This window comes from Molossus molossus, unplaced genomic scaffold, assembly GCF_014108415.1.
Source record: "Molossus molossus isolate mMolMol1 unplaced genomic scaffold, mMolMol1.p scaffold_m16_p_12, whole genome shotgun sequence".
In the NCBI taxonomy this organism is placed as follows: Eukaryota; Metazoa; Chordata; class Mammalia; order Chiroptera; family Molossidae; genus Molossus; species Molossus molossus.
The window spans coordinates 666,521-954,878 of NW_023425347.1; the positions used below are offsets into that span (position 1 = coordinate 666,521).

Sequence of the window (288,358 nt, forward strand, 5' to 3'; positions counted from 1 at the left end):
TGGGCAGAGCCCAGAGCGTAGAGACTTAACCAAAGTGCTCTTCATCATCCTTGCACCTCCTGGATAAGTAATTAACTTCTAAGTGGAGGACCTTCTTTTCTTAAAATGATATGTAGCTTCATGTGCCCTTTCAAAGGTGTTAATTTTTACATTTTAAACAAGTTGAGTATTTCCTTAGATTTTTAAAAAACTTTTCTGTTACCTGTTTCTACTACCTCAAACTGCAGCTTGGTTCTGATTGAACTTGAATTTTTCCTTGCAGTTATTGTGATAAAGTATGAATATTTTTAAAAAATCTATACCATGTTCTTTGGTTAAATATTTGCTCTATACTAGATTGTTGCAGTACCTTTTTCTGGTGAATTTTGTAGCAAAAATAAAGTGACAATTTTTAACAGCCATGATATTTAAACATTTTATTACTTGTGCATATAATTGTTTGTTCATTCTAGAACCAAAATAAGGAGGACAATTAAAGGTCTGTAAAGTCCAAATGCCACCTAATTTCCAGAGCTCCCAAGGAAGTGACTTTTTTCAAAATTGATACACACTGAAAATTTATTTGGAAAATGGTTAGTGTCAGAAGTTAATCACGCTGTTAAAAAGGGGGTTTGTTCTCATCAGCCTACTCAATGTAGAACTACAAAGAAGCTGGTTAGTACACAAAATTGTGTAGTCCTCCTGCCCTCTGGGTTCTTCCCAGTGAAATCACCTCATTTAGTAAAAGACAGTGGGGCTAACTCTCTTGGTCAGGGACTTGGAAATAGTCTATCCTATAATAAGTACCTGTTCAACCACCAAGTAAAGGCGGATAGGGATGTCATGTGTGGTTTGTATGAATAATGAGTGATGGAATACCATACCATCACCTGGCCATACACCTAGGTTGATACCCCGTATCATCTGAACTGCATGTATCTTAAAAGAGAACCATGGACTCATGTTTGCACATTTAATAGTTAAAATCAGCTTCTTTGGAACTTAATGTAGTATAAAGTGCTATAAAATGTATTGAATTATGCATTTGGCACAATTGATACCTTTGTTATTTTAGAATAACATGCAGATATAGGCAAGTGTAGTTTAGAGATTTTTTTTAGAGAAATCAGTGGTATCCTAAAGCATTCCAATTTTGAATTAAAACTTTAAAAATTAATACTTTGACCAAAAGTTTTATAAAAGTGACTAGTAAACTGACTTTTTTAGTATTAGTATTCCAATATGCTTAAAAGTGGCTTGAGGCAAAGGACTGTGATTTCTTTGTTATTTAATTGCTTGATATGTTATAAACCCACATTATGTTTTTTTTAAACTGGTTTGATTTTATATTGGCTCATATTCTCTTTAGAGATAGACTGTAAAGAAACTATTTGTATACTATAGTAATACTTGGCAAAAACTTATTGGTTTAAATACTATTCAGATAACTATTAAAATACTGATTTTATAAACATTTTGGCACTTGAGGAAATTTAACGATAACTCAGAGACTCTGGGAATTGTTCGTCCAGACATGCTGTTGAATACAATTTAGAAAAGTAAAGGATTATATTAGTGTAGTTGTATAAGAAATTAAGTGGTTATTTAGTCGTTCAGCTCAGTTATTCTGTGATTTAGATTGATATGCTATGCCAGTAAATACTGAACACCCACTAAATGACAGGCACTGTTCTGGGCACTGGGGAAAGCTGTTAAAAAAAAGTGTGCATGCTCATAACGTACTTGAACATGCCAATACTGCCCAATACCCCGTCACAGACCGACAAACGGGGCAAAGAGGAGGGATATTAGTAATACTTTAAATAATAGAGATAAATTTTAAAAACCTGTTAACTCCGCATAGGAAACGCCAATAGGCCAATGCAGTGGTAATTCTTGAAAACAGCTATGCTTTGTAGTCGATCTAGTCTTGATTTTCCCCTCCTTTATTACAGTCAGTCAAGGCCCCCACCTGTCCACACGCACGCTGTGTGCGTCAGGTGTGCCCCAGGCCAGGGTCCACCCGTCAGGTGGGACCACGCTGGTGAGGCCGGCCTGTGCACAGGTGTCGCACGCATCCCCGCCCCCACGCCAGGCGCACGGGGTTACCAGGCGGCGACCCTTCCGGCCCTGGAGCCCTGAGGCCGCGGCTCCAAGAGAGGGTGCGCGTCACGCCCACTAAGTGCAGTCTTAAGTGGACACAACAGAGGAAAACAAGTAGCAAGAAACCGAAAAGATTAAACACCATGTAGCAGCCCAAATAAGACTAATAAAGCAACTAGTAAACGTAACCCTAGGATGCTTCTAGCACAGGGAGGCGGCGGTCGTCAAACACGCGTCTCAGGTGCCCTGGCGCCCCTCGCGCCGCACGGGGCGGGCCGTGTCGTGCGTCATGACGCACTTCCGCCGAGCGAGCGCTGCTCCTGCGCGTCCCGCCGCGAGTTTCAACGCTGTTCCCGAGGAGACGACGGTGCGGTAGGATGCAGCCGAGGCTCGTCAAGCCGCCGGGGCAGGACTTCGCGGTGGAGCGTCTGAAAAGTCGCTACGGACTGCGGGGCTGCCGCCCGGCCGAGGTGAACCCGGCGCTCCCCACCCCTGCCCGGCCGGGGCGGGCGGAGGGCCCCACCGCGGGCGGTGTCGCAGGGTCCTGGCCGGCGGGCTCGCGGTGGGCGGGCGCATCTGCTGGGGACTGGTCTCCTTGGGCTTTCCTTCTCCGTGACCCGGGATGTCCATGCTCTGCGGAGCCTGGTGTGTCAGAAGTATTCTTGAACTTTATTTACGGTGATTGAATAGAGTTTGAAAACAATTTAACTTTGTTTTAATCCCCACCCTAGGACATTTTTGCACTTATCTTCAGATAGAGCAGGAGGGAGAGGGGGGGGGAGACACACACACACACACACATCCATGACTGCCACCTACACTACCCAACGTGGGTAGGGACAGACCGCAACCGAGGTTCGTGCCCTTAGCGGAACCGAACCCCAGACACTCTGGTCTGCAGACCTACACTCTAACCGCTGAGCCAAACCGTCCAGGGCCAAGTTAACTTCTTTAAATGTTGATTTGGAAACTAAAAAAGTTAGAATCATTCTCTTGGAGCCTTTGCTTGGATTCACCATAGTTAAACGTTTTGCCAAAGTCGCTTCACCCTTCTCTTTCCCTCTTTGACTCCCTTTCCCTACATGCATTTTCCCTGAGCTGTTGGAGGCTGCTTTGTAGGCATCTGACTCTCCTGTCCAATAGACACTTCAGTGCATCTCCCTAGAAATGACATTGTCTTAGACATGCAGTACAGAGTAATACATTCAGGAAACTTGTCATTGCTTCAAATTATGTACTTTAATACAACGGTATTATGTATTTCATACTCAGATTTTACCTATAATCTCAGCAATGTCCTCTGCAAAAAAATACTTTTTTCCTGATGCAGATACAACCCAAACGAGCATTGCATTTGGCTTTCTCTTTTGTTGCCTTTAATTTGGAACAGGTTCTGAAGACGTTGCCTTTTGTAATACTGATATTTTTGAAGAGTATAGGGCAGTTATTTATTGGGATGTCACTCAGTGTGGGTTTGTCTGATGATGCCTCATGATTAGACACTGGTTGTATGTTTTTGGCAGGAGTATTACATGAATGACACATGGCTTGCTATGTTCATCAGGTGGCCCCGGAGGCTGCTTTGCCCCCTTACTGTTGATGTTAACTTGGTTAAGGTGGTGCCTACCAGATTTCTCCACTGGTCTAATTAAAGGCTAACCTTTGTAGTTAATACATAGTTTGTAGGGAACTATTTTGCGACTGTAAGTTGATTGTCAGCATGCTACCAGAAAGGGGACTTGAGAGGGTCTGCCTAGGGCCAGCTGGTAGTGGGTGGATTCTTGACTTCACACTTGAAAGATTTCACAATACGAGTCCAGGTGAATTTTAGAATTTTAGAGGATGTTTATGAAAGCTGGGGACAGTGAAACAAGAAAGGGCTGGAGAAATGAGCCCAGGCTGGGCTGCTTTGGCTCACTAAGAAGTCAAAGAAAAGGGGGCCTTGGGGACAGGTTCAGGGGGTTAGCCTGGGGTGAACTGCCACTGCCCATTGCTGTCCTGCTTGCAACAACCTTTGTGGAGGCCCTTAGAGTTTAGGAGATGCATGCAGGTGGGGGAAGAAATGGTGGGGAGGGGAAAGCTCAGGTGTGCTCCTGGAGGGAGAGTGCATGCTGAGTCCTTTGTTTTGAGGGGTTTTGAAAGGCTGGGCATTTAGAGGAAGATCAATAGAATGTTCATTAGCTTTATGTAGATTTACCAAAATGAGGTTTATTTTCTTAACTTCATCTTTCCTTGGGTGTGGTTTGCAAATGGCACTAATTAGATTTCTGCTGTCTAAGCTTGGGGAGAAGTGCAAACCATTTGCTCTTAAGTGTCCCGGGTTTAGGGAAGATAGGATTTACTAGAGGGCTGCAAACAGCTCTTGAACTCTCTGTCTGTTTCCCCATTCTGCTTGCTCTGGCTTACTGGCCTGTTTCAAGTATACACATTAAATGTCACCATTTTTCTTTTTTTAGTATGCTGTTTCAAATTTTGATCAGGCTAAATGTAAGAGAAGCTCTCTAACCTCCCCAGGTAAGCCAGTAGGGAATTTTGTATATTTGGGGTTTTAGCAAATTTAATTTGAAAGAAAAGATTAAAAAAGAATGTTTAGACTTAATAGCTAATGCCAGATGTCTTGTGGTACTAAGCCTTTTTCAGTCCAGTAAGGAGCTAACAGTAATCATGATTTTGGGGGTGAATGTGTAAAATGTCTTTAAAAATCAAATTGAATGTTTTTGGTGTTTCAATTAGTGTTTTTTTTGTTTTTTGTATCCTCACCCGAGAACAGCATTCATCTTCAGATCGAGAGAGAGAGAAAAACATTGATGTGAGAGAGACACAGCGACGGATTGCCTCCCGCAGGAACCCCAACAGGGCCGGTGATGAACCGCAACCCAAGTCGGTGCCCTTGACCGGGATCAAACTCACGACTCATTGTTCCGTGGGCCAGGGCTCTAATTGCCGAGCCAAACCGGCCAGGGTACAATTATAGTGTTTTTATATTAAAAATTAAGCAGTATATTAGGTAAGAAAGATTAATTGCTACGGTTATGCAGAAGCTTTTCCAAGTTATTAGGGTAATTATTGCACTGAAGGAATTTATCAAATAAATTTACTTAGTAAAGATAATTAATTATACTGTGGAACTGGGTGTGTTGGAACATCGTGTGGTAATCTGTGACTAACATGTATAGCTACTTAGCCATTAGAGTTTTGATTTGTTGACACTTTTTAGGCAGTGTCTTTAGTAAGTATAATCATTGAACTTTGGGGTGATTATTGCCAAAATAGTAGTTAATATCTTTAAAAGTCGAATTTCACTTTTTTCCTAGCTTATTTCGTTTTGAAACTTTGTAACAGTTTTCTGAAACATTTGTTCAGTATGAAAAAAACATATTCCAGTTATTACTGAGTCTAGTATTTTTATTTTTTTTATTTTTATTTTTTATCCTCACCCGAGGACATTTTTCCATTTTTTATTCAGGTAGAGTGGGAGGGAGAGAGAGGAACAGAGAGAGAGAGAGAAACATCGATGTGAAAGGAACACATCGAGTGGCTGCCACCTGCACGACCAACCAGGTCCGGGGACAAACTGCAACCGAGGTACGTGCCCTTAGCGGGAACCGAACCCGGGTCTCTCCAGACCGCAGGCCGACGCTCTAACCGCTGAGCCAAACCGGCCAGGGCAGTCTAGTATTTTTAAAATATCTTAAATTAAGATTCAATTTTAGTTTTAAAAATTGCCCTAAACTTCCACTTTTCCAAAATATACCTGTGAAGTATAGGTCATTAAACCGAGGAGGTAAAAATAAGTGGTAGAGTTGGGTGCATCATTTTTAAGTGTTTCTAAATAGTTTATCGGAGACGCTCTTATTTCCTTTTTTTCATTGAATTTAGTATAGACTAACAGTTTATTAAACAAATCTTAATGTTTAAAGTATATAAAATTAAAAATGTTTAATGTTTGAGGACTGATGAGATACCATGAGTTGGTAGAAAGAGGGCTGGATTCTGAATGTTATTCTTTGTATTTGCTGGTTGTGTTACATGGAAAAACTTATATAACTTTTCTGGTTCTTAGTTTTCTAACCATTAAAATAGAATTAAAAGCACCTATTCTTCCTGGCCAGTGTGGCTCAGTGGATTGAGCGTTGTCCCATGGACTGAGAGGTCCTGGTTCAATTCCTGGTCCGGGCACATGCCCGGGTTGTGGGCTTGATCCCCAGCAGGAGGCAGCTGATTTTTTTTATCTCTCTCTAAAAAAAAAATCCTTTAATTAATTTTGCTGACTTATCTTCAGGAACCTAGAATGAGATCATTAGTATCTGATCTTAATAAGTAATCTCAGCTATTTCCTTTTTCGTTCAAGATGATTTGGATCTGGACTCTTCTGTAGATAAAGTTGGTTCCTTACTAAGATGGTACTCTGATGAAAGACAACATTCCACTGTACCTCTTCGCAGTTCATCCCAGCACTTCAACATGAACCGGTAAAGAACCCTGTGTTTTTACTATTCTACCCCTTCAGTATCTCAGAAAACTTAGGGCAAAAGGATGGACTACTTATGTGTTTGCTTTTCTCTGAGGGGATGTAGAAGCAGTGTGGAGACTGTTGAATGTAGCGTGTGTCCAGTCATGTGGGAAGCATGGATTTCACAGAAGTTGAGAGAGAGAGGTTAAAGGAGGAACTAACTACAAAACACGTATGTTATAGTCCAGGGGTCAGCAGTTTTGTCCAGGAGAGTCTACCTTGGGTAAAACCAGTATAGAAACAGTGGAAGCTAAGGTGAAATAAAATTCCGAGGTGAATCTTATTAAATTCCAGAAATATGTGGCACAAGGAAGTGCCATAGGTATCTAGGAGTAAATATTTTGAAATAATGTTAAACCACAAAGATATATGCAAAATGAAATACTGAGATAATTATGGAGAGAGAAAAAAGACAATTGTGCCTAAAATATGTTATTATTTTTTTCCTTTTTATTGAATTTATCGGGATGACATTGGTTAATAAAATTATACAGGTTTCAGGTATACAATTGTATACTACATCATCCGTATATTGAATTGCACATTCAGCACCCCAAAACAACTCATTCTTTTTTTGGTGGTGTTGTTTTAAACACTCAATATTTATTATGTTTTTATTTTATTTATTTTTTTATTAATTTATTTTTGTTACAGATGTTTCTCCCTTTTCCCCCCATTGACACCCTCCTCCAAATCCGGTCGTCACCCGCAACCCGGTCCCAAGCATTGTTGTCTTGATGTCCATTGGTTACGCATACATGCATAGAAGTTCTGTGGTTTATGTCTTTCTTCCGTCCCCACCCCCTCTTCTGAGGTTTGTCAGTCTGTGGCCTACTTCAATGTCTCTGGGTCTATATTGTTCATCAGCCCACCTTGTTCATTATATTCCACAAATAAGTGAGACCATGGGGTATTTGTCTTTCTTTGTTTGGTTTGTTTGCTTAGAATAATACTCTCCAGGTCCCTCTGGGTCGTCTCGAAGGATAAGAGATCTTTCTTTCTTACAGCTGCATAGTACTCCATTGTGTATATGTACCACAGCTTTTTTATCCTCTCATCGACTGATGGACACTTGGGCTGTTTCCAGCTCTTAGCAATTGTAAATAGTGCTGCTATGAACATAGGAGAATATATGTTCTTTCTGATTGGTGTTTCATGCTTCTTAGGGTATATTCCTAGAAGTGGGATCACTGGGTCAAATGGCAGTTCAATTTTTAATTTTTTGAGGTAACACCGTATTGTTTTCCATAGTGGCTGCACCAGTCTGCATTCCCACCAGCAGTGTACTAGACTCCCCTTTTCTCCACACCCTCACCAACACTTGTTTGATGATTTGTTGATGGCGGCCATTCTGACAGGTGTGAGGTGATACCTCATTGTTGTTTAAATTTGCATCTCTCTGATGATTAGTGACATTGAACATTTTTTCATATGTTTCTTGGCCATTCGTATGTCCTGTTTGGAGAGGTGTCTATTCAGGTACTCTGCCCATTTTTTAATTGGGTTCTTTGTCTTCCTTTTGTTGAGTTGTGTAAGTACTCTATATATATTGGAGATTAACCCCTTATCCAATGTACTTTTGGCAATTATACTCTCCCATATAGTGAGTTCCCTTTCCATTTTGATGGTTCTTTTTCTGTGCAGAAGCTTTTTAATTTGATGTAGTCCCATGTTTCCATGTTTTCCTTTGTTTCTTTTGACTTAGGTGTTGTATCAGTGAAAATTATACTGCTTGTGATGTCTGAAATTTTGTTGCCTACATTTTCTTCTAGGATTTTTATGGATACACGAGTCACATATAAGTCTTTTATCCACTTTGAGTTTCTTCTTGTGTATGGTGTAAGTTGATGGTCTAGCTTCATTTTTTTTTCATGTAGCTGTCTAATTTTCCCAACACCATTTATTGAAGAGACTGTCTTGACTCCACTGTATGATCTTGCCACCTTTGTCAAATATTAATTGAGCACACTGTATTGGGTCAGTTTCTGGGTTTTCTGTTCTGTTCTATTGATCTATATGCCTATTTTTATGCCAGTACAAGGCTGTTTTGATTACAGTGGCTTTGTAGTATAACCTGATATCATGTATTGTGATCCCTCCTACATTGTCCTTCTTTTTCAAGATTGCTGTGTCTGCCCGGCCAGTGTGGCTCAGTGGTTGAGCATCGAACCATGCACCAAAAGGTTGCTAGTTCAATTCCCGGTCAGGGCACATGCCCAGGTTGTGGACCTAATACCCAGTCGGGGGGCATGCAGGAGGCAGCCAATCAATGTTCTCTCCCATCGATGTTTCTCTCTCTCTCTCTCTCTCTCTCTCTCTCTCTCTCTCTCTCCCCCCTTCTCCCTCCTCCCTCTCTATCTAAAATCAATAGAGAAAACAAAAAGTTTGCTGTGGCTATTTGGGGTCTTTTTTTGGTTCCATATAAACTTTTAGATTATTTGTTCTGGTTCTGTGAAATATATCATTGGTATTTTGATGAGGATTGCATTGAATAGATTGCTTTGGGTAGTATGGACATTTTAATAATGTTAATTCTTCCAATCCATGAACAAGGTATGTGCTTCCACTTTTTTATATCTCCCTCTATTTCCTTTTTCAATGTCCTGTAGTTTTCTGCAAAGAGGTTTTTACTTCTTTGGTTAAGTTTATTCCTAGGTATCTTAATTTTTTTGCTGCAGTGTTAAATGGGATTTTTTTTTAGTTTCTCTTTCTATGAGTTCATTGTTGGTGTATAAGAATGCCGTTGATTTCTTGACGTTTATTTTATATCCCGCTACTTTGCCAAAATCATTTATTAAATCTAGTAGATTTTTGATGGAGTCTTTAGGGTTTTCTATGTACAATATTATATCATCTGCAAATAATGACAGTTTTACTTCCTTCTTTCCAATTTGGATCCCTTATATTTTTTCTTCTCGTCTGATTGCTATGGCTAAGTCTTCCGTACTATGTTAAACAGGAGTGGCGAAAGTGACCATCCCTGTCTTGTTCCTGTTCTTAAGGGAAATGCTTTTAGTTTTTGCCCATTGAGTATGATGTTGGCTGTAGGTTTTTAATATATGGACTTTATTGTGTTGAGATACGATCCCTCTAGTCCCAGATTGCTGAGTGTTTTTATCAGATATGGGTGCTGGATTTTGTCGAATGCTTTTTCAGCATCTATTGATCATATGATTTTTATCTTTCATTTTGTTTGGTTTCTTAAATTTTTTTTCTTTATTCATTTTAGAGAAAGAGATGGAAACATTGATGAGAGAGAACATCAGTTGTCTGCCTCCTGCATGCCTCCCAGTGGGGATCGTGCCCACAACCTGGGCATGTGTCCTGACCGGGAATTGAACCGGTGACCTCTTGGTGTATGGGTCGATGCTCAACTGCTGAGCCACACCGGCTGGACTGCGCTTGAATTTTTTTTTTTTTTTTTTATCCTCACTCGAGGACATTTTTCCATTTTTTGTACAGATAGAGTGGGAGGGAGAGAGAGGAAGAGACAGAGAGAGAGAAACATCGACGTGAAGGGACACATCGAGGGGCTGCCACCGCACGACCAACCAGGGCCGGGGACAAACTGCAACCGAAGTACATGCCCTTAGCAGGAACCGAACCCGGGTCTCTCCGGACCTCAGGCCGATGCTCTAACCGCTGAGCCAAACCGGCCAGGGCTTGAATTTTTGATATATAGCAATTGCTTCATTCTCTGCTTAAATGAAGTAACCCATATAAGGCACTTAGAGCAGCGTTCAGTACATAGGAAAGCATTTAAATAGGCTATTATCATCATCGTTATTATTCTTTGGCACTCATTAAGTAAGCTAGGTGATTTGGATTCAAGATTTGGACATTAGGAAGATTGAATTTAGAGTAAGGAAAGTGAAAATTGCTTTGAAATATGAACGCGTGGACATTATTTTCTTATATTTAACTGATAGTTTAATAATTTTTTAGTATTTCAAATTGTAATTTGAAGCTTTTGGACTATGAAGGTTTTTATAACAATGGACTGGTTTTTTTTCACAATCCCTAATTATGATATAATCTACAATTATAGTATTGTCTGGCACGTAGACTCATGTTGCTATTGAGTACTTGGAATCGGCTTATCTGAATTGAGGTATGTTGGAAGTCTAAAATGCACACATTGAAGAAGATGGGTTAAAGAATGTAAACTATCCTAATTTTAAAATATTGATTACATGTTAAAATGATTATCATTTAGATATACTGGAGTAAATCTAATAGATTGTTAAAATTTCACATCTTTCTATGTTTTCGATAGGGCTACTAGAAAATTTTTAATTCTTTATGTGGCTTGTATTATATTCCTTTTGAATAGTACTGCTTGAGAAACTTCAACTTTGTGGTCATCTTTTTGGCGAGAATACTTGGGAGCCTAGTTCTCTTTCACATTTTATTAGTTATGTCAGCTGTCAGTTACTTAAGGGATTTAGGGTTCAGTTTTCTCATGGTAAACAATAATTCCTTTAGCTAAATGGATAGACAGCCATACCTGCTAAGACCCCCCCCCCCCCCCCGAGGTATCAGGGCTCGTAAGGAGAGTGCAGTTGTGGAGCGTTCTGCGGGCAGGTGCAGTTTTCAGTTAAGCACATTTGTATGTGTGAGAAGATACTTTTTGTGAGCTTATAGGATCAGTGACTGTTACTTTTTATGATTTTACTTTTTACATTTAAAAAAATGCTTATTCCATTTCCTCAGTTGTGATGCTGTTAATATTTGACAAGCCGTTTTATCTTTGTGGAATGCTATAGTAAACTTGCAGAATGCTGTGATACAATTTTTCTTAAAGCCTAGGTGATGGACTGGATTCTCTTCATGATTCAAAGCAATGGGAAACAGAAGAAGAGCTAATTGAGAATGATCACAGAGCTAGTAACTCCAAAATAACCAAGCAGTCTTTTAAAGAAGTAGAAAAAGGTAAAAGGAATACTTGTTTTAGAATAGTTACTTAGCCCTGGCCAGTGTGACTTGGTGTTTAGAGTGTCGGTCTGCCCACCAAGGGTCTCAGGTTGGTTTTTCCTGTCAAGGGCATGTACCTGGGTTGCAGGTTCGACCCCCAGTCATGGGCACATACCTGGATGGGTTGCAGGATCCCCGGCCCCCCATTGGGGTGTTTGGGCAACAACCAGTCAATGTGTCTCTCACATAGATGTCCCTCTGTCTCTCTCTCTCTCTATTCTTCTCTCTCTCTTTTCTTCTCTCTCTCTCTCTCCCCTTTCTCTTTTCCACTCTCTCTAAAAATCAATGGAAAAAATATCCTTTGGTTAGGATTAACAGAACAACAACAAAAAAGAATGATCATTTAAACAATAGCACACATAAAACTTACCCCATAGTAATAACACTTGTCCTGCGTTTTTGTAAGCCATGAGATAGTTGCTGTGCTTATTATTAAACTGAAGTAAAAGAGAAAAATAAACTTCATTATTTTCCAGTAGTATTTCTAAACTCTCAAAACTTATGAATATAAGTTTATCGATTGAATACTTTTTACAATTTCTTTAGTTCTTTTTCATGTCAGTATTTATTAGGAAGTCAGTAAAAGATTGTTGGTAGTGTTTGACTAATTCTTTTTTATTTTAAGAAAATACCCCAGATTACATTAGGTGTGGCTTTCGTAGGCACTGAACTAGCAGTCGACCTCTGTGTGCCTGGCTACGTAGTTCTGTCAGGGTTTCAAGGACAGAGGCAGTCTGATGGCACCCTCCTCCTGGCTGCAGGGTTTAGGGAGTACTGTCACCACACACTGACAGCCTCTCTGCCTCTCTGCCTTTCTTCTCCTGGCATGGAAAAATATGAAGTAGGGTAAAGCTGTCAAGGTAATTCTGGCATTAAAACAAGAACATATTATTTAAAGGAGAAGGTTATAGAAATTACATAATTACATTATATAATTACAGACATTGTATAGAGTTAAAAACAGGCACAAAACCAAATAAGGCCTTTTTTATATAAGAAATAAGAATGAACCCTGGCTGGTTTGGCTCAGCGGTTAGAGTGTCGGCCTAAGGTCCAGAGAGACCTGGGTTCAGTACGCACTAGAGGCATGTACCTCGGTTGCAGTTTGTCCCCGGCCCTGGCTGGTTAGGTCGTGCAGGTGGCAACCACTCGATGTGTCCCTTTCACGTCGATGTTTCTCTCTCTCTCCCTCCCCACTCTATCTGAACAAAAAATGGAAAAATGTCCTCAGGTGAGGATTAAAAAAAAAAAAAAAGAAGTAAGAATGAAAAAGAAGTTATGCAATGATTAACAATATATTTAGATTAGTTGTTAATATATAATCAGGAGTTTCTGAGGTAAATAACATTTCTTGGCCCAGACGGTTAATACGTGAATGGTTTCATGTACTTTAAAATCTATTTTGAAACAATTTTAGACTTACTGAAAAGTTACAAAAAGGGCACAAGGAATTCTTTATAGCCTTCATCCAATTTTCTAAATTAACATTTTACTACCTTGGCTATGTCATTCTTTCTCTTCATGTATATCACCTGAAACTTTTAAACAGTACTATAATTCATATTTAAAGTAGTTCTTCCTGAAGATTACCTTGTGTCTATTTAAAACTAAATTAATAAAGTTTAGTATTTTATTTTCTTAGCAGTAGCCTCACCATCTAAAATGGCCTCAAATTCAAGAAATTGGACCGAATGTTGTAGTGATGCAGGTGACCCTCCTCTGAAACGTGTCAGCTGTCCAACATCTAATGCGTCGGAGAAGCAGAGTCTCCTTCCGCACCAGATCAATCAGATATACGATGAGTTGTTCCAGATACATCAGAAGCTGCAGGTGAGATGTGTATGTTCTACACACCAAACGTGTAAACATTTAAATACTACAGGGTATTTTATTTTGATTGTTTTCAGTAAGTGTGTCAAAACAAGTTTGGAAGGGAACAAACAATTTATCAGAACTATTGAGAAAATACAGTGAGAGGAAAATACAAACAGTGGCCTTTTATGGGTAGGTGTAACTCTAGATTTTGGACTTTATGTTTTATGTTATTCCAATCCCATTTTTGCTTAAGAAATAAAACAAAATCTGTCGGTAAAGCATGCTTTTTTTTCCCCTTACCCGAGGACATTTTTCCATTTTTTGTTCAGATAGAGTGGGGAGGGAGAGAGAGAAAGAGAAAGATCGACATGAAAGGGACACATCGAGTGGCTGCCACCCGCACGACCCAACCAGGGCCAGGGACAAACTGCATCCGAGGTTCGTGCCCTCAGCGGGAACCGAACCCGGGTCTCTCTGGACCGCAGGTTGATGCTCTACCGCTAAGCCAAACCAGCCAGGGCAAAGCATGCTTTTTGAAGTAGGTGTTCTAGATTCATCATTTTTAAACACCTGTATGGAAGAAGTTCTCTTGTCACCTCTCACCAAAATTCAGTTTAGAACACTGGCCTTTATCTTGGAGATGTTTTATTTCTTTTCTTTTTTTTTTTATCCTCACCCGAGGACATTTTTCCATTTTTTGTACAGATAGAGTGGGAGGGAGAGAGAGGAAGAGAGAGAGAGAGAGAAACATCGACGTGAAAGGGACACATCGAGTGGTTGCCACCCGCACGACCAACCAGAGCCGGGGACAAACTGCAACCGAGGTACGTGCCCTGAGCGGGAACCGAACCCGGGTCTCTCTAGACCGCAGGCCGACGCTCTAACTGCTGAGCCAAACCGGCCAGGGCGGAGATGTTTTATTTCTAAAGGAGGTAATTCATGAATTTATCAAGTGACCACTAGGTGGGAGTACAGAAGGAAGCAAAGTGTATGTAATACACAATTTCTGTTGAAATTGTAGTTGGAAATATGTTATATTTTTATACACATAAAATAGTTAAGCATTTTAAAAAATGAGTATCTAATTTTGTCTAATTCTAATTATAGTTACTATAGCATTTTAGAAAAAGGTAATTTTAGCCTAAAATCACTGGGGGGAATTCAAGGAGACTCTGAGTGGTACTTACTGAGAGAGAGCTTAAAGGAGGGGCAGAGGGAGCAGCACAGGTGCAAGGAGTGGGAGGTGAGGGATTTAGAAAGAGTGATTTGTCAGATTGTGAATGTGTTAGCCTGTCTGGGAAAGAGAATAGTGAAAAGTTAGGTTGGGTAGCACAAGTCTGTAAGCGTAAGAGTGACAATGAAAACAGTGCCTCGGGAAGATCCCTTTGCTGATACTTCAAGGGATAAAAAAGAATGAAGCAGGGTTGTAAGGATATATCTGTCATCTACAGTAAAGACAATAAAGACATTTAATTTAAAAGATGAAGTTTAATCTGACTCTAAAAATCCTTGCCAGGGCTCCTCTGAGGACTTTTACAGCAGAGGAATTGCAGTCTAATGTGTGCTCACATGTATGGACTGGAGGGGATGCGGTGTGGACTTGGGAGAGCAGATAGTAGTGCTGATGAGAGGATGGAAGCAGATGGGGTGGGTGATGCAGAGACATGGAAACGAATAGATTGGAGGTTTGTGTTGGAGGTACCATTGAGTAGACGGGGTAAGGAATTGGATATGGTATAGGGAGAACAAGATCCCCTCATCTCTGGTTTGTACAGCTTGGAGAGTTGATTTAGGAACGAGTGATTTTAATTTGGAATGGGTTACGTTTGTAAAATGGGGCTATAATGTAAGTAGTAAATAGTTAAATATATAAGTTAAGTAGAGAACGAAGTTCTTGGATGGCATCTACATTTGGAAGTAATTTACATATAGATACTTAGGTTGTCACCAGGAGCTGAGGTCCGGAGAGAGGCCAGAGCCAAGGGCGTGGTGGTAGTCCTGGTGTTCTGGGTTAGGACGCTGGCCTGAGGGACAGAGAGAAGTGGGTGGAGTCTAAACGTCGTTAAAGAGATTGGATCAGTAGGTCCTGGAGGTGGTTTTGGTGTGGGAGGAATGCAGTAGGGGTTCAGTCAAGAGCAAAATGCAGGTTTACTTCCTTGGTTATTGATACATGCTGCTGCTTTTCGCTGAGAAATGAAATAAAACTGGAGGAGGAGAAAAAAATCAGTTTTTAAAAAATTCATAACTATTATTTTTTGTAGGAAAGAAGGAATTATACATATCTTTTCATTTTTATTGCTTTACTATGTAACACTACTTCAGTTTTTAAAAGTTTGATTTGTAAAATACTTATATTTAAAAACAACTGTGTCCCCATTGTTTATATTTTACAAGGCCAGTATTAATATTTCTATTTGCTATTTTAAGAGAAATTGTTTCAGCTACAGTTGAAACACCCTCTCTCATCTCCTTTCCTGTTCCCCTTCCAGGATTAAATGCTCCCCTGAAATTGGTATAGATCCTTTATTCAAGTTTTATCACTTTTATGTGTTTATATGGATGCATTTTTTGAACGTTTTAAAATTTTACAAAACTAGTGATGTAGATTTGTTTTTAATTAAAAAAACAGTTTTGATTTTTTTTTTTAAGCAAGGGAGAGTGAGAAACATTGATTGCTGCCTCTTGCATGCCCCCTACTGGGGATGGATCCTGAAACTCCGGCATGTGCCCTGACTGGAATTGAACTGGCATCAGTGCATGGGATGCTGCTCAGCCACTGAGCCACATCGATCAGGGCTGTTGTGGAGATCTTTTTGTAATGTTCTTGCTTCATTATTATCTTTTTGAGATTCATATATTTGGGAAATGTTGATCGAGTTCATTCATTTTAATAGCCATATAGCATTCCAGCCTATACATAAACCACTATTGATTCATTTCTGTATAAATATAGGTGGAGTCTATCCTGTGCAGATAGTTCTGCTTAAGTATCCTTAATTTGTCAGAATAAATAGTAGTAGGGAACTACCAGATTGTTCTTCAAAGGGGTTTGAAGAACCCCTTGTTTATGTTCCCGTCAGCATCTGTTCATAGAGTTCGCTTTTCCCTGTAATCTGATGGATATTTCACTAATGTTATGATTTTCATTTTCTATCTTTGAGTGTTAAATTCACTGAGGTAATTCTCTCTGAGTTCAGACACGAATGATAAAACCATATTTTTAAGCAAACTGGGATAGGAATCTGATAGACTTAAGTAAAAAGACCAGTGTCCTTTATATCAAATACAAATGATGAGTTATATGAGATAACAGCCCTGTGTCCAGGAGTTATTTTTCAGTTCTCCAGAATTCTGTGGTTCCTTGTTAAACAACATAAGCATTGTGTTAGAATTTTTTGGCTTTCTTCTTATGATCAGGGTCTGGCAAGTTTTTGCCAACAGCTGACCAGTTGTGGAGAACTTTGAGATTGTATCAGAGCCCATCCCTTCCAAGGCCGTGTGCAGCTGCCTCGGGAATGGCTGGGACTGCGGTGGCTGAGTACACGTGCAGGCCTGGCCCCATGCAGGAAGCTTATGCACGTGGTCATCAGAACAAGGCCTGCCAGTCTCCATTCTCGTCGGGAGAAGGGAGAAGGTGAGGTGCCTTCACAGGCGCCTGCCAAGCCTGAAAGAAACCGTGAGCACACAGCAAGTAGTTCTGGGGGCAGCCCTGGCCAGTTTGTCTCAGCGGTTAGAGTGTCGGCCTGCGGTCCGAAGAGTCACAGGTTCGATTCCAGTCAGGGGCAAGAGCAAAAGTGCGGGCCTAGGTTGCGGCTCGATCCCTGACCCTGGTTGTGGTCTTGTGGGATGCGACCAGTCAGTGTGTCCCGTGTGTCGTCCCCCCCCCCCCCCCCATCTGAAGATAAATAGAAAAATATCCTTGGGTGAGGATTAAAAAAAAGTTCTGGAGGCTGGGAAGTCCAAGATCAGGGCTCTGGCAGACTCAGAGTCTGGTGGGAGCCCACATCCTGGTCACAGCCATCTTTTTGCTGTGTTCTCACATGTTGGAGGGGCCACTTTAATTTTTTTGAAGTGTACAATTCAGTTGTTTTTAGTATATTCAAAAAGTTGTGCTACCATCACCACAGCCACCTTTAGCATATTTCCATGATCACTGTAAGAAACCCCTGCCTGTTAGAAATCTCTCCTCATTTCTGCCACAACTCTCCTACTTTCTGTCTCTGTAGAGTTGCCCATCCTGGCTTTTCATATCAATAGAAGGACACAGTATTTAGTATGGATGGCGTTACTGGTTTCTTTAACATAGTATTTTCAAGCTTCATTCATATTGCAGCAAGTTTGAGTAGTTTTCATTGCTGAGTAACACATCATTATAGGGATATTCCCCCTTTTAATCCATCTACCAGTTCATGGACATTTGTGTCGTGTCCACTTTTTGACCGTCAGGAGCAGTGCTGCTGTGGACGTTCATGTTGAGGTTCTGTGTGTGGCTGTGTACTCCGTCGCTCTCGGGTGTACCTGGACTGGAGTTCCCGGGTCTGCGGTAGCTCTCTGTTTTCTGAGGGACTGTCAGACTGTTCCAAAGCGACTGCCTCATTGGACATTCTCAGTAGCAGTGAACAAGGATTCCAGTTTCTCCTTATCTTTATTTGTTATTTTGTCTTTTTGACTCTAGCCTTTTTAGTGGGTGCAAAGTCATATTTCATTGTTGGTTTTTTGTTGTTTTTTTAATCCTCACCTGAGAACATTTTTGCATTTATCTTCAGATAGAGTGGGAAGGAGAGAGGGAGGAAGAGAGAGAGAGAAACATCCATGTGAGAGAGACATATTGAGTGGCTGCCACCCACACAACCCCAACCAGGGCTGGGGACAAACTGTGACCAAGGTATGTGCCCTTAGCGGGAACCGAACCTGGGACTCTCTGGTCCACAGGCCAACACTCTAACCACTGAGCCAAACCGGCCAGGGCTCACTGTGGGTTTTTAGAAGTATTTTTTATTAAAGCATAGTTGATACACAGCATTACATTAGTCTCAGGTGCCCAACAGCGATTAGACTGTTCGTGCACCTCTGCTCACCCCACTGAGTCTGGTAGCCGTCTGTCACGGTGCTCCCCTTGACCTTCTCGCCCATCCCTCCGCCCGTTCCCCCTGGTGGCCATCAGTGTATCCTGTTTCTATGAGTCTAATTGTGTTTTGTTTTGATTTTTTAAGAAATTCTACCTATTAGTGAAATCATGCGGTATTTTCTCTGTGTGACTTATTCAGCACGGTACACTGTAGGTCCATCCGTGTTGCGGCTGGCAGGATTGTGTTCTTTTCGTTGCTGCTCATGGTGATGTTGATGCCATTTTCCTGATGCTAACTGGACTCCGTTTTGGCCATGCTTGTTTAGTGCCACCTGAAAGCATATAGGTAGAGATGTCAAATAGGCAGTTTGGACTTGAGTTTGGAACTTGGGAGAAAGCTGAGGAGTTGTAGGTTGGGCGCAATGAGCCAGTGTGTAGATGGACCCAAGCAGAGGGAGTCTGAAAAATGAGAAGGGGAACAGCCAATTGGGAATGAAAGGACAGCAGAGGAAGCGGAGCCTGCCAGGAGCCAGACACGCCACTGCCAGAGAGGGACATGGAAAACCAGCAGAATGTGGAAGTGGATGTTGGGAGAAAGGGACAGTGATACAAACCTTGCTGAGAGACTCACTAACACTAGGACTGAGGTGTGGCCTTTAGATTCTGTAGAAGGTGGCCATTCCAGCAGGTAGCGGGGCTGAGGCCAGGTTAGACAGACAGTGAGGAGAGGCAGAGAGAGGGCTCAGCAAGTGTGGATGGTTCTAAAGCAGTTTATGAAGGGAGGGGGCACATTTGGTGGCGTCAGGAGATTTCATTTCAGACGAGATGGAAGAGGTTGGAACATTAGCAGGATGGTCTGCATCCCAATCTCCATGAGAAGGCAGAAGGCGAGATCCTGAACCCATTTTATAACAGGGAGGGAAGGCTCTGGCCAGTTTGGCTCAGCGGTCAGAGCACCGGCCTGCGGACTGAAGGATTATGGTTCAGTTCCAGTCAAGGGCACATACTTGAGTTGCAGGTTCGATCTCTGACCCCAGTGGCAGTTGTGTGGGAGGCAGCCAATCGATGTGTCTCTCTCACATTGATATTTCTCTCTCCTCCTCGCTCCTCTCCTTCCTTTCTTACTCTCTCTAAAAATTAATGGAAAAATACCCTTGGGTGAGGATTAACAAAAAAATAAATAAAATATAGTGGAGAGAGAAGGAGAAATGAATGTGTGTTGAGGGTAGGTTGATGTTTCCTCTGTTCTCGTTTTCCTGTGAGACGAAGCTGTTCTCATGGAATGTTGTAGGAGTTAATGTGTTAGCATGAAAAGTGGGGGAGGTTTGTAACAGACACTGTGGAGAAAGAGAGAGCGCCAGCCATGAAAATATAAACAGGTTCTGGACTGCATGAATAACCCAGGAGAGTATAAAACCATACGTTCACAGTGGTACTGCTCATGGTGTGTGGTTTTCCCCAGCAGTTCTTAGCAGTGTAGCCCTGGGGCAGGGGAGGCTCAGTGCTTCAGCCCAGGCTGGGGTCTGCCCGAGGGAAGGGAGTGAGCGTAGGGAAAGGCCTGACTGCTGGACTGAACTGGAGCATGCAATTTAAGCTGGGTAGGGAATTGATTCTATATAGCAGTAATCAATTTTGACTCCATATATTTTTTTAAAATATGTTTTTATTAATTTTTTTAGAGAGACAGAAACATCAGTGTGAGAGAGAAGCATCGATCGGCTGCCTCCTGCATGCCCCTTACCTAGAATCGTGCCTGCAACCTGGGCATGTGCCCTGACCGAGAATCAAACCGGGATCTCTCAGTCCATGGGATGCTCCATCCACTGAGCCACCCCGGCCGGGCTTGGACCCCATAGTAGACTCTCACTGTAGTATCACGTCATTTTGCAGCAAGCTAGAAGTTCTGTGCAAGTTTACTCACTATTGTGCTAGTCTAATGTTAATTACTGTAATCCAGGTGTTACTTGGAACCTGTGAAGTCCTCGACATTATTTGATTAATCTGTTTTAGTAAATAAAGATATAATTAGTAGAATTTGTGAATGCACTTTTTCAAACGCTTCAGTCTGATATTTCGATACAGTGTGAGACTGCGGCACAGCAGGAGTTTGCTGAAGAACTTCAGAGGCGGGAACGTTACTTACTTGAAAGAGAACAGCTGCTCTTCAGACACGAAACTGCCTTGAGTAAAATGAGAGGTGTGGAGGAAGAGGTGCTCACCAGGTTTCGGGTTATGAAGGAGGTAACTGGTGTTCGATTTCAGAGTTTCTGTTTTCCCCTAATTCAGATTCACTAGTTAGCTCTCTCCCTCCCTCTCCCTCCCTCCCTCCCTCTCCCTCCCTCTCCCTCTCCCTCTCCCTCCCTCCCCCTCTCCCTCTCCCTCCCTCTCCCTCTCCCTCCCTCCCTCTCTTTCCCTCCCTTTCCCTCTCTCTCCCTCTCCCTCCCTCCCCCTCCCTCCCTCTCTTTCCCTCCCTCTCCCTCTCTCCCTTCCTCCCTCCCTCTCTCTTCCTCCCTCTCTCTCCCTCTCTCTCTCTGTTTCTTCTCCCCACACACCTCTCTCTCTCTCTCTCACTCACTCACACACATAAACATTTTGCCCTGGTTCATTTGAAAATAAGTTGCAAAAGTCATGACATAGCACCCCTAAATACTTCCTTAGTATTGTAAAGATTTATTTGTATCGCCTAAGAGGAATTATATTCTCTATACTGTTATCATATTAGGAAAGTAATATAATTAAACAATGCTAATTAAATAATTTAACTTAATATACAATTCACACTCACTTTCTCATTTGGTTCCCGAAATGTCTTTTTTTTTTTTTTTTAATCTTCACCTGAGGACATTTTTGCATTTATCTTCAGATAAGGCAGGAGGAAGAGAGGGAGGAAGAGAGAGAGAAACATCAACATGAGAGAGACACATCACTTTGAGTGGTCGCCACCCACATGACCCCAACTGGGACCAGGGACAAACTGCAACCGAGGTACGTGCCCCTAGTGGGAACCGAACCTGGGACTCCCTGGTCCGCAGGCCGACACTCCAACCGCTGAGCCAAACTGGCCAGGGGTTTGTTATGTCTTTTGTTACTGTTTTTTTATTTTGTTTTATTTTCTGATGAAGAAACTAGATGTAATTCATACATCATGTTTTATTTTTGTATCTTTTTGGTTTCTTCGAATCTAGAGCAGTCAGCTCTACTGGTTTTGTTGTTTGAGGGACTTTTCTCTGGAGGCTCCAGGCCAGTGTTCTACCGAGCGGTCTCACTCTGGGTCTGCCCTGTTGACAAGTGATCGTGTTCAGATCCCTGTCGAGAATGCTGTATAGTTTATGCTGTATCCTTCTTTGTTTCATATCGAGATCTGTTACTGTGTATCACTCATATGGACTGAATGTCTTTGTTTTAAAAAATGCCTGCAATCTTGTCATCACTGCCGTCATCAAGGCAACAGTTCCAGCACGCAGTTTCCTTGTGCTCCTTTGTAGTTGTCCCCGCTCTTGTAGTCAGCCCTGTGGCTCCGCCTTTTCCCACAGGACGTGGAAGTAGAATCATGACATGACTTTTCTGTAAGGAATCGGGGGCGCCGCCGAATAAAACAGAGAAGAGACTGGAGAGCCAATCAGCCGAATAAACAGGGATCAGGCTTTATTGGGTGCACTCCGGGTGGGTTCACAGACTCCGGGGGTCGAGTCCTAGAAGCCGCGCTCAATGTAGGGGCTCGTGTCTTTTATATCTGTCTGTTGTAGCTGGAATTTGTCCCTTAGGGTTTGGCCCTGCGGGGGCTATGCATGGAGCCTCTGGAATGTGAATCGATAAGAGCAAGATGGGAGTTAATCTACAAGCTTGAGGTAGGCTGTTCAGGGTGGGAGGCAAGGCTGAGCAAGTGAGACAATGGTCGAGCACTTTGCCTGGCGCCAGTCCCCAGGCCATCGGACATTTTCTTTATCTTTGGTTTTTAGCAGAAGTTCCATTGTGCTGTATCTCCACTTTTCTTTGAGTTTGTCCTATTTGGAACTCACTGAGTATCTTGAATTTGTACATTTTTTTTAATGTTTTTCACCAAATTTGGGATGTTTTTAACTAATATTTCTTCAAATATATATATTTTCTTACTCCAAGTGCTCCCTCTTCTCCGTTTGGATCCTGGTTGCTCACATGTTCGGTTTTCACTGTTCCCCACAGATCTCTGGGGCCCTTTCTCCTCGTCCTCATTTTTCCTTCTGTGGTCTTCAGATTTGTAGTCCCTTTGCATTTATTTACAGTTACTTCATGGAACATAGTTAAAAACCCAGCACGTGGATCATCTAAGGAGTGGTGTTTTTCTTGTCACTCAGTCACATGTTTCTGGTTCCTTAGATGTCCACTGACTTCTGGATTGTGTCTAAGACCTGTTAGATATTTTGTGTAGATTCTGAATGCTCGTATAATCCTCTGGAGAATGTTGGTTTGTTGTTGTTGTTGTTGTTGTTATTGTTGTTGTTGTTTGGTACGTGCTTCTAGCTGGAACCAAACCTGGGACTCTGGTCCGCAGGCCGACACTCCAACCGCTGAGTCAAACTGGCCAGGGCGAGAATGTTGGTTTTATTTGTTTACTTAAGCAGTCCGCTCGGTGAGGGTTGGCCAGTTCTCGCTTGCATTCTTTGGGCGGTGCCCAGACGGGTTAGGTGTCAGAACCTCAGTGGTGTTGCTGTGGGGTTGTGCTGTGCTTGTGCACTGGCTTGGTCAGACGTGGACAGTGTTGGAATCGGCTCGGTTCTTAAGCCCTTCTGCTGTGCTGCTGCAGCTCTTCTCCGTGCCTCTGCTGCGTGGCGGGGTGGTCGGACCTGGGTGGTATTTGTGATTGCTCTGATTGCTCCACCTTTGCTCTGCAACGTTTTTGTGTATGCTGTGCCTAGGCAGGTCAGGGTGACCCCGATTTGTACAGGTTCATATACACCAGAGTGAAAGGGTCCCATTTTTAATCTCGTTTCCAAGATTCCCCCCACATTTCACTCACGGGCCCCTTTTCCTGTTTTCCCTGGCCGGAAAGGCAGAGTTCCTCTGAGTGTTAGCAACCTGCACCAGTGCCGTCCATCTCTGACTGAGGCCTGTCCTGGGGCAAGGCTGCTGGAGAACAGGAGAACAAGGAACCTCAGGAAGCTGACTGACTTTAGGGTATTTCTGCAATTTCCTCCTTTGTTTCCTTTTCATATTTCTTATCTTTCACAGTTTTTGTGCCTTGTCTAGGGTTTTTTAGTTGTTATTACTAAGAGAAGTAGGGTGTAGTGAGCTTATCTTGCAAACAAAACTCATGTTTTCTTTTTTTTTTTTATTTATATTGTTCACAACACATTTATTTCCACTGGTTACAGCAGGTAAAATTAAGTGAAGAGAAAGTGTTTTATCTTTCTTGACTTGTTATATAATGAAGAGATCCTCTAGATTTCTGGGTAAGAGGCATAACTAGCAATCCCACAATGATTTCCACTGTTTCTTGCCATCCGAATATATCCTTGGTCACCAAAATGGAGGCCCCAGCTTGGGCTCCGGCGGCGGGAGGGCGGACTGGACTGGAACTGTGTCGGGACACTCGGGGTTTGGAGGGCGCTCAGAGCTTTGGCTGAGTGCAGCCACTCAGGACGGTGGCCACATTGCTCCTTCACTCATGTTTTCAACACCTTTTGGATGTGTAAAACTTTGGAAATGAGACTATTAACCTGATTTTTAAAGTGAGTGTATTTTAAAAACTTTTATTTTTCAATTACAATTTACATTCAGTATAATTTTGTATCACTGCCAGGTTCCGCGTAGTGATGAGACAGTCGTATGCCTCCCAGAGTGGTTCCCTGATGTTTGCAGTGCCCACCCGGCACCACACAGTTATCACGATATTATTGACCATCTGTCCTATGCTGTACTTTCCATCCCTGGGATTATTTTGTATCTACCAGTTTGTGCTTTTTTTGTTGTTGTTAATCCTCACCCGACGATATATTTTCCATTGATTTTTCGAGAGAGTGGAAGGGAGGCGGGGAGTGAGAGAGAGAGATAAAGAAACATTGATGCGAGAGATACACATCAGTTGCTTGCCTCCTGCACTTGCCCAAACCAGGCCAGGAATGAACCTGCAAATGAGGAACATGCCCTTGACCGGGAATTGAACCTTCAGAGAATGGGCTGACACTCTAACCAGTGAGTCACACTGGCCAGAGCCAATTTGTGCTTCTTAATCCCTTCACCTTATTCACCCAGGACTCCAACTCTGCTCCCAGCAGTTTGTTCTCTGTATCTGTCCCTTTTGTTCTTTAGATCCCACATATAAGTGAATCATACCGACATTTGTCTTTCTCTGACTTATTTCACTTTGCATAATACCCTCTAGTTTATCCGTGCTGTCTCGAATGGTAGATTTCATTCTGTGTATGGCTAACATTTCATTGTAAATATATACCACAACCTTTTTATCCACCGTCTATTGATGGGCACTTGGGTTACGTCCATATCTTGGCTGTGGTAAATGCTTCAGTGAGCATAGGTGTGCATATATTCTTTCAGATGAGTATTTTAGGTTTCTTCAGCTATATACCCGAAGTGGACTCTCTGGCTCATGTGGAAGCTCCATTTTTAATTTTTTGAGGAACCTCCACACTGTTTTCCGCAGTGGCTGTTTCATTTGCGTTCCCACCAGCAGTGCTGAGGATTCCCTTTTCTCCACACCCTCGCCAGCACTTATTGTTTGTTGGCTTATTGATGGTAGTCATCTGACAGGTGTGAGGTGATATCTCATTGTGGTTTTAATTTGCAGCTCTCTGATGATTAGTAACATTGAGCATCTTTCTTAATTGCCTATTGGCCATCTGTATGTCCTCTTTGGAGAAGTGTGTATTCAGGTCCTCTGCCCATTTTCTTATTGGATTTTTTTTGGTGTTGAATTATATAAGTTCTTTATAAATTTTGGATATTAACCCCTTATCAGATGTATTATTGGTGAATATCTTTTTCTATTTATTTATTACTCCTTACCCGAGGACATTTTTCCATTTTTTGTTCAGATAGAATGGGAGGGAGAGAGAGGAAGAGAGAGAGAGAAACATCGACATGAAAGGGACACATCGAGTGGCTGCCTCCCGCACGACCCAACCAGGGCCGGGGACAAACTGCAACCGAGGTACATGCCCTTAGCGGGAACCGAACCCGGGTCTCACCGGACCATGGACCGACGCTCTAACCGCTGAGCCAAACCAGGCAGGGCTCTTTTTCTATTTAGTAAGTTGTCTATTTAGTAAGTTGTTGTATGGATGGTTTCCTTCGTTGTGCAGAAAATTTTTAGTTTGATGTCATTCCTTTGTTTCTTTTGTTTCCCTTGCTCAAGGAGATGTATCAGAAAAAAATATTTCTAAGAAAAATGTCAGTGATTTTGCTGCCTATGTTTTTTTAAATTTATTAATTTGAGAGAGAGAGAGAAACATTGATTTGTTGTTCCACTTATTTTGCATTCATTCATTGATTCTTATATGTGCTCGGATTGGAGATTGAACCTGCAACCTTGGTGTATTGGGATGATGCTCTAAACAACTGAGCTCCCTGGCCAGGGCTTCTGCCTGTTTTCTTCTAGGAGTTTTATGGTTTTGAGTCTTAAATTTAAATACTTAATCCATTTGAGTGTATTCTTGTCTATGGTGTAAGAAGGTGGTCTAGTTTCATTTTTTGCTAGTATCTGCCGAATTTTCCCAGCACCGTTTATTGAATAGACTGTCTTTACCCCATTGTATGTTCTTGCCTCCTTTGTCATAGATTAATTGACCACTTAGGCATGGGTTCATTTCTGGTCTCTGTTCTGTTCCATTGATCTATGTATCTGTTTTTTATGTCAGTAACATGCTGTTTTAAATACTTTAGACTTGTAGTATAGTATAATTTGATATCAGGTAGCATGATACTTCAAACTTTGTTCTCCTTTCTCAAGATTGCTGTGGCTATCTGGAGTCTTTTGTGGTTCCATACAAAATTTTGGATTATTTGTTCTAGATCTGTGAAATACACCATGGGCATTTTGATAGGAATTGTACTGTATCTCTAGATTGCTTTGTTCATTAATTTTTGCACAGAATTTTTAACTTTATTATTAGCTACCGAGCTGTGAGATACAAACCAGTCAAAAACATTAAAGAAAAGTTGCATGAAACAGGTGTACACAGACATACTAGATATACTACACAGAAGCCCAAGTTGTGTCTTCCAATCCCAAAGCTGTCCCTGTGGGAAAGGATGACCTCCGCTGGGGCAGAGGCGTGTGGGTCACGGCAGTGACAAGAGTCCCCATCAAGGAGAGCAGCGACAGCTACAGCCACACGAGCCCAGAATCCATGAAATCGTTTTCAAAGGTTCTCGTAATCATAAAGTTTTCAGTGAAAACAGGAACCCCTCTTTTCCTGTAGGCCTTCCAGCTCGCAATTGAACAGACTTGACATCAAGGCAACTGGAAGCCCTCCTGTGCCTTGAATGGTGAGTTCTGCCCAATGTGTGGCCTTTCCTTCCTGTGTCAGTAGTGCCGTCCAACAGAACATGCTGCGGGACACAGCAGTTGATTGCAGTGCCGCCTCTGGTGCAAGGGAGACAGCGCTCAGCAGAAGGCCACAGGGCTCCCTGTGAATCCGCACACCTGAGGGAGGCCCTCCGCTTTCCAGAAAGACTGTGCAGCTGGATCCGGGTGGAACATTGCCCTGCAGCAAGGAGCAGTGTGTGTGCCTGTGAGAGCGCCCGGCTTCCAAGACTGTTACAGCAGCTTCCTGGGTCAATTTCTCTCCCTCCCATTCATATTAGTGTGAGCAAACATCTTGACCTTGATTCTCACTCAGCACAATCGCTCTGTGCAGAGGAGTTTGCCTCTGAGTCTGGAACCTCAGCACAGGCTGAGACACTCCACAGCCCAGGGCAGTATGCACTTTTTTTTTTTAAATCCTCACCCAAGAACATCTTTGCACTTATCTTCAGATAGAGCGGGAGGGAGAGAGAGAGGAAGAGAGAGAGAGAAACATCGACGTGAGAGAGACACATCAACTGGCTGCCACCTACACAACCCCAACCGGGGCTGGGGACAAACTGACCAAGGTATGTGCCCTTGACAGGAACCCAACCCAGGTCTCGGGCTGCTGCTGTAACTGCTGAGCCAAACTGGCCAGGGTGGTATGCACATTTTCATGATGATAGTTTATTCTGTCCGTAAGCATGGAGTGTGCTTCCATTTATGTTTATCTTTTTCATTTTCTTTCTTCAGTGTCTTATAATTTTCTGTAGGTCTTTTCCCTCCTTGGTTAAATTTATTTACAGGTTTTTGTTTGTTTGTTTTATACAATTGTAAATGGGATGGTTTTCTTAGTTTCCCTCTCTGAGAGTTTATTATTGGTGTATAAAAATGTAACTGGCCCTGGCTGGTTTGGCTCAGTGGTTGGAGCGTCGGCCTGCGGTCCAGAGAGACCCGGGTTCGGTTCCCGCTAAGGGCATGTACCTCGGTTGCAGTTTGTCCCTGGCCCTGGTCGGTCGTGCGGGTGGCAGCCACTCGATGTGTTCCTTTCACGTCGATGTTTCTCTCTCTCTCTCTCTCTGTTCCTCTCTCTCCCTCCCACTCTACCTGAACAAAAAATGGAGAAATGCCCTCGGGTGAGGATTAAAAAAAAAAAAATGTAACTGATTTCCAAAAGTTTATTTTGTATCCTGCTACTTTACTGAATTCATTGATCAGTTCTAGTAGTTTTTTGGTGGAATTTTTAGGTTTCTCTCTATATAATATCTTGTCATTTGCGAATAATGACAGTTTTACTTCCTCCTGTCCAGTTGGAGGCCTTTTACTGCTTCTGCTTGTCTGGTGGCTGTGGCTGGGACTGCAGTGCTGTGCTGAGTAAGCGTGGTGGAAGTGGACAGCCCTGTCTTGTTCCTGATCTTAAGGAAACGCTTGTAGTTTTTGCATTGACTGATGTTGGCTGTAGGTTTGTCATCTATGGCCTTTATTATATTGAGAGATGTTTCCTCTATTCCCACTTTGCTGAGAGTTTTTATCATAAATGGGTGCTTGATTTTGTTGAATGCCTTTTCTGTAGCTTTTGATATAATCGTGATTTTTAGTCATTTTGTTTATGTCATGTATCATGTTAATTGATATGCTGGTATTGAAACAACCTTACGTCCCAAAATAAATCCCATAAAGTATGTGTATTTATGACTATGTCTTAAGTTATTTAAAGAATCATTTAATGTAATAATAAAATTGCATAAACCTAATTTTTTCCAGATGATTAGATTTTTAAACATGTTTTCAGAAGAAGAAATGCTTGGTTTCTCAGAGCATTTTATCCTACTTTTATTCTTGTTTTTATTTTTTAATCCTCACTCAAGGATATTTTTCCATTGATTTCTAGGTAGAGTGGAAGGGGGCGGGGGAGAGAGAGAGAAAGAGAAAGAAACATTGATGAGAGAGACACACATCGCTTGGCTGCCTCCTGCCTGACCCCGATTGAGGCTGGGGATGGAACCTGCAGCCCCGGTACCTGCCCTTGACCGGAATCAATCCTGCAGCTCTTCGGTCCACAGGCCGACCTTCTAACTGCTCAGCCAAACTGGCCAGGGCTTGTTTTTTCTTGTTCTTTTTCTCTTTAGATTTGTCTGTCTGCTATTATTAAGTGTAAAGATAACTGCTGTATTTTTTTTTAATTAATTAATTTATTATTTTAAACTTATCTTTATTATTGAATGTATTATAGATGTTCTTCTTTTTCCCCTCGTATAACTGTTGTATTTTAATAGTATCTATATGATTACTTGGAAGAAGGAAACTTAACATACTTTTTTTGATTTCCTATGTGAAGTTGCATTTTAAAATATGTTAGGAATAAATTGAGAGAAAAAGGTGAAAGAAAGTAAATATTCATACTTTAAATTGAAGCATGCTTTCTCATTTAAATGTAATTAGGGGGAAATTGATTTGAATCATTTATAAAACTGATTAAGGAGAGTTAAATAGGGGATCAGAGAAGATTTATTATATATGTTAATTTTTTGAGACATAAAACAACTTGAGCTACTTTGCGAGAACGAGATTATTTTGTTCTGTCTGTAAACTGTTTCTTCTACTCCTCAAGGGTAACTTAAACCTTAAATTTCAATTTATAAAGCTGTGACCAACTAACTAGTCTATTGAAAAAAATCCAAAGTACCTCTTTGTTTTATCATTCTTTGATGTCAAGTAGAAGTGATGTCATTGAGTTTCTGTGGTGGATTTTTCTGAGCAGAAGTTTTATCACTGCTTTATTTGTATAATATGTTTCTGTTTTGTCTTGTTAATCCTGACCCGAGGATATTTTTCCCATTGATTTATTTTTTTTAGAGAGTGGAAGGGAGGGAGGGGAAGAGAGAGAGAGAAACTTTGATGTGAGAGAGACATATTGATTGGTTGCCTCCCATATGCGCCCTGATGGGCTGGGGATCAAACTTGCAACCCAGGTATGTGCCTTCCACTGGAAATTGAGCCCTCAACCCTTTGGTTCATGAGCCAGTGCTCTAACTACTGAGTCACACTGGCCAGGGCTGTATAATATGTTTGAATAGGTGTTTCACAAGTGCCTTTAGTGCTTGGTTAGTGCTTTGATTGATTATATAGTTATTATGGATTATTTTCAGTATTAGTCATGTATGCTTAAACATGCTAATCAAAGTTCTTTTGATTTAAGGGGTTATAATTTTTAATTTATGTTCAGTACCATTAATGATCAGGAATCCTTGCCTAATTTTTAGATAAGATTTTTTTCTCTCTTAGCAACATGATGCAGAAGTTGTGCACTTAACTGAAGTTCTTAAGGAAAAAAACAAAGAGAGCAAGCGGCTCAGGTCTTCCTTTGACACCTTGAAGGAACTGAACGACAGCCTGAAGAAACAGGTGAGCTCTATGTTAACGTGTACTGGATTATAAGACATTCCTGGGACTGTGTGACTTATATACAACACATCGTAAGTCAGTTTTAGAACATCTGGCTAGAGAAATTTTTGATTAACTTTGGCAGCTTTATTACAATACGTACAAATATAAAATATTCTTAAGCTTCTGATCTCTCATCATCTTATCCTGGCAACCAGCTGAGACGTTTTGCAAGTTGAAATTTTTAAAAAATATAAAAATAAGTACTAGATTTAAAAGCAAGCAAGGGAAGAAACCGTGTAGTCTGGGGACTCGAGCTGCTGTTGCACACCGCTTCCCTGACCTCGTCTGCTCTGCGCGGCTGCCTGTGAGGCTTCGTGCCGGAGGGGTGTTCACATCACTCGTGCCCGCAGAGCACAGACAGGGTCGTTGCCCCGTGGTGATTTACTTACACGAGCGGTGTAATTTAACACTGGACTCAATGGTACTAAAGTTTGCATAGCATATTTTTGTGAGTTATATGTTTTTTTTTCAACTTCCATTTGCCAGTTTTTGACTGAAAAATGTGGAAGTGGAGGTATGTTGAGGAGGGACGGGAGAGAGAGTCATTTGTATGGTGGAAGGAGGAGTGGAAGAGCAGAGTGGGTTAAGCTCAGTTTCTCAGCAGACAGAGAGCCCTGGGCTGGAAAACTGGATGGGATCTGAGGTGGCTCAGCTCAGATTCTCAGAGTAATCTGCCTCCTTGGATCCTTAGCTGGCTGTGTATTTTCTGTTTTATTCTCTTTTTATTTAATTTTTTTTCTTTATTTTTTAGAGAGAAAGGAAGAGGGAGAGAGAGATGGAAACATCATGAGAGAGAACGTGGATTGGCCGCCTCCTGCATGCCCCCCACTGGGGATCGGGCCCACAATCTGGGCATGTGCCCTGACCGGGAATTGAACCAGTGACCTCTTGGTGCATGAGTCAGCGTTCAGCCACCAGGCCACACCAGCTGGGCTATTTTTTTTTTAAATCCTCACCTGAAGATATGTTTTTATTGGTTTTAGAGTGAGAGGAAGAGAAAGAGAGAGAAACATCCATCAGTTACCTCCCATATGCGCCCTGACTGGGGATCAAACTCGAAACCTAGGTATGTGCCCCAACTGGGAATCTAACCCATAACCTCTTGGTGAATGGGATGATGTTCCAGCTACCTGAGCCACCTGGCCAGGGCTCTCTGTTTTCATTCTGATTTTCCCTGATGAGTCTTGAACTACTTGTGACAACCTTTCCCCTTTGCAGTAATAACCAGGTACCGTATTTTCACGTCATCTAGTTTTTTGGCTTCCCTGAGTCATTCATGACCTCCCACAATTGGAATATGATCTTGAACTAGTTCTCTGGGAGCTTGCTCTGTACCTAGAGAGAGTACTTTTCCCATCACCATCTCAGTTTAGCACTCAGAAAAGACCAGGATTTCTTTAATCGCTGGCAGGTACATCGTTGCCCATTCCTGTCTCTGGGTTTATGTTTATGTACTCCTTGATACTTTACATGTGCTTGCATGAGTGTGCAGTGATTGGAGTGGCCGTGTGCGTTCGTAAGTGATGGAACCTGTCAGTAATTGGACTTGTGGCCGTGTGTCCATACTCAAAGAGGCTGAGAGGAGTTCTTTGGTATGGAGCGGCAGGATGCTTTTTAATTGTTTGTTTAGTGTATATTAGGGGTCAGCAAATCTTTTCTGTTGAGAGGCCAGATAGTAAATGTTTTGGACTTTGTGGATCATCTGTTCTCTGTCATAATGACTCAACTCTACAAACACAGTTATTGGCTAAGTAAGTGAATGAGCATGGGCGTGTCCTGATAAGACCTTATTTATAGAAACAGGCAGGGGTCAGGTTGGGCCCTCATGCCGTAGTCTGCCAGCTTCTGGCATGATGAATGATGTATGCTTTGAAATTGCTAAATATACAGGTCAGTTATTTCTGTGATTCACTTACATAGCACTTTACGATAGCATTGGATATAAATAAATTTTATCAGTAATAATAGTGAATTTCCCATGAAGTCTTATCAAGTTGAGGAGACGGCCAGTGTTCAGCACTCGTTGCAGGGCCGACTCCGGTGAGCACCCCGGCTCACGTGGAAAGCGCAGTGCTGAGCCCGGAGGAGGTGCATTGGAGGGAGATGGAGCCTGTCAGAGTGAAGCCTCTCCTTAGCAGGCTAACTCATCTCAGTCGTCATCAGATGACGGTGATCAGTCCCCTTTTCCTTTATGATTTTTATCTTTACCTGAGGATATTTTTCTGTTGACTTTTTTTTTTAGAGAGAGTAGAAGGGAGGAGAGACAGAGAGAGAAACATTGATATGAGAGAGACACATCTATTGGTTGCCTCCTGAATACATCCTGACCGGGGCCAGGGATTGAACCTGTAACCCAGGTATGTGCCTTAGATTGGGAATCGAACCTGTGACCCTTCTGTGTGCATGCCGACACTCTAACCACTGAGCCACACCGGTCAGGGCAGTCAGCCCTCATTTTATCTTATTTATTTATTTATTTTTTAAATCCTCACCCAAGGATTTTTTTTTCCATTTATCTTCAGATACAGTGGGCAGGAGGGAGGGAGAGAGAGGGAGAGAAAGAAAAAGAGAAACATCCATGTGAAAGATACACATCAACTGGTTGCTTCCTGCACGACCCCTACCAGGGCCAGGGACTGACCTGAAACCTTGGTACATGCCCTTGGTCGGAATTGAACCTGCGAGTCTTTGGTCTGTGGCCAACACTCTAACCACTGAGCCAAACCTGCCAGGGCAGTCAGTTCCCATTTAAATACCTAGCCAAAGAACGGAACAGCCCTTTCTAAAAGATGATATCATATGTATAAAAATTGCAACTTTCTGTCCTTCTATACAAAATTAATAAGCACATTAAAAGACAGAATTGTAGCCTCTTACCAGATAGCTCAGTTTGTTAGAGTGTTATCTTGATACGCCAAGGCTGTGGGTTCATCCTGGGTCAGGACACATAAAGAATCCACCACAGAATGCTTAAACAAGTGGAAAACAAATTGATTCTCCCCCACCCCCCAAAAATAGAATCATATGACTAAATATGAGGAGGGAAAAAAAACACGGACAATATGAACATGTCTATGGGTGATCCAAATATTAGAGTTAATAGGCAATGACTTTAAAATAATGATTAATATGTTTACTAAAGTTGGAAAAGATTGAGAATTTATTAATTTATTTAATTATTGGTACATGCCCCTAGCGGGAACTGAACCTAGGATTCTTGGGCCCACAGGCCAATGCTCCAACCGCTGAGCCAAACTGGCCAAGGCTGATTGAGAACTTTATTAGAGAATTAAGGTCTATAAAAGGGAATTTAATTAAATTCTAAAACTGAAAAATACATTAATTGAATTTAAATCTTCAATAAATGGGCTTTACAGCAGAATTAGACACAGCAGAAAGCAGGGTTAGTGAACTGGAAGGTAGTTTCATGGAAAGTCTTGAAATTAAAACATTGAGTGGAGAAAGAATATAAAATTCATAAAGGAGAGATGGTCTCTAGTTAATGAGTTTAACATGGGAATTCCAAAAGGAGATAATGGGGCAAAAGCAAAATATGTGAAGAGATAATGGTCACGAATTTCCAGAACTGGGGAAAGCTGCCAACCCACGAACTTAAGAAATTAGCCCTAGGCAGGGTAACTTTCAAGGAAAACCTATATACGTAGGCACGTTATTTTAAGACTGTTGAAAACTTTGAGTAAAGGTGGTCAGAGAAAAATAAGACACTTTGCCTTCAAAGGAGGAACAGTGAGACTCATGACTCACTGAGGGATGGAATGTCATGTCCCTTAAACATAAGTAGGGAAAGAGAGAAAGTCCCCTTCTTGTGTATGAGGCCCCGCATAACCTTTAAACTAAAGCTATCGAGAGCATTATAAGCAAAGGAAAATGTTAACCAGTCTCTCATGAATATAGGTGCAAAATTTTAAAATATCAGCAATTTGAGGTCAGCAGTACATAAAAAGGAAACACAACTGAGTGGATTTAGTCCAGGAATACAAGGGTGGTTTATCATTTGAACATGAATGCATTGTCTCATAAAAGGAGAAACTTTATTATAATTTCTTTTGATAAAAAATTCAGAACCACCCTGGCCAGTTTGGCTCAGCGGTTAGAGCGTTGGCCTGCAGTCCAGAGAGAACTGGGTTTGGTTCCCGCTAAGGGCACGTACCTCAGTTGCAGTATGTCCCCGGCCTTGGTGGGTCGTGCGGGTGTTAGCCACTAGATGTGTTCCTTTCATGTCGATATTTCTCTCTCTCCCCCTCCCTCCCACTCTATCTGAACAAAAAATGGAAAAATGTCCTTGGGTGAGGATAAAAAAAAAATCAGAACCAACTCATACTAGTAATAAAAGAGAACTTCTTAATTCTGATAAGAGTACCTAAAATAAACCCAACAATAAATTTATCCTTAATGCAAGTTACTGAAATCTTTTCCTTCTGAGATCATAACAAAATTAATGTGCTAACTATTACTATTTCTGTAGAACATGATGCTGAAAGCCCTAGTCAGTGGATCAAGGGACAGTCCTAGAAAGTAAGGATTTGGAAAGGAAGAAGTCAGAATTATGCACATATGACACAGTTGAATACCTGTGTACATAGGTATCCAAAAAAAATGTACAGACAAGTTACTAGATTTAAGTCAATTTAGGAGAACTTTATATAAGTTCAGTATACAAAAATCAAATGTATTTTTTATATACTAACAAATAGTAAATGTTATTTATTTATATGTATACTTAATCCACATCCTAGGATATTTTTCCATTTATCTTCAGATAGAGTGGAAAGGAAGGAGGGAGAGAGAGAAACATCAACATGAAAGAGACATATTGATTGGTTGCCACTTGCAGAGCCCCAACCAGGGCTGGGAACCAAATTGCAACCGAGGTACATGCCCTTGACTGAATTGAACCCGCAACTCTTTGGTCCATGGGCTGATGCTCTAACCACTGGGTCAAACCGGGCAGGGCAAATGTTATTTATTGAAAGATACCATAGTTGATAGCATAAAATACATTAGCTATCCAGAAATAAATCTAAAGAAAGATATATAAAACGTGTACTGAAAAGTACAAAACATTAAAAGAAAATAAAGACCTAAATAAATTGAAGAGTATGTTATGTTCATAAATGGAAAGACTCAATATTGTAAAGATACCAGTTTTTCCCAAATTAATATATTTATTTAATATGATCTTAATAATTCATTACATTGCATACTTAATGGTTTTCACACTTTTCTGTACATACATTATAGTTCCCAAAACGTTCAGTTAAAAGACATTATAAGATGTTGGGAGACTTGCAAATTTATCATAGAATGAAACAGACTAGATACTGTTAATGTTTTGGGGACAAATGGTGATGTTAGCTGTGATCTTGAATTATGACTGCCACCTCTGTTTTGTTTCATTGCATGGTTATGCAGACTAGATACAATTGTGTTATTTGGGAGACCTTTAGTATGAAATCACTTCAAGGTGAATGCTTGCATAGAAATAACCAGCGTTTTTCTGTTTTAGTTAAATGACATGAGTGAAGAAAACAAGAAGATGGAGATTCAGGCTAAACGAGTTCAAGCTCGTTTAGATAATTTACAGGTAAGTTGCTTGTTCTCTTTTGGCATACGTGAGTTTTAAAGTGATTGCCTTGGGATTTTCTCGCTTCCAGTGCAGTGGCTGACTCATGGATGTTTGCTGTTGCAGAGGAAGTATGCGTTCATGACGGTGCAGAGATTGAAAGCAAACTCCCATGCTGCTCACGAAACGAAAAGTCTAAAGCAAGAGAAAGTGCCAGCTTCAAAAACATACAAGGTATGATCTCATTTAAATTTTCTCTTGTGAAAAGCTAGGAAACTTTCTCTTTGTTCTTTAATCTTTTTTTAAATCCTCACCTGAGGATATTTTTCCATTGATATATATATATATTTTTTTTACATAGAGTGGGAGGGAGTGAGGGAGAGAGTGACATAAACATCAGTGTCATCAGTGTTTCACATCAATTGGTTGCCTCCTGCATGACCCTTACCAGGGCCAGGGATTGAACCCACAGCCACGTATGCACCCTTGATCAGGAACTGAACCTGAGACTCTCGGGTTCTTGATCCAGTGCTCTAACTGCTGAGCAAAACTGGCCAGGGCTGTTTGTTCTTCAATCTTTTTATTTAATTTAGCAAACGCTGTTTTTAGTATGAAAGGAATATCTTTATATTTCAAATGTGCTTTTATTAGCAAAAGCAAAATAGTATTTCAGCAGTGTTTCAGGTACAGTGGCACTGGTCAGTCACAGGAATTTAAGCTTAGTAACAGCTTTATTATTCTTTGTATTTTGAAATTCCATAAGCCTTCATTGTTACTTTTGTATCAAAACTGCAATCCATCCCTTGGATGAGCTCCATTCATTTTTTATTCTAAGAATTTTGGGGTATAAATTTCATATGGAAACATAATGCAGAAATTCTTAAGTGTACGGTTTGATCAGTTTTGACAAATGCCTACACTTAAACTACATAAAGAACATTTTCATTATCCTAGAAAGTTCCCTCATGTCTCTTTTCAGTTATTCCTTGCAAGAAATAGTTGTTGATCTAATTTCTATGAACATACATTAATTTTGCCTATTTTAATTGTTTTTGTTGTTGTTTTGGTGGTACATTGCCCCTAGCGGGAACCGAACCCAGGACTCTCTGGCCCGCAGGCCGATGCTCAACCGCTGAGCCAAACTGGCCAGGGCTAATTTTGCCTATTTTAGAACATCAGTCAGTGGAATTGGATAGTGTTTCCTCGTTTTTGTATGGGTTGTTATGTTCCTCATAGTTGAGTCTATCAGTAGTTTGTTCCTGTGTGTTGCTCAGTAAGTTTTTATTGTATAAATATATTCGTTTGTTTATCCTTTTTGTCGGTAGACACCTGAGCAGTTTCTAGTTCCTATTTATTATAAATAAAGATGCTAGTGATATTTGTGTGCAAGGTTCTTTTTTTAACTCATTTTTATTGTTGAATGTATTACAGATGACACCCCTTTTTTCCCCATTAACCCCCTCCTCCCCAACCCTACCCCCCTCTAGCCTTCCCCACACTATTGTTGGTGTCCCTTGTTTATGCATATAGCATAGAAATTCTTTGGTTAATCTCATCCCTCCTTCCCTCCCCTCTTCCCTTTGAGGTTCATCAATCTAACAACCAATTTGTACTTCTTACTTCCTTCATCTTTTTCACCCATTTCCCCAGCCCCTGCCCATTTGGCCAGCAACAAAAAATTCTCAGTATCTATGAGTCTGTTTCTGTTCTGCTTGCTTATTTTGTTTGTAGATTAATTGTTGATACATAAGTATTGATTGCCAGTTTATTCATATTTTTGTCCTTCTCATTCAAGAAGACCCTTCAGCATTTCATATAATACTGATTTGGTGGTGATGAACTCCTTTAGCTTTTTCTTATTTGGGAAACTCTTGATATGTCCATTGATTCTAAATGATAGCTTTGCAGGGTAGAGTAGTCTTGGTTGTAGGTCGTTGCTTTTCATCACCTTGAATATCTCTTGCCACTCCTTTCTGGCCTGCAAAATTTCTTTTGAGAAAATAGCTGACAGTCTTATGGGGGCTCCTTTGTAGGTTACAGACTACTTTTCTCTTGCTGCTTTTAAGATTCTCTCTTTGTCTTTAACCTTTGACATTTTGATGATGATGTGTCTTGGTGTGGACCTCTTTGGGTTCATCTTGTTTGGGATTTTGTGCTCCCTGAACTTGTATATCTGTTTTCTTCACCAGCTTAGGGAAATTTTCTGTCATTATCTTTTCAAATAGGTTTTCAGTTTCTTGCTCTGTCTCTTCTCCTTCTGGCACCCCTATGATGTGAATGTTGGCACGCTTGATATTGTCCCAGAGGCTCCTTACACTGTCCTCATTTTTTTGGATTCTTTTTTCTTTTTGCTGTTCTGATTGGGTGTTTTTTGCTTCCTTATATTCCAAATTGATGGTTTGCTTCTTGGCTTTACCTACTCTGCTATTGATTCCCTATAAATTATTCTTTATTTCAGTTAGTGCATCCTTTGTTTTTCACTGGTCCTTTTTTTTTATCCTCACCTGAGGATATTTTTTTGCAATTATCTTCAGATAGAGTGGGAGGGAAAAATGGAGGGGGAGAGAGAGAGAGAGAAAAACATCTAAGCAAGAGAGACACATCGAGTGGTTGCCATCCACACGACCCCAACTGGGGCCAGGGACAAACTTCAACCCAGGTACGTGCTCTTAGCAGGAACCAAACCCACGACTCTCTGGTCTGTGAGCTGATGCTCCAACCTTTGAGCCAAACTGGCCAGGGCTGACTGGTCCTTTTTAATGCTGTTGAAGGTCTCACTAAGTTCCTTGGAGATCTCCTTAAGTTTCTTGAAGGTCTCACTAAGTCCCTTGAATGTCTCACCAAGTTCCTTGAGCAACCTTATAACCTGTTTTCTGAACTCTGCATCTGATTGATTGCTCATCTCCATTTTGTTTAATTCTCTTCCTGGAGTTTTGTTTTGTTTCATTTGGGACATGTTTCTTTATCTCCTCATTTTGGGTGCTTCCCTGTGTTTGTTTCTATGTATTAGGTAGAGCTGCTATGTCTCCTAGGCTTGGTAGGGTTGCCTATTGTTGTAGGTGTCCTGTAGGATCCAGTGGCACAGCCTCCCTGATCACCGCAGCTGGGCCCTCAGGGTGCACCCCTAGTGTGAACTGTGCACCCTTCTGTTGTAATTGAGTCTTGATTGCTGTTGGCTTGTCAGTGGGAGGGATTTACTCAGGCTGATCAGCTACAAAGACTAGCTGTGCCCGCTAGCCACTGACCTCTGACTACCTTGGAGGATCAGCTGTGCAGGGGCCCACCACAGAGCAAGACTTACTTCATCAGGGCTCTGGTACCCACTGAGTCTGCTCATTGAGTGTGTCACTCTGGAGGTGGTTGGGTGGTGGTGCTTCGATGTGGTCTGAAGCTGTCCACTGGGTGTGCTGGCTCTGGAGCAAGGTCAGCCTCTGCCTGTGTTCTGCCTGGGCCACCAGGCATAAGCTACAAAGTGATCTGATGGCTGCTTCTTGTGCTGGGCTTGGAGGTGCCCAGGAAAAGCCAAGTGGTGAACCAAGGCTGGCTGCTTCTAGTGCCAGGCCTGGGGCCATTTATTGAGAGGTCTGAGTCTCACTGAGACCAGATGCTGCTTGTTTGAGAGATTTTAGGGAACTCTGAAGCAGGATTCAAGACAGGCCAATTCTGTGGTAAAGCCTTTGGAGACAGCTTGGGTGGGCTGGAAGGTTGGGTGGGGCGGGGCCTCCGGGAATCACCTGGGCGGGGCAAACAGTGTGAGCCAGGTTGCTGGAGTCCCAGATGTGGCAGCTGTCTGCTGCCCGGGGAAGGGCTCACTAAAGGAACAAAGGCCTCTGGGAAAGTCGGCCCAGGGAAAGTCGCCTCTCTAGACCTTGTCCTGAGGCTAAACAACTCAGTTCTTCCCTGTATGTCTCTGGCGCCCCTCAGACTGCCTCCCTGGCAAGCTACGAGGGAGTGAGTCTGTGTGTGGGCCCTTTAAGAGGAGCTGCCTGGGACTCCAGAAGCCTCAGCCTCCCTGAGCCTCAGTTTCTGCTGGTTTTCCAGCCAGAAGTGATGGGGATTCTCTTCCTGGCACTGGAACCCTGATCTGGGCTCCTGGTGTGGGACGAAGACCCCTCACTCCTCAGGAAGGACCTTCCCAGCCCAGGTGTCCTTCTGATTTTTATCCACCACACATGGGTGTGGGGCCAGCCTTACCGTTCCTCCGCTCTCCTACCAGTCTCGATGTGGCTGCTGCTTTAATGTCATAGTTGTAGGACTTCCATTCAGCTTGGTGTCAGGTGGTTCTAAATGATGGTTGTTCTGTAGTCTACTTGTAACTTTGATGTTGTGGGACAAGGCGAGACCGTGTTTATCTACACGCCATCCTGACCGGATGCTCTGTGTAAGGGTCTTTTTAGACATTTTCATTCCTCTTGATAGTGTTACCAAGACTGGAGTTTCTGGTCATAAAATAGATGTATATTTAACTTGAATGAAACTGCCGAACAGTTTTCCACGGTGGTTGTATCATTTTGTCCTTCTAGCCATGCATGATTGTTCTGGTTGCTGCATTACCTTGACAACAGTTGGTATTTTTAGTCTTTTTCATTTTGACCTTTCTATTGGGTGGTTAGTGATACCTCATTGTGCTTTTTACTAGTTTTTTATATATTCTGCAGTTCTTTTTGTAAGGTAAGTTGGGAGTTGAAAGATGGTGGCAGATAAAGGCCCACAATGGGAGCAGGAGCTGCTGCTGGCACAGGCTCTGAGGTGTGAGTCTGCCTGTGACACCACGGCCAGGGCTCAGCAGGGCCAGATTCAGCAGAAGAGGGCTGTGTCAGCCCCTGGTCTCAGATGCTGCAGCTGTCAGTGCAGCAACAGGGAGTGTGGGAGAGGGACGTCAGTCTGCAAAGGTCACGGCCTCCGCTGAAAGGCTGCATCTGCAAGACCAGGTCGTTTCTATGTCTTGTCTGGAGAAGTGTCTGTTCAGGTGCTCTGCCTATTGTTTAGTTGGATTTTCTGTCTTCCTTTTGTTGAGTTGTATGAGTACTTTACATATGTTGGATATTATCCTGTTAATGTGTTCTCCCATAGAGTGATTTCCCTTTTCATTTCGATGCTGGTTTTTTTTTTGCTGTGCAGAAGCTTTTAAGTTTGATATAGTTCCACTTACTAATATTTTCCTTTGTTTCTCTTGCCTTAGATGCTGTATCAGTGAAAATCCTGCTACTTGTAATGTCTTAAGATTTGTTGCTTAAATTTTCTTTAGGATTTTTATGGATTCACGAGTTACATTTAAGTCTTTTGTCCATTTTGAGTTTATTCTTATGTGTGATGTAAGTTGGTCTAGTATCATTGTTTTGCATGTAGCTGTCCAATTTTCCCAGCACCATGAAAGAGGCTGTCTTTAGTCCATTGTATGCTCTTGCCTCCTTTGTCAAATATCAATTGAGCATAATGTCTTGGGACAATTTCTGGGTTCTCTGTTCTGTTCCATTGATCTGTCTGCCTGTTCTTGTGCCAGTACCAGGCTGTGTTGATTACAGTGGCTTTGTAGTGTAACCTGATAACCGGTATTGTGATCCCTTGAACTTTGTTCCTTCTCAGGATTGCTGTGACTATTATGGGTCTTTTTTGGTTCCATATAAACTTTTGGAGTTTTTGTTCTAGATCTGTGAAATATGCTATTGATATTTTAATAGGGGTTGCATTGAATCTATAGATTACTTTGGGTACTGTGATTGTTATCTGCTTAATGTTACCTTTTTATTGTTTTTTAAATTTAATTTACTTTTATATTTTCTGTCTTTTCAGAGTTTGGAAATCTAATCAAATCTGCATAGTTTCCTACTTTAAATAGTCATGCAGTATTTTTTTTTTTTATTCCTCATCCGAGGATCTTTTTCTGTTTATCATCAGAGTGTAGGGGGGGGTGGAGATATCGATGTGAGAGAGACACACTAACTGGTTGCTTCCTGCATGACCCCAACCAGGGCCGAGGACGAACCACAACCCAGGTACGTGCCCTTGGCCGGAATCGAACCTGCGACTCATTGGTCTGTGGGCCAAGGCTCTAACTGCTGAGCCAACCCAGCAGGGCTACTTTTTCATGTTATCAAACTTGGATAGAGAATTTTTATGCGAGTTCTCTGTTTTGGTAATTAGGTGCAGTACTTTCAATTTTGTCATTATGATGAGTTTCTCAGCCCTCCATGGACATATTTCTAATGTTAACTGAGGATGTTTGAGTTCGAATTTTTTTCATTTGGAGCTTTTCGAATACACACTTTAGTGAAGTGCTTTAAGGTAAATTGTTCTGTAATCACATACCAAATTTAAGGCTTGCCTTTGTTTTGTTTTTTTTTTTGTTTTTTTTTATCCTCACCCGAGGATATTTTTCCATTTTTTGTACAGATAGAGTGAGTGGGAGGGAGAGAGAGGAAGGGAGAGAGAGAGAAACATCGACGTGAAGGGACACATCGAGTGGCTGCCACCTGCACGACCAACCAGGGCCGGGGACAAACTGCAACCGAAGTACATGCCCTTAGCGGAAACCGAACCCGGGTCTCTCCGGACCGCAGGCCGACACTCTAACCACTGAGCCAAACTGGCCAGGGCTAAGGCTTGCCTTTGAAGAGTAATGAGGTTGTGAACTGAATGAAGTGTTTTATTTTTTACATTCAGGTACCACCTAATGCACAAGTCTATGAGCTTTTAACTGTCTTCATGGACTGGATTTCGGATTATCACCTGCGCAGATTGAGAAGTGAGGAACCCGGGACGGATGGCGAAAAGCTGCAGCTCCAGCTCGCTTCTCAGAGAAACGAGATTCAGGAGAGATGTGTGAAGGTGTGTCTTTTAATTTGAAATATGTGATTCCATAGATATGAAGAGTGAAAAAAGGAAAGCCTGTGTATATTTTACAAGAGAAAAAATATTGAAAGTGTTTTTGGTGGAAAATTGACCATTACCGCCTGGCTGGTGTAGCTCAGTGGTTGAGCATCAACCCTGCACCAGGAGGTCGCTGGTTGGATTCCTGGTCAGGGCATATGTGCAGGTTGTGGGCCCAATCCCAAGTGGGGGGCATGGAGGAGGTGGCCAGTCGAAGTTCTCTCTCGTCGATGTTTCTATCTCTCTCCCCTCTCTCTTCCTCTCGCTCTAATATCATTGGGGGGGGAGGGACAACCAATAAGCTTTAAAAAATAAGTTTGACAATTACCAATAGTTCTAAAAAGATTCATTTCAGACTTAATTATAATTAATTCATATTTATGTATATTTTAACATGATAGGAATTTTTTTTAAAATGTAGAGACCAGAAATTGAAAACCTGTCCCTGGAATGGAAAAATAATTGTATATTAGAGTTAGGCAAATAATCAGTGATAAGAATAATTCCCGGTACATAACATTTTAGGATTCGTTCCCACTAAAGTGACTTTTATTTTGCCTTTTGTTATAAAGAGATGAGAAGTCTATTTTCAGGGGCCTTCTCATTAACAAAGAGAAATGGCTGTTGTTAAATTACAGACATTAATTTGGATATTGGTACTCATGGTTTCTAGTTGGTATAAATGTCATTAACGATGGACAGTCATATTCAACAAGAAATACATTAAAATTTTGAAGAGTATACATCTAAAGTTGTTTGGTTTAAGTTTTCAGAAACAATTTTATGATTATCAAATACAGGCCAGGGTTTCATATTAGGACTTTTTTTTTCCGTTTTCACCCTTATCTAAAAACCTTCCTCTAAATGCCTTTTGTGCTAGGCAGAATAATGGCTCCTAAGATGTATAAATTAAGGTTGCTGATTAGCTGACCTTCAATTAGAAATTAACCAGGATTATCTGGGTGGGCTCAGGAATCACAGGAGCTCTTTAAACCAGACACAAGAGACAGACAGTGGGTCAGAGTCTTAACTCGTCCTTGCTGGGTTTGAAGAGGCAGGAAGAGGGTCATGAGCTAAGAAATGCAGTCACTGCTAGAAGCTAGGAATTACTTTCTACGGACATCCAGCAAGGACACAGGGATCTTAGTCCTACACCACAGGGAACTGAGTGTTGCTAGCAACTTGAATAAAGGAAAAATGGATCCTCCCCTAGCCTCCAGAAAGGAATGCAGTTCAGCTGACACTTTGATTTTAGCTGCTTGGAACACACATCAGATTTCAGACCTGCAGAACTCTAAGATAATGAATTTGCATTCTGTAAACCAGTAAGGGGTGCTAATTTGTCATGGCAGCCGTAGGAAACAAATACAACTTTGTTTAGAATTTTGTCTCTCTTAGCACCTACACCAGCTGTTCTGTCTACCTCTAGCCTTACCTTGGAAGTAGCTGGTAGTTAGGGGTGCAGTATTAAAGTTCTTTGGAGAAATGTCCTTGGTTAGAAATGAATATAATAGGATAGTATTATGATAGTAAGGGTAACAATTGACATTTTAACAAATGGAATATGAGTCATGTAACATTCTGTTTTTGTATCAGATTCATGGCATAAGAGACTATTTAGCACGTGTTTGTCACAGGATTTTTTTTCTCATGCTTACGTACAGTCATTTATTGACTTATTCTGCACTAACAATTTTTGTTAAGCCTAGATCCTTAACGAAAATATTTTCAATTTATGGTTACTAATATATTAGTACAGGTAAAATAATTTCAAAGGTTATGAATAGCCTTTTTTTTTTTCTTTTTAAACTTACCTTTATTGTTGCATGTATTACAGATGTCCCCCTTTTTTCCCCCATTGACCCCCTCCTCCCCACTCCCGCCATGTTCCTGCCTTCCCCACACTATTGTCGGTGTCCACTGGTTAGGCATATATGCATAGAAGTTCTTTGGTTTCTCTCTTCCCACCCCACATCCCCCCTTCCCATGGAGGTTCTTCAGTCTAACAACCAATTTGTACATCTTAATCTCTTCATCTTTTTCACCCAGCCCCCCACCCATCTGGCAACCAACAAAAAGTTCTCTATTATCTATGAGTCTGTTTCTGTTCTGCTTTCTCATTTTGTTTGTAGATTCGGTTATTGATAGATATGTATTTATTGTTCAATTTTTAAAAATCTTTTTTTTCTTCAAGAAGACCTGTCAACATTTCATATAATACTGGTTTGGTGGTGATGAACCCCTTTCGGTTTTTCTTTTCTGGGAAACTCTTTATATGGCCATCAATTTGAATTGATAGCTTTGCAGGATAGTCTTGGTTGTAGGTTGTTGCTTTTCATCACTTTAAATATTTCCTGCCACTCTCTTCAGGCCTGCAAAGTTTCTTTTGAGAAATCAGCTGACAGTCTTATCTGAACTCGTTGTTAATGAACTGCTTTTCTCTTGCTGCTTTTAAGATTCTCTCTTTGTCTTGAACCTTTTGCATTTTGATGATGATATGTCTTGGTGTGGGCCTGTTTGGGTTCATCTTGTTTGGGACTCTGTGCTTCTTGTATTTGTATGTCTGTTTCCTTCACCAAGTTAGGGAACCTGTTTTCTGTCATTTTTTCAAGTAGGTTTTCAATTGCTCTCTCTTTTTTCCTTCTGGCACCCCCATGATGTGAATGTTGGCATTCTTGAAGTTGTCCCAGAGGCTCCTTACACAGTTCTCATTTTTTGGGATTCTTTGTTCTGATTGGGTGTTTTTTGCTTCCTTATATTTCAGATCGATGGTTTGCGTCTTGGCTTCACCTACTCTATCATTGATTCGCTGTAAAATATTCTTTATTTCAGTTAGTGCATCCTTCATTTCTGACTGGTCCTTTATTATTTGAGGTCCTCACGAAGTTCCTTGAGCATCCTTATATGGAGTGGTTTGAACTCTGCATCTGTTAGATTGGTTACCTTTATTTTGTTTAGTTCTTTTCCTGGAGTTTTGTTCTGTTCTTTCATTGGGACACGTTTTTTTGTCTCCTCATTTTGGCTGCCTCTTTGTGTTTGTTTCTATGTATTAGGTAGAGTTGCTATGTCGCCTAGGCTTTCTAGGGTGGCCTGTTCTAGTAGGATTCAGTGGCACAGCCTCCCTGGTCACCCAGCTGGGCCCTCGAGGTGCACCTCTTGTGTGGACCTTATCCCCTTCTACTGTAAGTGAGTCTTGATTGCAGTCTTGATGTGGCTTCTTTAATTTGGTAGTTGTAGGACTTCCACTCAGCTCGATTCCAGGTAGTTCTGAAGAATGTTTGTTCTGTAGTTTAGTTGTAATTTTGATGTGGTTGTTGAATAGCTTTCTAAATAGACTACGAGAAAGATAAATAGTACCAAGTAAATAAATTAATTAATTGAATACACTTGTGGCCAACACAAGCCTGTGTTAAGATTTTTTTTAGGAATAGGTACAATTTATAATTATAAAGTAATGCAGCCCTTGTTTTGAAACTTTTGCAACAGCATTCTTGTATGAAACTTTGTTCACTATATTTAAGTAAATGTACTGGTATGACTCAAATATTTTTGCCAAGTAATCTCTTCCCAAATTACCTTTAAAAACTCTTCATGCATTTTGTTGTATATAATTTTTTACATTTGTGACCCAGTGTCATTTGAGAATTGAGTTAATATTTTAAAACACACACACACAAAGACCATTGGCAACAAATGTGGTAAATTAGGTAGATGATCAAATTGGTATTTCTTATGAGACTGATTTTCTTGTGTGACTCAAAAACAGAGGTGGAATGTTTTCAAAGAAATTGAGAAAAGAGTAAGTACAACTCTTAAGTGGATTTGCCAAGATGTGTTAAAAATGATGGTTGAAAAAATATCTGTAGAAGATTGATGTCACCAAGATGGCAGAGTAGGGAGCTCCAGGCCCTTGTTCCCTCTGGAGACACTGAGTTAACAATGTTCTGACCAGAACATATTTGTAAGAATTCTGGGGACTCATTGAGAAGCGGTAGCACCCAGGCCAACACATGGCTGGGAAGAGATTACATCAAAGGAATAGGAACATTTCTGCCTTTTCTGGTGTAGCACAGTGCAACCAGGAGAAAGCGCTCTGACACCATAGCTCCTCTCTTGGGATAGAAACAAAAGTGGACTGTGCCAAACATTTTACCTCAGGAGGACTTCTGGTCAAGATGGTGGCGTAGGTAAATGCGGTATCGCATCCTCCCACAACCACATCAAAGTCACAACTAAACAAGCATTATTCAAAGCCGCCTAAAATCAAGCTGAATGGAAGTCCTACAAATACGGAATTAAAGCAGCAGCCACATCGAGACGGGTAGGAGGGGCGGAGGCAGACGCAGATGGGCTGGTCCCACACCCACGTGTGGCAGATAAGTATCAGGACACCTCGGCTGGGAAGGTCCTCCCTGAGGACTGAGGGGTCCCGGTCCCACACCAGGTGCCCGCTCAGGGTTCCAGTGCCAGGAAGAGAATCCCCATAACTTCTGGCTGGAAAAACCAGCGGGAACTGAGGCTCAGGGAGGCTGAGGCGGCTGGAGCCCCAGGCAGCTCCTTAAAGGGCCCGCACACGGACTTATCAGACTCTCTCCCTCTCAGCTTGGAGGGGAGGCAGCTCCATGGGCGCCAGAGACATACAGGGAAGAACTGAGCTGTTTGGCACTGGAGCAAGGGCTGGAGAGGGGGCTTTCTCTGGGACAAACATGCTCTCAGAGGCCTTGGTTCCTTTGGTGAGCCCTTCCCTGGGGAGGCAGACAGCCACACATCTGGGACTCCAGCAACCTCGCCCTGGTGACTCCCTGAGGCCCCCGCCCCACCCAATTTTTAGGCCCACCCAAGCTGTTGCTATTTGGTTAACTATAGGATTGGCCTGTCTTGGATCCTGCTTCAGGTTTTCCTAAATTCTTTCAAACTAGCACCATCTGGTCTCAATAGCCCCATACTTCTTGTGAAGTAATACATAAAAACAAACCCAGGGAGGCAGCCAAAATGAGGAGATAAACAGGTCCCAAATGAAAGAACAGAACAGAACCCCGGGAAAAGAACTAAGCGAAATGAGTTCAAAATACTGCTTATAAGGATGCTGAATGAACTTAGTGAGAACCTCAGCAAACTTAATGAGGGCCTCAAGAGCATAAAAAAGGACCAGTCAGAAATGATGATTGCACAGTCAGAAATGAAGGAGGCACTAACTGCAATAAAGAATAATTTACAGAGATTCAATAGTAGAGTAGATAAAGCCAAGAAGCAAACCATCGGTTTGGAATATAAGGAAGCAAAAAATACCCAATCAGAACAGCAAAAAGAAAAAAGAATAAAAAAAGATGAGGATAGTGTAAGGAGCCTCTGGGACAACCTCAAGCGTGCCAACATTCGCATCTTAGGGGTGCCGGAAAGGGAAGAGCGAGAACAAGAAATTGGAAACCTATTTGAAACAATAATGGTAGAAAACTTCCTTAACTTGGTGAAAGAAACAGACATACAAGTCCAGGAAGCACAGAGAGTCCCAAACAAGATGAACCCAAACAGGCCCACACCAAGACACATCATCATCAAAATGCAAAAGGTTCAAGACAAAGAGAGAATCTTTAAAGCAGCAAGAGAAAAGCAGTTAGTTACTTACTAGTGAGTTCCCATAAGACTGTCAGCTGATTTCTCAAAAGAAACCTTGCAGGCCAGAAGGGAGTGGCAAGAAATATTCAGAGTGATGAAAAGCAAGAACCTACAACCAAGATTACTCTATCCTGCAAAGCTGTCATTTAGAATCAATGGTCATATAAAATGTTTCCCAGATAAGGAAAGGCTAAAGGAGTTCATCACCACCAAACCATTATAATATGAAATGTTGAAGGGTCTTCTTGAAGAAAAAGATAAAAAATATGAACAAACAAAATGGCAATGAATACATATCTATCAACAATTGAATCTACAAACAAAATGAAGAAGCAGAACAGAAACATTCTCATAGATATAGAGAACATTTTGTTGGTTGTCAGATGGGAGGGGAAATGGAGGAACTGGGTGAAAAAGGTGAAGGGATCAAGAAGTACAAATTGGTTGCTAGACTGAAAAACCTCAAAGGGAAGGGGGTTGGGAGGGTGGGAAGAAATAAACCAAAGAACTTATATGCATAACCAATGGACACAGACAATAGTGTGGGGAAAGGCAGGAGGGAGCGGGAGTGGGGAGGAGGGGGTCAATGGGGGAAAGAGGAGAAACATCTATAATATATTCAACAATAAAGATATAATGAAAAATGAAAATAAAATAGGATCAATAAAACAAACAAACAAACCATTTTACCTCAGGGACTAGCTGTAGGACTGGTTTCTGACTCGGTGCTGAGTAGAATGAGGCGCTGTCTGGAAGCGTCAGAAAATAGGTCAGAGTGCTGGGGTACATCACGGTAGCCTGGAGCTCTGCTTCCACAGGCAGTAGCTGGTAGGAAGAGATTATGAACGCCTGAGAAGAAGTGGAAATTCTTCTCAGAATTTCTTGTCTTAGATTAACTGTCTTCTCAGACTTTCCTGTCTTATATTAACTGTCTTATATTAATTGAGAATTAAGACAGTTAAAAGCACACATACGTGGAAAAGTTTGGAATGACTAGTTACGAGGCCCTGGCTGGGTAGCTCAGTTGGTTAGAGTATCATCCTGGTACACCAAGGTTGTGGGTTCAGTCCTCAGTCAGAGCACATACAAGAATCAACCAATGAATGCATAAAGTGGAACAACAAATCTGTGTGTGTGTGGTGGTGGGGGTTCCTCTCTGAAATAAATTGAAAAAGTAAAATAAAAGTAAAAAAGAATATCTGCCTGGGCTGATTGGGGAAGGCCTTTGCACATAACCAGTCAGTTGTAAAGACTGGGAGAGGTGTTTTGTTTTGTTTTTCCCCCAAAAAAGATCACCATGCATACAAAAAAAGGGGGGGGGGGACAGTATGGCTCAATCAAACGAGCAGGCCCTGGCCAGTTTGGCTCAGCGGTTAGAGTGTCAGCCTGCGGTCCACAGAGACCTGGTTTGGTTTCCGCTAAGGGCATGTACCTTGGCTGCAGTTTGTCCCTGGCCCTGGTTGGGTCGTGTGGGGTGGCAGCCACTCAAATTGTCCCTTTCACATCGATGTTTCTCTCTCTTCCTCTCTCTCCTTCCCGCTCTATCTGAATAAAAAATGGAAAAATGTCCTCGGGTGAGGATAAAAAAACAAACAAAGACGAGCAGAACAAAGCTACAGAATCCAATCGTAAAGAAACACAGATCTCTGAACTTCCAAAGAATTTAAAAATTCTTTTTTTTTCTTTCTCTGTATGTGCCCCTAGCTGAAACCAAACCCAGGACTCTCTGGTCCGCAGGCCAACGCTCCAACTGCTGAGCCTACCTGGCCAGAGCTAAAAACTCTTTTAACGAAGGAAGCTCAATTAGCTAAAAGAGAACACAGACAAAGCAAAATCAGGAAAATGATGCATGAGCAATTTGAAAATGCCAACAAAATAATAGAAATTGTAAGAACCAAACAATTCTGGAGCTGAAGAATACAATAATTTAACTGAAAAATCCATTAGAGAGCCTCAAGAGCAGACTTGATCAAGCAGAAGAAAGAGTCAAAAAGGTAAAGATAGGTCATTTGAAGTCATCAAGTCAGAGGAGGACAATGAAAAAAGAATGAAGAATAGTGAAAAGAGCTTAAGGGACTTAGGGGACATTGTCAAGTAAACCAAGTGGACTGATATGTTCTATGGGAGACCCAGAAAGAGAAGAGACAGAAGGGGTCAGAGAAATTATTTGAAGAATTAATGTCTGAAGACTTCCCAAATCTGAGGAAATAAGTGAACTTGCAAATTTAAGCAGTCTAACAACCTCTCACTAGGATCAACCCAAATAGACTCACTCTGAGACACATAATAATCAGACCATCGAGTCAAGAACAGAATCTTGAAGTCAATGAGAGAAAAGCCACTTTTTATGTTCAAGTATATTTTTATAAGAATATGCAGATTTTTCAGCAGAAACTTGGGCAGGTCCTGAAGGCATTAGGATAGTATATACAAAATGCTGAAAGAGAAACAATATCTGGCAGAACTCTTCTTCAAAAATGGAGGTATTAAATCTTTCCCAGATAAACAAAATTTTAGGGAGTTTATTACTGTTAGAACTGCCATAAAAGAATGCTAAACGAAGTCCATCAAGTTGAAAAGAAAGGACACTGAACATAACATGAAGTTAATGTGAATATACAGTGATACCTCGGTTCTCGAACGCCTCGGTTCTCGACCAAATCGGTATTCGACCAGGAGATTCGAGAAACTTTTGTCTTGGAATCCGAACAAATATTTGAACTCGAACTTCCGAGATGAGCCGAGTTGAGCCGAATGGCGTTCATTCGGCCCAGCGCGCCTTGCTTGCGTCATCAGTGTGAGTGCAGAGAGAGAGTCACGCTTTGTGGAGAGAGTCACGCTTTACACTGAATTTAACCCTTAGACATACTGTACACTTTTATTTCTTGTTGAGACTTATGTTTTTCTACATATTATATACAAATTAGGCCAGTAAATAGGCATTTTCTGGGGCTTGGAACGAATTAATCCAGTTTCCATGATTTCCTATTGGGTTTCATTGCTTCGGTTCTCGAACAATTTGGTTCTCGACCGTCCTCCTGGAACGAATTATGTTCGAAAACCGAGGTATCACTGTATAAAGTTCTCCAGAAAAGGGAACTACACAAACATAGTAACTGGTATTGTAATTCTGGTGCATATATCCACTTTTAATTTTCCATAGAATTTTAAAGACAGAACTATAAAAACAACTGTAGATTTATGTTGATGGGTTATACAATATGTAATGATGTTACTTTGGGGTGGTTGAGTACGAAAGAAATAGTTTTATATACAAAATGTTTAGGTTTTATCTCTTTAAAATGGATTGTTTTGATTTTAGGAGTTTTATTTAATTGCATTAGTAACCTCAAAGAAAATATCTAGAGTATACCCAAAAGGAAGTAGAAGCAAATCAAAGCATTGTCACTACACAAAGAAAAAATTAGTGTAAATAAAAGAAGACAGAGAAAGCAGGACAAAAAGCTACATGACATGAACCACACCAAAAGAAATGGCAATAGCAAGCCATTCCCTATAAATAATAATTACTTTAAATGTCCTTAAATTAAACTCTCCAATAAAAAACAGAATGGATTTTTAAAAATAGCAACAGCACTGAACTAATAAAATCTTGATTAAATGAACTAATTCGGGCAAAGGGGGTGTCTGTTAAAGTCTAAAGTCCGTTACATGATAAAGCAGGTTTTCTGAATGCATATGTTAAAAAATTGACAAATTAGTTTACCTGTTTTTACTTATGTAGATGTGTTTGCATAATTAAAATTAGTATGTATGAAAAGTTTAATTTCACAGAAAACAGTTTTCTATATGTATTACTGTAATTTTAAATTTATACTGCACTTACCAGTCACCGCAAATAAACAAATGCACACGGCTGGGACATGGTTCAGCACATGTCCCACATGTTAAAGATGCTACAGAAAATCATGCCACTCAATGACAACCATTTACCCCGCATGATGTGGTGTGATCACATGCTAATCATTTCCCAAACACTTTTTAAGCAGTGGATTTAAGTATGTAGACTATAGTTGTAGGTATGTAGTGTTTATGTCATTGAACTTACTACAGAGTTTTTTTCATCACATGGCCTAGTCACTACAAAATTTGCTTAAAATAACTGAATTAATAACAAAAAATAACCTGTTACTTTAATTATAAGCAAATCTTGGTTAAAAGCATTTTAAAATTAACAAGGTGTTAATTTTCACATATGACATATGGACCGGAAATTTTGTCTTGTTAAATCCAAAGTCCATTATTTTTTTATTTTTTTATTTTATTTTTTATCCTCATCCGAGGACATTTTTCCATTTTCTGTACAGACGGAGGGAGAGGAAGAGAGAGAGAGAGAGGGAAACATCGATGTGAAAGGGACACATCGAGTGGCTGCCACCCGCACGACCAACCAGGGCCGGGGACAAACTGCAACCAAGGTACATGCCCTTAGCGGGAACCGAACCCGGGTCTCTCGGGACCGCAGGCGGACGCTCTAACCGCTGAGCCAAACCGGCCAGGGCAAATCCAAAGTCCATTAAATCAAGGTCTGCAAAATCAAGGGTTTACTGTATTTGCTGTGTATAAGAGACTCACTGTATATCTAAGGACATACATAGACTGAAAGTAAAAAGGATGGAAAACTATACTCCATGCACATAGTAACCAAAAGAGCAAGGATGGCTCAGACAAAGTAGAAGATAAAATAAACTTGAAATTAAAAACTGCTTAAGAGACAAAGAAGGAAGGACAGTCTGTATGATTTTAAAAAAAGGGATCAGTTCACCAAAAGAAGGAAGGACAGTCTGTGTGATTAAAAAAAAAAAAAAGCCCTGGCCGGTTTGGCTCAGCGGTTAGAGCGCCAGCCTGTGGTCCTGAGAGACCCGGGTTCGGTTCCCGCTAAGGGCATGTACCTTGGTTGCAGTTTGTCCCCGGCTCTGGTCAGTCGTGCGGGTGGCAGCCACTCGATGTGTCCCTTCACATCAATGTTTCTCTCTCTCTCTCTCTCTCTCTCTGTTCCTCTCTCTCCCTCCCACTCTACCTGAACAAAAATGGAAAAATGTCCTCGGGTGAGGATAAAAAAAAAAAAAAAAAGCATCAGTTCACCAAGAATGTATAGTAATAAATACGTATGCAGAAAACATCTACATTTCTAAGTGTGTAAAGGGAGAAGTAAACAGCACTGTGTGTGGGTTGCTATTAGAAGACGTTAAAAAATATTTTTATTGATTTTTTTTTTTAAAGAGAGAAAGAAACATCACTAAGAGAAAAACATTAATCTGCTACCTCCTGCACACCCCACACTGGGGATCCAGCTCACAACCCAGGCATGTACCCTGACTAGGAATCAAACCAGTGACCTCTTAGTGCATGGGATGACATGTTCAGTCGACTGAGCCACACCGGTTGGGCAACTATTTATTAATGGATACAACATCCACATAGAAGATCATAAATGAAACAAAGGATCTTGTTGGGAGCTGGCTACATGTCTGACAGAGTCCACAGAGCCCGGAAGTCTTGTGTCAGAACTCGACCTCCCCCACAATCTCAAGGAATTAGGCTTGCATTGTGTTTGTGCAGCTTAGGGCTAAATGTGACCCAGTGTACCTTGAAATTCCTAAGATAACAGACTGGGTGTTCTTGGGTGCTCCTGTTATCTGTAAGGCAAACTAATTCTATACAGCATTGTTGTAGCCCTGGGCATTACATCAAGAAGATCCTATTTTCTTACATCACTTAACTTTTGCTGTAAGGTATAAAAGGGATATAATAAAGCCTATCGAGGCTGATCCTGCTGAGGACAGTCCTCCATGTCTTCGTCTTCATTCCCACCACTCGAACTCAGGGACTCTGCTCCTGAGGTTCCTGGCAGGATCTGAACAACACTATAGACTAAATATACCTAATAGACACAGAACACCACCTAACAACAGCAGGATATACATTCTTCATAAGGGCACATGGAATATTCTTCAGGATAGACTATATGTGAAGAAAAAAACAACTCTTAGCAACTTTAAAAGATTGATATACAATGCATCTTTTCTGATCCCATTGAAATGAAACTAGAAATCAATAGCAGAAGGTAAACTGAAAAAACTCACAAATATATGACAAATAACATCATTGAAAAACTAGTAGATCAAAGAATAAATTGAAAGGAAAATTAGAGAACAACCGAGACAAATGAAAGTAAAAGCATGTATTTAAACTTAACAGGACACAGCCAAAATAGTGCTAAGAGGGAAATTTATAGCTGTAATGCATTAAAAAGAAGAAAGGTGCCCTGGCTGGTTTGGCTCAGTGGTTAGAGCGTCGGCCTGCGGTCCAGAGAGACCTGGGTTTGATTCCCGCTAAGGGCACGTACCTCAGTTGCAGTTTGTCCCCGGCCCTGGTTGGGTCATGTGGGTGGCAGCCACTCAATGTGTCCCTTTCACGTCGATGTTTCTCTCTTCCTCCCTCCCACTCTATCTGAATAAAACACGGGAAAATGTCCGCGGGTGAGGATACAAAAAAAAAGAAAGGTGTCAAATCAACAACTTAAAATTGCACCTGAAAGAACTAGAAAAAGGAGAACAAACTAAACCCAGAGTTGGCAGAAGGAAGGAAATGATAAAAATCAATAATAATTAAAATAAAAGAATGCAACTAACAGGTATTTGAAAAGATTAAAATTGACAAGCCCACAGCTAAATTGAGTGTAACACCATGTAACTGGAATGAAGAATGAAACCACATACTCAGCATTTGACAAGGTTCAACACATTCAGCACCCTTTCATGATAAAAACACTCACCAAACTAAATAGAAGGAACAGGGAAAATAGAAACAGATACAAAATGAAGAAATGGATATAGAAGAAATAGAAGGAAAAGTATTATTATTTTCTTATTAATTCTGAGGCTCACCATATTTTAACTGGTATATTTAAAACAAAGTAGCTATTGAGAGAGTTGGATTAATATATACCTTGTGTGTTGCTATTTTCTGTTTGTTGTCCTTGTTACTTGTTTCCCTTTTTGTTTGCCACTTTTTTTCTGCCTTTTCTGGTTTTAAATTAAGCTTATTATATGAGAGAATATTTTTCTCTTTTAAGTATCAATTATACTTTTTAAAGCATTTGTGCTTAATTTTGCAGTAAATGGTTACAACCAATCCAAGTCCATGTTCAAATACAGTCAAACCTCAGTTCTCAAATGTCCCATCTCGAACAGTTAGGTTCTTGACCACGTTGTTCACGGAAATAATTTCTTAATTGTTGAACCAAACTTGTTCTCAACCTCACAACCCTTTCGTGCTGATACCTCAGCGTGACAAAAAGCGTCTTTCAGGCCATGAACAAAAGTGTGAGTCAGTGTACCACTAAACTTTGCCTTCTTAACATCTCAGGAAACTGCTGTGAATGTTTGTGTGTGTGTGTGTTTGCTTTTGTTGCTGGTGAAATGGATGATTAGCACAATTTTAAAACATAAAGAGGCCATCAAAAGTGCCAATGTTGCTAAGGGTGTGAGAACGAAACAATGATCACAAGCAACCAAGAGGTAGAAAAACTGTTGGTTTGGATAAACGGAAAGCAGTTAGCTAGTGACAGCATTTCAGAGGCAGTGACATGTGAAAAAGTAAACATGCCTCATGCTGATCCCCTGAAGGACACCCCTGAATTGAGTGCTGAAAGTGATTCGTAGAAGGCTGGTGGACATGCACTATATATGAGAAAGGTTAAAATGAGATCATTTAGGGGTCTGGAATGGATTAATTTAATTTACCTTATTTCTTAACTCATCTTTATTGTTAAATGTATTACAGATGTCCCCTGTTTTTTTCCCCATTGACCCCCTCCTTCCCAATCCCTCCTCCCTCCTGCCTTCCCCACACTATTGTTGGTGTCCATTTGTTATACATATACACATAGAAGTTTTTTGGTTTATCTTATCTTGCCCTCCCTCTCCCCTTTCCTTTGAGGTTCATCAGTATAACAACCAATTTTTACTTCCTAATCTTTCATCTTTTTCACCCATCAGCCCAGCCCCCTCTCATCTGGTAAACAACAAGAAGTTCTCTGTATCTGAGTCTGTTTCTGTTCTGCTTGCTTATTTTGTTTGTAGATTAATTGTTGATACATAAGTATTGATTGCCAGTTTATTCATATTTTTGTCCTTCTCGTTCAAGAAGACCCTTCAGCATTTCATATAATACTGATTTGGTGGTGATGAACTCCTTTAGCTTTTTCTTATTTGGGAAACTCTTGATATGTCCATTGATTCTAAATGATAGCTTTGCAGGGTAGAGTAGTCTTGGTTGTAGGTCGTTGCTTTTCATCACCTTGAATATTTCTTGCCACTCCTTTCTGGCCTGCAAAGTTTCTTTTGAGAAATCAGCTGACAGTCTTTTGGGAGCTCCCTTGTAGGTAACAAACTGCTTTTCTCTTGCTGCTTTTAAGATTCTCTTTGTCACTCTGGCCGGTTTGGCTCTGCGGTTAGAGCATTGGTGTGCGGTCCAGAGAGACCGGGTTCGGTTCCCGCTAAGGGCATGTACCTCGGTTACAGTTTGTCCCCAGCCCTGGTTGGTCATGCGGGTGGCAGCCACTCGATGTGTCCCTTTCACGTCAATGTTTCTCTCTCTCTCTCTCCCTCCCTCCCTCCCTTTCTCCTTTCCTCCCACTCTGTGTGAGCAAAGAATGGAAAAATGTCCTCGGGTGAGGATTAAAAAAAAATGATTCTCTTTGTCTTGAACCTTCTGTATTTTTTTTTTTTTTTTTTATCCTCACCCGAGGACACGTTTCCATTTTTTGTTCAGGTAGAGCGGGAGGGAGAGAGAGGAACATCGACGTGAAGGGACACATCGAGTGGACGCCACCCGCACGACCAACCAGGGCCGGGGACAAACTGCAACCGAGGTACATGCCCTTAGCGGGAACCGAACCCGGGTCTCTCAGGACCGAAGGCCGATGCTCTAACCGCTGAGCCAAACCGGCCAGGGCGAACCTTCTGTATTTTGATGATGATGATGATGTGTCTTGGTGTGGACCTCTTTGGGTTCATCTTGTTTGGGACTCTCTGTGCTTCCTGGATTTATATGTCTGTGTCATTATTTTTCAAATAGGTTTTTAATTCCTTGCTCACTCTTTTCCTTCTGGTACCCCCGTGATGCAAATGTTGGTATGCCTGAAGTTGTCCCACAGGCTCCAAACACTATCCTTTTTTTTTGGATTCTTTGTTCTGATTGGGTGTTTTTTGCTTCCTTATATTCCAAATCGATGGTTTTCTTCTTGGCTTGACCTACTCTACTAATGATTCCCTGTAAATTATTCTTTATTTCAGTTAGTGCATTCTTCATTTCCAACTGGTCCTTATGTTGTTGATGTTCTCCTTAAGTTCCTTGAAGGTCTCACGAAGTTCCTTGAGCAACCTTATAACCTGTTTTCTGAACTCTGCATCTGATTGATTGCTCATCTCCATTTTGTTTAATTCTCTTCCTGGAGTTTTGTTTTGTTTCATTTGGGACATGTTTCTTTATCTCCTCATTTTGGGTGCTTCCCTGTGTTTGTTTCTATGTATTAGGTAGAGCTGCTATGTCTCCTAGGCTTGGTAGGGTTGCCTATTGTTGTAGGTGTCCTGTAGGATCCAGTGGCACAGCCTCCCTGATCACCGCAGCTGGGCCCTCAGGGTGCACCCCTAGTGTGAACTGTGCACCCTTCTGTTGTAATTGAGTCTTGATTGCTGTTGGCTTGTCAGTGGGAGGGATTTACTCAGGCTGATCAGCTACAAAGACTAGCTGTGCCCGCTAGCCACTGACCTCTGACTACCTTGGAGGATCAGCTGTGCAGGGGCCCACCACAGAGCAAGACTTACTTCATCAGGGCTCTGGTACCCACTGAGTCTGCTCATTGAGTGTGTCACTCTGGAGGTGGTTGGGTGGTGGTGCTTCGATGTGGTCTGAAGCTGTCCACTGGGTGTGCTGGCTCTGGAGCAAGGTCAGCCTCTGCCTGTGTTCTGCCTGGGCCACCAGGCATAAGCTACAAAGTGATCTGATGGCTGCTTCTTGTGCTGGGCTTGGAGGTGCCCAGGAAAAGCCAAGTGGTGAACCAAGGCTGGCTGCTTCTAGTGCCAGGCCTGGGGCCATTTATTGAGAGGTCTGAGTCTCACTGAGACCAGATGCTGCTTGTTTGAGAGATTTTAGGGAACTCTGAAGCAGGATTCAAGACAGGCCAATTCTGTGGTAAAGCCTTTGGAGACAGCTTGGGTGGGCTGGAAGGTTGGGTGGGGCGGGGCCTCCGGGAATCACCTGGGCGGGGCAAACAGTGTGAGCCAGGTTGCTGGAGTCCCAGATGTGGCAGCTGTCTGCTGCCCAGGGGAAGGGCTCACTAAAGGAACAAAGGCCTCTGGGAAAGTCGGCCCAGGGAAAGTCGCCTCTCTAGACCTTGTCCCGAGGCTAAACAACTCAGTTCTTCCCTGTATGTCTCTGGCGCCCCTCAGACTGCCTCCCTTGCAAGCTACGAGGGAGTGAGTCTGTGTGTGGGCCCTTTAAGAGGAGCTGCCTGGGACTCCAGAAGCCTCAGCCTCCCTGAGCCTCAGTTCCTGCTGGTTTTCCAGCCAGAAGTGATGGGGATTCTCTTCCTGGCACTGGAACCCTGAGCGGGGCACCTGGTGTGGGACGAAGACCCCTCAGTCCTCAGGAAGGACCTTCCCAGCCCAGGTGTCCTTCTGATTTTTATCCACCACATGTGGGGGTTGATCCAGCCCGGTCCCCACCTCTACCCTCCTGTCTTCCTGTGGCCGCTCCTTTAATCTCGTAATTGTAGGACTTCCATTCAGCTGGATGTCAGGCAGTTCTGATGATGGCTTTGCTGTAGCTGAGCTGTCATTTTGAGGTGACCGTGGGAGCTGGTGAGACCACGGTTACCTACTCGCCATCCTGACCGGAAGTCCCCAGTTTGTTGTGTTCTTGAATGAAGTTTATAATTTTCTACATGTATATTTTTCATGTTTCCTTTTTACTTACTTGGTTTGGAAATTTTTTGTATTGTGAATGTAATGTTTTTCTTGGTTTTAAATTGGATATGGATGGTATTTGGGCTGTAACCTTACTTTTTATATTTTAACAACTGGACACTTCACTGGAGTCCTTAGTTTTGGTGATTTCAAAGTGGTTTCTAGTGAAGCTGGCATGTTATTTAGAATGAATGAAAATGGTGTCTGCTTCTCAGTGTTAAACATTTCATTATTTTATCATCATGTGTAAAAGTTGCTATAAAAATACCTAAAGACAGCCCTGGCTGGTTTGGCTCAGCGGTTAGAGCGTCGGCCTGTGGTCCAGAGAGACCCGGGTTTGGTTCTCGCTAAGGGCGCGTACCTCGATTGCAGTTTGTAACTGGGCCTGGTTAGGTCGTGCGGGTGGCAGCCACTCGATGTGTCCCTTTCACTTCGATGTTTCTCTCTCTTTCCCTCCCACTCTATCCTCAGGTGAGGATAAAAAACAAACAAACAAAAAACTAAAGACAGGATCTTCCTATTACTTTATCAAGTCCTTCCAGAATAAGGTACATAGTAGAGGGTTAGGAGGGACATCTTTGTCATGGACTGCCTTTAATAGCCCTGCTGCTAATGTTTCAGGATCACATAGAAATGGTTTATTGAAACTCAACGTTTTTCTTATTGAGAACTGGGTTCCAGGAAACAGCTCTGCTTGTTCCTCTCTTCTCTCCCCCCTTTCTCCCAAACGGGAAGGTTCTCAGTGATGGGTGCTACCTTGGCCTCTTCCCATGAGCTCGGTTTTCCTTTGTAGATATTGGGAGCTCTAATAAACTTTTGTGAACTGATCTTTTACAGGAGGTAGTTGACATTTATTTTATTGTGTATGATTTTTAAAAATTAGATTTTCCATAGCTTTCAAAATGTTTTCACATGTGAAGCTCACCGCAGTTTCTGAGAGAACCCGGGAAGCTGCTCTGCTGTGTTACATGCAGTTTCTGAGAGAACCCGGGAAGCTCTATGCCGTGTTACACGCAGTTTCTGAGAGAGAACCCGGGAAGCTGCTCTGCTGTGTTACATGCAGTTTCTGAGAGAACCCGGGAAGCTCTATGCCGTGTTACACACAGTTTCTGAGAGAGAACCCGGGAAGCTCTATGCCGTGTTACACGCAGTTTCTGAGAGAGAACCCGGGAAGCTCTATGCCGTGTTACACGCAGTTTCTGAGAGAGAACCCGGGAAGCTGCTCTGCTGTGTTACACGCAGTTTCTGAGAGAACCCGGGAAGCTCTATGCCGTGTTAAACGCAGTTTCTGAGAGAGAACCCGGGAAGCTCTATGCCGTGTTACACGCAGTTTCTGAGAGAGAACCCGGGAAGCTCTATGCCGTGTTACACGCAGTTTCTGAGAGAACCCGGGAAGCTGCTCTGCCGTGTTACACGCAGTTTCTGAGAGAACCCGGGAAGCTCTATGCCATGTTACACGCAGTTTCTGAGAGAGAACCCGGGAAGCTCTATGCCGTGTTACACGCAGTTTCTGAGAGAACCCGGGAAGCTCTATGCCGTGTTACACGCAGTTTCTGAGAGAGAACCCGGGAATCTCAAGAGAGGAACCCGGGAAGCTCTATGCCGTGTTACACGCAGTTTCTGAGGAGAACCCGGGAAGCTCTATGCCGTGTTACACGCAGTTTCTGAGAGAGAACCCGGGAAGCTCTATGCCGTGTTACACGCAGTTCTGAGAGAGAACCCGGGAAGCTCTATGCCGTGTTACACGCAGTTTCTGAGAGAGAACCCGGGAAGCTCTATGCCGTGTTACACGCAGTTTCTGAGAGAGAACCCGGGAAGCTCTATGCCGTGTTACACGCAGTTTCTGAGAGAGAACCCGGGAAGCTCTATGCCGTGTTACACGCAGTTTCTGAGAGAACCCGGGAAGCTCTATGCCGTGTTACACGCAGTTTCTGAGAGAACCCGGGAAGCTCTATGCCGTGTTACACGCAGTTTCTGAGAGAACCCGGGAAGCTCTATGCCGTGTTACACGCAGTTTCTGAGAGAGAACCCGGGAAGCTCTATGCCGTGTTACACGCAGTTTCTGAGAGAACCCGGGAAGCTCTATGCCGTGTTACACGCAGTTTCTGAGAGAACCCGGGAAGCTCTATGCCATGTTACACGCAGTTTCTGAGAGAACCCGGGAAGCTCTATGCCGTGTTACACGCAGTTTCTGAGAGAACCCGGGAAGCTCTATGCCGTGTTACACGCAGTTTCCTGAGAGAACCCGGGAAGCTCTATGCCGTGTTACACTCAGTTTCTGAGAGAACCCGGGAAGCTCTATGCCGTGTTACACCGCAGTTTCTGAGAGAACCCGGGAAGCTCTATGCCGTGTTACACGCATTTCTGAGAGAGAACCCGGGAAGCTCTATGCCGTGTTACACGCAGTTTCTGAGAGAACCCGGGAAGCTCTATGCCGTGTTACACGCAGTTTCTGAGAGAGAACCCGGGAAGCTCTATGCCGTGTTACACGCAGTTTCTGAGAGAACCCGGGAAGCTCTATCCCATGTTACACGCAGTTTCTGAGAGAACCCGGGAAGCTCTATCCCATGTTACACGCAGTTTCTGAGAGAACCCGGGAAGCTCTATGCCGTGTTACACGCAGTTTCTGAGAGAGAACCCGGGAAGCTCTATGCCGTGTTACACGCAGTTTGAGGCAGTTCTGGGATTTACTGTCTGTCACATTGCTAGGAAAGAAATGGCAAAGCTTGGACCAGGTCCATGGACTTGGGCTGTCTCGTATTTTGTGATTCATGATGAACAGCACAGAGCTGAACTGTCTCTCTATGTGTAGGTCGTCATCATCAGTGCAGATCTCCAGAAGTGGCTAGCTCGTCATCTTTATTGCCTTTGTCAATCAAAATTTCTATCTAAAGTTGATATAATCAGTTACTCATGAAGACACTAAATTTAAGTTTCAATGCTATAGAAAAATCTGTTCTGGATCGCACAGTTAAAATAGTGGTAGAGCCCTGGCCAGTTTGGCTCAGTGGTTAGAGCATCGGCCCACGGACCGGAGAGACCCGGGTTCGGTTCCCGCTAAGGGCATGTACCTCGGTTGCAGTTTGTCCCCGGCCCTGGTTGGGGTCGTGTGGGTGGCAGCCACCCGATGTGTCTCAAGTCGATGTTTCTCTCTCTCTCTCACCTCCACTCTCTCTCCTGTTCTATCTGAAGATAAATGTCCTCGGGTGAGGATTAACAAACAAAAATAGTGGTAGAAAAGGAAATAATTGTTTAAGTAGCTTTGACAATTACATGGTAGCTAAGACTTACATATAAGTATAGGTTCCTTAGAAAGTCATATATCCCTAAACCCATCCAACTGCACATCTGTTTAGAGAATCAACTACTTAATGTGTTTTTACTTTACCTCAGAAATATTTATTAAAATTTTCTTATTCTTAATATGTGATGAATGTGGATATTTTCTCCATGGTGAAAGGCTGGATGTTGGCACATAGAACATTATGACAGGAATTACAGAGCTCTCTTTAGGACTGGTATGTTTGCTGTCAGTACATTTTCTGTCAGCTGTCCTGTAACTGTATATTTTCCGTGTACTGTTATCTCGTTCCTGTTTATATCTTGAATGCTAGCTAATTGATTATTTTATGTATTTAAAAATAACTTCTAGGCCCTGGCCAGTTTGGCTCAGCAGTTGGAGCATCGGCCCACGGACCAAAGAGTCGTGGGTTTAATTCTGGTCAAGGGCACGAACTCCAGTCAAGGGTTCGGTCCCCGGCCCTGGTCCGGGGTCATGCAGGAGACAGCTAGTCAATGTGTCTCTTTAGCATTGATGTTTCTATCTCTCTCTTCCTCCTTCCCACTCTGTCTCAAGATAAATGGAAAAATGTCCTCGGGTGAGGATTTAAAAATTTAAAAATTTAAAAATAAATAAAAAATAACTGACTGCTAGAACACGTTGATTCTGTGCTAATAAAGTTTATTGATGTTTTGGGCATCTGTCAGATCCAAAATGAGGCTTTTAGTATTGTTTTTATATATCTATTAATTCCAGAAAAAAGTAACCTAGAAATTCTAATTTATAAAAATCTAAAGTTTGAAGTAATAATTTGTTATAAATACTCAGAATATATTAATCAATAAAAACTATGGAGGTTTAGAGATCTTGAGATAAAAGATATGAAAGCGAAGTAATTTGAAAGTTGATATAAAAATATATGAAAGATCAGATCTTCCTATTTAACTCTGTGACTGACAATTGAACTTTAAATGCCTATAAAAGGTGGATGATCTCTCCCTGGCCGGTTTGGCTCAGCAGTTAGAGTGTTGGCCTGGGGTCCCGAGAAACCCGGGTTTGGTTCCCGCTCAGTTGCAGTTTGTCCCTGGCCCTGGTTGGTTGTGCTGGTGACAGCCACTCGATGTGTCCCTTTCACGTTGATGTTTCTCTCTTCCTCTCTCTCCCTCCCACTCTTATCTGAACAAAAAATGGAAAAATGTCCTCGGGTGAGGATAAAAAAAAAAAAAAAGGTGGATGATCTCAATAACATAACCTTGTACCAGAGGCAGTGGAATGGAAGAGCAAGCTAACCTAAAGCCAACAGGAAAGAAATAATAAAGATTAGAGTAGAAATTAGTGGGACAGAGACTCTAAAAAAATTAACAAAACTGAAAGTTGGTTCTTTGAAAAGGTTTAAGAAAATTGACAAACACTTAGCTAGATTGACCAAGTTAGAAAAGAAAAAACATGATTACTATTATCAGGAATAAAAGAGGAAACTTTACTATTAGGCATACCGAAATTAGGTTTGTAAGGGAATGATATGACTAATCATAGCTAAAATACACAAAATCCTAGAGAGACTAAACTACCAAAAATGACTCAAGAAGAAATAGAAAATTTAAATTCACCTATAGCAAGGACATTAAATTAATAATGAAAAGACTACCCACAATGAAAGGCCCAAGCCCATATGGCTTTCCTGGTGAAGTCTACTAGACATTTAAGGAATTAATACCAATTCTTCACAAATGCTTCCAAAAAACAAAAGGAGGCTGCACTTACCAGCTCATTCTTTGAAGGCAATGTTACCATGACACCAAAAACATTGAAATATGTCAAGGAAACATGCCAGTATTTCACATGATCACTAACACAAAAAATCCAAAACCAAATTCTAGCAAACTGAATTCAGCCACATATAAAAAGAATTTTACACATTGACCATGTGATTTATTTCTGGAATGTAAGGATGGCTTAACCTCAACAAATCAATTAAAGTAATATTGTATCAATAGAACAAAGGACAAAAATGACCTAATTTTCTCAATAGTTGTATTAACTTGCACCACATTGTATAGAAGTGCTAGAGGTTCTAGCCAAGGAAATTAGACAAGAAAAAGAAATAAAAGGCATCCAGATTAGAAAGGAATAAGTAAAACTATAGGTGCAGATGACATGATTTTGTTTATATACAGTTCTAAGGAATTCACTAGAAAACTATTAAGACAAATACCTGAGTTAATATTAAAATAAACAAGGTCAGTTACAAAAAATTGTATATCTATATATTAGCAATGAACAATTTGTAAATAAATAAAAAAAACTTTCATTTTCAACAGCGTCAAAAAGAATAAAATAAGTTTTCTGAACATTCAAAGAAGAACTACCACCTACTCCCCTCAAACTATTCCAAAACATTCAAGAGGAAGGAAGACTTCTAAGCTTTTTATGAGGCCAGCATAATCCTAATTTCTAAACCAGATAAAGACACTACTAAGGAAGAAAACTAAAGGCTGATATCCCTGATGAACATAGATGCTAACATCCTTAACAAAATATTAGCAAATTGGATCCACTAATATATTAAAATAATTCTTCACCACAAAGTGGGATTCATCTTAGAGGTGCAAGGCTGGCACAATATTCACAAATCAATAAGTGTGATACACCACATAAACAAAATGAAAGATAAAAATCATATGATCATATCAATAGATACTAAAAAACCATTTGACAAAATGCAACACCCATTTCTGATAAAAACACTCAGCAAAGTGGGAATAGAGGGATCATATCTCAGCATGATAAAGACCGTGTATGAAAAACCTACAGCCAACATCATACTCAATGGGCAGAAACTAAGAGCATTTCCCTTAAGAGCAGGAACAAAACAGAGATGCCCACTTTCACCACTCTTATTTAACATAGTATTGGAAATCAGCCACAAAAATTAGACATGAAGAAAAAATAAATGGGATCCAAATTGGAAAAGAGGAAGTGAAACTGTCATTATTTACAGATGATATGATATTGTACATAGAAAACCCTAAGGACTCCATCAAAAATCTAGTAGATTTAATTAATGAATTTGCAAAGTAGCAGGATACAAAATTAACATCCAGAAATTAATGGTATTCTTATGCACCAATAATGAACACTCAGAAACGGAAACTTAAAAAAACCTATTTACCATTACAACACAAAAATTAAGGTATCTAAGAATAAATTTAACCAAAGAGGTAAACGACCTATTCTCTGAAAGCTTTAAGACATTAAAAAAAAGAAATAGAGGAAGATTAAAAAAAAGAAGCATATACCATGTTCATGGATTGGAAGAATCAACATCATTAAAATGTCCATACTACCCAAAGCAATCTATAGATTCAGTGCAGTCACTGTTAAAGTACCAACGACATATTTCACAGGTCCAGAACAAATACTCCCAAAAGTTTGTTTGGAACCAAAAAAGACCCTGAATAGCCACAGCAATCTTGAAAAATAACAACAAACTTGGAGGGATCACATTACCAGATTTTAGGTTATACTACAAAGCCATTGTATTCAAAACACCCTGGTACTGGCACAAGAACAGGCACATGGATCAGTGGTACAGAACGAGAACCCAGAAATTGATCCAAGACAGTATTTGCAATTAATATTTGACAGGAGGCAAGTGCATACAGTCATGCCTTGCCACTTTGCGCTTTAACTTTCACGGCTTCACGCTATTGTGTCTTTTCAAATATAGTATAGTATAGTATTTGAAAAACCCACGATAGAGTGAAGGCGCGAAGTGGCAAGGGACAACTGTATAAATAAAGAATCCTACTTCGTGGAAATTTATCGCGGTAGAGCCTAGAACTAATTAACCGTGATAAACGAGGGCTGACTGTACAATGGAGAAAAGACACCCTCTTCAATAAATGGTGTTGGGAAAATTGGATATGCAAAACAATGAAACTAGGCCACCTACTTACACCAGACACAAGAATAAACTCAAAATGGATAAAAGACTTAAATGTAAGTTGTGAAACCATAAAATTCCTAGATGAAAATGTAGGCAGACAAATATTAGACATCACACATAGCAGAATTTTCACCAATAACATTGCCTAGGGCAAGAGAAACAAAGGAAAAAATAAATCAGACTACATTAAACTAAAAAGCTGCTTTCTGCACAGCAAAACAAACCAGCAGAACATATTTGCCAATGAGACATCAGATAACAGGTTAATATCCAAAATGCTTCGAGTACTCATACAATTCAATAAAAGGAAGACATATAATCCAATTAAGGTGGGCAGAGGACCTGAATAGACAGTTCTCCAATGAGGACATACGTGGCCAAGAAACATATGAAAAAATGTTCAACGTCACTAATCATCAGAGAGATGCATATTAAAACAACTATGGGATACCACCTCACACCTGCCAGAAAGGCTACCATCAACAAATCTTCAAACAAGTGTTGGCGAGGGTGTGGAGAAAAGGGGACTCTAGTACACTGCTGGTGGGAATGCAGACGGTGCAGCCACTATGGAAAACAGTATGGTGTTTCCTCAAAAAATTAAAAATGGAACTGTCATTTGACTCAGTGATTCCACCTCTAGGAATGTATCCTAAGAAGCTTGCAAAACTAGTCAGGAAGAAGATATGTACCCCTATGTTCATAGCAGTGCTATTTACAATAGCCAAGATTTGGAAACAGCCAAAGTGTCCATCAGTTGATGAGTGGATAAAAAAACTGTGATTCATTTACACAGTGGAATAAATAATGCAGCTGTAATAAAAAAATCTCTGCCCTGGCCAGTTTGGCTCAGCGGTTAGAGCGTCGGCCTGCGGTCCGGAGAGACCCGGGTTCGGTTCACGCTAAGGGCACGTACCTCGGTTGCAGTTTGTCCCCAGCCCTGGTTGGTCGTGCGGGTGGCAGCCACTCGATGTGTCCCTTCACGTCGATGTTTCTTTCTCTCTCTCTCCCTTCCTCTGTCTCCCTCCCACTCTATCTGTACAAAAAATGGAAAAATATCCTCGGGTGAGGATAAAAAAAAAAAAAAAAAAAAATCTCTTACATTTTGAGACGACATGCAGGGACCTGGAGAACATTATGCTGAGTGAAATAAGCCAGTCAGAGAAAGACAAGTACCACATGATCTCATTTATGGAACTGCACGAACAAAATAAACTATTGATTAAAATAGATTTAGAGACATGGAAGTAGGGAAAAGACTGACAAACCTCAGGGAAGCAGGGTGGAGGGTTGGAATGAGATAAACCAAAGAACTTATATGCATATATGCACAGCCAATGGTCACTAGTTTGGGGAAAGCAGGTGGGGGGGTGGGAGTTGGGAGCAGGGGGAGTCAATGGGGTAAAAATAGGAAACATATGTAATACTTTCAACAATAAAGAAAAAAGAAAATACTTAGTAATCTATTTTTCAAAATAAGTGCAAAACTTATACTCTGAACAAAACATTGTTAAAAGAAATAAAAAAAGATTTAAGTAAAATGGAGTGATCTACTTACGCAGTGTAGCCCATATTAAAATCCCAGCTATCTTTGCAGAAATTGATAAGCTGATCCTGAAATTCATATGGAAATACCAAAAACCCAAAATAAGCTTAGAAAACGATAGAGTTGGAGGACTAACATTTTCTGACTTTAGACCTTACTGTGAAGTTCTGGCAATGACTGTTATGTCGGCATAAGGATAGCTATGTAGATAAAGGGCACAGAACTGAGAATCCGTGTCCAGTAAGTGTTAATGGTGTTGAGACCAAAACAGAAGACAGGCCTCCGTTGTTGAGAAAATTCTGTGTCAACATAAGAAACATTCAAACCTAAAGAGAATTCTTGTGAGTACTTGAGCCAAAACTCTACAGTTGCCGGGAAGCAAAATCTCAACTGATTGAGATAATGCTCCAGAGAATGGTAGTTTTGCATTTTGTTTTATACATTACAATCAAAAGAGAAGACACAAGTGGGTTACATGAAATCCATTAGCACCCTGGCCGGTTTGGCTCAGCAGTAGAGCGCTGGCCCACGGACCAGTGGGTCTTGAGTTCGATTCCGGTCAAGGGTGTGTACCCAGGTCGTGGTTCACCTCAGGCTCTGGTCAGGGTTGTACAGGAGGCATCCAGTTGATGTGTCCCTCTCAACTGGATGCCTCTCTTTTTCTCCCCCTCCTCCTCCCTCCCACCCTATCTGAGGATAAATAGGAAAATATTCTCCGGTGAGGATTTTTTAAAAAAAAGGGAATCCATTAGTGATAGATTAGGGAGGCAGGAGAAAGCACGGTGGGGGGTAGGGGGTGGGGCTCTGGGATTGGATGAAAACTGAAATGATAACACATACCTAGGTGGGTACAAGGGTAGTTAACAGTCAACAATTTACTCAGCAACAATGAGGAGTTTGTGGTCTCCAGCCTGGTGCATTGATTGTGCCCTGAGCGGTCTGTAAAAAGGAAAATCACTTTGACATTCCAAAGGAATGTTATCATACATGCAAAAAGACAGTAGACAGGCTCAGTTAAGGTAAAGGTTGACCTTTGTCAGGGAAGATGCCAGCCTAGGACATGACTACCTGCCATAAACTGCTTCTAGTTCAAAGGTTTAATTTCAGACCACCCTTTGTGGTTACTGTAGATCTGAGTTTGCAAGGCCCCAGGCAGACCTCCCCCGAGCTTGTCAGGTTAGCATCCTTTTTGTCCACATAATTGAAAAGTGATACTTGTGTCAAAACTTTTTTTTAATGTTTATGCTTCAAAGGATACCATCATGACAGTAAAAAGACAACTCACTGAATGAAGTAAATACTTCTCAAATCATTATATCTGATAAGGGACTTACATCTTGAATATTAAAAAAAATACCCTTACATGCCCTGGCTGGTTTGGCTCAGTGGTTAGAACGTCAGCCTGAGAACCAGAGTCACAGTTAGATTCCAGTCAAGGGCATGTACCTCAATTGTGGTTCGATCCCCGCCCTGGTTGGGGTCTTTCGGAAGCAGCCAATCGATGTTTTTTCCTCCCTCCCTCCTTCTCTCCTTCTCCCTCTCACTCTTTCTGAAGGTAAATGGAAAAATATCCTCGGGTGAGGATTTAAAAAAAAACAAAAAACCCTTACAACTCACTAGTAAAAAGGCAACCAAATTAAAAATGCACACTGTATCTGAATAGACATTTCTTTAGAAACCATATGCAAATAGTCAATAAGTACATGAAATAATACCCAACAAAATTAGACTTTGAAGGGAGGGATGGGTCAATAGTGCCCAGATGTTGCTCTGAAGGTCAGATATGTGTCCTTCCAGACTCATGCGTTTAAAAACTCACTTGTCATATCTGGGGTTGAATTACATATGGTTGGTATTCTAGCTTTTATTGTTTTTACTTGTTATTAATATTTTCCCTTTTGTTCCTAATCTGTAGTCCATTGAATGGATATGCCCTTAACTTGATCATTTCTCTATGGCCAGGCAACTAAGTTACTCCACATTTTTGTTCTTATGAACAGTGTAACAATAAATACCTTTGCACACGTGCTTCTGGAAGGGTGTACATAGTTCAGGTGATTATCTTAGGCTAGTGAACCAAAGTCGGATTATTCCGCCAGAGGCTTAGAATACAGGGGGCAAACGTGGGGTACAGTTGTGAGTGTGTGAAGCACATGTGTTTGTTCTTGTGATATTATTTGTTAATTACTGTTTTTCCACACACACAGCTGTAAACCTACTTTGCCAAACCCAGCCTGTCTTTATGGTCTTGAAATCTTTCAACAAAATGAAGTGCTTTTATTCCTTCAAATTTTTTTTTATTTTTCAGTTTCAGTTGACAACATGAATCAGTTTCCAGTGGGCGCATAGTGGTTAGACATGTAGCTTATTAAGGGATCCCCCATATGTAGTTATCACAGCACCGCTGACTGTCCTCTGTGCTGGGCTCGGCGTCCCCGCACTGTCCTAGGACCGCCCACCCTACTCAGCCCCTTCCTCTCACCCAGCCCTGACCCTCTTGTCTGGCAACCATCCGCGTGTTCTCTGCCTCTGAGTCTGTTTTCTGTTTGTTTGCTCTCTTGTTTTGTTTTTTAGATTACACATGGAAGTGAAATCATATGGTATTTGTTTTTCTCTGAAAATAACATATTTTTGAAGCAAGGTTCATAAATGTCTTTGTAAAAATTTTATGTTGTTTTTACAAATTGATATTAAGATATTTGTGCAAGACACACATAGAGGAAAGTAAATATCACCCCAGTTACTACAATCTGACTGCTAATATTTAAAAAAATCCTTTAGCCCAGCTGGTGTGGCTCCGTGGTTGAGTGTCGATTCATGCACTGGGAAGTCACTGGTTCAATTCCGGGTCAGGGCACATGCCCAGGTTGGGGGCCCGATCCCCAGTGGGGGGGCATGCAGGAGGCGGCCATTCGATGTTCTCTCTCATCAGTGTTTCTATTTCTCTCTCCCTCTTCCTTCCTCTCTCTCTAAAAAGCAATAATAAAAAAAAGAAAAAAATTCTTTAATATATTTCCTCTTTTTTAAAATATGTTTTTATTGATTTTTCCTTTTTACTCCTTACCCGAGGATATTTTTCCATTTGTCTTCAGATGGAGTGAGAAGGGGAGAGACAGAGAGAGAGAGAGAAACATCAATTGACTGCCTCCTACATGCACCCTGACTAGGGGTGGAGCCTGCAACCTGGGCATGTGCCCTGAATGGGAATTGAACCTGCGACCTTTTGATGCATGGGACTATGCTCCAACCAACCAAGTCACACTGGCCAGGGCAATATATTTCTTCTTCAAAATTAATTCATATAGATGTATTTTATATAAATGGGATCTTATTACATTTGTTTTTTTGTAACCTGCTTTTATCACCCCAAAATAGGCCCTCATGCCCTGGCCGGTTTGGCTCAGCGGTTGGAGCGTCGGCCTGCGGTACAGAGAGACCCGGGTTCGGTTCCCGCTAAGGGCACGTACCTCAGTTGCGGTTTGTCCCCGGCCCTGGTTGGTCGTGCAGGTGGCAGCCACTCGATGTGTCCCTTCACATCGATGTTTCTTTCTCTCTCTCCCTCCCGCTCTATCTGAACAAAAAATGGAAAAATGTCCTCGGGTGAGGATAAAAAAAAAAAAAAAAAAATACGCCCTCACAATAATTACAGCTGCCATGATCATTTCTAATGTTTATGTGTGTACCATAAATTTATTCAACCGTTTGAGGTTCAGAGAGTCTGTTTGTATAGGTTGATCTCCTTAACATCCTGATGGGCTAATAGTAGTGCTGGGCCACGCACTGGAGGCAGTTTCATCATGTAAACAGTAGGGGGCACTCACACAGCCTGCTGCACCGTCAGGCTGTGTGGCACAGGTTGCCGCTTGGCTGCAAACTCTCACGACACATTATTGGATTCATTTATGTAAACACAGAAAAGGCACAGTAACATTGCGGTGTAAAAGATGTAAAAGGGCGCCCCTGGGTAGGGCACTGGCCTGAATGGAGCTGGCAGCAGGGGAGCTGCTCTGGGGGGGCAGTGAGGCAGGGGAGTGAGTGCGAAGACCTAGGACATGCTGTACGCTGCTGTGGGCTTTAAACCCTGTGCTCTTGGGCCACAAGTAGTTAATGAGTTAACCTTAGCTTACTGTAGCATTTTTACTTTTTATGAACTAAAAAAAAATTTAACTTTCTGACTCTTACATATTAATATAATACTTAGCTTAAAACAAACTCATTTTGTAGCTGCACGAAATGTTTTCTTTATATCCTTATTCTATACATTTTTTCTATTTAAAAATTTTTTGTAACTTTTAAACTGTTTTGTTTAAAAGAAACAGCCCTGGTCGATTTTGCTCAGTGGTTAGAGCATTGGCCGGGTTTGGTTCCCGCTAAGGGCATGTACCCCGGTTGCAGTTTGTCCCCGCCCCAGTTGGGTCGTGTGGGTGGCAACCACTCAGTGTGTCTCTTTCACATCAGTGTTTCTCTGTCTCGTCAATGTTTCTCTCTCTCTTCCTCTCCCTCCTGCTTTATCTGAAGATAAATGCAAAAATGTCCTTGGGTGAGGATTAAGAAAAACACACAAAAACTAAGAAACACACATTAGCCCAGGCCCACACAGGGTCAGAATCATGAGTGTCCCTGCTCCACCTCACACCCTGTCCCCCTGAAGGACTTCAGGGCAGACACACGCATGGAGCCGTCTCCCATGCAGCGAGGCCTCCCCTGGAGCACCCCCTGCAGGGCCTGCCTGAGGCTCTTCTTGAGGTGCCATCTTTCCAAAAACACGTCCACAGCGGTTTGCTTGCTCGGTTTCTTTTGTTCATCATAGATTTGCTTGGAAGCAGAATACACTGCTGATGTTCCTCTGTATTCATAAAAACTTTTCAGTGCTGGGGTCCATGTTTTCATGCTTTAAGGAGCTTGTTGAGGCCTGAGAAAGCTTCAGCTAAACACTTCACTGAATTTTCCTTCTGTTTGTTTATTTTAATATCTTACTGATTTTTTAGAGAGGGGAAGAGAGAGAGAGAGAGAAACATCCATGTGAGAGAGAAACATCCATCAGCTGCCTCCTGCATGCCCCCTACTGGGGATCGAGCCCATAACCCAGGCATGTGCCCTGACAGGGAATTGAACCAGGACCTAGTCCATGGGACCTTGTTCCATCCCCTGAGCCACACCAGCCAGACGAGTTCTTTTTCTTCTGCAGCTTCCTGCTCTTGCCTCCTCTCCGGCTGTGTGTTTCTGTTCCCGTCCTGAGCTCCTCATCAGTTTGCTCAGGAAGCTGCAGGAGCTCTTCAGGTCATCCTCAGCCACACGGTTCCAGGTGCTTGCGTCTCAGCCACAGCCTTGGTGGCTTTTGTGGTCTTTGCACTACAACCTTATGATGGCTACGAAGTCACTAGGTGACATGTTTTTACTCTGTTAACAATCTCATGGGGCCATTGTACATGAGATCTGACATTGATTGAGACCTCTTTATGTGGCACATAACTCTATTTAAAATTTCAAATACCTCATTCCATAGTGCATTGCATGTCATTTTAAAGTAATGTTTGTTAAAGAACTCTTTTTTCTTTTGGAAAAATCATTTTTGGAAAATTGTGGTAATGGTTTCAGATATCTAAAGATCCTGTGCTTCTGTAATTCCGCCGTTTCAGCTCCTGCCCACGATGACAGAGCAGCTGCAGTGGATGCCGTGTGTGAGCGCCAGGCTGCACGAGCCCTTCGCGAAGTTCATCTACTGGTCTCTGCGGCAGCTGGAGGCCGGCGCGCTGGTGATGTATCCGCAGGAGTCTCTGCGGCTCTGCTCTGTCCATGATACTCCTCTTGGTCTTGTTCCTGACCCTGATTTTGCGTGTGTCTAAGGACTTCTCCTTGCTTGCCTGACTGCTCTCTCTCCTCCCTCCATGTCTTACGTCTCAGTGCCCCAGCCGTGGCTCCATGTGGGACGCTGTGGTTGTTTCGGAATTGTGTATATAACTTGTTAAAACCAACTGTCACCCCATTATTTAATTTATAATTGTTTATGTTCTACTGAAGTCAGGTAGAAGTTAATGATTTATTGTTCTTACACCAGAGAATCATGCTAGCTAAATGGGACGATGAGTATTAGGGTAACCTAATCAAAGGAGAACATCACTCCAGCATCTTATGAGTGGTGTGTTACCTACGCTCGTAGCATCATGTGGCTCACATTATGACCTGCACATAGAATCATTAGTGGGAATTGATCACCCCCCCAGGTTGTTATTGATAGACGCTGTTACAGGTTCATAATCACCCCCCCAGGTTGTTATTGATAGATGCTGTTACAGTTTTCATTTGGTTCAAAAAGGAGAACACTTTCTGTCCCCTGGTTTGATGTTGGTGGGGTGGTTCTGAGGAAGCTCACAGCGGAGCCGCTCAGTGCGGTGCTGATGGCTAAGCAGCACTGGCCCTCAGTGAGTGGTGAGATGATGGAACCGTGTGATGATTAAGGTTAAGGAAAAATACCTTTTCTGAGGTGATATCCCAATGTTTCTTAGAGTGGGAGGGGGAGAGAGAGAGAGAGAGACAGAGAGAGAGAGAGAAACATCGATGTGAAAGGGAAACATCGAGTGGTCGCCACCTGCACAACCCAACCAGGACCGGGGACAAACTGTGACTGAGGTACGTGCCCTTAGCGGGAATCAAACCTGGGTCTCTGTGGACCGCAGGCCGACGCTTTAACCGCTGAGCCAAACCAGCCAGGGCCAGAATACCATTTTTAATTTGTTGGGCTTAACTATGTGTCTCCAAATAAAGGTATATAAGTGATCAGAGCTGTAAATATTACTGTTTTCTTTTTATGATGTGTTTGAGTCTGCTCTTTGTATAATGGTTTGTGAAAATAGGTAGCTCAATGCTTGGTTTTAGCAACAAAGATGTTAGACTTACAAAGTTGAATGAAACTTTATCTGCCTTCCAAATATTCTTATTTTCCTTCAGATAATTTATAGTCCTTTTTTTCCTTGATTGATTTTAGACAGAGAGGGAGAGGAAGAGGAAGAGGGAGAAAGAGATAGAAAAATTGATGAGAGAGAACATTGATTGGTCGCCTCCTGCATGCCCTGCACTGGGGATCAGGCCTACAACTTGGGCGTGAGCCCTGACCGGGAAACGAACCGTCAACCTCTTGGTCGATGCTCAACCCCTGAGCCACACTGGCCGGGTTCTATAGTTTATTTTTGTTGTCTTCAAATATATATTCAGCATGCCACTCTGTGTGCTGTTGTGGAGGGTACTGTGAGCCTGCACCTGCTTTTCTAGTGAAAAATAATGTTTTTGTCACTCTAACAGTCATTTATTCAACATTAATCGATGAGTTTCTAATACTTCCGTTTTAACCATTGTCTAAGTGCATGTACTTTTTAAAATTTTAGCTTTTTAAAAGAATACGTTTTTATTGCTTTTAGAGAGAGAAGAAGGGAGACGGAGAGAGATAGAAACATCAGTCAGCTGCCTCCTACCTGCCCCCTACTGGGGATCAAGCCTGCAACCTGGGCACGTGCCCTGATCGGAATGGAGCCAGTGACCCCTTTCGTGTGTGAGACTACACTCAACCGACTGAGCCACAGCAACCAGGGCTTAGCTTTTTTTTTTTTTAATCCTAACCTGAGGATATTTTTCTATTTATCTTCAGATAGAGTGGGAGGGAGAGAGAGGGAGAGAAAAAGAGAGAGAAACATCGATGTGTGAGGGACACCTCAGCCTGTTGCCTCCCGCATGACCCCGACCAGGGCCAGGGACAAACCGCAACTGAGGTCCGTGCCTTTGTCTGGAATTGAACCCACGAGTCATTGGTGTGTGGGCGGATGCTCTACCGCTGGGCCAAACTAGTCAGGGCAGGGGCTTAGCTTTTTATTTGAGATAATTGTAGATTCGCTTATAGTTGTAAGAAATAATAGATCACTTCTATCCTTCACCCAGTCTCTCCCAATGGTAGAACTGGTGCAGTATCACAACCACGATATTGCCATTGATACAGTCAAGTTAACAGAACAGTTTCATCTACATAAGGTTCCTCATTAAAAAAATATATCTATATATATATAGATATGTATATATGTGTATATGTGTCCTTTATCTATTAGGGCAGATTCAGGTTCACAGCAACATCGAGCTAAGAGGTTTCCCACATGTACCTGCTCCTGTGCACATGCAGCCTTGACCACCACAGCCATCTTGCGCCAGGTGGTTTCCCACATGTACCTGCTCCTGTGCACATGCAGCGTTGACTGCCACAGCCATCTTGCGCCAGGTGGTTTCCCACATGTACCTGCTCCTGTGCACATGCAGCCTTGACCACCACAGCCATCTCGCACCATGTGGGACATTCATCACAGTTAGTGGTTGACACCTCATCGTCACTCAGTGTCCGTGGTTTACCCTAGAGTTCATCTTTGTGTTTTACACTCTATGAGCTTTTATAGATACGTAATGACATGGAACCACCACTTTTGTATTACACAGAACAGTCTGATACTAAAAATTTGCTCTAAAAATCCTCTGTGCTCTTCCTATTTATACATCCCTCATCCCTTTTTTTAAAATATGTTTTTATTGATTTTTTAGAGAGAGAGAGAAACAGCAATGTGAGAGAGAGACTTCTACTGGCTGCCTCCTGTACAACCCCTACTGGGATTGAGCCTACAACCTGGGCATGTGCCCTGACTGGGAATTGAACAGGGACCTCTCAGGTCATGGGACGATGCTCAGTCCACTGAGCCACATCAGCTGGGCCTCATCCCTAACCCTTGAATATCATCAATCCTCTTATTGTCTTTGTTGCTTTTCCTTTTACAGAATGTCATATAGTTTGTAGTTCTACAGTATACAGCCTTCTCAAATTGGTTTCTTTCATTTATCAATATGCAATTAGGGTTCTATCCTGTCTTTTCATCGGTTGATAATTCATTTCCTTTCAGTTCTGAATAACATTTCATTTTTGTATGTACTACAGTTTATCCATTCACTGAAGGGCATCTTTTTTTTTTTAATTAAATTTTTATTTTTGTTACAGGTGTTTTTCCTTTTTTACCCATTACCCTGCCCCGTCCCTGGTTTTGTTGTCCATGTCCATTGGTTATGTGTACATGCATATAAGTTCTGTGGTTTATCTCTTCCCACCCCCCACCACTCCCTCTTCTGAGGGTTGTCAGTCTGTACCCTACTTCCATGTTTCTGGGTCTACCCTATTCCTCAGACTGTTATGTTCATTATATTCCACAAATAAGTGAAACTATGTGGTATTTGTCTTTTTCTGCTTGGCTAGTTTCACTTAGGATAATACTTTCCAGGTCCCTCCATGTCATCTCAAAGGATAAGAGATCTTTCTTTCTTATAGCTGCATAGTACTCCATTGTGTATATGTACCACAGCTTTTTTATCCATTTGTCTACTGATGGACACTTGGGTTGTTTCCAGATCTTAGCTATTGTAAATAGTGTCGCTATGAACATGGGGGTACTGAAGGGCATCTTGATCACTTCAGTTTGGGCAAGTATGGATGAAGATGCTATAAACATCTATGTGCAGGTTGTTGTATGGACATGTTTTCAGCTCCTTTTGGTAAATACCAAGGGGCAAAGTGTGGAGGGCGGCTGAGCAAAAGTCTCTTGTTCCTGTGGTGTTTGCATGGACTCGCCCAGGAGCCTTTAGTCCCAAGGCCACTTGTTCTTCCTGTGTGCTGACAAGGCCCACACAAGTCCTTCTGCCCAAGGTCACGTGTTGACCCTGTGTGCTGACAAGGCCCACGCGGGAGCCTCCTGCCCAAGGTCGCGTGTTCTTCCTGTGTGCTGACAAGGCCCACGCGGGAGCCTCCTGCCCAAGGTCGCGTGTTCTTCCTGTGTGCTGACAAGGCCCACGCGGGAGCCTCCTGCCCAAGGTCGCGTGTTCTTCCTGTGTGCTGACAAGGCCCACGTGGGAGCCTCCTGCCCAAGGTCGCGTGTTCTTCCTGTGTGCTGACAAGGCCCACGTGGGAGCCTCCTGCCCAAGGTCTCATGTTCTTCCTGTGTGCTGACAAGGCCCACGCGGGAGCCTCCTGCCCAAGGTCGCGTGTTCTTCCTGTGTGCTGACAAGGCCCACACGGGAGCCTCCTGCCCAAGGTCTCATGTTGACCCTGTGTGCTGACAAGGCCCATGCAGGATCGTCCTGAGCCACGGGCAAGAATATATCACAGTCTGGATCTTGAACTCAGAGACTGAGAGAAAGAAACATTTGGTGTTTGAGAACAATGAAGCTTTTGAACTTCCCCCCCTTCAACTGGCTATATAATAAACATGCTGAGCTAGCTTAGGGTCACTGTTTCTCCATCCAAGAGCAGTGTCCCACCTGGCCCCTGCTTTTCTCTCTAGAATGTTTCTGTCTCAGTCTCCCGTCGCCCTCCTCAGGTGTGGTCCGACTGGCCACGCACGTTGTTGGTTATCATGGTAGGAGTGTTGGTGTTTTAAGGAATTGCACACCGCTTTCCAGAGTGGCTGCACCGGTTTGCATTTCCAGCGGAAATGGCAGAGTTCCCGTTGCTCTCCATCCTCGTCGATATTTGGTGTTGTCAGTGTTTTGTTTGACGTGTGGTGTCCTTGCTATTTAAATATGCAGTATCCAAATGATGTGCACTGTGTGCGTCTCTCCACGTGCTTATTTGCCACCTGTGTATTTACTTTGGTGACCTGTCCAGGTCCTCCAACCCCCTTTTTTAATCCTCAAGGATTGTTTTATTTTTTATTTTATTTTATTTTTTATCCTCACCCGAGGACATTTTTCCATTTTTGTTCAGGTAGAGTGGGAGGGAGAGAGAGGAACAGAGAGAGAGAGAGAAACATCGATGTGAAAGGAACACATCGAGTGGCTGCCACCCGCACAACCGACCAGGGCCGGGGACAAACTGCAACCGAAGTACGTGCCCTTAGCGGGAACCGAACCCGGGTCTCTCAGGACCGCAGGCCGACGCTCTAACCGCTGAACCAAACCGGCCAGGGCTAATCCTCAAGGATTGTTTTAGAGAGAGGAAGGGACAGAAAGAGAGAGAGAGAGATATCGATGTGAAAGAGAAACATCTATCTTTTGCCTCCCAAACATGCCCTGACCAGGGATGAACCTGCAACCTAGGTATGTGCCCTGATCAGAAATTGAACCCGCAACCTTTTTGGTGTGCTCCAACCAACTGAGCCACCCAACCAGGGCTCCCCATTTTTTAATTGAGGTGTTTGTCATCTTATTGTTGGGTTTTTAGAATTATTTCTGTGTTTATTTTTTTTATTATAGTTTGCATTCAACACTATTTTGTATTCAGGTGTACAGCACAGCAGTTAAATATTCATATAGGTTCATAGTGTTTCCTCTGACAGTTCAGTGCCCACCTGCGTCGTATATAGTTATTACAGTATTGTTGATGATATCTACGGTGCCTTACATCCCTGAGCTTATTTCATAACTACTGATTAGTACTTTAAATTCCTTCACCTTTTTTACCGTGCCCACAACTGTCCTCCCCTCCAGCATTCATTGGTATGTTCTCTGTTTCTATAAACTGTTTCTATTTTGTTTGTTCTTTGCATACCACATATAAATCATATGTGATATTTGTCTTTTTTATGGCCAAGTAATATTCCATTGTGTATATGTACCACAGCTTTATTTTCTACTTGTCTATTAATGGGCACTTGAGCTGCTCCCAGATCTTGGCTTGTAAATAGTGCTCTAATGAACATAGGTTTGCATATATTCTTTGCATTAGTGTTTTGGGTTACTTTGGATATATACGCAGAAGTGGAATCACTGGGTTCATAAGGCAGTTCCATTTTTAATTTTTTGAGGACACTCCATACTGATTTTTTTTTCCCGTCCTCACTCGAGGATACTTTTCCATTTATTTTCAGATAGAGTGGGAGGGAAGGGAGAGAAAGAGAGAAACATCGATGTGAGAGAGACACATCAATTGGTGGTTGCCCCCTGTATGACCCCAACCAGGGCTGGGACCGAATCACAACCAAGGTACATGCCCGTGACCATAATTGAACCCACAACTCTTTGGTCAGAGGGCCGACACTAACTGTTGAGCCAAACTGGCCAGGGCGCCATACTGATTTTTATAGTGGTTGTAAATAATCTGAATTCCCACCAACAGTGCAAAGGCTCCCCTTTCCCCACATCTTCACTAGCCCTTGTCATTTGGGGATGTATTGATGATAGACATTCTGACAGGTGTGAGGTGCTATTGCATTGTGGTTTTAATGTGCATCTCTCTCATGATTGGTGATTTTGAGCATTTTTTCATATGTCTATTGGTCCTCTTTGGAGAGGTGTCTATTCAGGTTGTGTGCCCTTTTATAAAAAATTTACTTTAAATATGTTTTTATTGATATTTTAAAGAGAGAGGAAGGGAGAGAGGGATAGAAACATTGATCAGCTGCCACCTGCATGCCCCCCACTGGTGATCAAGTTCACCACCCAGGCTTGTACCCTAATTGGGAATTAAACTAGGACCTCTTAGTCCATGGGGCGACACTCAGTCCACTGAGCCACTCCAGCTGGGCTGTGTTCCCAGTGAGGTAGATGTCCAGGTTCCCCACTAGCTCTTGATGGTATTGGGGGGAGTTAAGGGGGCTCCCCATACATCTTTTCCATTTATTTTCAGATAGAGTGGGAGGGAAGGGAGAGAAAGAGAGAAACATTACTTGGCCATCTTCACGACTACCTCCCTAACTGGGAGGGGTAGCATTGCCTCATCACTGTTTCCCACGTGGTCTTGACTGCCATCTCCCTACTCCTGCTGAGACGGAGTCTAGGCTCCTAGGACTTTGCTGGTCAGGGTGTGGTTGGGCCACAGATTTTTCTATGGTATTTGGTTGGAACATGGTTTTGTCTAAAGGTTTATTTTTCCAGGTGCCTATCCAGCTTCCTCTCCACCTCCTGGAGCCATCGTGTCTGTTTTCTGTATGACGTTAAGGGGCTCGCATTGTCTTCAGGAGACTAGGGAGAGGTACTCTTGCTCCATCTTATACTCAGAAGGGTTTTGTTTTTTTAAACTTGCTAAATTTTGGGGTCAAGGTTATTCTTGACATGTTTTGCTTCCTACAAAATGGGATTTAATGCCAAATTTCATTTTATTTTTTTTTATCCTCACCCGAAGACATTTTTCCATTTATCTTTAGACAGATTAGGAGGGAGGGAGAGAGGAAGAAAAAGAGAAACAGAGAGAGAAACATCGAAGTGAGAGGGACACACTGACTGGTTGCCTCCTGTGTGACCCCGACCAGGGCCAGGGACAAACGGCAACCAAGGTACATGTCCCTGGCTAGAATCGAACCCGGGTCTCATTAGTGGGCCAGTGCTCTAACCACTAAACGAACCGGTCAGGGCTAATGCCAAATTTTAGATTTTACACTCTTTTATTTTAAAAAATATATATGTTTTTATTGATTTTTTTTTTTTTTTTTTAGAGAGGAAGGGAGGAGAGAGAGGGAAACATTGATCAACTGCCTCCTGCACACTCTCCGCTGGGGATTGAGCCCGAAACCTGGTTTGTGCCTTGACGGGGAGTAGAGCCAGGGCCTCCTGGTGCCTGGGTGACACTCAACTAGATGATCCACACTGGCCAGGGCTAATGCCAGTTTTGTTTTTTTTAATCCTCACCTGAGGACATTTTTGCATTTATCTTCAGACAGAACAGGAGGGAGAGAGGAAGGGAGAGAAAGAAACATTGATGTGAGAGACACATCGAGTGGTTGCCATCCACACGACCCCAACTGGGGCCGGGGACTAACTGCAACCGAGGTACGTGCCCTTAGCAGGAACCGAACCCGGGTCTCTCAGGACCACAGGCCGATGCTCTAACCACTGAGCAAACGGGCCAGGGCGCTAATGCGAATTTTTAAATTCAAATCCTGGTAAAGATAAATGACTCAAGTAGGAAAATCATGCATTGTACTATCAATGAATGGATGAAAAAGTCAACACCCAAATGGTTTCAGCAAAGATTTCAGTGTTTGGGTGAAGGTTCAGTAACAACAAAATATGCTATTTTTGTAATTTTCTTTTTCTTTTCTCTTCCACTTAAAGGGAAATAGTAACACATTTTTAAGTGTGTTTTCTATTATAAAAGGTAGTATAAAACATTGTAGATATTTTTAAATAAGCATATCCCCCTTAATCCTGTCCTAGTAACAATTATTCTGAGTAGAATTTTGAAATATTTTCTCCTATTATCTTTTTACAGAGAGGTTTTAAAGCACATGTGTACTCTTTCCTAACGACATTGGAGGCTGCTGACTATTGAAATGAGATGGTGCTGCTTGTGCCACTCACCACCCCGTCATCTGCCTTCGATGTCCCGTGACAGTTGGACATTGCTGTCTCTGATTTTCTATGCAGAAATTCTAACGCTAACTCTTGTTATCCACTTAGGAAGATCAGTAATGATTTGGGTACCAGTTGGTCATTAATTTCTGTAAGATAGGGAGAACTGGGTAACAATGAAGACAAGTTTGAGATGCTTCTGGGTCTGGGGTAACAGTCTCATGTGCAGCAGTTTACAGTGTTTTCCTCCATCTGGTTCTTAGCGTGTGTATGAACTGCCCTAAGGGCCTGTTACTCTAGAGGTAGTTATATTGACCTGGGCCCGAGGCTGAGGCTACTGGATTCCATTCTTATGCAGGCCTCTTGGCTGAGGTGACTAAGTAACTCCATTTTTATCATCAGTGGACCTTCCTCGATATTTTTCCAGTAATAGGTTAATTACCCCTGGAAGTAAAGGAATTTTGCCTAAGATTATAGTTGCCCCACGTGTTGGGAGGCATCTGCAGTTTCGAGTATCAGTAATTGCAGGCTTTGCAGGTATTCAAGAGCCCGGTGAATGATGCTAATTTTGATTTCTGTAATCACGGTCACACCCACTATTGTACGGGTCCTCTGGGGGGGAAGCAAAAGGAGGATGGGGCTTCTCTCTAAAATCAGATGAATCAGGGCTGCTGATCTGAGGGGAGACTTTGTCCTCCGTGTCCCGCTGGTGACAATAAAGCGCTCCTTTACAACTTGGCTGTGCGTCTCTGGTTATCTCGCTGACACATTATAACAGTATGCCATTATTTCTCTTTTGCCCATTTTTTTATTTTAGTTTATTTGCCATGAGAATTATTCATGATTCTAACCCAGTATTTATTTTTCTGACATTGTTAAGTTATCAAAATCATTGTGATATTTACAGTCAAACTGAGCTGTGTAAGAAAGTGAGGTTAGATGATCACTTTATAAGCTAGCACTGTAAGATGTACCTGTTGAGCCCTTTGTAGGTCCCGGTAGAGCAGTGAAGGGCCTATGGAGTCTGTCTCTGTTCCTCTGATTTCTCTGCGCTGGAAATCGCTCGTGATCCTCTTCTTAAATGTTTTAAACCTGAATTTTGTCTCAAGTCGTCTTCTAAATTTATTCTTAGAAAATTACTTTCTAATTTTCTAATTCTCGTAGACTGTGCATTTCTTTTAGAAAAATATAGTCATGCCCTGGCCAGTTTGGTTCAGCGGTTAGAGCGTCGGCCTGCGGTCCTGAGAGACCCGGGTTCGGTTCCCGCTAAGGGCGCGTTCCTCGGTTGCAGTTTGTCCCCGGCCCTGGTCAGTTGTGCGGGTGGCAGCCACTCGATGTGTTCCTTTCACATCGATGTTTCTCTCTCTCTCTCTGTTCCTCTCTCTCCCTCCCACTCTACCTGAACAAAAAATGGAAAAATGTCCTCAGGTGAGGATAAAAAAAAAGAAAAGAAAAATATAGTCATAAATACATTTTGTTGTTAATCCTCACCCAAGAATATTGTTTCCATTGCTTTTTAGAGAGTGGAAGGGAGGAAGGAAGGTGGGGGCGGGGGAGAGAAGCATCAGTGTGAGAGAGACACTTCTAGTGGTTGCTTCCCATATGTGCCTCTACCCACGGGCCAGGTATTGAACCTGCAACCCTTCAGTGCACAGGCTGGTGCCCTGATCATTGAGCCACATGGCAGGGCAGTCATAAATCTATTTTTTAAGTTGATTATAAAATTATTACTTTTCAGTCTTGCATATTTTCAACTCCATTTTATTTTTAATTAGCCAAAATGACATCTTTAATTCATATGTTTGTAGAATTTAAAATATTTTCTTAGCATAAATATGTATAATAAGGTAATATATATTTTTTAACAGCATTCAACTATGACAGCAACTTTGAGGAGATTGGGGGAAGACATATTCAGAGGAGTGGTCACTAAGGGAACTCAGGACACTTCCTTAGAGCACTCTCTGGAGAATAAGCCAAAGACAGCCGCTTTCTTTAGGAGCTCCCATTTGCCATTGAGATTTTTATCAACTTTAATTGTTCTCAAAACAGTCACTCAAGGTAAGCTTTCAAATGTGCTTATGGTATACTATATAATGAAGCAGTTCTGGTATAGTCAAATATGTTTCACATTTTCAGAATGAGATTTTAAATTGTTTTATAATGGTAGCACATTATAAAAACTACTTACATTTCCTGTTCCAGAAGCCTGTGTTGATTCTCTTAGGTCATGTTTCATAACAGCCTTTGCTTACCACTATCACTGCATTGACCATACGGAATTGTGACAGGTACCTCTCACAGACACAATTCTTGTCTTCTCATATAAATGAATTGACACCAGTGATCTTGATTGTGTTGTGATAAAGCCAATGTATTAAAAATTAAAACATGCACATTTTTTTACGAAGCAAGGCAAGCCTATCTATACTTTGGGCTGATGAAGCACAGGTGGGCTCTCAGCTAATCTGAAGAGTGAGTTTGGTAGGAGTTCAAGTGTTATATACCCTCCTGTCTATAGGTTTCAAAATTCCTCTGCTGAATACCTTGGTGCAGATTGATTCTCATGGTCCCTGTTTACTTTGTGGTGGCCTCCCCAGAACTCCTGAGAAGTACCTGGCAGTGTTATCGTGCCAAGCCTAAGATTGCTGGCTTTTCTGTCTAGAGAGTAAAAAACTAAAACTGCCCCTTTTTTCTCCTTACCCCAAAAGGCTGATTTTTTTGTTTAGCAGGTGAGAAAAACTCCCTCCACCTCTCCTCCCCTCCGCCCCTCCTCCCCTCCTCTCCTGCATTCTCTCCTTAGGGAGGCTTTTAACCATTCGCTCTCAAGTGTCCTTGCTTTCGGGAAGATAATGGCTTGTTATTTGCAGGCCAGCTGCAGGCTGTCCAACTGCTTGGCTTGTTTAACTTTCCTGTCTCTTTCCCTGTTCCCCCTGCCCTGGAATTGTCCTAGCTTTTCATTGCCCTGTAACAGTATTGAAGTTGCTAGTTAATAATTTTCCACTGGAGCAGATGTTGGCAAACCACAGCCCATGGGCCACATGTGGCCCACCCTCTGTTTTGTGAGTAGAGTCTTACACGTCCATGCTTATTTTTTACCTGTTGTTCATGACTGTCTCTGCCCTCAACAACAGAAATGAAATAGTTGGCAACAGACTGTATTGCGCCCAGAGCCTTCAGTATTATCACGTGACCTTTACAGAACAGGCTTGTCGGTTCCTGCACTGGCTTGTGAGTTTCCTGAGGGGAGAAAAAGAAACCTTTTAACCTTGTATTTCCCTACACCAAGTATATACTTGATCTATAATAGTGAAGAAGGACATGGATGAATTAAAAAGCATTTCAATCAAAGTTGGCGATTTTTAATATAGTTTTGATATACAACTAATAAGTTATTTTGGATTATTAAATATGATAATTTTTATTAAAGGAAGCCATACCAGTGTAGTCAAATAATAAATATACCATTTATCTACCTTTCCTGTTTGTTAAATTATGTAACTCATTTTTTTTAAGTGGGTAATGGCAGTAATTTAATTTGACTCCTTTCTCTGAAGTATGTTCTGTTTAGTTACTCATAATTATGTGGCGTGTAAGGAAAAACCAACTCTAACTCCATCTTCTGAGTTACTTTCTTCCTTATAGTTACGGTTCTCAAAGTTGTAACAAATTGGGTGGTAAATGTTTGAAAAGTCATTTATGAGGAGGGGGTGTTAGCCCCAAATAAAGTGACCACCTACCAACATACATGATAATATCATTTGATAAAATACAACATTCATTACTAATAAAACTGATGAACTAGAGAAATAAAACAGAAATGAAGTAGAGAAATTCTGTGTAGTATAGTAGTGGACATGCTGACCATCTGTGATGAGCCATAAAAAATTAAAGGATGGCCCTGGCCGGTTTGGCTCGGCGGTTAGAGCATGGTCCTGCGGTCTGGAGAGACCCGGGTTTGGTTCCCGCTAAGGGCGTGTGCCTCGGTTGAGGTTTGTCCCCGGCCCTGGATGGGTTGTGCAGGTGGCAGCCACTTGATGTGTCTCTTGCACATTGATGTTTCTCTCTCTCTCTCTTCCTCTCTGTCCCTCCTACTCTATCTGAAAAAAAAAGGAAGAATGTCCTCAGGTGAGGATTAAAAAAAAAAATTAAAGGATGAATATTAGAAAGGAAATTTTTTTTACTTCATTTGAGCCAAATTGACAACACTTGCCAGAAACAAAATCTCTACAAATTTAGATAATGCCCTGGAAAATGACAGTTCCTCCACTTACTGTATACATCAGAATCAAGGGGAGGTGTAGGGCTCCATGAAATCTGCTGGCGATAGGTAGGAGGTGGAGAAGCAAAGTGTGGTGGGGTGGGGTAGCCTTCTGGGATTGGATAAAGAGTGAAAGGACTAGAGACGCTGCTTTCACACAGGCAGGTAGGTATAGGATCGTTAACAACAATGTGCTGATAATGACAATGAGGGAATTTGTGGTTTCTCTTCTGGTGAGGTGGTTGTGCTTTGAAGGGTCTGGAGGAAAAGACATTTTTCTGTTATTACGAAGATATGTTCTCCTAGATGCGAAAGGACAACGGCATCTCAGTTCAGGTGAAGACTGACCCTCGTTCAGAAAGCATGCTGCCCTCTGGCATGGCTGCCTTGGACTTGCTAGTTACCAGGGTTAATTTCACACCGACCTCTGTGGTTACTGTAGGTCTGAGTTTGCGAGGCCACCACGCAGGCCTCCCCTGAGCTTGTCAGGTTAGCACGAGGCCCCTTTTTGTCCACAGCTGAAGTTAAATGGCAGGAATAAGGCCTTTCGTTCTTCTTACTGTGAAGACCAAGTGTATTAAAAGGTGTAATACACCAAGTAAAAGTCCAGGCTGGTAGTGTAGGTTGAGGACGTGGTTGGAAGGTTTATTTGAAAAGATGTTTATAATGAGCGTTGTGATTTTAACAACCTGGACAGCAGCACTGGCGCTCAGGCCTCCTGCCTTGGCAGCTGCAAAGTAATTGGGATGCATGATAATAAAATATGAGCATTATTGATTTTTTTTTTTTTTTTTTTGCATTTATCTTCAGATAGAGTGGGAGGGAGAGAGGGAGGAAGGGAGAGAGAGAAACATTGATGTGAGAGAGACACATCGAGTGGCCACCACCCACACAACCCCAAATGGGGCCGGGGACAAACTACAACCGAGGTATGTGCCGTTAGTGGGAACCAAACCCAGGACTCTCTGGTCCGCAGGCTGATGCTCTAACCACTGAGCAAACCAGCCAGGGCACATTATTGCTTTTTTAAAAAGATGTTTGATTGATTTTTAGAGTGAGAGGAAGGGAGAGAGAGAAACATCGATGTGAGAGCGAAACATTGATTGGCTGCCTCCTGCACACCCCGTTCCAAGGATCGAGCCTGCACCCGGGCATGTGCCCTGACAACCTTTTCGGTGCACAGACACTGCCCAACCAGCTGAACCACACTGGCCAGAGTGAGTTTGACTGCTTTCTTGTCCAAGTCATTTTTTTAAGATGAGTCATAAGACAGTCCCTGCTCTCAAACACAATAGTATCTAGTGGATAAGTAGACTGTATTTCATTCTGTTTTGTGTTATAATTAATGACACTGGAAGTTGAAATAGTACTGGTTAAAGAGAAGTGATAAGCTACTTTTGTTGGTATAAGAGAGGGGACCAGGAGAGGATTCAATATGAGGAGTCAGCATTTGAGCTGACTGTACAGGGTGTATAGAATTTCATAGGCACAAAATAAAGAGGAAGGTCGTTCTGAGGGAACATCATGAACAAGTGCTTGAAATTTTAAGAGCTTGGCACGCAAAAAGACTGTTATCAAGTATGAAGACATGAGGATGGCAGATGCTCCTCAAATGCTGTATATGTGAACCTCTAAAAAACACACTACTCTTGGTTTATCCTCTCTTAAAAATCTACAAATTAGCCCTGCTTGGTTTGGCTCAGCGGTCAGAGCGTCAGCCCGCGGACTTGGGAGTCCCGCTTTCGATTCCCACTAAGGGCACGTACCTCGGTTGCAGTTTGTCCCAGGCCCTGGTTGGGGTCATGAGGGTGGCAACCAATCAGTGTGTCTCTGTCACGTAGATGTTTCTCTCTCTCTCTCTTCCCCTCTCTCTCCCTCCCGCTCTATCTGAAGATAAATGCAAAAATGTCCTTGGGTGAGGATAAAAAAAATTTTTTTTTAAATCTGCAAATTATATCATACCATGTTTTTCTACAGCTTACTTTTCACCGACAAATGTGTTTGCAGTTTATTCATACTGACACAGTACTAGTGAATATTAGACTGTCTGTGATAAACGGTAATAAACAAGGCTCTAACCAGAGTGCACATAGTGGTATCTCTTGCCTGTCCTGGTCACTTCATAACTGTCTTGTTATTTTCTTGTGAATCCTGTGTCTTGTCCACTTTCTAAGTTATTTTAATGTTTAATTTAAATTCCTTTTCGGCCAGTGTCCTCTGTACAAAACCAGTTCAAGAATTTCTTTACCCTGGAGACTTTTTGTTCAAGTGAGACACACAACTGCCAGTAGTTCTAGTCACATTTTTGTTATTGTTGGGTGTTTCTGAAAAGTGTTTATATTTTCAAGTGTAATCTAAACTTTAGGATATAAAATGGAAGTTGAAAAATCAGACTAAATAATATCTCATTAATTTAAGAAACTGTGAGAAACATGTATGTTATGTTACCTTTCATCTAAATACGTGAATACAGATTGATGCTGCTCTCTTAGTTTTAAAAAGTATTTGTTTAGGTGTGTGTTTTCTCTGTGAAAATGGTTTAAAGTTTTTAAAAGAGAAATATATGAGAAACCATTCAGAATTCATTTGAAATATGTCTTTAAGCTACTTTTAAAATCACCTAGAATAGTCCAGAAGTCTTAGTGTACCAGTTGGTAGTTGGTCACTTGTCAGCCTTTTGGCTAAGATCAAGTGGAAATTGTTGGCTGAAAGCAATCTTAGGTCTTAATGTGGTGTCGGACAAGCTTTGAGAGCTAGGATCAAAATTTTGCAATTAGGTAAAATGTTACCAAACAGGTGGAATGAATGGGATTAATTGAATGGTATCAGATATCTTATTGATAGTCTAAGTGATACATTTTTAAAATATTAAAATGTGTTTGTAAAGTTTGAGATTGTCTTATGGTATACAAAAGTAACCACCTCCATGACAATGTCCTCCCCCAATTTTGATTAATTAACAGAGCTAATAAAGGGACAGTTTGGTTCCCCAAGTTGTAAAACCATTCCCATCTATGATTAATTTTTGTTGAATTCACTTTTTTCTGTAACTTCTTTTTTTTTTTTAAAGACTGTATTTAGTAAAATATTAACAGCTGCTAAATCTAGGGTGGCAATAGTGCAACATGGGTGTCTTTTATACCATTTTCCTCTATTTTCTTTGTTTGAAAACCTCAGAATTAGTCATATGAAATTTTTTTTTAATCTAATAGAAACTCTGAGAGATTTAAAAACAATGCCAGCGTCCATGGGAAATAAGGGAGAATCTAGAGAGGACCCCAGATCCTTTGACTGTCATTGAAAAGGCATCGAGATAGTCTGTCGTCCTCACAGTCTGTCTGCGGGGGCTAGCTCTTGGGTGATAGCAGATTTGACTCAGGGGATGGAGGGAGCTGTATGGTCTGCACTTAAAACTGCCGGAGAAATTTGGGGGTAACTAAAGTTTCATGTTTTCTTACTTTAGTATTTAGTGGGCATAATGAATCTGTAAAGCTTGAATATATTGCACAGCATTTCCCAAACTGATTTAATTTCCAAACCCCGAGTTCCTTACAGGACCAGTTTTCTAATGGAGACAGTTTGGGAGCTGTTGTACAGTTTAGGAAGTGCCATTGCGCAGAGATTCACATTACCCGAGAAACAGTTCCCCTATTTCAGGGAGAGAAATGCTAAAGGTGAATGGCTTCAAATTTACATCAGTATCACTGACCAGCATGGCTCCGGATGGAACATTGTCCCATGGACTGAGAGGTCCTGGTTCGATTCCCGGTCAGGTTGTGGGCTCGATCCCTAGTGTGGGTATGCAGGAGGCAGGCGATCGATGTTTCCCTCTCACATTGATGTTTCTGTCTCTCTATCCCTTCCTCTCTTTCTAGAAAATCAATAAAAACACATTTAAAAAAATTTTCATCAGTATCAAATGCCAAAGCTGGCCCGCTGGTTCCTTCTCGGCCTTTGTTCTCTGCCTTCTTGTCAGATGCTCCACAGAGAGCAGTAGGCTGAGCGTTGGAAGGAGGCTTTGGGGTCTCGGTTGGATGCAGGCAGAGCTCAGAGACACTGCAGGTTCGGTTCCTGACCACCGCAGTGAGGCGAGCACCCAAAGCTGCAGTCTCTTTGCTGGTGGAAGCTCTTGCCTTAATCTGTGAACAAACACGGGTGAAGGAAGCACAGTGAAACGTGTCCACCCACAGTGTCTGGGCTTCTTAATCTTGGCTTTGCAAGCTTCCAGTTGTCTGTGGAACATCTCTAAGGAAGTTCCAGGGATTCTGATCTGGGCAGTGCCGTCCTAGCATCGGCGCTGGTAAATCTTGCTGCCATTCCTAACATCAGCTGTCACAGAAGGCAGCACACCGCTGCACTCCAGTCTTCTGCAGCCGGTGTTTACATGCTGATGTTTTATCTCACAAGGAGACAGAATCCTAGTGTAAAACCCATTCAGCAAGTTTATATAAAGTTACATTTTGAAACAGGTAAACACTTAGAAAGTAGGAACAACAAAAGGTATAATCTCAGAAGCTGTTGTAAAAGAAATGCTAATGCTGTTTAAACTTAGGGGCGCATGTGGTAGTTATAATGAAATATGGAAAATAAACATTGTGTATTTCCTATTAAACAGCAATTGTTTTATTTCTTGATGTAAAATAGAAATGGGGTTTATTGTTATTTTAATGTTAAAATATGAAAAATTTAAATAAAATTTACCCTATCATAATGTAATTTATTTTCCCATTGGAGCTCTCATAGATTAGAGAATGGAGTATCTAAATTTAGCTTGTACTCTGGTCCTTTAAGTTCTGTTTCACTTTTGAATTGGTTAAAGTTATGATATTGCCTCTGTACCTTCTGTTCCTGGTTGCCAGTTGGATGATAACATGGAACTGGATTTTGCATGTTGTTTTTCAGCTGATTACCTGGCTCAGGCATTCGATTCTCTTTGTTTGGACTTGAAGACAGATGAAGGGAAAATCTTATTTTTGGAGTACCAAGCTGTCCCAGTAATATTAAGTCACCTGAGAATATCCAGTAAAGGGCTCTTACCCAATGTCATTGATAGTTTGCTTCAGATGACGGTGGAATCCAGTAAGTATTCAAGTTTTACCTACATAAGGATATAACGATAGGATTTTATGGATTCACGAATCCCATTTGAGTCTTTTATGCATTTTGAGTTTATTCTTGTGTATGGTATAAGTTGGTGGTCTAGCTTCTTTTTTGCATGTAGTTGTCCAATTTTTGCAACACCATTTATTGAAAAGGCCGTCTTTATTCCATTGTGTGTTCTTGCCACCTTTGTCAAACATAATAGAGCATAATGACTTGGGTCAATTTCTGGGTTTTCTGTTCTGTTCCATTGATCTATCTTGCCTGTTCGTGTGCCAGTACCAGGCTGTTTTGATTACAGTGGCTTTGTAGTATAACCTGGTATCTGGTGTTGTGATCTCTCCTACTTCGTTCTACTTTTTGAAGATTGCTGTAGCTATCTGGGGTATTTTTCAGTTCTATATGAACTTTTGAAGTATTTGTTCTAGTTCTGTGAAATATGTTGTTGGTATTTTGATGGGGATTGTGTTGAATTTATAGTTTGCTTTGGGTAGTATGGACATTTTAATAATGTTAATTATTCTAATCCATGAACAAGGTATATGCTTCCACTTTTTTATATCTTCCTCTATTTCTTTTTTCAATGTCCTACAGTTTTCTGAGAATTGGTCCTTTACTTGTTTGGTTAAGTTTATTCCTAGATACCTTAGTTTATTTACTGCAATGGTAAATGGGATTTTTTTTCTCTTTTTTTAGCTTCTCTTTCTGTGAGTTCATTATTGGTGTATAAGAATGCAACCAATTTCTTGATGTTAATTTTGTATCCTGCCACTTTTCCAGATTTCATTTATTAGCTTTAGTAGATTTTTGATGGAGTCTTTAGGGTTTTCTATGTACAATATCATGTCATCTGCAAATAAGGACAGTTTCACTTCCTCCTTTCCAATTTGGATCCCTTTTATTTTTTCTTCATGTCTAATTGCTGTGGCTAAGACTTCCAGTACTATGTGGAGTAAGAGTGGTGAAAGTGGGCATCCTTGTCTTATTCCTGTTCTTAAAAGAAACACTTTTAGTTTTGCCCATTGAGTGTGATGTTAGCTGTGGGTTTTTCATATGTGGCCTTTATTATATTGCGATATGATACATCTATTCCCACATTGCTGAGTGTTTTTATCAGAAATGGGTGCTGGATTTTGTTGAATGTTTTTTTCAGGGTTTATTGATAAGAACATATGGTTTTTATCTTTCATTTTGTTTATGTGGTGTATCACATTTATTGATTTGTGTATATTGTACCATCCTTGCATCCTTGGGATGAATCCCACTTGGTTGTGATGAATAATTTTTTTGGTGTATTGCTGGATCTAATTTGCTAATATTTTATTAAGGATGTTGCCATCTGTGTTCATCAGGGATATTGGCCTGTAGTTTTCTTTCTTTGTAGTGTCTTTATCTGGTTTTGGAATTAGAATTATGCTGGCCTCAGGAGATGAGTTTGGAAGTTGTTCTTCTTGGATTTTTTGGAATAGTTTGAGGAGAAAGAGTGTTAGCTCTTTTTTGAATATCCAGTAAAACTCCTCCATGAAGTCATCTGGGCCTGGGCTTTTGTTTGCTGGGAGAGTCTTGATTGCATCTTCAATTTCCTTAGTTGTTATTGGTCTGTTCAAGTTTTCTATATCTTCCCGGTTCAGTTTTGGGAGACTATGTATTTCTAGAAATTTGTCCATTTCGCCTAGATTGTGCAATTTGTTGCCTTATAATTGTTCATAGTATTTGTTAACAATCCTTTGTATTTCTGTGCTGTCAGTTGTTACTTCTCCTCTTTCGTTTCTGATTTTGTTTACTTGGGTCCTCTCTCTTTGTTTCTTGAGTCTGGCTAACGGTCCACTAATCTTGTTTATTTTTTACAAGAACCATATCTTTGTTTCATTGATCTTTTGAATTGTTTTTTTAGTTTCTATGTCATTTAGTTCTGCTCTGATCTTTAGTATTATTTCCTTCTACTTGCTCTGGGTTTTTCTTTTGGTTTACTTTCTAGTTCTTTTAGTTGTAGGGTTAGAAAGTCAATTAGGAATTTTTTTTTTTTTTTTTTTTTTTTATCCTCACCCGAGGACATTTTTCCATTTTTTGTTCAGGTAGAGTGGGAGGGAGAGAGAGGAATAGAGAGAGAGAAACATCGATGTGAAGGGACACATCAAGTGGTTGCCACCCGCACAACCGACCAGGGCTGGGGACAAACTGCAACCGAGGTACGTGCCCTTAGCGGGAACCCGGGTCTCTCAGGACCGCAGGCCGACGCTCTAACCGCTGAGCCAAACCGGCCAGGGAGGAATTTTTTTTGTTTCTTGAAGTAGGCCTGCAGTGCTATGAACTTGGGACTGCTTTCACGGGCCGACACTCTAACCACTGAGCAAAACTGGCCAGGGCCATTCCATAGATTTGTGGTGTTCTGTGTGCATTTTCATTGGTTTCCAGGAAGTTTTTAATATCCTCCTTGATCTCCTTGGTAACCCATTAGTTGTTTAATACCATGCTATTCAGCCTCCATTTGTTTGAATGTTTTTGTTGTTGTTGTAATTGATTTTTAATTTCATGCCATTGTGATCTAAGAAGATGTTTGATATGATTTTAATCTTTTTGAACTTGTAGAGACTTAGTTTGTGTCCTGACACATTGTCTGTCCTTGAGAATGTCTCATGTACACTTGAGAAGAATGTGAATTCTGCAGTTTGGGGTTGTAATTCTCTGTAGATATCTATTATATCCATTTGATCTAGTGCAGCATTTAGAGTCTCTGTTTTCTTGTTAAGTTTTTGTCTAGAGTATCTATCCAGTGATGTCGGCGGGGTGTTGAAGTCCCCTGCTATGATTGTATTGCTGTTGATTTCTCCTTTGAAGTCCTCCAGAAGTTTTTAAATGTACTTTGGTGCTACTATACTGGGTGCATATATGTTTACATAGGGTATGTCCTCCTCTTAGATCCTTTCAGTATTAGGTAGTGGCCTTCTTTGTCTGTAGCTGAGACCTTCCTTTTGAAGTCTGTTTTACTGGATCTGAGTATTGCTTCCCCAGCTTTTTTTCCCTTTCCGTTTGCATGGAAACTTTTTTTTTTTATCCCTTTACTTTCAATCTATGTGAGTCTTTTTTTGTGAGGTGGATCTCTTATAAACAACATATAGATGAATAATGCTTTCTTATCTATTCAGCTACTCTGTCTTTTGCTCAGAATGTTTAATCCATTTACATTTTAGGTTATTATTGATACATACTTATTTATTGGCATCTTAATTTATTATGGTTATGTTTTTCTTCCTATTTTTTTCTTATCACAGCAGTCCTTTTAGCATTTCTTGGAGTGCTGGTTTGGTGCTAATATATTCATTTAGCCTTTTTTCTGGTGTGGAAAGCCCTTTATTTCACCTTCTATTTTTAATGATAGACTGCTGGATAGTCTTGGGTTCAGATCCTTGTTTTTCATTTCCTTGATTACTTCATGCCATTCCTTTCTGACCTGTAGTGTTTCTGGTGACACATCAGCTGATAGCCTTATGGGGGTTCCTTGGTAGGTAACCTGCTGCTTTTTGCTTGCTGCCTTTAGGTTTCTCTCTTTGTCTTTAATTTTTGTCATTATAATTATTATGTGTCTTGGTGTGGGCCTCCTTGGGTTCATCTTACTTGGGGCTCTGTGTGCCTCTTCAATTTGTATGCCTTTTTCCTTCACCAAGCTAAGAAAGTTTTCTGTCACTATTTCTTCAAATATATTCTCTAACTCTTGCTCATTTTCTTCTGGAATTCCTTTGATGCAGATGTTATTACATTTTATGTTGTCGCACAATTCTCATAGGCTGTCTTCCTGGTTTTTTTGTTCATTTGTTTGTTTTAATCTTTATTGTTGAATGTAGAATGTATTACAGATGTTTCACATTTTTCCCCCATTGCCCCCCTCCTCCCAAGTCCCGCTCCCACCCCCGCCCCCCGGCCTTTTCCCACACTATTGTCTGTGTCTATTGGTTATGCATATAAGTTCTTTGGTTTATTTCTTCCCACCACCCCCCAACCCCTTTCCCTTTGAGGTTTGTCAGTCTAGCAATGAATTTGTACTTCTTTTTTTTTTTTTTATCCTCACCCGAGGACATTTTTCGATATTTTGTTCAGATAGAGTGGGAGGGAGAGAGAGGAAGAGAGAGAGAGAGAGAAACATCGACGTGAAAGGGACACATCGAGTGGCCGCCACCCGCACGACCTGACCAGGGCCGGGGACAAACTGCAGCCGAAGTACATGCCCTTAGCGGGAACCGAACCCGGGTCTCTGTAGACCGCAGGCCAACCCTCTAACCACTGAGCCAAACTGGCCAGGGCTGAATTTGTACTTCTTAATCCCTTCACCTTTTTCACCCATTCTTCCAACCCCCTCCCATCTGGCAACCAACAAAATGTTCTCTGTATCTATGAGAATGTTTCTGATCTACGTGTTCATTTTGTTTGCAGATCCCATTATTAATAGATATGTATTCATTGCCATTTTGTTTGTTCATATATTTTATCTTTTTCTTCAGAAAGACCCTTCATCATTTCATATAAAAACAGTTTGGTGGTGATGAACTCCTTTAACTTTTTCTTGTCTGGGAAACTCTATATGGCCATCGATTCGAAATGACAGCTTTGCAGGATAGAGTAATCTTGGTTGTAGGTTCTTGCTTTTCATCACACTGAATATTTCTTGCCACTCCCTTCTGGCCTGCAAAGTTTCTTTTGAGAAATCAGCTGACAGCCATATGGGAACTCCCTTGTAAGTAACTAGCTGCCTTTCTCTTGCTGCTTTTAAGATTCTCTCTTTGTCTTGAACCTTTTGCATTTTGATGATGATGTGTCTTGGTGTGGGCCTCTTGGGGTTCATCTTGGTTGGGACTCTCTGTGCTTCCTGGACATGTATGTCTGTTTCCTTCACCAAGTTAGGAAAGTTTTCTGCCATTATTGTTTCAAACAGGTTTTCGATTTCTTGTTCTCGCTCTTCTCCTTCTGGCACCCCCAAGATGCGAATGTTGGCACGCTTGAAGTTGTCCCAGAGGCTCCTTACACTATCCTCATTATTTTGGATTCTTTTTTCTTTTTGCTGTTCTGATTGGGTGTTTTTTGCTTCCTTATGTTCCAAATCGATGGTTTGCTTCTTAGATTTACGTACTCTACTATTGAAGCTGTGTAAATTATTCTTTATTTCAGTTAATGCCTCCTTCAACTCTGACTGGCCCTTTTTTATGCTCTTGAGGCCCTCACTAAGTTCACTGAGGTTCTCACTAAGTTCATTGAGTATCCTTATAAGCAGTATTTTGAACTCAGCATCTGTTAGGTTGCTTATCTCCATTTCGCTTAGTTCTTTTCTTGGGGTTTTGTTCTGTTCTTTCATTTGGGACCTGTTTCTTTGTCTCTTCATTTTGGCTGCCTCCCTGTGTTTGTTTCTGTGTATTACTTAACAAGCGGTATGGGGCTAGCTGAGACCAGATGCTGCTTGTTTGAAAGAATTTAGGAAAAACCTGAAGCAGGATCCAAGACAGGCCAATCCTATGGTTAAGCAAGTGGCAACAGCTTGGTTGGACCTGAAAGTTGGGAGGGGAGGGGCGGGGCCTCAGGGAGTAACCAGGGCGGGGCTACCAGTGTGAGCCAGGTTGCTGGAGTCCCAGATATGGCAGCTGTCTGCCACCCCAGGGAAGGACTCACCAAAGGAACAAAGGCCTTTGACAGCACGTTTGTCCCAAAGAAAGCCCCCTCTCCAGCCCACGCTCCAGTGCCAAACAGCTCCGTTTTTCCCTGTATGTCTCTGGCTGCCTCCCCTCCAAGCTTAGAGGGAGAGAGTTCGATAAGTTCGTGCACGGGCCCTTTAAGGAGCTGCCTGGGGCTCCAGCTGCTTCAGCTTCCCTGAGCCTCAGTTCCTGCTGGTTTTTCCAGCCAGAAGTTATGGGGACTTCTCTCTCTGGCACTGGAATCCTGAGCGGGGCACCTGGTGTGGGATGGGGACCCCTCAGCCCTCAGGAAGGACCTTCCCAGCCGAGATATCCTCCTGATTTTTATCTGCCACACGAGGGTGTAGGACCAGTCCATCTTGCCACCGGCCCTCGCGCCTCCGCCCCTCCTACCAGTCTGGATGTGGCTGCTGCTTTAATTCCGTAGTTGTAGGACTTCCTTTCAGCTTGATTTCAGGCAGTTTTGAATGATGGTTGTTCTCTAGTTTAGTTGTAACTTTGATGTGGTTGTGGGAGGACGCGATACCATGTTTACCTACACACCATCTTGACCAGAAGTCTCTGTCTTCCTGTTTTTTAGCTGTTTTTTTCTTTTTGGTTTTCTAATCGGGTGAATTTTTTTCTACCCTGTCTTCTAATTCACTGATCCGGTCCTCAGCTTCCTCTACTCTGCTGGTTATTCCTTCCACTGTGTTCTTTATTTCTGCTATGTCATTCTTTATTTCCACTTGGTTGGTTTTTAATGTTTCTATATCATGCTGTTGAGCTTCCTTGTGGTTATTAATCTGAACTTCCCTCTGATATCATGCTCAATTCCATTTCATTTATTTTTTCTCTTGTCAAATTATTTTGTTCTTTCATTTGGGTTTTGTTTATTTGTTTCACCATTGTGGCTGTCTTGGTGGGTTTTGGAGTCTGCCAAATTTTCCCTGTGGGTGTTTGTGTTCCGCTGGTTGTGACTTCCTCGACTAGGTTCAGTTGAGTGTGGAAAGACCCATGTTAAACATCAGTATCAAGTCTTACTTTCCTGGGGAGATCTGCAAGCCAAGAAAAGGTTCAATTATCCTGTAGCTTTTTGCCTATAGGCTATTAGTCTCAGTTACTTGATGAGCCATCATTTGTAGCCCTCAGCTGAATGAAAAATCCCTCAACTGTAAGAGGATTTCCAGCAGGTGGGGCACGTGCTCACTATCAGACTCTAGATGTTAATGAGCCTCAATTTACATTACTCTGGCCTGTCCTAGTGGTGTTGAATTCCTGTGGGAGGGGCCATTGCTTCTCCCTGGGGCTCTGGGAAGGGTTTTTTTTTTTTAATTTTTTATTTATTTTTTAATTTTTTTATCCTCACCCGAGGACACTTTTTTTTGTTGTTGTTGTTCAGATAGAGTAGGAGGGAGAGAGAGAGAGAGAAACATCGATGTGAAAGGGACACATCGAGTGGCTGCCACCCGCACGACCAATCAGGGCCGGGGACAAACTGCAACCAAGGTACATGCCCTTAGCGGGAACCGAACCCGGGTCTCTCGGGACTGCAGGCTGATGCTCTAACCGCTGAGCCAAACCAGCCAGGGCGGTTTTTTTTTTTTTAGTAAGATGGCTACTGTCCTGTGAGGGAGTGATTCAGACAGGACTCCTGGCATCCACCCCCCCAGCTCTCTCCTGAGCCCACACATTTCTGTTCCACTCTGCCCTCCCTCTGCTGGAGCCCCAGGTGAGAGATTGTAGCTGATTTGGTGTTTTTAAAAACCCTCGCTTTCTCAGTGGGTAGCACACACCACTAATACACCTGTTCACTGCTATTCGTTGGCTCCCAGCCTGCCCCCACGTACCTGCGCAGTTCCTACCAGGCTCGATTTGGCATCCTCTTTATGTGCCTGGTCGTACCGGCTCTCTCCAGCTGCTCTTCAGTTGGCTTTTTCTGATGATTTGTCTTTATTTTAGTTGTAGTTCCAGTTTGGTTCTGGGAGATGGTCTGTGTAGCTTCCATTCACTCCACTGCCATCTCCAAGTCAACATTTAAGTTATCTCTTTCTAGAACTCAGCAGTTTTGTCTTTCAGGCTTTGTACCCAAAGAGATCGGTCTTAGTAACCCAGAGATTGAGTCCTTCTGACTTCTGTGTCCCAGGGTTCTGCCACTCTGGCCACTTCCGTGGATTCTTCAGGCAACAATCTCAATCCACAGTGGGTGGGAGGGTGCTATGTGCTGGTGCTCAGCAGCAGGACCTCTTGACATTTAAAATGTTTATTGTAAAATTTTTCAGTCTTTTATGAATCTTTTCCCCTGATTGCTTGTATGCTTAAAAAGTTATTCTGTGTCTCCCTGGCCGGTTTGACTCAGCAGTCAGACCATTGGCCTGCGGACCAGTGAGTCGTGGGTTCGATTCTGGCCAATGGCAGGTATCTTGGTTGTGGTTTGTCCCCGGCCCTGGTTGGGTCGTGCAGGAGGTAACCAGTTGATGTGGCTCTATCACATCGATGTTTCTCTCTGTCTCTCTCCCTCCCTCCCACTCTGTCTGATGATAAATAGAAAAAGTATCCTTGGGTGAAGAAGAATAAAAAAGTTATTCTTTGTCCAGTGATTATGTAAATTGTCATTAATACTCAAATGACATTGTTAAATTTAGGGCTTTAAAATACTATCCCAACAAATTTCTTATTGCTAATTATTTAATCAGCCTACTGTTATGAACTTATTGAAGAAACGACATTTCCTTGACTTTCAAACATGGAATTTCTGCTTAATAGAAGTTTGATATTAGGGAAAATAATCTTATCTTTAGTTTGCCTTATTCAACAAGAACTGGTGGATACTTTAATTTTTCAGATGGTGATATTTTTGCTTCAAAGATTATATATGAAAACCAAATCAATATGTATAAATACAGTTCTGGTTGTGTTTTGGTTTTTAACTTCCTGTTTCAGCTGCTCTCTGACAGCAGGCCCTGGCATTTTTCTTTGCAGAATCCCTGCAGCCTTTCCTAGACGCCTGTAGCAACACTTTATTTTTTCGTACCTGCTCTGTGCTGCTTCGAGCCCCCAAGCTCGATCTTCAGATACTGGAAAAGCTCAGTATTATTCTACAGAAACTTTCTAAAATCAAGTAAGAATATTTTCTCTAACTTTTTATTTTTACAATCATTTAAACCTTTCTGAATCCTGTACGAATTCAACTTTGATTATTAAATCAAAATTTTCAATAAATATGTAGAAAACTGAGACCACATAGTAATACAAAAGAATTAGAGTTTTCATCTTAGAATTCTTGTTGCTTCTGCTAAATAAACTTTAAATAGCACAGAGTATATAAAACTAAGAGCAATTTTTAGCAATCAAGTCATAGAATCAAGAAATGACTGCACACTGGCATTCTGTATAGCCACAGGTGAAAACGATCTTAAAAGTACGTTTCTCGGATTCTTATTGATGTACTACAGTTAGTTTCGGAGATGAGAAAGAAGCAGGCAGAAAAGATTTAAAGTAATGATTATCTAAGGAAAAATGATGGGCTTGCTGCTGCCACTAATTTGAATTTTACTGTAAGGCTTGGGGGCTTTCTTTTCATATTTCCTCTTTCCGTTTATGCAGACATTGGTATAATCATTTTAAAAATTATAAATAAAGGACATAGATTTTTATGCTATATTTTCTTAGAATGTTGGTATAGCCCAATATTTCTTTTGAGGAAAATCTGAACAGTTTTTATCACAGTTAAACTGTGACTTTGGTTCAGCTTCTCTGTCCCCTCCCTTCCCTCTGCCATGACTCCCATGGTGGTGAACATAGGAGGTTTACAGGCCTCACTGTACTTGAATGTGAGTGTACGCATCCGCAGTTGTTTGCAGACGGGTGACCGGGCCTCTGTTCTGCTTGGTGCCTAGCAACAACCCCACCCACCCACCCCATGCCACACCACCTCACAGTACTCACTCCTCCCACCCCACACTACACACACCATACCACCCCACACCACACCACACCACAGTAAGTTACTAGTTATTAGTTATCCAATCGTAACCTCCTACTCCACTCACCAAATTGCTGGTTTTCATCTAGTACCAGTTAAACTTACCAAATCATTGTCTTTCTTTTCTTGAAGACTTACTGTACCATGATTGTCGTGGTTTTGAGCCAGTAAGTTCTCAGTAAGGCCTGTTACAGTTGACCCACGGTGCCGTGGAGTGGCAGTCACTGCTCACGTTGACTTCTTCCTTAGCTGTTGATTCTCGGGGTCCTTCCGTAGTCCCGAGTGCGAGCATGCCCTTGGGCTGGGAACACTTGGTGCTCAAGCATCTTAAAATGAATCTTTAAAACCACAAAGATGTAAACTCTCTTGTATCAAATACATGATTTTATGCAGTTACTCGATCATTTCTCTCAAGATACAAGTATATGTAGACAGGAAATAAGAAATATGTAATCAGATATAATTCTAACTAATCGATAATGAAATTACTGACGGTATAGAAAGAGGATGGTTGAAAAGGTTTTTTGCAGCAGGGGCCAAAGGTAAGTCACTGTGCTTCAGAAAGCCCAGCCCACTTACAGCGGGCCGGGTGGGCAGCTCTCCTGCTGTCGGCAGAAGCCGCCCTCGAGGGGCGCAGACTTCAGGGTTAGGGGTGTTTTCTCTTCCCGTGAATACTTTCTCACTTCAGGCCTAGCTCATAAACCCATTTTGTGTCTCTCGTGTGTTATTTCTTTAGTTACCTAGTTTCTTCACTGTCTTTTAAAAACAGATGCCACTTTTCCACATTCACACGTCTCAGTCCTGCCACAGATGAGCCCGCAAGCGTGTGTAGTTGAACACCTTGCTCGTTCTCTTACAGGAGTAATAAGAAGCTCTTCGAACTTTTCACACTTCATCTGATGCTTCAGGAAATACAGAGGACAACCCATCCCGAGCACGCCTTTCTCTGCATCAACCTCAACTCCACCCTGTTCAACCTGGGCTTGACCAAGTGTGGCCCCCTGGCCCCCGCCGCAGGCCATTAGGCTGCCTTATTGCTACCTTCTGTATTATTGTGCTGCTTATTTGTAGGATTGCAAAAATTATCACAGAACTAAAAGTCTACCAAGTGAAGTTTCCAGTAACATCATTTATCATGAAAAATAAGAGAGTATTAACTTTAAGAACGAAATCTATAGAAGCTCTGAAATTTTTGGAATGTTACAGTTCAACTAAGGTACTACTAATATGCAAACTAGAATTTCCAGCATTAATGACAATGGGGTTATTTTTTGTAAAACTGCTTTAGAAAAATTCTTTAAATTATGTGATTATTTGGAATAAAACGTGTTTATGTGGGAACAGGTCTAGATCATGTTTCACTCTGTTTTCTTACTATATCAGCAACCTTCCCTTTGGAAACAAGTACATACTCTATAACCATACCTTCCTGTTACAACTTTTCTGTGTATCCTAAAGTCACAGGTACTGATACTTTGTATTGTGCTGTCCACAGAATACTTTGAAGAAAAAAAAAATTATTTTCTAGTTTTATTTTCCAAAGTAATTATTGCCAAAGCATATATGTGCAAAATAAAAAGATTTTTTACACTGAAAAATTGAAACGTCATCATCCTAACACCCAGAGATACCTCCTGCTGTAGCCAAAGATGAGCGAAGTAGCCAGAAACAAATTCCATTATTGATACTTCAGAAATGGAATCAGTGGTAACAGCACAGACCAGCTCTCTCAGGACACAGTCCTAGAGCTGGTACCAGAGTGGGTGCAGGTGCGGAGCAGAAGCTGGCACTTCAGCGTGGGGTTCTCTCTGTTTCTGAAGCGGAGACCAGGACAAGCAAAGGCCAACATTCCTCAGAGATACTGCGGAACAAAGATTTGGGGCTAAAGAAGGATCTGCATCTACAGACTGAAAGAGCTCATCATGTTCCAGAGAAATCAGTGAGACATGGAGCCTGTAATTAGACACATCCTGTAATTTAGATACATTACAATTAGAATTTAATGGCAAGAATTAAATTTTAAGGATAAAGCCACAAACAAAAGCCAGTTACCTGCAAGAGAAGAAACAAATTTGAAAAGTTACCTCTCTCTTCAACTTTTGGAAGGGCAATTTTTTTCTTAATATTTTCCTTTATTGATTTTAGAGAGAGGAAAGGAGAGAGAGAGAGAGAACATCGACTGCCCACCTCCTGCACACCTCCCACTGGGAATCAGGGCCACAACCTGGGCATGTGCCCTGACCGGGAATCGAACTGGCGACCTCTTGGTGCAGAGGTCGATGCTCCATCACTGAGCCACACTGGACGGGCTGGAAGGGCAGTTTTTAATCCAAGGATTTATACTTAGTGAAGATGTCTTTCATAGGGGAAGACCATGGAAAGAAATGTTCAGATATGCAAGTGTTCAGAAATTATACCCCTTACGTGCTATTCGAGAAAAGTAACTACTTACATTATGCTAACCAATTTAGAGATGAAGGAAAATTTAACTTATTAAATCAAACTCATTCCAAAAAACTCTAGTGAACACAGAGATCACTTAAACATGAATATATTTAAATAATTGTTGTACATCTGCTTTTAAAAATGAAGTGGAATGTTCAAGTTCTTCAGAATAATAACTAATGGGGAAAGCAGTGATTTATTAGTAAGAATTTTGTAAGATTATTAACCAGTATAGAAACTGATGATGCAATGGGACCCTGACATGGAGGTGAGGTGGAGAAGCTCGTAAGTAAACAGTTCCTACATTTTCATGAGAAATAGAGTCAGAATGTTCCATTTCAATATTGACTTTGACAGTTGGAAAAATGAAGGATAAAAGAATGCTTTTAGGTTGCAGTTTGTCCCCGGCCCTGGTGGGGGTCATGTGGGTGGCAACCACTCGATGTGTGTCTCTCACATTGATGTTTCTCTCTCTCTCTCTATCCCTCTCTCTCCTGCTGTATCTGAAGATAAATGCAAAAATGTCCTCGGGTGAGGATTAAAAAAAAAGTGCTTTTAAAAATGTCAAAGTAATTATTAAAATTAAAAGCAAGATAAATATTCTCACCACATTGAAGAAGATAAAGTATTTACAAAGACATAGCAAAAGATAGGAAGCCAGGAACATGTAAACCAAAATATTTAGGATAAACAAAGATTTTAAAATGATAAACTTTGTATTGCCCTGTGCCAATAAATCTGAAAATCTGGGTGCAATGGACTATTTTCTAGAAAAAGACATAATCAGAAGTATCTCACTAAATCTGTAATATAAAATTATGGAAAAGTTCTTTTTAAAAATGAAATCAAGTCCAGGTGTTTTACTGATTAATTGTTTTAACATTTCCAGGAGGAAATATTTAAAGCTATTTAAACTGTTCCAGGATGTTGAAAAAGCATTCTAATTTATTTTCTAGTGTTAGCATGAACCCAGTACCAAAACATTGACAAAAAGAAAGAATAGCCCTGGCCAGTTTGGCTCAGCGGTTAGAGCGTTGGCCCACGGACCAGAGTCCCGGGTTTGGTTCCTGCTAAGGGCACGTACTTTGGTTGCAGTTTGTCCCCAGCCTCTGTTGGGGTCATGTGGGTGGCAGCCACTTGATGTGTCTCTCTCTTCCTCTCTCCCTCCTGCTGTATCTGAAGATAAATGCAAAAAAAAAAATAAATAAATGTCTTCCAGTGAGGATCAAAAAATAAATAAAATAGATTCAGAAGTCTTAAAGAGTTTTAAGCAGCCCTGGCTGGGTAACTCAGCTGGTTAGAGCATTGTCCCGATATGCCAAGGTTGCAGGTTTGATCCCTGGTCAGGACCCGTACAAGAATGAACCAATGAGTGCAGAAATACAACAGATGGGTGTCTCTCTCACCTCCTCTTCTCTCTCTGTCCCTAAAAATCAATAAAAAAAAGAATGATAAATCAACACCAGCTGAACCTTGCAGAAACACTGACAGACGGCCAGGTAGTGCGGCGTGTGTCCTAGGAGCAGCTGGCCCTCGGGCAGTGCAGATTTGAACCGCATGGTTTTAGTTTCAATACATATATGTATTTTCTCTTCCTTATGATTTTCTTAACATTTTCTCTTCTCTAGCTTACTTTATTGTAAGAATACAGTATTAAATACAACATACAAAAGATGTGTTTATCAACTGTGTATATACTATCAGGATGGCATCCCATTAACAGTCGGCTATTAGCAGTTAAGTTTGGGGGAGTCAAAAGTTATATGCAGATTTTCAGCTGCGGGGAGTACGGTTCAGCACCCCTGACCCTTACATTATTCAAGGATCAGCTGTACAAGGTTGGCTTCCTGGATTAAAAACAAAAAAAAGTATTTGCCCCTGGTTTTGCTCAGCAGTTAGAGCGTCAGCCCACAGACCAAAGATTTGTGGGTTCAGTTCCAGTCAAGGGCATGTACCTTGGTTGCAGTTCAATCCCCAGCCCTGATTGGGATCATGCGAGAGGTGGCCAATGGATGTGTTTCTCTCTCCCACCTCCCTCCCTCCTTATCTGAAAATCAATGGAAAAATGTCCTCGGTTGAGGATTAAAACAAAAAAAGTATTTTATATTTATAGCAAAGGAAGAAAACCATACACTCATTTTAATAAATGCCTAAAAATATTATTTTTTATCCTCACCCGAGGACATTTTTCCACTTTTTGTTCAGGTAGAGTGGGAGGAGAGAGAGGAACAGAGAGAGAGAGAAACATCGACGTGAAAGGAACACATCGAGTGGCTGCCACCCACACAACCGACCAGGGCCGGGGACAAACTGCAACCGAGGTACGCGCCCTTAGCGGGAACCGAACCCGGGTCTCTCAGGACCGCAGGCTGACGCTCTAACCGCTGAGCCAAACCGGCCAGGGCGCCTAAAAATATTATAATTCAACTTACAATCCTGATGAAACAGTACAATATGTTTAAAGGAATATAATAACAAATTTACTAGGAAACACTAGAGATGTACCTATTAAAGTTAGGAATAGAATAGGGAGTCCGCCAACCACTCATTTAATACACTGTGGGTTATTTAAAGAAGCATCACTTTGGGAAAGGATAAAAAAATGGTAATTTGCAGATGATGTGGTTACCTGGAAAACTAGAATTCTTACCAAACTTCAGCAAGATGCTTAATTATAAAATAAACATGAAAAGCAAAGCTTTTAAATATTAGAAATTAGTATTTCACTTACAATATGAATAAACAATTTACATAATGGTTTTTTCTTGAGATTAATAAATATGTGTGTTTAAGTTTGTATCTTAAAGTCGGCAGTGGGTCTCAGATTTACATAACAATTTGCATCTAGTAGTGTTTTGGTGACACAAACATCAGTGTGGGCAAATGGTCACTCGTTTCACTTTTGTGTGAAATTAATATTTGTAACATGCATTTTTCCTGAGTGGGTATAAATTTTTTCCTTAGAATTACTTTGTTAAAAACAAACAAACAATACCACAGCACCCAAAGACACGTTCTGAGAAGGTATGAACATTGTGAGCAGGGAGGAGCTGCAGTTAGGTTTCTTCCTTATATGTCCTGAGTTGGACTCCAGGTTCTTGCGTCTCGCTCAAGGAGCACTGAACTCGGTACAAGGTCAAGTTCATTGAAAAGCTTGTGCACAGGAGAGAGGGGAGTCCAGCAGGACAGAGAAGCTGAGCTTTCCAAGGGGTTCTTGTGGAGGCTTCTCTAGAGGCTTTGGGGTGGGGATGGGGCTTGGAGTGACCATCATCTGGTGGCAGTTGATCCTGTGGTGGTCATGAGATGTTTTTCATGGTCTGCAGACTACTTAAAGGGCCTATAAAATAATGTTTGTGCAAACATTCTGGTTTTTGATAAAAACAACTCTTTTGCAGAACACGATGTTAAGAAAGGATGTTATTGCTGTACATTCTTTCCTTTAAGGATGTGGTTAGTTTAGGTTAGGTTCCAATATGGGATTTTACGGAAAGCAAGGAGTCAGGCCTGTAAGATGGATTCTTTCAGTCTACATGGAGTCCAGATGTTACCCCGTACTGTCTCAATCATGCTTTCCCGCTTATTAAATTATGATTCCTATTGTAGCTGTAAGTTTTAATTAGTTTTAACATGGCGATGTGTTAACAAATGATTATTGATACAGGCTTTTCAATTTGTTCAAGATTATGACTTGCAAGTGGAATGAAGCAACATTTCCAGCTGACAGATGGATCCACAGGCAACGTGATGTTGTAAATAACTTGTGACAGCCCTGGCCGGTTTGGCTCAGCGGTTAGAGCGTCGGCCTGCGGTCCTGAGAGACCCGGGTTTGGTTCCCGCTAAGGGCACGTACTTCGGTTGCAGTTTGTCCCCGGCCCTGGTTGGTCGTGTGGGTGGCAGCCACTCGATGTGTCCCTTCACGTCGATGTTTCTCTCTCTCTCTCTCTCCCTCCCACTCTATCTGTACAAAAAATGGAAAAATATCCTCGGGTGAGGATTAAAAAATAAAAAATAAATAAATAAATAACTTGTGACAAGTAAACCTATAAACTGTAGCAAGGAAATTATCGATGAAGTACAACCACAGAATGCTCATCTCAATAGGCTGGAATCTGTACTTTATAATGAAAGGTGATTACTTGAAGTAGTACAAATAGTAACCAGCTACCAAGAAAACAATGAACTTGGGGAAGAATGTCTGTCTGTCTTAGATTTCATAGTATAACTAGAAGTTATCCTAATAGCCTGTACCAAGGCCATAACTTCTAACCAAAAGGTTATAAAAGTCATAAATCATCACCATGGAAAATGACAGAACTTTGCTGATGTAGAAAGGACATTGGTAAGAAGAAACATTCTGTGCCTTCAGATGTTGGTAGATACTTGGATCTCCCAAAACATAAGCAAAGACAAATCAAATTAAAATTACTATAAAGAAATAAAATAATTTTTGAAGATGGTGGTGGAGTAGGTGGAGGTACACCCACCTCCTCCTAAGACCAATCTGGAATTACAACTAAATCATAGATAACAGAGCTGGGAAGAGGATGCTACATATCATTTGGCTATGAGAATCAGCGAGGGTTCTGCCTGCCAGGAAGAGACAGGACTCTGCTAGAAACCCAGGTGCCCCCTTAAAAGGGTAGCACACAACAGCTCATTCACAGCCACCCACCCTTGGCTCCAGTGGAGGGAGGGCAGCTCAGAGAGGAATAGGGTCATGTGGGGAGAGACTGGGTTATATGCCTCTGGGGAGAGCACTGAAGGGTCCCCATGCTGAGTCACTTTCTCACATTGCAGACACCATCTTTTTTGGGTTGAGCACCCCCCTCCATATGGCATCAGTTTGGGGGAATCCAATAGCCTCACCCTCCAACTCCCTATTGCCCCATCCTATAGAGCTCACATACTGCAGAGGAATCAGTTGCCTTGACCCAGTGTGTAGAGATCCAGGTAGAGTCAGTGGGCGTCAAAGCTTGAGTTGTATGGCCCTTGGGTAGGGCCCATTCCCCTCACCTTCCCACTAGCCTAACAGGTGCCACCCCCTCATGGAAGATTCACTGGTCTCACCTTCTGGACTCCTGGTAACCACACCCTGCCAACCTCGGCTGTCCAGGCAGAATCTAGAACAGACAGTTGTGTGGCTCTAGAATGGGGTCATTTTTCCCTTGTATGCCTAACCTGTGCAGACTCCTCCCTTCACACAGCCAAATCTTGGTCTATTTGGGTCTGATAAACTTTGCTGGTGTCCTCCTGATGTGTCCCTGAGACTCCACTCCACCGCAGAGGTCTGCAGGCCCCCCAGCAGGGGGCAGCTACTCTCGGCAAACCTGGGACTTGTGCTGAGTGGACTCAGATGCAGCTCTGGCACCAAGTTTGTATCTGTATCAACCTTGTGGACACCACTCGCACCTATCTGGTGCTTCACTAAGAACCTGCCTCATGCAACTCAAATGCCACCAGAGGTTTTTTTTTGTTTTTTTTTTTAAGTGACTGAGCCTAACAGGCAGCTAGCAGTTAGAGACAGATCTCAGGGTGTCTTGGGCCTTTTGCTGACCTGTCCCCGGACTCAGTGCTGGTGGAAGCTGGCCTTAGAGTGCAGCTTGACTTTTGCCATGCACATCCAGGCCCAGCAGAGGCAGCCACAAACTGTGAATTGCTTTGTAGCTCCAAACATGTAGCCCAGGGTCAGTCACAGGCAACATTTGACATTTACCTAAACTAGAGATCCTCCAAAGGACCCCAGAACCAACATACCAGACCACACAAAAGCTCCAGCAGTGTCCCATTCAAAGGGAGATCTCAGCACCAGACCCTGCTGGGGTGAACCCTGTTTTGTGTGGTCAGCACCCACACAGCAGCTTGTACACTGTGGCCAGGGATGATCTTCATATTTAGTCAGCCTGAGGATCAATCCCAGGCACAGAGAAGCCCATAGCAATCAAAATTCAACTACAAAAGAAAGGCTCACATAATCTACACAAGGGACATTCCTGGAGCACCTTGCTGAGGTGGTCAAGGAGACTGCACTACTGAGCCTAATAAGACACCTACATAAGGCCACTATGAAGATTGGGAGACAAAGCAGATCTACTTAATTCACAGAAACAAATACAGAGAGGCAGTCAAAATGGGGAGACAAGGAAATGTGCCCTAATTAAAGAACAGAAGAAATCCCCAGAGAAAGAACTAAATGAAATGGAGGCAAGCAAGCTACCAGATTTGGTTATAAGAATGTTCAAGGAACTTAGAGAAAGGATAGACAAACTCAGTGAGACCTTAAACAAAGAGATACTAAGCATAAAAGAGGACATAGAAACCATGAAAAAGAACCAGTTAGAAATAAAGATACAATATCTGAAATGAAAAATACAGTAGAAGGAATCAACAGTAGGTTAGATAAAGCAGAGGATCAAATCAGTAATTTGGAAGACAAGGTAGCAGAAAACACCCAATCAGAGCAGCACAAAGAAAAGGGGATTTTAAAAAATGAAGACAATTTAAGTGATCTTTGCAAGAACATAAAGTGTAACATCTACATCATAGGGACACCAGAAGGAGAAGAGAGTGACTAAGGGATTGAGAATCTATTTGAAGAAATAATGACAGAAAACTTTCCTAATCTGGTGAAGGAAAAAGACACAAAAGTACAGGAAGCACAGAGTCCCAAACAAGATGAACCCAAGAGACCCACACCAAGATATTTCATAGTTAAAATGGCAAAGGTTAAAGACAAAGAGAATCTTTAAAGCAGCAAGAGAACAACAGTTAGTTCTCTACAAGGGAGCTCCCATAAGACTGTCAGCATTGCTCTAGCCAGTTTGGTTCAACAGTTAGAGCATCAGCCAACAGACCAAAGGGCCATATGTTCAATTTCAGGTCAAGGGCAGATACCTGGGTTACAAGTTCGATCCCTGGCCCTGGTCTGGGTCATTCAAGAGGCAACCAATTGATGTGTCTCTCTCTCTAATAGATGTTTCTCTCTCTCTCTCTCCCCCCGCTTCCCTCTCTTCCACTCTACACAAAAAATCAGTGGAAAAATATCCGTGGGTGAGGATTAACAAAAATAATGAATGAATGAATGAATGAATGAATGAATGAATGAATGAATGAAAAGACTGTCAGCTTATTTCTCCAAAGAAAATTTCAGGCCAGAAGGAATTGGCATGAAATATTCAAAATTACAAAAAGCAAGGACCTGCAATCAAAACCACTCTACCCAGCAAGACTGTCATTTAAATCGGAAGGAGACATAAAGAGCTTCCCAGACAAGAAAAAGCTAAAGGAGTTTATTACCAGCAACCAGTATTACAAGAATTGTTAAATGGTCTTTAAAATTAAGAAAAAGAAAAGAGAGAAACATAGGTATAAAGAATAAAATGGCGCCCTGGCCAGTTTGGCTCAGTGGTTGAGCGTCGGCCTGTGGACCAGAGAGTCCTGGGTTTGGTTCCCGCTAGGGGCACGTACCTCACACACACACACACACACACACACACAGAATAAAATGGCGATATTGCCAGGTCACACTGTCCATCTTTGTGGTGCTGCTGCTGCTCTTGTACATGACTTTGTTCCTAAGACCTGAAACCACACTGTTGTTGGATGTGCCTGGAAGCAAGAACCTAAAAAATATTAGAGTAAGAAAAAATTAAGAAAAGGCGGCTACAGTGTGGCTGGAGGCTGTGCCCTTGCTCCCCGCCAGGGACTGGGTTTACAGCTAAAATAATGAGCAATCAACTTGAAAAATCAAGAGAAATGTACTGGTTTGGACATATTATATCTAAGGAGCACTGAAGAAACAATGTAGAGACTGGTAAAAGGAGGAGAGTCACAAAAAGGGGGAGCCCCCCTGGAGCAGGTGCTTGGCTAAGAGACTGAGTGATATTGGCTACAAAGCTCCCTCCCCTTGGGAGTGAGGGGTCTCAACCCCATGCAGAAATCCCAAACCCAGAGCAGCAGAGACTAGAAGAGCCTGCGTAGCATCTGGCAGAAGGAACCGGGGTCATTCTGTCTGCTTGGGAGACCTGGACCTCACCTTCCCAGTGAAGGGCTGTTGCCAGCAGCCCCAGCCTGAGAAGTTTGCTCTGGGCTCTGACCACTGAAAAGGATGTGCTTCAGAGTTTGGGTCCAGCAGAGGGGCCCGGGGCAGTACCCAACAGTGATTTGAGGGGACCGCTACTTTATTGAAAGCATTGTGCAGAGCCCCAGTTAGTGACTGAACTGTTTGGCTTGAGGAAAGGATTCTTCCATCTTGAGGGTGGAGTTGGAACCTTGTACCCTCCACCCCCACCCCTATGGAGCCTCCTGGTTTGCTCATCCTGTAGGGTTAGCAGCATGAAGGAGCAGGGCAGAAGGGGGATTTTTGGCCTGCACTGTGGAGAGTTGAGAGCATGAGTGGAGCTGGGAATCTCAGTCACCAGTTTGCTGAGACCAGCAGCCCGGAGAGACCTGAATCCTGCACAGGGCTGATTTCATAACCCTCCTGCTTGGACCTGTGGCGTGAGGGTGCAGGTTCTATGCAGAGTTGGAATTTTTGAACTGTGTTTCCTGGGAAGGCTTCTACTGGGGAGACAGACGAGTGAGTGCTGGGCTTTGTGACTGCATTGTGGGGAGGCGATCTGAGTTCTCTGTGAGTTCAGCTGGCCAGTCCCAGGAAGGAGAGGTAGAGCCTGCCTTCCCCTTCTACAGGCTAGGAACGCCTCTGCACCAACAGGGGACTGGTTCCGCTCCGTGAAGTTTCAGCTGGGTGTGTTTTGGGGGAAGGGAGAGCAGCTCAGAGCAGGACATTTCAAGTGTGAGACCCCCAGAGGCTACTGTCTGGGACCAGCTTAGCCCCCTCTTGCAGGCTGGCAACATTCTCAGCCAGAGACTCTTGATTAATCCTGCTGAGTCCAGGGCAGCTGAACCTGCTCCTGTAGAGCAGACTGCAGACTATGCAACCTGAACCTGCATAGGTCACCTTAGCAGAAGCTATAGTTGGAGTCTCTGGCAGAGGCTGAGGAGTTTGGCTTTGAAGCAAAGGCTAATTTCTCCTCATTGAGTGCCTGACTGCATAATCTCTAAGCAGGGGGTCCACAGGCCCCAGCTAGGCTACCCTGGGTTCACAATAAAGACTCCTTGAAAGGTACTGAAGAAAGATAAGGGGGAGGTGGAGTAGCTGACGGTGGAGCCTCAGGGAGTCTCAGACCAACCACAGGTCTGCCCCTCGCTGTAAGTTAATAAAAAGCCAACCCATCTACAGCCGTACCACCCTGAACACACCCGATCTCATCTGATAAAAAGCCAATCCATTTACACTGATTGGTCCCTCCTATGAACACATAGGTCTGGCAGAAGCAGAGAGAAACATTGAATACATGGTGATAAAGGTTTACCTCTATAGACACCCAGACTTCAGGGTTAACGAACTTGCCAGCGAGTCCATCAAGACACCTTGAGACTAGACACCTGCACAGTAACTTGCACACCATGGTTGAGGTTGAGCCTCATGGTCAACCAGCCTGAGGGTTGATCCCAACCACAAAAAGGTCATCAGAAATCAAGACCCAATTATAATAGGAGGGTCCAAATGACTCAAACCAGAGACATTCCAAAAGCACCCAGCTCCAGAGATCAAGAAGACTGTAGGAGCCACAAGACACCTACAACAGAAGGCCACCCCACCAAGACTGGGAGTCATAGCAGTCCTATATATACATAGAAACAAACAGAAAGAGACCATCAAAATAGGGAGACAAAGAAACAGGCCCCAAATGAAAGAACAGGAGGAATTTTCAGAAAAAATAGCTAAATAAAATAGAGGCAAGCAATTTATCAGGTAGAAAATTCAAAGTAATGGTTATAAGGATGCTCAAGAAACTTAATGAATGAACTTCCGGTCAAGATGGCGGGTAGGTAAACGTGGTATCGCGTCCTCCCACAACCATATCAAAGATACAACTAAACTACAGAACAACCATCATTCAAAACTGCCTGAAATCGAGCTGAATGGAAGCCCTACAACTACGGAATTAAAGCAGCAGCCACATCCAGACTGGTAGGAGGGGCGGAGGCGCGAGGGCCCGGTGGCGAGATGGGCTGGTCCCACACCCACGTGTGGCGGATAAAAATCAGGAGGGACACCTGGGCTGGGAAGGTCCTTCCTGGGGGCTGAGGGGTCCCCGGCCCACACCAGATGCCTCGCTCAGGGTTCCAGTGCCAGGAAGAGAGTCCCCATAACTTCTGGCTGGAAAAACCAGCGGGAACTGAGGCTCAGGGAAGCTGAAGCGGTTGGAGCTCCAGGCAGCTCCTTAAGGGGCCCGCGCACGGACTTATCGGACTCTCTCCCTCTAAGCCTGGAGGGGAGGCAGCTCAAGGGGCACCGGAGACATACAGGGAAGAACTGAGCTGTTTGGCACTGGAGCAAGGGCTGGAGAGGGGGCTTTCTCTGGGACAAACATGCTCTCAGAGGCCTTGGTTCCTTTGGTGAGCCCTTCCCTGGGACAGTAGACAGCTGCCATATCTGGGACTCCAGCAACCTGGCTCACACTGGTAACCCCGCCCTGGTGACTCCCTGGGGCCCCGCCCCGCCCCTCCCAACTTTCAGGCCCACTCAAGCTGCTGCCACTTGCTTAACCATAGGATTGGCCTGTCTTGGATCCTGCTTCAGGTTTTTCCTAAATTCTTTCAAACAAGCAGCATCTGGTCTCAGCTAGCCCCATACCGCTTGTTAAGTAATACACAGAAACAAACACAGGGAGGCAGCCAAAATGAGGAGACAAAGAAACAGGTCCCAAATGAAAGAACAGAACAAAACCCCAAGAAAAGAACTAAGCGAAATGGAGATAAGCAACCTAACAGATGCTGAGTTCAAAATACTGCTTACAAGGATACTCAATGAACTTAGTGAGAACCTCAGTGAACTTAGTGAGGGCCTCAAGAGCATAAAAAAGGGCCAGAGTTGAAGGAGGCATTAACTGAAATAAAGAATAATTTACACAGCTTCAATAGTAGAGTACGTAAATCTAAGAAGCAAACCATCGATTTGGAACATAAGGAAGCAAAAAACACCCAATCAGAACAGCAAAAAGAAAAAAGAATCCAAAATAATGAGGATAGTGTAAGGAGCCTCTGGGACAACTTCAAGCGTGCCAACATTCGCATCTTGGGGGTGCCAGAAGGAGAAGAGCGAGAACAAGAAATCGAAAACCTGTTTGAAACAATAATGGCAGAAAACTTTCCTAACTTGGTGAAGGAAACAGACATACATGTCCAGGAAGCACAGAGAGTCCCAACCAAGATGAACCCCAAGAGGCCCACACCAAGACACATCATCATCAAAATGCAAAAGGTTCAAGACAAAGAGAGAATCTTAAAAGCAGCAAGAGAAAGGCAGCTAGTTACCTACAAGGGAGTTCCCATATGGCTGTCAGCTGATTTCTCAAAAGGAACTTTGCAGGCCAGAAGGGAGTGGCAAGAAATATTCAGTGTGATGAAAAGCAAGAACCTACAACCAAGATTACTCTATCCTGCAAAGCTGTCATTTCGAATCGATGGCCATATAGAGTTTCCCAGACAAGAAAAAGTTAAAGGAGTTCATCACCACCAAACCGTTATTATATGAAATGATGAAGGGTCTTTCTGAAGGAAAAGATAAAATATATGAACAAACAAAATGGCAATGAATACATATCTATCAACAATGGGATCTACAAACAAGATGAACACGTAGATCAGAAACATTCTCATAGATACAGAGAACATTTTGTTGGTTGCCAGATGGGAGGGGGTTGGAAGAATGGGTGAAAAAGGTGAAGGGATTAAGAAGTACAAATTCATTGCTAGACTGACAAACCTCAAAGGGAAAGGGGTTGGGGGTGGGGGTGGGAAGAAATAAACCAAAGAACTTATATGCATAACCAATGGACACAGACAATAGTGTGGGAAAAGGCGGGAGGGGGGCAGGAGTGGGGAGGAGGGGATCAATGGGGGAAAAATGTGGAACATCTGTAATACATTCTACATTCAACAACAAAGATTTAAAAAATATTTTAAAAATGTAAATGGACTGAACGCCCCAATCAAAAGACACAGAGTAGCTGAATGGATAAGAAAGCATGACTCATATATATGTTGTTTACAAGAGACCCACCTCACAACAAAAGACTCACATCGGTTGAAAGTGAAGGAATGGAAAAAAAATCTTCCAAACAAAAAAAAGGGGGAAAAAATCTGGGGTAGCAATATGCATATCTGATGCAATAGATTTCAAAATGAAGGCCATAACTAGAGACAAAGAAGGCCACTACATAGTATTGAAAGGATCTATCCAACAGGAAGTTATAACCTTGGTAAACACATATGTACCCAATATAAGAGCACCAAAATATATTAAAACCTTCTAAAAGACTTCAAAGGAGAAATCAACAGTGATACAATCATAGCAGGGGACTTCAACCCCAATGACATCACTGGATAGATCCTCTAGATAAAAATTAACAAGAAAATAGAGACTCTAAATGAAGCACTAAATCAAATCAATTTAATAGTTATCTACAGAGAATTACACCTCAAAACTACAGAATTCACATTATTCTCCAGTGCACATGGGACATTCTCAAAGATAGACCACATGTTAGGGCACAAACTAAGTCTCTACAAGTTCAAGAATATTGAAGTCATATCAAGCATCTTCTCAGATCACAATGGCATGAAACTAGAAATCAATTGCAACAAGAACATGCAAAGACATTTGAACACATGAAGGCTAAATAGCATGTTATTAAAAAATAAATGGGCTACCAAGGAGATCAAGGAAAAAATTAAAAGCTTATTGGAAACCAATGAAAATGAACACACGACGACACAAAATCTATGCGATGCAGCAAAAGCAGTTCTGAGAGGGAAGTTCATAGCACTACAGGCCTACCTCAAGAAACAAGAAATATTTCTAATAGACTATCTAACCTCACAACTTAAAGAACTGGAAAGCAAGCAAGCAAACAAAACCCCAGAGCAAGTAAAGAAAGGTAATAGTAAAGATCAGAGTAGAAATAAATGACATAGAGAACAAAAGGAAAAACAAACAAACAAAAAAACAATACAAAGAATCAATGAAACAAAGAGCTGTTTTTTCGAAACGATAAACAAGATGGATAGATCCTTAGCTATACTCATCAAGAAACAAAGAGAGAGAACTCAAATACACAGAATGATAAATGAAAAAGGAGCATTAACAACTGACAGCACAGAAATACAAAGGATCGTTAACAAATACTATGAACAATTATACGGCAACAAATTGCACAATCTAGGCAAAATGGACAAATTTCTAGAAATACATAGTCTCCCAAAACTGAACCAGGAAGATATAGAAAACTTGAACAGACCAATAACAACTAAGGAAATTGAAGAGGTAATCAAGACTCTCCCACAAACAAAAGCCCAGGCCCAGATGGCTTCACGGAGGAGTTTTACTGAACATTCAAAAAGGAACTAACACCCATTCTCCTCAAACTATTCCAAAAAATTTTAGAACAAGGAAGATTTCTAAACTCATCTCCTGAGGCCAGCATAATTCTAATTCCAAAACCAGAAAAAGAAAGTACACAAAAACAAAACTGCAGGCCAATATCCCTGATGAACATAGATGTTAAAATTCTGAACAAAATACTAGTAAATCAGATCCAGCAATATATTAAAAAATTATTCACCATGAACAAGTGGGATTCATTTCACGGATGCAAGGCTGGTACAATATTCACAAATCAATAAATGTGATATACCCAATCAACAAAAAGAAGACAAAAACCATATGATCATATCAATAGACACTGAAAAAACATTCGTCAAAATCCAGCACCCATTTCTGAGAAAAACGCTCAGCAAAGTGGGAATAGAAGGATTATATCTTGACATAATAAAGGCCATATATAAAAATTCTACTGCCAACATCATACTCAATCAGCAAAAATTAAAAGCATTTTCCTTAAGAACAGGAACAAGACAGGGATGTTCACTTTTGCCATTCTTATTCAACATAGTACTGGAAGTTTTAGCCACAGCAATCAGACATAAAGAACAAATAAAAGAGATTCAAATAGGAAAGTAGGAGGTGAAACTGTCATTATTCTCAGATGACATGATATTATACATAGAAAACCTTAAAGACTCCATCAAAAAATATGCTAAATTTAATAAACAAATTCAGCAAGGTGGTAGGATACAAAATTAACATCAAAAAATCGACGGCATTTTTATACACCAGTAATCAACTCACAGAAAGAGAAACTAGAAAAGCAATCCCATTTACCATTGCAGAAAAAAAAAAAAAATTAAGATACCTAGAAATAAACTTTACAAAGAAGTAAATGACCTATTTTCAGAAAACTACAGGGCATTGAAAAAAGAAATAGAGGAAGATATAAAAAAGTGGAAGCACATACCTTGTTCATGGATTGGAAGAATTAACATCATTAAAATGTCTATACTACCCAAAGCAATCTATAGATTCAATACAATCCCCATCAAATTATCAACAACATATTTCACAAAACTAGAACAAATATTCAAAAGGGCATATGGAAACAAAAAGACCCTGAATAGCCACAGCAATCTTGAATAAGAAGGGCAAAGTAGGTGAAATCACAATACTGCATATCAGGTTATACTACAAAGCTACTGTAATCAAAACAACCTGTACTGGCACAAGAACAGGCAGATAGATCAATGGAATAGAACAGAGAACCCAGAAATTGACCCAAGTCATTATGCTTAATTAGTATTTGACAAAGGTGGCAAGAGCATACCGTGGAGTAAAGACAGCCTCTTTAATAAATGGTGCTGGGGAAATAGGACAGCTACACGCAAAAAAATGAAACTAGACCATCAACTTGCACCATATACAAGAGTAAACTCAAAATGGATAAAAGATTTAAATGTGACTCCATAAAAATCCGGAAGAAAATGTAGGCAATAAAATTTCAGACATCATACTCAGCAGAATTTTACTGATACATCACCTAAGGCAAGAAAAACAAAGGAAAAAAAAATGAACATATGGGACTACATCAAAGTAAGAAGCTTCTGCACAGCAAAAGAAATAACCATCAAAATGGAAAGGGAGTCCTGGCCGGTTTGGCTAAGTGGTTGGGACATTGGCCTGTGGACCAGAGAGTCCCAGGTTCGGTCCCTGCTTGGGGCACATACAAAATAAATAAATTAATTAATTAATTAACTTCAAAAAATTGGAAAGGGAACCCACTATATGGGAGAACATAATCACCTATGATACATCAGATAAGGGATTAATTTCTAAAATAAATAGAGTGCTCATACAGATCAACAAAAGGAAGACAACCCAATTAAAAAATGGGCAGAAGACCTAAATAAACACTTCTCTGAAAAGGATATACAAATGGCTAAGAGACATATGAAGAAATGCCCAACGTCATTAATCATCATAGAGATGCAAATTAAAACAACAATGAGGTATAACTCACACCTGTCAGAATGGCCGCCATCAACAAATCATCAAACAACAAGTGTTGGAGAGGGTGTGGAGAAAAGGGGACTCTAGTACACTGCTGGTGGGAATCAAGACTGATGCAGCCACTATGGGAAACACTATGGTGTTACCTCAAAAAATTAAAAATTGAACTGCCATTTGACCCAGTGATCCCACTTCTAGGAATATACCCTAAGAAACCTGAAACACCAATCAGAAAGAATATACGTATCCCTATGTTTATAGCAGCACTATTTACAATAGCTAAGATCTGGAAACAACCCAAGTGTCCATCAGTAGGTGAGGGGACTAAAAAGCTGTGGTACATATACACAATGGAATACTATGCAGCTGTAAGAAAGAAAGATCTCTTATCCTTTGAGATGGCATGGAAGGACCTGGAGAGTATTATGCTAAGTGAAACAAGCCAAGCAGAAAAAGACAAATATCACATGATCTCACTTATTTGTGGAATATAATGAACAAAACAAATTGATAAACAGACCCAGTGACATAGGAGTAGGGTATAGACTGACAAATCTTAGAAGAGGGGGCCATGGGGAGGGAAGAGATAAACCATAGAACTTATATGCATGTATGCATAACCATGGACATAGACAGCAATGCTGGGGACGGTGTGGAGCGGGGATTGGGAGGAGGGTGTCATTGGGGGGCGGGGGGACATCTGTAACCAAAGTAAATTAATAAAAAAATTAAAAACAAAAATATAAACCAACATTTTATGAAAAAAGAGAATAAAATGGCAATAAATATGTATCTAATAATAATCACTGTAAATGTAAATGGTTTAAATGCTCCAAGCAAAAGAATTAGGGTAGCTGAATGGATAAGAAATCATATATGCTGTCTACAAGAAAACCACCTCAGAACAAGAGACATACAAATATAGACTAAAAGTAAAGGAATGGTAAAAGTTATTTCATGCAAATGGAAATGAAATAACCTCTGTGGTAGCAATTCTCATATCAGACAAAATAAACTTTAAAACAAAGACTATATAAAAAGAGACAAAGAAGAACACTATGTAATGATAAAAGGAGCAATTCCCCAAGAAAATATAACCCCTTTAAACATTTCTGTACCTACCATAGGAGCACCTAAATATATAAAAAAAATATTGATGGACATGAAGGGAGAGATCAGTAGTAACACAGTCATAGTAGGGGATTTTAACACCTCATTGACATCAACGGATATATCTTTCAGACAGTAATTCAACAAGGAAAGAGGGACCTTAAATAACACACTAGGTCAGATGTGGCTGCCACCTGCACAACCAACCAGGACCGGCGACAAATTGCAACCTAGGTACGCGCTCTTAACAGGAACCGAAACGGGGTCTCTCTGGACCACAGGCCGACGCTCTAACCACTGAGCCAAATCGGACAGGGTCCAATGTGTTCATTATTTCTGCTATGTCATTCTTCATTTCCACTTGGTTGGTTTCAGTGTTTTTATATCTTTGCTCATGGTGCTGATGTTCTTACTCATGCTGTTGAGCTTCCTCAAGATCATGGCTCTGAACTCTACCTCTGATAATTTGCTTAACTGCATTTCATTTATCTCATCTTTGATAGAGTTCTCTTGTTCTTTCATTTGGTATTTGTTTCTTTGTTTCACCATTTTGGCTATCCCAGTGGGTTTTGGAGCCTGCCAGATTTTTTCTGTGGGTGTTTGTGTTCTGTTTTGTGGCTCCCTCTACTGGGTTTGAATGGGCCTGGGTGGGCCCACGTTAAACACCACTGTCAAGTCTTACTTTCCTGGGTATATTTGCAAGCCCAGGTAAGGTTCGGTTATCCTCTAGCTTTTTCCTGGAAGGTAGTAGTCTCAGTTACTCAGTGCCTTGGAATGTAGCCCTGGTGTTCTGAATAAGAGGATTTCCAGAGGGTGGGATAGATGCTGGTTGTTAATGGGCCTCAACATTCCCAGATGAGGTTGCATTTCTTTCTTTTTTTTTTTTTTTTTAATCCTCACCCGAGGACATTTTTCCATTTTTTGTTCAGATAGAGCTGGAGGGAGAGAGAGGAAGAGAGAGAGAGAGAGAGAGAAACATCGATGTGAAGGGACACATCGAGTGGCTGCCACCCGCACGACCAACCAGGGCCGGGGACAAACTGCAACCGAGGTACGTGCCCTTAGCGGGAACAGAACCCGGGTCTCTCTGTACCGCAGGCCGACGCTCCAACCGCTGAGCCAAACCGGCCAGGGCGAGGTTGCATTTCTTTGCCTCACCTGGGAAAGTGTGAATCCCAGGGGTGGGGGGGGGGGTGAGGGGGGGGGGGGCTGCTGCTTTTCCCCTCAGCCCTGGGAAGGAGCAGACTGGCCACCTTCCTTTGTGGCCACACTCAGCAAAATCTCTGAGTGCCCTCCAAATCCCGGATGTCTCCACAGAGTTCCAGCCCAGTCTGCCCTCCCTCTGCGGTAGCCCCCAGGTGAGTGGCTGTGGCTATTTTAGTGCTCTGTCCTGCCTCTCTGCGCTGTGGAGCAGGCTTGGTCTTTATTGCCCAAGGGCGCTGCTCACAGCTAAGACTGCTGCTGTCCGTGGGCTCCTAGCCTGCCACCCTCTCACACCTCTGCAGATCCCACCAGTGTCCTGGTTATGTGGTCCTGTCCTGCTGCTTTTCTGTTGCTTTTTTCTGAGGATTTGTCTTTATTTTAGTTGTAATTCCTATTTGGTCCTGGGAGATCGTCTGCATAGCTTCTATTCACTCTGCCTCCATTTTCACATCCTCTAAGCCTATCTTGTGCGCAGCTGGGTACACAGGCCTTTCTGGTGCCCCCGCACCCTGCAGGTCCTGTGGGCAGGCAGCTGGATCACACCAGTCCCTCTTGGGCTCGGGCTTCCCACTGCTCTTGTGAGCTACTGGACCGCACAGGCCTCTGTGAAGCCCCAGGTCCCACTGCTGGTGGCTGGGGAGTGCTGCTGCCCCGTGGGACTCAACTGCTGCTCAGCTTTTGCTGTAGTTTTGGGGGATGGGTCTCAGCTGCTGGTCTGTGCTCCTGTTGCCTGGGAATGGATGTCTGCTCCCCAGCCTCTGTTGCTGGGGGTATATCTCAACTCTGATCAGGCTGCTACTGTGGGGGATGGTGCTGGGCTCCTGGTTGTCTGCAGCTTCTGTGACCGGCACCTTGGGAGCTCCACTACTGTGCACCAGTCTGTGTTGACACAGAGTGTCCACTGGTCCGATGGTGCCAGGTGTCCTAGTGGGCTCAGGTTTCTGGGCCCTAGCCGCTCCCACTGCCTCCTCTCAGGGAAGACCCGGGATCATCCAAAATGTTGGGACTTCCCCGTGGCGCAGGGAGAAGCACCCTGAAGGGCTGCTTACTGAGGTAGCAGGCTGCTCCCTTCCACAGCAGAGAAACCTTCTGCTCTGCAGCTCTGCCCTGCTCAGTTTTGGTTGTCCACCTCACGCCCACTCACATTCTCTCACACACTCGCCCTCCCTCTGGTCCTGCCTCCTGCCATCTTCCTCCCCCATTTTTCTCTTTTCTCCTCCTCCTTCTCTTCCCCTCCTCCCCTCCTCTCCTCTTCCTCCCCTCCCCCTCCCCCTTCGTCAGCACCTGAATAGCATGCCGTGATTGGGGTTGAGCCTCACAGCAGCCTGAGGGTTGATTTCCTCCACAAATGGGCCAATAGCAATCAAGACCCAATTACAAAAAGAGGGCCCACATAACCCACACAAGGGACATTCCTAGAGTACCCAGCTCAAAAGATCAAGGATACTACCCCACTGGGTCCCACAGGACACCTAGTATATAAGGCCACCCCACAAAGAATGGGGATCATAGCAGTTCTAATGTAGTCCAACCTTGGTTCTCAAACATGTCCCACCATGAACAATTTTCTACTCTCTCCAACAACCCTTTCATGCTGATACCTGTATGATCAGTTACTCAACTCTCAGGTGACAAACGAAGGAGAGAATATGTGAGCATGAGTCATTTTTACCGCTAAAACTCATGTTAACATCTCAGGAAATTATACTGTGAATATTTTTGTGGTATTTTTGCTTTTATTGCTGCTTATTATTAAATTTTCTCTTTTTACTGTACATTTAGTTTACTTTTTGTTAAAATTTTATTTACATTTAATGTGCTTTTTGTTTTCAAAGTGTTTATTTATAGATTAAACATACATTAGACATGTATTAGATATAAGAAAGGTTAAAAAAGAGAATCATTTGGGGGCTCTGGAATGGATGAATTCAATTCACATTATTTCTAATGGGAAAAAATAACTTGGTTTTTGAATAGCCTTCCAGGATAAATTAAGTTCGAGAACCGAAGTTCTACTGTGCATAGAAACAAACACAAAGAGACAACCAAAATGGAGAGACAAACAGGCCCAACATGAAAGAACAGGTCACCCACATCCGTGCTGTCACAGACATCCGTGTTATTGTCATTATGTCGTTACGTTCCACAGTCATTTACAGACTCACAGTTGGGGTCATGTTATGATGTTCCACATTTACTTACTTACTGCTTATTGGTATTGCATTGTTACAGTCCACAACCACTTACACATTCAGTGTCATTGTTACATTGTCTTATTTCACAACTATTTACATACTTACTGTTGGTGTCATGACATTACGTTCCACAATCACTTTATATACTTATTGTTGCTGTTACATTGTAATATTCCACAACCTTTTACATACTTACTGTCACTGTTACATCATTTTATTCCACAACTATTTAATACTCACTGCCATTGTTAGGTCATTTCACGCCACAGCACTTACATATTTACCTTCCGTGTTGTGTTATATTTCACAAGCACTCACATAATTAGTCAGTGTTACGTCATTCTGTTCCACAGCCACTTACATACTTACTGTCTTTGGCAGAACTACGGCCCCTTAAAGATGCTCACCTCCTAATTTCCGAAACCTGTGAATATATGATATTATATGGCAAATATCTTTGCAGTGGTGATTCAATTAAGGATCTTGAGATGGTAAGATGATCCCGTGTTATCCTCCTGGTACCAGAAAGAGGAAGCAGAAGGGTGAGAATCAGAGAACGAGGGGGAGTGGAAGCCGCAGTTGGAACCGTGTGGCTGTTGGCTTCCAAGGTGGAAGGGAGCGATGAGCCCAGGAATACAGATGTTATAAAAGGAGGGAAACAGATTCTTCTGTTAACATCTCCACAAGGACCACAATCTTGCTGAAAACTTGGTATTAAGATTGTGACCTCCAGAATGATAAGATCGTAAATTTGTGTTGCCTGAAGCTGCTAGGTTTGTGGTAACTTGTCACAGCAGCCGTAGGATACAAATAGACCTGTAGACTGTTGCATGATGACCTTTCATTCTTGGACCTTGCAATTCTTCATACAGATAGGGTGGGGTCTATTTCTGTACCCTAGACTTTGGGTTAGCCAAATAACTTGTTTTGGCCAATAGAATGAGCTAGAGGTGGTGGCGTTCCAGTTCTGAACTGGGCCTGAAGAACCTGTGTGTCCGCTCACTGCATGCTTCTGTCAGTGCCGGACGTGACGGCTGGTTTGAGGAGGAGGAGGAGCTCTCTGTTAAAGTGCTCCAGCAGGCAGAGGCCCCAGCTGAGCCACAAGCAGCCCAGGTCAGCCAGGTCAGCCAGGACCTTTACTGCCCCTGAGCTGTAATAATCAGAGGATCGTCGGCTTAAGCCACTGAATGCTGGGGCAGTGTGTCACATAGCAGTCGCTAAGTGAATCAATGCCTTATAAACTAATACAGCAACTGGGAAAGCGATGCTTTAAGTGTTTTCCACACAATCTCATTGCAATGCTTGCTTGCGTTGAGGGAACGGCCCAGGCCCTAACATTCTAGGTATTTCGTAGCTGGCTGGCCCCGATCCTAAGTCTTGTTATAGACAGTCAGCAGCCAGGAACAGAGCCATCCGAACCAGTTCCTCCCCCAGCCCCACCCCAGAGAAGTCACGTGCAGCAGTCTGCAGCTCTCTTTTTTGTTAGTTTGTTTATTGAAACTATAAAATATAATAAGTTATATATACAGAATTAGACATAAAACTGACAATTGAGACTTCATTGACTATAGGTCGCAGCTCTAGCCTGGGGTATTTTCTAAATGCTTTGAAGAACAGCAAAATAATAACCATCTCCACACCAAATGTCAGGGTGGGGTCCCAGCTTTGGTCAGTTCTAATCATGTGGTCTCATTGATTTGAATCCCCTATGCAGGCTAAAGCTGATCAGAGTAAACCTTTTGTTGTTGTTGGATTTATCTCCAACTATGTAAAAGACAAAGAAATGTGTAACTATGTGTAACTAGCTCCCTAAAAATGGCAGGTTGAAAGTTGATAAAAGATGATCTGATGCTGGCTGACCGCTGGCCCCCAAATTCAACAGTGTGAATGGAGGGAACCTCCCTCATCCCCCACCGGGGGCCCGAGAACAGCCCTGGTCCTTCACTGAGAAAGCTGTTCTGAGGAAGCTGTAAGCGATTACCCCGGAAATGCGTGCTCCTCACATGTGACAGTTGCAGTCTGATTAAGGGGAGACTCTCATCATCGTTATCACAAAGCAGGGGGAAGGGCACCCAGGACTTCGGGAGGAATTAAAAAGGGAATTTGGTTTTGCCGTGGCATATATAGCTTGCAGGACATAGCAAATAGGTTCTGACAAACAGCAGCAAAGAGACACAGTGGAGGCGATGTTACATATTCATTAGGGTTCTCACAGCATGCTCTACATTCATCGGTGGGACAGTGCTCCCTGGCTTTGAACGCATGACTGGTGTCTTCCCCCAAAGCATCTGCTCGGTCATGCAACTTGTAATTTTAAAAAACACTGCTTTATAAGCGAGAGGCTGGTTACTAATTTCGTAGTAACCACAGTCAGATCTGTCCTTAGGGAGCTCGGCAGTGAGCCCCAAAGGAAGCCCTGGTGTGTGACGGTCACCCTGGCTCCCCGCCCTTCGCAAGGGCCGTGTGGGAAGGGAACCTGCCCAGACCAGTTTCTTAACTTCATTTCTGAATGTACGCCAGACAATGGCAGTGACCGCGGACACTTGAAATCGGGTTTCTCGTTTTTATCCCCATTTTTCTCAGTGACTCAGGCCGTGCTCACTTCCAGGAGCGCCTGACGGCCAGGCATTTCCTGCAGCCCCACTTCCTTCCTGCTTCCGAACCTCACTGTCCCTGTGATCACAGAGCCGGGGACAGACCTCTCCTTTGCAGAAGACACGCCAAGGCCTAGGGAGGGAGGAAAAAGGGGTCCCAGTTGGCACAACAAGAACGAGGTCCCTTGAGTCCAAGCCCAGGCTGTGCCTGCACAAGGGTCCACTTTCCCTGACTGGTTCCGGAGGCCAGAGCCGAACGGTCGCACCAGGTGACACACGCACCCAAACACGCTGCAAATCGGGAACTGTGCGTGGCTGGGCTCTCAGGAAGTCACCGGTCCCCTTTCTGAGCAGAGGTGACCACCTATCCCTCCTCAAGCAAACACAGCCTGACACATCATGGAAATGGTGTGTGTCCCATGAACACTGCTGCCGAGGGCCACATCCGACTGGACAAGAGAGTCGGAAGGTGATTCATCGTGTGCAGTAGAAAGCAGTCAGGTTGTCAGGCCGAGAACTCACGCAGGGCAGACACCGGGGACCGCAGGTCTCCTCGGCGGGACGGACACCGGCCTCCCCTTCGGTGGCACAGAGCAGGCTCCAGAGTGGGCTCTCCCACCAGGGACCAGCGGGCTGGAGGACTCCGACGACCTCACGAACAGGCACCTCGCGGCCGGCTACCAAGCTCCTCGAGGACGCCGCCTTCTTCCTGGCGGCTGGAAGCATCTCCCCCTCGGAACTCGCGTTCGTTTTGGTAGAATCGCCTCATTCGGATCGTTTGGTATCTTCCAGCAAAGTGGTTGGTAGACACGTCTGCTTCTCACCAGGGTGCAAACTCCTTAAACAGGGCCCGGTCCTCTACCTGCGTCGCCCCCAGGTTTTCGGCCCACCCGAGGGCCGTGCGCAGCGTGCGCTCTGCGGCGGGCGGCGGGCGCACCGGCCTCAGCTCCTCCCGCTCCTGCCCAGCGGCCTCGCGCGCCTGCTCACAGCAGGAAAGCCTCGATTCGGGGCAGTCTGTCGGCAGCACCACAGCTCCGGGACGGGACGGCGGGCACCCCGAGAGGGCGGGCGCTCAGGAGGCGGCGGGCAGCGGGGAGGCGGGCGGCACGCCCCCGGCCCACTCCAGGATGTCCGCGCACAGCGACTCCACGGCGTCCAGCCGCTCGATCTGCACCAGCTTCGTGAGCAGCTCGGGGATGCTGTAGCCCGCCGTGCTGATGCGGTCAAACAGCTGCATGCCGTCCGTCATGCCCCCGATCTCGTCCCGCTTGAGCCCGAAGCTCTCGGCCAAGTGGCGCCAGGTTTTCACCACGGCCTTCTCCGAGTTGTAGGTGGAGCTGAGCATCCGGCTCGTCTTCTCCAGGCAGTCGAAGGGCAGCTCCGTGGGGCTGAGGCCTGTGGGGGGAAGGCCACAGTCAGACGTGGGAGCCGCAGTCCACAGCGCACTGCTGGTTTAAAAACCTTTTTAGGAAAATTGTAAAATAAAACACAGCTGCAGAAAACCACTCAAAATAAATGCATAGCAGCCACAGGAGAAGCCTCTGCATAAACCCAAGTCCCACGAGTGGCCTTTCTCCTAGGAAAGTAACAACATCCACACTGACTGTCACCGCCGTCCCCGGCGGACCCTCGCAGCAGTCACTGGGCCTGCGGGGCAGGCCGCCGTCTGCGGAACAGCCCTGCCTGACAGTACCATGTCCCTCTCAGCAGACCGCCGTCACCTTGATGAAGGGTGCCCTCAAAGACAGCCCAAACTTGGTGTTACCTGAGCCAGGTCACTGAAAACTCCGTGGTTCACAGACTGGGATATACATTCTACTCACCTGGAAGCATTTAAAAAATGGATGTATTTCCACGTCTAGAAGATGTAATAGGCAGGTTTTGCCCTATTTCTCTGGGGAAGTAGAGCGAACCCTCTGGTGCTGTGTACAGCGCAAACATAAAAGGACTGGGAGACGGAGAAGGAGGCCGCGAGGACCTCAGGACTAGAGCGACGATCCAGCTGTGAGTCCACTCGGTTTTCTTTTACCTCGTCCTCCAAAGCACGGAGGGGAAGACTCAGCATCCAAATTCCAACAATAACAGAAACTCCTCCCACAGAAGCCTGTTGTCTCTGATTAAAGCACTAGGACAAGGGACGCTTAGCAAAAAGAAAACATTTAGACAATAGCTGCTCTATTACAGCCAAACCACAGAACTGTGGTCCCACCACCGTCAAGGCCAGTGAAGGCGGAATGAGGAGTCTGGGTGTCCACTCTCAGTAGCTGTAACATCACCAGGGCCTCAGGGGAAGCCAGGTAGAGAGCCTGGACTCTCTTGTTGACAGCTGGTAGCAAGCCTCCCAACCCCCACCGTGTCAGTGGAGACCACTCGGGGAGAAGGTTCCCACCCCCCACCAGCAACAGAAAGGAGCCCATGTGGATGTCAAAGAAGTTTGAACATCTACCTGCACCTGCCAGTAAGAAGCTGGCCCCTCCCCCAGCCACAGGGTATCATAGGAAGCCAGCTACAGCAAAAGACTTAAATAAAACCCAGAATCTCATAACATGATATAAAATTGTCCAGGTTTCAATAAAAACTCATCATACCAAACACCAGGAACATCACAAACTAAATGAAAAAAGACAACCAACAGATACCAACACTGACATAAGAGATGTTAAAATTATCTAACAAAGTTTTTAAAGAAGCCATGATAAAATGCTTCAAAAGTAATTTCGAACATGCTTGAAACAAATAAAAAATGGAAAGCCTTAACAAAAGATAGAAAATATAAAGAAGAACCAAATGGAAATGTTAGAACTGAAAACGACAATAGCCAAGATTAAAAACTCATTAGATATGCACAATGACAGAATAAAAACAGAGGAAAGAGCTGGTGAGCTGGACAATAGCATAGAAATGACTGAATCTGAACAACAGAGATAAAATAAATGGAAAAACACAGAGCCCAGGGACCTGTGATGAAGGCCCTAGAAGGCGAAGAGAAGGAAAGTGGGGCTTAAAAATAAATAAATAAGAGGCTGAAAACTTTCTAAATTTGGAAAGAAACAACAGCCTACATATTCAAGACGCTGAGAAAACCCCAAACAGGGTAAACCCAAGGAAAATAATAAATAGACTTCTGAAAACTAAAGACAAGAAAGTCTGAAATGCAGCCAGGGAAAAACCACACATTACCTACAGGGAAAAGCAACTAGACTGACAGTGGATTCTGCAGAAACCTGGGAGCCAGAGGGAAGTGGCACAGTGTCCCAGTACTGAGAGAAAACGTTGTCAACCCAGTGTCCCATACCCAGTGAAAACATCCTTCAGGGATGAAGAGGAAATCAATACATTCTCAAGATAAAAAGAAACTAAGAGAATTTGTTACTCACAAAGCTACCCTAAAATAATGCCAAAGAATGTCTCTAAACAAAAAGGAAATGAGCCCTGGCTGGTGGTTAGAGCGTTGGCTCGAGAACCCAAGAGTCGTGGCTTTGATTCTGGTCAAGGGCACAGACCTTGGCTGCGGTTCAGTCCCTGGCCCTGGTCGGGTCGTGTGGGAGGCAACCAACTGATGTGTCTCTCTTACTCTCTCCCACTCTATCTGAAGATAAATGGATCCTTGGGTGAGGATTAAAAAAATAAAATAAAATAATAAAAACAAAAAGAAAATAATAAAAGAATAAACCTTGGGACACCAGAAAAGAACACAGTAAGCAAAATGTGGGTAAATACAATACGCTTCCTTTTCTAGATTTCCTGAATGGTGACTGTCAGCTGATGTAACGGGGTGGTTCTAACTCTGTGTAGAGGGAACACATAAGACAGCCATAAACGGAAAGGGGAAAGGGGCACACACTGCACTGAAGCTAGTAAAAAATGACATGTTATGTATATATAATACTCACAGAAACCAGTAAAATAGCTATGAAAAAAGATTCACTCAAAACACATCAGATGCATCGCTCAAAAATACCAAAATGGATTTCTAACATAGGTTCAAGTGTCTCAAAGAGAAATAGGAAAAAGAAAAGAGACTAAACACACAGTAAATATACAATAGCAATCTTAACCCCTAACAGGTCAATAGCTACATGAAACGTAAAAAGTTTAAATGCCAATTCAAAGAGCTTGGCAGATGGGATTTAAAAAATGACCCAGCTCCATGCGTCAGGAACCTCAGGCAAACATAATAATATGGACAGGTTGAAAGTAAAAGAAAGGGAAAGATGTATCGTGTAAACACTAATAGAAGAGAAACGGAAGTGGCCATCACATCGATAAATAGACTTTAGAACAAAGGGAAGAACCAGAGACAGAGGGACGTTACGTAATGATAGAAGGGTCTGTTCAATAAGCAGACAGAGCAATCCCAAACGCGTATGCATCACACAACAGAGTCCCAAAATATGTGGGGGGAAAACACACAACTGGAAGAATCAACAGCCAAACCACAATTACAGCTGGAGACTTCAACTCCTCTCCCTTAGTAACTGATGGAGCAATTACAATATAGAACACCACCACCAACCAAAATAATCCGATCAGCATTTACAGAACATTCCACCCAATAGCAGAATACATGTTCTTTTCAAGTGCAGGACTTGTACCTCAACAAAAGAATTTAAAACCATTGAAGCTGTATACCACCACGGAACCAAACTAAGTCAGTGACAGAGAGACAGCAGGAAAATATCCACACACTTGGAAACCAAACAGCACACTTTTAAAACATTTTTGGCAGAAATTGAATTTGGTTCATTATGTTGATTTTTCCGTGGAGTGATCACATTTAAAGACTTGGTTTATTTTCCGAATGGAGACACACCGTTTTCAGAGACCTGTATTAGGTTTCTGCCAGCTTCCCTGTCTTTCTGTTCTAAGAGAATTGGCTTATATGTGGGGGTGGTCGAGGAAAGATGTGGAGGTCCCCATCTTTCTGGGGGTTCCAGAACCAAAAGCCATTTGTGGCTCCCAGGCTGGGAAGGGTCACTGGCTGTCACTTCCCACTCTGTGCCCTTGCAGGAGGCCCTGGCACTGGGAACACCCAGCAGGGCTGACCTCCCACTGCATGCTGGGAGCTCTGCACTCACCTGGCCTCTGTCTTGGACCACTGTCAGTGCATTTGGTGTGGGACGAGGACAACACTTGTACATAATTCAGGAATCAAAGAAGAGAGAATTTTAAAAAGTAACTTAAAATACAAACACAACATTAGTTGGACACACTTAAAGCAGTATGAGAGGATATTTATGTCACAAATACATATATTACAACAGAGGAAAGTCTCCACTCAGTCTAAGCTCCCATCTCAAGCACCTAGAAAAAGACTAGCAAAATATTCCCAAAGTGGCCCTGGCCGGTTTGGCTCAGCAGTTAGAGCGTTGGCCCGTGGACCAGAGAGACCCAGGTTCAGTCCCCACTAAGGGTACGTACCTCGGTTACAGTTTGTCCCTGGCCCCGGTTGGGGTCATGTGGGTGGCAACCGCTCGATGTATCTCTTTCACATCAATGTTTCTCTCTCTCTCTTCCTCCCTCTCTCCCTCCCGCTCTATCTGAAGATGAATGCAAAAAATGTCCTTGGGTGAGGGAAAAAAAAATATACCCAGCCCTGGCCGGTTTGGCTCAGCGGTTGGAGCGTCGGCCTGCGGTCCGGAGAGACCTGGGTTCGGTTCCCGCTAAGGGCATGTACCTCGGTTGCAGTTTGTCCCCGGCCCTGGTTGGTCGTGCGGGTGGCAGCCACTCGATGTGTCCCTTTCACATCGATGTTTCTCTCTCTCTCTCTCTCTCCCTCCCACTCTATCTGTACAAAAAATGGAAAAATGTCCTCAGGTGAGGATGAAAAAAAAAAAAAAAAAAAAAAAAAAAAATATATACCCAAAGTGAACAGGAGGAAGGAGATAATAAAAAATAAGAGCTTGAATCAATGAGATTGAAAAAAGAAAATGAACAGGGGTAAACATGGAAAGAGCCAGTTCTTTGAAAAGATCAACAAAATGGACAAATCTTTAGTAAGATTTTCAAAGAAAAAATAAAGAAACGAGACACAAGTAACGAGTGGCAGCCAGCTGAGAAGGGCATGTCATCACAGACCCTGCAGATGTCGGGAAGGTGACAAGGGACCCGGCAGCCCCCCACGACGGCTCGGACGAAATGGAGCCGTCAGAGCGCAGAGCCTCCCCACTCAGCAGCAGGGAGCAGCCGATCCGAATAGCCTAGCCATAACCAAGGCAGCGGGATTTGTAGTTTTTAAAATCACCCCCCGCCAAGAAGAATCTATAGGCCCCATAGTTCCACTGGAGAACTCTATCAAGATTCAAAAAATTAACACCAATTCTACATAAAACTAGGGAAGAGAAAAGGAGGAAACACTCTCTAGCTTATTCTGTGAAGCTGGTATTAGCTTGATACCACAGCCAGGTGAAGACAGTTAAAAAAAAAAAAAAAAAAAAGAACTCTATAGACAAATATCCCCCATGAATGTAGAACAAAATCCTCAACAAAATATTAGCCCATAGAATTCAATATATTAAAAGAATTAGATGCATATTAACTAGATTTTACTCCAGGGATGCAAGGCTGGTTCAATATTTAAGAAATAATATAAATCTACTCAGAAAATTAATGTAAATTACTTATCAAAAAAGCCCCAGGCTAGTGCTATACGTCATGGTGACAAACTAAACGCTGTCCCTTCAAATCCAGGAACAAGGCGAGGATGTCTGCCCTCCTCGTTCCTACTCAACACAGTGCGCAACTTACAGCCGCTGCAGTGAGGCGAGATCAGGCGTACAGGTCGGAGAGACTGAACTCAAACTCCCCATCTGCAGACTATTTATGTGATCACCTCAAGGTTTACAAGAGAACTCCCAAACCTTATAAGTGACTTCAGCAAGGCCAGAGAACATAAGACAGACACACAAAAATCAGTTGTATTACTCTATACTAGCAATTAAAACAGACACTGAAATTAAAGTAAAATATCATTTACAATCATTCAAAAATAAATGAAATACTTAGATGTAAATCTAGCAAATATGTACAGGACTTGTATTCTGAAAACTACATAAATGCTGCTGGAAGAAATCAAAGAAAATCTAAATAAATGAAGAGACATACCATTTCATGGATTAGAAGACTCCTTATAGTATAATTGTTAAATATCCCAAACCTTGGTATACAGGTCTGTTGCAATTCCTATAAAAATCCCAGCAAAATATTTTGTAGACATAGGAACAATTATTCTAAAATTTATATGAAAAGGCAAAGGAGCTAGAATAGTTAAAACAATGAAAAAAAATAAATAAATAAAGTAGGCCCAGCTGGTGTGGCTCAGTGGTTGAGCGTCGACCCTGCACCAAGAGGTCGTCAGTTTGATTCCCGGTCAGGGCACATGCCCAGGTCGTGGGCCTGATCCCAGTGTGGGGCATACAGGAGGCAGCCAATCAATGCTCTCTCTCATCGATGTTTCTATCTCTCTCTCCCTCTCTCTTCCCCTTCTCTCTAAAATCAACAAAGAAAAAAAAATAAAGTGGGAACAGTCTATCTGACTTATATGGGCATCAAGATTATGTGGTTTTGGCAGAGGGACAGAAACACAAACCCATGCCGAAGAACAGAGAACCCAGAAAATACCCCCCCCCCCACAAACACGCCCAAGCTGATTTTTGACAAAGGCGTAAAGCAATTCTGTGAGGAAAGATGCCTTTTCAGTAAATGCTGTGGGGCGAACTGGACATCTAGGGGGGAAAGGAACCTCAACCTAAGTACCATATATTATGTAAAAATAAACCCAACTGATCATGGACTCGTGCAAAGTATAAAATAATACAACTTTTAGAAAAATATCTTAGAAAAGAATCATTGGAATCTGGAGCTAGACAAAGAGATGTTAGCCTTGACACACAAACAATCTATAAAACAGCGGATAAATACAACATCAAAATTTAAGACCTTTCTCTGTGAAAGACCCTGTTAAAGAGAATGAGAAGACAAGCTACAAAGCAGAGAAAATATTTGCGAATCACATATCCATCTAAGGGCTGGTATCTAGAATACATTAAAAAAACTCCCAAAACTCAACAGCAAAAAAAATCACACAATTCAATTGGAAAATGGGCACAAGACACAAAGAATCATTTCACTGAAGAGACACAGAGATCGCCAATAAGCCCGTGAAAATGTGTTCAAACTTTAAGGAAATAAAAATTAAAAGCACAAAGAGGTAACACACATGCCTATCAGAATGACTGGAACAAGGCACAGCAGCACCCCAGCATGCTGGCCAGGACGTGGAGACAGTGCACCTGTCCGGCACCCCAGCATGCTGGCCAGCACGTGGAGACAGTGCACCTGTCCGGCACCCCAGCATGCTGGCCAGGACGTGGAGACAGCGCACCTGTCCGGCGCCCCAGCATGCTGGCCAGCACGTGGAGACAGCGCACCTGTCCGGCACCCCAGCTTGCTGGCCAGCACGTGGAGACAGCGCACCTGTCCGGCACCCCAGCATGCTGGCCAGCACGTGGAGACAGTGCATCTGTCCCACATGGCTGGTAAGAATGTCCATGGTATGGCCGCTCTGGAAATCCATTTGGCAATGTTTAGAAGACACGAATCTACCCTCTGCCCCCCAGTCCTGGGCATGATGACTTATGTTCACATGAAACCCTCTAAGTGAATATTCCCAGCAGCTTTATCCATAACAGCCCCAACCTGGAAACACAAAGATGTTCTCAAGTGGACGGATGTGTGATGGAACCACCTGCGGTACCCCCTTAGCACAGACTGCCACTTAGGAATACAAAGGAACAATCACAGTCCTCACACCAACCTGGATGAACCGCCAATGAATTTCCCTTGATGGAAAAAAGGCATTTGCAAGAGGTCACAGCAGGGCATGACTACTCCATTTACATAACACTTTTGAAATGACATTATAGAAATGAAGAACAAATGAGTGGTTGCCTAAGGAGGGGCGGGGGGAGGAAGTGGCTATGGCTATGCAGGGTGAGCAGAGGGATCCCTGAGGTGGCGGACGGGCTGTCTTCACCGCATCCATGTCAGTGTCCTGCCTGTGGCTTTGAGGGGTGGCTCGGAAGGTGCTGCCCCTGGAGAAGCTGGGCAGTTGCAGGCCCTCTCTGCATCGCCCTCACCCACGCTGTCCCTGCGGTATGACTGCTCTTCTTCCCTTAAATCCTCACCCGAGGATATTTCCATTCGCCTTCAGATAGAGTGGGAGAGAGAAACATCAATGTGAGAGGGACACATCGATTGGTTGCCTCCTGCATGACCCCGACCAGGGCCGGGGACGGAACTGCAACCGAGGTACGTGCTCTTGACTGGAATCAAACCCGAGACTCTGGTCTGCAGGCCAACACTCTCACTGCTGAGCCAAACTGACCAGTGCCCTGGGGTAGGAACTCTGAAAACACACCTTTGGAGCAGAGAAGAGCTTTCTAGGCTGATAATACGAAAACCTTAGCTCCTCCTCCACTGGGCAGCTGATCCCTCCCAGCCACTAGCGCGATCAGATGGGCGGCCGGGGTGACTTTATGGAAGATCCGCAGTGCACACACAGCTCACAGAGTTCTCGGCCCCTGCACGCACCCTCAGGAGCCATTTCTGACCAAAGAGCACCCAGCCAGTCCACCTGCCGGGCTCAGGGAGCGGGGCGGGCCCACGTGCAGACGACAGTGAGCACCGGGCAGACGGGGCGTCCACGGACGGGCCAGTGAGACGGAGCCAGGAGGCCCGATGAAGCTGAGGAAAATTCCCTGACCTCGGGGATGAGGGTTTGGTCTCCTGGGAGAATATGATGGTCATTTAGAGACTTCATTGGGAAGAAACTGAGAGTGTGGGTTCTGGGTTCAGATAGAAATACTCAGTCCTTTCGTCTCTTCCCTGCCCACGCCCCAACCGCAGCTGGGTGCAGTCCGACTCCGTCTGCTTAGGGACACTGTCCCACACCAGGAGCTGCTGGAGGGGACAGGAAGGCTGTAATGTCCTGGGAAAGCGGTGATGGTCAGACCTCGAAGATGATAACGCCAATGGAGAGGCAGCATCTGGCGGCACGGAGGACCCCAGCCCTGCCCCTCTAGAACACCTGGGTCCCGACGCCAGGGTCCCTGCAGCAAGGCCTGTGCTGGGTGAACACTGGCCCCTTGTCCTGCGAGGGAAGGGTGACAGGCAATGCCGGGAAGTCCACTCGGCCAGCCCTCAGGGCAGCACGAGCCCTCGGTCCCCTCAGGAACCTCCTCGCGCGGTGAGCGGCGGGGGAGAAACCTGGGGTGCTGTTGGGCCAGGAGCCCTGTGTGCTCACCTTCTACAACTCCACACACGTTGGCATACACGTCCAGGATCTTCTTCCGTCGACTCAGAATCTACGGAAACGGTCAGAGGTGTTACTGCTCCGAGGCGGGAAGGGCGGCCAGCAGTGAACCGAGCCCCCTCCGTGTCGGCAGCGGGCTCCCCCCGGTTTCCCACCAGAAACGCTGAGTCAGTCCTCACACGGACGTCTTACCCACGATTCACAGGACGCCTCTCTTCGGGCTGTCCAGCTCAGGTGCCCTCAGTGCCCGCTGGGGGCTTGGCAGCTCCCCCGGACATTTACACTCAGACACCGGAGGCCACGTCTGGCCTCACATGTTGGGGACCCCACTTCCAGCAGGCAGCCACTCAGTGAGGGCCCTGACGGACAGGTGTGGGAGCTGCCCTGCTTGAGAGGTCCCAGCCCCTGGAATCAACCTCTCGTACCCACTCCTGGGCCCCCAGGGTTCTGCCAGGGACAGGCCCCACTGCGGAGGTCACCGGACTGGGCAGCCCAGAGCACGATGTCCCGTCAACACCCGGCCAGACTCTGTGTCTCCGTCAGGGACACTTCCCCAAGGGCAGCACTGCCCAGCGGCGTGGTTGACCTGGTGCTTGGACCAGGCTGCCAGCGAACCCCACGCCAGACGCTCAGGCAGCCGGGGGGCCGGCTCGGCTCACCCTCGCACCCCTCAAGGCACGTTCCGAGGGGGCCTGTTTCAGGAGACACACCATGTGGAGCATTTTTACACGAAAACGTGCGTTCTAGGTCGATAGTAACCATGTATTCACATAGCTATACACACAACTACAGAAATAGTTCTAGTTAACATTATATGTGTGCTTGGATACAGGGCCGTGTTTACAAAGGATTTTCTCTAACTTTTTGTCTTTGTTTTGTGAACTTTTCATCTTTGCTTATTATCTTTTAGTTTTTTCTATGAAGCCAGTTAAGAGAAATACACTTTCTATTTTGTAAATATCTTGCTTTAGACCCATCACTGCGTTAGGTTTGCGGGCCTGGGCTTTCAGGGTCAGGGCCCACAGCGGGGTCAGGGTGCACAGCGGGGTCAGGGCGAGCAGGGTCAGGGCCCACAGCGGGGTCAGGGTGCACAGCGGGGTCAGGGCGAGCAGGGTCAGGGCCCACAGCGGGGTCAGGGTGCACAGTGAGGTCAGGGCGCACAGCAGGGTCAGGGCGCACAGCGGGGTCAGGGCGCACAGCGGGGTCAGGGCGCACAGCGGGGTCAGGGCGCACAGAGGGGTCAGGGCGCACAGCGGGGTCAGGGCGCACAGCGGGGTCAGGGCGCACAGCGGGGTCAGGGCGCACAGAGGGGTCAGGGCGCACAACGGGGTCAGGGCGCACAGCGGGGTCAGGGCGCACAGAGGGGTCAGGGCGCACAGCAGGGTCAGGGCGCACAGAGGGGTCAGGGCGCACAGAGGGGTCAGGGCGAGCGGGGTCAGGGTGCACAGTGAGGTCAGGGCGCACAGCAGGGTCAGGGCCCACAGAGGGGTCAGGGCGAGCGGGGTCAGGGTGCACAGTGGGGTCAGGGCGAGCGGGGTCAGGGTGCACAGTGAGGTCAGGGCGCACAGCAGGGTCAGGGCCCACAGCGGGGTCAGGGCGCACAGCAGGGTCAGGGCCCACAGAGGGGTCAGGGCGAGCGGGGTCAGGGCCCACAGCGGGGTCAGGGCCCACAGAGGGGTCAGGGCCCACAGCGGGGTCAGGGCGCACAGCGGGGTCATGGCGAGTGGGGTCAGGGCGCACAGCGGGGTCAGGGCCCACAGAGGGGTCAGGGCCCACAGAGGGGTCAGGGCGAGCGGGGTCAGGGTGCACAGCGGGGTCAGGGCGAGCGGGGTCAGGGTGCACAGCGGGGTCAGGGCGCACAGCGGGGTCTGCAGGCCCCTCGCCTGTACCCAGTGCATCGGAGGGTGTGTGCCCAGCTGCCAGCGCCTCACCCCGGCCGACTTGGTGGTGGCGGCCGACTTCTCCCTGGCCAGGTGCACAAGCGACAGCAGGCACAGCTCAGGGGAACCCTGCTTGTCGGTGGCCGGCTCCTCGTCACTGTCCATGCTCCGGCTCAGCAGCTGCTCATTCTCAGACGAGGCGTCGTTCTCGCTGTGGGGACAGAAAGGGGTGTGTTAACGGCCCTGGGAAGGGGCAGCCTGGGCACGTCCTTTGGTGGCAGGCGGTCAGGACGCTGGGGCTGGTTTCTCAAGCATTTACTGAGCAGCTCGTGGGCACGGGGTGCGGGACACGAGAGGAGAGAACATGCCTGCTCTGTGCTCCTTCCCAGAGGAGGAGGTCGGAGCAGGGTGGCCGCAGGGCGTGTGCAGGGCTCACAGGGCGGCAATGTTGGGGTGGCATCGGAGCCATCCTATGTTTCATCCAGAGCATGTGCCAGAGCTCAGCCTGTCTTCGTGGAGCAGACACGTTGGTGCAGCTGGCACGGAATTTGTGGGATAATGCAAACAGCACGGAACAGAGCCTGAGCCTGGGGAGCCCCTCCTGACTGGGGGGCTCGGCTGAGATGTGTGTTGCATGGGGTGAGGGCCACAGTGAAGGGCTTCAGGAACCCACACAGAAAGGCAGGCGGCTCAGCCACACCACTGCTCGCTGCTAGCCCTGGCCCTGAGCACATGTGGGTTGAGGCTCTAACCTCAAAATCATTCCAAATAGATGAAAACAATGTTCTTTTTTTAGTTTTTTTTCTTTATTGATTTTAGAGAGAGATAGAAACATCGATGAGAGAGAACATTGATTAGCTGCCTCCTGTATGCCCCCACTGGGGATCAGGCCCACAACCTGGGCATGTGCCCTGGCCGGGAATTGAACCGGTGAGCTCTTGGTGCCTGGGTCGACGCTCAGCCACTGAGCCACACCAGCCGGGCCAACATTCTGTTCTCAGCAGGCGTCCTGCTGGTTCCCATGGTCTGGCTGAAGAACGACATTTGCTGATCTGGGCACAGCCCTAGCGGCAGGATGATGCAAAGTGAGCGCAGACGGTGGGCAACCCTGAGGCTCCAGCCTCGGGGGGTGGCAGCTGCTGTCCCACCTGGGGGCAGGCACGGTGGGCAGGCAGACTGTCCCCAGACCCTGAGGGGCCTCAGGCCCTTCCCTAGGACCCAAAAGGCGGAGGGGGAGAGAGCTCAATGCTCTGTCTTTTAAGACACACTGTTGAGTTCATTTTTATTTAGCATTCGTGTATGAAGCAAGCATGATTTTTCCAGGCAGGGTTCCAAATATTTCCTTCGTCTCTAGAGCAGCAGTTCTCAATCTGTGGGTCACGACCCCTTTGGGGGTAGAACAGCCCTTTCACAGGGGTCACCTAAGACATAACAGTAGCAAAATTACAGTTATGAAGTAGCAATGAAAATGATTTTATGGTTGGGGGTCACCACAACAGGAGGAGCTGTACTCAAGGGTCGCGGCGCCAGGAAGGTTGAGAACCACTGCTCTGGAGGAAACAAGTCATAGGATGTGTCCCTGCCTCTCAGTATTCCTTTTCTTTCCTCCTCTTGAGAACCAGAAAAGGCTGGAAGGACAGACAGAGAGAGGCTGACATCAGGGGACCAGAGAGATGACGGCCGGAGGGGCCACCTGTCTCCAGGAATCACCCCGAAGAGCAGGCCCCCGCCCCACAGCTGGCAGCCGGGTCCTGCTGTCGACGGCTCGGACCTGCACACCCTTGCACGAGGTTGCTCAGAGCGCAGATGTTGGGGTTGAAAGTGATCATCGGCAACACAGGCCTTCAGCGGAAACGGCATTTCCTACGGGATGGCCATGCGAAGACCTCGCGGTTCAGCGTGCCCCTGCCTGCCAGGAACGTGGGCTCTCCGCTGAGCTGCCCTGTGGCCGAGGGCTCACAGATGCCAGAGCCCTAGCAACGTGGTAGCTCTTTGGGGACTTCCCACGGCCTCTGTGCCCCCATCTGCCGTGGGGGGCCACGTCCGTGGGGTGACATCTGCTGTGGGGGGGACCACTCCCATGGGGCGAATTTTTGGAACCCAAACAGGACTAGGTCCAAAGGACCATTCAAGGGACCATTCGATAAAACGTTTACTTCCCACCCTGGCCCGTGTGCTTCTGTGGGCTGAGCATCGTCCCACACACAGAAAGCTTGCGGGTTCGGTTCCTGGTCAGGACACACACCTGGTTTCAGGTTCCATCCCTGGTCAGGGTGCGTGTGGGAGGCGACCGATCAGTATTTCTCTCTCACATCAATGTTTCTCCCTCTCTCTCTCTCTCTCTCTCTCTCCCTCTCTCTCTCTCCGATGGGAACATATCCTTGGGTGAGGACTGAAAAATAAAGTTTCCTTCCCTTCACCCTGGATGTAAGAGCCGGGGCTGATTCCACACCCCGTGTGTGAGTGGTGAATATGGTACAGACTTCACATGTCAAACCTCTTCCTTCAGGGGCCTTATTTCACTAGGTGGTCGGTCCCAGCCTGCGGCACACACAGAGCCAGGCGCCCGGCCCGGCCTGCCACCGCTGGGCTCAGCCAGCCTCCCAACCTCATTTCCGAAAATGCACGGTGCTCCCCCTGCTCATCGGCCTTCGGCGGGATGGGGCTGCCGCGCTCCGACATACCTCTTGGCGGTCTTCGCCGGAGTTGCCGTCAGCTTCTCAAATTCGTCCTTCTCGGAGAAGATCACCACCCTGTCTGCAGGTGAACAGGAAGACGGGGGTTAGGGTGGGCTGCAGCCCGAGCCGGCCCGCTGCTCATGCCCCTGCAGCAGCCTCAGGACTGAGCACAGCAGGGCGGACACCCCGCCCACGGCCCGTGTCAAGGGGGAGGCCAGGCTGCGGGGCAGCGCGAGGACTGGCGGACACCCATGTGCGTGGGGCAGGTGCTGACCTGGGACCTCTTTCTCCTCCCCCTCCTGGCTCACTTGGGCTTCCGCGCTCTTCACGGAGTGGTTGGTGCAGCAGGCTGGGGGAGAAAGAGAGGGTGTCAGCGGCCAGGCTCACCGACCGGCGTGTGTGCTGCTGTGGGGGGGGCACGAGGGGAGCCTCACCTGGCGCGGACGGCTTCGCCTTCATGATGTAGAACATGATGATGAGGACAATGGCGATGGCCATAATGAAGATGGTGGACATGGCGATGATCAGGGCTGTGGCCAGGTGTCCTTGGCCCGAAAGCTCGGCTGAAGTTAGGGAGAGAAGGCAATGAGGCTCAAGCGCCCCCACAGGAACCCGCCCTTCAGCAGGGCCCTTTCTCCTTCATGGCCCCCCTAAACAATGGCCCTGCCCCTGGGACTCCTCCCGGGGCCCCTCAGAGTCCGAACGCTTGCTCTGGCTGAGCCCAGCCCTACACCTTCCTTGGCCATCCCGTGCGTCCCGCCCAGGAGTCCCCTGCTGGTCTCGGCGAGGCGGAGCCCAGCTGCTCCACAGTGCCCTGGTTTGGGTGTGTTCAGCTGTTCCCGGGGTGCTGGCCCTGGGCGCCCCACTTGGGCAAGCACTGTGGGCATCTGAAGGCAACGGCCGCCTCGCTGTGGGCCTGAGCCGCGAGCATCTTAAGTAAAGACGGCACGAGAGTGCGAGAGGGAGCCAGCCGCCAGGGTGAGGTCTCGCTCTGAGGGAAGCTGGACCTGTGGGGTCCTTCTCCACCCGTCATCCCAAAGGGACTGGGGGTGAAACGCAGTTACTGGAAACAGACTGAATGCTGAGATCAGCAGGTTCATATGGAAGCTTGCAGCAGAATCGCTGTTGACATCGGACCCAACCGAAGCCCAGGAAGCGGCCCCTGCTGCCCTGGCCACGCTTGTCGGAGCCGCCTGCCGGCTGGCTGCCCTGGGACAGGGCGTTCATCACCAGTGTGTCCGAATGGGCCAGGACGCCCAAGGCCATCCGCCCTGCTCCTCCCAGGGACATTCCTAACGCCTAGCGGCTGGGGGTGTCGCCTATGATCACATCACACTGGGGAGGTGATCTGAAGTGCAGAAGAGCTTCCTGGTCACTTCCGATAATGATTTCCTCTCTCCCTCTCAGCCACCCACCCCGCCCACGGACATCTAGGGGCTAACCCCAGAAAGCTGGCACCGGGCACCCTGCCTACCTTTGTGGGCGCGCTGGAAGGGAGAGAGGGTGCTGCTGCCAGCGGTGCTGGGGAAGTTGGCAGACACCCCTGAGGGGGCCCCCGCACCTGCAAGGAGAACAGTCATTGAGGGCTCCTTGGCACGACCACAGAACCGCAACACTACACACAAGCGCCGGGGTGGAGCTCCTGACTGAGGTCCAGACCGCGATGGCTGGCAGGGCCCAGGAACGCACACAGTTATACAAGGAAATATACTCATCATTGAAACATCGAGAAAAAAACCAGAACATAAGAAAAAAGTGAAAGAGTCACCCACAGCCACTGTCTAAAGTTGACCTTTTGCCCGGCCAGTGTGGTGCAGTGGTTGAGTGCTGACTCATGCACCAAGAGGTCACCGGTTCCATTCCCGGTCAGGACACATGCCCAGGTTGTGGGTCCAGTCCCCAGTGGGGGGCATGCAGGAGGCGGCCAGTCGATGTTCTCTCTCATCGATGTTTCTATCTCTCTCTCCCTCTCCCTTCCTCTCTCTAAAATCAATAAAGGGGAAAAAAAGTTGACCTTTTGGTGTATTTTTCTTTAGGATTTTTGCATGATATGTTTTTCTTTTCTTTTTCTTTATTGATTTTAGAGAAAGAGGAAAGGAGAAGGAGAGAGAGACAGACACATCGATGAGAGAGAACATCAATTGGCTGCCTCCTGCATGCCCCCCACTGGGTACTGGGCCCACAACCTGGGCATGTGTCCTGACCAGGAATCGAACCGGCGACCTCCTGGTGCACAGGTCAACACTCAACCACTGAGCCACACTGGCCTGACACATGATACATTTGTTACATAGCTGTGACCAAAGTGTTTAAGAGCAGGGTGAGCTTGGCCTTCTCCCCAAACGGTGAAGCACTCAGCTCCTGTTCTCCGTACAGACTCGCTGCGGCCACCTGGACGCTGACCTGTGATCAGACAGATCATTAAGTCATTCAGTTCAAACAAACAAAACGTTCTGCCACAGAGGAGAGGGCGTCCTGCTGTCCATGGTGTGTTGGCCGGACTTGAGCTTTGCAGTGGAGAAACGTGGTCGTGTTTCAGACAAGCTTCCTCCTGTCTGGCGTTCGTCTCTGCCGGTTCTGAAGTACCTGGGGAAGTGGGTTTGTCCTGAGCAAGGACAGGTGCATGTCGTCCCTAAAACAGGGCACGCCGGTCCCCGCAGCAGGCGCCAGCGCTGTGCCCTGGTCGGCAGGGTTCCCGTGAGAAACGGGGTGCCTTTAACAGAGGTTCTCGGGGACCAGCAGCCTCCTCTGGGAGAGTCTTTCTAAGGCACACTTTCTAAGGTACACGTCTTGGGAAACCCCGGCGACAGTGCCCACGCCAGCTGGACTTGAGGTCCTGCCGGGTTATGCCACTCTGGTGTCCGGTGGGCAGAGAAGGCCCCAGGAACCGTTTGACACTCACACCTTTGAAAACAGAGAGAAACTCTAGGAGCAAAACAGGGTGGCGGTGTGGGAGGGAGCCGGCAGGCCTGCCCTCACCGGGACTGCCCTCGGCAGGGCCGGCCAGCTGTTCCTGGCAGGAAACCACTGCCAGGGGCCAAGTCGTACGGTCTGCCACCTGAGGGGCAGACAGGCAGGTGCTTAAGGGAGCACTGTGAGGGGTGCGGGCTCTCCCTGGGGAGGTGGCCAGGCTGTCCTTCCGTCCTTCGGCTCACTCTCAGAGCCGTTTCCCATGGGGCTCATACCGGCTCACTGGGCCAGGCGTCTCTGGAGACTGCCCCTCCCAGGGCTCAGGGCCTCCCCTCTGGGAGCCCTGCCCTGCCCCGCCGGTCTCACACGGCCGAGGGCGCCCCGCGGGCCCTGCTGATTTCCTCGTTTCTCGGCTGCTGGCGTGGGGATGCCTTCTTCACTGTCCCACCCGGGGGGGGGGGGGGCCTGACAGCAAGCAGCCGCGCCCCGAGCCGACGCAAACCTGGGAGACCCGCTGAGAACAGAGGGGTCCTCGGTGCCAGGCACCTGTGTCCCTGCTGTGAGGTGCTGGGCGGGGCGGAGCGGGAGGCGGGGCGAGGGGCGGAGCCGGGAGGCGGGGCGAGGGGCGGAGCCGGGAGGCGGGGCGGAGCGAGGAGGCGGGGCCGGGCGAGGGGCGGAGCCGGGAGGCGGGGCGGGGCCGGGAGGTGGGGCGGAGCCGGGAGGCGGGGCGGAGCGAGGAGGCGGGGCCGGGAGGTGGGACGGAGCCGGGAGGCGGGGCGGAGCCGGGAGGCGGAGGAATGTTGAGAACAGCTGGAAGGTGTGGCTTTTCTTTCTTCCTCTCCCGGCTTCCGCACCGCCCCCTCCGAGAACGGCCTCCGCTGGTGTCCAGAGCCGAGACTTCTCAGCCTTGCCCTACTCCCCAACGTGTGCTAGCCCACAACTTAGATGAGACTACATTGGCCGGGCCTTCCCATCGGGCCCACGCTGGTGGAGGTGGGTGCTCCCAGGGAGGGGTGCCTCTCTCCCCCAGCTGCCCACGGTGGCGGGACCGGTCTGGAGGTATCCACACTCCACAGTTCCCTGAAAGTTCCAGAAGGTGCACTGACCTCAGACTTTCAGCCCTGGCTGCACCGTACTGGGGGGCAGCCTGCCCAGCTCGACCCAGGGGAGCGAGAGGAGACACTGGGCGTGGCTGAGCCTTGAGCAAACTGGACATGGAACACGCAGCTCGTCTGCGCGGGGAGGGTCAGGGGCCATCAGCTTTAGTTAGGAAAAGACTCCCGTGGGCCCGCTCTGTGCTCTGTCTTCTGTCTCTCCTGTTGGCTGAGCTGGGGGACCGAGGCTGGTCTGCGGTCAGGACAGGGGCAGAGAGCGCAGTCTAGCAGCATGCTAGATGAAGTGTCTTTGCACCGGTCCACTGAGCAATGCACCCCCACTGCGCCCAACGCCCTGCCATGCTCGGGGCAGCCTGGCTTACTAGACATTCCCCCAAAGTGAACTCCAGCTATATCCACCGAACAGCCGGGCTGCCGTGTGCTGAGCCCCCCGAGGACAGCGGGGAGGGCGCGCAGGACCAGGGGTCTGCCTTGGGGACAGATGCCCAGGACAGCACGTTCTCCTGCCCCAGGTCCTGCTGTGGTCTCACGAGGGCTCACTCAGCACTAACAGTAGCTGGTGTCAGGGAGGCCTCCTTGGTTCCAACATGTGCTGTCTTGCCGCTTGCTCGGCCTCCTCAGGATGGCCCGTTGAAGAAATGTCGTCAGCGTCCTGTCTGTTGGGTGGTCAGCACCAAGTCAGCTTACTCTCCGCCAAGCTTGGCGTCCAGCTTTGAGATGTTATAATGGGAAGGGTTTTGGAAACCGTCGTCCCAGAACCCAGGCAGACCTTTCCACAAAGGGCTCTATGCAAACGGAAGTGGAGCCTGAGGAGGCGGCTGGCTGTGGACAGCAGCCCAGGCAGGGGCTCTGCGCTCACCTCCCTCGAGGATCCTGGGAGCTGTGAGCGCGGCTCACTGCAGTCGCACCTCTATTCAAGGTGATGACAGCATTTACCAAGAGCTTTGAGGTTTGCTAATCCAGCAACTTGCAAAGGTCCGGTCGTACGAGAGAGGGCTGGCATCCTCTACGCGTGGAAGGCAGCGTGGGTTTTAGGAGCTATTTGTTTGTGGATTTTCACCGCTGTCAGCGAGGGTGCCAGAGGCTGCCACACCGCTCAGCGTCCCCTACTGGCAGACGCTGGAACGACGGGCAGAGTCATTAGAACTGGGCTGCTCTAGTGGGGTCCCCCACCCCAGGCTTGCCAGGAACTCAGCTGTGGAACCCACCAGACCTGCTGTAGCAGGACCTGTTTCTTTTTGTTTTTTTTCCTCACCCGAGGACATTTTTCCATTTTTTGTTCAGGTAGAGTGGGAGGGAGAGAGAGGAACAGAGAGAGAGAGAAACATCGATGTGAAAGGAACACATCGAGTGGCTGCCACCCGCACGACCAACCAGGGCTGGGGACAAACTGCAGCCGAGGTACGTGCCCTTAGCGGGAACCAAACCCGGGTCTCTCCAGACCGCAGGCCGACGCTCTAACCACTGAGCCAAACCGGCCAGGGCAGGACCTGTTTCTTAGCAAGACCCCTGGTGAAGGTGTGACGGACGACAAGTTCCCTTTCTCTGACTGTCTCCAGTCAGCCGTGCTAATTATGACAGGCATTCTGCTTGGGGTAGAGTTTTTGGAGAAACAGCCTCTTGCCAGGGGGTGCCTCTCTAGGGGACGAGGAAATGTGTACAGGGATGGTGGCCACTTCATGGCCAGCTCAGGTCAGCAGGGTCAACAGACAGACTGCACAGCAGATCAAGAGGTTTCAAGCTCTTCCTTGGGTCCCTGTTGGTGGCCTGTGCCTACAGCGGTCAGTCATCTCCTGTCCCTCCCATCTCCCTTCCGTTGACACAGAAGACGCCTACATTCTGGGCTCTTGGGAGATGAGTTTGAAGAACCATCTGTGAGAGCGGGCACCTTCTCAATCAATAAAACTCTCCTCACTCCAAGCTGCCGTCTCGCACACTGGCCTTCTGCACTGCGGGCCTGTGGACTTGGAACTGGTGTGGGGATGTGCACTCATGTCCGGGTAACGCTGCTTTGGAAACAGCTGGAAACTGGCCCCTGGGGAGGCCAGGACTTTGCGCTGGAGCCCGTCACCGTTGGGCACCACCCGACGGCATCGGAGAGAAACAGCTCTCCTGGTGACAGAGGACTTGACTCGGGGGCACAGGCACTGACGAGTGACCATGAAAATGTTGACGGCAGGGAACAGTTGCTGGTACGGGACGACCGTCACCTCACGGACCCCTCCAGCACTCCGTGGAGGGGCTGCTGCTCCGTTCCCAGGCGGACCCCGAGGCACAGGAGGTCAGCTGGACGAGGCGGAGCTGCAGAGTCCAGGCTGGGCAGGGCCAGGCTCAGCCGCTGGCCAAAGTGTGCCACGTGCTACGTGCCACGGGCACCCTGACGTGTCACTGCCTCTCCCCCCTTCACAGACAGGAGACTGAAGTGCAGAGTCAGGTCAACGTGCCAAGAGCAGAAACTCTAACGAACCCACATCTGATGCCAGCCCCTCTCTTCTCTCTCACCTGGCACCTCTCTGCCATCACGACAGGTTCCCTTCTGAGGAGGCCCTCAGCACACTCCAGGAAAACAGCTGTGGTCGCACCAGGGGGCGTGCTCTTCCATGTGACAGCAGAGTAACCACCAGCTTCTCCGTTCGCTTCCAGAACATGAACGGACTGCCGGACGAATGAACTGGAGGGACGGGACGAAGGCTGGGCTTGTGCCCTGTGGCTGCAGAACCCGGAGAAAGGCCTGATGCTTTCCCGATGGCCGGTCACAAGCCGGAGAGGAGGAGGCCCAGTTCCAAGCTCTGGGATCCCCGGGCGTCCCTGCCGCACTCCATGGTTGATGTAGAACTCGCCTGACACTTGTCATTCAGGAGAGAAAACAGAAGCCGAGGAGGTCGTGGCGTCAAGCATTCTGCGGTCCCTGGGCTCCACCAGACTCTGTCCCAGGCTCCACGTGCCTGCTTGCATGAAGGGGACGACTGCCCAAAGGCAGGGCCGGTGGTGCCCGTGGCTGCCCTCTGGCTTCCCTCTCACGACTCGGTGGTGCCAGACGAGAATGTTTTCCATATGAACGGTAACCGTGGCACTTTGCCCTTGTCCCGAGGGCACTCGGATGGGCCACAGCACCATGACCAGGCAGCACCTGTGGGAGCAGCTCCATCCAGCTGCACCACAGCCAGGGAGGTGGGCGTCTCTGCAGCCGAGGAACCCAGGCCCAGGTGCCGGAGCAGGGTCCATAACCCACATCAGGGCTCTCAGCGAGGTCCTGGCAGCCCCAGGGATCTGTGAGCCCACATTCTCAGCCCCGCCCGAGTGTGCCGAATCAGGGCTCTGATGAGAATCTGGGCCGTGTCTCTAAGGATGGAGCGCAGGAAGGAGACCGCCTGCAGTGGAGGAGAGCCCAGGCCAAGTCGGGCTGTGCCATCCAGGGCTCCCCCCTGCAGAGCCCCCCCCCCCCACTCCACAGCCCTCACACGCACCCCCTGGCGTCTGTGCCCGGTCCTCTGGGACGGTGGGAGGTGTGACTCACTTCCCACAGATTGGGCCTCAAGAGCATTCGGTTTGCATGGCGAAGGCCCAGGTACATCGCATCCAAACCAAACCAAACCGGAGTCTCAGGTGGGGGCAAAGCTGTTCTCAACCGCTGACCAAGGCTCAGGAAGGGCAGAGCCTGGAGGGCCTGGGCAGGGAGGTGACCAGTCCCTGGGTTTGCTGGCGGGGGCTCTAACGGCAGTCCTGTGAGCTGGGCCTCAGGGTTTTCATGGAGGCTGTGGTCGTACTGACCTGGAGCCCTGAGCAGGGGGTTGTGGAGACCCCAGAAGTGGAGAGAGAAACGTTCATGTCCACACTGGAGATGCTGACCTGGGCAGGGCTCCATTCACATGCCACCCCACACAGCCTGTCTGGTTGCAACTCCCCATTTCCCAGATGGGCAAGTAGAGGTTCCACTTTCTTTGGTGGCCTCCTGCAGGGCTGGACTGTACGGACCACTAGGAGGCCTTACTGGGTGCCGTTTCCAGGTGAGCAGTTAAGGGCCAGCTTTTATTTTTAAAAAAGTCTATGAGAACTAACCATGGTCTAAACCTCTGTAGTGCTTTCAAAATACCTTGGCTCTGCGATCTCAGTTTTGTCTGAGAATGGCATGCCGTGGGTGATTCAGTACCCCACAATTACAAATGAGAAAGCGGAAGCTCAGAGAGGTGGTGAGACTTTTTCAGGGTCACCTGCCAAGGTGACTGACCCGAGTCTCTGACTCATAGTTCGGCCATAGCAAACCTCTTTCACAGACTTGCTGTCTGACTGGTCAGGCCACGGAGCATGTTTATGCCTTCACTGTACTTACCTTGTCCCGGTGCCAGGACTGGCTTCTGTCGACCATACTATGTGATGCAGGACATCACACTGAACCAGCACCATGCGGTGGAAGGACAGCAGTACTCACATTCCTTGGTGTTGGGCGGTGCCAGGAGGCAGGAGTAGCAGACCATGCCGTAGATGTTCCTGGGTCTGTTTTCCAGTATGTAGTAGCTGCAGGGAGGGTGAGACCAGGCAGAGCAGACAGGTGAGCTGGCGCTGCCACCAACGGGTGCTGACCACTTGCACACTACGGCCAGCGTGATCCAGATCGCCTGAGACAGACACCTGGACACCAGGAGCCCTGCTGAGCCAGCAGCCCACTGTGATCACTGGGTTTCCTTGGAGGTTTCAGCTTATCTCAAAATGGATCCCCCAACACTGGGCCAGTTAGGGTCTTATAAAAAAATCTCCCCTTTTTGGTTCCTTCCAGTGATGAATCTGTTTAGCGTGTGTATGTTATCACCATCTCCACTAATATCACCCACCTACATATCTGTGTGCCCACCATGTGTACACCCTGGTGAGCTCTCTGGGTGTCTTGCCAACCAGGGGTCCAGGTAGCGTTGGAGGAGGAGCACCCCCCACCCAAGGCCCGGCTCAGAGCCTTGGGGGCTCACTGGCAGATGTGTCTATGCCTATGACACTGGGACCTCCAGGACACTTGCTGGCCAGCAGTGGATGGCACTGGCCGGCCAGATGTGCTGGAGCAATGTCTGAGGTCCCCAGAGGGCTCAGAGGCGGCCTGAAGTGTGGCCAGGTCCTGTGGGTGTTGACCTGCTTCCTCCTCAGCAGGCACTTGACTGGAATGTCGATGTGAATTCCTGCTGGGGTCCACTCCTTTAGAGAAAAGGACAAACCCTTCACAGGGAGACTGTCTGAAGTCCTTTACCCCCCAGTGTTCCATGATGTCTTTCCAGCTTACCGAGGTCAACATGCCTGCCTGTGACCACGCAGACTCTCAGGACATCCCACCCGTGGAGCCCTGCGGCCAGGGGCTGGAGCTCTCTGCAGGCCAGACGCACGGGTCCTCCCCTCCAGCCTCCCGCTCCGGCCCGTCCACCTGCGGGCTCTGGCACCTCTCCCTGCGCTGGGTTCCACAGATGTACCTGCAGCGGTAATCCCCACGCCACCTGCCGCTCTGTGAGCAGCCGGGGAATAAAGTGAGCTGGTGCCATGTTCTCCCTGACCACAGTTTTGAATACGAACGAATCCCTCTCTGCTGTTGAATTTTTCTGTGATTGTGTGTTAATCTCTTTTTTACTGGCCGTGCACCCCCAGGGCCCTGCGGATGGCAGCGTTCACACCCTGGCCCCGGGAGCTGACCCATCAGCAGTAGCATGGTCATGACCACCTGCCCTTCCTCAGAGCTGTTGTCTTCAGATTCCTGTGTACCTGTAAACACTCATTAACCAGCCTCCCAACGTCCCTCCGAGAAGCCACAACCGCCGGTCTCACAGCTGAGCCTACGGAACAGCTCCGAACACACTCGCTGACCCCTGGGGAAGCAGGAAGCCGCCAAGGCCCTGTGCATGGGCCGCCCCGGGGCCAAGGGCTCCGGCCAGGCCAGCCCTGAGCTGTCTGAATGCAGACACAGTGCTGCACGGTGACCCGAGAAGGCACACACCTGCCGAGGTCCCCGTGGTGACCGGGTCCAGCCTCATCAGGAGAGTCTGGCAGCCGTGGCCACCAGGCTGCCTTCTGGGGAAAACTGCCCAGGAACCTGGGTCCACACTGGGCCCTGCCTGTCCGCTCCACCCTTGGAAGGAGTTCCTGGTATTGTGTTTCCACCAATGGGCCGAGACCTGCCTGTCCAATCGCAACTACATAGCTGGAACTCATTTGCATCCTTACTAACCAATCAGAGCTGTTCCATAGCAACCAATCAGAACACGAGAAGGTGGCCAATCAGCACAGTGCTATTAGGACCAGACTACAAATCTGGACTCCTCATTTGCAATGGGTCAATCTGGGATCAGGGTGGGGACTTCATAGCAACTGGCCCCCCTTCATCTCAGTGGAGCACCCCTTCGGCTTCTGCTAGGGGCTGCTTCTCCGGGCTTTGCAGACTGTTTAGCTGAATGACGTTTCCCCTGCCACGCCCCAGACTGGATTTCGCTGGCAATGCCGGCGGCAGAGACCCCGCTGAGGCACTCTTAGCCGCTCCTGCGCTCACCCCTCCAGGGCCCGCTCCCCGCAACTGCGGAGCCTGCTTCCCGACCTGGGGCCTCATTCCCACTACCCTGGGCCAGGTACTCAGGACGGGAGGTTCTAGGCAGGTGCAGGCTGGAAAAGAAGTGACGGGGACCAGGATTTTCTCTCCAACGGTTCAAAGTGCTGGACGGACAGCAGCTGTAGCGTGGGCTTGGAACCGGGCACCCAGTGGGTCCCATGGGCACCGCGCTCTGTGCACACGGGGCGGCCCCACCCTGGGGTCAGTCAGCTGCCCTTTCTGGGCACACAGGCACCTTCTTGGGCAGCCCGCCGCTCGCCTCCTGAGTGGGCCTCTCTCCCGATCCCCAGAGCCCCGATGGCTGCTGCACCCCGCCCGTCCTGACCAGGTGTCTGCACCAAGCTGTGTAATGAATTCGATAGTTTAGCTGAAGAGACAATATTGAAGGGCTAATTTTTTTTTAAATGTTGGCTCTGGGAGGCTGCCACAAAACCACGAGTGTTAAACACATCACGTTTCCTAGCACGTACTGCACAGAACGTGTTTAAGTGTTGGGTTTTCCCATTAGTTGACCCCACACCTCATTCCCGGCCAGCCAGGGGGGAGACTCATTGTTGAGCCTCTCACGACTTGAAGCTGGGTGTTCGTTTAGGAAGCTCTGCCCTGCTGGAGTATCAGGCCCCTTTGTTTTCTGTGAGGGTCTAATTTCCTCCTCTTTCATCTCTTTTGACTTTTCCCTCCATCTTTTTTCTTTCTGCTTTTCTTCAAGGGTTCATGAAGGTGCGTAATGCAAGACCCAGTTTAAATGTGCCTCTAGAATCTTCTGTGTGTGTAGATTTTCTCCAAAGATTCCCTTTCTCAGTGCCCTCCAGGGCCTGGCATGTAGAAGCAACCACCCGCCCTTGGCCCCTGCCCCCACCCCCCAGGGCGCCTTCCTGCAGGGAGTGGACAGGTGTGGGAGGCAGCCCACAGGAACCTCTCCAAGGGGTAACATGATGCCCCGGGGAGGTTATGAAATCTCAGCTCCTCGCTCTTCCTCTCCTGGGTTTTGTTCCCTGGCCTCCCACGCAAGCCTCTCCCAGCCGGAAAGCCCCGTGCACTGCTCGTGTTCCGCCGGGGCCTGGCCACCACCGACACCAGCAGAGATGGTGAAGGATGAGGGGCGAGTGCTGCCAAACCACTGGGCCCGGCCACAGCGCCCTGCGGCTCAGGAAGACAGAAGGCAGCCTGGGCCCACAGGACGCGGATGGGAACAGCCTTTCACGGGCGGATCGCTCCAACTTGCCCAAACGTCGGTGACCCTGCTTGGTGACCCAGCCCGAGAGCTTCGGTTGCTCTCCAAGCCCAGGGCAGGTAACAGGAGGCGGGGCTTGGGTCCTGCCCTGGGAAGGCGCTGTGCTGACCATGGCCAGCGTGAGCAGCTTGGGGGTCAAGGAGCGGCCTCACTGCCTTGGCCGTGGGGTTGGGAGCGACTTAGATGAAGTCATACTACAGCACAGAGCCACTTGGACACCGACTGCACCCTCTGCATCCGGGAGTGATGAGCGTGCGGGGCGTCTACTCACAGCCCCTCACACTCAGGTGCTCCGGGCTCGTCCTGGAGACCAGGTCACTGGGAGCAGCGGGTCACTGTTTCATGGAGCAGGGCAGTTACTCAAGGTTTCAGGCTGGAGAGACCCTGAAAAAGTGCAGACGCCGGCTCCCCACGACTCCTACAGACTGTTGTCCGTATCTTTCGAAGCCTTCTAGAGGCAGGAGCTGTGATCACCCCACTGTCTCACTTCTCCCTGGCACATGCATTGGTACCGAGCCGGCTGTCTTCGCTGCCATGGAGACCGAGCTGGTCCTTGTCCAGGGACAGGCCACTGACGGCACTGGTCCCAGGGCTTGTCCCCTTCCCTGGAAAGTCCCTGTGGGTCCAAGTAGGAATGAAACAGGCTGCTCAGTGTGCAGCTGCTGCCCCTTTCAGACCACCTGGAACACAGCCTGGCTGTCTCACAGACCTCCTTGGGGCCCAGGTGCAGCTGGGTCAGGCAGCCATGCTGATGGGCCGGCTCCGCCCACCCTCCTGCAGGCTCCGCCCACCCCTCCTCCTCTGCTACCTTACTGGGTGAGCCCATTTGGACAGTCGTTCCCACACCATCAGTGGGGAGGTGACCTACAGATCCCACCTGAGTTTCGTTTCTGTTTATCTGCCCATATGTTAGATACCTTGGTCTGCATATAACGACGACTTCAAGTTCCACAAGTTCCCCTCCACCTCCCCACCGAAGTTCTCCTTCCTCTGTGTTCTTAGCAGATGGCCTCACTGTCCACACAGCTGGCTGAGGCAGACAGCTGAGAATCCTCTTCGGAATCTCCTTCCTGAATCCCACATGCATGCAGTCCGCATCAAGTCTCTGCCCCCTCCCAGCAAGCTCTTGAACCTTTCCTGTCCCTCCAGCCCCAGTACTCTCGCCTGGCCCTGGTCCTCAGGCTCCCCTTGCCCCTGTTCCCAGGCTCCCGTCTCTTCCCTGCTCCACAGTGCTCATCTTCACTGCTGCCAGAGGGTCCTCTTCCGGCTTGTCCTACACCAGCTTACACATCAGCACCGTTCCCCAGAGTCCTTTCCCTCGGGCCTCTTTCCTCACTGTTTCTCCAATCCAGCTGCCTGCCCTCTGTTTGGCTGCAGGGCTCCCCGCTCTGCGTTCTGCCAGACTGTCCCCCTTTGGGCTTTGGTTGGGCACCTCTGCTTGGAGAGATCTGTTCCCCTTCTCAGCCTGGCTGACGCCCACCCATCCAGCATCACCCTCAGATGTCCTCGAAGACCCCTCCTTGTCCCAACCACAGGCAACGGCCCTTCCTGGACGTCTCCAGCACTGTGTGCCCCACGTGTGGTCACGGATTTTCCTGTCTCTCCTCCACTGGGAAGTCTTTCCTCTCTGTCTCACTGGTACTTGGCTGTTAGACTCTTAACTCAGAGGTTTGCTACGATAAGTGTGGGGGCTGCTATGCGAGGCTGTGAATGTCAGTCAGAGTCTATACTGACAGGCTCACAAAAGGAGTTGAGGGTTTGCACACAGGGTTATTTTCTTCCCAAGGGGAGCATGATTTTCCTTGGCACGTCCAGTCAATCCATGACACTCTGCATTTCTTTCATGCGTGATGTACTGCACCAATAAAAACAACCAGGAGAAAGTTCCAGGGACTATATAAATTATCGAGACGGGTCCTAGCCATCGAGTGTCAAGATCCTACAGAATTTCTCTCATTCGAGCACAGTGTCGGCCCAGAGCAGCCCCTCGGCGGCTGCCTGCACCCTGGGTGGAACTGGAATACACTGATTCTGCTCCTTCTGGTGGGTCCCCCGCAGCGCGGTGACCTCAACAACTAAACTGCAGAGCACCCAGCCGAAGAACTTCTGTTTTATCACATTTTCTAAGAGAACAGTTTAATATCTTCCCTGGATATAGCTACCTGGTTTTTGTTTGTTTGTTTTTGCATATAAAAAATAAGGCTCTGCAATAAGGTCCCCTTTCTTTATTCATTTGAAAGATATGTTTGAATCACACTCTGTGTGAGGGACATTGACAGGGGTTGTCCCTCGGGTGTTTGGAGATGTAGGTCTGTCGCTCAGGAAGTGGGTCTGAACTGAAGACAGACAACTTGGGAGACTGGAGGTGGGGGCAGGTCACCAGCAGAGACGGTGGTGAAACCATGGAAACGGATGCTTCTCAGTAACAGAGTTGAACTCAGGTCAATATCTGTGAGTTCAAAAATCTCCTCATTTTAAGGAGTTATTCACTTTCCATCTGTTCTTCAGTTGGTGGGACTTTTTGCCTTTTTTGTACTTTCTTTGTCTTATAGACTAATGCCCAGTGTTCTCATTTGAATGTATTCTTCCTCCTCTCAATTCAGTACAGTGAGACAACATGTAAACACGCAGGTTGTAAAGCACAGCGTACTATTCAGAATACCACTGCCAGCGTGACCAACATCCTCGCCGCCCCCAGCACCGCCGCCCCCAGCACCACCGCCCCCAGCATCACCAGTGCCACCACCTCTGTGACCTCTCTTTAGCTTTCACCACTGCTTTTGGTTCCTGAGCAGCCCTTGCAAGCGTTATGTTGTGTGGCCACTAGAGGGAGGCAGCAGCACCGTGGAAGCGTGGTGTTCACTGGGCGCCTGGCTGTACCTTCATCTCAAGGGGGACTTGCTAGTATGTCCTGCCTGTACCAAGGAAGATTTTTATCCTTCTGTCTTTCAGGCTAATTACATTTGCACTTTGCTTTTTTGGGGGAAGACTTTTGATACATAACAGAATTGTGGTGAAATTATAGGTACCATATGACTCAAATATTCCTATCAGTGGCTTTTACCCTTGGTTTTTTCCGGAATACTAAAAATAATGTGTTTGCATGGAATTTTAGTGTTTTTCTGCAAGCATTCCACATGTGTTATCTCATTGTAAGCAGTCAATAAATTCGTCTGCTTTGAGTAGTGAGAAGGTGTTATAACTGACGTTGACTTAAAGAACAGAGAAGGGAGCCTGGGCGGGCTGCCTGCTCGTGAAAGGTGGCCGAACTCACCATCCTGGATGCCACGTGCCTTACTGCAGACACGGGCCTCCTGTGTGCCATGCTGCCCCTCCCAGCACGTGCCAAGCAGCAGGAGGGGTGTCACGCTGCAGCCCGAGGCGGGCATGTGCCAGGCCCTCACCAGCAGCCCCCAGGGCTCTCTGTGGACTGTGTCCGGGGCTGCGGCCCGGCAGCACCCACGCTTACCCAGGGAGACAAGGCCCACACTCCGCGTCGTTCTCCACGTCCCCCGGCATCAGCACGGTGGCCCTGAAGAAGCCCTCGCAGTCTTTGTGCCGCCTGCATATCTGGTAGCCTCCTTTGGAAAACTTCTCTGCCGGGCAGGGGATGCAGCCGTAGTCCTCGTCTTTGGTGCCGTAGCCACAGGACTGGCCGAGGAAGAGGACAGAGGACGTGGGTGAGCACAGGGTCACGCCTCGGTCTCTGGGCGCCCGAGTGCTGGGCACGCAGGCCCACCAGGCACACCGGGCGCTGCGTTAGCGGGGGACCACATGGAGAGCACACGCGGTGTGGCGGGCGGGTGGCCGGCAGGGGCCTTACCAGGTGCGGCTCCTCGCCCGGCCCGCACTGGGGACACTCATGGCACAGCCCCGTGGTCTGGTTGTAGTACTCGTTCTCGCCACAGCTGGAGTGTTCTGCTCTGCTTGAGCACATCAGAGACACCTGCCACAAGAAATGGGTGTTTGGCTTCCATGCCTCCGTGAAGACAGCTCCCCGGGGTCAGTGCCCAGGCAGCCAGCCAGGGCTCAGCGGCTGCCGTGTCGGGGAACGTCCGCCGATAAACGGGGCAGGTCACCCTGCTTCCTCAGCCTCCCTCCCCCCTGCCTCTCCTCGCCCTCCCTTCCGCCTGATCCAAACTTGCTTCACCCAGGTCGTCTTTCTCCTTCCTTGGGTGCAGCAGGACCCTCGGCCGTGTGCCTCCCCTCCCCCAGGAAGGCCCCGTGGGGACGCCTTGGACCTGTCTCCGCTGTGTGGCCCACAGGTGTAGCTCATCACACAGGCTTGGTTGTGTATGTCACAGTGTGAATAAGCATTTAAAGACATTTCTATCCGTGAACCCGATAAAGGGAGCCACCGGCCAGGGAAGTCCCGTTTATACTGGGCGCCGTTCAGGGGCTGCAGGCACTACCTCTGCCTCTGCAGAGGATCTCAGTGTTGTTCCCATTCGACAGCCTTGTAAACTGAGGCGTAGGCCCAGGAGGCTGTCCGAGGAAGTGTGTCTGGTGAAGGACCCAGCCCGGATGGGGGTCCTGCTGGGGTCTCCCCTGCCAGGGGGCAGGGCAGGCTGGTGCTCTGACCCACTTACCACCAGGATGGGGAGCCAGGGCATCTGTCTGGAGTCTCCCCTGGGGGCCATCCTCTCCCACAGGTTCACCTGAAAGACACACTCCGTCAGGAGAGCGGCCTGCAGGGCCCCAGGCTACTCCAGGTCCCTTCACTGTGTCCCACTGTGCCCGAAGGACCAGCCTGCAAACAGAAAGAGGGACAGATATGTCCGAAAGAAAGGCAGATTTAAGCTGAGCCCAGGCCCCTGGGCCTGACTCCATCATCGTCCCAACAGCACAGCATCCCTGGAAACCGCCCCAGAGGGAGGGCCCAGAGCGCACTGCAGGCCACAGCCAGCGGGCAAGGACCACGCGCTCCACCACCGGAGAGTCTGACGAGCCCTGGCACCTGTGCTCCGGCTTGTGGGGTCCCCTGGCTGCAGGGGCCCAGAGACAGTGCCAGGAATCAGAGCAGCCCCTCCCACCCCTTCCTGCTCTCCCGGCCCCTGAGGCCTGGCCCTCTCTCCGTGAGGACTGGGCCACCTGTCAAAGTGACTGCATCAGTCCCACCACGGAACTTCACAGGTGAACTGAGACCAGAGAGGGTGGGCCTTGCCCGAGGTCACACAGTTAGCTCACGGACAGAGGGTGCGCAGGCCGGCATTCAGGCGCCTCCTCCAACCACCGAGCCAGCGCGGCGTCGAAGGGGGGGCCCTCACTTCTGCGCTTTCAGACGGGAGGCGTGTCCAGCTCAGAGCACTGTCACCGGGGCTCCCACGCAAAGTGAGCCGGGCGCTCGGTGAGCACCCCAGTTCCCCAGGGGCCCATGCCGGACAGAGGGGTGGATTAGGGACAGAACAGCGGGGTCACAGGAGGACCCATTAGAATCCACCATGACTCAGACCATGCGGCGCCCATGAACCCAGGTGTTCTCAGGGAGCCATTTGGCCAGGGAAACCCATCATCCCCAAATTCCACCCCCAAACGGCTGCACAGAACACAAATGGTAAGTGGAAAACCATTCTTGTCTTGGGATGGAGACCTGAACTTTGCCTTGACACTACAACATCCTAGGGCGCGAGGGGAAAGGCAGCCGAGAGGTTACGTAGTGGAAACAGGAAGCTAAGTCTGGGGACCAAGGAGGGCTGTGCAGGCTGGGCCAGGGCCCGTCAGGGGTGCTGGCTGGGGGTGCTGAGGACAAGTCGCCTCCTGGAGTGTGCAGACTGGCCTCCTTCCTAACCCGCCTCCCCAGGACGGGGCGGTGGGGACGGCGGTGGGGATGGGGAGGTGGGGACGGGGAGGTGGGGACGGGGTGGGGAGGACGGGGAGGTGGGGACGGGGCGGGGAGGTCGGGGAGGTGGGGACGGGGCGGGGAGGTCGGGGAGGTGGGGACGGGGCGGGGAGGACAGGGAGGTGGGGACGGGGTGGGGGGGGGATGGGGAGGTGGGGACGGGGAGGTGGGGAAGGGGCGGGGGGGATGGGGAGGTGGGGATGGGGAGGTGGGGACGGGGAGGTGGGGACGGGGTGGGGAGGACGGGAGGTGGGGACGGGGCGGGGAGGACGGGGAGGTGGGGACGGGGCGGGGAGGACAGGGAGGTGGGGACGGGGTGGGGGGGGATGGGGAGGTGGGGACGGGGAGGTGGGGAAGGGGCGGGGGGGATGGGGAGGTGGGGAAGGGGAGGTGGGGATGGGGCGGGGAGGACGGGGAGGTGGGGATGGGGAGGTGGGGACGGGGAGGTGGGGACGGGGCGGGGAGGACGGGGAGGTGGGGACGGGGAGGTGGGGACGGGATGGGGAGGTGGGGACGGGGAGGTGGGGACGGGGCGGGGAGGACGGGGCGGGGGGGGATGGGGAGGGGGGGACGGCCCCGAGAGCTCCGAGTTTGCTGGCCTCTCAGCCCCGCCACCTTCAGAGAGCAGGGCCCTGGCTCCCGCCCCGGGGTGCCTGTCTGCCCACCGCACCCCTTCCGCCCTGCGAGAGCAGCAAGCACCCACACCTCCACAGGAAGAGCCTGGTAGAACCAAGCCTTCTGCTGACTCATCATCACAACTAACAAACTTTGATGGAACCTGGTGTGGGGCCCACACGGGAAGGAACCCCGTGGACAACCCGCGTGTTGGTGAAAGTTTCTGTGTGCCAGAAACAGGTCTGCAGTTACTGCATTTCCAACAGAGAGTTTTTGGCAGGGCATAAAATCGTGGGGTTCTACGGATTGAGGGGAGGTACGGGGAACATTCCCTTCCTTTTTCAATCCTCACTCGAGGCTATTTTCCCATCCGTCTTCAGACAGAGTGGGAGAGATGGAGAGGGAGAGAAACACGGATGAGAGAGACACACCGACTGGCTGCCTCCCGCACGACGCTGACCAGGGCCGGGGATGAACCGCAGCCGAGGTACGTGCCCTTGACCAGAATCAAACCCGCAACTCTTTGGTCCGAGGGCCGGCACTCTAACCACTGAGCGCACTGGCCAGGGCAGGACACCCCTCTCCATACAGTCCTCCCGTCAGAGAGACTGGGACCAGCACCTGTGAGCTCTGACCGGAAAGGCAGGGAGCACAGTTCCTTGGGGAGAAGCACATCTCTGTTTGGAGGACAGCTGGGTGGACGCCCAGGGTCTGGGCCTCTCCCAGGGGAGCTCCCTCCGGGCTCTGTTGCCTCGGCCTCCTGGTCCCTCCACTGGTGAACAATTCACCCGCCTCTGAGGGAGGGTGAGGTCTCGGGAATTCTTGCAGAGAGACGAAGCTGCCTTCTGCACTCCCAGCACCGTCCTGCACCTCAGTACCTGCTCACGCTGGAAGGACGCGACCTGGACGGAGGTGAGCTCAGCGCCCGGACATCCTGGTGGGATCCTGGTGCGTCCTTCCGGCAGGGCGCAAGCCGGGGCGGGCAGGTGGGCAGGGAGGGGCACACAGAGGCCGAACGGGGCACAGAAGCAAGCACCGCGAGGACACTGGCCTTTCCCCCGACCGTGGGGAGCAGAGCAGGGAACCCGCTGGGTCAGGCCAGAGGCTCTCCCAGGCAAGCTGCCGCTCGAAGGACTTCCAGGAACACCACGAGGGTTCCCCGTTAATTGACTTCTAATTACACTGAGTGTGGGAGGCTTCCCTGCGCACGCTGGGAGGGCTGGCCGCCGCGTCAGCCAGGAACGCGAGAGATGTTCCCAGGAAAACGGAAGGAGACAGAAAACAACAACCAAATAAATAAGCAAAGCCACACAAAAACCACGTGGCTTTGGATGCGCTTCTATTATCACCGATTCTCCCAGAGGGCAAAGGGCAGCGCTCTGGCCAGGACGCGGGTCTGGGGTCCCACGCCTTCGAGGAGCGCAGCGCCGAGCTCAGGAAGGAGTCCAGCCTGCGGGCGGGCCGACTAGCTCCACTCACCTGGTTATTTGGGGTTGGAACCCCAGCCCTGTGCAGGGCAGGGCTGAGCAGGGTGCCCTCCAGCCCGGCACGGTGCTGAGCCTCCCCTAACGAACCTGCTGGGCGATGGGGCACTGAAACTCTTAACCTGCTGGAGGAGGCTACTGCGGACCCTCTAGTTCAGGGGTGTGCAGCAGGGGTGCGGCCCACGGTGCGTCCAGCGCCACCTGGCCCTGGGAACACACTTCCATGGGCACCATTTCACGGCACCTCTGGCTCCTGCCTGCGGCCACGGTCCTGACACAGACCCGGAGCAGAGCTCTGCCCCCGTAGAGACAACCGCTAGGACTCTGGCTCTGACTCCCCCAGGCCTGCACAGCTTCGCACTGCGGTGGGTGAGCCCCTCGGGCTCTGAGGGGTCCGGAGGGCCACAGGCCCACTCGGAGACGCACGCTGCCAGATTGATGGCCGTCTGACAAGCTCAGCGAGGTCCCAGCCCTGCTGGTCACCAAGAGCCGAATGAATCAAATTGCGTCGCCTTCCGGTGGCTCCATGAACGGCACGACAAGGTGCCGACCTCACGTGAGGAAGGAGGCCCAGCATTCCCGGGCTCAGGCTTGGCCTCTCCTGGTACCACCCCAGTCCCAGCCTGGGCATTGCTGGCACGAGGTTCTCTTGTGACAACGTCCCGCCTGGCAAGTCTCTGGCAGCTCCAGGCAGTCTGACTCCGGAGACCGGGGCTGGGGAGGGTGCTCTGGGAACAGCCGTGTGTCTGGTTCGACGTCCTCGGGGCTCTGGAGGTGCTGCAGGCTCCAGGCAGGCTCCCTGAGCTTGGCCGCGCCAGGGCCCCATCTCTCCCACCGCCGCCTCTTGAGACTCTGGAACCGAGGGGAAAAGGCGAAACAGTCACCTTCTTGAGTCCAGGAACCGCACTTCCCAATATGTAAGCTTTTCTTACAACCTGTGGAAAGTGAGAACCAAGCAGGATAAACGTTTGAAACACACTCAGGTCGAAGTCTGAACTGTGAAGTTTGGCATCCATCGGACAGCTTCTCTCCATGGGCCAGCAAACAGACAAGCATCTGCTGAACCCGCCGCGTGAGGCGGGCTGGGCACCCGAGGTCCGTGGTAGCCCACAGGGGGCGTCGGTCAGCAGGCGGTGGTGACCTGGAGGCTGGGGTTGAGATACAGCAATCTGCAGTGTTTTCTTACATCCACTGAAAAATACTTATGAAGCATCACCCTGGCCCAGTTCTGGGCTGCTCTGGGGCCCACGAGAAGGAGGCTGATGGCCACCCGTGGTTTGGGGGCTGGGTGTGCAGAGCCCCTGATCTGTGGAACGTGGTATTTCCGTGCTGTAAACACGCTCCCTGTGGCCATTTTGGCTGCTGACTGAAGCCGCGCACGCGAGGCCCCTGTATGTGCAGCTCGCACCCTCAGAGGCACCTGACGTGTTCCTGGGGAGATGGGCAGACAGTAGGAGTTCGCTGGGAAACGAGATGGAGACCAGTCGCCTGGGAAAGGGGAGCAGGCAGCCCAAACGGCCAGTGGCGAAGCCTGGGGGCTGAGCTTACGCCAGGTGGAGGTCACAGGTCACCCTGGGAGCGGGAGCGACGGGCAGGAGGAGCAGGGCCGACTGCGCGGCGACGGAAGGGGGACGCACAGAGGAAATCAGCGTCCCAGTGCGCTCAGCACACGTGTCCCCAGTGCAATCGAAGTGAAAGTCAGATGGAAAACGTTTATGTGTCCTGCGTGCGATGGACCACGAGCGATCCTGTCCTATTATTTTCGTCCTTCTAATACACGGAGCAGCCGCAGCACGTGGAATTGCATCACCGGGAGGACTTGTCGTCTGACCAGCTCTGCTGCGGGCAGAAAGGAGGCCGGGAGGCTGTGAAGACGCAAGGGTGTCGGCGACGAGAGGAGACGGCCCGTCTCCCCGCGGCTCCGGGTGCGGCTGAGGCTGCTACCAAGCAGCTAGCAGGAGCAGGTGGGGGGTGGGGTCTACAGTGGCCTGGAGGGCCTCCAGGAGGAGGTGGCCTCGGGAGGGTGCCTCTGAGGTGGGCTGGGGAGAAAGATCTGAGGTCAGGGAGAGATGTGGCCGTCACTGCATCCAGATGGCGTAGGTCCCAGGGCGCTGCCTGTGAAGCCGAGGCCCTCCCCCTCATCCTCGGGGCAGAGGCCTGGTCTAGGCCTTAGGGCGGACGAACAGAGGGGCCGTCCTCACCACTGTCCTCCCCTGAACGGCCTTCCCCTCAGAGGGTGGCTGTCTCAGTGGACACCAGGTGGACTGGCACTGGGCCCGGCTCTGCTCACAGGGTCTCTCCAGAACTCAGGATGAGCCAGGTTTAAACAGATGGGAGCCCATCCTTCTGTGCCCGTAAGAGGGGGATCAGTGGCCAAAGGACACCCCACTTGGCAAAATGATAACAAATACTTACACTTCTCTGTCAGTTTGAAATGATTTCAAGATAAAACATTAAAAAAAATGGCACCGTATTCCACCACGCAGCTAGATGGTACCTAAAACAATGAACCGAGGGCTGCGGGAAGCCTTGCTTACTTGGGAGTCAGCGGCTCCCTGCAGATCACCAGAGGAAACAGAAGGTGAGGCCGCAGGCTCAGCCACGTGAAGGACGTGAGCAGAGGGCCCTGGGGACGTGCAGGGCTGTGGCCCCCAGTCCCCCCAGGGGCTCTTGGAGGCTCATGCAGCTAGGGACAGACCCCCCCCCGCCGGCAGTGGGCCCCCAGTCTGGACGGCAGGCACATGGACACAGAGGAGCCGTGCTAACCTGCTCCCAGGGCCTTGCCAACAGCACACCGTGGCCGTGGCTCCCTGGGCCGCAGCCTCATCCGTGGCTGTGGCTGAGCCGGCCCCTCCTCCTCACCCACAGTTCACAGTGGTCCAGAGCGTCCCGGGCACTGGAGCTCTGAATGCGAACCCTCGCCTGTCCTGCGGGAGGGGGCTCCTAAGACTCAGGGAGTGTATGAGCTCCAGGCCAGCGGGATGAGGCACAGCTTCTCAACGGTCAGGGAAGGGTCGCAGGGCTGGGGTTCCTCGGGGTTTCAGGAGGACTGCCTTCTGGGGACTCCCACGGCTCCTTTGCAGCGGCTGCATTCTCCTCTGCGCCCCCTCCCCAACACACGCCTTCCTGGGGAAGACTCCGGGGTGCCCGAGCTCACAGGCCTGAGAGAAGTCAGCCCCACTGGGGCAAGGGCTCCTAGCAGACGGTCGCCGTGGCTACCACGTGGCACAGCCCGGGCTGCCGGAGGCGTTGACCTGCTCAGCTCAGTTACTGTGCGGACGGCTGGGAGTCGCCGCCCTTCCCGTGGGCTCTGAAAGGACAGGCGCCTCCGTGCGGGGCGGGGCGGTTTCTGCACACGCTGTCTTCACGGGCTCCTGGCGGGTCAGCCAGATCGCGAAAGTGCCAGGGTCCAAGAGGCGGCTGGACAGGCCGCGCGGCTTCTTCACGACCAGAGCTTGGCGGCGCCAGGCGTGAACCTGTCTGGGCGCCCAGCCTCGACCACGGCCCACGGCGGTCTCCCCGGAGCTGACCTCCTGCCTGGCCGAGGGCTTTCTCAGAAGCGCTCTGCCCAGCTCTGACCCGCAGACGAGGCCCAGGAAGAGACCGTGTGTGCGTGGTGAGAACGAGGCGCACTGCCTGGTGTGGGGCTGGGGACGGGCTGCACTGTGACGTGAGCGGACCCGCCGTCAGAGGGCGTCCAGCCCTGTCCCCTCACCAGCCAGGTGTGCACTGGACCCTTCCGCCCGAGGTTTGAGTGAGGCTGGACATTCAGACAAGGCTGGAGTAAAGGTGAGATCAGAGAACGGGACCCACGCAGCCTTGCCGCCCACAGGGGCTCGGTCCAGCAGCCTCAGCCCCGCGGGGAGCCGGGAGGGGCGCGGCCCGCAGGTGTCACCAGACCCGGGAGCTCCGTGCGCAGGGACGTGCAGCGTCTGCGCGGGACCACCTCCTGACAGCATCGTCCTCGGGCCTGTTTACTCCCCGCAGACCAGGCTAGGGTTTCCTCCTGGGTCCCGCCCGTGGTCTGTCCTCTCACGGGGAGGAACGCGTCCGTGGGCTCATTCCCGCCTCGTGTTTTCGGCAGCCTGCAGAGGTGCTGCTGTCCCTAAGCGTCCTCTGCATCCTGGGACAGCGACACAGACACACTTCCTGCCCTGCTGGACCTTTGCACCTGCAAGAAGCAGACGCTGAACACAACCGTACAAAGTTTAGACACTGGGTCTGATTCCGTCTGGGCAGCCGGCCTCCTGGAGTGGCCTCCCCCAGAGGGTGGCTCTGTCTCAGTGGACACCAGGGTGGGGACCCACACAACAGCAGGCGGAGGCCGCGCTCCCGGCCCCTCACCACGGGGGACTCGGGGGAACTCGGGGCCCACGTGGGCCTCGGTGACTTCACATTCTTTGGTCCGGCTGGGCGACCCTGTGGCCCGGCTGACACCTGGAAAGTGGAGATGCTGCCTCCCAGGCCTCTCTCTGGGAGGGGAGTGTAACTGCAGGGCCACCCGCAGGTCCTGCCCACCCCGATTCATGGGGACGGGCTGAGGCAGTGGGGTGTGGCTGCCTCTGGAGAAATGAGCCTCTTAGCCACCTTTCTGTGTGCAGTGGGCTCCCTCTGCGCCCGGCCCTCAGGTCGCAGTGTGCCCAGGTGCCCGTGAGCTGTGCTTCCCCTGGGAAGCTGCCTTCGGCGTGGCCCAACCACAGCAGACAGCAGAGGTCTGCGGCCGGCCGCCCGGTTCCCCGCACAAGCTCCTTGTGGGAAGAGGTGAGGCTGTGGTAGCTGCCTGTGTTCTGGAGAAGAGGCTACCTTGCAGGTACCCCCTCCCTGTGCACCCCAGCAGTGTCCTCCGCAGACCCCCACTGTCCCTGCTCGGGAGGAAGGCTGCTGGTGGCCTGTCCCCCCATCCACAGCTGTCTGCCTCTCAGATGCCCCCTCGCAGGAAGACAGGCCCCCCAGGAGGCCCTGCAGTGCGCTGTCACAGCTGGAAATACTGCCATCGTGGCTCGTGGCTCCCAGGAACCGTCCCTTTCTCAGGGGGACAGAGCTAATTAATGCAAGATTGCGAGGACATGATTCTCTTTCACACGTGCTGAGCCGGTTCGAATTCTATGTGGATTATTAGCTCTCACAGCTGACTTCAGAGAGGCGGAGGGTGTAGGGAAAGGGGAACCTGCTGGTGCTGGTTCTGCTGGTGGGAATGCAGGAGGGTGCAGCCCTGGGAAAACAGTGTGGGTTTCCTCAAAAACCTAAAACGGAACTGCCTTTTGACTCAGCGATTCCATTTCTGGGACTATACTCAAAGAAACCCAGCACACTAATTCGAAAGACTATGTCCCCCTGTGTCGTGGCAGCGTCGCTGACCAGCCGAGGTCTGGAACCGCCCAGCGTCCTCGGTAGGCAGGGGTAGAGCAGTCGCGGAACGAGTCTCACATCCGCAGCGGCACGGTGGGCCCAGAGGGTCCTTACTATGCTAACTGGATGAGTCAGACCGGATACAGAAACACCATGTAATTGCGCTTCTGTGTGGAATCTGAAGAACAAAATAAACCGACAAACAAGATGGACACAGGCCCACAGATCCAGGGAACACTGTGGGGGACAGAGGGCGGCGGGGCGGGGAGGGGTGCAGGGAGTGAACAGCACGGACTGGCAGTGACACCTGGCCTGGGAGGTAGATGACAGCACAGGGGACATCAGCGACACCGTGGGAACCACGCATGGTGTCGGGGAGACCTCTCCGTAAGGTACATGATTTTCTAGCCACTATGTGTGCCTCCGACACTATGACAGAATAATACTGAATGTAAAGAAATAGATTTTATTTTATAAGTGATAGTGTTGAATAAATTATTAACGACTCTAAAAGCCACATGAAAAGAAAGGAATCTAGAGAGATGACAAAGAGCAAAGAAAACCAGTATTTTGGATATTTGTGTTCACATCTTGCCTTTTTATTTGACCACCCCTTTTCCACATGTCAACGAGTGATGACAGTAATGGTTTCTGAGGCGCTACAGACAGCCACAGCCTGGGGATATTCCCTGAACACCAAGTCACGGTGCCGTCTGCCGCCCCGGGCTGGGCTGGCCAGGACCCTCACCCCATCACTGAGCGGGTGCAGGGTCTGTGTGGTGGCGCCGGCCCCGGGCCTGGAGGCGGGAAGCGCTCCTGCATTTGGGGCAGAATGTGCTGTTCTGAGGCGACTACAATCTTGAGGCTTGCTCGCAGTCCGTGTGGCCGCGAACCAGCCCCCCGGGCAGCTCGGAGGGCGAGCAAGCCTCCTCGAATCACCTGCTGCAAAGCTGTGGCTCAGTTTCATTCCGTTTCATGGGAGCTGAGACAATCCTGTAGCAATGATGAGCCTGCTGAACCTTTATAAAATCCCTGTTCTACTGCCTTACCAACACTAAGGGGAAGCATTTTCAGAGGGAAAGTTATTATAAATAAAATGCTTTATTTTAAATGACAAAATGCAATTTTTTTAGGACTCATATAAACATAAAAGTGAAATTTGTTGAGACCTAATAGCACCCACTCTCCAGCCCATTAGCATCCATACTGCCCCCCTCTGTTTGTCCACACATCCTTCCATCATGCATGCAGGGCTGATTGAACACCTGCTCCCAACCAGGGGAGCCCAGACACAGTGCCCTCCTGGCGAGCCTCCCCACCAGGTGGGGATGGCAGCCAAGCCACCATAACATGTAGACGAACACCAAGAAGGGAGAATGAGTGGTGGGGGTGGTGGGACACGAGGGTGTCATGGGTGGGGAGACCTGACCCACTGGGGAAGTCGGGAAGACTGCCCCAGAGCCAGAGGAGGGAGTGTGCAGGGGTGGCCGGGAATCAGAGTGGAAGGCAGAGCAGGAGAGCAGCAGCATGGGGAGGCCCGGGGTGGGCAGGTGCCCCGGGCACGCCCACGGACGCCGGGCACGCCCACGGACGCCGGGCACGCCCACGTGGGCAATGTTTTGTGCGCACATCTCCTGAGAACCTTCTGGTTAATGGCATGCAGTTTATATTCTTATCGCTAAGACTATCCTTTAAACACACAACCAGCTTGATGGAGGCAGAATTCATTCACGACAGATCCACACATTGGTGCGTGCAGGTCAGTGATGGTGATGGACACACCGTGTGACCAGCAGTCATCAGACAGACATCCCTGTTGCTTCCACAAGGCCTTTTCGTCCTGGGCGCCCTGCCCGCTGAGCCGGTTCTGCTCGACCCGCTGTCGGGTCACAGCCGTGAACCTCCGCGGCCTCCGAACCAGCGGTCCCAGGTCGAGGCGCATTTCCCATGCTGATGCACCGCCGTGCCAGCGGTCACCCACTCCATTCTCCTTGCTAACCTTATATTCTGAAGTGGTCCACTGTGTCCTGCCTCACATCTGACAGAGGGTCTGGACGATCGCGTGGGTCCCCGACCTCTGTCTAGGTCTGCTGGACATGCCAGAGAGGACTTGGGGTGCAGCCACCTTAGGTCCACGCATCAGAGCCGTTCGGGAGCCCCCACCTGGATGCAGCTGCAGAACCGCCCTGCTGGTGATCACCATGGAGAGCTTCCAGCACCCCACGTTCTGAGCACCCACAGACAGAACCTGCGCCCAGCCCCGCAGACTGGGAGTGTGGTCCGAGGCTGCAGAGGCAGAACAGAGGCAGCTGCTCAGAGCGAGGCCGGGCCGCTCTTCAAAACAGCGGACGGTCAGGTCCTGGGAACAGCAGCTGCTCACCAGGCAGAGAATCACCCGCAGCGAAACCCTTCTGCCCAAAGATGTTTTACGCTCCGAGGAAGGGCTGAGGGCAGACAGCTGTGCACGCCGGTGGCCCTCACTGTGCCGGCACGTGGCTGGCGCCTGCCCTCCTCCCAGCCTGGCAGCGCACACACCTTCAGGGCTGGAGGGTGGACACGGCTCTGCGCAAGGAGAGGACTCTCCACTCAGAAGTGTCCTTCCGGCTGAGGGCTCAGGGACGTCCCTCATCGGAGGAACACGGCGCCCCCGAGGCAGACCTCACTGGGTTTCTGCAGGCAGCTGTCTCGGGAGTGGAGCCCTCCGGTGTTGGCGCGGGTGGGTGCCCCCAGCCCGCGGAGGGGTTCATGGCCCAGCCTGTTCGGTCCATGCTCTCCTTGTGGTTAGGAGGTAGGTCTGTGGACGTGCCCAAAGCCAGGCAGACAGAGATGGCACACACTCAGATCTGCCCCTTGCCTTCTCCTCAGGAACAGGGTCCCGGGAGCCACCGAGAAAAGCTGGAGGTAAGAGGCGGAGTCAGGAAGAGGTGAGGCGGTGCAGTGTGGCTGGTCTCCTCCACTGCCGGCAGGCCTGTGAGGATGGGCAGTTCTTTAGGAGGGCGGAGGAGACCCGAAGCCAGGGATGGCAGGAGTCCGTGCACCCGCCACCCCACCCACCTCTGAAGATTGCTGGGGTCATTCGGTTCCAGGGGCTCCTGTTTGCTCCTCTCCCCTTTCAGCACCACCCAGCTCTGCGGATGCACAACCCCAGGCACACCTGGGTGAGGCTGAGCTCCGCGGAGAGTTCATGCCCGGGAACTGCGCGAGGCGGGGCGCGGGGAGCCCGAGAGCAGCTGCAAAGACTCTTCACGAGCCCAGTCTGAGGCCTGAGCGGCAGGGTTTGTTTGTTTGTTCACTCACGACCACGTGGATTGTCTCCCTGCTCTTAATCCCAGGATTAGACCAGCCCCAGCCCAGCCCGTGGTCTCACTGAGTGGAAATACCCAGCACAGATGGCATTTCGTCAGGCAGGTGACCCAGGTGAAGTGCAGCTATAAATAACCATTAAAGGTCCCTTTTGGAGAGGCCCCTTTTCCCCTTTGAATTCAAGTCCCAGCACGAAGCAAGTAACAAATTTGGATCCTTCCTGTCAGATGCAGGGTCTTGTTCTACCGGTTTGAAAGAGGGTTCATTTTTCAGGTTTTCTTTTCAGCCACAGTCACAGGAAAGTGTTTGGGGGGGGGGGGGAAGTTCAGCCAAGGCACTGTGGGCTCATCAAGAGCACCTGAGACAAGCCTGCTCCCACAAACCGGCACAGATGCAGAGACACTGTATCCCCAGTGCGTGGGGGGCGTTTGGGTGGAGACGTGGAGACACTATCCCTCAGTACGTGGGCGACGTTTCGGTGGGGAGTACAACTCTGCGCTAACATGATACAGATGACCCTGCAGTCACACCATGTTCATTTCCCCGCCCGGTGAGACGCGGATGGCAGGGCACTGCCCGCTGAGACAGGCAGCGACTGGTCTGAGTGCCCAGGATCCCGGTGAGAGCGCCACACATCTGGGAGCCGGCTTCGAGCTCACCCTGACTTCTGAATGAGCCTTTCCTGCCAAGGCTGGGGTGTGCTTTCCTTGGCTGAGTGTGGAGCTGCACTGGCTGTGTGTCTGGGGGTGTGCTCTCCAGGTAGGGGAGCTGAGCAGAGGGTGAGCACACCCCTTTCTCAGCCGCAGTCTGTGCCCCCGCGTCCCAGGCCCAGGGGGCTGGCTGAGCAGCGCAGCTGCGTCCACCACAGGGGACAGTTTTCTCATCTGCACGACAGCAGAGTAGACTAGCAAAGGCGGAGACCTGTGACCCCAGTCATTTGTCCAGAACGGACCCAGGGCTCCCTGCTTGCCCATTTCCCTGAGGGCAGAGTGGGGAACTGATGTGAGTGCCCTGGTGTAGACGACAGCCACTCAGGAGCATGAACGAGCAGCCACGACCAGCCACGACCAGCCACGCAGAAGCACACCCTCCTGTGTTCAGCAGGAATGATCTCTCTGAGGACATTCTAAATAGCCTATGACTGAAAGGGTGTTGGCCACAGAGCCCACAGTTGCCTTCGACCTGACGTGGCTGTTATTCTTGGTGCAGGTGAAGCAGGGCTGATTGACCAGCTCCTTTGAAAGCAGACTTCTTCCTCCCCACCCCCAGGATAAATCAGTCTTCATTCATTCATTTTATTTTCCCAAGGAAAAAGTCACATGTGATCGACAAAATATGGCTAGCGGAGTACCCCAGCACGGCAAAACCAACCGTCATAACTGTCCCCGTGAAGGAGGTCACCGGGGCCCACGGGGCTCAGTCTCCTGCAGTTGGAAGGAATTGGGGGATGCTTTCTTCCCCTCCCTCCCTTCCACCCCAGAAGTTCAGGATTTCACACAAAGCTTTGGTTTCTAGCAGTGAACATGGAGTTACATTTGTGCGTTTCTTACTAACTCATCTTGTAGCTACGTTGACATATTTTTTGAGGGTTTGTTGTTTTTTTTAATCCTCACCTGAGGACATTTTTCCACCTCTGTTCAGGTAGAGTGGGAGGGAGAGAGAGAGAGAGAAACATCGACGTGAAAGGGACACATCGAGTGGCTGCACGACCCAACCAGGGCCGGGAACAAACTGCAACCGAGGTACACGCCCTTAGCAGAAACCGAACCCAGGTCTCTCTGGACCGCAGGCCAACACTCTAACCGCTGAGCAAAACCGGCCAGGGCTATGTTGACATATTTTTTTTGCACCTACATAAAAGTTCCTGAGTGACTTAGATATACATTCAACTTCCCTTTCTTGGTTTCTCAACCCCACTTTCAAAATGAAAGGTCCCCTCATTGTTTCTCTCTATCCTAGGATTAGAGATTAAAAGATAGCCTTGTGGGCAGAGCAGACAGAGCAACGGGGGTGCCGTCTAGATCTCACCCAGTGGGGGTGTGGGCAGGCGCCCGAGGGTATGGGGCAGGCACAGCCCGAGGGTGTGGGCAGGCACAGCCCGAGGGTGTGGGGCAGGCACGGCCCGAGGGTGTGGGGCAGGCACGGCCCGAGGGTGTGGGGCTGGTACCGCCCGAGGGTGTGGGCAGGCACGGCCCGAGGGTGTGGGCAGGCACGGCCCGAGGGTGTGGGGCAGGCACGGCAGGCACGGCCCGAGGGTGTAGGGAGGCACGGTCCGAGGGTGTAGGGAGGCACGGCCCGAGGGTGTGGGCAGGCACGGCCCGAGGGTGTGGGGAGGCACGGCCCGAGGGTGTGGGGCAGACACGGCCCGAGGGTGTGGGCAGGCACGGCCCGAGGGTGTAGGCAGGCACGGCCCGAGGGTGTGGGGAGGTACGGCCCGAGGGTGTGGGCAGGCACGGCCCGAGGGTGTGGGGCAGGCACGGCCCGAGGGTGTGGGCAGGCACGGCCCGAGGGTGTGGGGCAGGTACGGCCCGAGGGTGTGGGGCTGGTACGGCCCGAGGGTGTGGGGCTGGTACGGCCCGAGGGTGTGGGGCAGGCACGGCCCGAGGGTGTGGGCAGGCACGGCCCGAGGGTGTGGGGCAGGTACGGCCCGAGGGTGTGGGGCAGGTACGGCCCGAGGGTGTGGGGCAGGTACGGCCCGAGGGTGTGGGCTGGTACGGCCCGAGGGTGTGGGCTGGTACGGCCCGAGGGTGTGGGGCAGGTACCTGAGGTGTGGGGCAGGTACCTGAGAGTTGGGGCAGGTACCCGAGGGTGTGGGCAGGCACGGCCCGAGGGTGTGGGGCAGGTACCTGAGGTGTGGGGCAGGTACCTGAGGATTGGGGCAGGTACCCGAGGGTGTGGGCAGGCACCCGAGGGTGTGGGCAGGCACGGCCCGAGGGTGTGGGCAGGCATGGCCCGAGGGTGTGGGCAGGCATGGCCGGAGGACAGCTGTGAAGACGACAGGGGTGAGAACTGTGAGTACAATGGCAGAAAGATTTTCCAGAGGGAACGGAGGGCATGGATTTGAATGAATGTGAGTGAAACAAAGTACTACGTGTTATCAGACAGACGGGGGCTTACTTAGGTCTTGTGTGGAGAGGAAGCCAGGGGCTGGGACGCAGGGAGCGCTGAGGAGGACCAGCGGGCCACACAGCAGGGGACATTCAGACAACGAGGCTGCAGGTGTGGCAGATCTTACCTGCCCTTCCCCCTGACCCTCTACGTAACAGACAACACAACCACCCACACTCTGGCCCACGCAGGGTCTTCTCGCTCCATTTCTCTGCATCGCGAGGGGAAGCACGGATCCTCAGGTGACAGACTCTGCCAGATGCGGGGTGTCTCTGAGCACCCCCCAGCCCCTCCTCCTGCGTCCTCCACTGCCGGGCGAAATGTTCTCAGAGTGCATCCTGGCCAGGAGGAGCAGTCACGGTAAAAAATGGGCCTGGGTACTCCCCGATTCTCAGCTTTGAAATTCTGAGGCCTTGAAAGTCTCCCCGCCATCCTCCCCTCCCTCCGTGGCGGGCTTCCAGATCCACTGCAGACCCTGGGCAGCACCTGGGGGGGCGGCTGCGTGTCACCGGCAGGAGGCAGACCCTGGGCCTCCTCGGACCACACTCACTGAGGGCGCGCAGCAGGGCACGGGCTCCCACACGGGGGGATATAAAGATGGCCTCCTGGGCACTGATGGCAGGAACAACCCAGGTACTGACCGTTCTTAAAAAGCTGGCTGTCTGGCCAGAGACTGTATGCTAAAATTTTTATATATATTAAAAAAGTTTTTATATATTAAAAAGTAAAATTGGGTCTGGCCACTGTGGCTCCGTGGTTGAGCATTGACCCTGCACCAAGAGGTCCCGGTTCGATTCCCATCAGGACACATACCCACGTTGTGGACCTGATCCCCAGTGGGGGGCATGCAAGAGGCGGCCAGTCGATGTCCTCTCTCATTGATGTTTCTATCTCTCTCCCTCTCCCTTCCCCTCTCTCTAAAATCAATAAAGAAAAAATATTTAAAAGAAATGTGGGAATATAAATTGAGCAAAGAGTATAGAGGTCCCTACAAAATTAAATATAAAACTACCATATGACTCAGCCAATTTCACTTCTGGGATTTATCTGAAGGAAATGAAAACACTAGCTTGGAAAGACAGCTGCACTCCCCATGGTCCCTGCAGCATTGGTAACACAGCCAAGACCTGGGAATAGCCTGCATGTCTGCCAATGGGCGAATAGAGAAGAGGTGGTGTATGTACGCAATGGAACACTACTCAGCCATGAAAAGGGAAATCCTGCCATTGGCAACATCATGGACAGACCTTGAGGGCACTATGCTCAGTAAAATGAATCAGACAAAGAAGGACAGATACAGTATGCTTTCATTCACATATGCAGCGCAGAGGCCGGGCAGCCTGGTGAGCGTCAGAGGCAGGGATGGAGAGAGGGCAGAATGGGTGAAGGGTACAAACTTTACATCATTAAAGAGATACATCCCGGGGACGTAGTGTACAACGTGGTGACTAAAGTTAATAATACTGTATTTTTTTAAATTTGCACCTGAGGATATTTCTTCCAATGATTTAGAGGAAGGGAGAGAGGGGGAGAGAGAGAGAACGAGGGAAACATTGATGGGAGAGAGAAACATCGATTGGTTGCCTCCTGCACGCACCCCAACAGGGGCCGAGGATCAAACCTTCAGCCCAGGTACATGCCCTTGACCCTTGACCGTGAATCAAACCTAAGACCCACTGGTGTGTGGGCTGATGCTCTACCCACTGACCCACACCGGCCAGGACAATAACACTGTATTTTATATTTGGAAGTTGTTAAGAGAATAGATCTTAAAAATTCTCATCACAAGACAAAAAGCAATTATATGTGGTGATGAATGTTAACTAGACTTCTTGTGGCGCTCATTTCACAACACATAAAATATCTGTCATTATATTATACATCTTAAATTGACATAATGTTCATATGTCAATTATATCTCAAAAATACTTAAAAAAATCAAAATTGTCTCAGAGTGAATTATTCCCCAGAGACAGTATTTTTAAAGTAGAGCTCTCTACTACATTTCTTTTATGTACTATGTATTTCTTTATTTTCATCAATGTGAGAAGTAGCATTTCTACTAGAGATACTGCAAGGACTTAATACGTACACACACACACACACACACACACACACACAGTTGGGATGTCCAGTTAATATCAGTTTCTGGGTGGAAGAATTAGGATTATTTTCTTGCTTTCTTCATACTTTTCTATATTGCTTGATAATTTCTTCTACAAGCATAGGCCATTTTGAAGAAAACACAATAAAATAATTATTCTAAAGAAAAAAAGACGACTTCTGGTCAGGATGGCAGGTAGGTAACTGCAGCATCGCCCCCTCCCACAACCACTTCAAAATTACAACTAAACTACAGCACAACCATCATCAGAACCACCCAACATCGAGCTGAAAGGAAGTCCTACAACTACAAGATTAAAGAAGAAGCCACATGGAGACTGGTAGGAGGTGTGGACAGGCTGGTCCCACACCCACACGTGGCAGATAAAAATCAGGAGGACACCTCAGCTGTGAAAATCCCCCTCCCAAAACAGGTGCCCAGCTCAGGGTTCCAGTGCCAGGAAGAGAATCCCCATCACTTCTGGCTATAAAACCAGTGGGAACTGAGGCTGAGGCTGTTGGAGTCCCAGGCAGCTCCTCTTAAAGGGCCCGCGCACGGACTTAGATGCACTCCCTCTGAGCTCCAGGGAGGAGAGGCAGCTTGAAAGGCACCAGAGACATTTCGGGAAGAACTGAGTTGTTTGGCATTGGGACGAGGGCTGTAGGGGCAGCTTTCTCCCAGACAGATGTGCTGGTGGAGGCCTTTGTTCCTTTGATGAGCCCTTCCCCCACAGGGCCGGCAGATGGCCCCCAAACAGTAACCTGGCTCACACTGTCTGCCCCACCATGGTGATTCCCTGAGGCCCTGCCCCACCCAACTTTTGGGCCCACCCAAGCTGTTTCCAGTGGCTTTATCATAGGATTGGCCTGTCTTGGATCCTGCTTCAGATTTTCCTAAAATCTCTCAAACAAGCAGTATCTGGTCTCAGCAAGCCCCATACCTCTCATTAAGTGGCCCCAGGCCTGGCATTAGAAGCAGCCAGCCTTGGTTCACCACTTGGCTTTTCCTGGGCACCTCCAAGCCCAGCTCAAGAAGCAGCCATCTGCAGATCACTCGGTAGCTTACGCCGTAGAACACAGGCAGTGGCTGACCTTGCCCCAGGGCCGGCACACACAGTGGACAACTTCAGACCACATCGAAGCACCACCACCCAACCACCTCCACAAGTGACACACTCAAGGAGTGGACTCAGTGGGTAGCAGAGTCCTGAAAAAGTAAGTCTTGCTCTATGTGGTGGGCCCCTACATAGCTGATCTTCCAAGGTAGTCAGAGGTTGGTGGTCAGTGGGCACAGCCAGTCCTTGCAGCTGATCAGCCTGAGTAAATCCCTCCCATTGATGTGCCAACAGCAATCGAGACTCAATTACAGCAGAAGAGTGTACAGTCCACACTAGGGGTGCACGTCGAGGGCCCTGCTGGGGTGATCAGGGAGGCTGTGCCACTGGATCGTACAGGACATTTACAACAATAGGCCACCCTATGAAGCCTAGGAGACATAGCAACTCTATATAATACATAGAAACAAACACAGGGAGGCAGCCAAAATGAGGAGACAACGAAATATGTGCCAAATGAAAGAACAGAAAAAAACTCTAGGAAAAGAACTAAACAAGATGGAGATAAGCAATCAATCAGATGCAGAGTTCAAAACACTGGTTATAAGGATGTTCAAAGAACTTAGTGAGACCTTCAAGGAACTTAAGGAAAACTCCAAGGAACTTAGTGAGAACATCAAAAAGGACCTGTCAGAAATGAAGGATGCACTAACTGAAATAAAAAATAATTTACAGGGAATCAATAGTAGAGTACATGAAGACAAGAAGGAAACCATTGAATTGGAATATAAGGAAGCAAAAAAACACCCAATCAGAACAGAAAAAAAAAAAGAATTAAAAAAAATGAGGAAAGTGAAAGGAGCCTCTGGGACAACTTCAAGCGTACCAACATTTGCATCATAGGAGTGCCAGAAGGGGAAGAGAGAGAGCAATAAATTGAAAACCTATTTGAAAAAAATAATGACAGAAAACTTCCATAATTTGGAGAAGGAAACAGACATACAAGTCCAGGAAGCACAGAGAATCCCAAACCAGATGAACCTAAAGAGGTCCACACCAAGACACATCATCATCAAAATGCAAAAGGTTAAAGACAGAGAATCTTTAAAGCAGCAAGAGAAAAGCAGTTCATTACCTACAAAGAGCTCCCATAAGACTGTCAGCTAATTTCTCAAAAGAAACTCTGCAGGCCACAAAGGAGTGGCAAGAGATATTCAGAGTGATGAAAAGCAAGGATCTACAACCAAGATTACTCTATCCTGCAAAGCTGTCATTTAGAATCGATGGACATTTAAAGAGTTTCCCAGACAAGAAAAAGCTAAAGGAGTTCATCACCACCAAACCAGTATTATATGAAATGTTGAAGGATCTTTGTGAAGGAGAAGAAGAACAAAAACATGAACAATAAAATGTCAATTAATACATATCTACCAATAACTGAATGTACAAACAAAATAAGCAAGCAGAACAGAGACAGACTCATAGATACAGAGACCTTTTTGTTGCTTACTAAATGGGAGGGGGCTGGGGGGCTGGGTGAAGAAGATGAAGGAATTAAGAAGTACAAATTGGGCCCTGGCCAGTTGTTCAGTGGTTAGAGCATCAGCCCATGGACCAAAGAGTGGAGGGTTTGATTCTGGTCATGGGCACGTGCCTCAGTTGCAGTTTGGTCCTGGCTCTGGTTGGGCCCATGCAGGAGGCAACCAATCTGATGTGTTTCTCTCACATCAATGTTTCTCTCTCTCTTTTTCTCTCTCCCCCCCCCCCCACTCTATCTGGGGATAAATAAAAAAATATCCTCAGGTGAGGATTTAAAAAAGTACAGATTGGTTGTTAGACTGATGAACCTCAAAGGGAAGGGGGGAGAGAAGGTGGGAAGAGATAATCCAAAGAATTTCTATGCATATACATGCATAGCCAATGGACACAGACAGTGGTGGGGGGAAGGCAGGAGGGGGCGGGTGTGGGGAGGAGGGCGTCAATGGGGGAAATGGGGGACATCTGTAATACACTCAACAATAAAGATGAATTTAAAAAGGAAAAAAGCCATGGCATTGATATTCACACACAGGAAGTAATCTGGTGATCCTCCCTTCCAGTTAAGGAGACAGTGTGGCTCCGTGAGCCTGGCCTCCCATCCTTGCCAGCCGCCGAGCTCGGCCAGGGGCCTGCAGCCCACCGTTCAGAATGACGCTGCCCGGCGTCCGGTCCCTCTCTGTGGCCTCGTCTCCGTGCTGTCACTCATATGAAGTCACCCTCAAAACTAGTGCATGACCTGAGATCAGTTTCACCATGAGAACATTTTTTTCCTGACAGTTATGATGAGATCCGACACTTACCCACAGAAGAGAGCCATTTGAAGTTGGAAGGCAGGTCTGGGGCTGCGGGCACTGTTCTCGGCAGCCAGCGAGCCCACGGGTGAGGTCACCCTGCCCTCCTGCCCTCCTGCCCTCCAACCCTCCGCGCCACATGGAAACCCACCGCGCCCCATGGAAACCCGCCGCGCCCCATGGAAACCCCCCCGCGCCCCATGGAAACCCGCCGCGCCCCATGGAAACCCCCCCCCCCCCCGCGCCCCATGGAAACTCTCCGCGCCACATGGAAAACCCTCCGCGCCACATGGAAACCCTCCGCGCCACATGGAAAACCCTCCGCGCCCCATGGAAACTCTCCGCGCCACATGGAAAACCCTCCGCGCCACATGGAAACTCGCCGCGCCACATGGAAAACCCTCCGCGCCCCATGGAAACTCGCCGCGCCACATGGAAAACTCGCCGCGCCACATGGAAAACCCGCCGCGCCACATGGAAAACCTGCCGCGCCACATGGAAAACCCCCCGCGCCACATGGAAAACCCTCCGCGCCACATGGAAAACCCCCCCGCGCCACAAGGAAAACCCCCCGCGCCACATGGAAACCCGCCGCGCCACATGGAAAACCCCCCGCGCCACATGGAAAACCCCCCGCGCCACATGGAAAACCCTCCGCGCCCCATGGAAACTCGCCGCGCCACATGGAAACCCGCCGCGCCACATGGAAAACCCCCCGCGCCACATGGAAAACCCTCCGCGCCACATGGAAAACCCCCCGCGCCACATGGAAAACCCCCCGCGCCACATGGAAAACTCGCCGCGCCACATGGAAAACCCCCCGCGCCACATGGAAAACCCCCCGCGCCACATGGAAAACCCTCCGCGCCACATGGAAAACCCTCCGCGCCACATGGAAACCCCCCGCGCCACATGGAAAACCCTCCGCGCCACATGGAAACCCCCCGCGCCACATGGAAACCCCCCGCGCCACATGGAAACCCCCCCGCGCCACATGGAAACCGCCGCGCCACATGGAAACCCGCCGCGCCACATGGAAACCCGCCGCGCCACATGGAAACCCGCCGCGCCACATGGAAAACCCGCCGCGCCACATGGAAAACCCCCCGCGCCACGTGGAAACCCCCCGCGCCACATGGAAAACCCGCCGCGCCACATGGAAACCCGCCGCGCCACATGGAAAACGGCGGTTCTCATTTCTCCCGAACTCCAAAGGGACACTCAGCTGACATGGTGATGAGCTCAGCTCTTGGTTTATCATGGGCAGGTCGCTGTGACCAGAAAGTGACCTCAGAGTAAGGTCCCTTGCACACGGAGGATTCTGTGAGCTCACCTCCTGGGGTTTCTGGAGAAACGAGTGTCCGGACGCGTGGGGCCTGTCCCTCTGCAATGGCGGGGCCGGCGCAGCAGACGGGACAGCCCAGGGCTCCGAGGCCGTGTCCACGGAGCGCTCCGGCCGGGAGCCGCGGGGAGGCGCACTCCAGGCATGATTTCTGACCGCAGGAAGGACTGCCTGCTTGGGGAGCTGAGCCACACCATAGGAGAAGACCCAGCCCCCCTAGGCCGAGCAGACCAGGTCCCCTAAGACGTGCATTTCTCTGACGAAGGCCGAAGCCGACGAAGAGCCGGTGAGTCCAGCCAGGGCGGGTCAATCAGGGAAACGCAAGTGACCGTTTCTTCTCTCACGTGCCAACGTAGTGTGACTGACGGTAGGACAGGTGTGACTCCATCACACCACACGCCACCAGGGCCGTGTCTGTGCTCCGGATGTGACATGCCGCCGCCTGTCCCCACCTGAGCTCTGTGGGGGCTGTCCCTGGGCCCCTGCTTCACCCTCTCCTTCCCCCTGAACGGGAGATGTGAGCGTGAGACGTTTCCCAGGGACAGCTCTGGGGTCAGCGCGGTGGGCTGGCGGAGCTGGCCTGCAGCGGGTCCCAACACAGACCTCAGAGAGGCGGGGTGCCCTGAGAGCTGTCCTGCGCCCCACATCAGCCAAGCACTGGATGTTGGCGCCCCCGGGAGGTGAGGCAGCATTCTCGGCCTCAGGGCAGCTGCCAGGCTGGGAAACTGGCAGGAAGCCGTGTGCCCTCCAGCATGCCGGTGTCTGGAATGCCCGCTGCCGGCTCCGGGCTCCGCTCTGCCCCATTCCTGTGCTCCCTCAGCAGGTGAGCACTAGCCTGTCCTAGCATCCTGAAAGGGCTCCACGTGGCCTGGGCCCTTTCTCAGAGTGCTCTCGCCACGGGGAGGCCCCTCCCCCGTTCTTCTGGTTACACTACTCGTTCATTCACCCTTTAGGGCCATATGTTGAATGATCTCAACATCCATTTCTCCACTTGTCCAGGCCAGTGGACTCTAGTTCCAGTGACCACAGTAGAGGACTCGAGCAACTCTCAGCATCGCTGATGACCACAGAACTGAACTGTCAGCAGTGTCTGCTGTCTGGCCAGCACCCTGTCAGAGGGTTCTACCGAGAGGCCGGAAGTCTTACATGATTATTTACTAACAGGTAGTGAACTTTAGGAGAATTAAAAGGAATTCGGTATAAAGTACATTTTGAAGGAGGGGGAACAGTCTTAAACGCATGTCTGAAATTATTTGTTTCAAATCCTACCTGTGTTCCTATTTATAACCACATACATATACACATAGAAGTAATATGATTTGGAAGAAGAGCCCTGCCCAGGGTGAGGCCTCAGGTAAGATTCTTCACTGAGGCTTCAATCTGGTCAGTTGCAAACTGAGGCTACTTACACTAGGTCCTTCCCAGAGGCCCTCCATCCCTTCCAGCCCATGCCTAGATCTGTGACACACAGTGAAACTCGTGGTAACACCATTATCAGAACAAATACCTGCGTATGGGCTACTTCATTGCATCCCAATAAGTATTCCACCAGACGTCCTCCTCCCAGGGGCTGCTGGGTAATGGATGCAAGAGGGAGTGAGACAGACACCCTGGAGGCTCAGTCTCACAGAAGGGCTCAGACAGTGGACCAACGACCTTGAAGGTAGGACGGAGAATATTTCCATAAGGAAGCACGAACATTTTTTTTCTTCTGGTTGCTTTTGGGGGGGGCGGCGATAGGAGTTGAAAAGGAAAAATGACTGCTGGTTGGGCACACTGAGGAAAGTTTCATGGCTGAAGAGGCATTTGACACTGTCTCCAGGATGTGGGGGAGGGAGGTGATTTCAGGTGTGAGCACCCAGTGGAAGGGTGGGCGGGGCCGGGCAGGTTGCTCCTGGCTTTGGCTGGAATGTGGGTTCACAGGAAGGAAACTGGTAGATGAGGTTGGAAGGTAGTTTGGGGCTTTGCAAAGGCTCGAATATCAAGATTTGGTTTTCATTAAGTACACAAGGTAGGAGACAGTGGTTTTCTGAATAATGGGGGAACATGAAAAACTGCTTTTTAAAAATCTCTTCTTTAGATGATTTCAGTTGATCAGAATTCAGTCTCTTCTACTGGTCAACATGCTCTTGAGCCCTTTGGGGAATATTTCATTTTAGATATTGTACTTTTCAGTTCTAGAATTTCCTTTAAAAAAAAGACTTTCTCTTTCTGTGCTAAGGTTGTCCATCTGTTCACTTGCTGTATCTAAATTCCTTTAAATCCTTGGACATATTAACAGGAGATGTCTTAAAGTCTTTGTTAATTCCGACCTCCTTGTTGTCTTGGGTCTGCTTCTATTGATTTTTTTTTTCTGGATTATGGGTCACATTTTCCTTCATCTTCATATGTCTAGTACTATTTTATTGTATGCTGAACATATGTATGATAGGTCATAGGAAATCCGCTTTATAAAATCCTTGAGTTACGGTCCTTTGGCCACGCCCACAGCCACTCGGAGGAGGGGGGAGCTCCCGTCCCGACCCCGCAGCGGCCGTCCGGACCCCGCAGCGGCCGTCCGGACCCCGCAGCGGCCGTCCCGACCCCGCAGCGCCGTCCCGACCCCGCAGCGCCCTCGCAGCCCTCGCCTCCCGCTCCAGAGGCAGCGCCCGCTCCCAGATGAGTGCTTTAAGGAATGAGCTGAGGCAGTGATTTACATGGAACACATCTTGCTTCTGGTCAAGACCCCCCACAACGACACCAAAATACAGCTACACTGCGGAACAACCATCATCCAGAACCACCTGAAATCTAGCTGAACAGAAGTCCGACAATAAAGGATATAAAAAAGAATTCACATCAAGACTGGTAGGAGGGGCAGAGACGTGTAACAGGCTGGTCCATGCGGCGGATAAAAGCTGGGAGGTAAGTCTTGACTGTGGAGGTCTCCCCTGAGGAGAGAGGGGTTCCAGCCCCACACCGGGCCCACCGCCCCCAGCCCAGGATTCCAGTGCCAGGAAGGGAGGGCCCCATACCTCTGGCTGTGAAAACCAGCTGGGAACTTGGCCAGAGTGGCTCAGCTAGTTGAGTGTCATCCTGAAATGTTGCCAGTTCGGTTCCTGGTCAGGGCACATACTGGGTTGTGGGTTTGATCCCCAGTCGGGTCGCATGTGGAAGCACCACCCAACCACCTCCACAGCAACACACTCAAGGGGCAGACTCAGTGGGCACCAGAGCTCCACAGGGTAAGTCCTGCTCTGTGGGGTTGGCCCCTGCACAGCTGATCCTCCACAGTGGTTGGAGCCAGTCCTTGCAGCCGTTCAGCCTAGGGGTAAATCCCACCCACTGACAGGCCTACAGCAATCGAAGCTCAACTATAACAGGAGGATGTACACAGACCACAGGGGGTGGGGGATGGTGTAGGCACCTGGAGGGCGCAGCTCAGGTGAATGGGGAGACTGTGCCACTGGACCCGACAGGGTACCTACTACATTAGGCCACTCTACTAAGCCCAGGAGATGTAGCAGCTCTAACTTAAACACAGAAACAAACACAGGAAGGCTGCCCAAATGAGGAGACGAAACATATACCAACTGAAAAACACACAACAAAACTCCAGAAAAAGAACCAAACAAGATAGAGAGAAGCAACCTACTAGACACAGAGTTTAAAATGCTGGTTATTATAAGGTGCTCAGTGCACTTACGAGAAGAGTAAATAAACTTAGGAAGAACCTCAACAGCAGAAGAAAGGACATGGAAACCATAAAATAGAACCGATCAAGAATTAAGGATACATTAACTGAAATGAAAAAAAAATTACAGGGAATCAACAATAGAGTAGATGAAGCCAGGAATCAAAACAGTGATTTGGAATATAAGGAAGCAAAAAAAAAAGAAAAACACACAAAAAACAACAAAAAACAAACAAAAAACCATACAATCAGAACAGCAAAATATAAACTTAAAAAAAATGAGGATAGTGGTAAGCAGCTTCTGGGAAGACTTCAAGTATAGCAACATTTGCATCATGGTGGTGGTGGAAGGAGACAGAGCAAGAAATGGAAACCCTATTTGAAAAAATAATGACATAAAACTTTCCTAACCTGGTGAAGGAAATAGACATACAATTCCAGGACGTGCAGAGAGTCCCAAACAAGATGAACCCAAAGAGGCCCACACCAAGACACATCATAAATGCAAAAGGTTAGCCCATCTGGTATGGCTCAGTGGACTGAGAGGTCCTGTTCAATTCCTGGTCAGGGCATATGCCCAGGTTGCAGGCTCAATCCCCAGGAGGGGGAGTGTAGGATGCAGCTGATCAATGTTTCTATCTCTCTCTCTCTAAAAAAATCAATAGAAACATATCAAAAAAATAAAATGCAAAAGGTTAAAGACAGAGAGAATCTTAAAAGCAGCAAGAGAAAAACAGTTAGTTACCTACAAGGGAGCTTCCCTAAGACCATCAGCTGATTTCTCAATAGAAACTTTTCAGGTCAGAAAGAATTGGTAAGAAATATTCAGTGATGAAAACCAAGGACCACAGGCAAGATTACTGTATCCTAAAAAGCTGTCATTTGGAATCAAAGGGCATATAAAGAGTTTCCCAGACAAGAAAAAGCTAAAGGAGTTTATCACCACCAAACCAGTGTTACGTGAAATGTTAAAGGGTCTTTTTTAAGAAGACGAAAAGAAAAAAAAGATAAACACGAACAATAAAATGGCAATAAATACATATCTATCAATATTTGAGTCTAAAAATCAAAATAAATGAACAAGTAGAACATAAATAGACTCCTAGATACTGAAAACATTTTGACAGCTGCCAGACGGCAGGGGGCTGGGAGGTTGGGTGACAATTGTGACAGGATTAAGAAACAGAATAACCATAGTGGTGTAAAGTTTGGCATAGGTAATATAGTCGATGATATTCTAATAACTGTTTGGTGGCAGAAGGGTATGAGACTCAGTGGGATGCTCACTTAATAAGTGACGTAATATCGAATCACTGGGGTATACACCTGAAACTAATATATTGTACGTCAACTGTAATTGAAAAATAAAAAATGAGCCCTGGCTGGTTTGTCTCAGTGGTTAGAGCATTGGCCATGGACCAAAGAGTTGCGGGTTTGATTCCGGTCAAAGGCATGCACCCTGATTGCGGTTTGGTCCCTGGCCCTGATCAGGGTTATGTGGGAGGCAGCCAGTCAATGTTTGTCTGTCTGTCTGTCTGTCTCTCTCCCCCTCTCACTCTATCTGAAGATAAATGGAAAAATATCCTCAGATGAGGATTAGAAAATAATAATAATAAAAATTAAAAAATGATTTAAGAAAAAAACAGGAAGAGGAGGAAGACACGCGAGAGCGTGAGCAGAGGAGAGGTGTATGAGGAGAGTGAAAAAGGGTGTCTGCAAGCTGAGGGGAGAGGCCGCTCCGGGGGCCACCTGCTGGCACCTTGGTCTCGGACTTTCAGTCTCTAGCACTGTGAAAAAATACATTTCTGTGGTTGAAGTAAAAAAAAAAAAAATCCTTCAGTATGGCAGGAGGGTTTTCTATGTTACAAATTCTGTGCCCTGGAACATTTTTCTCTTCGGAATAAGGACTCTGTTCCAGAACCCGGGAGGCTGGGGATGTGCGGGGCAGCTGGTTACACACCCAGACATGACAGATGAGCTGTGATTTTCCCATCTCAATGCGTTATTATAGAAATGGCTCATTACTTAACAAAATTTCACAGACTTTCTGAAGCCTTCCCTCCCTCGCTCCCAAGTTTGGAGATCTAACTTAGGGTGGGTGTGGCTTCTACCCATTCCATGTGGCCAGGAGCCCAGACACGATGCTGGAAAAAGACCCTCCCCCCCAATTCCTCATGGCAAAGTTGTGAGGTCTTAGTCAATGGCTGGCCCACACAGACCTGCACCTTGTATGGTGTTTCACCAGGCCCCTGCATTCTGCTTTCCTCCACCCACCCTGTCAGTGATCTTTATCCCGCTAGCTGTCACTGAGAAGATTCTTTTCTAGAGAAACTCATAGCAGGGTGCGTGACTGTTCCACGTCCCCTAGGGAGGCACTCACAACTCACTAATAATAGCAGTATACGGGAGTGACTCTAAGCACAGGACCCGGAGTCAGATATACTGGATTCTGGCTTGATCATTTGCTACTTTGAGCAAGTAAGTTATTTATTTATTCAGTCATTTATTTATTTTTATTCCTCACTCGAGGATATTTTTCTATTTATCATCAGATAGAGTGGGAGGGAGGGAGAGAGAGAGAGAAACATCGACGTGATAGAGACACATCAACTGGTTGCTTCCTGCACGACCCGACCAGGGCCGGGGACAAACTGCAACTGAGATACGTGCCCTTGACCAGAATCGAACCCAAGACTCATTGGTCCACGGGTCAACGCTCTACCGCTGAGCCAAACCGGCCAGGGCAGGATAATTTAATTATTTCTATGCCTTGGTTGTCTCACTAGAGAAAGTATCAATCATACTAACAGACTCTACCCCCTGAATGCACAGAGCAGGGAGACGCTGGACCCGGACGCCTGGGGCAGGGAGACGCTGGGCCCAGACATCCAGGGCAGGGAAAGGCTGGGCCCAGACACCCGGGGCAGGGAGACGCTGGGCCCGGACGCCCGGGGCAGTGCTCAGTGAGGGCAGATGGATGCAAACAGAAAAACTAGAAAGGGAAAACAACGACGGAGGAAATAAAGTCATAGCCATCATTTCGATGCACTTTCTTTTAGATTTTCTTTGCTCAGCCACAGCTGTCTTTGAAACTGAAGTGAGGATAGCAGTGTGCATGCTGCTGTACCTTGTCTTTTCCTTCCCCCTCACCTTGATTCTTCTTAGACTGCAACCTTGCTCATGGATCGAAGCTATCCCATCGTGTGGCTGGACTGTAATGAGATCAACTCACCTTCAGACCTGAAGGTCAGTCTCAATTTTCACTGTTATAAATACTGTGCCATGAACATCTTTATGTCTGATGATATCCTGCTTATAAATTCCAAAAAGTGCAATTACGAAGTTTAGGGGCATGAGATCATTAAGACTTGGTGCATAAGAACAACACCTATAGCCAGGCTGATGTGCCTCAGTTGTTGAGCATCGACCCTGCACCAAGAGGTCGCTGGTTTGATTCCCCGGCAGGGCACATGACCAGGTTGTGAGCCAAATCCCCAGTGGGGGGCATGCAGGAGGCGGCCAATCGATGTTCTCTCTCATCTATCTCTCTATCCTTCTCCCTTCCTCTCTAAAATCAATAAAGGAAAAAAAAATTGTTTTAAAGAATGACACCTTTGGCCCTGGCCAGTTTGGCTCAGCGGTTAGAGCGTCGGCCTGCGGTCCGGAGAGACCCGGGTTCGGTTCCCGCTAAGGGCACGTACTTCGGTTGCAGTTTGTCCCCGGCCCTGGTTGGTCGTGTGGGTGGCAGCCACTCGATGTGTCCCTTCACGTCGATGTTTCTCTCTCTCTCTCTCCCTTCCTGTCTCTCCCTCCCACTCTATCTGTACAAAAAAAAATAAAATAAAAAAAAGAAAAGAAAAAAAGAATGACACCTTTGGAGGTACCCTTTAGAACCCAAACAAGGCCTGGCCACTGTGGCTCAGGTCCTCGGAGCGGGGCACATGCCTAGGTTGCAGGTTTGATCCTGGCCCCATTAAGGTTCTGTATGGGAGGCAACTGATGGATGTTTCTTTTCAGACCAGACTCTTTGTTTTTATTTCAGCAAGAACACAGTCTGGTTTCGGGTACTGGTGTTCCTGATGCCACTCAGATCGCCCGTCTGCCCACTGTCCACCAGCAGTGCACTGAGTCACTCAGGTCGGAGGTTCTGGCCTGCTGTTAGTCCTGCAGAGCCAAGACACCAGCCTGGTGCTGTGCCAGTGGCCCTGTGGGTGCTTCCTGGGCACTCGGCAGGGTGCCTCGTCAGCTGGCTAGCATTTCCTGTCAGGTGCCTGACTGTGGGCACCCCCTTCAGCCTGCTTGACTACCATCTGCATCAGCAGAATTTGCTGAAAATCTCTGGTTTATGGTGTCTTGCATCTCCCTCCTCATCCTGGACTTTTGCGATCAGGGGCAATTAGGGAAACCTCGCAGACACCATGCCCAGGGCACCCTCTCCCAGGCCTTTGTTTCTTTTTTGTTTTAAATTTTTCTCCCATTATTGATCTCAGAGAGAGGGGAAGGGAGAGGGAGAGAGAGAGAAACATCAATGAGAGAGAACATTGACGGCTGCCTCCTGCACTCTCCCCACCGGGGATCAGGCCCACAACCTGGGCATGTGCCCTGATCGGGAATTGAACCAGCGACCTCTGGGTGCATGGGTCACGCTCAACCACTGAGCCACACCGGCCAGACCAGGCCTCCGCTTGTTTAACAGTCAGTCCCAGCTCTCACACCGAGATCCTCACGCATCTCCTGGTGGGCTCCCTGTGGGCTGTTGACCACTGGGCTCCAGAATACAGAGAAAAGCCCACATGCTTTGTTTCTAGACAAAGGTAACTGCTTTTACACTCTCATTCGGGAGCCAAAGGTCTCAGTCACCAGGTGGGGATGTTGGCCAAGGCAGCTGATGCTGCCTGTTTGAGGACATCTCATCAACTCTGTATTTTCCGAATCACAGTCCCTCAAGCAGAAGGTCTCAATAAAGTTGCCCCAGGCTATTTAGCACCTCCAGTGGGCTGCTTGGTTCTACCTGCTCTTCTGGTTTCTTCACCACCATCCCCTTGAGGTTCTCAGGCTCCCGGCCTTGGATCCATAGTCACACACCTGGATAAGCTTCAGCTAAGTGAACAGAGATGTGTGGTGCTCCACTGCATTTAAAGCATGTTTGATGGTGCATTGCCGACCACCTGACATCCCACCTCATCTTCCTCTCTGCAGGCCTGGAGGGAGGCCGGTGCGGGGAGAACCCCGCTCATAATCCTTCCTCTCAGTGTGTCCCAGTTACTCCGAAGGAAAGGATAGTGTTTTCCCTTTTGCTCCCCTAATTGCAGCAGCTGTTGCCCAGCCTCATCTGCATTAAGCTAAATATTATGTCTTTGTAACGTTTTTGATCTTCATTAATTATAGCTCAGGAAAGCTGACAAAAGCAACCTGTCTCTTTAATATAAACAAGATTAATTGCACGGTTCCTGCAGAAAATGAACTACCAGTAGTTTAACAAAAAATGTTTGTCTTTAAGCAGCCTTTGGATAAAAAAAAAAAAAAAAAAAAAGGAAAACTGTTACAGGAAGTGCGGGAGCTGCCAAATTACCGAGCCCGTGAGCCTCGCCCTCATTATGGAACCAAGCAAATGCCTGCAGCCGCGCTTTCATCCTCCTCCAGGCTCAGGGAGAGAAAGGCGGGAGGGAAAAAGCACCTTTATACAAAGAAGTGTCTCTGAAGTCTGGAATGTACGCTGGCTGTTTGAAGACAAGATTTATACCTGACACCTTTCCTTAAGCTCATTGTTGAGACTCGTCTGTTTTCAAATCAACCGCAGACTAGCTGCTTGAAGTACTTCATCTTATAACGACCACATAATCTAAGATAAATACTCGGGGATTGCTATCACTTTCATTAACAACCATGATCTAGTCCTTCCTTCAGCAGGCAAAACAAAACAAAAACAGGCAGGCAAATGCACTTCGTGGGCTGAGGTTGAAAGACTGGTGGGGCAGGGCTGGCAGGGGCAGGGGCAGGGGCAGAGGAGCAGCTGGAGGGCATCCACAGCCACTCTCTCCTCCAGGACAGCTCACTTGACACGGTTTCTCCAACGCTCACCCCTGCAGACAAGCAGCTGAAGCCCAGTTCTCAAGCCTCTGCAGGTCAGTCTGCTGGAATGCTGTTTGGAGGACCAGGAGACCTGACGCCAACAATGAGGCACCTGACCGGTGTGGCTCAGTGGCTGAGCGCCGACCCATGCACCAAGAGGTCCCCAGTTCGATTCCCGGTCAGGGCACATGCCGAGACTGTGGGCCTGATCCCTAGTGGGGGGCATGCAGGAGGCGGCCAATCGATGTTCTCTCTCATCCATGTTTCTATCTCTTCTTCTCCCTTCCTCTCTCTTAAAAAAAAAAAAAAAGAATCAATAAAAAATAAATAAATAAAACCAACAGTGAGGCTTCTGGGAGTGTGAGATGCTATGACCCTAGGGCATAAGATTAATGGGGCAAGTGGGTGCTCCTGCCCATGGCTGACTGAGGAAAGACACTAGGTTTGGGGCAGGGTGATGACATAGTTGGCAGGAGAATCTAAGGGCTGTAGCCACAGAGTGAAATACCATCCCACGGCCGCGCCCCATGAAGTGGCCCTGGGGCTGGAGGCTGAGGCAACTGGGATTGGCACCCACAGAGAATGGGACACTGCTCTCAAGGTCATGAGTAGAAAATGGGCAAGCGGAGAACGATGTGTCAGCATCTGGCTTGCTGTGGCTTCCCATGAATTCCTGACTCTGGCACACGTTGGGATGATGCCTAATGAGGGGTGGGTATGGGGTGGGGTGACTCGGGAAGCCCACAGGTGGTGTCGGCAGAGCTGCCAGTGAGCAGCATGCAGCCTGTGTCCTGAGATTGGGAGGCTCATGAAGCCTGGTGGGCACAGTGGAAGGTGACCCGGAGTTGGCAATTGTTTTCCCAGAGAGCAAGACAAACGGAAAGGAAATTAAAGTTTCCCAGGGCCTGTGATGCAAAGGGTATAATGGGCCTCGTGCCTGCAGGTGAGTCTAAAAAATGGAAACCAAACCGCTTTTCAGCTCAAGTTGTGTCCAGGAAGGTTGTGCATGGAGGGAGGGGCAGCAGTGTTGAAGAAAGGGGCGGGAAGTGCTAGAGGGAGGGGCGGGCAGTGTCGATGGAGGGAGGGGTGGGCCAGTGTTGATGGGCGGAGGGGTGAACCAATGCTGACGGAGGAAAGGGTGAGCCAATGTTGATGGGCGGAGGGATGAACCAATGCTGATGGAGGGAGGGGAGAGCAGTAATGACGGAGGGAGGGTTGAGCCATTGTTGATGGAGGGAGGGGCGAGCAGTGCTGACGGAGGGAGGGGTGAGCCAATGTTGATGGAGGGAGGGGTAAGCCAATGTCGGTGGAGGGAGGGGTAAGCTAATGTTGATGGAGGGAGGGGAGAGCCAATGTTGATGGAGGGAGGGGCGAGCAGTGCTGATGGAGGGAGGGGAGAGCCAATGTCGATGGAGGGAGGGGCCAGCAGTGCTGACGGAGGGAGGGGAGAGCCAATGTTGATGGAGGGAGGGGTGAGCCAATGTTGATGGAGGGAGGGGTAAGCTAATGTCGATGGAGGGAGGGGTGAGCCAATGCAGACAGAGGGAGGGAATGTTGATGGAGGGAGGGGCGAGCAGTGCTTACGAGAGGGAGGGGGTGAGCCAATGTTGATGGAGGGAGGGGTGAGCCACTGTTGGCCTGGAGAAGCTAGACTGCAACATACAGTTCCCCATGCGCTGGTCCAGTTGGGGTTCCCTTGGATTTTTCATGACCAAAACATTGCATATCTCTCACTGCTTTGCGTTTCTGTGATGTTCAGAAACTGTGACAAATGACTCAAATGGTAAGGTCCCCAAGGGACAACGGTTCCCTGGCAGGTGCCTGGCTGAGGGGGCGCTGGGTGCCGCACACCCTGGGGAGGCTAGGCAGGCCAGCGTGATGTGGGGTGTGCGAGAGAACGCACAGGGCCGCGGGCCGGGATCGGCCTCGTGGGGACCATGGGCTCGGCTCCCTGCGAGTGTCGCTTGACCACCGCGGCTCCGCACGGAACATGGGTGGAAACAGGAGCACGTGTGCTGAGACACTCACAGGTGGTCACCGGGGGACCTGTGGCCCCTTTGACACACACACACACACATCAGCAATGCATGTGGATCTGAAACATGATGTAACACAGCCCTCGACCCTTCCACGTGCTGTTTTCTACTCCATGTTATACAATGTATCCATCCATCAGAGCTGCTAGTCTGGACCCTAAACTATTTCAGAAACACTAACAGGGGACGAAGGCAGTTCGAGGAAATGCCTCCGGGGAGGTGAGTGCCCGCTGGCGCCAGACTGCGGGCAGCTCCGCCGGGGGAGGACCTGACAGTGCCCAGGGGCTGGGAGGCAGGGAGTGGGCCATCTGGGCTTGGCCTGGGCACCTGGGCATCACGAGGTCTCGGGCACAACCTCTCCTCTGGGAGACAGAGCTCTGCCACCAAGGGTCCTGCATGGTCCTGGCTGCCTGTCTGGGGGCAGACTGGACACTTTCCTGGGAGACTGGGTGGAGAGCAGGTGACCAAACCTTAGAATTAAAAATTTTTTTTTCCTTTTAGAGAGAGAGGAAGGGAGAGAGAAAGATAGAGACACTGATGAGAGAGAACATCGATTAGCCGCCTCCTGCATCCCCCCACTGGGGATCAGGCCCACAACCTGGGCATGTGTCCTGACTAGAATTGAACCGGGGACCTCTTGGTGCAGGGGTCGGCACTCAGCCACTGAGCCACACCAGCCAGGCTTGCTTGATAATATAAAAACACCTCCCTTGCCCTGGCTGGTTTTTGCTCAGTGGTTAGGGTGTCAGCCCATGGACTGAAGGGTCACGGGTTCGATTCCTGATCAAGAGCACATACCTGGAGTGCAGATTTGATCCCCAGCCCCAGTAAGGGTTGTGCAGGAGGCAACCAATTAACGTGTCTCTCTCTCTCCCTTCCTCCATCCCTCCCTTCCACTCTACCTAAAAATCAATGGAAAAACATCCCTGGGTAAAGATTAACACAACAAAATGTAATAACATAAAAACACCCCCCTTTGTCATGAAATGTTCTTCAGGAACACGGCTACATAGTAGTCCACCATGTGGATGCGCCATGAGTATCTGATCCATTCTCTAGGATTGGACATTCAGGTTCACTCCAATGTCTTTTGCTAGTCCGATTAATTTAACAATGTACTTAAATTACACAGTGCACGGCACTCTAACTCTTCCTTTAGAAGAGACTCCCAGTGGCAGAACTGATGGTCAGAGACTCCCAGGTGCAGGGAGCTGGGCCAGCTGGCGACCCCTCTCGGGGCCTCTCCTGGCCGGCACGGGGCCGATTCCGCAGCATGGCAACTGCTTTGGAACCCTGTCGGCCCCTGACCAAGTTTTGGAGTCCCAGAGAGATGATGAGCATGAGTCATAACGGAAGAACAGAGATGGAACTGCGTTTTTGGTTGCGGAGATTCTAAAAAGCATAGATACTTTCATTGAATGATTGTTCGTCGGCAGAAGGTGTTACACTTGCCTTCTTTTCTGAGGCTCTGTGGTCAAAGTGAACTCAGTTTTATGCCAGGTGCTTTGGGCCCGACTCAGCCTTGGGTCAGGGGACTGGGGGGTCAGATGTGAATCAGCCTGTGCTGCACCTCTGCAGCCAGAGTGTGGCCCCAGTGCTGGGAAGGCGGGGCCACGGAGCTCGGTCAGGCATGGCAGGGCCAACACCTCGTTCCCAGGGTGATGTCTGTAAGGAAACCCCAGCTGTGTTCAGGGAAACCAAGGAGGGAAATGCAGCTGTGAGGTGAGTCATGAATCATGTCTCCCAATATCCTCTCCCGGAATATAGCAGTTGGGTAATATCCTGGAGAGATTTCCTCCCTGTGCAGACGCTGTCTGTAAAGCACAGGTGGGAACACAGACACCCGGGTGGGAACAGGCCGTCTGTCGGGCCGGCACGTGGGTCACGCCCAGGCTCCCACCGGCTTTCCTCCAGCCTGTCCAAGGCCCGGACTTGCCGCCTACTCTGGCAAGTCGCTAGCATTTCAGACATATTAACTGAAGTTAATTCCCATGAAAATCTCATCAAGTAGCTGCGTTCTGTTGTTCCTGTCTTACGGATAAAGAAATCCAGGATTAAAGAGGTTAGGTCAATTGTCTAAGTTCACACAACCAGCAAATGACGGACAAGGAACTCACACACAGGGCTTCCCACTGAGGGCGCACATTCTTCCCACTGGCCATCGCTCCACGTGAAGTTAGCGACACACACGGCCCAACGCCAAGCACACGGCCATTTGTCCGAGACTGAGCAGACTCACATGGAACTAAACGCATCAAAGATCCTCACGCCTCTATCTGCTCAGCGAAATGCGCCAGTCAGAGAAACACAACTACCACATGATCTCACTTCTTTGTGAAACGTCATGAGCAAAATAAGCTGATGATCAAAACAGATCCAGAGTCACGGAAGTAGGGAACAGACGGACAGACCTCAGAGTGGGGTGGAGGCGGGAAGGGAAACCAAAGAGCTTACATGCACATACGCACAACCCATGGACACATCTGTAATACTTTCAACAATGAAGGCATATTTTAAAAAAGAAACTTAGAATATATATACGAAAGAGCGGAGCCCCACACTGCCTGCACGAGGATGTTTCAGCCCTGTGCGCGCTGTCCCTGTTTCTGACAGTCCGGGAGGCAGAGGCTGTGCGTTCTGGTAAAACGAAGGCTGCTGGATGTTCCGAGAAGTGCATCACTGTAAATGTGAGCATGCCTTTTACTTTGCTAGAAGGAGTTTGGATAGATATATATTTGATCAGTCATTCAAGTGAAAAGGATGTGTGTATCAGTTGAGGTGATTCTGAGAAACAGGGTAAAATAAAATTAATGGCCAAAACCAAAACAAACAGACAAAAGCGCCTCACTCTAGACCAGTCACGTTAAAGATCTACAAAGAATGCCAGTGTTGCTCTGGGATAACCGGACAGGTGCACGTGCCAAGGACAGGGTTTGCCGACGTCTCTTACCTCTTGCCAGCAATCCCAGCAGTGACAGTCCACAGAACCGAATGCACTCCCGTGGCCAGTTAAGCTCATCACTGCCACTTACAGGTCAGAGTCCGGGCACTGAGGCCAGGGGCATGAGCTGTGTGCCCGAGCCCAACAACCGAGAGGCTGGACAGTTCGGAAAACTGCATCACAGAGTGTTACATTGTACCCTTACTTGAAATTCTGGGCAAACGTAGAATGGCAACTGTAAGCAGGAAGACCTGTGTGAACCCACATCTGGTAACGGAGTCACGGGGCAATGAGAAAACAGTTCATTTGCATTTAAAGGCGGTATGCAATCGGGCACTAGGGTGCTCGGCGCAGACATGAACTTTAAAGTGATTTGAACGGTAAGAACTACCAAAGAACGTTTTAAAACAATGAACCTTTTCGATTTGAGACAATTGTAGATTCACGGGCAGTGGGGAGAGATCACACAGAGCGATCTTGTGTCCCCTTTACCTGAGTGGTTTCATCTTGCAGAATCACAGTATGACCCCCGCATTCAGTCTACACCCACATAGCCGGGATACAAGACAGCTGTGAGGGCGTTTTGGAGACTATTTTCTCACTCTCATCTGCAAGAGCCAGTTTCTGTTTCAGCAGAAGAGTGATCTGGGATCTCTTCTGGATGTTATGGCCAAGCGGGGCGACTCCCAGGCTGAGGTTCTTAGGAACTGCCCGGCGCTGACCTGCAGCCTCCCTTCGCCCATCCTCTGAGGAGGTGGAGGAAGGAGGGGAAGGTGGGAGCTGGTAGGAAAGACGTCCACGCCCTTGGACGTATGAACCCAGCAGTGAGAAGCGTCCAGCCCCAGCTCCCGCGCTGGCCAGTCCGGCACCTATATTCCGGGTCAGTTCCTAGCCTCCAGACTCGGTGGCTGGACCTGGTGCTGTCCAGTACAATGGCCGTGCCCTGCGTGAGGTGCTGAGCACTTCAGACATGTCTGGTGTAACTGAGGAGCTGAGCTCTCGGTGTTCACGAGCTTTAGTTAATATGATGTATACACATGGGCAGGTCAGCGGTCTGTCAGCCCCCCAACATGCTCTAGGGCCAGAGGCACGCCCAGGCCACGTGACTTCTCCACCAAAGCTCAACAGCAGCCCCACCAACGTTCAAGTGGGGTAGAAAGCAGTGAAATCATGGAGCTGTTCAAGCTCCCCAACACTGACTATGAACCCCAAGTACAGGCAACAGTTCCATTCTAACGAAGAGAAAGGCAGTTTTCTTTCCCTTTCGGAAGGAAAACCATGCTGACAGACGACTGAAATGAGGGTCAGTCATTCTTTGACATCTTGGAGACATCTATTCAAAGACCCAGCTTTCTGTGAGCAAAACAAAACAGCAAACAGCAAACAAATTCTAGGGAAAAACTGAAGAGAAATCCATGCAACAGCTTACAAAACATGAAATGTAGCGGTGTTTGGGTTACGCTAAGCACACTGCCCACAGGGCCTCTGCCCAGACACCCAGTCCTTCCTTGTCCAAGGGGGCTCCAGAGAGCGCAGAAGCCATGGAAGAGAAGCCACTGGATATGCAGTGTGACAAAGACACACTCAGTAGCATATTTAAATTTAAAAAATCATTCATGCCTTCTAATTAAATCCTATAAAGTTTAGCTTAATGTTAAAAATAGTTTTTGCCCTGCTTGGTATGGCTTAGTGGTTTGAGAGTGGGCCCATTCACAGAGGGGTCATGGGTTCGATTCCTGGTCAAGGGCAGGTGCCAGGGTTGCAGGTTTGATCACCAGCCCTGGTCGGGACATATGTGGCAGGTAACCAATCAATGTGTCTCTCTCACATCGCTGTTTCTCTCCACCCCCACCCCCACCCCCTTCCACGCTCTCTAAAAATCAATGAAAAAAAGTATCCTTGGGTGAGGATTAACAAACAAACAAAAATGTGTGTGTGTGTTTGTGTATATATAAAATAATCTAAGGCTCTTTATGTTCAATAACACAACCACCTTCCTAAAAACTTACTCTTACTTAACATTCCCTCAAACACTTAAAAATTGTCCCACCACCTCAGAAGAGGTGTGTTTGCGTGTTTGGAGAGGGAGTTCTGAGTCCCCCAAAGTGTCATTGTTCATCTTTTAATGATCACCAATGCCCCGTTGTCCCCAGACACAGGTCTTCCAGGGACAGAAACAAACTGCACCTGGCCAGACAGCCCGGCTGGAGCACCATCCTGATGCGCCAAGGCCGCAGCTCTGATCCCGGGTCTGGGCATGTACAAGAATCCACCAGTAAATGCATAAATGAGTGGAACAACAATCTCTCTCTCTCTCTCTCTCAAATCAATTAAAAAAGGAGAAAGAAACTGCAAACAGGGGAAGCTCCTTAGAAGGCTCTACCCACAAGGATTTTCTCCTCCTGAGCGCCACAGGCTTTGGAGGATCCGGGTGTTTCCCCCTTACCTTTGGCCGTCTGTGCACGTCTCTCATTCTCCCTAGCGACGGCGGGGCTGCCGCAGTCTCCCGGGCCTCCCTGGTCTGTGGTAATGAACGTGTGATGCGGGAGGGGCGGGGCTCCCTGCGCATTGTTGGCAGGTGAAGAGAGGGAGGCCTGGGGTTTGATCACATCACAGAAGAAATTCAATATTGGAGCCTTTCATGTCTCTCAGCCCACTTCCCCCAACCCCTCCTCACATCTGCCCTCCATCCACCTCTTCCTTCTGTACTCCCCTTACCCCCCAGGCAAAGATATTTCCTGAAAACTGGAAAAACCAGGTACTAGCAACCTCAGATCCGTGCTAATTAAATTAGTTATAACATTCAGGCCCCATTCCCTTATCTGTGAGCGACACCTTCTACTCTCCAGCTAGGCTTTTAACACACAATTAAAGCATCTGCCGGCACCCTCCCCTTGCATCTAAAGCAGTTTACCCGTCAGCACACCAGAGTTTTGATCAGGCTGACTTTGAAGTGCTCATCTTCTCCTGGTCTCTTTGTCCCTCGTTCTGCTCATGCATTAAATTTCAAGCACACAACAGTGTATCATGTGGCGTTTTATGAACTGCTCATGTCCTGCCTTGGTTATTTCTATTATTCATATTTTTATTGGCTCATCTTTGCAATGAACATGGACGGTGGCCGAGGGGTTTGCTGAGTGGCCCCAGGCCCTCGGAGTCGAAGGGGGCCGTGGTGGAGGCCCGTCACAGGTTGGCCCACAGGAAGTTGCTCATGACCTCAGCCAGATCTGGGCTCCTTCCCCAAGGCACTGCCCAGACCCCAGTTAAAACAGTCCTGCTGACTGGACTTTATCCAGGAGTAAGGTCACCGTTTCCTCTCGGAGCCCCTCCGCTGCTGGACCTGGTTGGCAGGGCGCCAGGAAGTATCGGCCGTGAGGGTTCCACCCGTGGGCTCGGGCACCGGGCTTCACGCTCGTCTTGCTTTGAGCTCTGAGGGAGGTTCCACTGGAGGAAATCAGGAGCCGGCCCTGGGGGGAGGACTGTCTTCCTCGGATCAGAGGGCACTGAGTCCCGTCCTTGGCCAAGTGGCAAGAAAGGCCAGCTCCCCAAGCCAGGTGATCAGAGCCAAGCGGGCAGAGAGCAGGCCCCAGGGCTGATCTCGGACACCAGCCAATCTTGTATTTCGGAGATCTAGTCCCTGGTCGTCAGTGATGGGTTTATATTTCACAGAGAAACCAGGAAAGACAGTGAAAACCAGCACAGGCTGGGACATCCCTCACTTGCACACCTGGTGTTCTCCCGTGGCCGTGGTGGACACGCCGTGGACACGTGGCGGAGGGTTTGCAGGCGGAGGCGGGAGCAGGGGAGGAGAGGCCCGCTGCTCTCGGGGCTGTCAAGTGAGTGCTGGCACGTTCCTTGCTGGTCTTTCATCCTCCTTTGATTATCACAGAGGCTTCTAACAGTCTGTGTGCAACAGGCCACTTCCTGACTTTTCTGCCAAAACAGGGCCGCTGCAAAACTTGAAAGGAACTGGGCGCTGTCCGCGCGGAAGGCGTATCTTTGTAGAAAAACTGAAGGTGAGTCTGATCCTTTCATTGTTTCAATTTTGCTTCACAGACCCATTGCTTCCCCCCTCAGAGCTTCCGATGGCAGTCTGCCGGTCAGGCTGGACTGCATGCTGCTTTTGTCTAAGGGTTTCCCACGTAGATTTTTTTAAAAGGACAGCCGGAGCCCACCGAGATAAAATACTCTGCGCGTGACCATGTTCCCGAGGGCAGCAACCTCACAGACACAAAAGGTGGAAAACCCCAGAGACTGGCAAGTCTAAGACCCATGAAATCAGCTTTAGGGGACAGGCAGCCACGGAGGCTGCCAGCTGGAGGACAGCCTGTGCCCCTCACACGCATGGGGAGACACCCACAGAGCAGCCTGCATTCAGGAGACAGCTGTAACACAATTCAGTGAGGGTTACAGAACAAGAGGGAATTCTCTTTTTTCTTGAGATTTCTGATTAAGTACAGGAATCTACCCTGAGTCATTCAAAGAGAAGATGCTGAGTGCCCAGTGCACGCACAGCACGGGAGAGAAGATGCTGAGTGCCCAGGGAACACACAGCACGGGAGAGAAGATGCTGAGTGCCCAGGGAACACACAGCACGGGAGAGAAGACGCTGAGTGCCCAGGGAACACACAGCACGGGAGAGAAGACGCTGAGTGCCCAGGGAACACACAGCACGGGAGAGAAGACGCTGAGTGCCCAGGGAACACACAGCACGGGAGAGAAGATGCTGAGTGCCCAGGGAACACACAGCACGGGAGAGAAGATGCTGAGTGCCCGGTGCACACACAGCACGGGAGAGAAGATGCTGAGTGCCCAGTGCACACACAGCACGGGAGAGAAGATGCTGAGTGCCCAGTGCACACACAGCACGGGAGAGAAGATGCTGAGTGCCCGGTGCACACACAGCACGGGAGAGAAGATGCTGAGTGCCCGGTGCACACACAGCACGGGAGAGAAGATGCTGAGTGCCCAGGGAACACACAGCACGGGAGAGAAGATGCTGAGTGCCCAGGGAACACACAGCACGGGAGAGAAGATGCTGAGTGCCCGGTGCACACACAGCACGGGAGAGAAGATGCTGAGTGCCCAGGGAACACACAGCACGGGAGAGAAGATGTTGAGTGCCCGGTGCACACACAGCACGGGAGAGAAGATGCTGAGTGCCCAGGGAACACACAGCACGGGAGAGAAGATGTTGAGTGCCCAGTGCACGCACAGCACGGGAGAGAAGATGCTGAGTGCCCAGTGCACACACAGCACGGGAGAGAAGATGCTGAGTGCCCGGTGCACACACAGCACGGGAGAGAAGATGCTGAGTGCCCAGATGCACGCACAGCACGGGAGAGAAGATGCTGAGTGCCCAGGGAACACACAGCACGGGAGAGAAGATGCTGAGTGCCCAGGGAACACACAGCACGGGAGAGAAGATGCTGAGTGCCCGGTGCACACACAGCACGGGAGAGAAGATGCTGAGTGCCCAGGGAACACACAGCACGGGAGAGAAGATGCTGAGTGCCCAGGGAACACACAGCACGGGAGAGAAGATGCTGAGTGCCCGGTGCACACACAGCACGGGAGAGAAGATGCTGAGTGCCCAGATGCACGCACAGCACGGGAGAGAAGATGCTGAGTGCCCAGGGAACACACAGCACGGGAGAGAAGATGCTGAGTGCCCGGTGCACACACAGCACGGGAGAGAAGATGCTGAGTGCCCAGATGCACGCACAGCACGGGAGAGAAGATGCTGAGTGCCCAGGGAACACACAGCACGGGAGAGAAGATGCTGAGTGCCCAGTGCACACACAGCACGGGAGAGAAGATGCTGAGTGCCCGGTGCACACACAGCACGGGAGAGAAGATGCTGAGTGCCCAGGGAACACACAGCACGGGAGAGAAGATGCTGAGTGCCCAGATGCACACACAGCACGGGAGAGAAGATGTTGAGTGCCCAGTGCACGCACAGCACGGGAGAGAAGATGCTGAGTGCCCAGGGAACACACAGCACGGGAGAGAAGATGTTGAGTGCCCAGTGCACGCACAGCACGGGAGAGAAGATGCTGAGTGCCCAGGGAACACACAGCACGGGAGAGAAGATGCTGAGTGCCCGGTGCACACACAGCACGGGAGAGAAGATGCTGAGTGCCCAGATGCACGCACAGCACGGGAGAGAAGATGCTGAGTGCCCAGGGAACACACAGCACGGGAGAGAAGATGCTGAGTGCCCAGTGCACACACAGCACGGGAGAGAAGATGCTGAGTGCCCGGTGCACACACAGCACGGGAGAGAAGATGCTGAGTGCCCAGATGCACGCACAGCACGGGAGAGAAGATGCTGAGTGCCCGGTGCACACACAGCACGGGAGAGAAGATGCTGAGTGCCCAGGGAACACACAGCACGGGAGAGAAGATGCTGAGTGCCCGGTGCACACACAGCACGGGAGAGAAGATGCTGAGTGCCCGGGGAACACACAGCACGGGAGAGAAGATGCTGAGTGCCCGGTGCACACACAGCACGGGAGAGAAGATGCTGAGTGCCCAGGGAACACACAGCACGGGAGAGAAGATGCTGAGTGCCCGGTGCACACACAGCACGGGAGAGAAGATGCTGAGTGCCCGGGGAACACACAGCACGGGAGAGAAGATGCTGAGTGCCCGGTGCACACACAGCACGGGAGAGAAGATGCTGAGTGCCCGGGGAACACACAGCACGGGAGAGAAGCAGTAGCGCTGATGGAGGGACCCTGAGCAGTCTCACCCAGAGGGCTCGTGCTGGGTGCCAGGGGCAGAGGGTGTGGGCCGCTCGTGGGGCCCTCGGGTGCTCAGCCTTTGGGGAGCTCACCGGCGCGGTGCTGGCAGCCAGTCAGAGCTGTCTCAGGCCCGGCCCACACCCATGGACTCGGAATCAGCATGTCACAGGACTCCGGCTGCACATGAGCCTCTGGAAGGCTGTGTCCAGGATGGGAGAAGCCAGGAGGACATATTTCAGGAACACCCTTCTGTTAGCGGTGCACAAAGGTAGAGTGAAGAGGACCTAGAGGGCTCCCGTGGCCGAGCTGTCCGGTGAGGACATCACTTTGGATTTCCCGACAGAGGGGGACAGGCCCCCAGGAGGGGCCGGGAGCTGGCCGGCAGTGCGGTCAGCCCCCGCAGAGCGACGAGCCCGGGACGGGGTTCCTTCTGAGGGAAGAGCATAGCCGGGGGGGGGGGTTCTGCTGAGAACTCTGAATCTCCCCGTTTTCCCCACTCAGGGGACACAAGAGGGCCCAGCAGAGAACCAGCAAAACCACAAGAGAGAAAGCAGACAAACTAGGACGACGTTACTTGCAGCTTGCTCGAAAAGAATCTTACTCGAATTTCCACATACCCAGAACCTCACGCCATCACAGTCATCTGAGAGCACACGCTGTTAGCAACGCCCACGAAAGCAGGCTCCCGGAACGAGGAGTTTCGTCTTGGGAATGTCTTGCAAGGCTGAACCAATGCAGATAATGGATTTGCTAATACTTTCCCTTCCCTGTGGAAATAACCACTGTTCAGTAAAACTAGCTCGTGAGAGGTTTCCAAAGACCAGAGGCGGGCCCGAGCTTTCTGCCCCGTCCCCATGTTGATGATGGAGCGGAAGAGAAGGACCCGACTCGTGGGGGCGCAGCCGCGGCTCAGCAGGTAGCCTGGCTGCCCTCACCACCAACTGTCCTGGGCGCCGTGTGGGCCACAGTCGGGCACTTGTCTTGGTCGCTATTTTGTGTCATGCTTGTGTCCTTCCCCTCCCCCCAGATCCTGTGCTCTTGGAGGAGGGGGTTCTCTTCGTACTCCGCGCCTGTCTCCCAGCAGCTGACATGCGCTCCTCCAGGTGCAGCTGGTCCTTGGAAGGCACTGTGTTACCTGCGAGTTCCTTCGAAATGCGAAGTCTGGGGCCTGACTCATGTCTCAGGGCATCAGATCTGCACCTTAATGAGATCCCAGGTGACTCATGTGCTCATCAAAGTTCAAGGTGATGCCTGCAGACCAAGGGCCCTCAACCCTGCGGGCACATCAGCAAAATTGGGGGAGTTTTTAAACACTGTGAAATTCCTGGGCTCCCCCCAGACCAATTAAAACTGGATTTCCTGGGTGGGCTTCGGGCCCCCGCATTTGTAGGACGCTCCGCAGGCCGCGAGGCCGGGGATGCAGAGGAGAGCTAGACCCCCGGTAAAAGCGGGGCACACACTTAGCACAAAGTGCTGAGTACGAGTGAACAATGATGACAGGCGCAAGGGCGGAGGGGAGGCTGCTAGACGTCTGTCTGATCAACCCTCATGTTGCCGACGGAGAAACGGGACTAGGGACAGGAAGTGATTTGCCTAAGGTCACAGAGAGGTTAAATCAAGGGTGGTGGTTTGAAATATGAAACAAGTTCTCGGACATGAATTAAAGGGGGCGCTAGCTCCCCTCGCTGTGAACATGTGCTTGTTTCAGTGTCTCGCTTCTAACCAGCAGAAAAAGAGCAGAGTGATTACTCCAGAGGCTGGGTCGGGAAGGAGCCTGAAACTCTGCTCTCTCACCGGGCAGGGCCCCCAGCACCCAGCAGGGGCTCCCTCGCCAGGAGCTGCCCGGCGGCAGCAGGACACTGAGCCCTCGTCCAGCCCCAGTCCAGCCTTCAGACGGTGCGGCCTCCGAGGACCGTGACTTCCCGAGGCGCTGGGCCCGAACCACCCGGCTGAGCCGCTCCCTGGTCCGAGCCGGCAAACACGAAGACGGTTCTGGTCCGTTTTAGTGGCTACGTTTTGGGGTTGTTTGTTACGCAAGTGGGTGTTCACCTCTGAGTCCTCTGCTATTTCAGCCATACCCCAGGGAGACAGCTGTGGGGCACCAGGGTCTGGTCCATGGAACTCGGACCTGCTGACCCCCGTTCTTGAGAAGCCTGGGATTCAAAGCAGACAGTGCCGGTGAGATCAAAACGGAGAGGCAGGGCCGCACGTGGTCCCCGCCCAGGCACCTGCAGGCACGCTGTGGTCCTCAGCCCTCTGGCCCAGGTCCAAGCCCACATTCCAGCCACTGCCCGCTTCAGCCTCGCCAGGCTTCGGGAGTGCCGGGCAGGGCCGGTCAGGCTGGGGCAGCCTCGCGGAGCAGGATGTCTGGCCCGAGGGCCAGGTGTTGGCAAGCCCAGTGTCTGAACAAGGCTGCAGACTTCCCCTACTGGGCTTGTCCCGTAGCTGTGGCAGTGACTGCACTTACCCAGCTAATTTGAAAAACAAACAACACCGGTTGATGTGTTAATGGCCAATGGCCCAGAACACAGAGCTCAGACCCATAAAGAAGGTGAGCAAAGTGGCCTCGGGCAAGGCTGGTTCCCGCAGGGGACCTCTGTCTGCCCCCCCTCCGCCCACCCTGGCTAGCTAGGTCCTGCCCTGGGCCTTCCTGAACTCCCCCCTCCAGCTCTCTAAGCTGGGCATGCCCAGAGCACAGGACCTGTGTTCCAAGCCCACAGTATTTCCTACGAGGGTGCTTTGCCAGGCGAGAGTAAGGCTGCCTCCCCGCCTTCTGTGACAACAGGCACTGGAAGCTGCTGGTTCTCAGGGCTGGCGGGGTGGCAGGGAGGTGCGCACAGATCAGCAGCCCTCAGCCCTGTCTCTGCAGCAGCTTGACCTGAGGGGGCCCCAGAGGCCTGGACTCGGCACAGTCCATTTTCCGGTGTCCAGGGGTGTCCAGGGGTGTCCAGGGGCTCTGGCAGGAGCAGCCCCAGCCTGCCAGCAGTGGCCCTGGGGCTCGCGGAGTCTGCCGGCTGCCAGCCGCCTCGGGGGAGAAAAGAGGCAAATGCATTTTGCAGAGCTGGTGGGAGCCCAGGGCAGACACAGCGTCACGCTGACTCCAGACCCTGGGACCTGGGTGGGGGCCGCAAGCTTGGCTTCCAGCTCCTGCCAAGAAAAACACCGAAATTCTAGGCGTCCCTTTAACACTGGGCTACCCTGGATGCCCTGCTGCCTTGGCTTTCCGGTGGACAACTCAGCACCTCCTGGGAGTTCACATCAGGCGCTAGGGCCTGCTCAGCACCAAGCTCTGGCCCGCTGTCAGCGCGTGCGCTGTAAGCCTCATCTTCCTTCCCAAGAGGCTCCAACTCCATCTCTGGGAATGCGAGGTCCCCGTCCATTCCCAAAAAGAGCAATCGCAAAAATGAAAGGTGCCACCTGTGGACTGTGGATGGTGAGTTAAGCACCGGGGTCCCTCTGTGTAAGCATCATTTCCATCATGATACCGTAAAAGCAAACACGATTCCATTTTCCTGATGAAGAAAGTCGTCCTCGGAGGAGCTGACACAGCCCATAGTGCGGGGAGTTCAAGCCCCGCCCACCCCTTGGAGCGCTCTCGCGGGCGTGCGCGGGGCGCCCGCAGTGGGCGCAGGAGGCCTAGGGTTCCGAACTGGCAGGATTCCGGGGGGGCCCAGAAGGCCTCAGACAGCAAGTTGGTCATCTCCAGACCCCTCAGGCAGCCCCCTCCGCAAACAGCCCTTCACACCCTGCCTATGAGCCACCCCCAAGGGCAAGGACCCTGCCTGGAGGAACTAGGCAGGGTTCAGGGCAGCAAGAACCCTGGGGTGCCGGGCACTGGGGCCAGCACCTCAGCCTGAAGGGTAAGGGGGAAGTGGGTCTGAAGCCAGGGACAGGACTCAGGCAGAGAGGGGCAAGGCACAGTGGGTGTGGGTACTCCAGCGGCCACCTGCCTCCTTCTGCCCTGGACCCTCTCTTGCTCCAATCCAACTGCAGGCCAGAGGGCAAGAAGGTCTGTGGGCGCCGGTGCCCATGCAGGGCCGTCTCCTGGGCACAGTCAGCAGGAGAGGGCTGGAGAGCAGGTTGGGGAAGAAATGGAAAATGCCCAGGATGGAGAGGACAGGACCTGACTTCTTTTCTGGGGCCTTAGTGCAGGCCTGGCACATGGCAAGTGCCCATACATGTCGGTGGACAGGAGGGCACCCAGAGGTGAGTGTGGGTGTGAAAGCGCAGCCCCCCCCCCCCCCCCCCGCTCCAGAAGCAAGGTGGCAGCTCTCGAGGCGGAACAGGCCACCAGCACCCAGGCCTGGCAGGGCACGGGGTGGCACGGGCGAGGGTCGGATAAGCCAGGAGCTCGAGACCCCTGGCAGAGTCCTGGTCAAGGTGGCGGAGAGGTAAGTGCCTGCTCGCCCCTGCCCACGACCCCATGAGAATCACAGCTACATCACAGCACAGCCCCCCGGGACCCATCCGAAGACTAGTGGAACGGAAGGCCCCTGACTAAGGACATGAGGAAGCCACACTGAGACTGGTGGGACGGGGGGACGCACCAAAGGAGCCCCGCACAGGTGTGGCGGCGGGGAAGCGGGGCCCAGCTCCGGGTGGAGGTTCCCCCGAGGCGCCAGGGGTCCCAGCCCCACACCAGGTCCCCTGCTCAGGGCACCGGAGCCGGGAGAGCCTTCACACCTGGCTGTGAACATCAGCAGGGGTTCGTCTGCTCAGAGACAGAGGCTGCTGAAGCCAGGGTCCCGCCAAGGCTCCCCTGGGCTCCGGCCGAGGCACAGAGGCTCAGGAGGCCCCACAGACAGACAGAGAGAAACTGAGTTGAGTGGCTTCAGGGCAAGGGCTGGAGGGACAGCCACCATGGTCAGTGTGGAGCCCTCGTCCCCACGGCCAACAGGTGCCATTCTTCCTGCGTTGAGCCCCCCACCATGGTCAAGCGTGAGTCTGCATTAGCGACTCCCTGAGACCCGCCTCGCCCCACTCAAGGCTCTTCCAGCAGTTGAGCCTTCAGAGCAGCTGGCAGGGGCAGAAGGCCTTGGGTGTCCTCTGCCTTGTGCTAAGCAGCCCGGGCCCCGTGTTGGCAGCAGCCAGTCTTGGTTTGCCGCGTGGCCTCTCCCACGTGCCTTCAGGTCCAGCAAGGCAGCTCCCAACCGCAGATCCCTTTGTAGCTTCTGCCAGGGGCCAGTCGCAGGCAGCAGCTGACCTTGGCCTGCACTGCACCCCTCCTCGAGGCCCCAGAACCAACACACCTGCTGGCCAGCTCAGATCACAATAGAGTAGCAGCCGATTAGCTTCACCAGCAGCACACCCCACAGTGGTCTGGCAGGTACCAGAGCCGGAGGTGGCAAAACCTGCTCCATGAGGTCAGCCCCACACAGCAGGTCGGTCACAGCCAGTCCTCACCAGTCAGCACCAGGTCAATCCTACCCACTGTCGTGCCCACAGCGATCAAGGCTCAACTACAACAGGAGGGCACACAGTCCACACAAGGGGCATACCTGGAGCACCAGCTCAAGTGACCAGGGAGACTATGCCACAGGGCCCCACAGGACACCTGCTACTTAGGGCCATCTTACCAAGACTGTGAGACAGTAGGTCAACTGACACATAGCAGCAAACACAGGAATGCAGCCAAAATGAGGAAACAAAGAAACATGTCTCCAAACAAAAGAACATGAGAATCTTCAGGAAAAGAAATAAAAAAGTGGAGGGAACCAGGTAGAGCTCAGAACGTTGGTTACAGGAATGCTCGAGGCACTTAGTGAGAACTCCAACAAAGAGACAGTAAGCAGCCCTGGCCAGGTGGTTCAGTTAGTCGGAGCATCGTCCCATACACCGGAAGGTTGCGGGTTTAATTCTCATTCTGGGCACATACCTAGGTTGTAGGTGCAATCCCTGTCCAGGGCGTGTATGAGATGCACTGATCAATGTTTCTCTCTCTCTCTCTCTCTCTCTCTCTCTCTCTCTCTCTCTCTTCTTCCACTTCCTCTCTCTCTGAAACTAGCAATAAAAATATATCCTCTGGCCCTGGTCAGTTTGGCTCAGTGTTTGGAGCTTCAACCCATGGACCAATGAGTTGCGGGTTTGATTCCAGTCAAGGGCACGTACCTCGGTTGCAGTTTGTCCTTGATCCTGGTCAAGGTTGTGTGGGAGGAAACCAGTCAATATATCCCTCTCACATCAATCTTTCTCTCTCTTTTCCACTCTACCTGAAGATAAATAGAAAAATATCCTCAGGTGAGGATTAAACATATATACATCTCCTCAGATGAGGATTAAAAAAAAGAGTGATAGTAAGCATAAAAAAGACATGGGAATCATAAAACCAGTCTGAACTGAAGAATACAATAACTGAAATGAAAAATACACTAGAAGGAATCAAGATCAAATTAATGAAGCAGAGGACTGAATCAGCAATTTGGAAGACAAGATAGCAGAAAACACCCAATTAGAACAGCAGGAAAAAAAAAAGAATTTAAAAATATGATAATAGTTTAAGGGACCTCTGAGACAACATCAGGTGTAACAACATACAATCATAGGGGTACCAGAAGGAGAAGAGAGAGTAAGGGATTGAAAACTTATTTTTAAAAAGTGACTGAAAACTTCCCTAACCAGAGAAGGGAATAGAAATACAGGAAGCACAGAGAGTCACAAACAAGATGAACCCAAAGACGTCCACACCAAGACACGTCATAATTAAAATGCCAAACATTAAAGACAAAAAAAGAATCCTAAAAGCAGCAAGAGAAAAGTGAAGGAGCCCCCATAAGACTGTCAGGCTGATTTCTCAACAGAAACTTTTCAGGACAAAAGGGATGGACATGAAATATTCAAAGTGATAAAAAGCAAGGACCTACCACCAAGTCTGTAATTTAGAATAGAAGAAGAAATAAAGAGATTCCCAGACAAGAAAAAGCTAAAGGATTTTATCACCACCAAACCAGCAGCATAAGAAATGTTAAAGAAGAAAAAGAGAACATAAATATGAATAAAAATAGCAATAACTGCATACCTATTGATAATTACTTTGCTTATAAATGAATTAAGTGATCCAATCAAAAGGCGTAGGGTAGCTGAGTGGATAAGAAAACACACTCAAAGCCCTGGCCGGTTTGGCTCAGTGGTTGGAGCATCGGCCTGCAGACCAGAGAGTCCCAGGTTTGGTTCCCACTAGGGCCATGTACCAAAAAAAAAAAAAAAGGAAACAGACTCAAATATATGCTTTCTACAAGAGACCCACTTCAGAACAAAAGATACACACAGACTGAAAGTAAAGGGATGGAAATATATATTTCATGGAAATGAAAAGAAAAAAAAGCTGGGGTAGCAAACTTATACTTGACAAAATAGACTTTAAAGTAAAGTCTATACCAATAGACAAAAAAAGAACATTACAAGTGATAAAGGGATCAGTCCAACAAGAGGGAAAAAAAATCCTCTTTTATGCACCCAACATAGAGCACCTAAACATATAAAGTAAATTATTGATGGACATAAAGGGAGACATCAACAGTAATACATTCATAATAGGGGAATTAACACCCTATTGAGATCAATGGATAGATCTTCCACACATGAAATTAGTGGCCTTAAATGATACAGACCAGATGGATTTAATTGATATTTTTAGAGCATTTCACCTCAAAGCACCAGAAAATACATTCATTTCGAGTGCACATGGAACATTTTCCAAGACAGACCACATGTTAGGTCACAAAACAAATCTCAATAAATTTAAGAAGACTGCAATCATATCAAGTGTCTTCTCTGACCAATGGTATGAAACTAGAAATCAATTATAAGAAAAATACTGAAAAGCACACAAACACATGGAGGCTAAATAACATGTTACTACATAATGAATGGGTTAACAATGAGATCAAGGAAGAAATCAAAAGATACCTTGAGGTAAGTAGAAATGAAAACATAATGTCCCCAAATCTGTGGAACACAGTGAAAGCAGTCCTAAGAGGGAAATTCGTAGCAATACAGTCCCACCTCCAGGAAAAAATTCAAATACACAATCTGACCGAACACTTAAAGGAATTAGTCTACAACAGACAAAGCCCAAAGCGAACAGAGGTAAGGAAATAATAACAAGCAGAGAGGAAATAAACAAAATAGAGTCTAAGATGACAGTATGAAAGGTCAGGAAAACCAAGAGCTGGTTGTTTGAAAAATTAACAAGATGAACCAACCTTTAACCAGCTCATCAAGAAACAAAGAAATGAAAGAGAAGTAGCAACTGACACCACAGAAATACAAAGTATTATAAGAAAATATGAACAATTATATGCCAACAAATTGGACAATCTAGAGAAAATGAATAAATTCCTTGAAACATACAATCTTCCAAGACTGAACCAAGAAGAAACAGAAAATATGACTAGACCAATGATCTCTAACAAAATCAAATCAGTAATAAAACAAACAAACAAACAAACTGCCAACAAACCAAAGTCCTGGCCTGGATGCCTCATAGGTAAATTTTACCAAACAATCAAAGAAGAATTAACACTTATCCTTCCCAAACTATTCAAAAAAATTCAAGAGGTGGCAAGCCTCCCAGGCTTGTTTTACGAGGTCAGCATTACTCTGATTCCAAAACCAGACAAAGACATAAAAAAAAAATTATAGGCCAATATCCCTGATGAACATAGATGAAACATTTTCAACAAGATATTAGCAAACCAAATTCAGTAACACATTAAATAGATCATACACCATGGTCAAGTAGGATTTACTCCTGGGATGCAAGGTTGGTTCAATATCCATAATTTATTTATTTTTTCTTCTAGATTTTTAGACAGAGTAGTAGGGAGGGAAAGAGAGAGAGAGAAATATCAATGGGAGAGAAACACATTGATTGATTGCCTTCAGCATGACCCCAACTGGGCCCAGGGATAGAAGTGCAACCCAGGTATGTGCCCTTGACTGGACATCGAACCTGTGACCCTTTGGTCCATGGACCGATGCTCTAACTGCTGAGCCAAACAGGCCAGGACAATATCTGTAATTTAAGTTATGTGATACATCACACAAACAAAATGAATAAAAATCTTATGATCACATCAATAGATGCAGAAAAAGCATCTGACATAATCCAGTGCCCATTTATAATAAAGACTGCACAGAGCGGGAACCCCATACTTCAACACAATACAGGCCATACAGACAGACCTACAGCAAACATACTCAATGGGAGAAAACTACGAGCATTTCCTTAAGATCAGGAACAAGACAGGGCTGTCCACTCACCACGCTTACCCAGCACAGCACCGAAGGCCCAGCCACAGCCACCAGACAAGCAGAAGTAAAAGGCCTCTACCTGCACAGCAGGGAGTGCAAGTGTCCTTATGCACAGATGGCGTGTTCTGTCTAAGGCCTGGCGAGCGACATGGGTGAGGGAGGGTGGGAAAGGAAGCCCACGGCAGAAGGCTGCTGAGACACCTGCCACCCCTCCCAGGGTTGGAGCAATTGTGACAGATCTAGACGGCAAACACTGAGACCCGAGGAGGCCTCCCGCACAACTTTAGCAACAGGAGTCAGCAGGTAAAAGCAATTTAGGTGTGCTTAGGAGGGGAAGCCGTGGTCCCTGGGCCCTGCTCTCCTCTGGAACACTCTTTCACTGAACAGTTTCTCACTTGACCATCTGACATGAGCTGTTTTCTGAGGGGCGCCCGCCCCAGCTCTGACGTGTGGTGCACGGGGAGGCAGGGGGACGAGCCCAGCTAAGGTGCCTCAGAAGCTCCCTGTGAGTCTGTAGGTGACGCGGACATTCGCACTTGACACCACCACCGCGCAATTCCCTGCTGTGGGAATGAGGTGCTTGCTGCTTTCTCTGTTCTAACCTGAAGCCCAGCAAGGTCGACATCTCGTTGTTCTTGAACCTCAGCTCATTTCCGCCTCTTTCCTACTTGCCTCGCTGGCTCCAGACAGAGCTGCAATGGAATAATCCCAGGAAGGTCCTGGACGTCACATCCCGACAGCTCTGCCAGGGTGTGTGTGTGTGTGTGTGTGTGTGTGTGTGTGTGTGTCGGGGCGGCGGGGGGGGGGGGGGGGTGAAGCTTCCCCGCGGCCCTGGCACAGAGGAAGCCCCCTCTCCAGTTCTGACAGGCCTGCCTGCCTCTGGGCTCCACAGAAATCTGGGTTTTTAAACAAAGATTTCTTGGTTACCCTCCTCCTCTAGGCCCTCATACGTGTGATGGCATGTATGACAGAGTATGTGCAAACTAGTCAGCTAGTGGTCAGTGTCATACCCGGGAATCTGGGGTGGGAGCTGATGTTCTATGCAAGGTGGGGCCAGGACGGGACTCTGTGCTAAGGTCACCTGTTCGCAGACCAAAGGAAAGGGACACAGAGACCCTGGGCAGGAGCACTTCCGGCAGGGGTCAGCAGGTGGGGTGCCCTGCGGCTTGTGGGGGAGGAGCAGGAAGGCCGGTGCAGCCAGAATGTGGCAGGGGTGTCACTAGGGGGTGTCACTGGGGGGCGGCAACCAGACACCATGCTCCAGGGGCTCACAGGCCCTGCCCAGTCCTCCTGGGCGTAGCTGCCCCCTAACTACAGGGTCCCAGTGGTAATCTGGATCCTGGCCAAGTTGACAGGTTGTTTGAGGACACATCAGAGGGACTTGATCTCCGCAGAACCAGATGAATGACTGGCGAGCAGACTGGCTGAATTGGCTCAGTGTACGAGCACCGGCAGGGTGGCAGCGCCCGTCCACACCGTCGTCCCATGAGGTGAGCTCCACTGTCCTCTCAACTAACTGAGACTTGACCCAGTGACCGCCCAAAGTCCCACCACCAGCGGGTGGAGAGCCAGGATGAGGCCACCATTATCAGCTGCGGGAGGCGAGCTCCGACCCATCCCTCACACAGCCGGCCTCAGGACCCTTTCCCACGCCGTGGCGCCTCCTGTGGCCATGCCCTCCTGTCCCACCCCAACCGGACCCGGCGAGCCCGACACCAGAGAAAGGCCACGCAGAGGGATGGCCCTGGCTCGTCGTGGGTCTCTGATGCCGCCAGCAGCCGCTCTTGGCCTGGAGGGCACAGGAGAAGGTGCCGTCTTCTGCCCTGGCCGCCAGCAGACACCGAGCCGGCGCTGGGCCGGGCAGCAGGCGCTGCGAGGAACTAGGGAGCTCAGGGACATCTGGGGCTCAGACATCTGTCTCGGTGGAGACTGTGCCCACCCCTGAGATGGTTACAACATAAATTTAAACTTCAGTATAACTGAAACGCCCACCTCATCCCAGATCTGACCTCTGAAGCTCATGGAAAAGACAGCAGGCTGTCCATGACCCTGGGGTGAAATCCCGCCCCTCACCTGTCCGAGCTCAGCTGCTCACCTGTGACGCTGTGGTGATCCTCTCTATTCTGCAGGACTGTCAGGCAGATTAAGTAAGAGGAAAACACTTGAAGGCACCTGATCACTGCTGGATAAAGGTTGGTTTATATAAACTTTTGTCGAGTTTACGGTGTGACAGGCATGTGCCAGGTGCCAGAGACCAGAGGCGTGCTCCCCAGACAGACGTGTCCCTCGTCCTCAAAGGGACACACATGGAGGACGCCAACGACAGTGCCACGTGGCAAGTGTGGTCATTTCTGTCTTATATGGACACGTCTTTTTGTTCGTGGGCTATTTGTCCGATTCCATTCGATCCTGTGGCACCAGAACGGGAACCAGATGGTCTGTTTCTTTTAGATCTGCTGACAGAACCTTGAGCAAGATTTGGGCACATGACCCACATGCAGCGGTGGTCTCTCCAGTGCAGCAGCACACACCCAGAGAGGCCCTGGAGAAGTCGTGCTCAGGCACCAGGATGACCGCGCTCGGAGCCCGTGTGCTGCCCAGCGCCGGGCAGGCCGGAGGGCGCGCAGCGGCAGAGCCAGGCCGGCGTCGGGGCCCCGGTTCTACGCGGCCGAGGCAGCTGCGGCTCCTCGGAGAGAAGGGGACAGGGCTTCCGTGTCTCGATTCTGTTTATCCTGTAAACACAGGAGCTCCACATTCTACTGTTCTGAGTTTCGCAATCTTCTCAAAATAAATATTTGCCTTCAAAAGCAACAACTGCGATAAGCATCACAGTAATATCCTCCAGGGCCGCTTCCCTCACACACGCCAGGCTCAGAAGCCGAGGCAGAGCTGTGTGTGGTCTGTTTGGATAATGATTTCCGTGGAGAAGCCTCCCGCCGGGGAGCAACGGGGCCGCGGAGCTGCAGGAAGTGGGTCTCTGGGTCTTCAGACTTGATTCCAAGCAGCCGCCGACCCGACGCACTGGGACATCCACCCCAGCGTGCTCCTCTGGCCGCAAGACGAGGGCCAACCTGCTTCAGCGAGTCTGCAGGGAACCAAGGCTCGGATCACAGCCGCAGGGACAGGCTGGTCTCTGCCAGAGGCTGTGAGCAGAGATCGGTGTGTGCCCATCTCAGGGATGAGTCTCTCTCTCCCAACCCCTCAAAGATTGAGCCCAAACTTAAAGGGGTTTGGCGAACTTATTTATTTATTTTTTATTGATTTTTCAGAGAGGGAGGGAGGGAGAGATAGAAACATCGATGTGAGAGACATCCATCCATCAGCTGTCTCCTGCAGGTCCCACAACCCAGGCATGTGCCCTGACGGGGAATCGAACTGGGACCTCTCAGTCCATGGGACAGCGCTCCATCTACTGAGCCACACCAGCCAGGCCAGGTTTGGCTGGATTGAAATGAGACTGCAGATTCCATTGCCCACACTCTGCAGATCCAAGGACGCACGGCTGACCCGTGCCCCTAACAGAGGCTCCCCTGTGCCCCTCTCCGCCGCACTTCTCGGAGATGCTGGCTTTCTGCAGGCTGGGCACTTAAAGAGCCACATCCCCACAGTGTCCATTCTGACCAAATTTGTTTACTATGAACAGGAAGTTTTAGGAACAGCCATTTCCAGACATTATTAAGGATTATCAAGAAAATGAACCTTGAAGAATCCTCTGAGGTTTCTTAAGAAAGTGAAGAGCCTTACCATATTTTTAAGGATTGGGTTTTTTTTTCTAGGCCAGAGGAAATGTTTGTCATGCGAAAGCACAGAGCCCCCATCAAAATATTAAACCATAAAACTGTATCTGTCAGGTAAACAAAGCCAACCAAACCAACAGACACTTGCATCGCTCCAACCAGCCTCGGTGGTCTGGGTGTCAGTGTCAGGACCCCGGCCAGAGGCCAAGCTCCTCCTCACGACCCATCCTCATGACCCTGGGCTTCCACAGACAGGGTCTCTCTCGGCTGACGCCCACCTGACTGATCGCCTTGGTCCTGTCACTTGGAAGGAAGTTGCTGCTGGTCACATGCTGGACGGGGCAGGGCAGCCAGGAGGGCATGTGCCACGGCTGAGAACAGCCCCGGCAGGCCAACCTGGGCGTGAGGGTGATCTCTCCAGGGGTTCCCAGGGGCACGCCTGGGAGAGGAGGTGCCTCTGTCCGCCCAGCTCCCTCCCGCCCATCTCTTCCCAGGAAACGGGGGTGCCGGGGGCTCTGGGGTGCCGTGGGACGGGGGTACGGCTGCAGAGAGCCAGAGACCACGTTCGACTCCACAGGAATGTGAACACGTTCCTTCTAGCTTCAGACTTTCAGAAATGTAAGCATGTATTTCAAGTTGGAATCTTTAACATTTTTCTCAGATGTTGGGTTGAAAGGGACGGTTCCCCCACCCCACCACCTTCCATTGCCCCCACACACAACCAAGCACCCTCCTTGGAAGAGGCTGCCCAGGGTTCCGATTCATGGTGGCTGCTGGTGGGGGGTTTCAATACATAACCATTGGTGCGCTGTGGGTACTGATGGTCCTGGAACGACACGGCGCATGGACAGCCGCAGGTGAGCTTCTGCCCAGAGTTAATGTTTAGCTTTCTCTGCCTCCTCTACCCTCCACGGGGCCAGCTCCTTCCCAAGGCGGCTGGCCCAGCATGCCCTGGCTCCTGCTGTTCTTCCCACCGGTCCCCTGCGGCGTGGGGTGGCTCAGTGCAGCCCGGCCGCATGTCCCCTGGGTTCTGTTCAGATACCATTTTGACAGAGGTCCTCTCATTCCAACCTCGAGCAGCTCTCTCCGCCGCCCTGACGTTTGTGTCTTCTTGGCCCGGGGTATTTCTGCAGCCACCTTCAGGTCTGTGCACTGTGGCTTCTCTGCCCAGAGCGCGTGCGCTCGCAGAGCCAGGCGGTGTGCTCACCGCCCAGCGCACAGGACAGGCCGCAGGGCTCGGGGAGATCCCGGCTGATGGAGGCATGTTAAAGCCAGTGGGAATTGCCTGCGTCTGCCTCCCGGGTGTGGCGTCTGCGCAACGTGGGACTGGAAACGTGGCAACAAGGACACTCTGAGACAGGAGCTGCAGATGCTGTCAGCCGGTGACCTCTCCCTTTACCTGCACCCCAGCTCTGTGTCTCTCTTCATGTCCTAAGAAGGTGCTTTGCAGCAGGATTAAAGTGCTGTTGGCAGAATTATCTCCCTATTATTTTCAGGAGACTCCTATCTTATTTCAGCATTTGGGCTCACCTTTTCGCTGCTTAGATCCAGCCATTTAATGGTATCATTTAACAACATCCGTCTTAAGGGATCTAGAAACCCCACAGCTAAGCTTAGCTTCCGTGCGCCCTGCGCCTCGCTTTATGAACAACGACAACACTGCTCCTTCCTGCTCTGCTCATGGTCCATGGAGACGCCCCGGCCACGGCACCTTCCAGCCCAGCCGAGCGCAGGCGGGCCTCCTGCCGATGAGGTGCCTTCAGAGAACCTGAGCCCCCTGGGTGGCAGATGCAAGTCCACCCCCAGGGCTGGCACTGCCCCCCTTCCCCCGGAGCTGCTGTCGGAGGGAAACACAGACCTCTGGTCAGTTTGGTGCCTCACTGTGCACACAGGCTCCACGCTTCAGGAGTCCGGGCCGGGCGAGGCCCCCGGCTCTGCCAGCTCGTGTCTGCTCGCCTGGCAGCCAAACAGTGTGCCTGACGTCCTCTGGTACCAGCCTTGAGAAGTGACATGTCTCTGCACCCAAAGAAGGCAGCTTTGCCAACTGGAACCCCTTTGTTGACTCATGGGCTTTGGTGTTCAGACAGCCCCTCCCCCACCGTGTGATCAGAATGACTGGTGACTGTTTGGACAGTCCATTCACTCACTGGACACGTTTCCCTAAGGGGTCACTCAGTGCGCGAGAGGCGGGACGGAGGAGACCTGGACCGTTGGAGGCCCTTCCGCGGGTCCAGTGAACGGCCACCTTCTGCCAAGGCCCAGAGCTGTCCCGCAGCTTTGGCTGGATAGAGCCAACAGCCCTTGGGACGTGCCTACTTGCTGCCTTTGGACAGACGATAATGAGAAATTAAATACAGTCTGGTCTCCTTTGTTTGTATTAACAGAGGCCACGAAGTTGTCGGATGCCCGAACCCCAAACGCTATCTGAAAATTTCTTAGTTACTAGACTGTGTCAGAATGAACTGCCTAAAATTACCTGCACCTGGCTATGTTTACACTAACACAGAGAGCAACTTCATATCCTCCACTCCAGTTTCTTTTCTTTTCTTTTCTACTTGTTTATTTATTTTTATCCTCACCCGAGGACACTTTTGCATTTTTCTTCAGATAGAGTAGAAGGGAGTGAGGGAGGAAGAGAGAGAGAGAACATCGATGTGAGAGAGACACATCGAGTGGCTGCCACCCATACGACCCCAACCGGGGCCGAGGACAAACTGCAACCGAGGTATGTGCCCTTGGTGGGAACCGAACCCAGGACACTGGTCCACAGGCCAATGCTCTAACCGCTGAGCCAAACCGGCCAGGGCTCCAGTATTTCTTTTGTTGCCAAGCCTTCACTGGGATGGCTTACAAGCACATGATGAGGCCGTTCCTCTCTAGCCCTGGCCTGTGCTGAGGCCGGGAGGCCGGGAGATAGATGGTGTCTGGGAACATGAGGTGTCCCTTCCTCCCCAGTGGTTGTCAGAGCCCTTCTCCGGCTGCTCCTACAGAGTGAAACATGCAGCCTGAGGCAGGAGAGACAGGTGCTGGTCCTCCTCCCAATGACACGTCCCACAGCGCGGTGCCCGGGGCTCCAGGCGTGTGGCCAGTGTCTGCACTATTGGTGTCACCGTCATTTTCAGCTGTGTGGCTTTGGGCATGTCATTCCACCTTTCTAAGCCTCAACTTCCTTAGTGGGAAAATAGGGCAGATATGCATGGAAATGCTTTGCAAAGTGCTGCAGACATAGAGGGTAGAGGTTCATCGTCCCTTGCTGTCCTTTGTCAGGTAGTAACAGTTGGGAATTGAACAGGAGTCCTCCCACGGCCTGTGATTCAGGACGGCGTGGTGGGCGGCGCTGGGTGGCTCTGCCCGGCCTTTGTTTCCTAATTGATCTAATGTGCTAAGTGAGCTTAATGTAAGTTAATTAATGATACTACTTAGGGTGGAATTACCTAGGCAGAGCTAAAACAGCATCAAAGGAACGAGCAGGCAGGTGTCTCTGGGGTAACCAAGGAAACCAGGCCAGGAGGGAGCTGCTGAGCGGCAGGCAGGACCCAGAGCAGGCCCAGGAGGGACCTTCGGAGGGGCTGAGCGTTTAATCATCGGGCTGGCTTCCAAACTCCATCCTGTTTACAGCGACTGTTTGAATTTCAGTTCTTCTGGAGTCTTTGAAGCCGAGTTTCTGGGCATGTCCTTGGGAATAGGTTCCATTTTTGGAAACCACAAAACTCACTCCCTTGAAGCCGGTGACCTAGCTCGCATCTGTGGTCCTCTGGGACTCAGGAACTTGGATCTCCCGGTTAAAAGAGTCCATTTGGCTTTGCAGCCTGTGAAATCGGGGGTGAGGCCGGGTCTTTCTCCGCTTCCTGGGCAAACTTGGGGCCACTGCCTGCGGCGGGTGCGGCGCCAAGTTCAGGGGCACAAGGACACCAGAACGAAAGGTGAGCCCCTGATATTTCCAAGCTCTGAAGGGTGTGTCGTCAACAAAGTGAAAACCGTTTGCTTTTAGAAACAGAGTAGTGCCCAGAAAGTGAAAATAAAACATTTCAGGGACGTTTCACTTTTTTCTCCCAAAGACACGCGCTGTCAGGATTGGCGGCAAATGTGCTGTCACAGCTGGGCTCACTGCCCGCGGGAGACAGCAGGGCAGGGACCCCAGCGGGTCGCCATGGGGCCCCCACTCCCCCCAGGAACACGAGGCATACCTGGCCATCACCGGAACAAGTGGAAATCCCCTACCTGTGATGAGGAATGGCCTTTTTGGTGGACTGTCAGCATGTAACTGTAAAGCTGTGAGTGCTACGGCTTACCGATCTCAGAGCATCAAGCCAGGCAAGGAAGATTCCATATCACTTATTTCAATCAGTTCCTTTGTGCCTTTAGTCCACAATGGCTTGTCACCTCTTTAATATTTGGAAATAGCTTCCCTCTTGGTTAGGGGTGTCTCAAAATGCAGGTGTAGTCCTGGCTGGTGTAGTTCAGTGGTTAGAGCGTCAGCCCAGTAACCCAAGCGTCTCAGGTTCAATTCCCAGGTGAGGGCACACACCTGGGTTGCAGGTTCATCCCTGGACCGTTAGGGTCATGCAGAAGGCAGCCATTGATGTGTCTCTCTCACATCCATGTTTCTTTCTCTCTCCCTCCCTTTGAAGATCTCTGCTCTCTTTGAAGATCAATGGGAAAATCTTGGGTGAGGGTTAACCAAACAAGAGCCATGCTCCCACAGCTGGAGAGCAGAGGAGGGGGCTCCTTCTCGTCTGCTCCCCTCTTCTCTCCATTCTTCATCCTTGTCACCTCAAATCCCTGTCCTACCAACTCTGTCAAGTTCCCTCTCCACAAGGATTCTGCCCCACCCCTTACTGCTGCCATTGTCCCTCAGCCTTCACCTGCATCCTCTCTGCCCTGGCCCTCAGCCTCTGGGCTTTGCAGTGGGGGGCAGTTGTGCAGGATGCTGGGAAACCAGAGCCGCTCTTGTGGGGGGCCCAGACTCCTCCATGACCTGTCAGAGCATGGAGAGGAGCCCTTGGCTGGAAGTGAAACCCTCCAGCATCAGCAACGCATACCCCTCATGCCCACCTCCCGGCGGAGGCCAGAGCAGCGCCAGAAATGTCTCCTGGGCACTGCGGGGCTCGGCAGGTACCGGGTGCAGCCAGCAGCAGGCGGGGCACCCGGAGAACGGCTCTCACCCTCTGGAAACCCCGCGGTCCTCTGGCCAAGTCTTCAGCCGGCGACGCGCACACGCAGCGTGGCTTCCTAACCAACTCGCAAAAGACAGTTTCTGATGTTTCCCGAAAACAAAGGAGCGACCTCGGGTCTCAGAAGCAGAGCAGGGACGCACAGTGCCTGGGAAAGCTTGTTGCAACGCAACCCAAATATGACACGCATCTCAAAAATGCACCCGGGCTGTTCTGCAGCCGTGACACCGCCGTCTGGTCCACAGCGCGCGCGTTTAGGAGGCCGGAGAGGAGGGCTCACCTGGACCTGTGGGGTCGGGGTGCAGTCCCAGCAGGAGGTCCGCGAGCAAGCCGCACCGTCCTGGTCGGGCCGCCGGGCGCCACAGGTGCTCTTGGAGCAGGTGCGGGAGGCGGCGGCGCTGCGGTGGGCCGGGCGCTGTCTGCCGTCGGCCGGTCCAGCTCGCGGCCGGCCGGAGCTCCGCCGCCGCGTCCGCCGCCAGGTCCCGCGGCCGGGCCGCAGGCAGAGGGGCTTTCCCGCCGCGGACTCTCCGGCGCCATCTAGAGGCCGCTCCCAGCACCGACCGTGCCGGCGCCGCGCTCTGCAGGTGAGTCCGCAGCTGCCCACAGCTGCCCACCGCACACCTGGCTTTGAGCGTCCAGCCCCGAGACGCCAGTGGGAATCTGTAAAATCATTGTTTTTGTGGGGGTCAAGTCTGGCTTCAGTCAGAACCACCAGAGCCTTTGGGCACTGGGATACTAAAAAGCTACCCTGATATTAAAATATCATAAATGAAAATGTGTTCCTCAAGGCAGAGGCCACAGGGTGGTACATCCATTCGGCTTTGAATCCTGCTGGCTGCCTTCCCTCCTCTCCCAAGGCCGCACACCACCACACACCCCACTGGCTCCAGTGGAGTGGAATGTCTCATACAACCAGACACTCAGGAAGATATCGGAAATACACACTTGGAAAGTCTGCTGCCTTTCGGTATCAGCTGATTCTTTCTCAAAAGTTTAATGATTAAAAAACAACCCCAACCTTTAAGACAAGGTAATTGCTCCTGCCTTCCGTTCCCCAACCCCACCTATGGCCGGAGGAACCGAGCGGCTTCTCGGGGCGGGATCCACTGCGTTCTCCTTCCCACCGCATCCGTGTGCTCTGGTGCACGCAGTTTAATCCACACGTTAGGGAACAGGGCGAGAGAGAAAGAAGCAGACACATGTTTGGGACGAGGGCAAGGACCCTGAAAAACTCTTTCTGCCCCTAGGAAGGTTACGCAGAACCTTACTCACTCAATTTTCTCAGCCAGTGTGGTGACTCATCCACACTGTCCATTCCCAGATGAGAATTTTACCTTGAACTTTCGGGTGTGGTCATTTATACTGCCATGCTCAGCGGGGCTTTGTAATAAATAAAATTACTAGAACTATTGCATTAGGAATGTAGGAAAACAAGCAGAAAGCAAGTATTCTGGGCTAATCTTTTTCTCTTGCATATAATTTTGACACATTTTGAGAAGTGAGTTTGAGGGTAGAGATTCTTTTAGGTGTAACTATTTTTCCTACTGGGAATTAAACACTTACTTTACATTTACCAAAGAGAGATGACATCAATATTGCAGAAAGACGGGAAAAAGAGACAAGAAGAAACTGGACCGGGCACAGAATGTGGGTGCTGCAGTGATGTGGGAGGCAGTTAGGCTCGAGCAGAGCCAGGGCGCAGGCTGGGGACGGGGAGTCACCAGGACGGAAAGCCCCGGGTGCCTAGCAATGGACAAAACAAGGACCTCGCCCCCAGGGTGACCTTTCCTCCCTAGTACGTCACTGGTCACACGCTTTAGACCCCCTGACACTGAGCTGTCTCTCCCTAACCGCTCGCCACAGCAAATTATAGTTCTGTTACCTACAAAGAGTTTTCCCTGAGTTCCTGCCAAGAAATTATGTTGCTCAAGTCGTAGGATAGTTTACGAGTATTTAATGTGATGTTTGTGGTGCCCACGGTGGGTGCTCAGTAAAACGCAGTCATTCAGAATGAAACGACTCAGCTCTGACGCCCCGTGACATTTGCAGCTTCACTCTGCCCCAGCACGAGAGCCGACCTGAAACTGCTTCCTGGGAGCATCCTGGCCCTGCCACGGGGGCGAGGCTGACGCGCTGACCTCCGCCCTGCGGGTGGGCACTGTCCCAGGTCTGCCCTCCTGAGAGTTTGTAAAGCATCCCCTCTGCCCCCCTGCCGCCCCCACTATCTCAGCTCTAAGCAGAAAAGACACGAAATGAAATGTTTGTGATTCAGTCTCAGATGTTGTCCTAAAGTGAGGACTCTGCCCAGAATCTTGGTTTGCAAACAGACACCCAAAGTGCAGAACGATGTTGGGTGGTACAGAGGAGACAGGCGAGCAGAGGGACAGTGGGGGTGCATGAGGGGAGCTTTGGCTAATGCGGGGGGCAGGATTGGTTGTTCTGAGAAGAAAGGCAGGAAGGGTGCAAAGGCCCCAGGGAAAGAGCCAGGTGTGCTGGGAGGCCTTTAACCTAGAGACACCGTGTGGCTCAGGAGCTGGGCTGAGCGGGCTCGGAAGGGCAGTGGACACCACAGGGCCAGGGACAGAGGTTTGGATTTATTCCACGTATGTCATGGTTTAAAGATGACGGGACCTCGCTTTAGGAGAGGAGCAGGCCTCCACCCCGGGCGAAGGGAGCGAGGAGAGAGCCCGAGTCATGGGCTGGCGGTCCTGTCACGAGACCAGGGAGACGGAAGGCGACGCGGCCGTTAGTGTGCCGGTAGTTCGCCTCCCAGCAGAAAACAAGACGGGGCAGCTCCAGGTCAAAGGCAGAGCAGGGTAACAGCTGGACGTCAACTGGTTTTACCCCTTGGAGAATGAGATTCCGCACTTATTTAATTAAACTTTGCCACACCCAGTACCCTGCTGCTAATTAAAGAAGTTAAAGCCTGGCTCTGCTTTGCTCCCCATTTGCTCAGGATTCTGACTGGGGACAGTGTATTCACAAGGTTGCCTGGATGTGGGACACTCAGCTGCCAGTAATGACCAGTCACAGAAAACATGACGCTGAACCCCTGCTGCTGAGGGAGAAACAGAACTGAGCAGGGAGCGAGCTCCAGGGCGGAGCCAGAGCAGGGGCGCTGTTCCTTCCTGTGCTGGCCTCACGCGTCTCCATGGCGTGAGCAGTGAAGTTGCCCGGCCGGTGTGGCTCAGTGGGTGAGCGTCTGCCCTGCACCAAGAGGTCGCTGGTTCAGTTCCCAGTCAGGGCACGTGCCCAGGGTGTGGGCCCGAACCCCAGTGGGGGACATGCAGGAGGTGGCCAATCCATGTTCTCTCTCATCCATGTTTCTAGCTCTCTCTCCCTCTCCCTTTCTCTCTCTCTAAAATCAATAAAGAAAAAAACATTTTTTTTTTAAGTGTAAGTGAAGTTTGTCCTCGCCCCGAATGACTTTGGGAGTGCCAACAGGGCAAAGGTTCAAAATACCAGATCTTTCTTATACCCGATGATACTGTCATTTAACTCAACAGTACAGGTCAGTGTGGATTATAAAACTTACTTGCATTGCACCAGAAAAAATAAGAGAGGGGGAAAACACTTTGGAAACAGGGACTATTGATGTCTCCATTTAAAAATCAACATTTATTTTTCTAATGGCCAAGTCCACACTTGATGGCTTGGAGTTAGTGGGGTTAGTGGTTCGTGGGAGTATCACTCTGTTATCAGTGGACGTTCACGCAGGGGAATATGAGTCCGTAGTCAAACCATTTTGAATGGAATTTTATCACATTGATGAGGACAGTTTGAGGTTATCTGTAGGGCAGAGGACTGGAAATGTACGAAGGCTAGTGTGTTCTTGGGGGACATTCAATCTACAGGTATGTCCTTACTCTTCACCCAGCAGCATGGACATGAAGTCAAAGCTGCGGTGGGCAAAAGAAAACGAGAATGGGGCCGATGTTATCTTGCTGGGTTCGCCCGGCTGGCGGAGCTGCTACCTGTCGGCTGCTGCGCGGTCTCTCTCAGCAGCGCCTCCATCTCGGTCAGGGCGATGCACCGGAGGGACAGCTCCCTGGCGCCGCTCCAGGACCCGCAGTGAGCCGTGGCGGGGGTGCGGGGGACTTCCGGAAGGGCTCCCGCATCTGCGAGCAGGGCTGCTCTGTCCTCCTCCCCACGCCCCGCTGCTGCCCAGTGCTGCTGCGATCACTGCTGAAAACGGGGGGCAAGGGGACCCCGGGCCTTCCACCTCTCCGTGGGGCTGTCAGTCACGTGAGCCCGGACCACCTGCCTGGCCGGAGAGGCAGACCTTGTCCCGTGACACTGCGCTCAGGCCTCTAAGGATAGAAGCCTGATTGCCTGATTAATTTGCACAGTCTCTCATTATGAAAAATCTGACTGTGCAAATTATGTACTTTCAGGCAAGCTAGATTTCAGAAAGTCTCTGTTTTCACTTTCACATCAGTTATAGTGAAGAGTCATTCAGACACGAAAGGAATCCAAGTGTCGTTAACTGAAGACTCTGGTTTGGGGAGGGGTAGTGAAGAGGGGGCGTTTCCTGTCGCCGGAGGCCCTGGATGGGCCCGAGAGTCTAGCCCGTGGAGTAGCCAGGGGCGCCAGGCTTCAGGTGCTGGGTGTCAGTCCCAGGAGGGCGTGGGCCAGGGCCCGGCCCTTCTCTAAGCCACTCAGCTTGGGAATCTTTAAAATTCAGGTGCAGGAGTATGGTTTGAAGTTCAACTTGGTCCCTCAAGTCGGGCTAGACAGGAGAGAGCTGGGGCTGGGTCTCCTCTGCCACCCCTTCAAGGGGCCCAGGGATTTCCAACCTGCTCCTTGGATAAGAGACTCCAGAAGGGTGCGGCCTCATTAAGAGGCCCATTAACTGCAGGCATGGTCTTCAAAGTGGAACTAGCATCCCAGACGTGAGCAAGTAATTCACCGGGGACAGAATATTAACACACCCCCTTACACTGGTTTCTATTATCTGAAATATAAAAACAAACCACAGTATTCATATGTAACCCAGGGATGGCTTATTATGACTTCTTCTTTTTTTTCATCCTCACCCAAGGATACTTTTGCATTTAGCAGGAGGGAGAGAGGGAGGAAGAGAGAAAGAGAGAAACATCTATGTGAGAGAGTCACATCAAGTGGTTGCCACCCACACGACCCTAACCAGGGCGGGGGACAAACTGCAACCGAGGTACGTACCCTTAGCAGGAACCGAACCTGGGACTCTCTGGTCCATGGGCTGACACTCTAACCGCTGAGCCAAACCAGCCAGGGCTCTACGACTTCTTTTACAGGGTAAAAGCAGGTCTAATTAGATCAACCTAGAAGCCTGCCAGATGTTTTAAAATTCCAAGAAGAGTTGAACTATGCATTGACTTCCAGTGCTGCGTTTGTTTGAAGGTGATGTAAAAACTTTTCTTCCTTTTCTCAGTTGAGCTAACAGATAACATAATAACAGTGATGTATTAGATTATCTGTGTATGTGTTGGATTTGATTTTGCTGAGGATTTCTGCACTGTGTTCACGACAGACACCACGTTCTGGTTTTTTCTGTGACGTTGTATCTAGTTTTGTATTAGGGTGATGCGGATTCGCTGTCTCTCCCTGGTGGTTTACTCATGATCGATCCTGGGCGCTTCATCTCACCTGCCCCAGAGGGTGGCGTTCCCAGAGCCTGGCTCCTGGCCTCAGCGTTCTCCCAGGCTGATGACTCACACTTACATTTCCAGCACAGACCCCATCCTGTGAGCCTCAGTTCTTGCAATGGAGTATGAAACATCTTGCCGCATAAGTGCCTGAAAACACCCCCGTCCAGACCTGTCATCATCCCCTAAACGCTCCTCTGCCTCATTCCCTGGCTCAGCTGCGGCCCCCACCCCCGCCCGGCCTCCCAAGGAGGGATCTGGGATTGTTCTCAGCATCTCCCTTCCCTAGCCCCCATATCTTGCCAGTTCTACTTCCTCCGTATTTTTCAAATCTACTGCTTTTCATTCTGCTTTTGCCCCCGTTCAGGCTCTCGTCGTGTCCTGTCCGGGCTATAACATCCTTCTGTTTCTCCCGACTGCCTCAGTGCGGCCTCTGTAACAACCGTCCAAACTCAAACACGGTGTCCCAGGCACCCCCCCCCCCCCGGGGCAATAGCTAAAAAGATCTGGATTGAAAAATGCAAGGAGAAGCCGGGCGGGAGTGGCTCAGTGGGCCGAGCGTCATACCCTGCACCCAGGGAGGTGCGGGTTCAATTCCCGGTCAGGGCACATGCCTCCAGTTGGGGGTTTAATGCCCAGTAGGGGGTATGCAGGAGGCAGCCAGCTTATGTTTCTCTCATAGATGTTTCTTTCTCCCTCTTCCTTCCTCTCTCTAAAAAAAGATCAATAAAATTATATTTTTAAAAATGCAAAGAGAAGATAACAAAATCTGGATTTTTTTAATGCAAAATCTCCCCATTTAAAAATATTGGCTACTAATCTGTATGGTACACACACACACACACACACACACACACACACACCCCTCTGGACAGGTTTAGGGCTGACGGTAGCCAGTTGGTACCCTCTGTACTGACGGCTGAGAGCGCAGCCTTGCCCGCCACAGCCAGACCCTGGGGGCTCATGAACCCCCAGCCTGCTGTGAAGTCCAGACTCATCACAGCAACCAAAGGGTTATGGTCTCAAGTCATTCTGTTTCTCTTAAATGAGTTTTGTAAATAAACTCACCATTTTATGTTATTGTCCAAATGACAACAGAGTTTAGAGTTTAAAATTTTTATTAGCATAAAAATAGAGTTGTCTGAAGAGTCCCTTTGCTAGCCAGAGCTGTGTTTTCTCAGCACAGCTTCTCACTAACTTGCTTTACCTCCTCGGTTTCCTTGTCTCTAAGATGGGAATAATGATGAATAATAATAGTATTTGCCCCATACGATTGTCGTTGATGGGGAACTCAAGTAAAACTGTTTCAGCTCTAGCGATATAGTTAATAGGCTTGGAAAGCCGGACCTGCCCCGACGTCAGGAGACCCTCCAGAGGCTCAACCTTGTGCCCAGGAGGACGGAAAGCCACCAAGGCAGCACCTGAGCCCTTTGTGCCAGGGAGAGAGCGTCCGCCCAGGACACAGACAAAGCGTCACCGGTCAGCAGGTGCAGGGGCGCTCAGAACCCCGGACGACTGCAGCTTTTATCAGATTAGCCTGCTTTCTCCTGCATTCCAAACCCTCTCCCCACACTTTCTTCTCCTTATAAAAGTGTCAGCTTGAGATGTGCTGGCACACAGCCCGCCGTCTTCCCATCTGGACAGAGTGCCCATCACGCTTCCATCCTCGTGCCCACTGGTCCTGGCCGTGCCGGCAGCAAGAATGCCAACTTTCCGGTTTCATCGTGAGCACTGAACAACAGACACAGATGCCCGGCTGGTGTGGCTCAGTGGCGGGGCGTCGACCCTGCACCAAGAGGTCGCTGGTTCGATTCCTGGTCAGGACACATGCCCAGCTGTGGGCCAGATCCCCAGTGGGGGGCCTGCAAGCGATGTTCTCTCTCATTGATGTTTCTGTCTGTCTCTCCCTCTCCCTTCCTCGTTCTCTCTCAAATCAATAAAGGAAAATAAAAAATAGACACAGGGCTTAGCCTGGTGCTTGGCATCAGTGTGAAGTGATCTCAGCAACTATCCCCGTGACTCTGAGAGGGCGCCATCTCTCCCAGCCACCCAATGCTCCCATCAAGCTGTGGGGACGTACACATCCGCTGTGCCGTGGCAGCCCGGGGCCCCGGAGACTGATCCGTTTCAGGTGAGTTACCCACACCGATTCCACACATCTAACCGAGCACGGAGACCCTGGTCCTGGTCAGATATTACTGACTGGCTTTATTTTGAGATGAGGCTACTAAGCTGACTTTTTGATCTTCCAGTACAAGAGCTTGTCCCAGTCTCTGACGGGCGGTGCCAGGGGAGACTGCTGGGTGGGCTGCCGGCAGACGGCACAGGCTACGCCATGGACACCTTTCCGTCCTCGTGTTTTAGGGAGACTCGTGTAATCTCTGTGATGAAGGGTGTTCGGCCTTTTAGAAGGCAAACAGTAATGATTTTTATTTTTATTTATTTATTAAATTTTTTTTTCTTTATTGATTTTAGAGAGAGAGGAAGGGAGAGGGAGAGAGAGATAGAAACATCGATTGGCCGCTTCCTGCATGCCCCCCACTGGGGATCGGGCCCACAACCTGGGTGTGTGCCCTGACCGGGAATCGAACTGGCGACCTCTTGGTGCAGGGTCGACACTCAGCCACTGAGCCACACTGGCCGGGCAAGATTTTTTTTATAAAGCACAGAATTTCCCATTTTATTCTTAGAAAAGTGCGGTGGGGGTGATGGAGGAAAATGAAGACCCTACACCGTGACCCTCCATCAGGGGCAGAGGCAAAGCTCGCGCTGTGGGCTGTGAGAGGTCCCCTCAGGGCGTCCTCAAAGCACAGTCCGAACCTGCCACGGAAACCCTGCCCCATCAGCGGCTGTCAGGCAGGCGTGTGTGAGACGGGAGTGAGCGCAATGATGTACCTGACGTGGAAGGCTCCGGAGAAAAGCAGAGGTGCAGACCCAGTCCTCTGACAGCACAGGCCAACGCTCCTTCCATTCGGAAAGTGGGGGGCCCCGAGGAGAGGGGGCAGGGAGCTGGCCTTGGAGGAGACGTGGGGATGATGATAATTAGTGTCCAGCATTCCTGAGTGCTTCCCGTGTGCCAGGCACTGAGTACTTTGCATGAATAAACTTGAATAATCCTCATGACGACCTATGGGAGGGTCAGGCCCATCACCCCATTTCATAGGCAAGAAAACGGAGGCCAGGGAGGTGGAGTAACTGGCCCCAAGTCACCCAGTGAGTCAGGAGCAGACTCAACCCCAGACCAGCAGACCCGGAAGGAGGTGCAGGTCAGAACCCTCCGCACTGTGCGTTTTCTGTCTGGTTCTGACGATGTTCTCAAAACCGGCACAGGTGCTCAGCAGTGTCACGGCTGCCTGAGCGGCTCCTGTGAGAGAACCCATGGAGGAGCGGTGATCCGAGCGCAAGCTCAGAGCCCGGACGCGAGCACCTGCGCCTGAGCCTGCAGCTGGTCTTTGGTGCCTCTGAACACCTCCGAAGGAAGCAGGTCCTTCCCACCTGCTGCTGTGTGCTGAGTGCCGAGGCCGAGGGAGGGCTTGTCTGCGACCGAGCTGGGGTCGCAGGAGGCTCTGACACCGGGAGAGAGGAGTCCGTGATCCCAGGAGGCCTGGGAGCAGGTCTGGCCTCCGGGGGTCCTGTGCAGGGCTTGCCTTGGCTGGGATGGTGGCCCAGAGACAGGGAGGCGGGGCGGGACCCTCCCACAGGTGGGCATGCCAGGTGGCGCAGCAGCTCCGGACTGGCGGCTCGTCCCACCTCACTGAACTGGCTCCAAACCCTTCGCCCGCTGCCTCCAGGAGGGCCTCCTCTTAGAATTCCTATCGCAGATTTCAAACGCGCCCGTCCAAGAGCAGGAGTGGCAGCTGCTGGCTCGCACTCCTGATGTCCTGAGGCCGTGTCACTCCCCTCTCTGGCCCCAGTGCTTTCTGTCCCTGTCCCAGGAGATATTTCCAAGAGGCCAAACTCCCCCAGAAGGCTGCCAGATGGGAACCTGGCCCCCTATGGGCCTGTTTCCTCGGAAAGGGTGCCTTCAGCCAGGTACCCGGTCTGGGTGCCCCCTCCTCCCTCACGAGCTGGGGTCCCAGCTCCCAGACGGCTGTGCTGCTTGGGTTGAGCAGAGGGCCGCACCCGCCTCTCGCCCTGCGTCATGTCTGCCTCCCTTGGACTCTGAACGGTCCCCTGGCTTCCAGCCTCCACTCCCAGCAGCAGTGGTCCTTCTAGAGTTCATTTCAGATTCGTATCACTTCCCAGGTTAAGACCTTCAGCGGCTCATGACTGTCCTCGGTAAAAAGTGCCAGGTGGTTGCCTTAGTTACTAAGCCTCAGTATACCAGGCCCTTTAAACCTGGTGCGACCTGTCTCTGTGACCTCTCATGGAGCCTCATCACGCTCCATGAGGCGGGGGTCCTCAAGGCTTGGGGACCCGGCACTGATCACATTGGAAAGATAGGGTCTGACACTCGGGCTTGGAGTTTTGGTGGAATCGGTAAAAATCGTTCATTCGGTCACACCGACACCCACAGTTTGCAGAATGCCATGTCGTGCGTCCCCCCTTCTGGGCCTGAGCATGCTGGTCCTCTGCTCAGAGTGCCCCACTCACACCTCATGACGTCGGCTGGAGGCTTTCCAGGTGCCAGGCAAGTGTGCCCATCGGCCGTCTTCGCCACCAGCTGTTGGTACAGGTCTCCTCAGCAGCACCCGGCACGTGTAGCCATGTTCCAAGAAGCTGCTACAGGAATGAGTGAGTGACGGGGTGCTGTCCTCTCCTCTCGTGTCCTCTTTTTGAGCAAGGGCTCCTCACAAGCGGCGTCCCCTCTGAGACACGCTCCAGCAGCTCTGCAAGCAGGGGTACAGACATGCTCCGGGAGCCGCTGGAAACCGCCCCCAGGGCGTGGCCTCGCGCCACAGGAGGAGGGCCAGGAGGGCTGTCTGTTAGCTGCAGGGGCCCCTCGCTGCCCAGAGCTGGGAGGTCTCCCCGCGTCCACGAGGGCAGACATTCTGGCCTGGCCTGGTTGACCGGAGAGGCGGATAGCAGCAGGGAAGTGTAGCAGACGAGGACAAAAATCAAAGAGTAGATAAGCTCTCACGTTGCTTATTCTGAATAGAATGTTGATGCCTATTTTTGTAAAAGAACACAGGATCCTTTTGGTGATAGGGAGGCAAACCCGGGAGATTTGGTCTATGGCAGCAACTCCTGCTGATCACTTTATAAACCAAGTTCCCCAAGCTGAACGAATGACCTTGAGGCCACGGCCGACCCTCATCGGCCCAACACTAGGGGTGAGGGTGGGAACCGAGCTCAGCAGCGTTGCTTCTTTCCCACAGCACAGAGGCTCCCCCAGGGTGTCCCGACACCAGCATCAGCTTACCAGGGCCGTGCTGGCAGGTCTGCCCACTCGGGGAGCAGGGCTGAGGGGGCCCGGGGGCCCAGCTGAGTTCCATACTTGCTCAAGGACTGGGCATCCTCTTTGGGCACTCGGAGGCGGCACCCACCGGGGAGAGGAGCAGAGGGAACTGAGAAGAGTGGAAGGTGTTTCCTGGACCTACCCTCTCCACGCTCTCCCTAGGACGAATCCTCACCCATGCTCCCGCTCTCGCCTCCCGGAGAGAGCCTCTCTTCTCTGACTGTCTTGTCTCCTTCCTTGAGCTTTCTTTCCCCCCCACGCCCTAGTCATGGCAGTCTGCAGAGTGCACCGTAGTTTCACATCCGAAACGTGTGAAATAAAGCCCATTCTCTCCCAGTCTGACTGATGAGGCTTCCTTTGCTCATGATTCCCTCCCTCTCACGGTCATTTGTCCAGGGTTTCGCGGGGCCACGCCCTGTGTGGGAGGATCTCGCCTTACATGCTAATTCTCACTCATAGACAGAGGCTCCTGCTTATTTTCTCTTCTTCCTCTTCCTTGGGCCCTTTGGGTCCCAGACCCCTGGCTTCCACTCTGGTCAAGACCCTCTTCGCCTTGAGAACACCAGGCACCTAGAGCCTGAAGCGCCAGGGCCGCTGGGACAAAAAGCAGAATTAGCTGCAGTGATTCACGAGCTACTCTCCGTTCTCCAGGGCTCCCCTGCAATCCAGCTGTGCGCTGTTACAGACTAATCCTCCCGGAGCGCTGGGATCCCACCCCCGCGCCAGCTTGTCCACGTTTCCTGTGGCACAGAGCTCACGTCCAAATCCTTCGTTCAAGGCAGCCCTTCCACAGCCTGCACCGTCCTCGCACCTCGACTGTCCAGCTCCCGGGGCCGCCCTGGCTCGGGGCCATCAGGGCCCTTGGCTCGCCCCAGCCCCCAGCCTGGTTCCCCAGTTCCCGCCCACGCAGCCTGAGAAAGCCCTTTGCCACTCGCCGCCTTTCTGAGCCTTGGACAGTCACCCCGGGCACGTCCACACCCACCCCGTTGGGCTGAGCAGTATGAGGTCAGGGACGGGCTACCTTCCCCAGGTTAAACCACGTGGTCGCAGCGCACAGAACCCAGGCGCCGCCGCATTTCCAGGGCACTAGCACCCCGTTCCCCCCACCCCCCAGGCAGCAGACACCCCACGTCTCGGCAGCGGACTTCTCTCCCGTCACCACTGTCACCGTGGAGTCGACCCGGGGTGGGGGCTGCTGCTCCTGGTCGCTCTGGGCCCAGCCCCCTCGTCCACAGCAGGCGCGGGATACACGCGGGGCAGAGGCTGTGCCCACTCGGGCTGCGTGGGCGGAGCGAGTGGGGTGAGGGCAGAGGTCAGAGCGCAGGCCCTGGGCAGGTCCCCGCGGGGCCCAGGTGACCCTCACACTGTCACGAGGTCTCGCTCGCGGCGCCCGTGGGTACGGTGCCCTGAGCAGAGGGGCACTTGCAGCGTGTGGGCGCCGGTGGGCTCCGGCACAGTCGGCAGTTTTCGTTTCTATAAATCTTCACAAAGGCCAAGCAAACCCAGGATCGCTTTGCTGGCACGCGTGGGCCGCGGTCCCGAGGGACGACCTCAGGTGGCGGTCCCGTTCTCGGTCTCTCGGGCTGCCCCGAGCGAAGTCCACACGACAAGGCCCGGTGGTCATCGGCAGTGAGGGGGGCACAGTCCCTGAGCCACCTCCACGTGGGGCCGATGAGACGGTGCGCAGAGGGGTGTGCCGGGACCCACCGCCCGGGACCCACCGCCCGGGACCCACCGCCCGGGACCCACCGCCCCGGGGCCCACCGCGCGGGACCCACCGCCCCGGGACCCACCGCGCGGGACCCACCGCCCGGGACCCACCGCCCGGGGCCCACCGCGCCGGGGCCCACCGCCCGGGACCCACCGCGCGGGACCCACCGCCCGGGACCCCCACCGGCGGAGGCGCCGGCTCCTGCCCTCCTCGGGAGACCTGTGCGCTTACCGAGTGTCAGCTGGGTTTGTTCCTAAACCTTTTCAGGCCCGTTGCCTGTGCTGTTTAAATTATGTAAAACTTTACATCTAGTTGATGTTATGCAAACGGATGAGTGAAGTGGGAATACACGTGCAAACACTGGAAAGCCCACCGAAGGGGAATCGATGAATAAATCGTGGAAGATGTTTGTGAGAGGACGGCCGGGGGAGGGTGGGCCAAGGACACAAACAGCGGACTCGGCCGCGTCGTCCTGTCCCTGTTCCAGCCGCACCTGGAGAAGCGCACGCCGACAATCAGATCTGAAAGGACCGGGACGACTCGGGGAAAGGCCTCGACTCAAGTTCGAAAGATAAGGACTGGCAAATAAAGGTGTTCGTATGTGTTTAAGTTACAATGGTTGTCTTATTTATTGTCATGCCCCACTTTGACTGTACCAGATGAGATCCGCCCACACGGTGTGGAGAACACAGCTCCCCAGCACGCTGAAGTCGCCTGCAGGCCGGGACATAGCACTCTGATTTTCAGGAACACCTCTCCTGGCTACACAGCACGCACCTACAACTTCTAGTACCTCAGCGGGCTGTGGCTACTCAGAACTCGCTCCTCCAGGACTGGCTGCTGCACAGGTCCGGGTGGGGGTGTGGAGGGGGTCCCACTCACAAGACCGTGTAGGTGTGGGGATCCAGACAAGGTGGGAAGACGAGATTAATCTTCAGGGCCTGGGCCCCTTTCACCCGCTGCTTGTAGGTGAATAACACACTTGGCCGGGATGGGCGCGGGTGGAAATGGACATGTCCTCTTTGTTGTCTTAGGAAACCCAGACGAGCTCTCTCGTCTACCGGAAATGAAGGCTGTCCGCTTCCAGCTCACAGAACCAGGGAGCCAGGGAAGGACGCACACCTGTCCGCAGCAAGACTGACCCAGAGCCGCAGAGACAAGCGCGGACTGCAGGTGCCCGGCGGCACCAGGGAGAATTTCTTTGTTAAACACTCTGCTTTTAAAGAGTTCATCTTGGGCCCTGGCCGGTTTGGCTCAGTGGTTGGAGCGTGGGCCTGCGGTACAGAGAGACCTGGGTTCGGTTCCCGCTAAGGGCACGTACCTCGGTTGCAGTTTGTCCCCGGTCCTGGTTGGTCGTGCGGGTGGCAGCCACTCGATGTGTCCCTTCACATCGATGTTTCTCTCTCTCTCTCTTCCTCTCTCTCCCTCCCGCTCTATCTGAACAAAAAATGGAAAAATGTCCTCGGGTGAGGATAAAAAAATAATAATAATAAAAATAAAGAGTTCATCTTGGGAAGTGGCAACTCATGCAAGAAGTGACAAAAAGAGAATATGTTACAACTCGGCCCCACATGAAATCACAAATAGTTCACAGTTAATATTCCCACATTCTCCATTGCTTTGGAGACTTTTCTCGTAGTCCTTACGAGGTCTGCTCCTGTAGTCTGCGCCCCCCTGCATGGCCACTGCTGGGAGCAGGTCCTGGAGGCCAGGCCGGCTCTGAGCCCCCACCGTGTAGGAGGGGAGCAGAGTAGGTGAAATGGGGTAGACGCACAAGTCGTATTTTGTGGAGTAAGTGATTGAATGAATGAGTGCATGAATGAATGAGGTGGAGGTAAGGAGATCAAAGAGATTGGACTTAGATCAACTTCTGCGTCACACCTACCAAACCCTGAACTGAGTGCAAAATCAAATTCAATATTTTAACAGAAAAGTATTTAACAAAAGTGATATTTTTGCCCTTTTCTGAACACAGTCCAGGCACAAGAAGCTGGGACAGGGCCCTGAGCACTGGCCCACATCCGTCCCCACATCCGTCCCCGGGTCACGTGCAGTGCTGGTGTGTGGCTGCGGAGCTGCTCAGAGGGAATTAGGGGAAACGTCCATGGAGGAGGCCTCTCCGTCACACCGAACGCTAGTTACGTTTTATATACTCGGGTGAAAAATAGCCTGGTTCATTTCAGTGGGGTGTTTTGGTTAGACGAGAGCTTAAAAAATAATTACGCTCATTTTTTCCTTCACATGTGAGAGACGTCTGGCTTGTTGGGGACAATTTGGACAATACACACAATAACCTAAAAGTTCATAGTCTCACCACCAAGACCACCACACTTAACATGCTGATACTAAATATTTCAGCCTTGATTCTCTGCATTGCTTGGTTTCGTAATTGGGATCCAAGTGTACACGCAGCTTTGTGTACTGCCCTTGTATCTAATTTATGTTAATATGCGTTATATATCCTGTGAAAACTAATTTTTTTTATCCTCACCCGAGGACATTTTTGCATTTATCTTCAGATAGAGTGGGAGGGAAGAGAGAGAGAGAAACATCAACGTGAGAGAGACACATCAACTGGTTGCTACCCACATGGCCCCAACCGGGCGGAGACACACTGCAGTCGAGGTACATGCCCTTAGTGGGAACTGAACCCGGGCCTCTCTGGTCTGCGGGCCGACGCTCTAACCACTGAGCAAACTGTCCAGGGAAAAACTAATTTTAAAGACTCCTTAATATTCTATGACCTGGATGTACTATAATGTATTTAATAATTTTTCTAAGTTTGGACATTATCAATAGATACTTCCATTCAAAAAAAAATTTAGGGGTGATGGACGACAGTGTGGTTCTACCTTCTCCCGTTGTGTTGGCTACTCAGTGGGCTCTCATTTCCCGACCAAACTTTTCCTGCATTTTCCGAGCGGACTCCTATCAGGTGGCTGCTCTCTCTTTCTCTCTGTCCTCTGCTATTTTCTTGGTGTTTGTTTGGTTGGCTGATTTTTCACCCTTCACTCCCTGTTTTCTTCTGTTTTCTGGGAGATGTTCTCAGCTTACTTCCAAACCCACCTACTTTGAAATTTCTGCTATCATTTCTTAATTTCCAAAACCTCTATTTGCTCTCTAATTGCTCTATAAAAACCGCCAGTATGTGTGTGTGCATGTTAGTGGTTCTGTTTTCTTCTCTCTTAATTGCTGCGCACCCTCTTACCTTCCTGGAGGTGTCAGCGCTGGGTTCTTCTCAAGGCACTTTTTCTGCCTTTTTCTTTTTATCCTCACTCGAGGACATTTTTGCATTTATCTTCAGATAGAGCGAGAGGGAGAGAAGGAGGAAGAGAGAGAGAGAAACATTGATGTGAGAGGGACACATCGCCTGGCTGCCACCCACATGACCCCAGTCGGGGCCGGGGACAAACTGCAACCAAGGTGTGTGCCTTTAGTGGGAACCGAACCCGGGTCTCCCTGGTGCTCGGGCCGATGCTCTAATCGCTGAACCAAACTAGCCAGGGCTTTGCTTTTTGATTTGTCTGATTTTGTCTGTATATTTCACATTGGAGGCTTTATTCAAGTGTCTGGTTGTCTTTGATCACAGCTCCTGTTTAAGAGTGGGAGATTAAAGATCTGATCAGAAGCTTTGCGATTTTCCAGTTCCAGGCTTTATGTCATGGTGATACAGCAGAGAGTTTCAGAGGAACTTATTGTCAGTAGCCTTAGGACTTCCCTAATGGGCTGGACCGTGGTCCTGAGAAGGATCCCCCATCTCCTTCCTGGAGGGTGCAAGCTTGATTGCCAGGGCTCTGAGGAATGCCTGGGTGTGCGACATTCCTGCAGTCCCGGTTTTCTTACAGTGCCCTGTGCTCAGTGGTGCCTGGCACTGGTCAGTCCAAGCACCTCCACAGAACAAACCCGGTCATCTGTGACTCCTCCTCACCCTTCCCCCTACTCCCCGCCTTGGGATTGCAAAGCAATAAAAATACGGGGGAAGATCAGGGACTCTGAGTGCTTCTGCCTCTCTCTCAGTCTGCTGGGGGTCAGTGCAACGCAATGAACTACAAGCACACGCTGGTTGGAGTGAGGGGGAGCTTCGCAAGAGGGCAAATGCTTCCGATCTCTGGATGCAGCCCAATGTATTTGCAAAGTGGTTCCCCAGATTATATGTTGTTTTAGGTAATTATTTCCTTGAGATGGCTTCTCTGCTGGCCATACAGCCAAGCCCTGTCTCTTGCTTTATACAGTGAAGAAACATCAAAGGAGATTAAAAAAAATAACAACAAACCCATCCACTCCCGGGCTTCCTCACCCATTATCCTCTCGGGGTGGTCTTCCAACCCATCGACATGCAAACAAAACATTTGGTTCCAAACGGGGTGGTCTTCCTGCCTTCCAGGCAAACCCGTCTCTCCACACACACTTTGATCCTAGGCTGGCCAGGTCACGAGAATGCACATCACAAGGTTACATTTTGTTCATCCACCAAGCCCCCACCCCTACAGCTTCCTCGGTATTCTTCCCAACACTGCCGAGAATGAAATCACACCCGGAACCTGCTTTCAGCCCTGCCTTTGCCCTGCTCCCACCTTCCAAGCACCCGGGGGTGTGCAGATCGGATCCCGCTGCTCTGGCGTCCGGCCGCTGGGGAGGCCGCTCAGGGCGACCGGGGTGCCCCAGCAGGCCCACTTGCTCTGGGTCTCACACTCCATCACTGCTGCCCGACCTCCATCTCCTCCTCCAGGGCCTGTGCCCTGTCCGATGGCCTGGGGGACTGGCGCCAGGCAAAGTGCTCGACCATTGTCTCCTTGCTCAGCCTTGTCTCCCACCCTGAACGGCCTGCCTCTAGGCTATAGATTAACTCCCATTTTATCTATTCATATTCCAGAGGCTCCATGCATAACCCCCGCAGGGCCAAACCCTAAGGGACAAATTCCAGCTACAACAGGCAGATATAAAAGACACAAGCCCCTACATTGAGCGCGGCTTCTAGGACTCGACCCCCGGAGTCTGTGAACCCGCCCGGAGTGCACCCAATAAAGCCTGATCCCTGTTTATTCGGCTGATTGGCTCTCCAGTCTCTTCTCTGTTTTATTCGGTGGCGCCCCCGATTCCTTACATCTGGTGCCGAAACCCGGGGGGAGGGTTTTGTGACCCGGCCCGGACTTTTTGGTCGGGATGAGAGTCCCCCTCCTCTCCCTGCGCCGCCACCCGCCTTCTGGATTCGGAATCTCCCTCAACCCAGCACCGACTTCGGAGCCAGGCTCCCAAACCGTAAGTCGTTTCACTCTTTCTCTGGGGTTTTCGGAGCCAGTCTCCAAACCCATCGGAACCAGGCTCCAAAACCGTTTCGCTTTTTTCTGGGGTTTTGATCTGTCGTCTGTCCGGGGCTCGGGTCTCCCGTCCAGACCTTGGCCAAGTCGGGACGCCCCCGCCTCTCCGCCGGAGTTCCAGGAACTCCCGGTCTGAAGCTGCTTCTAGGGACGCCTGAGGCTCCTTCACGACCACCCTGTCCATCCAGGACAGACATCCGTCCGGGGACGGGCGTTCAAAAGGGACGCCTTTTGTATGTCCGCTCTCCCGACACTCAAAGCCCCTCTAATCTGTCGCCATGGGCAATTCCGAATCCAGACTCGACCGTAAGACCCCCCCTTGGGTGTCTCCTCAAAAATTTTCCCAAATTGGGATATTCTCAGAGTCTACACAAGGCACCGGAAAAGATTCTGAAGTCCCTTATACAGTGATACCTCGGTTCTCGAACGCCTTGACTTTCGACCAAATCGGTATTCGACCAGGAGATTCGAGAAACTTTTGTCTCGGAATCCGAACAAATATTTGGAACTCGAACTTCCGAGATGAGCCGAGTTGAGCCGAATGGCGTTCATTCGGCCCAGCGGGCCTTGCTCGCGTCATCAGTGTGAGTGCAGAGAGAGAGTCACGCTTTGTGGAGAGAGTCACGCTTTACACTGAATTTAACCCTTAGACATACTGTACACTTTTATTTCTTGTTGAGACTTATGTTTTTCTACATATTACATACAAATTAGGCCAGTAAATAGGCATTTTCTGGGGCTTGGATCGAATTAATCCAGTTTCCATTATTTCCTATTGGGTTTCATTGCTTCGGTTCTCGAACAATTCGGTTCTCGACCGTCCTCCTGGAACGAATTATGTTCGAGAACCGAGGTATCACTTGTATTCAGACTTTGTTGGATACACTCCGCTCCCCCCCCCCAGATAATCCCCTCAGTTCCCCTGTTGCTGCCCACACCCGGTCCCACACACCCAAATGGGGCCACTCAAGAAGGTTGAGGAGGGCCCTGAAACTCCCATCCAAGACCTGGTAAAATGGCCTTTAAGGTTTTTAATGCCCGGGAGGAGACGGCTGAAGCAGCCCGCAGGCGAGGCTCCAGCAGAAGGTAAGCCTCCAAACCCAGGCTCTGGTAGCTGCCCTACGGCCAGCAGGGGACCCGAAAAGACACCAGGCCCCAAAAGGGGGACCTTGCTCGCCTCCAGGCGCCTGTTTCAAATGCGGCAAGGAAGGCCACTGGGCCAAAGCCTGCCCACAGCCCAGGCCATCTACCGAGCCCTGCCCCCAATGCAAACAAATGGGACACTGGAAGTCGGACTGCCCGACCCTGGCTCAATCCTCAGCACCTCGATGTCGGGGAAATGAGACCCAGGATTTCCCAGCATTGGAGCTACTAGGGCTCATGGACGACTGAGGCGGCCCTGGTTCTGCGACTCCAGTCACCCTCGCCGAGCCCAGGGTCACGCTCCAGGTAGCGGGTAAGTCTATTTCCTTCTTAATAGACACGGGGGCTGCCTACTCTGTCCTCCCCTCCCATTCGGGCCTCACTTTTCCTTCCCAGGTCTCGGTTATGGGAATTGATGGGCTCCCTACAACCCCCAAACGAACGGCCCTACTTAACTGCATCTTCGAAGGCTACCCGTTCTCCCATTCCTTTTTAGTAATGCCTGCCTGCCCAGTTCCACTCTTGGGGAGAGATATCTTATCTAAACTCCATACTACCATCTCTTTCCTCCCCCAGCAGCCGCATCTAATAGCTTTACTCTCTGGCCCTACCCAGGCTACTGTCTCAGCTTCCGCGGTCCAGCTCTTACCGGCAGTCCGCCCTGGGGTCTGGGACACAAACACCCCCTCGGTTGCCTCACATCACGCCCCCATCCTCATCAAATTAAAAAACCCATCATCTTACCCCAATCGCCCCCAATTTCCCATCTCTCAGGCTCACCGACTAGGACTCCACCCCATTATATCTAAACTCAGAAGCCAGGGCCTCCTCATTCCTACCAACTCCTCCTGTAACTCCCCCATTCTGCCTGTTAAGAAACCCTCGGGGCAGTACCGCCTTGTCCAAGACCTTCGCATAATTAATTCAGCGGTCATAACCATCTCCCCTGTAGTCCCAAACCCACACCCTCCTCTCTCATATTACCCCCCATACTACTCATTTCTCAGTTCTTGACCTAAAGGATGCTTTCTTTACCATCCCGCTATATCCTGATTCCTATTTTCTCTTTGCTTTCACCTGGGAAGATCCGGTCTCCAATATTTCCCAACAGTTAACATGGACTGTCCTCCCTCAAGGATTCCGAGACAGTCCGCGCCTCTTTGGTCAGGCTCTTGCTCAGGACTTAAGGGAATGTGATCTGTCCCCATCCACTCTTCTCCAATATGTAGACGATCTTCTCATCTGCTCCCCCTCTGAAGGAGATAATATCTCAGCCACCACCACTCTCCTCAATTTTCTTTACACCAAGGGTTACCGGGTGTCTGCACAGAAAGCCCAGATCGCGACTCCCTCGGTGACCTATTTAGGGCTCCTTGTCACTCCGACACACCGGGCAATCACCTCCGACAGGTTGCAGGCCCTTAGGGACTTACAACCCCTGACCTCGGCAATGGAAATTCAGTCCTTTCTTGGGCTTATGGGGTTCTTCAGGCACTGGATCCCCAATTTTGCCTTCCTAGCCAGACCACTCTACCAGGCAGCCAGAGACACCCCCGAGGGACCCCTGACCTCCCCTAAGGAGGTCTGCCGGGTTTTCCAGACCCTCCCTGAGGCTTTGTGCTCTGCCTCAGCTCTTGCTCTCCCCAATCCCCAATGACCTTTTCTCCTCTATACAGACGAAAAACATCACTTAGCCATAGGGGTCCTGGTTCAGCCACTTGGCCCCACCCTGGTCCCTGTTTCTTACCTCTCAAAGCAGCTGGACCCCACTGTTCGTGGATGGCAGCCTTGCCTCCGGGCCCTCGCAGCAGCGGCAGAACTCACCACGGAGGCTCTGAAGATCAACCTGCAACAGCCTCTCCAGGTTTTCTCCCCCCACCGCCTTACCGACCTCCTCTCGCATCAGGCCCTGGCCCACCTTGGGCCCTCTAGACCTCAATTATACCATCTCCTCTTTATAGAAAACCCTTCAACCTCTCTTTCAAGCTGTGGCTCCCTCAACCCAGCAACCCTTCTGCCTGCCTCAGACCAGCAAGTCCCCACACACTCCTGCTTAGAAATCCTGGAACATCATCAGTCTCCCCGTCCTGACCTGGCTGACCATCCCTTGCCTAACGCCCACCACACTCTCTATATTGATGGCAGCTCCATCCTGGACCCCTCCGGGACCAGACAGGCGGCCTATGCTATAGTTACTGACTCTAACGTCATTGAAGCCCGACAGCTCCCCACGGGGACCACCTCACAACAGGCTGAACTGATTGCTTTAACCCGTGCTCTCATATGGGCTAAAGATAAAATAGTCAACATCTACACTGACTCCTTTCTGATCGCACATTCCCACTGTATGATCTGGAAGGAACGAGGCTTCCTCACCACCAAAGGAACCCTGGTCCTAAATGGAAAACTCATCCGAGCCATCCAGCTCCCCCTGCAGGTAGCTGTTATTCACTGCCGGGGCCACCAGACTTCGAACTCTCCTGTAGCTAAGGGAAATGCTTTCGCTGATAAAACGGCCCGATCCACCGCTCGCCTGGGGCGGGCTCCTGCTATCTGTTTTCTTTCAGGCTCCTATACTCCACAATACTCAGCCACAGAATTAAAGTCTCTCCAGTCTTCTCCCGGGGTCCACTTCAAGGATGGATGGGCCTTTCAAGACGACCTCCTAATTCTTCCAGACGCCCAAAGACTGCAAATACTGTTGGAGATCCACAAGTCTCTCCACATAGGCCCCGAAGCCCTTCACCAATTCTTATCTCCAATCCTCCACCCTGACAAACTCCAGCCGGCTATCCAGGCCGCACATGCCTCATGTTCTGTCTGTTCCAGGTCCAACAGCCAAGGAGCTTGCCATGTGCACAGGCCCCTACACCAAATGCGGGGTCACCTGCCAGGACAAGACTGGCAGATAGACTTCACTCATATGCCTAAACACAAACAACTAAAATATCTTTTAACCATGGTTGATACTTTTTCAGGTTGGATCGAGGCCCTCCCAACCGCCTCAGAGACTGCAGAAACCGTAGCCACTCACCTACTGAAAGACATCAGCCCTTGCTTTGGTCTGCCAAACTCCATACAATCAGACAACGGGCCAGCTTTCATCTCCAAGGTCACTGAAGCGGTCTCGGTCTCTCTTGGCATCAAATGGAAACTACATGCGGCCTATCACCCCCAGTCCTCGGTTAAGGTGTTGGGGATCTCCGCCTGGATCCATCTCTCTAGGATAAAGAAAGCCCCGATTCCAGAAGAGCAACCAGTCCCGGAGCCTCGCTTCACCTGCACTCCATTAGGGCCGACCAAAATCAGAATATACAAGACGCCCTAATTGGATCATCTACGATAAGTCATTATGATTCTGCTATACATCTTTCTGACTCTGGGCCTCGCCCCTGGTTGCCCACTCATTCTTGCCACCTTCTCTCCTTCGCTTCTGGAATCCTCCCATCTGTTCCGTACCCTGAATTTGACCCAACGCCTCCTCTATAAGGCCAACTCCACATTTGCGCCTGACTGTTGGGTCTGCCTATCCCTGTCCTCCTCAGCCTATTCTGCCATATGTGTGGGTCCACCACCTATATGTGTCTCCCCACTAACTGGACCGGCACCTGCACCTTGGTATATCTCACCCCCAACATCAATATAGTCCCCCAGGACGCCTCCCTGCCTGTTCCCGACGTCACCCTGATGCATTCGGGAAAGGCGAGATCCAACTGGGCACACTGGGTTTTGCCGCTTATGGGTCCCCTAACTCTCCTTTTTCTAGCCCTAGCCTTCGGACCCTGTCTCCTGCGACTGCTCTCCTCCCTACTACAAAACAGACTGAAGGCCCTCACCAGCCAGACGGTGCACGAGATCATGATGCTAAGCCATTATCAACCTCTCGCCAGATCCTCAGGCCCGGATCATGCCGACATGGGCCCCCTCCCCTTACGCCGCCCCTGTCCAGCTCGAAGCAGCCAGAAAGACATCTGCGCCCCTTTGTCATTATCACAGAGTCGGGAATGTCCGATGGCCTGGGGACTGGCGCCAGGCAAAGTGCTCGACCATTGTCTCCTTGCTCAGCCTTGCCTCCCACCCTGAACGGCCTGCCTCTAGGCTATAGATTAACTCCCATCTTATCTATTCATATTCCAGAGGCTCCATGCATAACCCCCGCAGGGCCAAACCCTAAGGGACAAATTCCAGCTGCAACAGACAGATATAAAAGACACAAGCCCCTACATTGAGCGCAGCTTCTAGGACTCGACCCCCGGAGTCTGTGAACCCGCCCGGAGTGCACCCAATAAAGCCTGATCCCTGTTTATTCGGCTGATTGGCTCTCCAGTCTCTTCTCTGTTTTATTCGGCGGCGCCCCCGATTCCTTACATGCCCTTTTGAATATTCCTTTCTGTCTGGTTTGCTGAGGTTGAGGAGGCAGCAGGGATGCGTATTGAAGTCAATTTCTTTGACAGGTACCACACAACTTTTCCTGGAATTCGAGGAGTCTTAGTTCCTGCGCAGTTCACAACCACGATCCATCAAGATGCTGACTCAGCTCCAAAGGGCATCCGTGGACCCAGGATATCACAGGCATCCAGTCGCTTCTCTGCCCTAACATACATGGAGGCAACTCTGTCCTGCTCTTTAAAAACCTTGAAAAAAAAGCCTTCATTCAAAGAGAGGAACTTTGTATTTTGGGGGTTGGGGGTTGCTATAAACTACCAGGCTCTTTAAAAAGGGCCTAGTAGCTGTCTGCTTATAGATGAAAACAGCCCGCTCTCCTGTTTGCCTGATGCCATTTAGACCACCTCTGCCTGAGTCCAGCCCAGGGGATCTTCTCGGACAACGGCTTTCTGTCCACGGGCTGCTCACACGGTTTCCGAGCCTAATGCCTAGTTCTGGCTTCTTTCCCGGGCACACAGCTCAGTGACGACATCCTTTTCCTCCTCCACCTGATGTCTACAGAGGGTCCATCTCCACAGACATGTCTCACCAGTCATGCAGTGCACAGCTGAAAAGGGAGGTCCCGCTGTCCGGGTCCGAGGTGGAGGGTGGAGGGGGAGAGGGAAGGGAGTGTGGGCACAGGGGACCCCAGGACGGGTCCTCCTGCTGCGGGTGGGCCTGGCCTCTCCGCTCCCCACCTCTTCCCTCAGCAGCCTTTGGGCAGATGAGGAGAAAGCCTTGTTTGAAACGAAGGGAGATCTGTGAAATCCTGCCTTGCCCAGTTTGGTTGGAGCTATTTTTGTTGTTGCTTTTTCCCCATCCTGTTCCTGTGATAATTCTTTTTTTTTTTTTTTTTTTTTTTTACTGGGGAGTGTGGACAAAAAGGGGCCACATGCTACCCTGACAAGCTCAGGGGAGGTCTGCGGGGGCCTTGCACTCACGCCTACAGTAAGCACAGAGGAGGGTCAGAAGTGAAAACTTTCTGATTAAATGCAGTTTGTGGTGGGTAGCCCAGGCCCAGGTCCACCTGCACCGTCACTGCGCCTCCTGAGTTTTCATGTTGATAACGTACCTGTGGAATGTGGGTGATTTCCTCTGCCCACACCCTCGGGGCAGTCACCGCACCAGGGCAGAGACCACAGGACTCACTGTCATTGTGGTTGTGCTGTTAGCTTATTACTGTCCTGCACCCGCCAGCGTAGAAGGAGTATTTGTCTCTTCATTTTATCCAGTCCCAGCATTCCCTGGTTTGCCTTCTCCCACCTCCCCAATCTGTCACCAACCCCTTTGGTGACAGAATTTCATGCCACTCCCCCTTTTCTGTCTCCCCCTTTGATTCTGGCGAATGAGGCACGTGGTAAAACCGCCCTGCTCCGGGCGCCCTCCCAACCTGCCGAGATCTTGCTGCCCAGCCATTGTTATCAGTTTGGCTCAACTAACTCACACATTTTCTACGGTCTGGTGGACACGAGAGGTCAGTGGATGTCTCAGTGAGTCCTGTGTCCTCTGCAGCGGCCGTGTGGTTGTCGGGGGAAGTGCAGTTCTTGGGGTGCCCCAAGGAGAATTCCCTGAGGCCCCCACAGGAAGACGGGCTTCTGGGAGAGCTTTATTGATGTAAACGTAAGGCGGTCCCTCCAAGGCCCCATCTCTGTCCCTGTCACCATGGAAGGTCAGTCTTGTGTTTAGCAGGGATAAGGCCACTGCCGGAGATTTTGCTCCACATTAAAGTCCAGTCCAGTCCAGCGTCTGGCCAGCTCAGCTTGTGTTCCCAGCTCAGTCCGTCGCGTGTGGGTCAGGGCAGCCTGAGCCATGGGGCTGCGCCAGGCCACATGGCTACGGAGGGAGGCAGGCAGCGCACGGTCAGCACACGGGGCTGGACAGGACAGCGGGAGCCGGGGCTCTAACCCTGAGACAGAGCACTCGCAGGGCACTGCCTCCCAGTGAACCCACATTCCCCGGGCTGGACGTCCGCTCCGTCACCCTGACCGCACGGAGCGTGTGCCCATCACCCCTGGTTTGCTCCCGGCCCCCAGTGGTCACAGGGAGCGGACGGTGGTTCCCGGGGAGCGAAGCTGTAGCTCCTGGTGAAGCTGCCCAGCTGACGGCCTCCTGTCGTCTGGTGTCCCCTTTTGCTCTATTGTTAATATTAACTAGCGAATTAGGACGACAAGTGTGGCCCTTGAACATGCGAAGCGCTTGGCCGTCTGGGCCGACCACAAACCACAGACCTGCGGTCCGTTCGGAGGGGCAGACGCTCGTCTCCGCGCCCCCACCAGGGCCCAGCCTGACAGCGCCCTGCTGCTTCCTGCCGGCTCTGCCTTGAAGAGGTCACAGTCTGTCCGCCGCGGTGCCGGCAGCGGAGTGGGTGCGTCCAGTCACGATGGAAGAAGACTCGCCCAGCCCTGCGCCTCACTGCCTCAGACCTCAGGAGGCAGCGTTGCTTGTTGCGTAGGCAAGACCTCTGCCGTGGTAACTATTTCATAAAAGCAGGCCGTGGGCTCAGAATCAGGACCAACAGACGGACGCACCGGGCAGACTCGGACGGCCTACTCATGACTCACAGCGAGGTGTGGCCTCGCTGGGGGTGTCTGGTACGGCTACAGGGAAGGCCTTTTCTCCAAAGGCAGAGAATAACTTGCACTGGCCAACAGACCCAGGACTTGGGGTCGTCAAAGCAGGACAGAAGAGATCAGGAGAAAACCTGTCGCAGAATCACCCGCGAGGCCTCGTCCCCTCAGCACTGCCTGCCGGGGCGGCTCCTGCCCTGCAGCCATGGCCGTGCCCTGTCCCCACTGTGCTGTGGTCACTGTGGTCCCTTCCAACACGAACTGGGGCAGGTCGTCCTCCTCCTCTTCACACAGCTTCGAGAACAAACCCTGCCAAGGCTCCTGCGTGTCTCGGGCTCTTCCCTGTCTCTAAAGGGCCCCGCGGTCTGCCCTCCTGTGGCCGTCGCTCTGCACCGGCTCCCATTCCAGCCGCACCTCCAGCCTTGCTCCCAGGCCCGGAGCACGTTCTTGTCCTGTTGTCTGGACTCCACCTCTCTACCGTCTCAGCTGGTCACTGGGACGTCTCCTTCGGGCGCTGGGCCATCCCCACCCTCCTGTCCGGCTCCCCTGCCACTGGCCTGCACCACACCACTGAGCACACGGACACACGCTGGCTTGTTGGATTACCTTTCTCTCCCAGTGGACCGCACGGCCATCTGTGAGGACAGTCCTTCTGCTCGCTGTTGACTGCGTCCCTGGCGTCGGAACCGCGTGGACGCGCAGCACGCCCGCGGTGAACGTCTGCGGGAGAGACGGACAAGGGGGCCGAGTGAGATGTGTACGTCCCACACAGGACTGTGGCCACAGAGCCCGTGCTCGAGACCAATCGGCTGCGTATCGAAGGGAGCAGGGCAGGGTCTCTGGAGCCAGGACTCGGATCCGATTCCGCCCTGGGCCTTTCTGGCTGAACACTCTCTGGCAAATCACACAACTCGGTGACTTGGTTTCCCGTCTGAAGCTGGGAATACCTGCGTCCCGTCCAGGGTGAGGCTGCGTGGAGCACTCAGGCCAAGCCTTGGCTCAGAGCTCCGCCCTGCTGCGCCCAGCGGGGATCGAGTGCCAGAGGCTGCCCGGGTCTGACTGGAGGGTCAGCCTAGGGGAGGGTCTGGGGGCGCATTTGTCCAGGGCCCACATTTACAACCTTGGAACGAGTACAGTGTCTGGGAACATCCTGACGTTACTGGTCTTAGAAAGGCTGTCAGACTGGCCCACCTACCCCAGAGCCAGGTGACAGCATCTCAGGGGCTCGGACCCCCTGCTCGGGGACAGGTGTCACACCGGCTACCCTGAGAGCCTTCCCGTGGTCGGACTCACGCCCGGGCACCGGTTCAGTTCAGGGCCTGAGGTGCTGGCGTTGTGTTTGCTCACTGGCTGTTGGTGCACACCGTGTTCAGGGTCCTACGGACTCCCAGAGAACACACTTCCCTCCCCGTTACCCACCCGCGCGCCTCTTGTGACTCTGACAAACGAACGACATTCGTCGGGCTGACCCGGCCCCCAGTGCACTGAAAGGGAGGGACCTTCGGGATTCGTCCCATCTGGGGTCTCGTGTTTTCCTACTGAGTCTGGTCCCTATTTATTTATTTATTTAATCACCCGAGGACATTTTCCCATTTTTTTGTTCAGACAGAGTGGGAGGGAGAGAGAGGAAGGGAGAGAGAGAGAGAAACATTGATGTGAAAGGGACACATCGAGTGGCTGCCACCCGCACGACCAACCAGGGCCGGGGACAAACTGCAACCGAGGTACATGCCCTTAGCGGGAACCGAACCCGGGTCTCTCAGGACCGCAGGCCGACGCTCTAACCGCTGAGCCAAACCGGCCAGGGCTCTAGGTTTATTTTTATGTGTTGGTCCCTGAGGTTTGGGACCACTCACTGTGGGGACGGCAGCTCCTTGGGCACTGCTTTTAATTTAGAAGATCCCAGAAACTGATGTTCACCATGATACCCAAGAGCCATCGCGAGAAGGTGAACCACCCTCTGTACTTCTTAGTAAAGCACAGAGGCATTTGTTCATATTCGTAAAGGTTTTCATGAAAGCGGTGACTTAGAGCTTCCACACTACAGACGTTTGGCCGTCTCTGCGGGCGCCGCCCCCAGGGCACCGGCCAGGCCAGCGGGTGGGGGCATCTCCCTGACCGTGGGCCCGAGTGCGCAGCCACTCACCTGCAGATGGTGCTGACAGACGGACGGGACAGGCGGCGGGACGCACCTCTGTCTGCGAAGGATCGTCCAGACAGTCACTCAGTGACGCGGGGGAGGGACAGACCTGCCGTTTGTTGGGAAAGAAAGAACTACTGACTCAAGCTCACTTTCTGATGATTCCACAACCACTGCAACCGCAAACCTCCCCTCAGACACCAGGGCTGGGATTCAGCGCCTCCTCGGCCGGCCAAGGGCAAAGGGGTGACACTTGGGGGGGAGGTGCCCCCACCTGAGGGAGCCCCGTCAGCAGGAGTACTCCTGGCCCATGGAGCAGTGCCCATCGGTGGGCCCCCCGCCCCCACCCCTGGGCTGACACCGCCACGCTGGGGCCCACGAAAGCTTTAGAAATATGTGGGCGTCTGTGCCCCAAAGGGACGCCCATGGAGAGCTGTGTGCCCGGTTCACAGCAAAGAGGGCTGCACGTCCCTAGTGGGGGTGGAGGTCATTCCCTGCAGATTTGCTTCTCATCACGGAGGAAAGACGTCGTTATTTTATTTTATTTTATTTTTTCCTTTGAGAGAGAGGATGTGAGAGTGGGAGAGAGACAGAAACATCGATGAGAGAGAACATCGGCTGGCCGCCTCCTGCGTGCCCCCCACTGGGGATCGGGCCACAACCTGGGCATGTGCCCTGACCGGGATAGAACCGGCGACCTCTTGGTGCAGAGTCCACGCTCAACCGCTGAGCCACTGGCGGGACGGAAAGATCATCTTTAAAAGAGACTTCGGATTTCCAACACCTGCTGACCGCACCTGCGCTCGCCTCTCCGTGGACCTCGGCGCTGCCAGTGGAGAGGTACCCGCCCCCGTGGCCTTGACCCTGCCCTCAAACCCTCGTCGCTGAGAAGAACCACGATGAAGGAGGAGCTGCGGGAAGGCCAGTGCTGACCTCCGCGCCGTCACCCCCGTGACTGCCCCCTGCTCCGAAAGCCTCGGCCTCACGACCCCGCCCCGGCCAGAACTCATCCACCAAGTCCTTCTTTGCCACCGTGTCCACCGGAGACACTCTGGTGTCGGTGCGGGTTGTGCTTGGTCAGCAGACGCCGCCCCAGATCCCAGGTGCCCTCTGTGTCACCTGTGACTCTGCTCCTGTGGGCACAGCGCTGCCAGCCCCCAGTGCGTCCCTGTCCCTGGGAAACGGGTTTGACGTGGTTCCTGACAGGACTGTGTCACCTGGCTTTACAGGTGCCCTCTCAGATCAGGAGGCGCCGGGGTTGGCTCCCTGCTGGGCAGGGCCTTCCTGCCCCCGTCTGGGCGTCTCTGCCCCTGCTCCTCCTGGCAAACCACCCCCTCCAGCGCCCAGACCCCGCTTTGTGAACTGTCCTGCTCACGGAGGGTTTTCCATCCTCCCTGAACTGTGGAAACCGAACATGCCCCATCGCAGGCACGAATCGCCGTGGTCTCGGAAGGGAACCCCGTATCTGGCCGTGCTCCCCGCCATGTGGGACGCTGTCTCCGTATCGGTTCCTCATTGCCAGGCTGCTGTAGGTGGGTTTCCTCTCCGTTGGGGGCTCAGCGAAGCTGTCAGCTTGTACCCTTCTCTCTCTCTGTATCTGCAGCAGAGGTCGCCGATGCACTGTGTCATCCACCTTGGGATCGACCCGGGGGTTTTTCTTCTTTGCTTTCACAAAAAAGCGCCCTAATCCCTTTCCCAGCCACCTGACTTCCTGCTGAACCCAGATGCGAGGCTGCTGCAGGGAACTCTAACCCCAGCTACTTCCTTTGATCGCCGCCTGTTTTATACCCGGGAGGGCTGTGCAGGTGCTCGGGCTCGTCTTCCACGCCCGTCCGTGGCCGATCCCTCAGCAGCCCCGCATCCCTGCTGTTGACTCTGCGTGCCTGCGCCGCTCCTGGCCGTGTCTGTTGTTCCTGCAAACGGTGTTGTCTCCACATCTTTCCGGCAGGCCAGGCCTCCCGGCAGAACACCCACCCAGTATGAGCAGCAAAGAAGTTATACAGAAAATGAACAAATCACAAGAAAGCAATGCAGTGACATGTTCCTGTCCTGTTCGAATGGAGCGTGCCGCACGCACAGCCCCCACGCCCCCACTGCTCCCCACTCAGGCTGCTCACACTCAGCCCCGAGCTGGGGACGCGGCGCCGTCTGCCGCCTGGACGACGTCAGAGCCAGTGAACCAGAGGGAACCACTGAATCGCTTAAATAGGGACCAGGCCCTGGCCGGTGTGGCTCAGCGGTTAGAGCGTCGGCCTGTGGTCCGGAGAGACCCGGGTTCGGTTCCCGCTAAGGGCACATACCTCGGTTGCAGTTTGTCCCCGGCCCTGGTTGGTCGTGCGGGTGGCAGCCACTCGATGTGTCCCTTCACGTCGATGCCTCTCTCTCTCTCTCTCTCTTCCTTTCTCTCCCTCCCACTCTGTCTGAACAAAAAATGAAAAAATGTCCTCGGGTGAGGATAAAAAAAATAAAAATAAAAAAAATAAACCTAGAAAGCAGAACAACTAGACTGTTTTTAAAAAGTGCTCTTTGAACTGCAAGGATAACAGAATACATGTTCCTTGCAGAAAACTGTTACGTACAAACAACAAAAGAAACATTAAAATCACTGCGTGAGATTTAAAGGGTTTGGCTGCTGGCGGTGACCATGACCACAGCCCAGGTGCTGCTGGCCCTCGGGGTTCTCCCGGGGTTGTCATCTCTCTCAAGGCGACCGGCCTGGGCTCTGCCACCACTGTTTTTATTTTGGGTAAATTGTGTGGTTTCAAGGTGGAGATAAATGTCATGAATATCTAAAAAATTTCTCTACACTCTTATTCAATCAAAAGATAAAATTAGGGCAATTTATAAACTGTATCTTGCAAGTAATACTGTCACTTCAAGTCTACAAGAATCTAGTGAAACGGGCAAATAGTCCGCAATCTCTTTGAATCTTATCACAGCTACTCTAAACAGCCTCGGACTCTGCAGGGAGTTTCTGGACTAGAAGGGGTCAAGCCGTCCTCGTCTGTCCAGGCTGCCGGGACAGATGCCGCAGACGGGCCAGGAGAGCAGCCAGGTACTCCCACAGCCCCGGCGGTGGGAGCCCGAGAGCCCGTGGGGGTGGTTCAGGTCCTGGAGGAGCCCTCTCCCTGGTGTGCAGACAGACACCCCCTCCTTCTGTCCTCACAGGGCGAAGAGAGACACACCATGGGCTCCACCTCATGACCTGATCACCCCCAAAGGCCCCATCCCCCAGTACCATTTCACCGGGGATTGGGTTTAACCTATGAATCTGCGGAGACGCAAGCATTCGGTCCATAACATCCTTGTAGTATCCTTTGTCAACATTATTTAAAAATTTTGGAAGTCACTCAGAGCTTCATGTGGAGACTCTAGCTGCCCCAGGCTGATTCCCACATCTAGCTTTCCCTAGTTTACTGGGGACAGTCCCAGTGGACACCGTGTGTCCTGGTTCACAGTGCCCCTCCCCCTCACCAAGACCCCGATTATCCTGTTCCCACCAGCCCGGGCCACACCCCTGCCCTGCGGGAGGCTCACAGCTCCCCACGGTCCAGAGTGAATCAGAGGGGGGAGGTGAGCACACGGGCCCTCCCCAGGCCTGGAACGTAGCTCAGAAGGATTCAGACATTTACATTTTTCTCAACGGCCAATTTTTACTGGTCTGAGGAGCTGACTGTCCCCGTAGTGCCCTGCTCACCTCTGAAGCAGGGGCATGAAGGCTGAGCAGCTGTGAGGGCCCAGCTCTGAGGGACAAGTCACACAGTCACGTGCGGCAGCCGCCCGGGGCTGGTCTTCAGATTTTTAACCCCCGAGCCTTTAAACTGGGAAGAAGGTCAGAAGGCTCCTCTCAGTCACATTTCATGGGAGTTGCCAGTTTGGAGTTGCCAACTATTAAATTATTTTACAATTATTAAAAACTGTGCAATATTGCCCTGGCCAGTTTGGCTCAGCGGTTAGAGCGTCGGCCTGTGGTCCAGAGAGACCCGGGTTCGGTTCCCTCTGAGGGCACGTGCCTCAGTTGCAGTCTGTCCCCAGCCCTGGTTGGTCGTGCGGGTGGCAGCCACTCGATGTGTCCCTTTCACGTCGATGTTTCTCTCTCTCTCTCTCTTCCTCTCTCTCCCTCCTACTCTGTCTGAACAAAAAATGGAAAAATGTCCTCGGGTGAGAAAAATAAATAAATAAATAAAACAAAACAAAAAACTATGCAATGTCAAGAAAGAGTAATTGTACTCATCACTGCATCTCTCAGTCTATCAAACCTCAAACATTTTTTCCACATCCACTTGTGTTTGTATTTGTGAGATTCACATGGAACAGGGCCTTCGCCGGGGTATTAACGACTCCCAGTGTTACCTGCACGCGGGCTGGGTGCTGCCCCCGCTGGAGGGCTCCCCTTGGGGGCATCACAGGGCACTCCTGGACTCCACTCAGACCAGACCTCCAGGGGCTTCGAGAGAGAGAGACTGCAGCCACAGGGAGGTTGGATTTGGAAGACAGAAGTGATTTTCCTCCCTTGATGGCAGCATGGAACTGGGGAAGTCTGGGGACCCTAAAACCAAGCAAATAGGGCTCACAGCCTGTGCACCCACATCCTGGGCATGTGGCCTTGGGCAGGGACTCAGCCTTCCGGAGCTGGCCCTGCCGGTAAGTGTTCATCCTCACAGGGTCATGGGGGTTCGATGTGGGTAAAATACTTTGAGAGAGTGCGGACCTAACACGCATCCTCGGGGGGATGGGGAACAGGATTCACGCCAGGAAGTAGGTCGAGCGTCGAGGGGGCCCGGGCCCGGGGAGAGGGGCAGGTTGGGAAGGGCTGGTCTTCCTGCCACCCACCTGTTCTCTCCACTCCACCTCCCTGCCTGTCCCCTCGGCCTCGGCCGGCCAGACTGCCTGTCAGGAGCTGCCCCTGCACGGCCAAGGGTTCGAATACGTGTGGTGCCGAGCAAGGGCGCCAGGAGCAGCAACCAGGTCTGAGCTCAAGGATTTCTTGGGGACATTCACAAAAGGCCTGTTGAGCCACAGGTGTGGCTCAGGGGACTGAGCGTCGTCCCGTGGACTGAGAGGTCCTGGTTCGATTCCCGGGCAGGGCTCATGCCCGGGTTTCAGGCTCCATCCCCAGTAGGGGGCGTGCAGGAGGCAGCCCATCGATGCTTCTCTCTCACATCGATGTTTTTCTCTCTTTCTCTAAAAAATTAATGAAGCCCTGACCGGTTGGGCTCAGCAGTTAGAGCGTCGGCCTGTAGTCCAGAGAGACCCGGGTTCGGTTCCCACTAAGGGCATGTACCTCGGTTGCAGTTTGTCCCCGGCCCTGGTTGGTCATGCTGGTGGCAGCCACTCGATGTGTCCCTTTCACATCGATGTTTCTCTCTCTCTCTTCCTCTCTCCCTCCCACTCTGTCTGAACAAAAAAATGGAAAAAAGTGTCCTCGGGTGAGGATAAAAATAAATAAATAAATAAATAATGAAAACGTATTTTTAAAAAAAGGTCCTATTGAATTTTGTATGCAAGTTGCAACTGATACTAAGCCTCCTGCCTAACAAAGCATGACACCAATGGGAAGCCACGGGAAGCCACGAGAAGCCACGAGAAGCCATGGCGTAGCGTGGCCGTTTAGCTCCACCACACTCAGTGTTCCAGCTCTGAGCCAGACGGGTGTCCCCACCCACTGCGGCCCCACCTGTCGCTCAGCCCTCCTGCACAGGGACTCACGGGGCAGGCACCCGAGTGGGGGGCGGGGCCATGGGGTCACACTGAGCAGTCCCAGACCCTTCCCATCTTCCTCTGCTGTGTTTCTCACATCTTGATCCCGGTGGCCCTCACTTCAAGAAGCCCCCTAAACTTTTTGTTCTGTAGGCATTAAAGGCGTGACAGGCAGGAGCTGTTGACAATGCTTTTACAGGAGTAGCCAAAGTAAAACAGGCAGTGCTTGCCTCTGCTGCACACAAATCCACAGATTCCCCCGCGAGCCTGGAGCACTGACAGACATAGGCCACCCTCCCAGCCTGGCCCTGGTCACCCAGAGGGTCTCGGGGTCCTTGAGGCCTGCATGTAGCTCCCGAGTGGTATGAGGGAAAACAGGAAATAAACATGTGAAATCATCTGGTTGTCACAATTGTAGCTGTGATTATTTTATGGACTCAGGCCTCACCTCATTCCAGAAGAAAAGTTGAAGGCGATACGTTATTGCTTTTAATAGGACGTCGGGTCCTTTTGCTCCTAGTACCAATCCGGAGTCCCATGAGGTCCCTCCCTGTCTCCTCCCCACACCGGCCTCAATACACCGACGTGGTTGCAGGTGTCGGGGACCCAACACTAACTGTCCCTAGCCCCCTGCATTCCTCCGGGCTGCTTCCTCTCTCTCCTGCTTTATAAAATGAGTAAAGCATTTAGGAGAGGGGCAACGGGGGACAGTACTGTTACTGGGTAAAACTGTATTAGAATGAGGAAGCTGCAAGATGGTTTTATTGGAGGTAGGAAACCATGCAAATGAACGTGAAAAACTCTGATGCATCTTCTGTGGAACTGGCTCCCTTCCTAGAAGGTTGTGGGAGTGGCCCCTCGTACACGCCTGTGAAAACAAGCAACGATGTGTGGCCCCCTTTCCAGGGAAAACTGGCCTTCCCAGCTGGAGGGTGTTCTGCAACAGGTCTCCCTGCTGCTCTAACTCAGCAGCATCAGCTCCAAAGGCAGAGCAGTGGCCACCTGTGGGGAACTGGGAAGCCGGACCTTCCAACCCGCCAGCCTCAGGGGGTCCCGGGGCGCCCGGCTGTCTTTCCTAGGTTGCCCCCGTCCTCACCGAAGCTTCTGAGAGAAGGGCCCAGGGTGACCATGCTTACCATCAGCTCTGTCGTCTGGTCTCTAGCCTGGGCTCCGGGGGTGTGGTCGTTAGGCACAGAAGGGCCCAGGGTGACCATGCTGACCATCAGCTCTGTCCTCTGGTCTCTAGCCTGGGCTCCGGGGGTGTGGTGGTTATGCACAGAAGGGCCTGTCCTCTCAGCTGAAGGTGAGACACCCTGGAGCAGGGACATACGTAGCACTGTGGGCAGCCTCTTAGTTCGGTCACAGACACATTGTTCTTATTAAAGAGACACTGACAACCTTCTTGACAGGGATCCTGGCTGCTAGCTCTGTATTCCCTCATTCCCTCACTCAGGAAGTATTTACGGAGTGCCCATCTGGGTGTGTGCAGTTGAGACTTAGATTTACTGCCCCTGGACATCTTTCTTGAAAGAGAACTGCTCTGCCCAGCTGGTGTGGCTCCGTGGACTGAGGGCCCTCCCGTGGACTGAGAGGCCCCGGTTCCATTCCCAGTCAGGGCACATGCCCGGGTTGTGGGCTCGATCCCCTGTAGGGGAGTACAGGAGGCGGCCGATCTATGTCTCTCTCTCATATCAATGTTTCTACCTCTCCCTTCCTCTTTCTCTAAAAAAAAAAAAAAAAATCAATAAAAACATTTTTTAAAAATACGTTTAAAAAGTAAAGAGCACTGCCTCGCCTCTAACTCTGGTTTGCTCCTTGAGGTGTCCTCCCTGTGCAAATCAAGTGTCCGTCAGCCGGGACTGAGGGCAGGAGGCTGGTCCTCGCCTCCTTCCCAGCCTGTCTCACACCCTCTCGGCACCTCGGCACCTCGGTTTGGTGCTTATGCCCCACACCCTCTGCAACCAAGCTATGTGTGCTACTTGAATTTCTTTACATTCCTATTTAATTGAATTTCGCATAAATAAAGCATGTCTTTTAATGTCATCAGCAGGGTTATTTTTAAATGAAGAGGTTTGCTGTGACCTGTCAGGTGCGAAGATGTTTATAGCATCAGCTCACAGCATGGTGCCTGGTGGGGAGGTGTAAATGTCACCCCCCTGTTAGTGAGGAGGGGCTCCCTGAGGGGGACATGGTGGCCGGGCAGGTTGTGGGGCAGGGAAGGCTCCCTTACATAGAATTTGCCCCGCCTGTGGAGGGCTTTCCTGAGGCCTTGTGCCAGGTGTGCCCAAAGTCCTGGCCCATTTCGGTTTATACAGCCAATTTTTTTTCCCTTTATTGATTTTAGAGAGAGAGGAAGTGAGAGGGAGAGAGAGAGAGATGGAAACATTGATGAGAGAGAACACCCATTGGCCGCCTCCTGCATGCCCCCCACTGGGGTCAGGCCCACAACCTGGGCATGTGCCCTGACCGGGAATTGAACTGGCGACCTCTTGGTGCAGGGTCGACGCTCAACCACTGAGCCACACCGGCCAGACTTACAGCCAATTTTATCCATGTTCTACCTCCTGATAGTTTTTAAAACCTTTCCAAGACTTGATTCTTTCCTTTTTAAAATGGTTTAAAATTCAGTATGCATACTAATAGCCAGTACGTCTACAGATGTTCTACTAACACAGTCTGTATGCACACTGAGTGGTGACAGCTGTGCCGTGGGTCTCGCTGGGTCCCTGTGAGGCTCCGGCGCCGGCGTCTGGGAAAGATATCTGTGAGATGATCCGGTCTGAACAACCACCGTGACTACCCATCACTGACGAAGAAGTAAGCCACCATTTCAGGAAAAGCAAGTACCCGGAGGTAACCAGACCTTTCACTCCCTGCCTCTGTGAGCTGCTTACTGCTCTGCATCTAAAGGTCGTCTGCCCAGCCCGCTATAACAGGCGCGCCCTGCAGCTCGGGCCCAGGATTTGGAGCCTGCCTCCTCAGGGTCTGCACCCGTGAATACAGGATCCTCTTCGCTTCCTCCGGGGTTCGGTCTGAGTCTTTTCTGTAACATCACAACGAGATCGCCTGCCCTGGTCCCCACGCTTCCTCTGCCGTGTTGGCTGGCCCTGGGCCGCTGGGGCAGGCGGCGTCTGCGTTCGGTCATTGACTGGTGCGTAGCTCGGCCAGCGAGTGTGGACACAGCCAGGAGCCGTTCTGCTGTTTTCCACATGGGCCCCCATCCTGCTGGCCGAGTGGTACCGGGTGTGGAAAGAAGCTTGCTCGGTGCTCTGGGCCCTGGGACAGACACCGGGTGGCCCCCCTCCAGCAGCTCTGGGAACCGGAGAGATGCGGCCGCCCTCACTGGCCCCCAGGTAACAGAGCCTCCCCCTCCACACATTTTCTCCAGCAACCGCGCTTCGATTCTTCTCAACTTCTTTTAACAGAAGAGCCGTCCTCACACCCGTTTTCCCTCGTCCCTCACCCTCCACCTCCACCCACTCTCCCTGACCTTCTGCCAAACCTCCCTTCCTGGCGGCCCATCTGACGTGCTGCTGTGTTTCGGGGGCTCAACGCCCTAAGGTATGGAAACAGTACTTTGAATTGATCTTCCTTCTCTTTCTTTAGGGCTTTGTGTTCAGGTTCAGCAGGGACTCCCTCCGGGAGTAGTCACCACTGTTCCGTTTTGAATGCTGCTCACCGTGCCCTCTTTTTGTCAAAACGATGGATCTGAGATTTCACTCACATGTACGGTGTCTGCCCCACACCGACACTTCTAGGGGAGCCCTGCTAACGATTCTGCCCCCGCCTCACCTTGTGCAGGAAGGGTCCGCACTGGGGAACTGGGCCCTCGCCCGCGGAGACCAGGTCTTCAAACAGAGGCGGTGGCCCGTGCCTGTCTGTCTTGTAAAACCTGGTTGCGGGAAAATCAACGGTATGTGATGCCCGGTCTCTGATGGCACCAGCGTGAACTCTCCCTCCCCCATCCCACTCCATCGACGAGCCCCCCACCCAATGCTTCTTGTGCTTCCTCCAGCTGAGACCTAAGGTCTTGGCAGCTACACCTGCCGTCTGGGCTGTCATGCGGGGCCGCCTCTCACCTCTGGCTCAGGCCGGGGTTTAGTGAAACTCAAACCGTGATCTCCAAGCACTTGATTTAAGCTGACGTGGGCCGGAACCCACAGTCAGAATGGAAAGCAGTTTCCCTCGGGCTGCGGGGCCACAGCTAACCAGCAACCGCAGGAGCCAAGACGGCTCAACAGGGGCCTCCCAAAGGCTGCTGGGAGCCAGCCACTGCACCTGTGGGACCAGAACTAACGTTCCCTGGGTCCCAAATGAGACTTCATCTTGGACCTGGGTCGCAGGAGGCTGAGACCTAAATCCCACGTGAGCGCTTAGAGGTCAAGTGTGTGACACTGGCCACGGGAAACGTATTTCCGTCAGACTGGCCACCAGCCTCCGTAGGTCTGTTCCTCGGGGGCCACCATGGCCTCCTGCATCCAGTCACTACCAGCCAGGCAATTCCTTTAGAGGTGGCGGCTCCGCTAAGACAAAACGATGCCGCTCCTTCGGGCGCTGGTGGGACCACCGTTTGAATCTTTAATTCAGCCGTAGTCATCTCTGTAAGTGGGGATTTTGATGAATCCATCTCCAAGGCTCCTTGCCAAACAGCCACTGGGGACGTGGGCACGTGGCCCCTCTGGCTGGGCCTGCGCTGGGCGGCAGGTGCAGGCGGGGCCAGGGCCACGGCCCACCGGACTTACTTCCTGTTCACCTGTCTTTGGAGGGGTGACCTGTAGAGAGGAGGAGATTGGAGTCCGGAGGGCAAGGGACCGGGAATATCAGGGGCCAAGCCAAGGGGTATGAAAAGAGGGTTTGGAGGAAGAGGAGGGTCAGAGAAGCTGGCCAGCAGACAGGACCAGGGCCCAATGGGACAAAGGTGAGCACACTTTCGCCCTGTCCAGTTTGGCTCAGCGGTTAGAGAGTTGGTCTGTGGACCAAAGGGTCTCGGGTTCGATTCCAGTCAAGGACACGTACCTTGGTTGCGGCTCGGTCCCTGTTCCTGGTCGGGGTCGTATGGGAGAAGGCCAATCGATGTCTCTCTCTCACATCGATATGTCTCTCTTTCTATCTCTCCCTCCCTCTCTATCTGAAGATGGAAAAGTATCCTTAAGTGAGGATTGAAAATAAATAAACAAACAAATAAACAAATGAGTGAGCACACTTCCGGAGCTGAGGAAGCCCCTCACCACAGGCATTGCAGAGCTAGAACCAGGCCAGATGACCCTCAGCCCCCCACATGGTTCTCCCAGATACACTGTAACCAGTTTGTCGGGGTGTTCGGGTCTTCCCGGATGAGCTGACGGCAGTGGTTATGTGGGTGCATCCTTTGCTCATCTGAGGCCCCTGAGGAGACTTCCTTAAGAGGGCCCTGGCAGGTTTGGCTCAGCGGTTAAAGTATCAGCCTGCAGACCAGAGAGTCCCAGGTTCGGTTCCTGCTAAGGGCATGAACCTCTGTTGCAGTTTGTCTGTGGCCCAGTTGGGGTCATGAGGGTGGCAGCCACTCCGTGTGTCTCTCTCACACTGATGTTTCTCTCCCTCTCTCCCTCTCTCCCTCCTGCTCTGTCTGAAGATAAATGCAAAATGTCCTCGGGTGAGGGTAAAAGAAGAGCAGCCAGGGCTGAGGTGAGACCTCTGTTCTGTACAGAACTACTGTAGTAATCGCTACGTGGTAACGGTGAACAGTACTCAGAAGCCCATCAGGAGGAGCGGGTGTGACACAGAATGACAGATGAGCAAAGGGCACGTTTAGAGAGAACATGGAATAAGAAGGTGGTCCAGGCAGTCTGCCCAGAGGCTGCCAGCCACGGGGCCGTGTGGGAGAGCCACCCTGGGTTTCTAAGAGCTGATGTGCTGTTTCCTAAGTCAGACGTGCAGAGGGATCAGCCTGGGGTGACGTAGGTTGTTCGTAAGAAATGCGGTTCTGTTCTGTACAAGAACCTGAGATAAAGTGCAGTGTCCTCAGCCCTTTCGAGTGACGGCCGTACTCCTCCTGGCTCTTCAACCCTCGTTAACAGCAGACATAAGTAGCACAGAGGAAAGGACATTAAGACATGAGTGTTGACTTCTGGTCCCACTCAATGGAGTGGCCCCATGACTTCCAGGGACCCCTCCTTATGACTAAGAAGCCCTCGACATGACACGAGAACAAGTGTGGGAACTCCGAGAGGTGGAAAGAGGCGACCAGCCCAGGAATCCCGGCCCCTGCAGAATGACAGGCGTGAGTGCCCTGGTGTCTCACCGCGCCCAGGCGTCCGGGTTGGGGCACCCCAAGGGCTCCCACCCCACGTCACCAACAGCCACAGACAGGAAAGCCGGTGTCCCCCACTCAAAGGACAGGGAAGAGGTGGCCTGACAGCGAAAGGAAACCTTTTGGGAAACAGCCATTCCACCCTGACAAACACGGGCCGAGCAGGACCGCTCCGGAACCGCCGGCCGGCTTCCGCGGGAGCTGGCGGAGGCACTTCCACCCCAGGCCAGCGCGGGGCGCTGTCCTCCAGCCCCTGGCGGCCTGAATCCAGATAGTACAAACACAAAGAAATCACAAAGTTCTGGGTGTCAAAATTAAACGTTTAAAAACCAAAGCAAAGAACGACATCTTGAAAGAAGCAGCGAGAAATGACACTGACTTATGGGGAAGATCGACTTCAGTGACACTGACACCTCCGGACCGCAGGCCGACCTCTAACCGCTGAGCCAAACTGGCCAGGACAGACACTGACATCTCATCTAAGACCATGAGGCCCAAAGTAGGAGGCGCTCGTTTTGTCAAGACTGAAATAAACTGTTAATCATAAATCGTATATCCAGCAAAAATATCCTCCAGGAATAAACAGAACGCAGAGATTATCTGAGAAAACTTAGAGAATCTGTCACCAATTAAGAAGACATGGGGCAATGCCTAGAAAACCACAAATTACCAAACTCAACCAGGATAACATAGACAACACGAATAGTAGGAAGCTCTTAGAAATCTTCAGATGAAAATATTTTAAGAAGAATTAACACCAAGTTTACATAATCTCTCTCAGAAAAAGGAAGAGGAGGGAACATTTTTCAACGCATTTTATGAGACTAGTATTATCCTGATAGCAACAACAGAAAAGGCAGTGCTACAAAAACTTTCTTTCTATAAACAAAAGAAAATTACAGACCACTGTCTCCATGAACTAATATGTAAAAGTCCCCAACAAAATTTTAGCAAATCAAATCTAGTAATGTGTAAAAAGAAAGTGAGATTTATTTCAGGTATGCAAGTCTAGTTCAATATTTGAAAATCAATCAATGTAATTTGCCACGCCAACATATTAAAGAATAAAAATCATATAATTATATCAATCGATGCAGGAAAAAAATCATTTGACACAATTCTACAGTAGTTCACCATAAAAAGTCTTAGCAAACTCTTAAGAACAGAGGTTGCTTCCTTAACTTGATAAACGAAAGCTACAAAAACACTACAGATAATATCATACTTAATGGTGAAAGATTGAACGCTTACCCCCTAATATTTGGAAAAATATGAGGGTGTCTGCTTTCACCATTCTTATTCAACATATACTGAAAGTTATAGCCACAGACATAAGGCAAGAAAAAGAAATAAAAGGCATAAAGTTTGGAAAGGAAGAAATAAAACTGCCATTATTTCCCAATTTCATGGTGTTGACACAGAAAATCCCAAGGAATTTATTTTAAAAAACCAATTTCTAGAACTAGTAAGTGAGGTCAGCAAGGTAGCAAGATATAAGAATACACAGAAATGAGTGGCATTTCTTTATAATAGTAATGAGCATTTCAAAACCAAAATTAAAAACAATACAATTTGTAATAGTACCCCAAAAAGAACATGCTTAGGTATAAAAGTATCAAAATATATATGGAATCTGCATGCTAAATTTGTGAAATTCAGATGAAAGAAATGAAAAAAGACCTAAATAAATGGAGAAACATATTGTGTTCATGGGCTGGATCACTCAATATTGTAAAGATGTCATTTCTCCTTAAATTGATTGATACGTTTAATGCAAATATTTTTAATTTATATTTTTACATTTTACATTTCATATTATTTTGTATTCATTTCAGGAATACAGCATAGTGGTTAGTCAATCATATACTTTACAAAATGGTCCCCCAATAGATATTTCCAGTACCCACCTGGCACCATAAGTAGCTATTACAACACTATTGACTTTATTCCCTGTGCTGTACTTTACATCCCATGACTGTTTTGTTACTAATTTGTACTTTAAATTCCTTCACCCTTTTCACCCAGCTCCTCAACACCCCTCCCCTCTGTCAACTACCAGTCTGTTTCTGTTTTGTTTGTTTATACTGTTCTTTAAATTCAACATTTAAGTGAAATCATATGGTACTTTGCCTTTCTCTGTCTGGCTTATTTTACTTAGTATAATATCCTCTAGGTTCCAGTCATACTGTCACAATTGGTAAAATTTCATTCTTTTTTATGGCCAAGCAATAGTCCATTTTTTATATGTACCACAGATTTTTTATCCACTCGTCTATTATGGGCACTTGGGTTGCTTCCATATCTTGGCTATTGTAAATAACACTGTGCTGAACATAGGGATGCATATATTTCAAATTAATGTTTTGGGTTTCTTTGGCTATAAACCCAGAATGAAGTTTCTGGGTCCTAAGGCAGTTCAATCTTTAATTTTTAAAAAAAACTCCATGTTGTTTTCATAGCAGCTGCAGCAATCTGAATTCTCACCAACAGTGCACAAAGGTTTTCTTTCCTCCGCCCACACATATCCTTACCAACACTTGTTGTTTTTGCTTTACTGATGATATCCATTCTGACAGGAGTGAAGTGATGTCTCATTGTGGTTTCAATTTGCATTTCTCTGACAATTAGTGATATTGTGCATCTTTTCATGTCTATTGACCATCTGTATGTCCTCTTTGGGAAAGTGTCTATTCAGGTTGTCTACCCAGTTTTTAAAAATTGGGTTTCTTGCTTTTTCTGGTGTTGAGTTGAGATCTTTATAAATTTTGAATATTGACCCCTTAATCTGATACGTCATTGTTTTCCCATTTAGTAGGATGTCTCTTTGTTTTGCTGTTGGTTTTCCTTGCTGTGCAAACCATTTTTAATTTGATATAGTCCCATTTGCTTATTTTTTTTTTGTTTCCTTTGTCTGAGAAGATATATCAGAAAAAATATTGCTATGAGAAATGTTCGAGATTTTACCGCCAATATTTTCTTCTAGGAGTTTCATGGCTTTGAGTCTTACATTTTAGTCTTTAGCCCATTTTAAGCATATTCTTGTATATTGTATAAGAAGGTGGTCTAGTTTGATGGTTTTTTGCATGTATTTATTCAACTTACCCAGTACCACTTATTGACTAGACTGTCTTTACCCCATTGTATGTTCTTGTGTCAAATATTAATTGACAAAAAAAGACATAGGTTTGTATCTGGGCTCTCTATTCTGTGCCATTGATCTATATGTGTGTTTTTAATGGCACTACCATACTGTTTTGGTTATTATGACCATGGAGTATAGGGTGATACCTATAACTTTGTTCTTCTTTCTCAAGATTGCTGAGGATATTCAGGGTCTTTTGTGGTTCCATATAAATTTTTGGATTATTTGTTCAAATTCTGTGAAATACGCCATTGGTATATTGATAGGAATAGTGTTGAAGCTATAGATAGCTTTTGGGTAGAATTAACATTATGTTTTAATGATATCTATTCTTCTTGTATGTTGTTCAGTTTCTTTCTTCAGTGTCTTATAATTAAAAAAAAATTTTAATTGAATTAATTGGGGCGACACTAGTTACTAAAGTTATACAGGTTCCGGATGCACAATTCTACAACACAACATCTGTTCACTGCATTGTGTGTTCACAACCCAAAGTAAAGTTCCGTTCGTCACAATTTGTCCTCTCTATACCCTCCTCTACCTCCCCACCCACTTCCCTCTGGCTATCACCACACTGTTGTCCATGATTTTTTTCTGTCTTTTTAAAATATTTTTTTTCTTTATTGATTTTGGAGAGAGAGGAAGGAAGAGGGAGAGAGAAATAGAAACATTGATGAGAGAGAACATTGATTGGCTGCCTCCTATTTGCCCCCCTCTGGGGATCGGGCCCACAACCTGGGCATGGCTCTGACCAGGAATTGAACAGGTGACCTCTTGGTACATGGGTTGATGCTCAACCACTGAGCCACACCAGCTGGGCTGATTTTTTTTTCTTTTGCTTAATCCCTCCACCTACTCCCACTCAGCAACCCCCACCCTGCCCCGACAGCTGTCAGCCTGCTCTCTGTCTGTGAGTCTGTCTCTATTTGGCTTGGTAGTTCAGTTTGGTCATTAAATTTCACATATGAGTGAAATCATATGATACTTGTCTTTCTCTGACTGTCTTACTTCACTTAGCACAATGTTCTCCTGGTTCATACATGCTGTTGCAAAGGTTAAAATTTTCTTCCTTTTTACAGCAGAGTAGTATTCCATTGGGTAAATGTACCACTGCTTTTTTATCCACTCACCTACTGATGGGCACTTGGGCTGCTTCCAAATCTTGGCTATTGTAAATGATGCTGCAATGAGCACAGGGGTGCATGTATTCTTTTGAATTAGTGTTTCAAGTTTCTTTAGATAAATTCACGTAAGTGGAATTGCTGGGTCATAAGGAAGTTCTGTTTTAAATTTTTTGAAATATTACCTCATACCTGTCAAAATGGCTATTATCAATAAATCAACAAACAAGTGTCAGCAAGGATGTGGAGAAAAGAGAACCCTTGTGCATTGTTGGTGGGAATTGTTGGTGCAGCCACCTGTGGAAAGCAGTATGGAGATACCTCAAACAATTCCCTGCTTTTTATCACTTTGAATATTTTGTGCCAATCCCTTCTGACCTGAAATATTTCTGTTGAGAAAACATCTGACAGTTATGGGAGCTTTCTTGTAGGTAACTAACTCTTATTCTATGTTACTTTTAAGATTATCTCATTGTTTTTACCCTCTGGCATTTTAATTGTGATGTATCTTGTTATGGGCCTCCTTGGGTTCATCTTGTTTGGAACCCTCTGTGCTTCCTGGACATGTGTGTCTTTTGCCTTCACCAGGTTAGAGAAGTTTTTCAGTCATTATTTCTTCAGTTAAGTTCTCAATCTCTTGTCCTCAACCCACATGATATGGATGTTGTTATGCTAGATATTGTCCTAGAGGTTCTGTAACCTATTTTTACTTTATAAAAAATTCTTTATTGTTTTTGCAGCTCTCATTGGGTGCTTTCTGCTACCTTGTCTTCCAAATTGTTGATTCGACCTTCTGCTTCATCTAACCTGCTATTGATTCTTTCCATTGTATTCTTTATTTCAGTTATTGTATTCTTCATTTCTGACAGGTTCTTTTTTATGGTTTCTATGTTCGTTTGTTTTTATGCTTACTATTCCTTTGTTTAAGTTTTCACACTGCATCCATCCTTTCTTTCCCTAAATTCCTTGAGCATCCTTATAACCATTTTTTTTTTTTTTTTAAACCCTGTATCTGGATGGTTCCTTGCCTCCATTTTTTTTAAGTTCTTTTTCTGGGGATTGCTTCTGTACTTTCATTTGTGGCATGTTTTTTATCTCCCCATTTTTGCTGCCTCTCTTTGTTTCTGTGTATTAGGTAGATCACTGTCTCCTAGTCTTGCCATGGTGGTCTTATGTGGTAGGTTTCCTGTGGGGCTCAGGGGCTCACCTGAGCTAGGTGCTCTAGCAAAGTTCCTTGTGTGGGTTATGTAAGCCCTCCTGTTGTAGTTGATTCTTATTGAAGTTGGTTGTCCACTGGTGGGTTGACCCTCAGGTTGGCTGAATAAGGTTAACCCTGATCACAGTATATAAGATGCTGTTTGGGTGCTAACTCCACAAAGCAGAATTTACCCCAGCAGGGTCTTGTGCATGCTGAGATCTTCCTTTAAGTTTGCCACTTGTGGAGTTATATGGGATGTGGTCTGAAGCTCACCACCAGATGTATTGGTTCAGGGGCCTTGTAAGAGGGACTACAATGCAGGTCACTGCCTGTGACAGGCCCTAGACTATCTGTTGGGAGCTTCAGGTGATGCACAGTCTGTGGCTATTTCTGCTGGGCCTGGGTATATGAGGAGGAGGCCACTGCATACCAAGGCCAGTTTCCACCAACAGTGAGCCCAGGGGCAGGTTGGCATAAGGCCTGAGGCACTTGAGATCATCCTCTGCCTGCTTGCTGCCTGCTAGGCTCAGTCACTTGAAGCTTCTGGTGATACACGAGTTGCATGAGGTTGGCTCACAATGAATTACCAGGTAGGGGCTAGTGGTGTTTACTACACTGATACAGATTCAAGCTGGTGCCAGCTCTGGGTCTGGGGCCACTCCGCAAATGTCGCAGGGTATGCCAAGGCCAGCCATCGCCCACCAGAGGCCTGCCGTCCTTTGCGATGGGCTGGGGTCTCTGGGAGTCATCAATGCGAGGCAGCAGAACTCATCAGGCTGAAACAGACTGATATTTGGCAGCGTGGAGGGACAGCTCTGCACAGGAATGGTGGCGCTCTGTGGCACGTAAGAGGAAAATGGTCCCTGCCCCAGAGCCATCAAACTCAGTCTCTCTCTGTCTCTGTCACTCCAGTTGTGCCCAGATCTTCTCCTGAGCCTTCCAAGAAAGTCTGCTCCTTGGGCCCTGCAGCAGCAGGCTCCTGGCAGGGTGCAAGCTTGGCAGGGTGGGGCCACCAGCAGTCAGGGGGAGGGGACGAATTCCCTCAGGCTCATGCCACATGGAGAAGTGCTTGGCTCAGGAAAGACAGAATCCGTGGCAGAGGGGGAGGGCTCAGCACAGGGGCCTTGATGGCTGTCCCACTCGTCCTTCCCTGGAGCCACACCACCCAGTCATTTTCTGTACGACTTCAGTCTGCTCTGAGGCACCGTCCCTCCACTCAGGCCAGGGCGAGTGGCTGTGAATGAAGTTTTGTGCACTGGCCCTTTAAGAGGGTGACTGGGTTTCTAGCAGACTCTTGTTTCTCCCTGAAAGACCGAATCCTTTCATGTTCACATCCAGATGTTACGTGGGTTCCTCTTCTTGGCCCGTGCTCGGGCTGGGGGGCTCGGGGTGGGACTGAGACCCCTGGCTCCTGAGAGGGGACTTCTGCAGCTGAGCTATCCTTCCAGAGTCTCAACCTTTGCTCATGGGTGTGGGGCCAGTTCTTTCGGGGTCTCCACCTTTCCTAGCAGTCTCAATGTGGCTTCTTCTGCAAATCCTAAGCTCTGAGACTGTTCAGCTAGTCTTCATTGGGTTATGCAGGTTGATTGTTCTGTGATTTAGTTATAATTTCAGTTTGGACCTAGGAGGAGGTGAGAGTAACCTTCACTTCCTTCCTCCCTGTCTTGGATCTCCTTTCAATGTAATTTGTATTAAAATCCCAACAAAATGTTTTGTACACATAGGTAAGTTTACCTCAAAATCTATATAGAAAGATGCAGGACCTACAATAGCTTTAAAAAAAAAGCATTGAGCCCTGGCCGGTTTGGCTCAGCGGTTAGAGCATCAGCCTGCAGACCAGAGAGTCCCGGGTTTGGTTCCCACTAAGGGCACGTACCTCGGTTGCGGTTCGTCCCTGGTCCCGGTTGGGGTTGTGTGGGTGGCAACCAGTTGATGTCTCTCTCACATCGATGTTTCTCTCTCTCTCTTCCTCCCTCTCTCCCTCCTGTTCTATCTAAAGATAAACGCAAAAATGTCCTTGGGTGAGGATAAAAAAAAAAAGCATTGAAAAGGGAAAATAAAGCGGAAGTCAGTCTATCTTAATATCTTGCTGCAGTTATCAAAAGAGTGTGATCAGAAGAACAGACACACAGACCAATGCAACAGAACAGAGAGCCCAGAAAATAGACCCACACAAGTAGACCCAACTGATGTTTGTCAAAGGTGCAAATACAGTTTAACAGAATAAGGTTAGCCTTTTAACCAATGGTTCTGGAGAAACTGGACATCCACAGGCAAACATAAACCTTGGTGTGAATCTCATACCTCACACAAAAATTGGCTCAAAATAAATCAGAGACATATACAAAGGAAGAATTTATGAATTGGAGCTCATCAAAATGAAAAATGTGTGCTCTGTGGAAGATCTTTTTCTTTGTCAAGCTCCCGGGACACTAGCAGTTGGGGATCCCCTTAATTTAATTGCAAGGACTGATGTATTTCTGAGCCACCCGTATGAGCTGAAGCTGTGCCGTGTCTGTGTGAACGCTGGTTTGCTTGCAGTTATGTTTTAGAGCTGGGCCCCCTTTCAGAACTCGGGGTTTTGCCAGGTTCCACCCCTGGGAAGTACTCGCGAGGCACTCGTGTCTGTCCTCCTGAGCCGGGAGGTCAGAGCCGTCAGCCTGTCATCGGCCTGCTTCAGTGCAAGAACAGTTCTGGACTTCCTTACCCGAATTTCAGTACCCCCGAAGCTTAACTTGGTGATTTGTCTATGTTGTTAGCTCTCCAATGCCCTCGAGCAAATTTAGAGAGTCATTTATTTAGCTCTTATAAATGTCCCAGGAGAGAAGACTGATTCTAATTGTCTCGTCTAAAATAAATAGAAATCAAGATGACCATTTTCATCATCAATAAATTTACATTACTTTTAGAATTCATGATTGCTATGCTACCAAATGATCACATTTTACTATGAATTTAATAAACTTAAAACAATAAAATGTATCCTATTATGTATATGTAATAATTACACATAACTTGAAAACCAGTTCTTTTCATGTGTGCAAGTGCTTGAGACATACACGCAGTCAGGAACTGTTCACAAGAATGGCCTTAATACTTTTGGTCTAAATATTAAATAAATATTACCAAGTAAAGGAATTAAAAAAATTTTTTTCCCTTTATTAATTTTAGAGTGAGAGGAAGGGAGAGGGAGAGAGAGATGGAAACATGGATGAGAGAGAACATCGATGGGCCGCCTCCTCCATGCCCCAAACTCGGGATCAGGTCCACAACCTGGGCGTGTGTCCTGACGGGAATTGAACTGGCGACCTCTTGGTGCGTGGGTCGACGCTCATCCGGAGTCAAGTAAAGGAATTTGAGGAAAACCATTTCACTATGCACTCGTGAGCTGCACAATGAGATTTTTGCCAATGACAAACTGTGCACACGATGATAGTTTCGTAAGATTTTAATGGAGCAGAAAAGGTTTTATTACCTGGTGACGTCGTAGTCACCCCCTAGCGGAGTACATCCCTAGTGTCTGTGGTTAAACAGCTCACTGCACCCCGCCCTATGAAAGCAGCACATAAACTATGTACAGTACATAACACTTGATACTAAGTGACCATGTGACTGGCTGTGTTTACTATACTTCGTATCATCATTTAAAGTGCGCTCTTTCTACTGACAGCAAAATGTTTTGTGCAGAACTAGGCGGGCGGCCGCCTCATGCCTCCTGTTTACCTCGCTTCGTCATTGCACCGTTTCTCTTGTGCTTGATCTAGCCTGGAGCTGTTTTGCTCGGCGTGACCTCCGGGGGCACGGAGTCCCCTGCGGACGGCGCGGGAGGAGGCGCGGTGGCCTGGCGATGACAGTGGGAGGGGCGAGGGCTCTGCAGGTGCAACACCCGCGGCGCCGCTCTCCCGCGCGTCCGCCCGCGTGCCTGTGGGCTGAACAAGAACACAGGGGAGAAAGCCGATGGAGGTTCTGCTTCTTTAAGGCCGTGAAACCAACACAAATGTAGACGTAGAGAAGCGTTCCGTAACCTGGACTGGAGAGCAGACAGGCCACGCAGCCCTCTCAGCTGAAGTACTGCTCGCTCGGGCCGTTTAAACAAGAATCACGCTCATCCCGTGGCGTGGAGGTCAGCGAGTCTGGCGCGTGCTGATGTGAGGCAGGTGGAGAACTTTTGGAAACTCTAGACGAGTGACTGTGGAGGAAAATCAGTGGCCAGAGCAAGTATTCCATGTGGACTAAGCCTCACTATTTGGGAAATGGATTCTGTGAAGGCTCAGAAAAGGCAAGGTGAGTGTCAGGTTTTCAGGGGTGATGACAAGCACACGCTGCCTGTGTCCTCAGAGCACGGAGGAGTCATGGGTGGCCCAGCTGTGCCAAGGACATGGAGAAGTTTGTCCGGAAGACAATGTACCTTCCAAGGCTTCGCTTACTGTTGATAGTGCGCTCACACACCCTCCTTGTGTTGGTAACTCCATCGCAAAGGCAAAGTGGTGCTTCTCACTCCAAACACCCCTCTTTACTCCAATCAGTGATCAGAGTCCAGCAGTTTGTAAGGCCCGAAGCAGCTCTGCCCGGGCTGGTGTTGCAGCCGGGGAGACACAGAACACACTGACGCAGCCTGGAAGGACCGCAGCCTCTGACCGTGCCCAGGGCCTTGCTGGGGCTGGGGCGCATCACCACGGAGCATCTGACCGGCGTCTGGAAGAAAACGCTCTGACTTTCAAACACTTTCCAAAAACAAAGATGTGAAAGCCACCAAGGCTGTGGCTGAGGATGACCTGAGGAGCTCCTGCAGCTTCCTGAGCAAACTGATGAGGAGCTCAGGACGGGAACAGAAACACACAGCCGGAGAGGAGGCAAGAGCAGGAAGCTGCAGGAGAAGAAGAACATCAGCGCTGCACTATCTGCTTCCAAGCAAACCTGTGACGAACAAAAGAAACCGAGCAAGCAAACCGCCCTGGACGTGTTTTTGGAAAGATGGCACCTCAAGAAGAGCCTCAGGCAGGCCCTGCAGGGGGTGCTCCAGGGGAGGCCTCGTTGCATGAGACGGCTCCATGCGTGTGTCTGCCCTGAAGTCCTTCAGGGGGACAGGGTGTGAGGTGGAGCAGGGACACTCATGATCCTGACCCTGTGTGGGCCTGGGCTAATGTGTGTGTGACTTATTTTTCCGCAAATAAGTTTTAAAAAGTAAAAAACGAAACAAAACAATCATAATAATAGATAAAACCTTATAGAATAAAGATATAAAAGAGCCTTGGCCACTTTGGCTCAGCAGTTAGAGCGTCGGCCCACAAACCAGAGTCTTGGGTTCGGTTCCCACTAAGGGCACGTACCTCGGTTGCAGTTTGTCCCCGGCCCTGGTTGGGGTTGTGTGGGTGGCAGCTAGTTGATGTGCCTCTCTCACATCGATGTTTCTCTCTCTTTCTTCCCCCCTCTCTCCCTCCCACTCTATCTGAAGATGAATGCAGAAATGTCCTCGGGTGAGGATAAACAAAAAAAAAAAAAAAGAATTTTTGTGCAGCCATACAGTGTGTGTTTTGAGCTGTTATTACAAAACCATCAACAAGTTAAAGAAAATTTAAAAGTTGCTATAGTAAAAAAATACAGTAAGCTCTTAATTTATTATTGAAGACAAAACCATAAATAAATTTAGTGTGGCGTAAATACAGTGTTGATAATGTCTACTGCGGTGCAAGTACGTTCTAAGGCATCACCCTCACTCACACTCACTCTCTCTCTGACTCCCCCAGAGCAGCTTCCGCCCTGCCAGCTGCCTGCCCACTAGGTGCCCCACACAGGTGCGCCAGTTTTATCTTTTACACCGTATTGGGCCTGCACCTTTTCTGTGTTTACAGATGTTTAGATACACAAATTCTTACCATGCTCAGCTGGCCAAACTCATCTGTGGAGCTTTCTCTACCTAGAGGGGAGCCCATTTTTCTAACTTGTACAAAGGCTAACAGTGGTCCTAGCTAGGAGCTGCCTCTACAAAGGCACAGAAGGTGCACTTTGTCCCCAGCACCTGCAGGAGGCACAGAAACGAGCTGTCTATCGAGAAGGAACAGTGCACGGATCCTCCTGAATTCACGAGCTAAGGATGACTTCTGATTAGTGAGCGACTTGTGTATAAATGTTGGTTTCTGAATGGCTTTATAAAATTTATTCATTTAAAAGATTACTCTTGAAGTTCTATTTACATTACTTGTTCAGCCAACTTCAAAAGTGTTTACAGTAGGTGACACAAGAGTAAACATCATTACAGATTAACTTCGCGTTACAGCAAAGCCCACGTTTGCATGCGAGCGTGTCTGGAGCGGCTGGCTTTGTGGTGCGAATGTTTCTGTAAGCCCCACAGGCACAGTCCCTCACGGGCAGACGGACGTTAGAGATGAAAACAAACGGACTCTGATGCAGTCGCATGACTATCAGACAGAGCATCATGCTGCAGAAGTTGGATTCCAGCCGATAGTTAATGCTTACCTGGGTCTAAGTTCAGGAATGTTTAGAGAGGTAATTGAGAGATGGGGGCAGACTGGAGCTGGGCCACCCGGTTAGGTAGCCACCGAAGCCACAGGGTTCGGTGGTGGCAGCCAGCCTCCCAGGGCAGGGGCAGAGGCAGAGGCAGGGAGAGGCAAGGGTGAACCGAAGATGGCACTGGTGTTTCAGGAGAAGACTCTCCACACAGCTGGTCAACCAGTAAGTGGGAGGAAAAACCAAAAGGGAGAAATCAAACTGTTTTTCTCTAGTAAAGAGGATTTGAATTGTGCTTAAAGGACCTTTATATAATTAAAATATAGAATTATTTTATCCCCAAATAAATTATGAAGGCATGAAACCCCAAGATGTTATGTTATGATTGTTTAACTAGAAGAGATTTTAAAAATAACATTAGTAAGTTACATCACTGATTTAAATAAATAAAAGAGTATTGATGGATGCCTTTATCTGATTCACTCTGTTCAAATAAAATTTTACAGCATCACACTGTAAAACTATAAAAACTTTATAAAACTGCCCTGGCAGGTTTGGCTCAGCAGTTTGAGCGTCGGCCTGCGGACTACAGAGTTCCGGGTTCAGTTCCCGCTAGGGGCACGTACCAAAAAAAATAAATGAATAAAATTAAAAAAAGAAAAAAACTTTATAAAACTACAAAGTGCTAGAATCTAAGCAGAGAGTTTATTGTACAGTGTTTGCCCCCATCCTAAGCCACGCCTTTGAATATGTGTGTGGGAGGCGAGGTGGGGGGGGGAGGCACAGGCTGGAGGAGAGGTGTGTTTGATGGCATGTCTGTCTGACTCATGTTGGGGAATTTTTAGTGTACTTAAGGCACATTCTATATCTGCAAAACAAGTCTTTAATTTTTTGTTTTATTATTTTTTAAGTATGTTTTTATTGATTTTTTTTAGAGAGAGAGGAAGAAGGGATAGAAACATTGATGTGAGAGACATCAATGGGCTGCCTCCTGCACGCCCCCTACTGGGGATCGAGCCCACAACCCAGGCATGTGCCCTGCCTGGGAATCCAACCGGGACCTCTCAGTTCCTCAGTGCACTGAACCACACCAGTAGGGTGCAAATCTTTAATGTTTTAATGAAATGCACCCAGAGAATATTTCTGTCATATAAAAGGGTGACTTCTGCCCTGGCCAGTTTTGCTCAGTGGTTAGAGTATTGGCCTGAAGACCAGAGTTGTGGGTTTGATTCTGGTCAAGGGCATGTACCTCAGTTGTGGTTCAGTCCCTGGTTGTGGTCATGTGGGAGTCAACCAGTTGATGTGTCTCTCTCACATTGATGTTTCTCTCTCTCTCACTCCCTCCCACTCTGAAAATAAATGAAAAAATATCCTCGGGTGAAGATTAAAAAAAAAAAGAGTAATTTCTTGTGAGCAAATAAGTGATTCTACTAAAGTCTTCATAAGAAAAGGATGCACTGTATTAGATATGAGTAAATCATTGGAATAGTTCTATTTGCAATTTTTATTCCAAAAGTTGCTCTGTGAGTGGCTTCCTGCACTCTGAAGGGGGGGGGGCTGGAGGAACCCCTTTGCCTGGACCTCTGCTTCATGGTCTTGTTGGAAGCACAGGGACACTGGAGGAGGCTCAGTGGAGGGCAAGGAGCGAGTACTGACAAATATCCAGAAAGACTTTATGGTATTAAAGAAGGTTGTGCCATTAAAAAACAAAAAAATCCTGCCATTTATGACAACATGGATGGACCTGAGGCCATTATACTAAGTGAGATAACTCAGAGAAAGACAGATACCATATGATCGCCACTATGTGTGGAGTTTAAACAACGACCACAATAAGCAGGCTCGTCGATACTGAGAGCAGATTGGTGTTTGCAAGAGCAGGGTTGGGGGAGGAGAGGGTCTAAAGGTCTAGAGCAGTGGTTCTCAACCTTCCTAACGCCGTGACCCTTTAATGCAGTTCCTCATGTGGTGACTCCCAACCATAAAATTATTATTGTTGCTACTTCATAACTGTAATTTTGCTACTGTTATGAATCGTAATATAAATATCTGATATGCAGGATGTATTTTCATTGTTACAAATTGAACAGAATTAAAGCATAATGATTAATCACAAAAACAATATGTAATTATATATTGTGAAATATTTCTTTCTAATTAAAAATAAACGAAATGTTGTCTTGAAGCATGGTGTAGCATGGGTAACAGTCTTACTATAACAACAGTAAACAACATTGCTGCATTTTGCGACAGCATGTGTAAAAAGCCCACGTCAGTGCGAAGGTTGAGACTGCTTCTTTCTCCCCAGATCAGAAATTCTCGGGGCAGTCTTCACAAGAGCACAACGAAGATCATCTTCCACAATGAGTCTACTTCTGTAGTTAGACTTGATAACCAACAAGCTGGAAACCCTGTTTCACAAAGATATGTTGTTGGAAATGGAAGAAGAAGGTGCAACACAGTCTCAGACAGAGCAGGATATGACTGCAAACACTTGATCCCGAATTTTGTAACTGGCATGGTAGAGAAATCAGTTCTCGCTGCATCACTGTTAATAAGTCCAATGAACTCCTCTTGTGCTGGCTCAGGAACATCTTCAACTTCGACTGTGAATGGGCTTCTGGCAAGTGCAAATGGGTGCAGGTACATGTGGAAAGTACGATGAAATTTCGTCTGCAAGCATGTGCAAGTGTTCTTTCACAGAAACTATCATCATCATCCTTTTGTCTGGTTCAATGTCATGTTCCTCAAAGAAAGCAGATAAGGTAGGCAACATGTAAATTTTATTTTCATCCAACTTTTTTTTTGCCAAAGCTGAAGTTTCATTTGGAATGATCGGATCTTTTCAGACAAATCGAGGCATGTTGCATTGGGTCCTTGCAGTGATAAATTTAACTCATTCAAGATGGCAAAGGTGTCAACCAAGTAAACTATTTTCTGCAGTTCACTTTTATTGCTGAAAAGTGCTTCGGACTGCGGTCTTGCTTTCTGATTAAAACACGTTTTGAGTTCATCACGAAGCTCAAAAACACGTTTTAAAACTTTTCCTGTCACCCTGGCTGGTTTGGCTCAGCGGCTGGAGCATCGGCCTGCGGACCAGAGAGTCCTGGGTTCAGTTCCCACTTAGGGGCACATACCCCCCCCCAAAAAAAAACCCCACAAAAAACCTTTTCTGTCAACAACCATCTCACTTCAGTGTGAAATAGCAGAGCATTGTTTGTCGCATCCAACTCATTGCACAGTTGTGAAAACAGTCGACTGTTTAAAGTGCTCGCCTTTACAAAATTGACAGAACTTATGACACTTTTCATTACTTCTTGTAACTCTTGTGGCAGTGTCTTCATTGCTAATATTTGCCGATGAATCATACAGTGAGTTCCGATGACTTCTGGTGACTCATTCAGTACCAAACATTGAAATCCAGATCAACATCCTAGCATAGCTGGAGCACCATCTGTGCAAACACCACAAACCCTTTCCCAAGAGACCTTATGCTCTTTCAGAAATGAACCAGCTGTGTCAAATACATCATGTACAGTAGTTGTTTCAAGAGGTTTTCAAAAAAGAAACTCATCTTTAAAGTCGCCATTATTAATATACTTCACATAAACCAGTAACTGTGAACCATTTGCAACGTCTGTAGATTCATCAAGCTGGATGCTAAATATTGGAAGTGGAGCAGATTTAGTTTCCTGGATTACCTGATCAAGAATATCAGCAGACATGTCATGTGTTCTTCTGCAGACAGAGTCGTTAGATAAGGAAATTGTACTCAATTTCATAACAAATTCATCTCTGATCATAACTCGAACAATGTGTTTGGCTGCTGGCAACAGTAAATCCTCAGCAATGGTGTGAGGTTTCATAGTTCTGGTGATTCTGAGTGCCACCAAATATGAAGCTTCAACAGCTACTATGTTTTGTTTGTGGTACTTGCCACCAGTGTCAAGTCTGGCTTTCTGGAGTCCATCAGCTTTGCTTCTAAAATAGTTGGTATCCTTGCTGGCAAAGCTCGGATGCTTGCTGTCAAAATGGTGTTTTAGTTTGTTTGGCTGATAGAACTTCACAACAAATAACACATTGCAGTGTCTCAATTCCTGCTGTAATTATTGAGGTAAAACCACACTGTAAAAAATCCTCACTATATATTTTTTTCTTAATGTTCTTCTCTACACAATTTATTGTCATGGGATGGTTTGCTGATGAAAATAATATATAACAGTAGCTTTAGTAATACAAAGGATGATACATAGCATAGTTTAGTCAATACAGTTCATTAAAGTTTTCTATTATTTACCATTCTCTGTGTTTTTTTGTTTGTTTGTTTTACATACCTGTTACTATCACAAGGGGGCAGTATTCACATCAACCACAGCTGAATATAAAAAGACCGATCAGCATCCAGATTAAGTTCCCATGGTACAAATATTTTTTTTGCAGTAGTTGGTGATTTTACAGTACATGATTTTACATTTACTCAGTAATTAAAATTCATTAAGTGTCATTTTACCTCCAATACTGCTGCTTTCAACACAGTAGCTGCTTTTAACAGAGTAGCTGCTTTCTACACAGTGGCTGCTCTCTATACATGTGTGACTGATCTGCATAAGTACATTATGGTGCCAACCCTGTCACATACACCTGTATTTGTATGGGGTATATGTGATGGGGTTGGTGCGATGATGTCGTCATGCCGGGTACATGTATGTGGGCATATCTGTATGTGGGCGTATCTGCGTGTGGGTGGACGCGCCTGGAGACAGAGGAGCGGTGTCTCAGTTCCTAAGACCATCAGAAATAGGTGTTTTCCGATGGTCTTAGGTGACCCCTGCGAAAGTGTTGTTTAACCCCCAAAGGGGTCGTGACCCACAGGTTGAGAACCGCTGGTCTAAAGGTGTAAGATAAAGAAGTCCTGGGTGTACTCTCCAGCATGGTGACTATATTAGTGATACTATATTACACATTTGGAAGTTGCTAAGAGAGCAGATCTTAAAGGTCCTCCTCAAAGAAAAAAAAATTTGTAACTGTGTAGTGATGAATGTTAACTAAATTTTTTGTTGGGATCATTTCACACAAGTATTGGACCATTAGGTTGTGCACCTGACCGAATATAATGTTATATGTCAACTATGCCTCAATTAAACACAGGTGCGGAAGAAGAAATAAAAGGGGAGTCAGGGATGCAGGGGGAGGGGCGGGTCAGAGCAGGCAGGTGGAGAGCTTTCCTTGGTGATGTTCAAACTGTACTGTTCAAATGAAGAAAGGTCAGCAAACTGTGTTTCATATCAAGCAGGAATAATACTTTGAAGACATTAAATCAATTTATTTTTTACTCTTACTCTACAACGTGTTTACCATTAGGGCAAAGCCAGGAGAACTGTCACTCAGGGAGGAAGGTCCTGTATGTACCAGAAGCTAAGTCTGGGGCCTGAAGAGTTTCCCAACAATGATAGTGACGATGATTGATGCGGAGGCCCCCAGAGGACGTGCCATGTGGACGGGGAGGGGACCGAAGCCAGGGTGAGAAGCACTGCTTTCTCTCGGGGAAGTGGCCAGACAGCCGGCAGAAAGGAGACTGGAGAGAAGAGATTCTGGCAGAAACCAGAGGGTGTGGGAGTTGGGGCCCTGTGGTGATTGGGCTGGGCCCCCTTCTGACACCTCCCTGATGGTCACACTGTGACTCACACGCCAGAATACAATGTGTTGGAACTGGGTTGGCTTCTGTGTTTACTTTCAACTTGTTATTATTTTGGCCTGGAGATGGAAGAGGAGGAAGAAACCCTAAAACACTGAACACATGATCACTTCCAAAGAGACTGAGTTAACTTGAAAGACACTGTTTTCAGTAAAAAGTGAGTATGTTCTCTGAAATAGGAACTTTAAAAAAAAAGTTTTTATTTATTTTCTAGAGAGCAATAGAAACATAGACTGGGAGAGAAACATTGATCAGCTGCCTCCTGCACGCCCCCTACTGGGCACCAAACCCACAGCCCAGGCAGGTGCTCTGACAGAATTGAACCAGTGACCTTTTAGTGCAGGGGCCAAAGCTTAGCCAACTGAGCCACGCTGGGCCAGGGCATGACTATTGTTTTCTTAAATCATTTTTTAAAAAGTTGTTTAAATTACAGTTGAGATACATTATTATATTAGTTTTAGGTGTCCACTCTGGTGATCAGACATTACATAAGTTACTGAGTTATCATCCCGATGAATCTCATGACCCATCTGACACCATACACAGTTATTAGACTATTACTGACCATATTCCCTATGCTGGACTTTACATCCACATGACTTCTGTAACAAACAAGCTGTACCTATTAATCCCTTAACCTTTTCCACCCATCCCCCAACATCCCTCCCATCTGGCAACCGTCAAAATGTTCTCTATCTATGAGTCTGTTTCTGTTATGCTTGTTCGTTTATTTTGTTTTTTTACATTCAATTTTTGATAGATATGTATTTATTGCCTTTTTATTGTTCATATCTTTGGTCTTTTTTGTCCTTTTCTTCTTCATTTTAAAGAAGACCCTTTAACGTTTCATGTAATAATGGTTTGGTGGTCTGGGAAGCTATCTATTTCTCCTTCAGTTTGAAATGATAGCCTTGCTGGGCAGAGTAGTCTTGGTTGTAGGTTCTTGCTTTTTATTGCTTTGAATATTTCTTGCTAATCCCTTCTATCCTGCAAAGTTTCTGTTAAGAAATCAGCTGACAATCTTATGGAAACGCCCTTGTAGGTAACTGTCTTTCTCTAGCAGCTTCTAAGATTCTCTCTTTGACTTAAACCTTTTGCATTTTAATGATGATGTGCCTTGATGTAAGCCTCTTTGGGTTTATTTTGTTTGGGATTCTCTGTGTTTCCTGGAATTGTATGTCTGTCTCTTTCACCAGGTTAAGGGAAGTTTTTTTGTTTTTTGTTTTAATCCTCACCGGAGGACATTTTTTCCAATTTTTGTTCAGGTAGAGTGGGAGGGAGAGAGAGAAACATCGATGCGAAAGGAACACATCGAGTGGCTGCCACCCGCACGACCGACCAGGGCCGGGGACAAACTGCAACCGAGGCACACACCCTTAGGGAACCGAACCCGGGTCTCTCAGGACCGCAGGCCGACGCTCTAACCACTGAGCCAAACCGGCCAGGGCTAAGGGAAGATTTTGATCATTATTTTTTATAATAGGTTTTCAATTTCTTTTTAAAAAATTTATCTTATTGAAAGTATTACAGATGTCCCCCGCCATGGATCCCTTTCTCCCTGCCCCCCCCCTCCCCGACTTCAGCACACTATTTTGTGTCCATTGGTTATGGTTTTCAATTTCTTGCTCTCGCTCTTTTCTTCCCAGCACCCCCATGACATGGATGTTGGCGCACTTGAAATTGTCCCAGAAACTCCTTACACTGTCCTCATTTTTTTTGGATTACTTTTTTTTTTTCTGTTCTGATTGGGTGTCTTTTGCTTTCTTATATCCATATTGCTGTTTTGATTCTCAGCTTCATCTACTCTACTGTTTTCTGTAAACTATTCTTCATGTTACTTAGTGTATCCTTTATTTCTGACTAGTCCTTTTTTATGCTGTTGAAGTTCTCACTGAGATCATTAAGCCTCCTTATAACCAGGGTTATGAATTCTGCATCCAGTAGACTGCTTGTCTCCATTAAGTCTAGTTTTTTTATTTTTCCTGTTGTGTTGCTCTGTTCTTTCATTTGGGACATGTTTCTTTGTCTCCTCATTTTGGCTGCCTCCCTGTGTTTGATCCTAGGTATTGTGTAGAGCTGCTGTGTCTCCAAGGCTTGGTAGAGTAGCCTGATGACATAGGTGTCCCGTAGGGTGCAGTGGCACAGCCTCCTTGATCACCCTAGCTGGGTGCTCAGGTGAGCCCCGCATGTGGGCTGTGCACACCCTCTTGTAGTTGAGCCTTGATTGCTGTTGGCATGTCATTGGAGGGATTTCCCCCTGGACTGCACCCAGGCCTATCATTTGCAAGGACTGGCTGTGACCATTGACCTCCAACCACCATGTAGGATCAGCTGTTTAGGGGCCCACCCCACAGAGCAGGACTTCTTCTGGTGCTTGCTGAGTCCGCCCCTTGAGTGTGTGGAGGGGGGTCGGGTGGTGCTACATGGTCTGATGCTGTCCCCTGGGTGTGCTGGCTCTGGGGCCTCCTGGGGTACAGGGCAAGGCCAGGCAATGCCTGTGTTCTGCCGGTGCCACCCAGCATGAACTGCAAAGCAATCTGCAGATGACTGTTACTTGTGCTGGGCTCGTAGGCCGGCTGCTGCTAATACCGGGCCTGGGACCATTACTGAGACGTGCACTGAGACCAGATGCTACGTGTTTGAAAGATTTTAGGAAAATCTGAAGCATGAGCTGAGATATTTATTACATCTGTGTGGAAAGACGCTGGAAACAGCTTGGGTGGGCCTGAAAGTTGGGTGGGGTGAAGTCTCAGGGAAGCACCAGGGCGGGGCACACAGTGTGAGGCCCAGTGATGGAGACACTGCGCCTACCTGCTGGCTCTGTGTGGGGAGGGCTCAGCAAGAAACATGGCCTCTGCCAGCACTTCTGTCTGGGAGAAAGCTGCCCCCTTAAGTTCACGCCCTGATGCCGGACAATTCAATTCCTCCCCCGTGTGCCCAGTGCCTTTCTAGTTGCCTCCCTCGTGCTGGAGCTCAGAGGGAGCGAGTCCGAGTAAGTGCGTGCATGGGCCCTTTAAGAGGAACTGCCTGGGGCTCCAGAAACCCTCCATCTCCCTCAGCCTCCATCTCCGCTCGTTATTACAGCCAGAAATTACGGGGATTCTCTTCCAGGCCTTGAGCCCTGGGCTGGGCCTGGTGTGGGGCTGGGACCCCCACTCCTTCAGGGGGACTTCTGTAGCCGAGGTGGCCTCCTGATTTTTATCCACCACACGTGGGTGTGGGACCAGCCATTCCAAGTCTCCGCCCTCCTACCAGTCTCCAGGTGGCTTCCTCTTTAATTCGCTAGTTGTAGGACTCGCATCAGCCAGATTTCAGGTGGTTCTGATGATGGCTGATCTGTAATTTAGTTGTAGTTTTGATGTGGTTGTCTATTTTTCCCCTTCATTTGTTTTTGAATTAGGTGAAAATTTTACATAACATTGTCTTTTCCAAAACAAACAATAAGGCTATTTCCACCTGCACAAAGGGGGGAACAAGCATCGTCCCCCTCACCCCTTCCTCGCTGTCTTCCTGGGCAGTTCCCGCGGCTTCCGTGACCACAGAGGCTGCTTCGCGCTGGGGTCCGGGAGCAGCAGCCAGGGACGTCTCAGAGGCTGAAGGGGAGACAAGCAGGTGGGGACAGCTGCCACTGGGGTCTGGAGAGAGGGCAGCCCGACCTCTGCACTGCTAGCCGGCGCTGCCTGGACTGTGGTGGGCACTGGTGGGAGCTGGCTGCGTGGCCAGTGGGGACTGCTCCCCTGGAGGCCGTGCCCATCTAGCCCAGCTCTCTCCGGCTCTTCCTGGCTGCGTAAGCCCCGCTCCTGCCTGGGTTCATCCTCCTTCACCAAATGCAAAGGGTTCACTGCTCGGTGCTCTGTTCAAGAATGAGATGCAGTTGTCACAAGGCCGTTGTATTTACTTGCATGCAGTAAAGGAGACGGAGATTCAGTCCAAAGCTGCGCGTCCCTGAAGGGAGGCTTGGCCATTGCCCATATACACTGTCCGGTCAGTTACGTGTTGACTTCTCCGAAGTTGGCCACATGTATCATGCTGGGTTCCTGTGCTGCTCAGGTTGGGTCTGCAAACCACTTCGCTACACTTTAACACTTAGCAAGAACAGCATTTAGTAAGAACCACTCAGATCTGGAGACCCTTGTCCTGTCTGACAACCCCCTGAGACTTTTCACTCCTCATTCTTATGGGGATGGAAACGAGGGTCTCGCTTAGTAACTGCTTCCTGCGAACATGTCTGTTGGAGTTAGAGGAACCACGTCCCCTGGCTGCCTGACCTGTGCAAGTCAAGGGGTCCGCTGGGTTCTGGGGTTCCTGAGGGCAGGCGTGCTTAAGGAGAGCACTGCTCTGGCAGGGGCATGCGCCCTAAGGGGAGAGGCAGAAGGAGGGGAATCAGAGGCTGAGACCCTGCCTCACAAACACACACTTCAGTGGGGACCTAATGAGCAAGACGGACAGAGTGACAGCCTCCCCGAGGACAGTGTAAGAGTCTCAGCACTGATGCCAGCAAGGAGAGAAGGGGGAGGTGTTGCTGTTATTTGAGTCTTCTTTTCATGTGATCCAGGATTTTTATCCAGGAATCACGACGAGCCGCTAGGTCTGCCCAGGGCTTTGCAGGCAGGGAGGGTCTGGGCAGGGTCTGTCCAGTGAGGGTGGGCCTCCGGTGAGGCACCAATCCCAGAGGGGAGGGATCGGCTCTGGCAGTTCTATGCAACATTCTGTCCGAGCCCCATTACTTCTCCAGCACAGAGATGCTCATCATGTGGCCGAGTGGAGAGCTGCACCTCGTGGGGCACCTTGGCCCGGGAGGGAAGGCAGCTCCGGCTGGAGTCCTGACCTGGCCCTTTGCATCTTCTCTGAAGACAGTGCACCGCAGAAAAGCCCCTGTGACACAGGAGGCACTCCTGTGGGTGCGTGTGTATGCATGTGTGTGCACATGTGGTGTGTGTGTGCGCATGCACACGCACACCAACAGAGGAGGGTGAGGCCAAACTCATGAGGCCATGCGGGTCAGGTGCACACAGCTGAAGGCCCTCTGTGCTCAGACACCCTGCTAGACATCACCCTCTGTTACCAGTACAAAGGCCCAGTTCAGAGAAAATCAAAAGCACAGCTCCCTTCCGTCCTCCAAACCACTGCCCAGTAGGAGCTGGGACAAGCCTTGAGATGAGTTACCTGAGGTCTGTACAACCCATATTTTCTGTCTTTTACAGACTGGTCCCCAGCGTGGAAACATTAGGAGCTCAGGACTGAATGTGAGGCCCTGGCTCAGAGCTCAGGAAGGACAGGGAACAGTTGTGGTCACAGGTTTTTCAAATCAGGATGAAAAGGGAGGGCAATGTAAGAACAGCCACGATGCCACGGCGGGCTGCCCACACGAGGCACCGGCCCAGCTCACCTCCCCCTCTCTGACACCAGACATCCCCCTTAGCAGTCACCCTCCACTGCAGTGACAGGTCCTGCCTGCCTCCTCTCAGCCTCTGGCTCTGGACTCTCAGAGAAGATGAGCTGAGAGGGCTCCCCAGGGCCGGCCCCTCACGTCTGGGGCAGGTGGGATGGTGCGGGGCAGGGGACAGGCTAGGGTGCCTGGTTAGCAGCGCGGCTCACCTGCCACAGTTCAGAGCCAGTCTGCTGCCAGAAGGCTCTGGGCGGTGTGGCCCCCCTCATGGTCTCCCTCCAGCTCACGCCTCAGCAGAGCACAGTACTCTGTTCCTGAACCTCCACGGCGGCCTCTGCCGTGCAAAACCCTGTGCTGCTCACCTCGCTGCTCCATCGCAGGGCACGTGCCCGGATCAGCCCACTCCGCCAGCAGACTGCCAAAGCCACGGGGCCTGTGCGCGGGCGGGTTGGGGGTCACTCCCCAAGGAGGGACACAGCTTAGCAGCACCTTGTCCTGCCTGTGGGTGCAGAGTGAGCTCTCTCGCTCGACCTGCCCCTCCCCCAGCTTTGGAGGAGAGAGGGGGAGCTGATGGGCTGCTGCTCAGAAAGGAAGCCGAGGTCTCCCCGTCTTTTGGACCGGACTGTGCTCTGACCCAGGCGCGCGTGGCTGCATCTGACCCAAAGCATTCACTTCCCCGAGCCTCCCACCTTCTGCCCACGCCAGGTGACCCCTTTCTCAGAACACACACATGTGCGGTCCCACCTGCTCGGTGCTGCAAGTCCAGTAACGCTGCTCTCTGCACTCTGACCCCCAGCAGCCTTGCCTCGCACCCCGGCGGTCGGTCTCAGCTCCGTGGCCTCCAGCACTGCGGGACTCGGGCCTGTGTTACCACACTTTCCGTAAAATTGCTGAAATCACACCTCACGGAACATCTTCTTGTATGGGTGAGGCTCTTGGAAGAGATGGCATGAAACTCCTCCCTGAACCTTCCGCGGAAGGGAAGCGGCGGGGTCTATTTAATCGGCTCCCAGATGAAAGCAGCCCTTTCCCCACGAACCCCAAGCGTCCGTCTTCACAACACTGGCCGCAGACTTGCCCTCAGTCCACAGCCAGACCTCTGCCTGCAGCTGGACACGGTGCCAGCCCGGCCGGAGCCCGCCCTCCTCGGGGGAAGGGGCGGGCTGTGGGGAGGCTCGTGCGTGGGGAGTGAAGTCCCGAACCCGAGCGACGAGGCTGCCCTGACCGAGTAGTGCCTCCCGAGTCCACGGAGGGCGCCCGCCTGGGGCAGGCTGCCTGGGCCGGGACCGGCGCTTCCTGCCGCCGACCCCGTCGTCAGAGCCTTCGCGACGTCAGCACCCAGTGTCTCAGCCGAGGGCTGGAGAATGCACCCCAAGGGGCGGACTCGGGTCCAAGCTGCGTTCCCCACAGCGGCACGGGGACCTGCAAGACAAACGGGGAAACGCCAGGGTCCGCACGAAGGGGAGGTCCAGCCCCTGCCGGGCAGGCGGCCGCCGGAGAGCGCCACCAGCGGTGTGTGGTGGAACTGCCGCCCGGGCTTCCCCAGCGCTCCGAGCCAGACCCTGGGCCCGATCCGCCTCCCAGACACTCCTGCCCCACCCGTCTGAACGCACCCACACCAGAACATACACTCCCTCTCCAACCAGAACATACACTCCCTCTCCAACAACCCTATGCCCCAGACGGAGCAGAACCACTAATTCAAGTGACCACAGGGGCTGACCCACCTGCCCCCACAGGCGAGGTCCTCCGGCCAGTGCAGAGTGGAACCCGCCGCGGCTTCCCTGTGTCCGCAACAGGTTGACAGGGAGTCCTTGCAGAAGAGTTCCATCTGAGTTGCAACATTTGGGTTTTCTCAGTTGGGGTCTGCTATTCAAGAGGGAGTCATGGTTGTCACAGGTAGTTTTATTTTAGTTGCATCCAGTAAAGGAGACTGGGGTTCATGCCCAAAGTTCTGCCTCCCAGGAGGGAGGCTTAGCCCTTGCTTACATAGACTGTTTGGTCAATTACATGTTGTGTCTTTCATGCAGTTGGCTACATTTATCTGGTGAGTTCCAGTTGCTGTCATGCTCATCTGTTTACAGCTATCTGCAAAATACTGGGCTACATTTTACTGTTTAGCAAGAATAGCATGTAGTGAGAACTAGCCTGGCCTTGAGACCCTCCTGCAGCTCTCCCAGCCCTGCCACCAGCTGCTGCCCACCTTCTCCTGCAGGACTGGCCTCCTCCTCCTCCCCCTAGCTCGGCCAGGGGCCTGGTCCCCCACCACTGTGCAGGACACTGGCCTCCGAGGAACCAATTCATGCTCAGGGCCAACAACTGGCTATTAGTTAGTGGTCAACCCTTTGCAACTTTTCTGGGGACCCGAGGAGCCCTCTTTCCCCTTTAGTAGGGAATGCCTGCTGCCTCTGCAGGCGTGGAACGTACGCCCTGTGCTGACACTCAGCTCCCCCAAGTGGAGATCTGCCATAATTATTTTGTAGGTTGGGCATCATTGTGCCCAGTTCACAAACAAAGAAACTGAGGCTTGTAGGACTCAACAAATAAAATGAGAGAACAAAGTCTTTGTTTCAAATCTCACACACAGGTGGCCCAGGGCAGAGCTGGGACCAGATTCTTCACCACAGCCGAGAAGAGCCACTCAGCCACCATTTCCCGCCCACCTGGAATGCAGTCCCGGGCGGGGGTGTGGCCAGTGACATGAACAAGTGCAACGACAATGCCCAACCTCTGCTGCCGTTATTTCTGAAGACACATCATCATCCCGATCAGCAGTGAGTGTCCACTGACATGCAACAGAACTTGATAAACATCTGAATGTATCTGGATAACTTGCAAAACCAACAGCTCATTTGATACAATACTTAGGAATTCTGTGGAACCCAATGTTCCTAAGCATCAGGCCATTAATTTTGTCTGTGAGGATAACAGATGCAGGCGAACATTTTTCTCTTTTTGCTAGGCGTGATTTGTTTACTTTTTAGGGTTTAATCATGTTTTTGGCATTACATATTAGGCTCAGACCCTCTCCCAAAAGATACAACTGTAATGTCATGGGGACGTCACAGTTGGTCTGGTCAGTCTCTGACCCCACCCTGGAACACTGGCTGAGAGCAGCGCAAACGCGGGGAGCCCTGTGTCCCCACCCACACGGAGTCTGTGATGAAGCAGTGGCTGGGACCCCGCCTGCAGCCTGTTGACCTTCCCCGAGCACAGGAACATACGTCTTGTCCTGCGCCTCCTCCGGCGGAGTGCAGAGAAGTCACCGGAAGCCGCCAGTGCTGACCCTTTTACGACCACTCATTCCTTTTCCATGTCTCGTTTAGTTATCGCAAAAAGTGAAACCAGTCTCTTCAGGCACAAGGACCTTTTGGAGCCTGTTGTTCTATATCTGTACCCGTCTCTGTGCCCCGTCCTAAAGTGTCCCCACACGTGCTATCCCCTTTCTGGCGGGTCAGAGATGGAGGAAAGAGGCGCATCCCCTTCGTACACGAGCTGTGTCTGGGCGGGGCCCTCACAGCAGATCAGTGAAACCATCAGACTCCTAGAACAAGTGTTGGTGAGGGGTGGAGAAAGGGGACCCTCAGGCACTGCTGGTGGGAATGCAGACTGGTGCAGCCGCCGTGGAAAGCAGTGTGCAGCTACCTCAAAGTTAAAAATGAAACTGCCTTTTGACCCAGCGATCCCAGTTCTGGAAATATATCCAAAGAAACCCAAAACACCAATCAGAAAGTATATATGCACCCCTATGTTCATAGCAGCACTATTTACAATAGCCAAGATCTGAAAACATCCCAAGTGCCCATCAGCAGAGGAGTAGATAAACAAACTGTGCTACATTTTCACAACGGAATACTACTCAACCACACAAAGAAGGAAATCTTGCCCTTTGAGTCAGCACGGGTGAATCTGGAGAGCATCGTGCTGAGTAAACGGAGCCAGCCAGGGAAAACAAGTACCATATGATTCTGTTCATACGCGGAATCTAATCAACTAACAAGCAAAATAGAGACTCATAGATAAAGAGCAGGCGGACAGCTATTGGGGGTGGGAGGCTAGGGAGCTGGGTGGGGGGCCTGGAGGGATTGAGCAACAAAGAAATAAAAGAGAAAAAACTCACAAAATGGGGAACAGTGTGGTTATTGCCACAGGGAGGGTAGACGTAAGGAGGCGTGGGAGGGCTTGGGGGCATGACTGCTGATGGACAGAGACTTGGGTGAACACACAACAGTGTTGTGGAATTGTGCACTTGAAACCTGTATAATTGTGTGAACCAGTGTCACCCCCAATAAATTTACTAAAAAGGAAAAAAATGGTATTGCAAAAAAAAAAAGAATATAACTCAGGTAGACAAGAAAGATGCAAAACAGAAAGCAGAATCCAGCTTTGCAAACGAAAGTATTCAGAGCAGAGAGAACCAACCCGCAGAACAAATATGTAAAATGATGCCACCCCCACCAGGCCATTTACAGAGAGGGGCAAGCAGAGTTAATCTCCTCCGAGCCTGTGCTGTTGGAAATAGAGGTCGCAATGGAATGTATTGAAGATGTTCTATTTTAAATCCTTCTACTGAGCAATTACAAAAAGAGAGTCCAAAAGCTATCTCTGTCATCGGGATGGAAAGTCCTGATACCCGCAGCAAGGGTCCCAGACAGAATGGCACCGGAGAGACACAGTGCAGGGCACATGAGACACGGAGGATGAGAAATCAGGGTCGGGAAGACGGTTTTCCACACAGCGGGCTCAAGCTGCACGGTGTCTATGAGGAGACAGGAAGTTAACACCCAAACTAAGCCATATCTCACTGTAGTCATTATATGTTTACAGGTGTTAAACATTTCCTACCTATGCAGTAAACTGTACTGTACATGGTCTCCTTTTGCAGTGTGAGTTCAATTCTTCATAGCTAATACTTTTATCTCTTAAAAATATTTAAGAACATCTTACTAACATTTTCTAGTTATTGTGAAAAGACATATTGAGTCCAAAAGACTCACTGGACAGAAATCATAATTACAGCCAAGCACCAGGTGCCTGGAGAGGGGCCATCAGACACACAGCCCCTGACATCCGGGTTTTAGACTTGGGTGTACTACTCGCCCCAGAATGGTACACAAGAAATCTAATGTGAGCCACATAAAAAGTTTTTAAAAAGGTAAAACTTTCAAAAGTAAAAAAGAGATAAAATTAATTGTAATAATATATTTCATTTTACCCAATATATCCAAACTATTATTTCAACGTGTGATCAATTGTAAAGCAATTGAGATATTTCATAATTTTTTTCAGTCTTTGAAATCCAGTGTGTGTGTTATACGTACAGACATCTCACCTCAGACCAGCCGTATTGAAAGGGCTCAAGAGCCCCTGTGGCTACAGATCAAACCATCCGGGTAACTAGCACACACACGCACATGTGTGTGTGTGTGTGTGTGTGTGTGTGTGTTGAACAGAGCACAGGGGAGACAACACTTGAACAGAGCACAGCGGAGACAACACTTCCGATGAGCGAAGGGAGTTGGTCAGCACTGTTTTGTTGTTTGTTCTGAACAGAGAGGAGCTCCCACGGAGGAAGTGCTGCTGACGTTCTGCAGATGTTTTTCTGGCAAC

At 48.6% G+C, this 288,358-nt stretch overlaps 2 protein-coding genes and 1 pseudogene across 12 annotated transcripts; 1 reads left to right on the forward strand and 2 right to left on the reverse strand.

Annotated features, from left to right (window-relative positions):
* The first annotated feature begins 2,430 nt into the window (after positions 1–2,430).
* Positions 2,431–102,797, forward strand: CCDC138 (coiled-coil domain containing 138). 11 transcript variants are annotated; one of them, XM_036257206.1, is made up of 15 exons: positions 2,431–2,552; positions 4,539–4,596; positions 6,434–6,554; positions 11,400–11,527; positions 13,215–13,399; positions 20,535–20,693; positions 30,241–30,360; positions 35,930–36,007; positions 36,113–36,220; positions 42,650–42,814; positions 73,881–73,997; positions 84,408–84,600; positions 91,703–91,879; positions 100,540–100,678; positions 102,402–102,766. In XM_036257206.1, exons 1-15 carry the CDS (start codon positions 2,460–2,462, stop codon positions 102,565–102,567), a joined length of 2,007 nt encoding a protein of 668 aa, XP_036113099.1. In that variant the 5' UTR covers positions 2,431–2,459; the 3' UTR covers positions 102,568–102,766. The 11 variants fall into 11 exon arrangements, with proteins under 11 accessions (XP_036113099.1, XP_036113098.1, XP_036113100.1 ...); XM_036257205.1 differs by having other exon boundaries at positions 13,212–13,399; positions 102,402–102,764; XM_036257207.1 differs by lacking the exon at positions 20,535–20,693 and having other exon boundaries at positions 13,212–13,399; positions 102,402–102,775.
* A 4,828-nt stretch (positions 102,798–107,625) lies between these two features.
* LOC118626156 lies at positions 107,626–127,324 on the reverse strand (annotated as a pseudogene).
* A 303-nt stretch (positions 127,325–127,627) lies between these two features.
* On the reverse strand, positions 127,628–157,899 carry EDAR (ectodysplasin A receptor). Its single transcript, XM_036257149.1, has 11 exons — positions 157,848–157,899; positions 157,082–157,204; positions 156,728–156,909; positions 149,880–149,965; positions 142,900–142,986; positions 141,860–141,988; positions 141,700–141,774; positions 141,432–141,504; positions 138,799–138,958; positions 136,859–136,919; positions 127,628–127,950 (listed from the first exon to the last, which is right to left on the reverse strand). Exons 1-11 carry the CDS (start codon positions 157,896–157,898, stop codon positions 127,628–127,630), a joined length of 1,350 nt encoding a protein of 449 aa, XP_036113042.1. The 5' UTR covers position 157,899.
* Positions 157,900–288,358: the final 130,459 nt, after the last annotated feature.

Excerpts from the sequence above, each read along its gene's own strand:
- CCDC138 (XM_036257205.1), top strand. The coding sequence starts at position 2,460 with ATGCAGCCGAGGCTCGTCAAGCCGCCGGGGCAGGACTTCGCGGTGGAG. Across the intron at positions 20,694-30,240 it reads GGTTTCGGGTTATGAAGGAG|CAACATGATGCAGAAGTTGT; the intron begins GTAACTGGTGTT and ends TTTCTCTCTTAG. Across the intron at positions 84,601-91,702 it reads TCTCAAAACAGTCACTCAAG|CTGATTACCTGGCTCAGGCA; the intron begins GTAAGCTTTCAA and ends GTTGTTTTTCAG.
- EDAR (XM_036257149.1), bottom strand. The coding sequence starts at position 157,898 with ATGGCCCCCAGGGGAGACTCCAGACAGATGCCCTGGCTCCCCATCCTG. Across the intron at positions 149,966-156,727 it reads TGTGGGCCTTGTCTCCCTGG|CTACTACATACTGGAAAACA; the intron begins GTAAGCGTGGGT and ends CCCTCCCTGCAG. Across the intron at positions 141,989-142,899 it reads CTTCCAGCGCGCCCACAAAG|CCGAGCTTTCGGGCCAAGGA; the intron begins GTAGGCAGGGTG and ends CCCTAACTTCAG.